The sequence below is a fragment of the Pelobates fuscus genome, chromosome 1 (assembly GCF_036172605.1).
Source record: "Pelobates fuscus isolate aPelFus1 chromosome 1, aPelFus1.pri, whole genome shotgun sequence".
NCBI lineage: Eukaryota > Metazoa > Chordata > Amphibia > Anura > Pelobatidae > Pelobates > Pelobates fuscus.
In genome coordinates this window covers 93,045,197-93,288,989 of record NC_086317.1, presented here as the reverse complement: position 1 = coordinate 93,288,989, position 243,793 = coordinate 93,045,197, and the positions used below count along the sequence as shown (strand labels likewise).

Below are 243,793 nucleotides of genomic sequence, written 5' to 3'. Positions count from 1 at the left end.
GTGAGCGGTCTTCCATGTCCGCGATTTTGCTTTTAAGGAATTGGTGTTCTTCCAATAGGGATTGAACTGTGTCCGCCATGGTATCTTGCGCAGCACAAATATCGTCAGTGCGCGCTTCTAGATTGTTCGTTCTTTCCCCCAACTCAGCTATCTCCTTCTTAATGTCATTTGTGGCCTTCTTTAAATCCGATTGTAGGGAAAATCTGAAGTCTTGCAGCATGGCAAATAACTTCTTTTCAGTGACCGGAGCGTCTGTGTACTGCAGCTCCTCGCCTTCAGTGTGGATATTTGCGGCCTGCACTGTTTCCAGCTCCTCACCTCCGCCATCTTGCGCCGGTCGCGGCCGGTCACGTTTAGTCTGGCGGATCGGGTCTGTAAGTTTGGTTTGCTTTGCAGGGGCCATACCAGGTGTTGTAAGGGTATCTCGCCCGGGTGTCGGTGTCTGTCGGGTGGAATTGCTGCTGTAAATCACGCTTTAGGCTGTGTCGGACCGGGAGCTCTCACTCCATGCGTCCGTCCACCTCGGCAGTCGGCCACGCCCCCGTGTATGTGGTTTTTGATACACACTCTCTACCTATATTTACTAAAGCCTTAAAAATATGATTTTTTCACGTTATTAACGACCACTAGCAGCAATCCACAATGCAGAGGAGAAACTGGAACCAGGGTGAGGCTGGCTCCTTGAGCTGCAGTCCCCTGGTTAAAAAATCTTCGATAGCCCGACTGGGGCCTACTCCGGCGGTGAGTGGGGCGGATGGCCGCTGCTCCACTATCCTGCCAAACGGAACCTAGCCAGATGCCCTAAGCAGAGCAGACTGGACCCTGTTCCCCCCCCCTCTGGACCGGTGGGGGTGATCCCGGTCCTCACCAAGGGGCTCCGAACGCTGAGACAGGCCCTGAGCCCAACGACACTAACACCCTGCCATGCGACCCAGATGCATCAATCAGCATGGTGGAAGCCAGGAGAGCCACAGCCAGAGGGAAGGGAAACCCTGCAGCAAGCAAGATGGCGTCCAGGCACAAGCCGAATCGGCGCTCGCCACTGCACATAACGAGCACCCACCGCAATACTCAGACAAGAGGCTTATCCCTCCGGAAGCAACGCAAGACCGCGGCTCCAACACAGGGGCAGGCCCGAAACGGAGGAATGGGTCGGAGGCATGGCGGGCCGGAGAGCACACCGCAACTGACACCCGGCAATCTCCAACTTTCCCTCAAGAAGCGTCGGGGAGCGGGTCCCTCAAGCAAGGTACAGCACAGCCCACTTGAGCCCCCCATTGCCTACAAAGCCCCCAGCGACATTATCTCCACAATAGATGGACACTTCTTAGACTTCTGGCGGAAATTAAAGCGCCTCATGCTCCAACCCTCTCAGCCATACAAAGATGCCAACCCACCCAAACGCACTCCACTTGAGCACACACCCCATACAGCGAGATTCCCATCACGGCGACAGAGTAGGAGAAGCTCAGCGCCAAGACAAGTGCTCTCAAGCAGGACCCCAACCACAACATAAAGGGCTGAGCAGCGGCACACTCAAGTTACAAGCCCCATTATACCCTTTGCATAGTGCAGCTAGATGACAGGCAGGGGCATCGACCAACACGAGGGGCACACACTCAGTGCACCTGCTCAAGTCCCAGATGGCCCAGAACTCGTCCCAAGCATCCTGGGCAGAAGACCAAGAGAGGACAGACCCTGGGACACGGCCCGCAAGCACAAGGGAAAAGAGAAGAAACCCTCTGCAAGGAGACCTAACATCCCCCGAGCAGACCGGGGAGGTGAACTCCGGCGGAATCCCTACAGCACTGGCAGTGCCTGATGGACTCAGCGACAACATACGAGCTGCGCCCAACACAGGAATCGGGTGAAGTACCTACGACAGAGAAACTGCCTGATACCAAGATGCCAAACACCTGACACTCTGACGGAATATAAAAATATGAGACTTATGTGATTGCTATACCTCTATGCCGACAGTTAATATATCCTGCAATGACGCTTAACCGTTATCTTCATGCTGACTCACAATGCTATAATATCTAGGGATCGCCACGTTAAGGTACTCTACCCAAATAGTTTAAGCATGAACTAACCTGTTTCTCCGTTTTATGAGTCTAATCACTAGACTACAAAACATGGACACCCGTGAACAAGTGATAAATACAAAAGAAAAAACTTAACTGATGGGTACACGGCTTCCCAAGGTTATCTCCCAGCTGATAACCATATAACAAGACTGTGTAATTGATAGGAAAATTTTGGGAATCTGCTCGTGTGCCTATAATAGAGGACAAAACATAGTGCAAATATTGCTAAAACACTATAATAAAGCTTCTGGTGATCAGAATGCACTCACATATTCCAGGAAAATAAAGCGTATTATGGGTGCCTCCCCTTGATGGAAACGGGGGGTATGTTCCTTTAAAATTCCCTCCTCAAGTGATGGCCAATAGGGTATCCAGGTCAGCGAGAAGATCCAAAAACCGCAACCAAAAGGAATACTTTAAAGGCTATTTATTCACTTAGAAAAGGTATAAATAAAATATCATAAAAACAATAATAAGAAGAGATGCTGGTCCTGGGGCCAGCATCTCTTCTTATTATTGTTTTTATGATATTTTATTTATACCTTTTCTAAGTGAATAAATAGCCTTTAAAGTATTCCTTTTGGTTGCGGTTTTTGGATCTTCTCGCTGACCTGGATACCCTATTGGCCATCACTTGAGGAGGGAATTTTAAAGGAACATACCCCACGTTTCCATCAAGGGGAGGCACCCATAATACGCTTTATTTTCCTGGAATATGTGAGTGCATTCTGATCACCAGAAGCTTTATTATAGTGTTTTAGCAATATTTGCACTATGTTTTGTCCTCTATTATAGGCACACGAGCAGAATCCCAAAATTTTCCTATCAATTACATAATCACTAGACTAAGCTTGTCCCCTTTAAGTTTACTATCTACTAAAGTGTGCTAAGCATAGGGAAAGCCTCATACTATGTAATACTGTTTAGCTTGCCATAACTAGCACCTACCATGTGAAGATACTTATGCATGCAACCACAATACCTTAATACATAAACAGAGTCACTGCTTAGCTAAACTACTAATGCTAAATGATGAACCGACTACAGGCAATAATTGTAACCCTGCTTACGTATAGAAAAAAAAAATATGTGCGATCACGCAAGCCACTGTCATACTATTTTTATATGTTTATATATGTTGATATATGCTGTTGTGGCGTTTGTGAAAACTCTGTACCGACCCGCACAACAAAAATAAAGAATTAAAAAAAAAAATCATTTTTACTTTCGTAGACCCAATTTGGGAATACCTGGAATTTTGAAAGTTAAAATCTCTTTACTGGTCATTGTGTTAATTATTTATACAGGTGTTTATGTGATTCCTGTACTTAATCATGCTTGACAATCTTGTTTGGGTGCGGTGATGATGAATGTTGGGTGTACAGCTCATCAATATCAATAAATCTAATTTTAATCTCAGGTATTTCAACTGCAGTCGTGTAGGGACAGGATTATTCGTAACTCACAAAACATATCTTCCTGGAAGTAAAATTCATCTGTATTCAGACACAAGCCATATATACGTGGTTGCTCAGTCCTAGCAGGAGCCTGCTCAACACAGTCATAGACCTGTTTTTTACTGTATACTCATAACCTGGAGCCAGGATCATCAACTTTTTCAATATGTATGGAGTCAGAGGAACCTAATCCTCTGTTTAGCATGGAAGTGCGGGACATTGTTATTTGCCCCTATGTGTGCCCTTCTTTGCCCCTCAGGTGCCCTTCTTCAGCCCCCTTCCCTGTGCCCTTCTTTAGCCCCCTCCCCTCCTGTGCACTTATTTTGCCCCACCACCTTCTGTGCCTTCTTTATTCCCCTCACTCTGTGCCATTATTTTGCCCCTTTTGTGCACTTCTTTTGCCCACCCCTCCCCTCCTGTTCTTTATTTTGCTTCTCGCCCCTCCTGTGCCCTGCTTTTGTCCCCTCTCCTTCTGTGCCCTCTATAGCCCCCCTTTCCTCCTGTGCACTTATTTTGCCCCCCCTCCTTTGTCCTCTTTAGTTCCCCTTCCACTATCAGTGCCCTATTTTGCTCCCCTCCTGTGCACTCTTTAACTCCCCATCACCTTCTATGGTCTTCTTTTGCCCACCTCCCCACCTGTTCCCTTCTTTGTCCCCTTTCCCTGTGATGTGCTTGCTCAACCTCACCTGCTCAGCTGGCAATCCACGGTAGAGAAGCCTCTGACAGGACAGCAGTTCTGTGCTATCTGTAAGCACTTCCTGTCAGACGAGTTTGGGGAACAGAGGCTCCTCTACTGCGGTCTGCCTGCTTAGCCATGTTACAGGAGGAGAGTGCTGTACAGTGCGCTCCCCTACTCTACTGCCGGTCACCCGGACATTGCTCAGAGAGAGCACACAGAGAGAGTGTGCTGGCTCATGCCACCCTTTTTTAAAGGGCAAGTTGAAAAATCTAGGAGCGGGGGGGCAAGTGCCCCCCACTGCGGACGCCCATGTCAGTGAATCTCAATCAACTTGAGTCACCCTTGTGATTGGATTTTAGGTGTCTTCATATAGTGGTGTTTACAGTTCTTATTATGGAATTTATTTGTTCCAGAATGTTTAATTTAATGTTTAATGTTTCCCTTACATACTGTAATCGCCTGACTTTTGCTCCCTTGGCTAAAAAGCCTTGGTACTTTATTTTCTTTGGAAGAACTAAATATTGAAAAAATAAATTCTAGGAAACACCTAACGCTTCAGGGAAGCTTGAAATCACCTGAATTCTGGTTGTCTTTCTTTGTTTACTGGTAATACAGTTCCTTGGTTCTTGCATACATTGGGATAATATTTACTGCCAACATTTCAAGCCAGTTCATTCTTCTTAAAATCTGTAAAATGATCAGGTAATATTAATTCAATTAAATGATTCCACTCCTGTTACCAACATAAAAATACAGAGTTAAAATGAATGGCATGTGAAATAGATCAGGTTAGCAGCCAAATACCCTAGAATAATTTGAAAAATTGTTAAAATCATATAACTAAAAATGTACAAGTGACAAAAAGATTTAGTGAGACCAAACATAATAAATCTCCAAACAGAGCGAATAAAAAACAATTGTTGTGCAACACCTGTAAATCTCAAGTTAGACGTTGACAGGGTTATTCACTTAAGTCCGAAGAGGGCAAAACCACCAGTCTGCATATGGGGCCATTCACATATTGTTGATGGGGTGTCCAATCAGTGCTGAATTTGGTCTGGATTTTAGCAGAACCAAACTCCTCTGGATGGCTGATTTCTAGGACGAATGTGTCAAATCCGGGTAATGTACCGCCATATGCCCCCATCTGCCAACCGGCAGGATAGCGCTTGTCTACTCTACTGCCCAGTTGCTAGAAATGGCCTGTGAAATAACAGGGATGACACAGAAAGACATAGGGGGACCAAATTAATTATAAAATAGGGGAAGTGGAGATACCATTGTCCAACCCCCCATCCCCCCCATTGTAGAAAGTTCCTACCTACTCCCTCACACTAATAATTGTGAAAAGGGACAAAAAAATCTAATATCTGTAAAAAAAAAAAAGAATATATATCCAGGGCTGTGCTGGCATTCGTATGAATCCCCTTGTTCGTGGTATTCATTTAGCCAAACGTGGGGCCGTTCGTGTGTTTTGTTCGACAGTTATGGAACTCTGGAGGTCTCAGCGGTGTTCGCGTAGTCGAGTGTCTGATTTGGGTTCCAGACACTCTACGACAAAACACAGCTGGGCGTTTGAATGTTAAGATGTCCACCGCCACGTGTTCACATGTCGAATGGCGGCCACACAGGGAATACAACAGTGCGTTCGTATATTTTCCAATTAAATGGCAATAAAGACGGCTGGGGAGGTAAATTGAGGCCACACTTCTCTGAAGGGTGGTCTGGTTGTTCGGTATTTCGTTCGTATGTTGAACGAGATGGTTCACTGTAGTCTTCAGAGCTTTTTAACGAACAACCAGACGAATGCGTATGTATAAGTATTTGTAGATAATAAAACCACACGAAAATTCTTGTTGCCAAATGAAAAATGTGATGGACAGCCGGATGGTAAGCGCTACACACTGTTCCAGTGTGGAGGATTCAACGGGGAAAGTCCTTGTAAGGACTAGAGCTCCCAGGAATGAGTGTCGTCCAGTGCCTGGTGGTGGATAGAGAGAGTTCCTCATTCGGCTCCAGGAGGGAGCGGTTACAAGACCCCAGTCAAGTCACCGCGACTCTGGGCAGACGTTCTGCGGTTTGTCCTTTGTTCCAGCTAGGAAGCGGTCCTTGACGGAGGTACAGGGTTACAGGGAGCTCTGTTACAGTGTAGTCATCCGTAACTTACAATGGCCTCACAAAAAAATTATTGTGCAACAATGTAATTGAGCAACTAATTGTGTAAACATATAGAAGTTTATTCATATTACAGCAAGTTGTGTAACACAAAATCGATCACAAGATACTGTGTAGGTAATAAAACATTTTGAAGTTACTTAAATTTGTTTAAAGGTGAATCATCACTTCCAAGAGTTCTCCACTGTTAGAAAATCCCCTATTTTCAACTTACATATGTTTGTGAGGTCTGAAACATAAAACTCAATGAAGGAATCCACACCCTGTATTTATCTATATTCTTGATCTGAGCTCCTTTGGTTTTTCTCCCTGTCTAACATTGTGATAAACTCTGTCCCTTGCACCTGTGAGCGAGCATAGAGAGAACATAAAGAGCACAGGAGACACAGAAACTGGATGAACCATATGAACCATACAATTTTAAAAGGTTCTCCAAACAACCAAAATGTTTCTGGTTCTCCTCTGACAATTCAGTATACACCCTGCATGTGCGAGAAGTGAACTGGATTTTTATGGCAAATGTTAATTCTTTTATATAATTTTAAAAGAAAATGTAGCATCACATGAACAGTGTTTAACACAAATAAATGATTTTAAATGTTTTATACAATAGTGTTGGTTCCAGAGAGATGCTGGTTCCACTTTAGTCTCCTGCCTTTTTAGTTTCAAAGGCTTTTCAAAGGTTTCAAAAGCTTTATAGGTAAATAAATATTGACTTTTCATTGTTACTATATTGATAACTTTCAGTTTATGCACTATTGAAAGATCTGTCAGTATTAAGAAAACATGTCTTGACCAATTTTATTCTCTACATTAATTTTATTTTGTAGACCTTTTGATAGTTTACAACTGTAAAAAATGGTGCCTTCTCTCTTGTTACAAACAGTAAGTTTCCAGCTGACCTGGTGTAACATGTAAGGTGAGATCTTGACCATAAATTGTAAGCTTACGGGCAGGATCCTCTACCTATAACAAAGAGAAATAGAATTTGGGGTGGAACAGCGCTACAGTACTAATCACAGAGGTGAAAGGAGCTGCACACCTGAGGGGAAGGGCAACCCTCAAACCCTTCAATAAATCTGGGAGCAGGAAACAACAAAAATACAGGGTGCGCTAGGTGAATGGGATGTAGTAAAAGGACAAGTCTCTGAAAATACACAAGGGGGTCTTGGGTAGGTCTTCTTTGGTTCTTGATGAGGCCCTCAGTGGTTGATATGAAAAACAAAATTAGACAAAAAGGAGGACCAATAGTGCACAAACATAAAGGATAATGTCACGGACAACACAGAAGAGAAAAATGCCAACTCACAATCAGTAGAGCTATGCCCAGCTCTAGGTAAAACAGCATACAGTGGTATTTGAAACTCCCCACATGTAGGATATAGCTGGGCAATAGGTGATTCTTCAATACTAAATGTATGCAGGGCTGGTACAAGTTTTAGGATCAATAGCAATCTTCTATCTCACTCACAGGATCAGATGCCATAGAAATGCCCAGTGATCTTGAAAAACATCAAATTGATATGCATCTTCCAGAGCCAACATATAGACCCCACCAGCAGCCTAACTGACAGAAAAATATCTGAGATAGATATAGACAACCTTTATTATGATAGTCAACTGGTGGAGTCTCTTCATTGGGACTCACAGAAAATTGGACACATTATGTCGATTAAAGAGAAATTGTCATTGAGAGAACTTGATTTGAGCAAGGAAATCAATATCAAGTTAGCTGATATGAGTGGTTTGGTAAAGCTCAACAAAAAAAGGAACACGGATGACACTCCAAGGTCTGTGATGGTTTTCTTTATTGGAGGGTAGAATTACGTTTCTTTATTGGAGGGTAGAATTACCCTCCAATAAAGAAAACCATCACAGACCTTGGAGTGTCATCCGTGTTCCTTGTTGTTGAGAATCTACGTTTCTAGAATTCCGTTTCTTTATTGGAGGGTAGAATTACTCTCCAATAAAGAAAACCATCACAGACCTTGGAGTGTCATCCGTGTTCCTTGTTGTTGAGCTTTACCAAGCCACTCATATCAGCTAACTTGATATTGATTTCCTTGCTCAAATCAAGTTCTCTCAATGACAATTTCTCTTTAATCGACATAATGTGTCCAATTTTCTGTGAGTCCCAATGAAGAGACTCCACCAGTTGACTATCATAATAAAGATTGTCTATATCTATCTCAGATGTTTTTCTGTCAGTTAGGCTGCTGGTGGGGTCTATATGTTGGCTCTGGAAGATGCATATCAATTTGATGTTTTTCAAGATCACTGGGCATTTCCATGGCATCTGATCCTGTGAGTGAGATAGAAGATTGCTATTGATCCTAAAACTTGTACCAGCCCTGCTGAAGGCAACAGAAAATTGCATTAGGCTTGTCAGTAAAAGCAAAAAATTCAAGAAACCACTGTGATACTCCGCAGATGTGGCCAAAATATAAAAAACTAAAAGTTAGCATTTAGTAATTATAAAAAAAAAGTGAGGAAGACGGAATGATCTATAAGATTAGGCAGAAAGAGGCTAAGCAAGTTAGAGCTTCCAAATCACACACAGAAGAGAAAATAGCACAGTCAGTAAAAAAGAGATACAAAACTTTTTTTAGATACATAAATGAGAAAAGAAAAGTAAAACAAGGATTAGTTAGATTAAAAAAATTAAAAACAAAAGAAGGAAGGTATGTAGAAGAGGATAAAGGTCTAGCTGACTGCCTCAATGAATATTTTTGCTCGGTATTTACAGATGAAAATCTGGGACCTCAGTTAAGAAAAAGGATAAATTAGTTATTTATTACAAGTGAGTTTACAGAGGAAGAGGTTCTATTTCAACTGTCAAAAGTAAAGACAAATAAGTCAATGGGACCTGATGGAATACACCCAAAGCTATTAAAAGAGCTTAGTGGTGTACTAGCAAAACCATTAACAGATTTATTTAACCAATCATTGATAACAGGAGTAGTCCCAGAAGATTGGAAATTGGCGAATGTTGTGCCCATTCACAAGAAAGGTAATAGGGAGGAGTCGGGCAACTATAGGCCAGTAAGCCTTACTTCAGTAGTGGGGAAAGTGATGGAAACCATGTTAAAGGATAGGATTGTTGAACATCTAAAAACACATGGATTTTAAGATCAGAGACAACATGGGTTTACTTCAGGGAGATCATGCCAAACTAATGTTATTGATTTTTTTGATTGGGTAACTAAAATTATAGATCAGGGTGGTGCAGTAGACATTGCTTACCTAGATTTTAGTAAGGCTTTTGACACTGTTGCACATAGAAGGCTTATCAATAAACTGCAATCTTTAAGTTTGGATTCCAATATTGTTGAATGGGTGAGGCAGTGGCTGAGTGACAGGCAACAGAGGGTTGTAGTCAATGGAGTATATTCGAAGCTCAGGCTTGTCACCAGTGGGGTACCTCAGGGATCTGTACTTGGACCCATTCTCTTTAATATTTTTATTAGTGATATTGCAGAAGGTCTTGATGGTAAGGTATGTCTTTTTGCTGATGATACCAAGATATGTAACAGGGTTGATGTTCCATGAGGGATAAGCCAAATAGCTAATGATTTAGGTAAACTAGAAAAATGGTCAGAGTTGTGGCAACTGACATTTAATGTGGATAAGTGCAAGATAATGCATATTGGACGTAAAAACCCAAGGGCAGAGTACAGAATATCTGATAGAGTCCTAACCTCAACATCTGAGGAAAAGGATTTAGGGGTGATTATTTCTGATGACTTAAAGGTAGGCAGACAATGTAATAGAGCAGCAGGGAATGCTAGCAGAATGCTTGGTTGTATAGAGAGAGGTATTAGCAGTAGAAAGAGGGAAGTGATCATGCCATTGTACAGAACACTGCTGAGACCTCACTTGGAGTATTGTACGCAGTACTGGAGACCATATCTTCAGAAGGATATTGATACCTTAGAGAGAGTTCAGAGAAGGGCTACTAAACTGGTTCATGGATTGCAGGATAAAACTTACCAGGAAAGGTTAAAGGATCTTAACATGTATAGCTTGGAGGAAAGACGAGACATGGGGGATATGATAGAAACATTTAAATACATAAAGGGAATCAACACAGTAAAGGAGGAGACTATATTTAAAAGAAGAAAAACTACCACAACAAGAGGACATAGTCTTAAATTAGAGGGGCAACGGTTTAAAAATAATGTCAGGAAGTATTACTTTACTGAGAGGGTAGTGGATGCATGGAATAGCCTTCAAGCTGAAGTGGTAGAGGTTAACACAGTAAAGGAGTTTAAGCATGCGTGGGATAGGCATAAGGCTATCCTAACTATAAGATAAGGCCAGGGACTAATGAAAGTATTTAGAAAATTGGGCAGACTAGATGGGCCGAATGGTTCTTACCTGCCGTCACATTCTATGTTTCTATGTTTCTAATAGAGGAAATATTTGGATATGTCAACAATAGTTTGCAATGCCCAGTACAGTACAGATATATAGCAAAACATCCCATGCTTCAAATAAATATTATGCAGTTTTTCAAATAAAGAGAATTTGGTAAAACAAACGTTAACAAAATTGGCAGTGTAAGGAGCAAAGATTGCACACTTCAGTTTTTCTGCTATCATAGTAGCTAAACAAATACTTTATTAAATAAATATGTATGGTACTATTACGTTTGACACTTACATTAATGTGATATAGTGAGGTTATCGGTATAGGGCACTCAAATATTCAATTCGTTGGTACCTGTGCCCCAGCTTTGGTCCTTGTTCACAGGTCCAAAATATTAATAGAATAACAGACCCTTCAGCACACGGCATGAGGTATAATGGTATGTTATTCAGTCATCAAGCATGAGTTGGTAATGTTCGGATATACTAAGTGTCTTTATAAAGCCATAAAATATGTGCATCATACAATTAGAAATCCAATCACAGTGCAGGTATAATTCACAACAACAAGAAAGAAAATTAATGTGGCCCTCCACTGCCCAGATAAATAAAAATTACTGTTTAGTAGGTATACCCCAATGAAAAATGTGTAAAAGCTGCAGATCTCTTGTCTGAAGTCTTTGCAAGCCCTCCCCTTCTAGCACAGTCAAGACTTTCTATGGCTGTCCACAGACATCACACTGCAGCTCAATGAGAAGCATTTGCAAGGCAGGTGCTCTGGGCACTTGTCTGCCTCTTGTGTTGAGCTCCAAACAAGATCGGTTGTCTGATTGACAGCCAGGGGGATGTAAACAAGGTTCATTTATTAAAGTGCCAATTTCTACTAAAATATGCACTTTTTATAAAATAAAAAAAAGAGAGGATACATTCTTCATGCAGAAAGAATTTCAGCAAGCGAAAATTCTTTAGGGGTCTAGAGAGTCCAAGTATTACTCCTGATGAAGTGCCAGAATAGGCACGAAATGCGCCAGAATTGATCCAACATTTTCCTTTGTATGCCCCAGCTATCAAGTTAATTTGAATAAAAGTTACTTTTTCCCCTTTCCTTTCTTGGTGGAAGAAATCAGACAGTCTTAGTTCATGAACTCCATCTATTATTATTATTATTATTATTGCAATCTATCCATATAATATCTCATTTAAAGTGATATATAGAGTTATTCCTCTTATATCAATGCAGGATCTTGCCAATTATGTCCAAAATTCCGTGATACTTGGTTATTACAGTTGTGGCAACCTTGAAACCTCATCATACCAAAGTGTACTAAAGAAATCCTCATTCAACAACCACATTTCAATTTCATTGAGCATATAACTGTCCTTAAATATAAAAAATAGAGATTTATATCTCAATAAAGAAGAAAAAGAAGAAGAAGAAAAAGCTAATTAGGACAGCGAAGTTATTACCATCTAAAAATACTGTGACAGTAACACTGCACTGTGATTGCACTGCTAATTGTAAGTCCATATTTATATAATTATGCATGATGCACATGTTGTATGGCTTGATAAAGACCCTTGGTGGTTTATTGAGCCATCAAATTAATTGTCAAGGTTTGGACACGTGGTTATACATTATTGCTCTGTTCTAAGGTGTTCCACTGATGTGATATTGCTAACATATAAATTTTAAAGCAGACAAAAGATCCTCATTTTTAGAATCTTTCAGTACAATCATAATGCTGTTTCCACGGTCCTTTTACTTATATGCCGCCTTGTGCTTCCAATACATTTTATACTTCTTTGCAATATCCATATTTTCTAAAGGGTGTCATCTTCTGGTTCTCAAACTTCATTAAATCAGTCACTTGTGAGTCTGGTCTTCTTGTTCATCAAAATTTTTGTACTTTCTTTCAAAGAAGCCACACTAAAACAAAAAACAAACACACAACAAGAGATGTCAAGACATAAAAGCTTTTCATTTTGTAGATGAAATATGTTACCATTTAGCTTCAATTTGTTCCAATTTAGCAGTTTTGACAAAAAGAATATGATTATATATATATATATATATATATATATTTATATATGTATATCTCTATAAATTCTTGAATTTATTCTTAAATAGAAGTCACAACTTATTTACTAACAGGAAAGATTTTAAAAACTGTCCATATTTTCTCATCCATGACATATTTAAACTCATGTTTCTATGTAATCTTTAGACATCACACATTGAAATTCAATAAGATACATCAATGCAAACACATGTGATACCTTTTTTTTGGGGGGGGGGGGGGGGGGGGGGGTAATTAGACATATTACACAAAAGGATATGACAAGTAGAAACTGAAAAAATATTCTCCTACAAGAATCTATCGTATTGTGAGTAACTCCTACTTTTAAGTATAGATTCTCATTGCTCAACAATGACCAATTCATACAGAGCTCTCTGTTTTCATTATCTCAATTCTAGTAAAATACTGTGACTAAATATTGTATGGTGGTTTGGAAAATAAATACATACCTTGACAAGTATTACCACAATAACAAGCAGAAGAAGAATTCCTCCAATTGAGCTACCAATCATGACTGGCAAAAGATTAACCGGAATATCTTTATGAAGCATGACAGATATCTGTTGGGTAATGAAAAATGGGTTTAAACAAGAGAGTATGCCAGGTGAATCATAAAATTGCATATAAATATAATATATTGCATCTGCTAGTGCAGTCGCAAAAATGTTACTTAAAATGTTGAACAAAGTTACATAATGCTATATATGTTACAGAGAAGAATATACAACTTCTGATCAGTGTTAATTTTGTCGAATAACTATTTTAGTCAAATTTTAGTCAACTAAATGTTTTTCAATTTAGTCAGATAAAACTAGACTAAAGCTAAAACAATTCAGATGTCTAAAATATGACTAAAGCTAAAATGTTTTTTAGTCAAAAGACTATGACTAAAACTAAATAGAAATTGGCCGCCAAAAATAAAAAAAGAACAGAGGGGCCGCGGAAGGGACAAAAGAGACAGACCAGGGCTTTAGAGAAAGACACCTAGAGGAGCTAGGAGGACACAAAGAGACACAGAGGGGCTATGGAAGGGGCAAAAGAGACAGATAGAGGCTATTAGTCGACTAAAATCTACTGGAGATTTAGTCAACTAAAATTAAACTAAAACTAAAACAATTCAGATAACTGAAATATCACTAAAACAGCTTTTTAGTCAAAATAATATAACTATAACTTGAAATTGGATTCCAAAATTAACATTGTTTCTGATACCTCCAAACAAGCCCATCCAAATATGAGAACATTTCAGAAACTCACCTGTGCTTTTTCTGAATTCTCCAAATTCACAAACAGGTTCTTGTCATAAATAATTTCACCAGTGACCAGAAACTTTTTTGTATTCTCTACTAGCTACAACATAAAAAAAAAAACACAAAAGACAAACGTCAAGTAAAGTAATCTTCAATTCCAAAACAATTGGAAATATAGAGGTTTATTTACAATACGGTGCTAAGCGGTCTTTTAAAAAAAAAAATAAAAAAAATATAAATTTCTTCCTCGGTCATGTGGTATTATATTTTGCAAGTCATTCCTCATTTTACCAGAACAGGTTCAGTGAATAGTCCTGTTAGTGTCCAGCATAATTACGGCACAAGTGCTTTCATTATATCAGCTACCTCCTGTGATTAGCTTATATTTTAATTTAAAGCTGGTACCGTCTTCCTCATACCAGGGGCACTCATGATTAATTCAGAGGGAACTTCATACATTTCAGTTGTAGAGGGAGTGCACAGCTACATATTACCTTCCTGTGGCAGGTAGATTAGTTTAGATTTTCTACTTTCCTCCACCAAATGATCCCTGTGAGCCTACTATCTCCCATTTTCTGTGCATCAATTTTCCGTGCATTGTGAAATATGGCAGACGCTGGAGTATTAAGGGACTCCAGTTAGGTTGTAATATCACAAGTGGGACTGAATAGGAAGGACTGGACTTTTTAAGAGGTGGGTTGCTTATTTTTGAGAGGAGTCCATGAAGAGAAACAGCAGTGCTAATGGATTGCAGTTTTATGGAGTAGGGGCCTTTAGGTTAAGGTAGTATATGGGGTCATAGAGAGTGTAATTGAGAAGGGGGTTGATGGAGAAAAATGAACGCTGGGAGTAGCATGTGGTGGAGGCCTGATGAAGGAAACTAAGTGGAGATGATGAACCTTTAGAGTAATATGTGGGTGAATGGAGAAGAAATAGAGGGCAGATGTAGAAGGGAGGCCAGGGCTGGCGCTACCATACGGCGAATAAGGCATTCGCCTGGGGCACAGGCCTCTTGGGGGCACCCACCGGGATATTTCCTGGTTGGCTGCCCTGCAGCTGTCTGGGGCTGGTGTGCTGGGCCAGCGGCTCCTTATGTCAGTGAGAGGGCGTGTGTTAGTGAAAGTGTGTAAGTGACACTGGGTATGTCAGTTATAGTGTGTGTGTTAGTGCAAGTGTGTAAGTGACATTGTATGTCAGTGAGTGTGTGTGTGTGTGTGTGTGTGTGTGTTAGTGAGAGTGTGTAGATAACACTGTGTATGTCAGTGAGAGTGTTTGTGTTAGTGAAAGTGTGTAACTGACACTGTATGTCAGTGAAAGTGTGTTAGTGAAAATGTGTAAGTGACACTTTGTATGTGTGCAAGTGACAGTGTGTGTATGTCTGTGTGTGTGTGTGTGTGTGTGTGTGTGACCATGTAAATAGATACTTATATATTAAATAATATTTATAATATATATTAATATAATTCTATATTAAACTGAAAAAATGTTTTACTTAAAGTTCACTGTAACATAAATGAATTCCTAACATTGTTATAAATTAAATACTACCAAATGCGCTGAAAAATGTATGCATTAGGCAGTATGTGTGTATTGATGTATGCATTAGGCAGTATGAGTGTATGAATGTATGGCGGTGTGTGTGGATTTATGTATTGAGGTGTGTGCGTATGGTTGATTGTATGTAATAGGCAGTCTGTGTGGATGGATGGATGGATGTATTAGGCAGTGTGTGTATATGGATGCATATACTGGATGAGTGTTTCTACGCAGTGTGTTTTCCCTAAATGCCTCTTCATTGCAATTCAGAATTCAGGGAATAAACCCATGAGAGAATGTAGTTGCCTTCATGAGGGGCTGGCAAAATGGATCGTTGCCTTGGTCGGCAAGAATCCTTGCACCGGCCTGGCAGAGGATCATGGTGGAATTACGAGAATGAGGAACGGAACTGATGGCTGGCAGTCATTTGTGGATGAGGCACTATTGAAAGAAATAGACTCTATGGAAGTTATGAACTTATGGGAACTATGAGAGCTGGTGGACAATAGAGGCATATTAGGAAAATGTAAAGACCAATTGGGAAAGGAGAGCTTACAAAGTAATACGAGGGCTGATGGACAAGAAGGTTTAGTCAATCAATACACTAATATTGTTTTGTTTTACCATTTGAGTTATAGAAATGCATATGGTAATATGAAGTTAAACATGCTATACATATATTGAGACATTGTGAAAAGTTCCTTTTTAACATAGAGACTCCACTGACACGTGATAGGAACTACAGGATTAACTGCCACATTGTAAGTGCAAACCTCTCATCTAGTACGTATCGATATTCGATTGTATGTGTTCTATGTAAGGATTCCCAGTATATTGGTTTGCATATGATATATCCCATTTACTGTGAAATGTTTGAAGACTTTATAATAAATAAATAAATAAATAATAATAAAAATAGTAGTAGTTATAGTTACCTTTGCCATATCTGATAGGAACAAGTCTGCAGTTACAGTGATGTGCTCCCGTCCAGTTATATTACATTTGATATTGTGGTATAAGATGTCTCCACATTCCTACCCAATGAAAGGGAAGAAAATGTCTGTATCAGTGTATAGCAGTAGTTCTTAATCTTTTTTTGACAGACCCAAAGTACAAATATGGAATTATCTCACAATTTTACCAAGATAAAGGCATACCATGCCAGCAGCATTATAAGTCCTTGTCTTTTGTATTTTCCTATAAATTAATGTTTCACACATTTTCATGAAAAACTCACTTGATCACGTCCACACAACTTTGTAACGTCCTCACACTGTGTTGAGTTCTGAAAATAAATTATTAGGTTGTTTAATCAGACATGTATAAATCACCACTATAATACAGCTCTCGATTTTAATTATACCATATGAATTTTTAAATGGTCAGATAATTCCACTCATTATTTTTGTGCAGCTGCTATATTTTGCAGCAGATCAAATACAAACAGCTAGAAATAGATACAGTAGGGATGTGCATGGGCAAAATATTCGGTTCGGCATTCTGAAATTCGGCACTTCGAATGTTCTCTTGCAGCCGCTTAGTAGATAACTCCCTAATTTCCACGGTATTAGAGAGCTATCTACCAAAAGGCTGAAAGACCTAAATTGGTCCTGAGTGGTGGGTGGGGGCCCTAAATTAGAAAAAGGGGGGGACCTATTGTCCTCCCCCCGGCCTCCCGGCCACCACCCCTTCGCGGCAGGTGGGGCCCTAAATATCAATAAGGGGGGGACCTATTGTCCTTCACCCTGCCCCCACCCCTGAGTTGCAGGTGGGGGCCCTAAATACCAATATGGGGGGGGACCTATTGTCCTCCCCCTGGCCCCCACCCCTGAGCGGCAGGTGGGGACCTTAAATTAGAATAAGGGGGGGACCTATTGTCCTCCTCCTGCCCCCCTCCCCTGAGCGGCGAGTCGGGGCCCTAAATACCAATAAGGGGGGACCTATTGTCCTCCCCCAGGCCCCAACCCTCATTGGCGGGTGGGGGCCCTAAATAAAATTTTTACCCCCCACCGTCCCCAAACCCTAGTCACCCAGCTTCCCAAAAAAATGTATAAACCCCTACCTACCCCCCTCACTCTAAAAATAGTGAGGGGGGAAGAATTGGATCAACCAGAGTGTTGTTATGAGTCAAATTACACAACGTGGGAAAATTCTAAAGAACTTTCCCACGCTGTGTAAAATGACACAGAGCACTCCGGTTGGTTGGATTTCAAGAGTGCTGTGACAGGTAAATGTATAGACTTACCTGTCCCTCTCTTCATTTACCTGTCAGAGCACTCTGATTGATTGGCTTAAACCAACCAATCAGAGTGATCTGAGCCTAATTGCAGGACGGGGCAAGGCTTTATAAGCCTTCCCCTGCCCTGCGGAGCTCATTCTGTGCAGTGCCCTCCATGGTTGACGATGGATTACTTTTTCAGCGTCTGGGTTTTTTTTTGTCTGATTTTTGTGCACTCTGGTCTTTTTTTTTCTTCAAAGTGCGACGGGTATTATGTTTTTTTATTTGCCCTTTTTTGGGGGCTGAAAAAAGAAGATTTTAGAAAAAAGAAGACATCAAATGGTAAGTTTTATTTCTTTTTTTACAGATACCGTATATACTCGAGTATAAGCCGACCCGAATATAAGCCGAGGCCCCTAATTTTACCCCAAAAAACTGGGAAAACTTATTGACTCGAGTATAAGACTAGGGTGAGAAATGCAGCAGCTACTGGTAAATTTCTAAATAAAATTAGATCCTAAAAAAAATATATTAATTGAATATTTATTTACAGTGTGTGTATAATGAATGCAGTGTGTGTGTATGAATGCAGTGTGAGTGTATGAATGCAGTGTGTGTATGAGTGCAGCGTGTGTATGAGTGCAGCGTGTGTATGAGTGCAGTGTGAGTGTATGAATGCAGTGTGAGTGTATGAATGCAGTGTGAGTGTATGAATGCAGCGTGAGTGTATGAATGCAGCGTGAGTGTATGAATGCAACGTGTGTATGAATGCAGCGTGTGTATGAGTGCAGTGTGTGTATGAGTGCAGTGTGTGTATGAGTGCAGTGTGTGTGTATGACTGCAGTGTATGAGTGCAGTGTGTGTGTATGACTGCAGTGTGTGTGTGTATGAGTGCAGTGTGTGTGTGTGTGTTGCAGAGCCTTGGTGGGGGGTGGGCAATTTTTTATTTTTTATTATTATTTATTATTATTTTTATTTATTTAATTTAATTATTATTATTTTTGTATTATTATTTATTATTTCATTATTATTATTTTTTTATTATTACTAATTATAATTTTTTCGTCCTCCCCTCCCTAAAATATAGAGTCCCTAGAGTACAATAGGACAGAGGAGAGGTTTTCATAATATAACACCATATTATTCCATATGGCAAAATACTATTGGTGTTTCTGTATTAACAACAAAATTAATAAAAAAAAAAAAACCTAATAACATGACTGGTATTCTCTATTTGGTAGATAGAGCAGTCTGATATCAAATATATTTCATACATACGCACAATTAAAAAACACTGTTTAATTTTATCAGTAATGCATTCATAGGCGAGCGCACGGGGTGTGCTGGGTGTGCCTGGGCACACCCTAATCCCCGCGGCACGCCTGTGAGTCCTGCAGGAACGCTGTTCCCGCAGGTACTCTGCCGCCCCCAAATGCTTTCCTCCTCCTCCCCCCGTCGAGAGCAAGAGGTGATGGACACCCCCCCACCCCCCGGTCGGGCGGCTCTCTCCATACAACAAGCGGCGAGGGAGCTGTGTGTTCTCTGCTCCCTCTCGCCGCGCGCCGTTTGCTGATAATGGGAGCCGGAATATGACGTCATATTCCGGCTCCCAGCTACAGCAGACAGCCCGCGCGGCGAGAGGGAGCAGAGAGCACACAGCTCCCTCGCCGCTTGTTGTATGGAGAGAGCCGCCCGACCCACTGGACCCCAGGGACAAGTCCACGCCAGCTCTCCAGGTAGGGAGGCTGGGTGGACAATTTTTGTAAAAAATAATAATAATTTGTCAATGTGTGTGAGTGTGTGTGTCTGTGAATGTATGTATGTGTGAGTGTCTGTAAGTGTGTGTGTGTGTCTGTGAGTGTATGTGTTTGTAAGTGTGTATGTGTGTGTCTGTGTGCCTGTAAGTGTGTATGTGAATGTATGTGTGTGTGTCTGTGAGTGTTTGTGTGTGTGTGTCTGTGAGTGTATGTGTGTGTGTGTCTGTGAGTGTATGTGTCTGTGTGTGTGTATGTGTGTCTGTGAGTATGTGTCTGTAAGTGAGTGTGTGTCTGTGAATGTATGTGTGTGTGTGTCTGTGTCTGTAAGTGTGTGTGTCTGTGAATGTATGTGTGTGTCTGTGAGTGTATGTGTCCCACACTTTATCCCACACTTTATTCCCCAGGACTTGACCCCTGCCGGCAGGGGAGATCTCCGGATCTCCCCTGTCGGCTCATGCAGAGCTGGCGCTATCTAAGTGCCGGCTCTGCTCTTAGCCTCCATGGGCCGGCGGGGAGATCAAAGATCTACCTCACCAGCAGCATGGAGGGAGGCAGGAGAGGACCCGGGGAGCTCTAGACAGAAGCTCCGCCAGGTTCCTCTCGCGAGATCTGAGGGTTGCCGCGGCAATGCTCAGATCTCGCGAGAGTGAACTCTAGCCCCGCAGGCTAGAGTTCACTCTCCCTTGGACAGCAAGGATCCCCCCTCCCTACATAAGGTAAGAAGGGAGGGGGTTATTTACTAATCTGCCCCCACCTTCACAATCCCTCCAAGCATACAGCACACACACACACATACAGCACCCTAACACAAACAGCGCGCACACACGGCACCCTCACATACACAGCACACAAACAGCACCCTCACACACACAGCACACTAACAGCACCCTCACAAACACACACAGCTCCCTCACACAAACAGCACACTCACACACAGCACAATAACAGCACCCTCACAAATACACGACACAAACAGCACCCTCACACACACATATCACACAAACAGCACCCTCACACACACAGCACACTAACAGGCCCCAAACACACATACACAAACACCCTCACACACAGCACACTACCAGCACCCTCACACACAGCACACAAACAGCACCCTCACACACATAGCACACTACGAACACCCACACACACACAGCGCACCAGCAGCACACACAAACAGCAGTATATGTATGTGTGTGTATGTATGTATATATATATATGTATATATATATATATATATATATATACATGCGGCGTGTGTTTGTGCTTTAGGGTGCACACCCTAATGCAATAGGCTGCGCACGCCTATGAATGCATTTTGTAATACGTGGTAGAGAATTGATAAAATTAGAACATTATTACTAATTTTATTCATGTAAATCAAAGCATACATTATGGGTTTTGCGCCAGTACTGTTACTGTAGAAATAATCTCCTAACACATGTATTTATTATACAGGAAAATGTGTTTCTAGTTATTGAAGTTTTGTCTTGTTTTGTTGATAATTTTTTAATTTTGGCTCGTCTGAAATTTGGAAAATATTGATTCGAAAGAAACAAATTTTGTATGAAAATGTCATACATTTTTTTAAATTCTGATACCTGTGAATTGATTGAAGGTTGCAGGCACAACTTTACGACGAGTTACAATGTACCTTTTTAGGGAGTTATCTGTTAAACTACTGAAATATCAAAATTAAATTATTATTTTTTTTTCTCCTAATTTTGATCTTTCAGCTGCTTAGTAGATAACTCCCTAATTTGCTATCCACATGTTAGATTGCCATAAAAATACAAATAATGAAATAAGGGAGCTATCTGCAAAACAGTGTCCTTAAAGATGGCAGTCCCACATAAGGGTACCAATTTAAGGCGTTATCTGCTATACTGAAGAAAAACCAAAATTAAGAAAAGCTCTTTTCTTAATTTTGGTCTTTCAATTGTTTTAGTATATACAGTTGCAAGAAAAAGTATGTGAACCCTTTGGAATGATATGGATTACTGCACAAATTGGTCATAAAATGTGATCTGATCATCATCTAAGTCACAACAATAGACAATCACAGTCTGCTTAAACTAATAACACACAAAGAATGAAATGTTGCCATGTTTTTATTGAACACACCATGTAAACATTCACAGTGCAGGTGGAAAAAGTATGTGAACCCCTAGACTAATGACATCTCCAAGAGCTAATTGGAGTGAAATGTCAGCCAACTGGAGTCCAGTCAATGAGATGAGATTGGAGGTGTTGGTTACAGCTGCCCTGCCCTATAAAAAACACACACCAGTTCTGGGTTTCCTTTTCACAAGAAGCATTGCCTGATGTGAATGATGCCTCGCACAAAAGAGCTCTCAGAAGACCTACTATTAAGAATTATTGACTTGCACAAAGCTGGAAAGGGTTATAAAAGTATCTCCAAAAGCCTTGCTGTTCATCAGTCCACAGTAAGACAAATTGTCTATAAATGGAGAAAGTTCAGCACTGCTGCTACTCTCCCTAGGAGTGGCTGTCCTGTAAAGCTGACTGCAAGAGCACAGCGCAGACTGCTCAATGAAGTGAAGGAGAATCCTAGATTGTCAGCTAAAGGCTTACAAAAGTCACTGGCAAATGCTAACATCCCTGTTATTGAATCTACAATACATAAAACACTAAATAAGAATGGATTTCATGGGAGGATGCCACAGAGGAAGCCACTGCTGTCCAAACAAAACATTGCTGCACGTTTACAGTTTGCACAAGAGCACCTGGATGTTCCACAGCAGTACTGGCAAAATATTCTGTGGACAGATGAAACCAAAGTTGAGTTGTTTGGAAGAAACATAAAACACTATGTGTGGCGAAAAAGAGGCACAGCACACCAACATCAAAACCTCATCCCAACTGTGAAGTATGGTGGTGAGGGCATCATGGTTTGGGGCTGCTTTTCTGCGTCAGGGCCTGGACGGATTGCTATCATCGAAGGAAAAATGAATTCCCAAGTTTATGAAGACATTTTGCAGGAGAACCTAAGGCCATCTGTCTACCAGCTGAAGCTCAACAGAAGTTGGGTGTTGCAACAGGACAATGACCCAAAGCATAGAAGTAAATCAACAACAGAATGGCTTAAACAGAAGAAAATACGCCTTCTGAAGTGGCTCAGTCAGAGTCCTGACCTCAACCCGATTGAGATGCTGTGGCGATTCACACCAGACATCCCAAGAATATTGCTGAATTGAAACAGTTCTGTAAAGAGGAATGGTCAGGAATTACTCCTGACCGCTGTGTACGTCTGATCTGCAACTACAGGAAACGTTTGGTTGAAGTTATTGCTGACAAAGGAGGTTCAACCAGTTATTAAATCCAAGGGTTCACATACTTTTTCCACCTGCACTGTTAATGTTTACATGGTGTGTTCAATAAAAACATGGCAACATTTCATTATTTGTGTGTTATTAGTTTAAGCAGACTGTGATTGTCTATTGTTGTGACTTAGATGATTATCAGATCACATTTTATGACCAATTTGTGCAGTAATCCATATCATTCCAAAGGGTTCACATACTTTTTCTTGCAACTGTATATCCTAATTTACTATTGTGGCAAAACCAACCTCGCCACTGTACACTGGAGAAGCCTGGTTGCTCGCCTGCTCCCTTTAGACTATGGCCCTGCAGTTCAAACCTTTATTTTCCCTGCAGAAAGGCTTATTCGTGCCTTTCTGCCGGGGTGTTCGGTAGATTCAATCTACCGAACAAAGTAACGATCTAAGGACCACCTGGGAACTGGAGTGTGCCATCAATTGACCACCCAGCAACTGCGGTTAACCGCAGCTTAATTGACGAACGCTGGGTGGCCTTTGTTCGTTGAACGAACACGTCGTGGTGGCCATCTTAAACTCCCGAACAGCGGTGTTTTGCCCGCGAGTGTCTGGAACTAAAATCGGACACTCGACACTCGCTGAGACCTCCAGACTTCCGTGGATTCGTGCCGCAACTACCGAACGAGCCGCCGTTCGGTAGAAAGACTAATGTTCACATGGGGAGTCTAACGAACACAAGGAAACCCACGGATGGCAAGCCGTTCGGGACTCTTTAATACGTTAACAGAGACCGACTGCAAGGCCAAACCTCATGGAACTATTTTCGGTTACTTTGCCTGTGCGATCGGTCAAAGCTTTAAACCTCCATAGCTCCCGAACCCCTAGTCTGATCTGGGTGATTTTTGAGTATGTTGCTCACCCAGATCAGGGCTATCAGGTGATCCCCTATTTAGGAGTGTACTCTAGGTATTTGGGGTACATCCAGAAAGTGGGGAAATAATGTACATGATTAAGGGGATTATGTGTCATGCTGAGGGGAGGAGATGTGTGGGAGGTAATTCATGTGTGATTGGTGCATCGGGTAATGACTGTAAATCCCTCCCTTGCATGGGAGAATCCTTTATAAGCCAGTTGTGTTAATAAACGTGTGTTGCTGCTTAACCCTGAAAGTGGAGTGTCAACTCATTCTTGGGGGGAATTTGACTGTATGCCAATTGCCAGGAGTGTAAGCTGTTCGTAGGGCTTTTCCTGTTCGGCTGCCTCCAGGGTTCGTGTGTTTCCTGTTCGGGAGTTGGTGAATTCTTGTAGTTTGCAGTTCGGGAGATTGGTGATTGCAGTAGCTGCTGGTCTATCTGAAAGGGGATTATCGCCTAAAGGGTTGTTATCCTCTGGTAAGCGAAAAGGTCCGTTACAACTATCCTTATAGAAACAAATGGATCTGAAACTATTAATTTAAATTAGTTAAAGATCCATTTGTTTTTGTTTAGTTTTCCAACAATTCAGAAATTCAGATGATTATGTCACATGTTTCATTGTAAGATGTTTTGCCACAAGACAATGAGGGAAGAAAGGGAAGAATAGATAGAAAACTGGAAAAAAAAAAGACCACTTACCTGAGTCTTTTGGATATTTTTTACAGAAGAAATAGTGACACTTTGCATTGTAACAGGAACTTGGATAGATAGAACTATTGTCGCGTCATACTGATTTTCTGTGCTAACCTTTGGAGAGAACAATTCAAATGGTAAATTAAAATGTTCGGATCAATGGCATTAATATAAAGTTTACCTGAGGAACTTACATCAAAGGTATACTGAACCTCTTGATTTCGTGCTGGTTCTTGGTTTATGGTCACAACGAGTACTTGCGGTCTGTTGGGAACAGTGATATGGCATTAATTAGCCATGTTTATAGCAGTTATATAGGAGAAAATATAAACATTACCATATTTTTCCATATATAAGATTATGTTTTTTTTCAAAAAATGTTAAGTCTAAAATTGGGGGTCGGCTTATACACGGAATGTCACTGCAGGGGTTAAAAAAACACTTGTGTGCGGGGCCGAAGTTAAGATGGCGTCTGTTGCATTTCAGTGTGCCACGGCCACACATATACCTGGCCTTCCTTCCGCCGATCCACTTCTGATTGCTGTGGCAAGTAGGAAGAAGTCCTTATATGCGTGGGAGCTGCAGAAGACATTAGCACTTGCCACCAACGGAGCCTCAGAGACATGCCACACCAGAAAAGGAGCAGCCATATTAAGGTTTGCTCCACCTCAGGTAGGTCTTGCTTTCTGATTTATATTTATGGGGGAGGAAATTAGGTCAGGTAGCAGAGGAAATACTACTGTGATGTACCAACATGCCCTCCCACCACCTCCTGTATTGTGGGAGCTGTAGTCTCCCAGCATGCACTATAGAGCCATTAACTTCACAGAGTACCGTAGCACAGGGGAGGCATGAGAATCAGAAGTGTGTTGTTCTCCTCAGAAGTCACCTCTAAAATATCAATGCTGTTCTACTTGATTTTTTAAATGTTGATTTCTTAATCCTGGGCTCAGAAAATAGGCGTTGTCTTATACATGGGGGCGTCTTATACACGGAAAAATAGTGTAGTTCCCAAAATAGAGACAAAAAAAAGAACAAACAAATAGATACATAGAATCCTAGCACATAAAGTGTTTAGAAGTCACTGTATCACCTGGAGATTAAAGTAGTTATGAAAATAGTAACTGTACAAACATAAAAATACCCACAATTAGGTGAATATGTAGTATAAATGGGATCTGGTGAAAAAAATGAAAAAAAACAAAACAGTAAAGGAAATCCTAATGCTCTTTTGTGACAAATATATAACAACTCAGAATCATTAGGTTCAGGTGGAATCCAAGTATATATACAGATGAGCTTTATTAGATATGGCTCTTAGTGTAAGAGAACATCCCCCTGTTCATATATCTAGTGTTATATAGTGAAATATCTCCTGGTCAGATATATCCTATGAATCTGTGTATTGCAAATCTTAATGAACTAGTGGCTCAATAAACACTCTCCACGCTGTTTGGCCGACTGTGGGGACTCTATATCCTGCTGTCTCCCACCCCCTCCCCTTTGGACCAGTGGGGTATCCTGGTCCCCACTGCCTGTCTTGCTTCACTTACCTCTGCAGACATGAAGCAGCTATACTGCACAAGTTCTCCCCATAGCCAATTACCCCAAGATGGTATATGCCGATATTCCCCAATGGGGCCCCACAAGGGGCAACTGAACACATACTGGAGTGGCTTGGTCAGTTATTCACAAGCTTCTGGGCAAAACTAGAAGCCCACGTCCTAGCTGCACATAAGCAGGACCGGAAGAAAGAGGATAATGAAGGGGGATTAGATGGTGAGTGGGCCCCCTCTGGGCAAAGTGTACCTTCAAGTATCTGAGTCTCCTGATATTAGCCTGCCTTGGCTGAAGATCACTAGGGACTCAGTCCAGTCGCATACACCACAGAGACAGCAGACCTGGTGCAGCTTGTGGCGAAGGACCAAAAGGTGCTTCTGCCATTGCCCAATAGGGCTGGACTTGGAGTCTGCTATGAGTACCCGAGTCCATGGACCAGGGATGTTGGTCTTCATCGGCCTGGGGCTGGAGGGATCCCATAACTCACTCCTGCCTTGTCACTCACCGACCTTCCTGCATTCCTGAATCTGGGTATCGGCTGATGCTGGACTCCACTATCTGCCGTGATTTTATTTTCTGTTTCCTTTTTCAATGCAGTGACCTGTCAGAAAGCCTAGGTCCAGTGGTAACATCACTTTGAAACCCTAGCTTGTTCTGCATGGTCATTTAGACTCTATCCACATGTCTAGCAAGATGTATTCCATTACAAGTTTAGCTGTTGTCCTATGTTCAGACATGTCACTTTAGCCTGTTATTCCGCTTTTACAAAAAAAAAATGAGGTATTATCAAATGTCACTGTCATGTTACACAATATGTGCGTATCGTGTTTTGAATGCTTATATGCTTGTAAAGAATAAAATAAAGATTGATTAAAAAAAAAACTGTTCTTGTGGAACCTCAATAAAATATTTAATGCATCTTTCAGTAACATCCAAGAAAATGTATCTTATCCCACCAATAAACTTGTGGGCCCTTAAAATAAGACTAATACTTTGTTACATAGCTGAAAAGAGACTTGCGTCCATCAAGTTCAGCCTTCCTCACATTTGTTTTTTGCTGTTGATCCAAAAGAAGGCAAAATAAAAACCAGTTTGAAACACTTCCAATCTTGCAACAAACTAGGGGTAAAATTCCTTCTTGACCCCAGATTTAGATTTATCCTTGGATCAAGCAGTTATTACCCTACATTGAAAAATTATATCCTTAAATATTCTGTTTTTGTAAGTATGCATCTAGTAGCTGTTTGAACTTCTGTATGGACTCTGATAAAAACACTTATTCAGGCAGAGAATTCCACATCCTTATTGTTCTTACAGTAAAAAATCATTTTCATTTCCTTATATAACAGTGTAGATTTCCTAACTGCCTGCAGGGGTACATGTGGGATCTAACAATGCAGTTAAGTGCACATTTGAAACTCATTAATACGCTGTATTTTAAAGAACACAAGAGAGGCCATGTTATTTGTTAATTTTTTTCTGACTTGTTATTTCGAAAAAACTAGTTGTTTTTTCGAGTTGACAAGTTGATTTCTCGAGATAATAAGTCAGGAAATATTAAATATACATATGGCTCTGAGCTGCTGTAGTATTTTTTGCATGCTCAAATCTTTATAATTTTTGCAGAATTTTTTTTTTTTTTGCAGAATACAGCACCATAAACCAGTTTCCATAGCCATACCTCGCACTCCAGAAAAAACATTGATAGTATTGAATGATCTAAACTACAAATCAACCTGCATTAAAAGGAGAGGATACCCAGGGAAACATATTAGCGGGCTATTCACTAAACTAAAGTGACAATACAAAGTGATTTCAAATTGAATTTTAAATGTTAGGCCAGAGTGGGCGAAGTGAAATCATAGCTGACTTAAATAATTTTTCCAGTTCGACTATTTTGACTTCAAATTTCATGTTATGCAGTGTGTGTAGTAAATGCAGTGTCTTTGTAGGAAATGTAGTGTGTGTAGGCAATGCAGTGTGTATAATGAATGCCTCGTGTGCATGTGTATAGTGGATGCAGTGTGTGTTTGTGCAGTGTATCCAATGGATGCTGGTGTAGTGGATGCAGAGTGTGTAGTGGATGCAGTGTCTGCAGATGTGTAGTAGATGCAGTGTAGTGTGTGCAGACTGCAGTGTTGGTGTAGTGTGTGCAGTGTCTATGTTTGTGTAGTGGATGCAATGTAGTGTGTGCGGGGTCTGTGTTTGTGTTGTGGATGCAGTGTAGTAGATGCAGTGTAATGGATGCAATGGATGTAGTGTGCTGTGTCTATGTTTGTGTAGTGGATGCAATGTAGTGTGTGCGGTGTTTGTGTTTGTGTTGTGGATGCAGTGTAGTAGATGCAGTGTAATGGATGCAATGGATGTATTGTGCAGTGGTTGCAGAGTGTGTGTATTGGATGCAATGGATTCAGTGTATTGCTGCTATCTATCTATCTATCTATCTATCTATCTGTCTATCTATGTGCACCTCTCTTGAGTCTTAAAGGTTACAATATATAGTACAAACATGTGCAACAGATACAATCAACTGAACACTAGTAAGAATCCAATAGTTATATATAATAATAGTAATAATTATTATCATTATTATTTAAAAACATATTTTTATCACTTACGCAGAGAGGACAGCACTGAAGGAATGTTTCACTGGAAGCAAAATTTGATGGTGCGGGAGATTTGTGATATTATTAATGCTGAGAAGAAATCACAGATGATACAAAATTGAAAATGTTATACAGCATAGCACTTTCTGCATTTTACCTTTATTAACAGAACATGTTAATAATCATATCCCCAGGTTTTGGGTTTACCTCACAAACCACATGCTTAGAGGATGTCATATTATACAATATCAAAACACCAGACATTTTAGCATGCACCACTGTGTCAGGTTCAGAGTTTTCCATCAGAATAGCATGAGATTGTAAAACACCTGTAGGGAACAGTCAGGTTTTTGGGCATGAACCAATGAACCATCTACCCTGTGTGCATCTGCTTATCATTAAATATTAGGCAGTCAGATTGCTCCAATTACTCCACTTGTAGTGCTTAGTCTTTGTTTAGTCCTTTAGAGCAGGGGTGCCCAAAAAGGTAGATCCTCAGATGTTGTAGAACTACAACTCCCATGATGCTTTGTGTGCCTTTAGAATGCCTTTAGAAGGACAAAGCATCATGGAGACTGTAGCTTTAAAACATCTGGGTATCTACCTTTGGACGCCCATGCTTTAGAGAGACAGGGTTAAGGGAACTGAAACTAATTTGTGACAATGTTACTTTTGAGGAAATTTTTGAGCAATACGTAAATTTAGATTTACATATACAGCACAGTGTAAGGGTGTAATGGGTGAATAATTTTATTGCAGGGTTAATGACAAGACTTAACAAAGACCCGGATAGAAGCCAAAACGTTGGCTCTTTACTTCTAATAAAAGACTGCCTTTAGAAACCATCGAGTGTGCCCATACATTTGTATTTGTTACCATTGGACTTTTGGGAACCTGGCCCTCCCTGTTTGGAGCATCCCGGGGGGAGTATTCCCTAGAGATATTGGTGTGTACATTACCCTCTCAATTTGGGAAGTCTGACTCTTGTTGTCAAGTTTACCTGCCAACACAAAATAAATTAGACACACCCCACTGACTACCCACTAAATAAAAAAGCAAGTGAGTGTTACTAGACACAAGAATACATCCCTGGATCAAATTTGGAGTGTTTTATACAGTCCTGTTAGGATGAGACTGGGGGCACCAGAGCAAGTGAGTATGGCTAGACACCTGAAAACATCCCTGGATCACATTTGGACCGTTTTATACAGTCCTTTTAGGAAGATATTTGCAACATTGTCAGTATTAACACAAGCAAATTTTCTGCGAATCAGAGAGATGGACCGGTAATACTTGAACAGGGCCACATGGTATTCATGTATGAGAAAGTGCTGCTGGCGCTCTGCTGCAAACTGCAGTTAAATAATTTTATACAATGACAACAAAAAACTGCCAAGGCAGAACTGGAAGAATTATTGGGTAAAGCGCTTTTAATGTGGAAGTTGAAAAACATGTAAAACAAAGAAATGTTTTGTTTTTTTGTCAGCTAATTTAATTCCTTTTTCCAGTTTTGTCTTGATAAGTGTGGTCCTTTGATGCTAAGAATGTTGCACTCATTTTTTATAATAGAATAAATACCACTTACTTGCTAACATTAATATTAATGATTACGTTTTCTTCAGTGAACTTTAATTCATTTAGTTGCCAAACAACAGAAAATGCTGCCTATACAGAAAAAAAAAAAGAAAAGAGTTTCATCGTTACTGTTTGAGGAAGTTAAAGGATTAACTTTTTCTATACAATATTCTAAAGTTTACCGCAACATCATAATAACTCAAAAATGTGAAAATATTCAATTACAGCCATATCAGTGATGAGGAAAAACAACAACTGCATTACATTTAATCAGTTAATTGCCATAAAAATGTAAACATGTTAAACTACAGCTAAAGGAACCCACATCACATCATCTCAATTAAGTGGTCTGAGGGTAGGACCCCTGTTGTTTTAACCCTGCAATATAAAACATTGCCGTTTTGTAGGAACAGCAATATTTTAATTGCGGTGTGAAACACAGAAAGACCAGCCACTTGATGTGCTTACCCTGTGAGAAACAAGTCAGACTTAGTTTTCAATCGAAGACTGCTTTTAGAGAGCATTTGATTGGCACAGCAATTGCCGCATATGCATACTAGTCTCCTAATTCATCCCTGTGGATAAGGCATTAGATGATCTTAGCCAGAGAGGTGTGGCAGCAGCCTGGAGACTGGCACGGCGGGGGCTAAAATGATTTTTAAATTACAAGCGAGAGGTGGGGAGCCGGCGGTCACCTAAATTGCTAGTAGGACACTATAGCATCAGGAATACATGTGTGTATTACTAACACTATAGTGTTTCTTTAAAGCAACAGGTCAATTTAAAGGGAATCTACAGAAGAGTGGGATGGGAATCTAAAAAAGTGACAATGCTTTCTTTGTCTGTTTGCCGAATTTGCACCGCATTCCAGGAGAATTGGGGACAAGCAATGTTTCAGGAAAGAATGACAAACCTAGAGAGTTCAAATACTTATTTTATTTTAGGACCTGACCCTTTTTGACTTTTGAAAATTAGTTACTTATTTAAAAATATTTTTCACTTAAACACGTTTTATATTTGTTATTTTAAAGCTGTTGTTATATAAAGGGACACTGTATGCACCCAGACCACTTCAGTTCATTGAAGTTAAATGGGTGCAATATCCCATGTCCCTTAACCTGCAAAAGTAATTATTGCAGTTTCTGAGAAACTGCAATAATTACCTTGCAGGGTTACGTTTGGTAGACTGCCACTAGAGTAATTTCTGGAATAGAAACGGACCTTTGATCCGTTATCTGACGCTGGACGTCCTTACCCCATAGGTGCCCATTTTCCCCATTAGGTCTCCCCTGCTAGTTGACGTCAGTGGCGGAGGAGCGCGGGTGGAGCTTGACCCAGCACCAAGGGACATCGGCTCTTGATTCAGGTGAGTGACAAGCCCTTCAGCCGCGTGGGATTTGTTTTCCTCACACTATAGGATCCCTTTAGGAAACCGTTTGTGCTCAAGGACTTAACACTTTCAGCAGAAATTTGCTGGACTTACATTAGATGCTTTGAAGACAGGATGTCCAATGTCACAATTCAGAGATGACTGTAGAGTTTTGTGATCTGAACATTTGATGCTGGGAGAATTTGGCTACAAAATAAAAGAAAAGAAAAGAAAAACAAATTAATTGGAATAGAAAAAGGCATTATTTCAGAAAAGGAAAATGTATCTCATGATACACCTAAACTAATAAATGTTATATTACATGTGTAATATGCTTAAAGGGTTACTCCAAGCTTAATAACCATGACAGGGCACTGTAGAGATTATGCAACAGTGTGCCTTTTACCTGGGTCCAACTGGGAGCCAATCTCCTCTCATGCTGCTGATTGATGTGACTTTTGTGCACAGAAATCTGGACAGAATTGACATTAGCAATTGCAGTGCCACAACAGGAACGTAGTCCAAATATCCTTGTATGTGCAGTGCTTCATTATGAATGCTACACATACAGGTTCCTGGCACAATAACCACTTCAAAACACTTAAGTTTAAGCTTGAAATAACCCTTTAATATACAGTTATTGATAATACTGGTGCAATATAAAGAGGAAAAGGTAGAGTGTAAATAGTGATAATTAACACAATAGCATTCAAGTGAAAATATAATTCTAATCTATAGCACACACACACACACACACACACATATATATATATATATATATATACACACTGCTCAAAAAAAATAAAGGGAACACTTAAACAACACAAGTTAACTCCAAGTCAATCACACTTCTGTGAAATCAAACTGTCCACTTAGGAAGCAACACTGAGTGACAATCAATTTCACATGCTGTTGTGCAAATGGGATAGACAACAGGTGGAAATTATAGGCAATTAGCAAGACACCCCCAATAAAGGAGTGGTTCTGCAGGTGGTGACCACAGACCACTTCTCAGTTCCTATGCTTCCTGGCTGATGTTTTGGTCCCTTTTGAATGCTGGCGGTGCTTTCACTCTAGTGGTAGCATGAGACGGAGTCTACAACCCACACAAGTGGCTCAGGTAGTGCAGCTCATCCAGGATGGCACATCAATGCGAGCTGTGGCAAGAAGGTTGGCTGTGTCTGTCAGCGTAGTCTCCAGAGCATGGAGGCGCTACCAGGAGACAGGCCAGTACATCAGGAGACGTGGAGATGTGCAAAATGACCTCCAGCAGGCCACAAATGTGCATGTGTCTGCTCAAACGGTCAAAAACAGACTCCATAAGGGTGGTATGAGGGCCCGATGTCCACAGGTGGGGTTTTTACTTACAGCCCAACACTGTGCAGGACATTTGGCATTTGCCAGAGAACACCAAGATTGGCAAATTCGCCACTGGCGCCCTGTGCTCTTCACAGATGAAAGCAGGTTCACACTGAGCACATGTGACCGATGTGACAGAGTCTGGAGACACCGTGGAGAACGTTCTGCTGCCTACAACAGCCTCCAGCATGACCGGTTAGGCAGTAGGTCAGTAATGGTGTGGGGTGACATTTCTTTGGGGGGCCGCACAGCCCTCCATGTGCTCGCCAGAGGTAGCCTGACTGCCATTAGGTACCGAGATGAGATCCTCAGACCCCTTATGAGACCATATGCTGGTGCGGTTGGCCCTGGGTTCCTCCTAATGCAAGACAATGCTAGACGTCATGTGGCTGGAGTGTGTCAGCAGTTCCTGCAAGATGAAGGCATTGATGCTATGGTCTGGCCCGCCCATTCCCCAGACCTGAATCCAATTGAGCACATCTGGGGCATCATGTCTTGCTCCATGCACCAACGTCACGTTGCACTACAGACTGTCCAGGAGTTGGCAGATGCTTTAGTCCAGGTCTGGGAGGAGATCCCTCAGGAGACCATGCGCCACCTCATCAGGAGCATACACAGTCGTTGTAGGGAGGTCATACAGGCATGTGGAGGCCACACACACTACTGAACCTCATTTTGACTTGTTTTAAGGACATTACATCAAAGTTGGATCAGCCTGTAGTGTGTTTTTCCACTTTAATTTTGAGTGTGACTCCAAATCCAGACCTCCATGGGTTGAAAAATTTGATTTCCATTTTTTTATTTTTGTGTGATTTTGTTGTCAGCACATTCAACTATGTAAAGAACAAAGTATTTCAGAAGAATATTTAATTAATTCCGATCTAGGATGTGTTATTTTTGTGTTCCCTTTATTTTTTTGAAAAGTGTGTGTATATATATATATATATATATATATATATATATATATATATATATATATATATATATATATATATATATATATATATATATATATATATATATATATATATATATATATATATATATATATGCATATATATATATATATATATATATATGTTAACATATGAGTACATAACTTTCCCATTTTAATGTTAAAGGGTTACTCCAAGTAAGATCACTAAGTGATCATGGTGCTTGGAGTAACCCTTTAATTTGTTATCACATAAAAACGACACCATGTATTTCTTACCGTTTTTATGATTTTGACTTGCAGGTTGTTGGGGTAGGCTATCAAAATAGTTGTCCTGTATGAGTCATCACCGGAGTTGATAAGGGTAAAATTCACTGTCAAATCTTTGGTTTGTCCAACTACAAGCCCCCTCCTAAAGTAAGAGAAATTTATAGTGAACGGTGTTTTGCTTTATCACGGATAAAGACTCTAAGTAGATATGAAGGTTATTTTGACATACCCCGATTCTTCTGTTATTAACTTTAAGATAGGAATGCAGGTAGTCTTATTATTGCAGTCTTTCACATAAGGAAGCTGTAATAAAGAAGCAACACAGTTTAGTAGTGTTAATTGTTTCATTTAGTTTAATACCTTTGCCAGCACATTTAACTATCATAATAGACCTGTGCACGGCTAGAAAATGTGGTTCTGCGGAACAACTTTGTCTGAAAATAAAATTTAATTTGGGATGTCTGATACTCGTGTATATGATGGTTTGCCTCACCCAACTTTTGAAACATATATGGAGACAAACAAGCCAAAAAAGGCTGGACAATATGTGCCTTTTCAAATGCAAAAATTACTACAATATTGCCTAGCCTAATGGCTAGGAAGGCTAGGCAATATCAGGATTTATACAATGGGAATCCTGAGTGGTCGACTTGTCATAGTGAGGTTATTCTAAATATTTTATTACACAAATTAAGTGAAAGAACTTAGTGATGATTATTTTTTACTTTTGCAATCTTGTATTAATGAATACCGAGGAACAACTGCAGCAGGAGTCATTTTAATCTAAAAACAAAGCAATTCTTCAATAAAATCAAAGTTAAAAGCCATTGGGCAATGGGCGACCCAGTCACCCCTTCCCACACATCAAGTCTGTAGCGTCAGTGGCCTTCCTTCAGTTTTTGAAAACCAAATAGTGCCCTAGTAATAGTAGGAGTTTTTTTTTATTTGAAAAAAGCTAATTTTTCAACAAATGAAATGGAATGGGTGAGTGAGTCATTTGCTCACTGACTTTGTCCTCTTATGAAATTGAAAATTCCCCTATTTTCATATTAAATTACTCCTGCTGCTTCTCCCCCTTTTTACAACTGCCTCTTATTATAGTGGTTTTGTGAGTCTTGTGATGTCTGCTAGGACACTGTTTTTTCACACTGAAGGACTGTCAATGATGCTACAGACTGGAATTGGGGCAAAGATTTGTTCTTCTCAGGGTGGATGGGTTGAGTACCAACACAAGACTCAGTCAGGCAGGGCTAAACAACGGCAATGAAAGGCATTTGAAAAAAATTGAAACTGCAGCAGCATCAAGAGTAAAGTAATTTCTTTTTTTTTTTATTATTAATGTGAAGAGCAGGGTAATCCAATTTGGGAAGTTTAAACCCGTGGAATGTTATTTGCTCCATCAGTTGCATTTGTGAGTGTTGTGGACAGAAAACTCAATTCAACAGAAAGCATTCCGCAACTTTGGACAGTGGTTGATGGATATGGAAATAGCTGAAGGGCAACGAGACAGAAAGCAGGCCACATACTCTTCTTGTCATTCCAGTAGCTCAGAGGGTCAGCAGTAGAAGACAAAGTAGGTATAGACAGATAAAGTATGAACATTTCAGAGGCACTGGTCTCCTTTCAACTACTTCGTCTTTGACATGCTCTGAACAAAATGCAAAGAGCCTCTGCCCAAAACGCATATGATCTACAGTGCTGTGTTGTGGTTGTGCTGCTGCTAAGAAAAACACACATGTCAAGCTCAATCTGCAAATCTTCCTCAATGAGCATGCCTCATTTTTTTCTGAAAATCAGACTGTTATTGTCCTACACTCACATCCCAGCGGCTACCCAACTACAATGTACTGTTTGGAAAACCACTATGAATTGCCCTCTGCCAAAATCCTTTCCAACATGTCTAAACTGGAGTTCCACTACGTGCTGGTAACTTGCTGCTGGTGTGTGGGAAGCCCTGTTTTCTTTTGCTCCTGTCTCAAGACTTGGATAACCTTCACTATGATAGAAATGTCCAGCAATCCTCGTGCAATGATCAAGTATGTTGTCACCTTTGTGTTTCCTTCTGGAATTGCACTAAAAGATGTAGTATTTGAACAGTGCACACCTACAAAGGAACCAACCAATTTCAAAGTACTTGTTAGCAGCTCCATTGTTGACCAAAAAAAAAAAGTTGTCAACATTGGTGCCTGTCTGCTCACTCAAACAATTGGCCACTATTTATCGTATTGCCTGCAAAATGTTTTCTGAAGTGTAGATTTTGCAGTGTTGAGGGGATGAGTTATATCATCATTAGATTCATCATCACCACTACTACTTATGTACCCTTCTTTACCTCTTCGTTACAGGTTAGACTCTGCTGAGCTATCTGCTGAGCTATTTATTAATTTTTTCTTGGGGAGAGCTACAAGTAATAGGGGATTGCACTGGAAAGAGCAACAAGTCCACTGGTTTCATCGATCTCTTGCTTTGACCATAAAACACAGAAGGTATAAAACAAATCACAGTCAGAATCACAGTCAGAAGGCCATTTCAGATCTGGAGCTGGTTTTAAAAAACAGAGATTTAATAGGAGCAATATTTGACAACCAATTAACATCCAAAGGGCTGTAAATGTCATAAGATGACATGGTCATACTTTTCTTTTCCCCTCACTAGGAACTTGGATTATGTTAATGAGCAGTTATGGAGCTCTACAGTAATACAAGGTAAGGTATGTAAAAAAAAAAAAAAAAAACTACAATTGGAGCAAGCCAGTCCACAGAAACAAAGAATATAATCTCAGCCCCACGATTGCTGTATAAAGGGAGTTTTTCTTTGATGAGAACAGCTCACAAACCAATACAACACATCTGCATTGAAGGAACTAGACTCAAACTTAAGAACTATCCATCCAAAAAAGGTATGTGTATCTTAATAAAATATCTATGGTATTGTGGAGCGGTCCAACAATTTTATTTGACATATTTGCATACCTAAATCCAAATCATGTAAGGCATTTTCTATGATTTGTTCCAATTTAAAAGAACAGCACTATAACCATTACAGTGGTTATGGTTCCAGGCATCCTCTGCGGCCATCCAACGATAAGGATAAAAACCATTTGAAGTGGTACCTGTGTCCCCTAGTTGTCTGTGATATCACTAAGCAGAGCCGGGACGGTGTGGGGCAATGGCTCCAGACAGCACCTAAATAGGCATTTTTCTGCCCCTGCATCCCACCCTTGTCCGCCACTAAAATGGCACAAGTGCAGAGGCCCGGGCGCAATGAGGTGAGGGTGCCGCGCGGCCCAATCTCTTTGACAGGGATCTAGAGCGGCAATGCAGAGTAGGCATCTGCTTACCCCACAGGGCAGGTGCCTACTCTGCCTATACATTACATGTCGTGGGCGAGAGGGAGGCAGCTGGTGGCAAGGGAGCTCTCTTAGCTGTCAGGTTCTTCCTGCTCCTCTCGGCTCCTTCGCCCCTCTGTGGTGATGCCGGGCACCGGAATGTGACGTCTTTCTGGCACTGCATCACTAAACAGCGCAAGGGAGGAGAGAAGAGCAAAGAACATAGAAGCAACTGGACCCCAGGGAGAAGACTCTTAAGGGTAAGGAGACCTGATGGCCTAAAAAAGAAATATATCAACCAACACAAAATATAATTGATTTGTGAGAGTGTCTGCAAGAATGAGTAAATGTGTGTCTGTCAGTAGGATTAAGTGTGTCTGTCATTGTGTGTCTGTCAGTGAGAGTGTGTGTCAGTAAGAGTAAGTGTGTCTGTCAGTGTGTGTGTGTCTGTCAGTGTGTGTGTGTCTGTCAGTGTGTGTGTGTCTGTCAGTGTGTGTGTGTCTGTCAGTGTGTGTGTGTCTGTCAGTGAGAGTGTGTGTCAGTAAGAGTAAGTGTATCTGTCAGTGTGTGTGTGTCTGTCAGTGACTGTGTGTCTGTCAGTGACTCTGTGTGTGTCTGTCAGTGACTCTGTGTGTGTCTGTCAGTGACTCTGTGTCTGTCTGCTGTGTATGTATGTCAGTGACTGTATCTGTCAGTGACTGGGTGTGTCTGTCTGTCTGTGTGTGTGTGTGTCTGACTGTGTCTGTCTTTGACTGTGTCTGCTAGTAAGAGTAAGTGAGTCTGCCAGTGCGTGTATGTCAGCCAGTGCGTGTGTACGCCAAGAGTAAGTGTGTCTGTCAGTGCGTGTGTGTGTGTCTGTCAGTGTGTCAAACCAATGAGTGTGTGTCTGTCAGTGAGTGTGTGTGTCTGTCAATGAACGTGTCTCTATCAGTCAGTGAGTGTGTGTCAAGTCAATAAGTGTGCGTCTGTCTGTGAGTGTGTGTGTTTAGGTACTGGTTCCCCTTCGATCGCACGGGAAACCTTTTTACCCAGGCCATGCTGGTCTTGTTGTGGCTGGCCCCACCTCCATTACTGAGCTCATCAATCTTGATGATCTTAGCCAAGCCAATGCTTTCCCAAAGGAAAGCATTGGGAGTCTATTGCGCATGCATGGAAAAACGCCCACTGCGCCAATCAACATCTACTTTCGAGATGCATTGAATCAAAGGGAATGTTCAACGTCTCCATGCAAAGCGTGGAGACACTGAATGCAGGTGATGCACACTGTAGCACTGGACTAGGAAGCATCTCTAATGGCCGTCTAAAGTGACTGCCACTAGAGATGTTACTAGGCAATAATGTAAACACTGCCTTTTCATTAAAGTATACCTTTAAACCAGGGAAGCCAAATATTGTGGAACTACAGCCCCCAGATGCTTTGCCAACATAAGGTTGGCAAAGTATCATGGGATTTGTAGGTCTATCGTATTGACATTTGGCCTCCATTGGTTTTAAAACAGTTCCATACATATAACAAGTACAGTTTTCACTTGGAAGCACTTGACGTGAATCAACTCTTTATTGAGTTTTATTTTAGTTTTCATTTTTATGATCTAACACAGGGGTCGTTAACCTGGTCCCTACTGAGCGATTCAGGCTTTAAGGTGGGCGGTGGTGGGTTCTGTGTAAAATGCCCAGTGACTCGAGATGCGCAGGGCGGCAGGGGACATTGTCATCTCACCTGCCGGCCACTGCAGAGCCAGCCATGCTGTGAGCCCTCTCGGAACCATGAGGAGTTCAAACATCTCCCTCATCGGCCCACAAAAGTGGGCGGTAGGAATTAAAAGGTTGACTACCCCTTATCAAACATAATGGATGTGGGCATGTTATGGTGGGCGTGTTATTTTTGGGGGAGGGGGAGGCAACATTTCATCCTTGGACCTAGGCAGCACAATGTCTTGGGCCGGCCCTGTCACTAAGGCAGAAGTTCCCATTACATTTCAGCAATAGAAATGTTGTCCCTATTTGGATATAATTTACAGGCTGTCTATATATTTAATTGTATTTGAAACCTTATAAATACTAACTGTTACGAATATCAGAACTTGACAAATTGAAACATACAGCTGCATTAGTTTAGAATATTAAAACTAAAAAAAGTACTTGGTAAAATCATACCTCAACAAAAGTGTATTGGGGTTCATACATATCCAGTATTGGTGCGGGAAGGTCACGTCGGAGCTGGTCTGCATTCAGCGTATAAGAAATTTTTATTCTAATATTACTGAAACAATCATAATTACATGGCTGAAAAAACAATAAACGATATTGTTAATTTTTACATATTTCAGTTCATTGTACAAAAATTTAAAAAGATTATCAAAAACCATGCCACTCGTAACGCAAGTATGTATTATGTATTCAAGTTAAGATGGGGGACTTGGTAAATGAAATAGCCGTATTACCCTCTAAATCCATTTCCTAGCAATTATTAAGCCATAAAGCAAAATGTTGTTGTCACCAATATATTTATATCCATAAAAACCTCTGTATTATTTTCATTTCATAGATGGACACAGCATGCAGAAACAAAAAGTTTACAGATTTATCATTACATCCCTGTTCATCATTTTGTTTCCAAATCTTTTGGAAAATCTGTTTTAGCACTGGTTGGCATATATTATTATTATGTTCTGTGTAGTTGTTATGAACACAGAGAAAGAAGAGTAAAAAAAAAGGAAGAATAGACAATAAAGATTTGAATTATCTGTCTAGTTTAGACAAGAGAGATCAAGTTTGACCTGTACTCTATTGTACACAATAATGAGCTTTCATTTCTTTAAAATGACAGTGATGTGTTCATCTCCAAGTTATTTAACACGCTCCATTGCAATGGGATGGAGCATTTGGATGCCCACTTGCTATTTTTAAAAATTGTGGTAGACGTGCCATGCAGCAGGTGGGGGCATAGGGAGGTGAAATACCACTGTTATAGTAATATGGGGGTCTTAACAGGCTTTTAATAAATTTATTTTTTTACTCTTCAAATGGGGTGGCTGGCTAGCAAGCATTGGCCTGCAGCTACATAATTAACCCTTGCACAGCCAAGGTTTTTTTTTTTTTTTTTTTTACTATTTGCCTGCTGGCTGCAAATTCTGCTACTGGGCAAATAGATCTTCACATTATCAGTTTTCTTGCAAAAAGAAAGTAAAATATAATATGTAAATTTGCATTCTACCAGATGCATTTGGTTTTGAATTTCATCAAAATCAATGCTTTGTGAATCTTCTGAATCCCGTAGTTTGTATAGGATTCGAATGCGAAATCACTGATTTTAAGCTTTACACGGAATTCATGCAGGTGATTGTTTCAAACCTGGTCAGAGGGACCAGATTTCAACTGGAATTGGCTTAAGAGTATGATCATGTTCACTGGAATCTGCCTATCTGGGCAAAATCCGGTGTTTAGTAAATATTTCTGAAAGTTGTATTTGTCATGAAAAGTACTCTTTAACCCCTTAGTGACCAGACCGCTTTTCAATTTTTTTACCGTTTGGTACCAGGGCTGTTTTTACATTTCTGCGGTGTTTGTGTTTAGCTGTATTTTTCCTCTTACTCATTTACTGTACCCACACATATTATATACAGTTTATCTCGCCATTAACCCCTTAACCCCTTAAGGACACATGACATGTGTGACATGTCGTGATTCCCTTTTATTCCAGAAGTTTGGTCCTTAAGGGGTTAAAGGGACACTCCAGGCACCCAGACCACTTCTGCTCATTGGAGTGGTCTGGGTGCCAACTCCCACTACCCTTAACCCTGCAACTGTAATTATTGCAGTTTTTTTTAAACTGCAATAATTACCTTGCAGGGTTAAGTCCTCCCCTAATGGATGTCTATTAGACAGCCACTAGAGGGCACTTCCTGCTTCATAGCACAGGTTTTCTGTGCTAGAGCGTCGCTGGACGTCCTCACTCTGTGTGAGGACCTCCAGCGTCGCTCTATTCCCCATAGGGAAGCATTGAAATTCATTTTCAATGCTTTCCTATGGGGTGCGCTAATGCGCATGCGCGGCATTGCCGCACATGCGCATTAGGTCTCCTCGGCCAGCGGGCGAGATCAGTCTCGCCCACCGGCCGACGTAAGCAGAAGGAGGAGCGGCAGGGGAGGAGGAAGCAGCGACGTGGGACCTGTCGCTGCCCCTGGTAAGTCACTGAAGGGGTTTTCACCCCTTCAGCAACTGGGGATTGGGGGTGGGAGCAGGGGCGTATTAGCCGCGAGGCAAACAAGGCATTTGCCTTGGGCGGCATTTTTCAGGGGGCGGCAAAAAAAGCCGCCCCCAAATGCCCAGGGCAAATGCCTTGTTAGCCTTGCGGCTAACAAGGCATGCTGGGCGGCCGGCGGGCTGCTGGGCAGTGCGGGTAGGTGGGCAGCCGGCGAGGGAGCACTTCCTCTGAGCGGTCTGCTCAGCTCCCTCGCGCGCCGCAGAGTGAGGCTGGGAGCCGGAATATGACGTCATATTCCGGCTCCGCCTCCCAGCCTCACTCTGCGGCGCGCGAGGGAGCTGAGCAGACCGCTCAGAGGAAGTGCTCCCTCGCCGGCCGCCCACCTACCTGCACTGCCCAGCAGCAGATACCCCCCATTCCCAAAGGTAAGGAGGCTGGGGGGGTTAAATGTAAAAAAAAGAATGTATTAAATATGTGAGTGAGTGAGTGTGTTTGTATGTCTGTTAGTGTGTGTGTATGTCTGTTAGTGTGTCTGTGTGTGTGTGTGTGTCTGTTAGTGTGTGTATGTCTGTAAGTGTGTGTCTGTTAGTGTGTGTGTGTATGTCTGTTAGTGTGTGTGTGTATGTCTGTTATTGTGTGGGTATGTCTGTTATTGTGTGAGTCTGTGTGTGTCTGTTAGTGTGTGTGTGTGTGTGTATATGTCAGTGTGTGTATGTCTGTTAGTGTGTGTGTGTGTGTGTGTATGTCAGTGTGTGTGTGTGTGTGTGTATGTCAGTGTGTGTGTGTATGTCTGTTAGTGTGTGTGTGTATGTCTGTTAGTGTGTGTGTGTATGTCTGTTAGTGTGTGTGTGTATGTCTGTATGTGTGTGTCTGTTAGTGTGTGTGTGTGTGTGTCTGTAAGTGTGTGTCTGTTAGTGTGTGTTTTAGTGTGTGCGTATGTCAGTGTGTGTGTGTGTTAGTGTGTGTGTCTGTAAGTGTGTGTGTGTATGTTAGTGTGTGTGTGTATCTGCTAGTGAGTGTGTGTGTCTGTTAGTGAGTGTGTGCGTATTTGTCAGTGAATGTGTGTGTGAGGCGGGACGGGGGAAGGGTTGGGTGGGGGTGGCGCGGGCGGGGGGAGGGTTGGGTGGGGGTGGCGCGGACGGGGGGGGAGGGTTGGGTGGGGGTGGCGTGGGCGGGACGGGGGCACCTGAGTTTTGTCCTGCCTAGGGCAGCACAAAACCAGGATACACCACTGGGTGGGAGGGAGAGGGACCCTCCAGTGCCAGGAAAACGGATCGTTTTCCTGGCACTGGAGTTTCCCTTTAAGGACCAAACTTCTGGAATAAAAGGGAATAATGACATGTCAGACATGTCATGTGTCCTTAAGGGGTTAAATAGTCTTTGTAAAGATACCATTATTTTAATCATATCATATAATTTACTATAAAAAAATATAAAATATGACGAAAAATGTAAAAAAAAACACTTTTTTGAACTTTGACCCCCAAAATCTGTTACGCATCTAAAACTGCCAAAAAACATCCATGCTAAATAGTTTCTAAATTTTGTCCTAAGTTTAGAAATACCCAATGTGAACATGTTCTTGGCTTTTTTTTTGAAAAGGTATAGGGCTATAAGTACAAGTAGCACTTTGCTATTTCCAAACCAGTTACACTGATATCTGTCAGGAATCCCTGAATAACCCTTCACATGTATATATATTTTTAAAGAAGACAGCCTAAGGTATTAAACTCTGGGTATTTTGACTCTTTTCATGCAACCATTTTATCACCAATCTATGACAAATTAAAAAAATAATTTTGGATTTTTTGACACATAGCAATTTAAGAATACATGTACTGAGAACTTTAAGTGTTACTGCCAAAGAACACCCCAATATGTGTTGAGCAACATCTCCTGAGTACAGTGATATCACCCATTTGTAGGTGTGTCGGGTTCTCTGGGAGCTAAAAGACCTTATTTGGAGGGTGCGCATTCCAGTTTTCCAACTTGGAATTTTCACAGCTGGTCATCATGCATCCGTGTCCTTTTCGGGACATTTTTGAAGCCGGCCAATGTAATTTACACCCATCAAACCATATATTTTAAAAAAAGTAGGCAACCAAGGGTATTCAATATGGGATATGTCCAGTTTTTTTAGTAGCCACTTAGTCACAAACACTGGCCAAAGTTAGCATTTATATCTGTTTGTGTGTTAAAAATGCAAAAAAAAAACTATTATGAACGCTAACTTTGGCCAGTGTTTGTTACTAAGTGGCTAATAAAAAAGACGGAACATACCTCATTTGCAATACCTTGTGTTGTATTCTTTTGCAAATGGTATGCCATCATGGGGGTAATTCTCATTCTGGGCTACCATACGCTCTCAAAGGCAACATTACCAATCTGGCAAATTTCGATGTGAAAAAACAGTCTTATATTTGACCCTGTAACTTTCAAAAATACTATAAAATCTGTACATGGGGGGTACTGTTTTAATCAGGAGACTTAGCTGAACACAAATATTAGTGTTTCAAAACAGTAAAATGTATCACAACAATGATATCATCAGTAAAAGAGCCATTTGTGTGTGAAAAATGCAAAAAAATTAAATTTCACTTACAATATCATCGCTGTGATATGTTTTAATGTTTTGAAACACTAATATTTGTGTTCGGCAAAGTCTCCCGAGTAAAACAGTACCCCCCATGTTTACAGGGTAAAATATAGTGCTAGCAAATGAAATTCTCTGGACTTTTGTCACGTCCCGCAAATTGCAATCAATAAAATTAATTAATTATGTAGAAATATTACATAAATATGCACGTAGAATTTAAATATATTTATACATATTTATATATTTGAAGTCTACGTGTATATTTATGAAATTATTTATGTAATTATGTATATGGACATATGTATATTTTGAATAATTTTTATTTATTTATATATACATATATATATATATATATATATAAATATATATATATATATATATATATATAATTTCATTCTAAGTGTATTTTGATAGAAACACATATATATATAAAATTGTTGTAATTTTTAAAATAGTTTTTAATTTTTTTAGTTATTTTTATTCTTTTTATAATAATATATAATAATATATACAATTTATACAGTTATTTTATATAGTTATTATACATATATACGTATGTAATTTTACTCTAAGTGTATTTTTATATTAATATATGTATGTATTAATAAAACATTTTTTTATTATTATTATTTTTTAATTGTAGTTTTTAAAATTATTTATTTTACTGAGTGCCTTGACCCCTCGGAAGCCTGCCTGATGGTTTTACTTGTTTCAAGCTGTGCCTCGCAGTCGCTGACTTCTTCATCCTGCAGATCAGTTGCCAGTAGGTATGTTAGTGATGTACTCTCTCACATGTAAGAGAGTACAACACAGAGGTCTACAGAGGATCATGCGACACCACAGGAGCCTCCATAGACAATGGCCGTATCCCCCAGCTGTCACTTGTGATGGCTGCTGGGATTGACTCAAATTTGATGACAAAGCTCCACCTTTTGTCAATCTCAGGCTTGTCCATAAGACAAAGTAGTCTCTGATTTGTCTTCTGGTATCATTGGATTGCTTTGGAAATTCATTACGTTATTATCTCCTATAGTTGTAGCTTACAATTTTTTTTTCTAAGCTGTAGAGAAGTCCTATATTCTTATAAACAGAATATACAAGTAGATGTAGGTGTTTTGTGTTGTTTGTTTTTTTTACGCCACAGCTATAATGTTTTATTGCATGCTAAATAGGTCTGTGAAAAATTTTGATGAAGTTTAAATCAAACATTTACCAGTAGAGCCAGCAAAAGTCGTGTACAGTTCTTTTCAATCAAGGAAAGTGATCCTTTCTCAGAATCCTCCTTAAATGTTATGCGTTTTTCGTGCATGTCAACATCCAGGTCCAGAGAGTACTTGAGAGAGGTTTTTTTCATTTCTGAAAAGAAATCACATTTCTATTGACAAAATGTATTATCCTAAAAACACGTAATGTGTGTTTCGATGTACAGTAAAACATTTTCATATTTATACATAGTTTATGTCTGTGCAGTGATGTATCTACCGAGAGACTGGCAAGGCATTTGCCTTGGGTGGCATTTTCAGGTGGGTGGCAAAAAAAGCAGACCCCCAAACGCTCCGGCAAATGCACTGATAATTGACGCAGGCGGAGAGGGAGCACTCTCCCATGAGCTCTCCCTGCTCAGCTCTCTCGCGCCCCACGGTGATGCCAGAGCCGGAATATGACATCACTCTGGCCGGACATCACTGAGAGGCACGTGAGGGAGCTGAGCAGGAAAATCAGAGCTCCCTCGCCACCCCCTCCACTGTGCCTGAAAGTCCGACCGCCTGTCTGCCGATATGCAGCCAGCCCTACTGGACCCCAGGGAAGAATCCACACAAGCACTCCCAAAGGTAGGGAGGCTGGGTGAATTGAACTTTAAAAAAAGTGTATGTGTCTATTACTGAGTGTGTTAGTGTGTGTGTGTATGTGTGAGTGTGTTAGTCTGTCTGTTAGTGAGTGTGTTAGTGTGTGTGTGTGTTTGTCAGTGAGTGTATGTTTGTGTCCGTTAGTGAGTGTGTTAGTGTGTGTGTCTGTTAGTGAATGTGTTAGTGTGTGTGTAAATGTGTGTCTGTTAGTGAGTGTGTATGTGTCTATCAAAGAGTGTGTGTGCCTATCACTGAGAGTGTATATGTGTTTGTCAGTGAGTGTGTGTGTCAGTGTGGGTATGTGTGTCTGTCAGTGAATGTGTATGTCTGTCGGTGGATGCATATGTCTGTCAGTGTGTGTCTTTCAGTGAATGTGTGTGTCTGACACTGAGTGGATGTGTATGACACTGAGTGTATATATCTGTCAGTGAGTGTGTATATGTCTGTCAGTGTGTGTGTATGTGTGTTTGTCAGTGTGTATCTGTCAGTTAATATATGTGTGTCCCAGTGTGTGTGTCTGTCAGTGAGTGTGTATGCATTTCTGTCAGTGTGTGTGTCTGTCAGTGAGTGTGCATGTGTATCTTGTCAGTGATTGTGTATGTGTGTCTGTTAGTGAATGCGTTCTGTTGGTGTGTATGTGTGTCTGTTGGTGAATGTGTGTGTGTGTAACTGTCAATGAGTGAGTGTGTTTGTCTGTGAATGTGTATGTTTCAGTGAAAGTGTGTTTTGGTTAAACAGTGTGTGTGACAATGACTGTGTATCTGTCAGTGAATGTATGCCAATGCATGCATCAGCGAGGACGTGTGTCTGCCAGGAAGAGAAATTTGGAAAGGTGGGAGGTGCCCGGGTTTTGTCTAGGGAAGCACAAAACCAGAATACAGCTCTGTGTCTGTGTGAGTGTGCAGGTAATAGAGTGCCGGGTTCTTTTGAAATCCACTCAATCTACCTCCACACACAGTTGAGTTTAATCAAGTGATACACTGACTAAACTGGCCCTGATAATGGAAGGTCAGATACCCTTAATTACATTCAAACTGGGCACTGTCTGAATCGGTTATGATAAAATGCAGCCAAATCCTCCTACATAAGATATAAACCCAGCACTGTGGAGCTTATTGATAATCATACACACTGCATGTCTTTGCTAAGAACTCTGTGATACACTAATGCGCACTACTTCTTATTGTAACTTTTATTGCTTGCACTTCTGATTCACTCAGACATACTGCACATTGCTGTGGCCTTCTGTGATACACTCATACACACTGTGCATCACTGTGAGTTTTATTGTTGTGGCTTTCTGTGATACACTCAGACTGTACAGTCAGGTCCATAAATATTGGGACATCGACACAATTCTAATCTTTTTGGCTCTATACACCAACACAATGGGTTTGAAATGAAACAAACAAGATGTGCTTTAACTGCAGACTTTCAGCTTTAATTTGAGGGTATTTACATCCAAATCAGGTGAACGGTGTAGGAATTACAACAGTTTGTATATGTGCCTCCCATAAATCAAACTTTCACTTTTTAATACATGGTTGCAAATCCTTTGCAGTCAATTACAGCCTGAAGTCTGGAACACATAGACATCACCAGACGCTGGGTTTCATACCTGGTGATGCTCTGCCAGGCCTCTACTGCAGCTGTCTTCAGTTCCTGCTTGTTCTTGGGGCATTTTCCCTTCAGTTTTGTCTTCATCAAGTGAAATGCATGCTCAATCGGATTCAGGTCAGGTGATTGACTTGGCCTTTAAAAACTATTTGGTTGCTTTTGCAGTATGCTTCGGGTCATTGTCCATCTGCACTGTGAAGCGCCGTCCAATGAGTTCTGAAGCATTTGGCTGAATATGACCAGATAATATTGCCCGAAACACTTCAGAATTCATCCTGCTGCTTTTGTCAGCAGTCACATCATCAATAAATACAAGAGAACTAGTTCCATTGGCAGCCATACATGCCCACGCCATTACACTACCACCACCATGCTTCACTGATGAGGTGGTATGCTTTGGATCATGAGCAGTTCCTTTCCTTCTCCATACTCCTCTCTTCCCATCACTCTGGTACAAGTTGATCTTTGTCTCATCTGTCCATAGGATGTTGTTCCAGAACTGTGAATGCTTTTTTAGATGTTGTTTGACAAACTCTAATCTGGCCTTCCTGTTTTTGAGGCTAACCAATGGTTTACATCTTGTGGTGAACCCTCTGTATTCACTCTGGTGAAGTCTTTCCTTGATTGTTGACTTTGACACACATACACCTACCTCCTGGAGAGTGTTCTTGATCTGGTCAACTGTTGTGAAGGGTGTTTGCTTCACCAGGGAAAGAATTCTTCGGTCATCCACTACAGTTATTTTCCGTGGTCTTCCGGGTCTTTTGGTGTTGCTGAGCTCACCGGCGCGTTCTTTCTTTTTAAAGATGTTCCAAACAGTTGATTTGGCCACACCTAATGTTTTTGCTATCTCTCTGATGGGTTTATTTTGTTTTCTCAGCCTAATGATGGCTTGCTTCACTGATAGTGACAGCTCTTTGGATCTCATATTTAGAGTTGACAGCAACATATTCCAAATGCAAATAGCACACTTGAAATTAACTCTGGACCTTTTATCTGCTCCTTGTAAATGGGATAATGAGGGAATAACACACACCTGGCCATGGAACAGCTGAGCAGCCAATTGTCCCATTACGTTTGGTCCCTTGAAAAGTGGGAGGCACATATACAAACTGTTGTAATTCCTACACCGTTCACCTGATTTGGAAGTCTGCAGTTAAAGCACATATTTTTCATTTCAAATCCATTGTGGTGGTGTATAGAGCTAAAAAGATTAGAATTGTGTTGATGTCCCAATATTTATGGACCTGACTGGACATCACTGTGAGTTTTATTGCTGTGACTTTCTGTGATACACTCATACACACTGTGAATCACTGTGAGCTTTAGTTCATGATTTTGGTTTAACAACACTCCATTGTTGTATTTTAGTTTTCATTTAAAGTTACCTGTGGTTTTTAATGGTGAAATGTTAAAGCAGATGTCCACAACTAGTTCATCATTGGTAAGGATAAGTGGAATTTCACTTGGCATGAACCGCACATTGGCTGTTATTTTAACAACTGGGCGAGACCTATCACAAGATAAAACAATTTGATTTTCAAAAAGTATTTACATGAAGTTATGTCAAATATAAAAAAAACAAAGCCAAGTTAAGTGTATTTGTGAAGAGACCCAACTCTTTTTCACTGTTTGCTAGTAAATGCATCCTTCCATGCTGCATTTATATTATGGTCTCCACAAAGAATGAAATGTTACAAGTATCACTAATAATGCCTAATTAATTTTTTTTTTCAAGAATATAATTTTATTGCACTCTATTTGAAATATTGACAAAATTTTGCACCAGTCTACCAAAGTTTGCACTGGTGTCAATCTCAAAGGGACACTCCTCTGCTCAAATACACACAAAAATTAACATAGCACTATTTAGTAGAAATACACCCCATGAATACATGCATCCATTTATTTATGATTTTTTTTTAAATTAGAATATATCTGAAAACAGCTTGCAAAATCTGCAGTTATCTTGTCTACCTTCCTCTTAAAACCCCACCCAGACTTGTTGTGGCTGTCCAATCACAGACTTCCAATGCAGCTCAATGAGAAGTCTTTGCAAGGAAGGTGCTCTGGGCAATTGCTGCATCTTGAGTTTAGCTCCACTGAGCTAACCAAACCAGGAAGTAACAGGACTGTCTGACTGAAAGTCAGGGTGGGGTGTAACAATGTTAATGGGACACTCTGTTGCCCAAATCATTTTTAATTTTTGTAATCATTGTTTAGTAGATATACTCCTAATGAATTATTCATTTTGTCATTGGGGGTATATCTAAAAACAGCTTGCAAACAGCTGCAGATCTCTTGCCTGAAGCCTCTATAAACCCTTCCCTTCTGGCAACGCCCAAACTTCAATAGCTGTCCTATTACAGACTTTCCAATTTAATGAGAAGTCTTTGGAAGGCAGGTGCGATGAACAATTGCTGCCTCTTGAGTTTAGCTCCACTGAGCTAGACTACCAGGAAGTAACAGGACCTGTTGTCTGATTGACAACCAGGGGGATAAAACAAGGTTAATTTAGAAAAGTGTCAATTTCTATTGAAATCTGCAACTTTTTAAAAAAGAAAAATGGAGGACACACTCTTCACTCGCAATATCACTAGTAAATAGAAATGAAAGAGACAGATTTATTTTCTTTTTGATTTTGTCAATGCTAAAAATAGTATGAACTAATGCTTAGTATAGGTCTCTGAAAACAGCCAGAGAAGTACCCTTTGCAATTTTAATACCACTAACAGGCTTAGTAGCTGAAATGTGAACTGTTTGAAATCCCTAAGGGTTTATGCATTTAAAACCAAATTGTATGCAGATGTAAAAAATCCAGTAAAAAATATCATATTTCATCTAGATTTGCTATCCTCATATCAACAGCAAATCCATTCTTTGTCTGACTTAAAATTTGCAAATTTCACATTAATATAATATACGATTCACATATTTAGCAAACACCATTGCATGACAGATTGCTACTGGATCTTGTCCAAAAATATGCAAATCCAGTAATTATGTATTTATTTTTTATCTTAACTATTTAGTAGATATACCCTATAGAAAAGATGCAAGTATATTTTTCTGCATGTTTTCTTTTTCTATATGAAAAGCATCTTACAAAAGCATCAGCCTTTACAAGCCCTCCCAGGCAGCTGACCAGTCAGAATCTTCTCATTAAGAAGCCTCTGTGCTAGATCTGTGAGCGTAAACACACAAACAACTGTCTTACCAATGCTTCTCAACAAGCTGTAGTGCTCACATGAGAGGTTGCAAATTGTAGTCATATGTATATATACCAAAGTGAATTTCCACTTACCTCAACACTATAACACTTGCTAGAGCTCCCACTGATATGTCAGGATAACCATCATTCGTAAGGTCCAGGCCGCCATCTATGGACTGGCCAAAGTACTGCAATTTTTGTTTGTTGAACGTTAATGCTGTGATTCGCTTTTGAAGTGGAAAAGATATTTGACTCATTATCATGTACTGCCATTACATGCTTTAGTTGCACATTGAATTAATGTTCTATAAAGCTTTATACTTCATATTACAAGATATTTGTGGACGTAATCATTAATAGCAATCAATATACAGTTGTAATCAAAATGATTCAACCCCCATTGAAAATCAGGTTTATTTTTTTATAAATTTACAGACTTTCAGTGGTTTTCAATAAACAATTTAAATATTTGTGAAGGGCGATGATCTCTTCTCTTAACTTTGTGGACCTTATTTTTGGTTTAGCCATATTTTCTTTGTCCAGTGTAAGAAATAATTTAAGGCAGATATTTGCCTAACATGGGATTGAAACATTTGCGAGAGTAATAAAGTTTCATACGGATATATTAAAAATGCTAAATGCTCATAACCAATAGAATGGTGCTTTATTGGAGTAATGAGGAGAAAGATAAATTAGCCATTGCTAAATGATAGTCAAATGTAAATAATACAAATGTATCAACAGACCTGAGAGGGTATTCTACGAATTCCATCTTTTTTGCCATTGTAGATGTAAACACTTCCAAAATTATCAGGATGTTCAAGATGGCCTTCTAGAGGAGCTCCTACGGCAATATCTTGGTAGCCGTCTTGATTAATGTCACCAATACTAGCTACAGAATACCCAAACCTGGCAAATGAGTAAGAATTTTGCTCTAGTGTATAAACCAATGTAAAATTGCCCTGTAGGAAAAAAAAAAATTATAACTATTAAAACATTTACTTCCATGTGTTTTTTTTCTTTATTTTTGCATAATGAAAAATTCTTCTCCTAATCTTGTTTATTTGTATACCGGTATATTGTGTGTTTGATTTCCGAGTTATTGTTTTATACACATAGAGGTTTACCCTAGTAAGACATTTTTGTTCTGATTATAATCAGAGAATGGTAATTAACTTCAAGTGTTTAGTCTTTCCCTTTTTTAACCCCTTAAGGACACATGACATGTCTGACACGTCATGATTCCATTTTATTCCAGAAGTTTGGTCCTTAAGGGGTTAAACAACACAGTGTGTATAACTTGACTATGTTGGCTGACCTCAGGCTGAACTGCTCCATTAATAAGGTTAAACACTAGGGAGAATCAGTAGTGCAAATTCAGATATAAGGTTAAACAGTTGGGAATAAGGTGCTACAATCACCTATGTGAAGTCACTTAATCACATCAAAACATACACAATAAAAAAAGAAGTGGGTGGTGAGAGCACACTAATAAATATTGCACATTACCCTTAATTACATGTAGAATTGGTAACAAAAAAGTGCTAATAATCGATCCGGGTTCCACAATCAGATCAATTGTATATTTATGCCTGTAAATTGAAACAGGAAAAAAGGGACACAAAATAGTGTAATAACTTAGGAGCCACTTGACAATTTAAAATTTCAAAGGTTCCACTCACATGGTCATGAGCCACTTGGTAAAAGCTGGCTCAGACTAAAGGTAAATCAGGTGAAAGCACGTGGACATCAGGTACCAAGCTGTTTTTTCCTCTGTGATCTTGCAAGTTGTTTGTTGCTTAAAAATATTCCTGGATGCAGGAAATTTCGCAAACAAATTTATTTATACACTATAAGGTAGCTTTAAAAACAACAAATAAAATAAGTTACAGCGAAAGTGGACTTTATAGTTTTATTCTATTTTATTTGCGAAATTTACTCGAGTTACAGCACCCGGATCGATTATTAGCACTTTTTTTTTTACCAATTCTACATTTAATTAAGGGTAATGTGCAATATTTATTATTGTTAAATAAATTATTATTGTGCTCTCACCACCCACTTCTTTTTTACTAGGGAAAATCAGTTTATTTCCCGATAGAACCAAGAAAAGATGCCCAATGTTTGAAATAGACCCAACATATACTCAATGACTTGAAAACTGGACACAATAGAAAAATTCACATGTGCAGACAGATTTAGGAAAAATCACGAGTTATGTATACAATGAATCAACACTGCATACTAGCTACATGCCTCTAGCTATTTCCACACATGTATTCTCAGAACGTTTTCTATAATTTTTGTATATAACACAATCATCTTACCATACTGTTTATCTTATAAACATAAACTTTCCCTTCCTCTCCTTGAATATGATAGAAAGGTGCTCCCACCAGGAGAAAATCAGTATAGCCATCAGTTTCAATATCCACAGTGCAGAGCTCAAAACCAAAGTAGGATCCAAGCTGTTTATGAAAAAGAAACAAAAATATAAAAAGTTGGATATTTTTTTGTACACAAGGGACACTCAGTAAATAAGTCTCACTGTCTGGATGAACTCAATATAATGCAATTTTCATTACACCAAATTAACTAAGAAATCAGTTTACATTTTTTAATTTAATAATATAAAATGGTTTCAGGATTACTGTTTTATAGCTTACCTGTTCTCCTTTTAGATAAATGGGATGATAGGAAGTGATATCCTCCTCAAACGCTATGACTTGTCCAACATTGGAATGGTGTGGAGCTCCGGCAATGTAGAAGGTGTATATTTTGGTCTGTGCTATGGTTACACTGTATCCTGATATGTATAAAGAAGGATGAGAAACAGAGCAAGTCAACAAATGTTTTCAGTTTTTAAAAATATTAACAGGCAGAAGTGCGGTGACATTCTGTCATCAAACTCATATAGTGACCAGGGGTCATGTGTCCAAGCTCATGTATGCCTTTCTTGCATAGGAATACGCTTTACCATGTGATATGTTAATTAGGTCATTCAATATTTATACAAGTCAGAAAGAGATAACCACTCCCCCCTATCTCCATTCATCTCTGTTAATTTTTGGTTGTGCTATTATTATTATTATTAGTAGTAGTATTTATATAGTGCCAACAAATTCTGCAGCGCTTTGCAATGTTATGAAAGGGGGGGAGTTTACAATAAAAGAGACATTTACACAGTGCCACGGAACAATAGGTAGATGAGGACCCTGCTCAAACGAGCTTACAGTCTAGTTGAGGTGTGGTACACATACACAACAGGGCAGCAAGGGTGACAGCCACCAAACAAGGTGGAAAAGTAGCAGAGCTGGAGGTGAGAGTGGAGTATGGCTCTTTAGGAGAGCAAGAGACTGACTTGGGTAAGTATAGATAAGTTACTTTGGGAGTCCATAAGCATTTCTGAACAGATGTGCAAACATGTGAGCAGGCATGATCTAAGGTAATCATGGTGAATTGTGAATGGGTTCTGGTGGTATTTTCTTTGTTTAGTAGTTGCTGCTGTAGTTGTTGTTTTAGTTAGTTAGATTGTGTGTCATTATTTGGTAAAATAGACTTACCAGAGTTTATATGTGTATGCATACATCCTTTATATAATTTGGTAATACACCACAAGAAGGACCACTGAAAGTTATGGATAAAGGCTTTATGCTTATCTGAGAATTCAGCATTCTTAAAATATTTTTACAAAAATATTCAGAAATTGTATTTGGCTCACTAAACCATAACTGTCGAGGACTCAAATATAATTGTGACCTTAAAGCTGCTATTTTCCCAACTTTGTAATCTCTCCAAAATCTCTCTAGCGCTATTTAGTCGATGAGAAATCAAAGCACATTCACACATCCTGAAACACAGAGGGTAAATGACAATGACAACCAGTGCATTACCAAATTCTAACTGGGATATACAAGGGGTACAAACAGTTTATTTATTCATTACAGGTTTTCCAGAACTAAAGTCTTTAAACAATGTATATTGTTTCACCCAATTATCTTGGTGCCGTGGGTTCCTTTAGAAACCCATGATCCAAGTCAAGGTACCCTTTTTAAAGGCTTAAAAAGGAATATGTATACTTCTCACATGTTAAGTGGAGGCTCGGACTCCTGTGAGGTACCAGACATTGACGGTGTTGATGATGATCCCAGCCCTCAGAATGTGGTAAGTAAAGGTGCCGGTGGCCATAAAAATATTGTAACTAAAGTTTGTGGTTTTTGACATGGCATTTAGAATATTTAGGAGTAAGTGGTCTAAGACATGAGATGCATCAGATCTGAAGTTTGCTATGATCACTCATTTAATTTGTATTGAATCAGACAATAAATAAACCTTTATTGTTAATAAAAACGTATTGTAATTTTACACATTATTTTACACTCAGTGGCCTTTTAGTTATATGCCCACTGAGAAATATTAGAATGGAAGGTAAGTTTTAGATATTAGTCAGTTTTCTGAAGCACATGCACAGAGCTTGATTTGGGAATTAATCATTGGTGGAAAGTTAGTTTTTTTAAGTAAGCATTTGTTACTTGTGGGGCACTGGATCATATTGAGATTCTACACAAAATATTTTTTGTTTTTTTTGATGCCCATTGTAAACCCTTAAGAGACCACAGGGCAAATTGCAGGGAGGATTTTCGTAAGGTGGCACTTTTCATATGTTTTACAAAGTTAATTTCAAATTTAAGCTCAAAATAGCCAAACTAGAAAAATCTCTAAGTCAGTTATGTTTTCGGTTCATCTACTCTGGCCTTAAATTTGAAATTCACTTAGAATTCTCACTTTAGTAAATAATCCTGTGAGACTTGCTGTTGACAAGGAGTATAATTATAATCAATCTCAGGAAGCTGAGACTTGTATGATTAAAGGAATTCTAAACTAAGTTCCAAATCGAATTCTAGAAAAAGATATTATAAATAATCATTATATAACTATAACACACACAATGCCTAAATGCTTATGAAGGGAAAATAATGCACTTTCATCTCATAGTTAATTATGATGTCTCCAAAACTCATCAACCAGATCGCACCCCTATGTATATTTATACTATAATTAATAGTTATTAGAAAATTGATTATGTACAATTCCATTTTGTAGTCGTCTTACCTAAATATCCATATTTTGATGGTTTTGCATTGTCTTCTGAAATGGTTTCTCTGAGAAATTCCACTTTGTGTGGATGCTGAGTTTGATAAAGTAACATCCCTCCTGACCAGTCAAATGAGCCGACAGCACCAAATACGAATGACTGTTGCACAGAAACATGTAAAAAGAGTTCAGTCATTAATGGTTATAATCTGTAAAAACTGTCATATAGAAGGACAATATTTTAAATGAGGGAAGGGCACTCTACCAAGACTAAAGAGTACCAACATCCAGCACAACCTTTGGCTGACAAGACACCACCACAAAGGTCAACAGCTCAGTTCACATTGATCCCTCAATGACTGACCTGTGTACATACACTAGATACTTCCAATCACCAAGACATCGGATGCATATGTGATAATACCAAAGAGCAGAGAACATCAATCACTTTTTTCAAAATTGTTGGTTTAAAGGGAAGAGGCAGTTTACATGTCTTTTTTCCCCTTATTTGAGTTAGCAGCACACACTTTTCTTCTGCTTCACAAAATGTTAAAGCTGATGGTAGCTCTACTAAAAAGCAGAGTCAAGAGACTAATCATATAACTCAATGATATTTTGATTACGTTTCATGAAAAGGGTTTACTGATTTTCTGAATGATTTGGACTTAAATCCTGCTGAAAGATGTGGGATTATATGGTATCTTTTTCAAACAGATCTCTTAAATTCACTTTAAAATCCAAGACTTGCAAGATTTTTCAGTAATGGTTGGTTGTACTTTTCAGGTGGATTAGTCCACATTCTGTGATCTGCATTTTTCTATTTCATACATCTGTTTAAAAGGCAACTAAACTCTCACATTACACAATTTTGGCAACTCAGCATTGGTTCCCACAACCTTTAAGGATGATTGTAGACTTACCTCTAAAACTAAAATGTTTTTTTTTTCTTTAGCTATTGGAATTTATTTTGACAGTTCTATTATTTTGCTTACCGGATGAAACCTAGCTGTTGCTTTTAATATTACTACTAATAAAAACTAACTTTTACTATGTTCTGTTGGTATACCACTCCTCTTAAACTGTACCATATGCACAAGACCCCAATTGATCTCTGTTGGAGACTCTGTGGGATCAGTGGAAAGTACAACCATATGTGGTGGAGCTGTCCACAGGAGCAAGATTTCTGGAGAAAGGTGAGCGCACTCGCTTTTCAAATCGTACACAAACACTTAGACCCAGATCCCTGGGTTTTCCTACTTTCCAGGCCAATAGATGGCTGGACTAGAGCAGAACAAGCACTTCTCCATAAAATCTGGCAGCCAGAAGAGCTTTAGCAGAAACTTGGCTTCGACCTACTATACCCCCCATAGATATGGTACTCCTTATTTAAAAGATAATTATCTCATGAATAAACTGACAGCGCAAGTAAGGGGGACCACAACAGCCTTTAAAAAAATATGGGAACCCTGGGAGAACTACATAGATTCTGAATAACAGAACTCTAACGCTTGAAAGGCTCTCAGGGAGCCTACTTATTTCCCAGCCTGCTGTGGCTCATTGACCTCCCCACCCACCTGCCCCCTCCGCCACCCTTGGGGGCGGGTACTGGTCCTTGGGGCACTGTGGTGCTCTCTGACGTATTCATAGAAACATAGAAACATAGAATGTGACGGCAGATAAGAACCATTCGGCCCATCTAGTCTGCCCAGTTTTCTAAATATAGCCGGTGACGGCTGGCCTTTCATCCGCCCTCTAGTGTTCCTCCTCCTCCTCCCCTACTTTCTGTTCTGTCTTTCTGCTGCACTCTCCATTTTCTTTTCTCATGTATACTTATCCTCCAATTTCTGCTCCCCCCTTGCGGGAACTTTTTACATAAGACACACCCTTAAAGAGTGGACAAACATACATCCAATTAATAACAGATATGTTGACTGTCTCAGTTATCCTTAAATCATTTAATCTCTAGGGCACTGCCTAATCTACTGCAATTACATGAACAGCACCCTTCTGTGATTGTGCAAATGCGTAATTTACAGTAAGAATCCTTAGTCCTCTCCGAATGCATAGGACACATACAACTACCAGGAGACCAACTCAGATCTATATTCCAATCAAATTTTATAAGATCGGAGTACCGTCATTTAGTAATGCGATGTTAAGACAACGTTTAACTTTTTTATGTACCTATTACAGTCTAAGGTCTATTTAGAGAATTAGAAAAAAAAAAAGGGTAAAGTTAACAGGGAAATAGGGTTACAGAGCAGCAATGAAGTATGGTGACATTAAAGTATGTGTTGCCGGCATGCAGCATATGTCAACTGTTTATAGAAAGGAATTGCAACACTGTGCACAATATGTCATTATTCATTTTTTGTTCTTGGAACGCTTGATGTACAAAATGGAATGTATGCTATATGTCGCTCCACCTGATTGCCAATTCAAAAATAAAGAAGATAAAAAAGAAAAAAAAAACTATTGTTTAATCTTGTATATTAAGACTGATACATAGTGGTTTATTTCTAACATAAAAAACGTATAAAATGTTAAGTCTCATGTTGATTTACAAACCAAGAAAGTTATGGTGGGGAAAATTGTGATTGAGAACCCCTTCCACCTGTAGTCAGTGGATAGTCCATACATTGTTAAACACGGATCTCCTTAAGACTTGCTTTTCCCACAGAAATCTCAAATTTGCAGTGATGCTGCAAGGGATTCTGGGTGGGCATAATTAGTTCAACAAAGAATCACATTTTTGCCTCATTATTACTTTTTAAACATGGATTCCTTGGAGTTTGTGTTTGCTGTATACAACAGCTTTGAAACACAACTCAGGAAGTAATGCAAAGCTATCTAACCACTGGGTTGTGTTTCAAAGCTGTTGTATACAGCAAACACAAACTCATTTGTCATTTGACTAAAAAAAGGGACAACAGTCAGCGATACACCAAAACTACTACATTACGATTAAGTGGTTCATGTTACTTCCATCCTTTCTTTTGTCTCTGACTGGATGGCTTTATGTTTCCTAATACCCAACCTCTCCAAGACCAAACTCCTGATCTTTCTTATGTCTAAGACTACATCTGTCACTGTTTCCCTTCAGGTCAACCGCATCAAGCTATCATAACCTCTACCCCGCAAGCATGTTGTTTACTTTCTGTTACCCCTTACATAAAGTCATGTTACTTTCCACTCAAAAACATTTGTCACATTTTCCCCTTTCTCACTCCAAATACAAGCTAAATGCTTGCCCATGCTCTCTTGTTTCCTGCAATGCTTATTTGCTGGAAAAGTGCTCAGATTGCCTCTATAAAGTCCATAATGTATGAACTAGACTTATCTACTCTGAAACCTCACCCCTCTGCCAGTCTCTACACTGGCTTCATGTTTCATTTAGGATTTGGTTAAAGTTCCCGAACTTACCTACCAAGTTCTCCATAACTATGCATGTGCTTATCTCTCTTCCCTCATAAGCAAGTATGCCTCTTTGCTCAGCCAGCCAACAATCTGTTACTATCCCTTTCTGGTACCTTCCAGATCCTTGCATGCAGGACATATCCAGGGCTGCCTCATCCTTATGGAATGCCTTTCCATGCCACATTCAACCTTCCCTTTTCTGCAGTCCTTCAAAACAATCCTTAAAACACACTTCTTCAAGGAACCTGGGGAACCCACGAATGACCCCGGGAGCAACCATACTGCACAGGATTGGCACTTTAGGGTGAGACGGCACAGGGATGCATACTTTTCACTTGGTGTTTAACCTTTGTAAATATGTTATGTTTCTGTTACAACCTCAAGGGGGGTAGGGAGGGTTGGCCAACCATACCGCAGACAAGTCGACCCCTGACAGAGGGCCCAGTATGCAAACTTGGACAGAGACCAGGGTGAACTGCAAAGATAGGGTTTGCGTAGGGAGAGCAATAGCGGACACAGCACAGGGTCAATGTGTAGAGTGGAAACAACACTGATGTTTACTAATCATGATACCCCCACCCCCTCTCTTTTTTCTGTAAGTCCACAGACTTTTAGATTGTAAGCTTGTTTGGACAAGGCTTGCTTCACCTAGTGTTCCCATATGTCAAATGTGTTTTGTTAGAATTAATTGTTTGTCTTGTTTTACCTATTGTACAAATCTGGGGTTGTGTTGGCAATATATAAGTAATTGTAATTGCAATTTTATAACATGACAGGAGGCTTCGTATTTGCTTAAGTCTCTCTTTACTAGAACTCCACAGCAGCACAGAAAACAACCAATCAGAAAAAAGTTAGGTACTATAAAACTCCCCTTCCCATGCATCATTCCCTCTTTCTTTGCTGCTCCGCAGTCAGTACAGGTCAGAGTATCACTGCCTCCTGCTTCTAGTGGGTGGCTTTGAGATTTAGTGTGATTTATTTAGGATTTATATTTATGATTTACATATTATATTTTATTTCTGGTATTTAGTTCTATCTATTATAGTTTGCTTCAGATTATTTATTTATTTATCTATTTATTAGTTATATATTATATATGTGTTGTTTTTAGTTATATTTATATTATTTGATATCATTTTAGATTTCTCATATATATTTTATGTTTATGGTATTTAGCTATCCACTATAGTTCACTACATATTATTATTTATTTATTAGTTATATATTGTATTTTGTTTTATATTTATTATTTATCTCGGGATTACTACCCGTTTTCATCATGTGGTGGTTTTAGGGGTTTCCTGGAGATTCCTGTCGGTTTGTTCCCCCCCCCCCACCCCACCCCACTTCCTAGCGCCATTCTATTAGTCCCCCCTGCGGGCTACGGGCGCTCCGCTCGGGGTGTCAGGAGACTAGCCTCCTGGCTGCCTCCTCTGACTCCCCGAGCTCTAGTGTGAGCCTGCCGGCGCCCGGGGTTTCTTACGGTCGGACGCGAGTACCCGGCGACTGGGTCCGCTCACACACGTGGCCGCCTTGCCGCGGCAGGTTTCTTCATAGAGCCACGTGCATCCGAACGGCTAGAGAAGGGGCGCTTGCTCGCGGCCCCTCCTCCTGCCTCGGTGGTCGGATCTCGGCTATTGTTGCCCTGCTGGGATTCACCGGCTGATCTCTACATATTTACCATAGTTTTACCTACAGATATGACCTATCACAGTTTACTGTGGTTTGTATGACAGTGCATATCTCACAACTTGCTGTGAGTGTTATGACTGTTTTTATAACGGATTAATGAGTTCCCATGACCGTGTATATGTCACAGCTTGCTGTGAGTTTTTTTTTAGGACAGTCTATATCACAGATCCTGAGCATCTTGCTGTGAGTGTTATAGCTGTATATATCACAGATTTCTGTGAATTTTAATGACAGGGTATATATCACAGATTCTGTGTGCTTTATGGCAGTATATATCACAGATTCTGTGTGCTTTATGGCATTATATATCACAGATTTCTGGCAGTATATATCTCAATCTGGGAGTTACATGTATATACGGATCTCAGTGCACAGGCTCTGGATAGGGTGATACAGAGCCAATTTGCTAGTTAGCTCTAGGATGGATGTGCTTCACAGTATATATATTTTTCTGGCCCAGCTATGGAGTCCCAGATAAAACTACTCTGCTATGATTACACTGTTCATGGCAGATATTTAAAGCCGGCAGACCTGACCTGGCTCAAATTGGTATGGGAGACCAGTCAACGCTGATATTATTCTATTTTACCAGGTTATATGGGGAGATTAATTGAGTTGGCTATGGTTTAGCCCTACTCCTGAAAGAGACCACTGGTACAATACCCTTCAGGTGGTATGATGATCTATAATAAAGAGAGGAATTCTCAGACAGATCTGTATGTACATGTGCATACTAATTCACAGTTTAAGGAAGATATCGCTCAGTATATCTTGATTTTATGGACACTATAATCACTGGAACAACTTCAGCTTATGTCCAATACAGCTTGAATACCACTAGTTTGCCTGCTGGGCAGGGGCGGACTGAGAACCCTCAGGGCCCCCGGGCAAAATAAATCAAGGGCCCCTTACAGGCCCCACCCATACTCCGCAGCAAGCGCCACCCATGTCCCGCCTCCATGCACCGCCTCCAGCCACACCCTACACAATCTTTAGACACAAGGAACAAAAGTGAAATAATCCCTTCAAGGCCCCAGTAGAGACTACAATGGGCCATGGAGGGGGGTCTTTCTAGCAGAGGCTATCTCAGTGTCCTTTAGAGAGTGTGTTAGAAAGAATCCCCTCCAGGCCCTATTAGAGACTACAATGGAGTCTAATAGGCTTGGAAGGGGGTCTTTCTAACAGAGGCCATCTCAGTGTCCCTGCTGGAAACAGTCGCCTCCAGGCCCCAGTAGAGACTACAATTGAGGGCTAATGGGCCATGGAGGGGGGGAGCATTCTAGCAGAGGCTATCTCAGTGTCCTTTAGAGAGTGTGTTAGAAAGAATTTCCTCCAGGTCCCATTAGAGACTACAATGGAGTCTAATGGGGCCTGGAGGGGGGTCTCTCCAACACTCTGGTTCCTATTCACAATATAGCAACACAACATAGCTGATACCTAGGCCAAGTTGGCTCCTCTTACCTTAATTACTGTTGCTGGCTGGCAGTCTGTGGGCTTGCTGGAAGGCTGTGGGCTTACTGGCTGCGGCTGGCAGGCTGTGGGCTTGCTGGCAGGCTGTGGGCTTGCTGGCTATGGCCGGCAGGCTGTGGGCTTGCTGGCTGCGGCTGGCAGGCTGTGGGCTTGCTGGAAGGCTGTGGGCTTACTGGCTGCGGCTGGCAGGCTGTGGGCTTGCTGGCAGGCTGTGGGCTTGCTGGCTACTGCCGGCAGGCTGTGGGCTTGCTGGCTGCGGCTGGCAGGCTGTGGGCTTGCTGGCTGCGGCTGGCAGGCTGTGGCTTGCTGGCTGCGGCTGGCAGGCTGTGGGCTTGCTGGAAGGCTGTGGGCTTACTGGCTGCGGCTGGCAGGCTGTGGGCTTGCTGGAAGGCTGTGGGCTTACTGGCTGCGGCTGGCAGGCTGTGGGCTTGCTGGCTGCGGCTGGCAGGCTGTGGGCTTGCTGGAAGGCTGTGGGCTTACTGGCTGCGGCTGGCAGGCTGTGGGCTTGCTGGCAGGCTGTGGGCTTGCTGGCTACTGCCGTGCCCCCCTCCCAGAGTAAGTAGTCAAACCGTTTAAGAACAGTTTGACAACTTACCTGGGGTCTGCTGGGATATGAGGCTGTAGTAGGGTATAGGAGCAGTGGTGCAATGTGTAAGGGGTGCAGTGTGTGTGAAAGGTTCAGTGTGTGTGAGGGGGTGTAGTGTGTGAATGTGTAGGGTGTGTGGGGCAATGTGTGTACGAGGGGGCTGTGTATGTGTGTGGCAATGTTAGTATGGGGGGCTGTGTGTGTATGGGTGGGCAGTGTATGTGTGTGTGTGTGAGGCAATGTGTGTAAATGTGTATGGTGTGTGTGGGGGCAGTGTGTGTGTATGGGGGGCAGTGTGTGAATGTGTTTCGTGTGTGGGGGCAGTGTGTTTATGGGGCTAAAGTTCACTCTCACCACTGCGACCACCAGGAATACCTGGTGGTCGCAGTGTTGAGAGTGAACTCTAGCCTGTAGCTCCAGGGCTAGAGTTTACTCTCGCAAGAGCCGTAACGTTGCCGTGGTAACCGCGGCAACGATCTGTGCTCGCGCAAGAAGGACCCAGAGGAGCTGCAGGCTGAGCTCCCGGGTCCTCTCTTCCTCCCTCCCCTGCCGGCTGCCCGCACGGTGCCTGCAGACAGGGGAGGGGGCAATTGCCCTCCTCTTACTCCCCCCTCCCCCTCTTCTTACCCCCCCTCCCCTCTTCTTACCCCCTTCTTACTCCCACTCTCTTCTTACCACCCTTTTTACTCTCCCCCTCTTCTTACTCCCCCTCCCCCTCTCCTTACTCCCCCTTCTTACTCTCCCCCTCTTCTTACTCCTCCCTCTTCTTACTCCCCCCTCTTCTTACCCCCTCCCCCCTCTTCTTACCCCCCTCCCCCCTCTTCTTACTCCCCCTTCCTCTTTTTACTCCCCACTCCCCTCTTCTTACCCCCTCCCCGCTCTTCTTACCCCCTCCCCCCTCTTCTTACTCCCCCTTCCTCTTTTTACTCCCCCCTCCCCTCTTCTTACCCCCTTTACTCCCCCCCTCTCTTCTTACTCTCCCCTCTTCTTACCCCCTCCCCCCTCTTCTTACTCTCCCCTCCCCCTCTTCTTACCCCCTCCCCCCTCTTCTTACTCTCCCCTCCCCCTCTTCTTACTCCCCCCTTCCTCTTTTACTCCCCCTCCCCCTCTTCTTACCCCCCTTCCTCTTTTACTCCCCCTCCCCCTCTTCTTACCCCCTTCTTACTCCCCCCTCCCTTCTTACCCCCCTCCCTCTTCTTACCCCCCTCCCTCTCTCTTCTTACCCCCCTCCCTCTCTCTTCTTACCCCCCCTCCCTCTCTCTTTTTACCCCCTCCCTCTCTCTTTTTACCCCCCTCCCTCTCTCTTTTTACCCCCTCCCTCTTTCTTTTTATCCCCCTCCCTCTCTCTTTTAACCCCCCCTCTCTCTTTTAACCTCCCCTCCCTCTCTCTTTTAACAACCCCCCTCTCTCTTTTAACCCCCCTCTCTCTTTTAACCCCCCCTCCCTCTTTTAACCCCCCTCCCTCTCTCTTTTAACCCCCTCCCTCTTTTAAACCCCCCTCCCTCTCTCTTTTAACCCATCTCTTTTAACAACCCCCCCTCTCTCTTTTAACCACCCCCCCTCCCTTTTAACCCCCCCCTCCCTCTTTTAACCCCCCCTCTCTCTTTTAACCCCCCCTCTCTCTTTTAATCCCCCCCTCTCTCTTTTAACCCCCCCTCCCTCCCTCTCTCTTTTTACCCCCTCCCCGTAGCATGGCCAAGCTGCTCTGCGTCCGCGGTGCCGGCCGGATTGATAGGAAGGTGCACACACACTGAGTGTGCACCTTCCTGTCAGTCCGGCCGGGTACAGGAAACAGAAACTCCTGTTCCGCGCGGAACAGGAGTTTCTGTTTCCTGTACCCGGCCGGACTGACAGGAAGGTGCACACTCAGTGTGTGTGCACCTTCCTATCACTCCGGCCGGCACCGCGGACGCAGAGCAGCTCGGCCACGCTACGGGGAGGGGAGGTGAGAAGCTGCAGCCGCCTGAGCGCTCTTAAGAGAGCGCTCAGGCGGCTGCAGCATTTAAAGGGGCGTCCGGGCCCCCTGATGGCGGGCCCCCCTCCCGGCCGGGCCCTCGGACCATGTCCGAAGTGCCCGACCGGTCAGTCCGCCCCTGCTGCTGGGCATTTAAGGACTGCCAGTCCCGGTTCAGGTTATTCACACTGTATTATGCTGTCTAAAAAGGTTGGTGTCTAGGGATCCTATGTCTCGGGATACCCTGAGGATTTATAGATATTTAGGGGACTCTGCCCAAACTCAGGGGTCCCCATTACTCATTTTATGCGCAACCCAGGATTGGCCTGCTACGTCTGTGCCCATTGATTGGCCTGCTATGTCTGTACCCCATTGATTGGCCTGCTATGTCTGTGCCTCATTGATTGGCCTGCTATGTCTGTGCCCTTTTGAATGGCCTACTAGGTCTGTGCCCTTTTGAATGGCCTACTATGTCCGTGCCTTTCTGACTGGCCTGCTCTATCTGTGCCCTTTGTTCAGCCTGAGCTATCTGGGCCCAAAACCCCCTTTTAGCTGCAGGCCTGGAAGGATATCACTGAGAAAAGTCCAGTACCCACTATTGACATGGAGATAGGTGGGTGTCCAGGCAAGCACTGCTGCCTTACTATCCAAGAGGACACCAGTATATGGGCACCTCAATATGATTGGAAGGGTGAAGGCCCTAAAACTCATGCCCAGAGGGGCAAGGTTTTTTATGAGGATCCCTGGGCGCACCACCATTGTTTACACTGACCCGGGGGCGGCACGTCTCCAAAGAGAATTTCGCACAAGCAGGGACCAGACGCCAACAGGGGAGCACGGTTGCCTTGCTTTCAGCAACTAGCCATTTAGCTACCTTCCCGGTATCCATCTTAGGTATTGGTAGTTAGTTCTACGTCATGTTTAGCTCTGCCCTTTCAGTTGGGTTTCCTTGACTTGCTGTTCCAATCTGCTATTCTTTCCGAGGTATGTATTTTCCATTATCTACATTATTTGTCTTTTCTTGATTGTCGAGCCTTCCAATTGTCCTATCGCTCGGGTCGTCGAGAGGCCTGACTTGACCTCCTCCGACCTCCAGGGCTCTCGTGGATTGCGGAGAACGTCTCTAGCTTTCCTCATGCTACTGACGGTCATCCTGGACCCTGCGCGCGCACGGGATCCGGGAGGTCAGTTGGTAGTTTCCATCATTGTTTCCGAAGGTTGCATTTTCGCACCATCCCTTTCTGTTATTAAGGATGGACACGGCCCGAGGTTGCATACTATTCCATCTGCCATGGGTTTGGTTTATTACCAGTTGATTCCATCTCAGGTGAGCAAGTCAGAGAGGTCTCGTGGTCAGAGAGAGACCCACCTCCGGATCTCAGTCTTATGCTGATATTAGTAAATGGTGTACCCCTACAGTTGGTCACCTTGAGTCTCTAAGGGACTCTAGTTTGGATTACAGGAGGGTGCGGCCCTCCATCACCTCGATCCGAGAAGGATATTTTATTTTCACAAACAGAGAGCGAACCCCTCTCATATACGGAACTTGACACTGATTTGTTATTAGAGCGCGCGGCCCTCCCTCAATTTAATTAGATCTAATGACTGTGCTAACGATTTCGTTATAGAGGGCTGCCTGTTCAGGCAAGATATACATATTTAGACTGGATCCCTTTATTTCACCTCCTGTAATGGATCTGCTGGATTCAGACCACTGTGCAACACACGCGAGAAATACTCACAGAGGTATAACGGGGGGAGACTCACGCTTATTTGCACACACTCCTGGAGACGGTACGGCTAGCGGATGGGCCTCAGGTATTACAAGTGTGCAGGTTTTGGTATATTCTGCACTTTATAAAACAGACAATTGCATTCTGTTTTAGATATCCGGACCTTCGCGAACAAACTGCGCAGACAGTTGTTTCCATATCATGATGACATGAGATACTGAAGCCTTCATGGAGCAAACAGGCACTGCCTTGCTCGGGTAACAAGACTAGGGAAGGCCCACTACCCGGTCTGCAGGTACACCGTAAAGAAAGACTGGAAACCCCATTGACTTGAGTTCCCTGGTCATTACAATCTTGGGATAAGATGACAGGACTGCCCTTACTCCTCTGAACACATATCTGGAGAACATGGATCGGAGATGGAGGGCACTCCATCTATACTCTATTTCCCTCACAGGAGCCGTCTTGGCTTGGGGTTCTCGCTAACCCACCTTTTCAACTACCCTCAAGGATATCTACGAGACTCTATGGGGGAACCCGGGGTGCCCTGACTCCTACGCGGACAAGGTTGAAGCTAGACTCTTGTTTTTTTGTTTTATCTGCTCTGGAGCCACCTGTCGTGAGCGAAGGGACTTTACACCTTGCTTGCGTATTGGAGAACGCTATGTGTTTGCGGGACTCCAAACTAAGAAGGGAGGTATTCCTCTATAAGGGGACTTTGACTTCGGTTATCGAACTCACATTCCTGGGTCCCTTGACCTAGGGCCTACTCTGAGAGATACGTGTAGGTGGCATGTAGACTAGGAACCTCTACATGAATTTTGACAGGTCGGGCATGGAACAGGTTCGTACTATGGGTAATCAGATTATTTCACTCTCTCACTACAGCACGTGAGGACTCTTTGTTGTTAGACAGGTCCCAATCACCATTGGATCCATACATCTTATCACTCTTAGACGATGACATATCTGGATGGAAATCTCAAATCCGGTTTACGTTTTCCGTTCCTTTGAATATTTCCGGGACTCACTATTCCCAGGATAGTTGACCACCGTTCCACCACACAAGTTCAGTTTGGGACCCTGATATGAGGGGGGCTTTTGGAGTCCTTTCTCTACCACAGCCGAGGATTACACAGTCCATTTGGAATCACTTAGGATACGGCTAGTTTGACCACACTTTTGCCTGCATAATAAATTTATTCTCGGATGAGACATCTCACCTGGTAGGCTATGAGGGAACAGAAGATCCTACTCGGTTCTATTATGGAATTGGTGGTGGACTTAGGCGCATTCCTTGAGATTGGAGATCTACCTGCAAGGCCACGTCACCAGGTGACCCTGGCAGGAGCCACCATACACATCAAGAGTTGAGACATGGTGGCAGTTTCTTCTCGCGGCCCTAAGTCCGCAAATGACCTTCGACATTTTACAACTACAGGAAAATGACTAATAGGTCAACTTGGCAGCTAATGGACCAGCTGCTAGGAAACAGGTCGCAACCCCACGTACAATGGATCCATCAGCGGATGGTATTTTTTACGTATTTGGAATGCTTCGTCAGCTGGCATCTTATAAAATTGTAGATTATGCTCGCTTTTGTGTACCTATAATCTTAATTTTATTAATGACAGCAGTCGAGTATTTCCCACCCGTTCTTATCCCTCCCTTGTTTAAATTTAATAGTTTGGATTAATCAGGTACGTATGCAACTCTGCTTGTTGTCTCTGCTACCTGTCACCTGTTCTTATGTCTGTTTTTCATAAGTAGGGTTGGGATATCTACAGATTAAGGTAATGTTGGTTGCTACATTGGGTACCTACAAGTTTATTCGGAGTACATTTCATTGGATAATCAACCTGTTCGATTCTGTTTTTCTCTCGTTTCAGTTTACAGTCCATCAACGCTATCTGGTGTGGCAGTTCTTCTCGGATGGTGGACATTGCTGTATTCATTGTATCTAGGACTTAGTTTCTTCCCCATTATGTTTTCTGCCTTTTGTTCTGTTTTGTCGCAGCTTGGAAGAGGAAAAGATGTATGGGAAGGGGAGTTTTATAGTGCCTAACTTTTTTCTGATTGGTTGTTTTCTGTGCTGCTGTGGAGTTCTAGTAAAGAAAGACTTAAGCAAATACTCGCCTCCTGTCATTAATAAAATTAAGATTATAGGTACACTAAAGCTAGCATAATCTACAATTGTAATTTGTTTTGGTGCCCAAAGTGGCCTTATAGGAAAGTCAGGATTTCCCCAAATTTTGTTTTCTTTCATAAACCGGGTTGACTTTCATGGCAGCAGGACACATTCTGTTAGAGCTCCTTGCCAACCCACTGAATCCTTTGATTTTCTCACCTCTCGCGGCAATTATTCTGCCATGGTTGAATCCTGCTACTCACCTGCCGTGCGGGGGATACTTGTAGTGCCTTGACATCTTGGCTTCAGCTTGTGACCGGCAGAGAGTATTATTCGGCCTCCTTCCCCCTCCGGACCTTGCTACGGGGCTTCGTGGCAATTTCTCAGTTCCAGATGGCTCCGGTGTAATACTTCCAAGATGGCAGAGGCTGTGTGTACCACAAATTCCCTGAGAGTGGTGCCCAATATCGGACTGCAGCTGGATGCCCTATTTGAAGCCTTCTGGAGTAAGCTGAGTGACAGGAGCCCCCGAGCAAACCCAAGGTTCCTACACTACCCCACGACATAATACCTGCACGAGAGAGATCCCTAGTTACACCGAGGAAGGTCAGAGAGGGCAACAGCTGGGAATGGGGGATTCACACCCGATGCTATTGGTACTAGTCAAGCTGAATGGCAATCTCGTATGGCATTGCACCATATCCATAAAGGAAATCATCTGACCGCACAGTTGAGACTCTTCTTGCATGCCTACACACATTCTAATTTATACTCTAAGAATGATTATCAGCCTAGGAAATAATTCATTTCTCTGCTACTAGCCACGGGTTACTAATTGAATGCCTGTAATTGTGTGGACAATGTCAGCTCACTCCCTTCTTGCAAACAGCATAGAAAGTATAAATGGGTCATATCATCCCTACAGTCAGGAAGAGATTAATAGACTAACATTTCACTGTAAGTATTACATTACCATTCTAGAGATTGATGAAGATTGCTATAGCAGTTGTAATACCTTTATTTTAGAAATATATGCTTAAACTATATTTTCTGTATGCAGATATCTTTTTATATTGTGTTACTATTCTTAGTAAGCTGTAGAGTTGAGCGGACACCTGGATGTTTGGGTTCAGCGGGTTCGACTGAACTTCGGAAAAAAGTTCGGGTTCGGGCTCGAACTTGACCCCGAACCCCATTGAAGTCAATTGGGACCCGAACTTTTGGGCACTAAAATGGCTCTAAAAAAAGTCCTGGAACGTGCTAGAGGGCTGCAAAAGGAAGTAAAATGGGAGTAAGAGTAGGACAAGTGCCCTGCAAACAAATGTGGATAGGGAAATCACTTAAAATAACATCAAATACATACAAATTAAAAATACAGATGAGCCATAAAATAGCACTAGATGGAATCTTTGATCAGGATATTCTCTTTAATTGTTCAAACTGAGCTCAACTCCTGATGCATGGAAAAAAAGACCTTCACAAGCCTCTGCTATTGTGTACATGGTTTATACTAAGTGACCTATAGGTTGAGGAGGCAGTGACCGTGGCGGTGTAGGTGGACGCAGCGGTGTAGGAGGTAGCCAACACTGTTTTTGTTTTTTTTATGGGGTAGCCCCCCAAATATTCGGAGATGAAAAAAAATAAACATTTGCGGCCTGCGGTACATTTCTTGCAGTCCAATAACGCCATCAGGTTTTTAAAACTGTCCTTCTCCACCAGACAGAATGACAGCATTTCAAAGGCCAGGAATTTTGAAATGCTGGCATTCAGGGCCAGGAATCGCGGGTGGGTAGGGGGGTACTTCCTCTTTCTCTCCAGTGTTTGGGAGATGGACAGCTGCACGCTTCCATGGGTCAGTGTGGAGATGATTGGGGACGGTGGCAGACGTGGTGGCGTTGCTGCCACATCCCCCCTACCCACTATACAGCCCCCCTACCCACCTCACAGCCCCCCTACCCACCTCACAGCCCCCCTACCCAAGCATAAAAAATAGGAGATAAAAAGGAAACGATAAAAAAAATAAAAAAGGGAAGAAAAATAGAAAAAAGGGGATAAAATAAAGGAGCAGAGTACTTGTAAAAAGGAGAATGAAGGAGCAGAATACTTGTAGCATTGGAGAAAGAAGGAGCAGAGTACTTGTAAAAAAGGAGAAAGAAGCAAAAGAAAAAGGGAAAAGGAGAAAATTGTTGTTGGCTAATAATAATAATAATAATAATAATAATAATAATAATAATAATAATAATAATAATAATAATAATAATAATAATAATAATAATAATAATAATAATAATAATAATAATAATAATAATAATAATAATAATAATAATAATAATAATAAGTGGGCTACCTAGCTCAGCCTTCCTGCTGGGCATTGCTATAACGAAGGTTAAAAAATAGGAAAAAGAGGGGGGAAAGGTGGGGAGGGGAATTGAGGAGGGAGAGGAGGGGAGCTGATGCACAGATGAGAAATCATATTATGAGCAAACAGAGAAATCGTCTGAATATCACCGAAGAGGAGACCTTTGTTTGTTCCTTATGAAAATCGAACCAGATATCAAATATTTAGTCTCGCAGTATCAGCCTCAAAGATCTCATTAATCACTAGTAAAGGTAATTTCAATTTACTGGTACTTTATTTTCTCATTAAACTTTATAAAGTTAAAAACATTATAAACATGCATAAAGGGTATGTACATTTATTTATTTTTTTAAAACACCTTCTTTTATATAAAATATTTGGCACTTGTGCGAAAACTGGTGGGCAGTAAGGACATTTTTCCATCAAGAAAGATGCATTAGTGGGCGGTAGGTAGAAAAAGGTTGACTACCCCTGGGTCATACAGTCTGGGACAGAGGAAAGGTAAATGTAGTGAGTTTAGAAGAAAGGGATATATATATATATAGCAAACAACAAAAAGGTGATGGTGATTGTGATTGAAAACCACTTCCACCTGAAGTCTGTGGATAGTTAATACAATGTTAAACAAAAATCTGCACACCAGTCAAGCCATAAGACTTGCTTTTGGTTTCTGTGGGAAAAGCAAGTCTTATGGCGTGACTGGTGTGCAGATTTTTGTTTAACATTGTATTATATATATATTGGTGATCCTGATGAAAGTCCACAAGATGGACTGAAACGTTGATCTGTCTTAATCTACTGGAATAAAAGTTATATTTTAACGGAATCCGTGAGTGCCACCAACTATTTTTTCTATTTATATATATATATATATATATATATATATATATATATATATATATATATATATATATATATATATATATATATACACACACACACACACACACACACACACACACTTTATTTATTTTTTAACAATGGGCCTATTCCATGGGCATGGGTCTGGAACTGCAGCTCCATCAGTTCTTATGTTAATGCGGCCCTGCCACCCTGCACACCTTTCCCGTAACAATGATTTTATCTTCTTCTCATTTTAATGTAACTTCAGAATTTGTTTGATGGAGTTAATTTTCCTGTTAGAATCTTTATCTTCTTATCTTTAAATTTACAAGATGCATTTAAAGGGACACTATAGGTACCAAAACAACTTAATAAAGCAGTTTGTTGTATAGAGCATGCCCCTGTAGTCTCACTGCTCCAATCTCTGCCATTTAGGAGTTAAAGGAACAGTATAGGATCAGGAGCACAAATGTATTCCTGACCCTATAGTGTTAAAAAAATACCATCTGGTCCCCTGGCCCTCCCTGGCCTCCCTAAATATAGTAAAATATTACTTTTATTCCACTTTGCTGCTGCTGGCTCTGCCCCTGATCTGCCTGCTTGGCTGACATCATCAGAAGTGTTGATCAAAGCCAATCACAATGCTTCCCCACAGGAAAGCATTGGGTTGGCTGAGACTGTCAAGGAGGCAGATCAGGGGTAGAGCAAGCACAAGCCAAACACAGCCCTGGACAATCAATATCTCCTCATATAGGAGCACTGCCCCAGGAAGCACCTCCAGTAGCCTTATGAGGAGTGGGCAGAGGTCAGTGGAGGTATCAATAAGCTATAGTTGTTCTGGTGACTGTAGGGTCCATTTAAATCATTTTGTTTCGAGGGCCCTAGTCACTCCTCTCTGCATGTGACTGGTACAGTCTCCTATAACACTCCCTGTAAAGTGACATCTAATGTTTATGCTTCATTTATTGCACAGTATGTTTAATTTAGAATTTCATATGTCTTGCTCTGTTACGAGCCTTTTAGACCCTGTGTGTGATTAAAGTTTAATCTATAGAGCAGGAGATCAAAACTTCTGGGTTGCATAAACAGAAATACAAGTGATTTAACTCCTAAATGGCAGAGAATTGGGCAATGAGACTGCGAGGGCATGATTTATACACTAAAACTTCTTCATTAACCTTTAAAGGACAGAGGCAATTGTACATTTTCAAATCAAAACAAAATGAAAACAAAACCTGGAATTTGCGCTATAGCTCTGGTCAACCATATTTTACCTCTTCATATTAAGTAAGTGAAAAAGTAGACAACCCAGGATATTCAAAATGGGGTATATACAGTCTTTTTTAGTAGCCACTTAGACACAAACACAAGGATATAATCAGCATTATATATTTTATGTCTCTGCCAGGATTATAGTTGATCCAGCACACAGAATAGTATCACACCTAGGACTAAGGATAACGTTTAACCGGACCTAAGAATAGCCGGACTTAACGTACCGCAGAATAGTCAAAATACTTGCCGAGGTCAGGGACACAATATGAGACACACCGATGAGGAAAGCCAGAAGTCAAGGATACCAGAAATAAGGGAAGTCAAAATTAAGCCAAAGTCAAATACCAAAAGAACGCAATCAGGAACACACTCTCAGATAACCAGCTAGTGGAAACCACGACAGGGCACTGACAAAAAGGTAATTTGGTTTAAATAACCCTCCTGTAACGAGTATATACCCCTACACGCAGGATCCAGCCAAACAGAAGACAGCACAGAGGAGAGATACGTCTACCGGACCTTAGAGTGGCCGGACTCGACGTAATAGGAGAAGTACAGAGTCAGGAACGATCCGAGGTCAAGGGCACAAAGAGACAGCGAAAACGAGAACTAGCCGGGGTCTGGTACACAGGAATCAGCAAGCCGGCAAACAGTACAGACAAGGAGAAAGCGAAAACGAAGTCAGAATACAAAGCCAAGGTCAAATACGGAGAAACACAACTGAACACAACAAGCACTAAAGGGAACTGTAGCAGAAACCACGATAGGGCAACGAACTAAGGGAAAAGGGTAAGTATAAGTAGCCTTAAAACTAATGTGATTGGCTCCTGTCACTTCCACACCCCCAAAAGGTAAGTGTATGGGTTGATTGGCATGACAGGAGCCAATGGGAGCCTTTTTGCAATTTAGGCTCCCACTGTCTTTAAGAGCGCGCCCGAGACTCGCGGCGCGCTCTTAGCTGCAGGCGGGACATGTGACCGCAACTCGCGGTCACTGCCCGTCTTCCTGTTAAGAGAGTCGGATGAGCCGCGCGCGGCTCGTGCAGCCGCAGGACCGCGCGCAGCTTGAAGAGAGGACCGCGGCCGCCCCCCGGATAAGGTAAGTAACGCTACAGTACCCCCCCCCCCCCCGAGGACACGCCCTCCGGGCGGGCAGGACTAGGCCTGGCAGGAAAACGCGAATGGAAAGAGCGCACAAGGCGGGGAGCATGAACAACCTCCGCAGAAATCCAACTGCGCTCCTCAGGCCCATAACCCTTCCAATGTACCAAGTACTGAAGCCGACCCCTAAGGAAACGAGAGTCAATAACATCAGACACTTCGAACTCCTCATGACCCTCCACAGAGACAGGAGGGGGAGGGGGAGTAAGCCGGGTAAAGCGGTTGCGTACATAAGGCTTCAACAACGAGGTGTGAAAGACATTAGGTATACGCAGGTTCTTAGGCAGACCCAAGGCATAAGAAATGGGATTAACCTTATGTATAATGCGATAAGGACCAATAAAGCGGGGAGCCAATTTCATAGAAGGCACTCGGAGGCGAATATTCCGTGTGGAAAGCAAAACCCTGTCCCCCACAACATAGGAAGGAGCCGCTCTGTCAGCCTGAGCCTTCTGGCGAGCAGCAGAGTCCACCAAAGAACGCTGAACCTGTTCCCAAGTATTACGCAAACCAGCCAAATGCTCATCCAGAACAGGCATGCCCTGTGAGGAGAATGCAGCCGGAAGAACAACGTGATGCTGGCCATAGACAACGTAAAAAGGGCTTTTGCCGGAAGAATCATGAGTGGCGTTATTCCGAGCAAATTCAGCCCAAGGAAGCAGGTCAGACCAATTGTCCTGATGGTGAGACACAAAACAACGGAGGTACTGCTCCAGAGACTGGTTGGCACGTTCAGCAGCTCCATTAGACTGGGGATGGTAAGCGGAAGAAAATGAGAGAGAAATACCCATTTCCGAACAAAAGGCTTTCCAGAACCTGGAAATAAATTGGCTACCCCTATCGGATACAATAGATACGGGAATACCATGTAACCGAAATACTTCTCTAGCGAAGATAAGAGCCAGTTCCTTGGAAGTGGGCAACTTGCGAAGAGACACAAAGTGAGCCATTTTAGAAAACCGATCTACTATCATTAGGACGACTGTGTTACCATTCGAAGGGGGTAATTCAACAATAAAATCCATTGATAGATTAGACCAAGGTCTCTCGGGAACGGGTAACGGATGCAACAGCCCACAAGGAACTCTACGAGAGGATTTCATACAAGCACAAGTAGTACAAGCACTTATATAGTCATTAACGTCCTTACGTAAGGTATCCCACCAGAAATACCGAGAAACGGCTGACACCGTTTTGGAAATACCAGGATGTCCAGCGGTCTTAGTATCATGATACAGTGACAGAATATCCCGTCTCTCGGGAACGTCAACGAACAATTTATCATTAGGCCTCTCGCTAGGTGCCATGCTTTGTTTCGCTTGTATGGCCTGCAAGAGGGACGAGGAAATAGACAATATAGTAGTTGCTATTATCCTGTCTGGGGGAATGACAGGAGTGACATCAATCTCCTGTTTGTCAATAGTCTCGAGCTGTCTGGACAGAGCGTCCGCTTTAGTGTTCCGATCACCTGGCCTATAGGTGATTATATAATTAAAATGAGACAAGAACAGTGACCACCTAGCCTGCCTTGAAGACAATCTTTTAGCTTCGCTAAGGTAGGATAGGTTCTTATGATCCGTATGATATATGAGGATAGGATCCTAAGTGCCCTCTAACAAATGTCTCCATTCTTTGAGTGCTAAAATGATAGCAAGGAGTTCGCGATTACCCACATCATAATTCCTTTCTGCTTTGGACATTTGTTTAGAAAAGAAGCCACAAGGATGCAATGGCTTGTCAGGAGACTCTCTTTGGGATAAGACAGCACCTACCCCTATATCGGAAGCATCAACCTAAAGTATATATGGCAATGAGGGGACAGGATGCTGTAAAATAGGTGCAGAGGCGAACGTAGTCTTAAGAAAGTCAAAAGCCTGAAGTGCCTCGGTAGACCAGGCACGTGTATTGCCATCCTTTATAGTCATACGAGTAATAGGTGCTACTATAGACGAAAAACCTTTGATAAAATGTCTATAATAATTAGAGAAACCCAGAAAACGCTGGATGGCTTTCAGACCTTGCGGCCGAGGCCATTCTATGACCGCAGCGAGCTTCTGGGGATCCATCCGAAAACCTTTAGCGGAAATCAAATACCCTAAAAACTGGACCTCGGATTGGTCGAATAGACATTTTTCTAGTTTGCAATAAAGACCATTAGCAAGAAGGGTCTTCAGAACTGTCGTAACATGTCTGTGATGAGTGTGTAAGTCTGTAGAATATATTAAAATGTCATCCAAGTACACAATAACAAATGAGTGAATAAAGTCCCTTAAGCCATCATTAATAAATTCTTGGAATACTGCTGGGGCATTGCAAAGCCCAAATGGCATGACGGTATACTCATAATGACCTGACCTAGTGTTAATGGCTGTCTTCCATTCGTGGTCCTTTTTTATACGTATCAAATTGTATGCTCCTCTAAGATCTAATTTGGTGAATACCGTAGCATGTTTGAGCCTGTCAAACAATTCTGTTATTAATGGTATAGGGTAAGCATTTTTGATGGTGATTTTATTAAGACCTCTATAATCAATGCAAGGTCTTAAATCACCTTCTTTCTTTGATACAAAGAAGAACCCCGCTCCAGCCGGAGAAGAGGATCTCCTAATAAATCCCTTATCTAATGATTCTTTAATGTACTCCTCCATGACACGGTTTTCTTGAACCGATAGAGGGTACACCCTGCCCTTGGGAGGTATAGTGCCAGGCAACAAGTCAATAGCACAATCGTAGGGTCTGTGAGGCGGTAATTTGTCAGCCTCTCTTTTATCAAAGACAGTCTTTAAAGATAAATATTGAGACATGTGTACATGTGTACATGTGTAGCGGTGCGGTCTCGTGAGTAACAACTGGAGATATCAATGGTCTACCATCTATGGCCTCAACGGCCAAGGGTATCTCCTTCTCCCTGATGGGAATATTGTTTTTCTTTACAAAACCAGAGTCTATAAAATTCTCAGCTGCCCCAGAGTCAACCAGGGCGTATATATTTTCAACTATACAACTCTCTCCCATATGTAAAGAAACAGGGAGAAGCAGTCTGTTAGGAGGCAATGTAGGAGACTTAGAAATCACGCCCAAGGCCAGTCCCCTTTAAGGTCTTAGGTGCGAGAGTTTTCCGGGAGCAAAGGACACTCCTTTACCATATGGTCTCTCCTACCACAATATAGGCAGAGTCCCTCCCTTCTCCTATGTAATTTTTCATTATCAGAGAGTTTGGCAACCCCTAATTGCATGGGTTCCTCTTCAGATACTTTTACACTCTCCGGTGTATTAACTCTGGGGTGAATAGGTGTAACAAAACGTCTATTCCTGTTCTTGGTATAGAGCCTGTCACAAATCCTATTATCTATATCGATGAGGTAGTCAATAAGGTCTTCTAAGGCAACAGGAAGCTCCTTAGCTGCTACCTCATCCAATATAGAGTCTGATAAGCCTTCCATGAAGGCGGTAGTTAACCCATTGTTGGTCCAATCTACCTGTGAGGCAAGGGTACGAAACTGTATAGCATAATCAGCCACAGACCTAGAACCCTGTTTAACCCTCATTAATGCTCTCGCGGCATTTTTAGACCTTTTCATAGTGTCAAAAGTTCTGCGAAAAGCTGTAAGGAAACTGTGAAAGTCATGCACCATAGGTCCATTAGCCTCCCAAATAGGGTTTGCCCATTCAAGTGCTTTGTCGGTAAGTTGGTGCATAAAGAACCCAACTTTAGACCTCTCTGTGGGAAATGAACGTGGATACATCTCAAAATGAAACTCTATTTGGTTAATGAACCCTCTGCATGTCTTAGGATCCCCTCCATACCTAGGAGGAGGCGTTAAATGGGCCATAGCATTAGGCACCGTCGATACTTCAGGAAGCAGGGGTGTAGGAGGGTTAGGTGCGGTTGCTGGAATGGTTCTAGCTAAGAGCGTCTGGAGAGCCTGAGCTATCTGATCCATACGGTGATCCTGCTCTACAAATCATGCCTCATGGGACGCCATCTGTTGAGCTAAATCTGCAGGGTCCATGGCCCTATCGTAATGTAACGAGTATATACCCCTACACGCAGGATCCAGCCAAACAGAAGACAGCACAGAGGAGAGATACGTCTACCGGACCTTAGAGTGGCCGGACTCGACATAATAGGAGAAGTACAGAGTCAGGAACGATCCGAGGTCAAGGGCACAAAGAGACAGCGAAAACGAGAACTAGCCGGGGTCTGGTACACAGGAATCAGCAAGCCGGCAAACAGTACAGACAAGGAGAAAGCGAAAACGAAGTCAGAATACAAAGCCAAGGTCAAATACGGAGAAACACAACTGAACACAACAAGCACTAAAGGGAACTGTAGCAGAAACCACGATAGGGCAACGAACTAAGGGAAAAGGGTAAGTATAAGTAGCCTTAAAACTAATGTGATTGGCTCCTGTCACTTCCACACCCCCAAAAGGTAAGTGTATGGGTTGATTGGCATGACAGGAGCCAATGGGAGCCTTTTTGCAATTTAGGCTCCCACTGTCTCTTTAAGAGCGCGCCCGAGACTCGCGGCGCGCTCTTAGCTGCAGGCGGGACATGTGACCGCAACTCGCGGTCACTGCCCGTCTTCCTGTTAAGAGAGTTGGATGAGCCGCGCGCGGCTCGTGCAGCCGCAGGACCGCGCGCGGCTTGAAGAGAGGACCGCGGCCGGCCCCCGGATAAGGTAAGTAACGCTACACCTCCTCAGGCTGTAATTGGCTGTTTCTGACCTCTGACCTCAAGACGTGTGTGTTCGTCTATGACGTGACGCCGCCTGCACGTCAGCGCCATCTTTGATGTGGGCAAAGGTAAGTTTCTTATAAAAGTCCGATCTGCAGTGGCCGGCGTTCCTAAGAACGTCGCACGTGCTGGGGACCGCAATGGAGGGAGACCGGGTAGCTGCCCGCCGAGCCCAAGGTAAGTTTGAAACATCTCTGACGGCGTGGCTGCTATGTTTGAGTGCAGTCACGCCAGCAGAGATGTCGGGAGCCGTGACAGTCTCATGAGTACAACAGTACTCCTCATGTCCAGGTTTCATAGTGTTTTGAAAACTTACAGGGTCAAATATAAGATTTGCCCATTTCCGTTTTTGCACGTTGAAATTTACCAGATTAGTTGTGTTGCCTTTGAGACCGTTTGGTAGCCCATGAATGAAAATTACCCCCATCATGACATACCATTTGAAAAAGTAAAAACCAAAGAAAAGAAAAACGTTAAGCTTAAGCGCAGGACTTCTCTTTTTGCATTTGAAAAAGTAGACAACCCAGGGTATTTAAAATGGGGTATGTCCAGTCTTTTGTAGTAGCCACTTATTCACAAACGCTGGCCAAAACTAGCGTTCATATTTGTTTTTTGCATTCTTAAATAAGAAACGTAAATTTTGCGGATTATATCACCATTTTCATACATTTTACAGTTTTGAAACACTAATATTTTTGTTCAGCAAAGTCTCCTGAGTACAACAGTAGCACCCACGTACAGGTTTAATGGTGTTTTGTAAAGTTCTAGGGTTAAACATAGGGTTTGCAAATTAAATTCTCTGGACTTTCTAACTGTACCTTGTTTCTTGCATGTACTGCAAATCCAATCTCTGCCAAGTCAAATTCCAATTTGTCACCTTTTGTACCTACAGAAAAATGAATAAAGTGTATAATGACATTATCTCACAACTAGTGAGCTCTGCTCATGGCTCCTTCAATTAAATAAAATACTGTGGCTCCACGATTGCAATACATTAAAACATTTTAGTCCCCCCAGCCTGGCACTGGCCCCCCTTTAGTGTCAGGGAAATCCAAAGGGTGTGAAAAGAGTCTGAAGAGGTCTCAAAGCTTGCTCCCTGCTGCAGGATCGGCGCTGGGGTCTGCCAGCTGTCCTGCACCAATCTTAGTGTGCTGGAGATGTAGAATGAGATGAAGCACACCTCTGTACTGGGAAATCACTCTGCTGATGTGAGTTCTGAGAGGTGCCCTTGAGAAGTAGCATTGGGGGGACTAAAAGGTGGGATTATGGAGTAGTATTATAATTTGGATTATAAGTAGGATTATGGGTTGAATTGTGAGTAGGACTAGGTTTGGATTATTGGTGGGATTAAAAGTTATATTATGGGTTGGATTAGGGGTAGGAAAAAAGATTAGATCATGAGTTAAATTATGGATAGGATTATAGGTTGGACTATGGGTAGGGTTATAACATTGGATCATGAGTTGGATTAGAGGTTGGATTAAGGGTTGGAATAGGGACAATATTAAGCGTAGGATTAGGAGCAGGGTTAGGGGAAAAGGTCTATATGCGGGGTGTCATTGCACTCTAATACAGTATCAGAATAAAACATTTGGTGTTTGTAGTAGTCGGAATATGCATGGTCTGTACATTTCTTCAAAATAAACCATGTGTGGAAGAAAATAACTAATTTGCCCTAGGTTTGTGATAAAATGGTTAAATGAAAAGTGACAAATATATACTTTTGTGTAGTCCTTTTGGATTCTGTAACTACTACTAAAATTGTAATCTCAGCATGCCATTTTTTGCAAAGTTTGAGCTTTAAAACCATGGTTGAAGTAAGTTTGCATCTTGGAGGGCACTCCCTGATAGCCCCAGATGAAGGTGCAACACTATAGCACCGAAACGCGCGTCGGACGTTTTTATTTTTTTATTTTTCTTTGTTGTTTTTCCTTTTGATTATTTTTGCTTAGAAGGGAATTGTATTCTATTTATTTACTTGTAGTCTACCTAGTAGTGCTCTCCTAGAGTATCAATAAGGTGTTTTCATCACGTTTAGGGTCAGATTCTTAGGGCGAGATATTAGCTCTGAGGATTCTGCATATATTTAGAGAGAGATTATTTCCTGATATAGTTGACGTACTATCTAATGTAGGGACATTTAATTCAGGGTTCTACACTTATCTCTCTCCTATCTCTATATGAATCTATCTGTATAGGATTCTAATATTTTCTTTCTTTCATTTATTACTCTAGGATTGTTTTCCTTATGTGTTACAGTTTATATGGGATTGTTAATAATGTGGGGTCTGTAAGGTGGATACTTTATTTCTATCACATCACATGATTTATGTGGTTTGCAGCAGGTTTGTACATTCACTTGCAGCCCAAGCATACCATTTATTTATATGATTCACTCTTCTTACCTACCACTCACCTTGCTAGTACTTATGTTGATCCCCTTTAAGTAAATGCATACATTTAGTGTACATGCCACTTCACATATATCCAAGCAAATAATGAAGGAATTTTTCCAATACTAATAGCAGTGGAAGAGTTTAAGTGTCATTACCTTGTCCCTTTGGTTTTTATGCTGTTAACTTATTGGATGTATTTTAAATGTAGTGCATTTCTTCAATTTAATCTTAACTTAATCTAATCTAAACCATTTGAAGCACAGGTACACTTTTCTCATATTATTTTTATGACGTTAAGGGATTCTCCTATTTTTTCGGTCACTTATTGAGGAACTAATTTCTGCATTCACTAATTAGTAAATCAATTTGGAGTTAGTTTTTCTTGGTTTAGTTGTACTTGGTGTGTAGAAATTATTAAATGTAAACATTTAATATATATTTTTTAATTTCTTTCAAATTGTTTCATATTTTGTTCTTATTTAATATTGTATTATGCATACATATTGGGTATCAAAAGAAAGCCCTGGGGGGGGAAAAGTGGGGCTGGCCATCATGGTGGTTGGATGCACATGGTGTGTGTCCCTTACATATAGCTTAAATTCCAATATTTAATGGTGGAATTATACCTTCAGCGATTGCTCAAACATGAACCTACTTGACCCTGCACACTGGGGTACTCTACTGACCAAGTTTGGAACTCCACCACATAGCCTTGTGGCCTGGAAATCTTTTGCAGCCTTGACTAAAGTTCTGGAGGACTGCGGCCTACCACTTAAAACGGCGGCACCACCAGGGCCTACAGCGACACATGCCTACCCACAGTCACCTACCAATGTGGACTCGCTTCTTCAGGCATTCGACCGACTATGTGCTCAATTATGGGTGAAACTCAACAACCGGGCCCTTGCCGCTATTTACGTGGGCCAAGGTATCAGGTCTGAAAGCAGCGGGCACATAAGCGCCAAAGTAACAGCACCTGGGTGCGAGAGTCGGGAGGACCGCAACCCCTGCAGCGCTCCCAGATAGGGAGTCACAGTACGAAGCGACAACCAAATCCTGGTCCCTCATGCTGCCTCCCGAGGGTGAAGACATGCATCGCAGAGAGCCCTCAAGTCCCGGGGGTGACAGGGTCGACCCTTGTGTGGGCCTGGAGCTGGAGAGGGGCACAACGGCGGATCATGTCTGCACACATGTATAATGACTTACTGGGCGACACCTTGCTCTTAACACCCAGGGGAATAGGTTGAACCTGACCTTAGGCCTATCGCCTGCACAATGTATTTACCATTACGCCTTTTCCTTTTATGCTTTTGCAAAAAGTTATTATTATTAATATTATTTCTGTTCCTTATATTTCAATTACCTAGTGAGATGCAGCACCATACTGTTCAGTCTCATTACCAGTAGTCTACTTGTTTTAGTCATTCAGTCTAACAAGTTATACAGTAATACTACAGGAGATGTTTCACTCTATAATTAGCCTATAACTTGATTTCTGTTTCATGTTTACTAGTGATGTACCGAACTGTTCGCCGGCGAATAGTTCCAGGCGAACATAGCATGTTCGCGTCCGCCACCGCGGGCGAACACATGCGGTGTTCGGTCCGCCCCCTATTCGTCATCATTGAGTAAACTTTGACCCTGTACCTCACAGTCAGCAGACACATTACAGCCAATCAGCAGCACACCCTCCCTAGCAGACCCTCCCACCTACTGGACAGCATCCATTTTAGATTAATTCGGAAGCTGCAACCATTTTTTTTTTTCAATTTATTATTTTTTTTTTTAGTGCATATAAATGTTACAAGTAGATACTACCCCCAGACACTCTGTGTTACTGCAGATACTCCCTCCAGACACCCTGTGTTACTGCAGATACTCCCCCCAGACACTCTGTGTTACTGCAGATACTCCCTCCAGACACTGACACAGAGCAGAATAGGGACTGTTCCCAATACATAGGGTCACTTGGCAGATATGGATTGACACCTATCCTAAGGATCCCTGATAAACACTGACACGGAGCCCTCCATGGGTGAAGATGGATTAATTTTTTTTTGTGCTCGGGTTTTTTATTTTATTTTTAAGTTCGACGGGTATGATGGCTTTTTATTTGGCCTTTTTTGGGGCTAAAAAAATTAAGATTTTAGAAGAAGAAGACGTTGAATAGTAAGTTGAATTTTACTTTACAGGGTAGTAATTTTATTCCCCCTTCACTATTTTTTAGGGTGAGGGGGGTAGGTAGGGGCTTTTTTATTTGGCTGTGTGACTAGGGGCTTGGGGACACACACTGCATACACTATACACACACTGCACACACTATACACACACTACACACAATATACACACACTATACACACAATATACACACACACTGTACACACTATACACACTATGCACACACACACTACACACACTGAATACACACACTACACACACTGCATACACACTGCACACACTATACACACTGCACACACTATACACACACTGCATACACACTATACACACACTGCATACACACTATACACACACTGCATACACTATACACACTACACACACTACACACACTACACACACACACTACACACACTATGTACACACTGCATACACTATACACACACTGCACTAACTATACACACACTGCACACACTATACACACACTGCACACACTATACACACACTGCACACACTATACACACACTGCATACACACTATACACACACTGCACACACTATACATACTATACACACACTACACACACTGCATACACACACTATACACACTCTATACACACACTGCACACACTATACACACTATACACACTATACACACACACTATACACACACACTATACACACAATATACACACAATATACACACACTGTACACACTCACTATACACACAATATACACACACTTTACACACTATACACACACTGCATAAACATACATTTAAAAAAAAAATTGCAGCTGTTTTTTACATTTCAAAGTTGGGGAGGGGGTGCCAAATAAAGGATCCGCCCCGGGTGCCAAATGCTCCAGGTACGCCCCTGTATAGAGGGGAGCCATGTTACTCTGTATATAGAGAGGAGCCATGTTTACACTGTATATAGAGGGGAGCCATGTTACTCTGTATATAGAGGGGAGCCATGTTACACTATATACAGTGGAAACATGGCTCCCTCTATATACAGAGTAACATGGCTCCCTCTATATACAGAGGGGAGCCATGTTTACACGGTATATAGAGGGAAGCCATGTTATTCTGTATATAGAGGGAGCCATGTTTACACGGTATATAGAGGGAAGCCATGTTACTCTGTATATAGAGGGGAGCCATGTTACACTGTATATAGAGGGGAGCCATGTTACTCTGTATATAGAGGGGAGCCATGTTACACTGTATATAGAGGGAGCCATGTTACTCTGTATATAGAGGGAGCCATGTTACTCTGTATATAGAGGGAGCCATGTTTACTCTGTATATAGAGGACTGTTTGCGGTGCGTTAAACGGGGAGTTTGGTCTGTCACTGTGAAGCGGGCGTAACCCTTACACTACCTGATCGATACAACATCATACCTGATGTTTTAAAGCACGTTATTCCAAACAATTTAGGAATGTTAGGTGATTTATGCCCTTTATGGATTAAAACCAGACTCTGCATCAACTATGTAATTTTCCATGGGAGTTTTGCCATGGATCCCCCATGCTGCCTCCCGAGGGTGAAGACATGCATCGCAGAGAGCCCTCAAGTCCCGGGGGTGACAGGGTCGACCCTTGTGTGGGCCTGGAGCTGGAGAGGGGCACAACGGCGGATCATGTCTGCACACATGTATAATGACTTACTGGGCGACACCTTGCTCTTAACACCCAGGGGAATAGGTTGAACCTGACCTTAGGCCTATCGCCTGCACAATGTATTTACCATTACGCCTTTTCCTTTTATGCTTTTGCAAAAAGTTATTATTATTAATATTATTTCTGTTCCTTATATTTCAATTACCTAGTGAGATGCAGCACCATACTGTTCAGTCTCATTACCAGTAGTCTACTTGTTTTAGTCATTCAGTCTAACAAGTTATACAGTAATACTACAGGAGATGTTTCACTCTATAATTAGCCTATAACTTGATTTCTGTTTCATGTTTACTAGTGATGTACCGAACTGTTCGCCGGCGAATAGTTCCAGGCGAACATAGCATGTTCGCGTCCGCCACCGCGGGCGAACACATGCGGTGTTCGGTCCGCCCCCTATTCGTCATCATTGAGTAAACTTTGACCCTGTACCTCACAGTCAGCAGACACATTACAGCCAATCAGCAGCACACCCTCCCTAGCAGACCCTCCCACCTACTGGACAGCATCCATTTTAGATTAATTCGGAAGCTGCAACCATTTTTTTTTTTCAATTTATTATTTTTTTTTTTAGTGCATATAAATGTTACAAGTAGATACTACCCCCAGACACTCTGTGTTACTGCAGATACTCCCTCCAGACACCCTGTGTTACTGCAGATACTCCCCCCAGACACTCTGTGTTACTGCAGATACTCCCTCCAGACACTGACACAGAGCAGAATAGGGACTGTTCCCAATACATAGGGTCACTTGGCAGATATGGATTGACACCTATCCTAAGGATCCCTGATAAACACTGACACGGAGCCCTCCATGGGTGAAGATGGATTAATTTTTTTTTGTGCTCGGGTTTTTTATTTTATTTTTAAGTTCGACGGGTATGATGGCTTTTTATTTGGCCTTTTTTGGGGCTAAAAAAATTAAGATTTTAGAAGAAGAAGACGTTGAATAGTAAGTTGAATTTTACTTTACAGGGTAGTAATTTTATTCCCCCTTCACTATTTTTTAGGGTGAGGGGGGTAGGTAGGGGCTTTTTTATTTGGCTGTGTGACTAGGGGCTTGGGGACACACACTGCATACACTATACACACACTGCACACACTATACACACACTACACACAATATACACACACTATACACACAATATACACACACTATACACACACTATACACACTATGCACACACACACTACACACACTGAATACACACACTACACACACTGCATACACACTGCACACACTATACACACTGCACACACTATACACACTGCACACACTATACACACTGCACACACTATACACACACTGCATACACACTATACACACACTGCATACACACTATACACACACTGCACACACTATACACACTATACACACTACACACACTACACACACACACTGTACACACTATGTACACACTGCATACACTATACACACACTGCACTAACTATACACACACTGCACACACTATACACACACTGCACACACTATACACACACTGCACACACTATACACACACTGCATACACACTATACACACACTGCACACACTATACATACTATACACACACTACACACACTGCATACACACACTATACACACTCTATACACACACTGCACACACTATACACACTATACACACTATACACACTATACACACACACTATACACACTCACTATACACACAATATACACACAATATACACACACTGTACACACTCACTATACACACAATATACACACACTTTACACACTATACACACACTGCATAAACATACATTTAAAAAAAAAATTGCAGCTGTTTTTTACATTTCAAAGTTGGGGAGGGGGTGCCAAATAAAGGATCCGCCCCGGGTGCCAAATGCTCCAGGTACGCCCCTGTATAGAGGGGAGCCATGTTACTCTGTATATAGAGAGGAGCCATGTTTACACTGTATATAGAGGGGAGCCATGTTACTCTGTATATAGAGGGGAGCCATGTTACACTATATACAGTGGAAACATGGCTCCCTCTATATACAGAGTAACATGGCTCCCTCTATATACAGAGGGGAGCCATGTTTACACGGTATATAGAGGGAAGCCATGTTATTCTGTATATAGAGGGAGCCATGTTTACACGGTATATAGAGGGAAGCCATGTTACTCTGTATATAGAGGGGAGCCATGTTACACTGTATATAGAGGGGAGCCATGTTACTCTGTATATAGAGGGGAGCCATGTTACACTGTATATAGAGGGAGCCATGTTACTCTGTATATAGAGGGAGCCATGTTACTCTGTATATAGAGGGAGCCATGTTTACTCTGTATATAGAGGGAGCCATGTTACTCTGTATATAGAGGGAGCCATGTTTACTCTGTATATAGAGGACTGTTTGCGGTGCGTTAAACGGGGAGTTTGGTCTGTCACTGTGAAGCGGGCGTAACCCTTACACTACCTGATCGATACAACATCATACCTGATGTTTTAAAGCACGTTATTCCAAACAATTTAGGAATGTTAGGTGATTTATGCCCTTTATGGATTAAAACCAGACTCTGCATCAACTATGTAATTTTCCATGGGAGTTTTGCCATGGATCCCCCATGCTGCCTCCCGAGGGTGAAGACATGCATCGCAGAGAGCCCTCAAGTCCCGGGGGTGACAGGGTCGACCCTTGTGTGGGCCTGGAGCTGGAGAGGGGCACAACGGCGGATCATGTCTGCACACATGTATAATGACTTACTGGGCGACACCTTGCTCTTAACACCCAGGGGAATAGGTTGAACCTGACCTTAGGCCTATCGCCTGCACAATGTATTTACCATTACGCCTTTTCCTTTTATGCTTTTGCAAAAAGTTATTATTATTAATATTATTTCTGTTCCTTATATTTCAATTACCTAGTGAGATGCAGCACCATACTGTTCAGTCTCATTACCAGTAGTCTACTTGTTTTAGTCATTCAGTCTAACAAGTTATACAGTAATACTACAGGAGATGTTTCACTCTATAATTAGCCTATAACTTGATTTCTGTTTCATGTTTACTAGTGATGTACCGAACTGTTCGCCGGCGAATAGTTCCAGGCGAACATAGCATGTTCGCGTCCGCCACCGCGGGCGAACACATGCGGTGTTCGGTCCGCCCCCTATTCGTCATCATTGAGTAAACTTTGACCCTGTACCTCACAGTCAGCAGACACATTACAGCCAATCAGCAGCACACCCTCCCTAGCAGACCCTCCCACCTACTGGACAGCATCCATTTTAGATTAATTCGGAAGCTGCAACCATTTTTTTTTTTTCAATTTATTATTTTTTTTTTTAGTGCATATAAATGTTACAAGTAGATACTACCCCCAGACACTCTGTGTTACTGCAGATACTCCCTCCAGACACCCTGTGTTACTGCAGATACTCCCCCCAGACACTCTGTGTTACTGCAGATACTCCCTCCAGACACTGACACAGAGCAGAATAGGGACTGTTCCCAATACATAGGGTCACTTGGCAGATATGGATTGACACCTATCCTAAGGATCCCTGATAAACACTGACACGGAGCCCTCCATGGGTGAAGATGGATTAATTTTTTTTTGTGCTCGGGTTTTTTATTTTATTTTTAAGTTCGACGGGTATGATGGCTTTTTATTTGGCCTTTTTTGGGGCTAAAAAAATTAAGATTTTAGAAGAAGAAGACGTTGAATAGTAAGTTGAATTTTACTTTACAGGGTAGTAATTTTATTCCCCCTTCACTATTTTTTAGGGTGAGGGGGGTAGGTAGGGGCTTTTTTATTTGGCTGTGTGACTAGGGGCTTGGGGACACACACTGCATACACTATACACACACTGCACACACTATACACACACTACACACAATATACACACACTATACACACAATATACACACACACTGTACACACTATACACACACTGTACACACTATGCACACACACACTACACACACTACACACACTGCACACACTACACACACTGCACACACTATACACACTGCACACACTATACACACACTGCATACACACTATACACACACTGCATACACACTATACACACACTGCATACACACTATACACACACTGCACACACTATACATACTATACACACACTACACACACTGCATACACACACTATACACACTCTATACACACACTGCACACACTATACACACTATACACACACACTATACACACTCACTATACACACTCACTATACACACAATATACACACACTTTACACACTATACACACACTGCATAAACATACATTTAAAAAAAAATTGCAGCTGTTTTTTACATTTCAAAGTTGGGGAGGGGGTGCCAAATAAAGGATCCGCCCCGGGTGCCAAATGCTCCAGGTACGCCCCTGTATAGAGGGGAGCCATGTTACTCTGTATATAGAGAGGAGCCATGTTTACACTGTATATAGAGGGGAGCCATGTTACTCTGTATATAGAGGGGAGCCATGTTACTCTGTATATAGAGGGGAGCCATGTTACACTATATACAGTGGAAACATGGCTCCCTCTATATACAGAGTAACATGGCTCCCTCTATATACAGAGGGGAGCCATGTTTACACGGTATATAGAGGGAAGCCATGTTATTCTGTATATAGAGGGAGCCATGTTTACACGGTATATAGAGGGAAGCCATGTTACTCTGTATATAGAGGGGAGCCATGTTACACTGTATATAGAGGGGAGCCATGTTACACTGTATATAGAGGGGAGCCATGTTACACTGTATATAGAGGGAGCCATGTTACTCTGTATATAGAGGGAGCCATGTTTACTCTGTATATAGAGGACTGTTTGCGGTGCGTTAAACGGGGAGTTTGGTCTGTCACTGTGAAGCGGGCGTAACCCTTACACTACCTGATCGATACAACATCATACCTGATGTTTTAAAGCACGTTATTCCAAACAATTTAGGAATGTTAGGTGATTTATGCCCTTTATGGATTAAAACCAGACTCTGCATCAACTATGTAATTTTCCATGGGAGTTTTGCCATGGATCCCCCTCCGGCATGCCACAGTCCAGGTGTTAGTCCCCTTGAAACAACTTTTCCATCACTATTGTGGCCAGAAAGAGTCCCTGTGGGTTTTAAAATTCGCCTGCCCATTGAAGTCAATGGCGGTTTGCCGGTTCGCGAACATTTGAGGAAGTTTGCGTTCGCCGTTCGCGAACCGAAAATTTCGGGTTCGCGACAACACTAATGTTTACCTATACTACACATGTCTAGCTTGCCCTTTAAGCCTTATTTTCTGCCTAAACAGTTAGTCATGTTTGACCAGCCTAATACTTTTGTCTAATATAACGTTAAAATATGCAAGTTTACTAAATGCCATGAGGATATATATTTATGAAGTGCTTGCTATTGCTATTGTGGCATGGAGAGCTTTATTGTAACATTGTAACCTCAAAAAAGTCTTGGTCCTTAAGAGGTTAGAAAAGATCTGTTTCATGTATATGATGAATAGCAGTAATTTTTGTTTTATTAAGTACTTCCCGGAATTATACAGTTATTGCCAGCTTGGAAGATATCTGCCTCTCCCTAACTAGGTTTTAGTCAAAAAATAAAAACAAAACTATAACTCAAACAACATGGTGATAAAGAAAAAAAGTGCTACCAAGTGAAGTGAAGTTAAATAAATAAATAGCGTGACGCGCTGGATGCTGGAGGCGGGAGCGACAAGGGCCGAAGGTTAAGTAAATCCTCACATGGTAGGAGGGACACAAAAATAGGTAGTCAAAAACTATAGTGTTAGGAATACATGTTTGTATTCCTAAAGCGATAGTGTTTCTTTATAAAATCACTCCACTGGTGTTGCCAGGCAGATTATGTAAAATAATTATTTTATGGATCTAACTCAGAGTTTATGAATTGATGCAACATTTACTGATGGCCAAGCTGGAAATAGAATACTCAAAATATACATGCCAGGTATATTCTTAAGAAACAAAGTAAGATGAAGTTGTATTAAATGTGGAATCCAAAATAAACTGTCACCTGCGATAAGCTGCTAAATTTAACAAAACTTAAGATCAAGCTGGTTTCTTCAAGTTCATTTCCTGAACAAAGGTCCTCGACCCCCCCCCCCCCCCCAAAATATGGCAAACATATTCCAGCTCGCAAATGGATAGAGGAATTAGTTGCCCATAGTAAATAATCTCAGTTATATCATATACCTTTTTCTGAGCATACATAAGCTTCCTAACTGATGCTGATGTGTTCTTACCTTCTATTCCAATTATCTTCTGCTCCAGGGAGGAAAGAAGTCCTTCTAGTGCTGAATAATCTTCAACACGAATGACATGACCATCCTCTTGAGATGCAATAAGCTTCAGCTCATTCAATGTCTTTGACTTGTTAAAAGCATCTCCAACCTGTAATGAAAAGTGATGACATTCAGTATCCTACAAAAACACGTTCATTCGTCTTACTGGAGGAACACAAAGTTTATGCAAAACTTGTCAATGTATTGGCAGTAAAGCTTAAGACCATTATATATATATGTTATTTTGATGAAAATGTACAAATTGTGGGGAAAAAAATGACTGCTGGTTAAAGAGCTCCTAAATGTGGATTTTATTCACAGTTTAAATGAGAAGTGACGAATAGGGATGTGCATGGGCAAAAAATTTGGTTCGGTTCGGCACTTCCGAAATTCGGGACATTGGCAATTCAGGACTTTGGCAATTCGGCATATCGGTTCGGTACTTCCGAAATTCGTGACTTTGGCAATTCGGAACTTCAGGACTCCTGCAATTAGGACATTCGTAAGCATCTCTCTCTTGCCACCGCAAAGACTTACACATTTGTAGGGCTGCCTAACCCCTACCCCTACCCTTAACCCTAACATTAACCTTACCCTTAACCCTACCCCTAACCCTACCTCTAACCCACAGGTTAGGGGTAGGGTTAAGGTAGGGTTAGGGTAGCAGTAGAGGTAGGGTTAGGGGTAGGGGTAGGTGCCCGGACTGCCACCAGAACCACTTACACATCTATAAGGCTCCCAGTGCCAGGAATTAGCTTATTGGTCTAGATTCCAGTCATCATTCACATAATTATACCCTCCTTCTCTTGTTTTACCGCTTTTCAGAAATCCAAAGCACTTCGGCACTACCTAAATTCGGCACTTCGGCAATTCAGGACTTCGAAGCATCCATTCATTACATTCGGAACAAAACAAATTGCACATGTTTAGTGACGAATACAGACAAAAAAAAGGAGGAGCAGTAAAAGAATCTATATATTTACGAACAGAACTCTTTCAGACACTTTGACGTGAGCTTCAACGGGGATTGTGTGTTTAAGCATTGCTGTTCCTCTGTGGCAGTGGGAGATTGTGTCATTCATCCTAATGTGAGACTAGTGAGGTGGTTAGGTTCTTCCTGTGCCTAGCTACTACCAGTGCCCCTTATTTATTTTTTTGATTTCTTTTGAGAGACAGATTTTTTGATTTACAGTGTTTCATTGCCATTGCTTATGCTTTGCAAATTGCAATATAGTATGCAGAACTTTACTGCCAAGTGAATTCTGCACTGAGGGCAGCAGATGTTTTTTTTAACTATCTGTACAAACAAAATCCCTTTTTTTCAGTGTTCTGGCCAGTGTGCAGCAGCAGCAATAGTAGTGTTGCAGGCAGGATACAGCATTACTAGAAGACCACTATAGGCACCCAGAACACTTCAGCTCAATGAAGTGGTCTGGGTGCCAGTTCCCTTTAGTTTTAACCCTGCAGCTGAAAACTTAGCAGTTTCACTGAGGGTTAATCCAGCCTCTAGTGGCTGTCTCACTGACAGCCGCTAGTGGCACTTCCTCGATTCTTACTTAATCACTGAAAATCACAGTGAGAAGACGCTGGACGTCAATAGGAAAGCATTGAGTAATGCTTTCCTATGGGCGGTTTGAATGCGCATGCGGATTCGGATCTGACGTCGGCAGGAGGAGGAGAGTTCCCCAGCGCTGAGGGAGCACGGCGCTGGAGAAAGGTAAGTGGCTGAAGGGGTTTTAACCCCTTCAGCCCAACAGGAGGGGGGCCCTGAGCATGGGGGGGGGGAGGGGGGAGAGGGGGGGACCTAAAGACCCTATAGTGCCAGGAAAACGAGTTTGTTTTCCTGGCACTATAGTGGTCCTTTAAATAATCAATTTTAAAAGCCTTTTTTATTTAACTGTGTGCACTGTATGCTTTGATGATTGTAATGTTTAATCGTCCAGTCAAACACAATAACATTACAGTCGTAGTTAATCCACCAAGCAGCAACAAGCAACCCATTTTTCAACACAAACAATAACTTTGGCTTAATAAAGTTGTGTTAGTTTACACAATACAAATTAATATCCCAATTTATACTAATAATAAAAACAAACCCATCATCAATTATTATGTTCTAATAAAAAAAAAGAAACTGAGAGACGGTAGGGGTTGTGTTCCCCAAACCACTATAAACAATTGTGCCATCACATCTTGTCCTAACACCTCTTCTTCGGCCATTAGGACTATTCATGCCTGTGACGCCACTAGCACCATCACCCCCACCTGCGTCACCAGCACCAGAGTTAACCCATAGACTGTAATCTCGTTTGAGCAGGGTCCTCTTCAACCTATCATTCCTGTAAGTTGTTTTTTTTTTTTTGTAATAAGCCTATTTATAGTTAAATCCCCCCTCTTATAATATTGTAAAGTGCTACGGAATCTGTTGGCGCTAGCATGTGTGTTACTTTCAAACAGAAAAAAAAGGATCCAAAAACTAAAAGTGGAATTAGATGCAGACTTTAGTAGGAATCGATCACAGGAAATTAAGTGGCTTTTGTCACTTTCATAAGGAACATTAAAAAGAGTAGTTTTGAAACTGAATAGTAAATTGTTTTACATTACTGCTAACATTACTTTTATTTTGACATGTAAACATTTTATCTAATAGTTATTCACGAAAGTGAGAATACGTGGGAGTTTTAAGCAAATTCAAACTGAAATTCAGATATTGATCCAAAACTGGATACACTTGGAAAATGTTTCCGTCTTACTTTGGCCTTAATTTTGAAATTAAAGTAAATAACATTCACTTTGAATTCCTAGCAGTCCTCGCTTTTGTAAATAACCCTGTCAGAAAAATAAATACCTACTTTCCTTTAAGCGTAGCTTTCATACATTCTTTCATGTCAAGCATGTATTCATAAATTAAATTCACGGTTATATAATATTTTATTTACTATAACCTTTCTTACGTTGAAGAAGCACTTACCCCTATCGCAAAACGTTCAACATCTTGCATTTTTGGTGAATTGATGACTGTTGTTAAGTTTAATGGATCCATAAATATGTCACCGTCTGTCAACACCAGGATAATTTTCTTGGCTTTTGGTTTGGAACCACTGGCTTCATTAAAAATGTTATCTCTATTTAAATAAAATAATAATGGGGATTATTTTCTGGAACATTAAAGGGACACTATAGTCACCTGAACAACTTTAGCTTAATGAAGCAGTTGTGGTGTATAGAACATGCCCCTGCAGCCTCACTGCTCAAGCCTCTGCCATTTAGGAGTTAAATCCCTTTGTTTATGAACCCTAGTCACACCTCCCTGCATGTGACTTGCACAGCCTTCCATAAACACTTCCTGTAAAGAGAGCCCTATTTAGGCTTTCTTTATTGCAAGTTCTGTTTAATTAAGATTTTCTTATCCCCTGCTATGTTAATAGCTTGCTAGACCCAGCAAGAGCCTCCTGTATGTGATTAAAGTTCAATTTAGAGATTGAGATACAAATATTTAAGGTAAATTACATCTGTTTGAAAGTGAAACCAGTTCTTTTTTCATGCAGGCTCTGTCAATCATAGCCAGGGGAGGTGTGGCTAGGGCTGCATAAACAGAAACAAAGTGATTTAACTCCTAAATGACAGTGAACTGAGCAGTGAAATTGCAGGGGAATGATCTATACACTAAAACTGCTTTATTTAGCTAAAGTAATTTAGGTGACTAGAGTGTTCCTTTAAGTACAGTGATGTAACTAATGATATGATGTGCTTTGAAGATAACACATGATAATTATATATAAGTATATGTACAATTAATATAAACAATATAGGAAATTATAGTGATTCAATAAAGCAGCTATTGTACTGGTCTGAAATTTGTTCCTTCCTAACAATTCCTGGTGCGTTTTTCATTTGTTTGTATTTTTCAGTGATTTCTAAATTTAGTTGTTTTTTTTTTGTTGTTTTTTTTTGTTTTGGTTGTTTTTTTTTAGCTATACTTACAGTACATATTGAAGAGCTGAAGCTGTCTTGGTTACATGTCCTACTTGTTCTATTTGTTGAACCTTTTGTAATGCATGGTTGCTATCTTGTCGGCTTTCCTGCAGATCAAATTCTTTTAGGATCACATCACTATACTGAACAACAGCAAAGTCACACTGCAAAGAACAAAATAATCATATATAGCAGATAAAGATCGATAAAGCGTGATGTTATGAGCAGGGATAACATAAGGTGCTCATGAGTGTTAACGTAAAGTTTGAGTGAAATGCACTGTCCCACCTGAAACCCTGAACGTATTTACAAAAAATTCAAAATTGTGGACAATAGCAACTAGAAATAAATTAAAGATAAGCTGTTGCCTCTGGATGGTATATTGGTCACTTGTTATTTAAGTATTTAGCATATAGCAACTCCCAGCAGAAAAAATATTTGTGTAATTTTCTAAACCTTTTGTAACCAGTCTTTTTACAAACTATAGGTCTATTTTGTGACTTTATGTAAGCCTCTGATCCTGTCTATAAAAAACCTATAATGATAAGTTCTGTTAATCTATGGCTAAACCGTGTATCACATGGTCTATTTGCTAATTTTAATATATTTGGAATACTGTATAATTAGATGAAAAATAATACAAATTGAACCTATGACAATGTATGTCTCTCATTAAACTGATTAAGCAATTTGGGGAGTATAGCTTACAATCATATTACAAGCTTAACATGACCAAAACTCAGGTATTGGGAATGGGAGGCTTAGAGCTATCGGACATCCAACCTTTGATTGGAGATTGGACTTGCTGACATTCCTAGGAATTAAATCCATATAAAACTTAAAATATTTATTGCAATGTAATTCTATCACGTTAATCAATGAATTTATAGCTACACTGAAATCAAGGGCTGGGATTCCTTACTCTATGATCATATTATGAAGTTAACTAAAAAAAAAGTGATACACCCGTGGTGAATTCGCACAAAACATACCCATACTTACACTAGACCTAGTGTTCTACTCTAATAAAGTTGTTTGTACTTACATTGGAGCTTTCATCTCCATTTCTCTACTTGGACCAGTAGCCTGTACAGGCACCTTGGATACAGCTCTTAACCGTGTGATTCCTATTCCTCTGGTGTTCTATGTATTTTTCATATTGATAGAGAAAGCACTATGCATTATTTTTATATATTTTAGAATTTTCTGCTCGACTTGAATTTTCAATATCTACAACTTAAATATCTTCTATCCACAAGGACTCCAAACAGCAAATACAATAACCAAGACGGGTCATTATCGCCCTTCAAGAAGCTATGCTTACACGAAGATGTATGTAAAAAGGTGCTTGCATTGGACTATGAGCGGTTGAATGGGGATGCTTGTCTTAGAGACATGGCATAGAGACCTTGGAAAAACTATTGAACCAGAACAGTGGAAAACATTTTTACAATACACAAGGGGCTCTGGTACTGCAGCATAAAATACTATATAGGTGTTATTTGGTTCCTGTGTGACTTGCACACTTAAAACCGACATGCTGGTAACACAAGCTGGAGATTAAATCTGCAGTTGGCACATGTGGTGGACATGCACAACTCTCATATGGTGGACATGCCCAACTCTCCAATCATAGAAGACCATGGTAGCACAGTTTTGACCTCTTTATTGAGGAAAGCATGCAGTCCATCACCTGAAATGTTCCTTTTATTTCTGCCACCATACTATACCTCAAAAGTAGAAGCAAAATTGATATACCTGGTCCACATAGCAACCCCATAATTTAGTAATGAAGTAATGGAAAGATAATGCCATCCCAACCAGACAGGAGTTACCAAATCTCTCTTAACTGGTCATATGAAAGCACGGCAGCTACCCAAAATAATTTCCATACAAGTACCATGAGGGCAGGGGCACTGTGGTATGCATTCCATAACAAGTGTAACAATATATAGTAGTAATACATTATAAGAACCTTATATGAAGTAGATAGGAGAAACTACATTGTGAAATAGTAACGACTCTACCATTCAATCTGCACCTCACCCATAAGTCTGTTTCCACACTTTACTACCCTTTTTTAATTTTATTTTGCCAAATTTGATGTAAAAGATTTGTTTTCTTATGAGTTACCAATACTAACAAACTACCAAAAAATTACTGATGTCACTGTAATATAATAAGTCAATGTCATGTAACTAAGGTCTACCTGTTTGTAACTTTGTTAATGATGTCAAAAAAACTATAAAAATAGTCACTTTGAGGAAAAAAAAAGATTGACAAACTGGAACAGTAGGTGAAGAGGGCTCTGCCCAAATGAGCTTACAATCTAAAAGGATGATGGAGAAATACACAAAGGGAATTAAGTGATTGGTATGTACCTGAAGGGTGGAAGTGGGAGTTTGGAAGGTAGGAGCACATTACAGGGGAGCTGAAAGAGCAAGGACATAAAGGATTAGGAGTTAAGGGTAGAGCTGGTAGGCTTCTCTAAAGATATGCGTTTTTCGGGAGAGTTGAATGTGCTCTGGGAGAGAATTCCATAATGAGGGGGAAATACCTGGAGAAGTCAGGCAAGCAAGAGTCTGGGACAGTAACATGTAAGAAGAGGGAGCATATCTGCTAATGAGTGAGGAGATGCAAGCATGGGCACAGTTATGGAGAGAATTGTAAGTAAGCATGAGAGTTTTGAACAGTATCCTAAAATGGAACAAGAAGCCAGTGTAGACACTGACAGAGGAGTGAGGTGTGACAGTTGCTAGACATAAGGTACATGAGACTGGCAGAGACTATCATTACAGACTGTAGAGGGGCAATCTTGGCACTTTGCAGTGGACAAGCAGAGAGTTATCATAATAAGGCAGGAAATAATGAGAGCATGGACAAGCATCTTATTTGCGCTCTGAGTTAGAAAGGGGCGAATTCTAGAAATGTGGGAGGTGAGAGCGACATGATATTGATAGATTTTATGTAAGGGTGAAGGAGAGTTTATGATAGCTTCATTGACATTAAGGGAAACTGACACAGACGTAGCTTTAGGAGGAGGAAAGACAAGGAGTTCAGTATTGAAAAGGTTGAGTTTTAGGAATCATGAAGTCATACAGTTAGAAAAAGAAAGGCAGTCAATGACACACTCCAGCACACGGGGAGAAAAATCAGGTGAGGAGAGGTAGATTTGGGTATCAGCAAACAGGTGATGCTGAAAACCATAAGATGATATATGGAGTCCAAGAGGGGAAGTTTAACTTAAGAAGAACAGAGCTCCCAGTACAGAGCCTTGAGGAATTCACACCGAGAAAGGTTCAGTACGAGAAGAGGAAAAAGAGAAGGAGGTTTTAAAAGAGCAGTCAGAGAGTGTCATGGGTTTGGGTGGATGGGCTCAGGATGCCGAGATGGAGGCGAGCACAGTCACCAGATTAACAAATCTTTTATTTGTAACGTAAATGCAGGTTTCATATGCAGAAAATAAAGTAACAGTAAAGTAATTATTTCAATGTGCAAATAAATGTCTTTAAAGAAAATAGAGTCCTTTACCAGAGTTACTTCACAAGGTAATGCAGTCCAAAGGAGAATACGTGTAGCAAGGGTTAATCCAATGCGTGGTCAAATATGCAAAAGTACAGGGTTAGGAGATGGCTCTTTACTCCTAGGGATGAACAAAACAACTGAGCACAGAACCAAGGGAGTTCTGTGTTTTTATAGGGGAAAGGGAATAAGGGCCCTCCCATGAGGAGGGGTCTATGGGCCTATATAAGGAGACAGGGTAACCAGTGGTCAGATTAGACAAATCCGCTATGTGGGTGGAACACTATGTCCGTTTGTATACCCACTGACCTCCACACTGCTTCCAGGTAACTCATACGAGGGTGCACGGAATTCTAAGAGTTTTAATGGAATCCTGGAGCAGCATGGGGGTCATGGTACAAGTGTTATCTGATCCGTGTGCAAGAGGGGAAACACACTGGCGGACAGATAAGGTCTGCAGGGAAACTTCTCCACGCCACGTCCCAAGTGGTGTGGTCGAGGCATTTAGGGAAACTGCAGCGGGGATGGCGCGCCTGGCATTTGCGGCACGCCGCTGCGGAGTAACAGGTACTACAGACGGCCAGGAGGTAGGTGCAGTGTGTCTCCCAGGATGCCGAGGAACACGCGGCGCCCGGTGAGTGAGTGGAACACGCTGTGTCCCCTCCGTGCGCCGTGACAAAGAGGTAGGAAGAAAACCAGGAAAATGCTATGTCACTGAGGCCAAAGTCATGAAGGGTGAGAAGGAGAGGTCTTAGGATCAAAAATAGTGTTAATGTTCCTTAACAGGGCTTCCAGGGAAGGATGCACAATGTTTGCCATAACACTCATGAAAATTCTCAATAGTCCAAAAAATAATCAAATAGGAAGTTTTCAAAGCTAACCTGTGTACATTTCTCCCAGAACATTTTCATCATATTGGAAATAAAATCCTTTGCCTTTTGGAAATCCTCTTTTTCAATACTGCCTGAGCCATCCAGAACGATTGCAATCTCTGTGACTGATATGACAAAAATAGAAATTATGTTTTATCACTAATTTAAAGATTATTACATTAAGTTTTGCCCTCAGATGGCTCACAACTTAGTCCTAATCAAAGAAAAGAATTTTACTTTTCCGGGGATTATTAATTAAAAAAGGGTGGTTCATACAGTGTGAGATTTATCAAGGCAAATAAAGTTTTACTGCAGGGCAAAGTGTTATGTGAAGAGCAATCACAATGGAAACCAAAAGAAAATGTTTCAACATTAAGCATATTGCACCCAGAATAGCAGCTGTTTTGCCTTGCGTGGTATATTAGTGTTTCCATCAGAAATCTATATCACATTTTTACTTGGCTTCACCATAATATAGACTATAGGGACACCTGACCATTACACCAACAGGGATTTTTATGACATTGCATTATAAATGCACACATTGACATTAATATGTAGTTGACCCTCCCTTTTGCAGCTATAACGTAAACTCTTCTGGGAAGGCTTTCCTCACGATTTTGGAGTGTTTCTGTGGGAAATATTGCCCATTCATCCAGTAGAATATGTGTGAGGTTAGGCACTGATGTTGGACGAGAAGGCCTGCCTCACAATCTCCGTTCCAGGTCATTCCAAAGGTGTTCAATGGGGTTGTTGTCAGGGATCTGTATGGGCCAGTCAAGTTCTTCCACACCAAACTCCTCCAACCATATTTTATTTAACAAACACTAAACACACACCAGTAGGCCTACAATCTTTGCCTGATAAAATAGAAAGGTGAACAGCGCTAAAGATCAGAAATTGTACATACGTTTAGTAGAAATACTGGCCAGCAGAGTGTCAGGGTCTTACCTGAGTTGGGAGTCTGTAGCGCAGATATGACGCTCACCCTTGCAGATAGCCACAGGCCGAGGTGGTCAGGTAAGAATTCACCTGGCCTGTGGGTCTGTGCACGGGGGCTGTGCAGGATGCAGTACCAAATTCGCAGGACAGGCAAGGACAGAACCAGCAGGATAGTCGAGGGATAGCCGAGGTCAAAGGATGCCAGAGGTAGAATAAACGTAGTCACAAGCCGAGGTCAAATACACGAAGCAGAATAAACAGGAACACTGGTACGACACAGGAACAAAGATCAAAGACTTGACAATGAGTGCAGGGCGAGGCTGGGTTTAAATACCCTGCTAATGGAGATCAGAGTCAGGTGAGAAGCAGGCAAGTCATGGTGCAGCCCCCGGTGTAGTAGCCAAGCCAGAATGAACAAGGCCGGAATCAGAAGTCTCAGGTAAAGCCGCTGTGGCTCAGAGGTAGAGAGCAGGACTGGGATAGACAAGTACCCCGGTTCAAGTCCCCTGTTGGGAATTCCAGGAGCGACCACGTCTTGCCGTCTGTCTCACAGGTGAGTACCCTGACAGTACCTCCCCCTTCAAAAACGACCTCTGGGCGTAAGCAGGCTCCTCATCGAAGTAATCCGTCTCTCCAGAGTCACTCTCAGAATCCGTCGAGTCCCCATAGTGAAAGTCCTCAGTATGGGATCCCTGATTAGCTCGGGATTTCCCAGTACCAGTTTCTGGTACAGCGGACGATCGGTCTAGGTTCCGGGTAGGGGTGACAAAAACTTCCACAACTTCGGAAGGGACAGTGCTCGCAGCTAGCAGTGCTTTTTCGAACACTTCCAAGTCTTTTTTACAGACCGTAGTGCCATTAGAAGAAATGACACAATCCTTAGGTAAATCCTTTTCAAGTGGGTAGGAAGTAGTGGTGGTAATACAGGAAGCAACTTTGGTAGTAAAGGCAGACGACTCTGGAGCAGGAGGTCTAGGAGGGCGAACAGGACAAAGCGTGATGAAGTGTCCACCTTCTCCACAGTAAAAGCACAGACCATGGCTTCTCCTTCGGTCCCTCTCTCCCGGTGTGACTTTGCAGTGGACACGTCCAATTTGCATAGGCTCCTCAGGATCAAGTTGAACACAGGATACCTCTGGAGTTCTCCTGGGAACTGGATCATAAGAGGGTATCACTGGGGTGTGGTGACGTAGACTCCGCGATTTTTTAGTAGTTGGAGCTGGCTTGGGCTTAGTGATCCTGCACTGTGAGTCCAAAGCAATAATAAAGGACTCCCAGCTGACAAGGACAGGACTCTTCCTCTGCAACATTTGGTAAGACCAAGCTTTAATGCGTCCAGACAACAGGTTGATAGCCGCTCTGACCCTGATGAAATCCGTGGCGTAAGTTCGAGGCTTTAAAGAGAACAATACCTCGCAATCCATCCTGAATGACTGGAAGGACGTGTAGTTACCATCAAATCTGTCGGGCATGATGACAAAGGGTTCCGGAGCTGGATGTACTGCGCCTTTAAGAGATAAAAGTTCCTGCTGCAACTCCGAAACAATCTGGGCCAGGCTGGACACTTGCTGGAGTGAGGGTGAGCACATTTCTGCGGACTCCATATTGGTCAAGTCTTTTGTCAGGGTCTTACCTGAGTTGGGAGTCTGTAGCGCAGATATGACGCTCACCCTTGCAGATAGCCACAGGCCGAGGTGGTCAGGTAAGAATTCACCTGGCCTGTGGGTCTGTGCACGGGGGCTGTGCAGGATGCAGTACCAAATTCGCAGGACAGGCAAGGACAGAACCAGCAGGATAGTCGAGGGATAGCCGAGGTCAAAGGATGCCAGAGGTAGAATAAACGTAGTCACAAGCCGAGGTCAAATACACGAAGCAGAATAAACAGGAACACTGGTACGACACAGGAACAAAGATCAAAGACTTGACAATGAGTGCAGGGCGAGGCTGGGTTTAAATACCCTGCTAATGGAGATCAGAGTCAGGTGAGAAGCAGGCAAGTCATGGTGCAGCCCCCGGTGTAGTAGCCAAGCCAGAATGAACAAGGCCGGAATCAGAAGTCTCAGGTAAAGCCGCTGTGGCTCAGAGGTAGAGAGCAGGACTGGGATAGACAAGTACCCCGGTTCAAGTCCCCTGTTGGGAATTCCAGGAGCGACCACGTCTTGCCGTCTGTCTCACAGGTGAGTACCCTGACACAGAGTAACTTAAAAAAAGGAGAAACAAAGATACAAATAATGGTACAGTATGTATGAACGATATAATTCCACAAGAACAAAGGTGTTATATTCACACTCACACTTTGAGGAGCTATATCAGCTCGGTGTTAAGAGCTTGGACGGAATAATCCCTGTCTATGGATTTCTTGAGGTTCCAGATCGTTGGTGAGTTTATAGGTGTAAGTATTCGTTATATGAAAAACAAGAGTAAAATACGCCACATGGTCTAGTACGTAAATATAAAATATTGTAGTAAGAGTAGATGATCCTACTTACATATACTAGAGCAACGACCTGCTCTAGTTTGGAGAATTTCAGGTGGAATAATCCCCACCTCGGGATATAGTGGACCCAGGTATAGCAGCAAAGCAGTATTAAATAGGAAGGAGGCAGTATTAAATATGAAGGTGGCATTCACTTTTGAGAAAGCTTCGGCTAAACGTGTCAAGTGAGGAAGAATTTTGGACTTTTATACAGGACTGGTTTTATAGTGTATTATTCACTTTTTACTTATTGTATTAAAGTACATATAATTTTTAAACCATCCAGTCATTTTTTTTGTCCTCCTTCCTATTTAATACTGCTTTGCTGCTATACCTGGGTCCACTATATCCCGAGGTGGGGATTATTCCACCTGAAATTCTCCAAACTAGAGCAGGTCGTTGCTCTAGTATATGTAAGTATATGTACATCTTTGTTTCTCCTTTTTTTAAGTTACTCCGCTGGCCAGTATTTCTACTAAACGTATGTACAATTTCTGATCTTTAGCGCTGTTCACCTTTCTATTTTATCTGTCCATTTATCACAAGGTAGAGGGAACACCTTGTTGGTGAACTGCTGCTCACCCTTGAGAAGAGAGCGCTTATTACCCTTTTGCATTTGCTACAATCTTTGCCTGTCTTATGTAGGGCTTCCCCATCTATTATATTGCCCAATCAAATCTGATTAGGCTTTCACTTTGTTTATGGCCATATATAAAAATCCCTAACTAATTTTTAACCTGTCAACTAATTCTCTGCCTATAGCACTCCCTAGTCCTTTCACACTTCATTTAATATATTTTCCTGTTGTCTGCTCCAAACACTAATATGACATTCTTTCCCCTTTTTAAATTAAATATATTGCTATATAAGGACTGCAAATCTGGCAAGCTATTACACCTGGATACATTTTAAATCCTTTAATAACTATACCTCATGTACACTGGGATGGGGGCTTCTTTGGGCATGGTTTATACCACCTCTCATTTCCTTTTCCCTAACCATGAACAAGTTACTTTTATATTTGTTTATTTATTTTATTATAATACTATATAAAAAAATTTATATATAAAATTTACCATCATCATCATCATCGTCCACATCTTCCATATTGTTATTATTATTTATATTTTCCTCAACACATTTTATTATATTGTAAGCATCTTCCAACATAGCTACTCCTAGGAGACAATAGAGTTGTTAATAGATTATTGGAGTAATGTTTATATTTATAGTGCGTTTATGTATGTGATATTGGATAAAACATACAGGAAGGAAAAAAAGATTTTACAGCAAAATATTCTGCATCATGCCACACCATGCAAAAAAAATAAATATATAAAATAATTTTAAAAAAAAAATAATAAATAAATAGCATTATGACTGCAAGAGTATTATGGGAGATATAGACCACAACATCAGGAGTGCCGACTGTTGCCTACTCCTGATGCATAGTGTGCCTGATAAGCAGCACTTGGAAATGTTCAAGCCTACCTAAACTTAGTGGTAGTTACACTCAAGGTTGGTAGCTACTATTTGTAACTACCACCGTTGTCTTTAATAATATTATAGTTACAAAGCGAAGAACAAATGGAAACACCTAAACGGGAGATTCTGTCTCTCCTGGCTGCCGCATACAGCTGAAATATGCATCAGAACTGGAGATTTAGGTTTGTATATGTAGAATATTACTATGTTCCTATTTATATTCATTGTAGGTATGGATGTCTAATGGGGTAAAAAGAACAGATGTTACATTGTAAAGCTGTACCAGGAGAACCCTGGAATGTGGTAATTAGGGGTCTTGTCCTTACATGGGTAGGGTGATATTCTGACGTCATAATGGTCATAGCTATATAGAAAAGGGGACAAAGGACCACAAGGTCTTGCTGTTGCCCATTGCTTGCTGCATGGGGTTCTTGTCCGGCTGTCTAACTATGTAGAGTCTAACTCTCCCTTGAGGAGTCCAGCAATTACCATCTGCTGCTGAACATCCATTATCCTGTTGCGTCCTGTGTTGATTTATTATGTATCTGTAACAGTAAAAATAAACCTGAAGAAACCATAAGTCAAATTGCGTATTAGTATTTTTGGTTAATATAAACTTATAAACGTGGCAAGCCTTTTACCCAAGAATAAATATACATGAAAGACTTATTTTAATCAACCTGGAAAAAACACACAGAAGAAACTCATTTATTACAGTATAATTTCGTGCAATATCCTTTATAAATATAACTGTAACTTGCCTTTCACTGCAGTGGTCTCCTCTACGCCATAATTATTATTATTATTATTATTATTATTTGTGTTTTTCCCCTTGGACGTGTTATGAGCTGCAAATAGAGTTAAAAAAGATATGACATATCAAAAAGAAACAGTTATGCATTTCAGTCAACAGATTCATACAAGACATTTGGAAACTAGTAAAATGTGGGATGCAATCAGTACCAGTTGTTGCAAGATCGGGGAATGTTTGAACGCCAGTGCCAGTTCCAAGCAGTAAGCACTCCCCATTTAATTCTCCAGCAGTGCTTTTGTTCTTTCGACCCTTCATCTGTTGACAGATCTGTAAAAGATGGAATTATTGTTTTTGTTTATTTTCAGTTTGTTTGTAATGTAAGTGTCAAATTCCATATAATGATATGCAGAATGTCATCGACTTTGGAAAATGCGTGTACAGTGTCATTTATCTTTAACATAAGCTGCTTTCTTTATACTGAGGTCCCACCCTGTAATCTTCACTAATGTATAATATAAGTAATTAGGTTAGCAATATAATAATAATAATAACTCAATATTATCATTATTAAGATATTATATCATACATTCCAAGTGTCCCTATTTAGGAACGGAAGTCCCTATTTTGGGCTCAAATCCCTCTCTCCCTCTTTTCTATCCTTATGTCCCTCGGTTGTTGGTGTGTCTGAGTTTTTAACAGAGCTAAACGCAGTAATACTCACAATGTAATATGTCTTTAAACTACAATAAATGCCATTAAAAATCAGATCAATCTGTGTAAATCAGATTAATTGTTCTTGTTCTTAATTACATTTTATTTGCATAAATTGGTGTTAGTAAGTCACCTAAAATGCCTCAGAACAGCTGTAACCCTGAAAACACCCCCAGCCACACCTTCTTTATCTATGTGAAAGGCTAAGCGGTATGTAATATTTTTGTTCTAATTCTGTTTATATCTCTTTTTCTGATGTATCCACTTTTCAAGTTATTGGATAAATAGTTGTTTTTATAATTTAATGAGCCATTATTGTTGATGGCATTATCAACATGCTTCTATAAAAATGCACTCTAGGCATTATAGCCACTACACTGAGTGCTAGTGATTACATTGCTTAATTCCTGAAATCAGTACAAAAGATGCATATAATGAGCATTGAATGGATAGTGGAAGGTACAAGCACTTTAGGCTAATTCGTTTAGAATGCTTAAGATTCCTTCAGGAATGAATGCACCAAGACACTTCAAAAATGAACACTAGCAGCAAAGGACATCATTTAGAAATTAGGAAATAGGATAAAATGCATAATACATAAATGCACTACACGCCACCCTTAAAATCAATAACTTTTTATTGCATAGATCCAGATTTAGAGGTGATAACAAATTGTTTTGTAATTTTTGAGAGTTAAAGTATTTGACACTTGAAAATGTAAACAAAGATCATTCAAATTAGTATCTCAGTGGCTTTAAAAAGATAATGGAATTTAGATTAACAACCCTTGTATGGTTCAGACATCTTTTTTTAATACTTGAGTGGTAATATTTTGTGGTGGTGATACTGCTGTGGTTGTGGCTGAGTATAATTGGTTTGTCCACTATATGTCAGGCTTTCCTTTAAGTGGTTCATAACTGCTCAAGTTAAAATTGGAAATGGACTATAGCCATATAATGTGTTTTTTGGTTTTGATTTGTGTAGCTGTTAGACACCGGGAGTATTTAAAATCTTACAGAAGATGTCTTCATTATTTTTTAAAAAATATTTACAATTTTCCCTATAATAGCTATTCAATTTATTGCTAAAATCATTTTTATAACGCTAATACAATACTCCTCTATTTTTCATTAGTGTATATTCATAATATACATAATATATACTGCTCAGTTCTCTGCCATTTAGTGCTAAACTCGCTGTTTTAGCAACACATCCCCTGGCTGTAACACATACATCCTATCTACACACTTCCAGAAAAAGAGTCGACATTTGATTTGCTTCCCTTACTGCACAGTGTGTTTAACCTAGAATTTCTAATCTACTGTTATGTTATTAACTTTCTAGAGTCTGCAACATCCTCATGTGTGTGATTAAAGTTCAATTTAAAAAAAAACTAAACAAACACAATGTGCAGTAATAAATTACCATTCATTTAAAAGATTATTATACACATTACTGGCACCTCAAATGATACCCCAGATGATTGATAAAGAACTAATTCAGGTTCTTTTATGAGCAGTGCCAAATCAGCATTCAACTTTCTGTGGAAGCTAATGTAAATTGCAAAATATACAGTGAGGGAAAACTAATTATGTGCCCGACCACAAGTGTACTTTGAGAGCTGATAAGAACTGCAACTGTGACTGGAAGCATGGTCCTTCATACACTTAACTTGAAGGGGGCATGAGAGAGCTTTCATCAAGAGTAGCTAGTTATTAAGAGGTAAAAGATAAAAAAAGAAAATAAATGACACTGGAAACTAAAGTGGTTTCTGCTTTGAGGGGGGAGGGTTAACAGCTCACACTCACTGGGTTACCACTAAATAAAAAGAGTTACCCACCATTGTCTTTGTAATCACGATATGTTTAACAATTGGCAGACAGCTAATCAAAAAATAACTTTTATTGTAACCATTGTAACATACTGATATCAATTTACACTAATTCATTTAATATGGTTTTTCAGATAAAACTCAAAATGACTTTTCCGTTTATGACAGTTAAGTACATTTGTGTAAATGGAAAGATAAATTTAATTCTCATGACCTGATCTGTTCTTTTTTTATCCTTTAGCACCTGCTTGTTTCAACTGACACTTTTCATTATCTGCTCTAGTTCGGAGAGCTTAAATGTGTCTACATTTTCTTCATTTTGTTGGGTTAATTTCTACTCAATGGCAGTTAATCTCTCACATTGCATTGTTTATATATTTGTGCATGATATTATAAAGCAAAATGTTTACATCCTTTTTTTGGGGGAGGGAGAGGGGTGTTGGAGGGGGGGGGGGGGAGACACTTGCAAAATAAAAATAGCCAAAGTAAGATTTTAATGCATCGTTGGTCATATCTTCTTTTTTTTGTCAAAAACCAAATTTATGATATTAGTAGTCCACTACTAGGTTCCTTAACCCAGTATCATGGGTTTAACATTATATGGCATTATGGTGGAACTGAATTCCCATATTTTTTTGCTGAGATAGGGGATCTTAAATAGCTTTGTAAAACGTAAACTGTATTTTTGTGTGTGCAGTGTTCGTTATATTCGTTGTAGTTTGTCTAAATGTTGGGCTTTACAGCAGCACCTTTGCTGAGAAATGCATGTTCCAGTTCCCCATTCCCAGTTCAATCTCAATCTCGTGCATCAGACCACCACTGTCCAACACACTCGGTCATATAATATACACACAAATTCACAGAGTCTGAAAAACTCATGTGAGCTTTTATACATTTGTCTTACTGGCATTTTTTTTTTCCAATTAATAAAAGTGTTTTTTAAAACGACACAAATGTTTCGGTGCAGACAAGATTGTTGCGTAGTGATTGTCTTCATCCTACACAGCACATACAGATGACTTTTAGACATCTCTCTCAATGTACTCTTGATTCTAAAATACAACAGTCACCCTGCTTAGGATAGACTCCTCATCGTTCAATAGTAACATAATACTATAGGCCAAAAAAAGACTCAAGTTCATCAACCTTCTCACATTTCTCTTTCTGCTGTAGTTCAAAAAAAGGTGAAAAACAGCATTTGAACTTATTTCCAATACCTCCAAAAAATGAGAAAAATCTTTCTTGATACTAAATTGATACTTAGATTTCCAGGTTCAGGATGTGAATATCAGGGGAGTCCAGTAAAAGACTCTACAAACACAGTCTGGGGAGCATACCTTAAAATAATCAGAGATGTGCCGTAAGTGGCTTTGGAAACGTTATCGTTCTAAGTTTATTGGTTTTATTTACTCCGATGCCGGTATGTATTATCATATAAAGGTTTAAGTTTCAATGTAAAGAAAATCAAATTCAATCTGTAAACCTCATCGTGTTAAGTCTTTTCCTGCCACAAGTAGTAAGTGTCACAAACCAGCCATGCAAACAGATTATTTCTTGAAACAGTGCAGAATTCTACTGAAACGTGTTTCATTATAACTTCTAGTAAAACAAAGCCACAAACTTCGGTCTGGCTAATACTATTTTCTGTCTTAACCCCTTAAGGACCAAACTTCTGGAATAAAAGGGAATCATGACGTGTCACACATGTCATGTGTCCTTAAGGGGTTAACCTCTTGTTATTTTACATGCAATAACTTACCAGAGTACTGTCTGCATTTCTGGCTAATGATATAATAGGATAGGGTGCAACTCTAGGAGCTTGACTTCTTCCTAAAAATAATTACAGAACACAATATCATGTAAATATTAAATTAGCACTAAAAGTTTATGCAACATGAACAGTTTATGCAACATAAGACACCATAACAACTTCATCACAATGAAGTTGTTATGGTGCCAGGAGGCACTTTTACCTTCAGAAGTTAAACCATTTTAGAACGTTTTAACCCCAAAGTTGCCTCCAACAGTCAGCTGACACTCTCAGCCAATCAGTGACTCCCCATTCACAAAACTGGCTTGGAAAGAACATACCTTTTCCAAGCCAGTTTTGTCAATAGGGAGTCACTGATTTGCTATGTGCATCAGCTGACCACTCTCAGCCAATCATTTCGATTAAGTTGTTTTGGTGCCTGGAGTGCCCATTTAGGCTGTCATGGATGCATGATTTAACTTTCATCTCTCATTGAAATCTAGGAAGAAATATTTTGTTATCCACTTGAATTTTATCAGCTGTAGTCCCAATCCCAAATGGCTGATACAAATAAAATACTTTGTGCAAAAAAAAAAAAAAAATATATATATATATATATATATATATATATATATATATATATATATAAAATACGAATCAAAATCCTTTCAAAATATATCCAAACAATATATTACATAATGCAAGTACTTAAAATCTATTGCACTGTATACACTAATTAAAAAGTTTTGAGTATAAAGAAGAACAAATAAAATTACAAAAGAGTACTGAAAACAGTCAGAAATAAACGAACATAATTGCCTTCCACATGCCATAACATATTTTCTTTTCTTTGTACAGTGTCCTTCTATAACATGCATGCTACACCATACAATAATTTGACATTTACACGAAAATAGGTATAGTCATTGATTTCCACACATTTATGAAATATATATACATACATACATATATATATATATATATATATATATAGTTGTATTTATTTCATTATTAAACCTATAATAGGAATGGAATTCTGACTACAAATTGTAATGCAGTGAAATACAGGGCCGGTGCAAGGAATTTTGCCACCCCAGGCAAAAAAAAAAAAATTTGTCACCCCATTTGCTCCACCCACTCATGCAGACTGACACACTGACCCAAGCAGACTGACGCACACACACTGATCCATGTAGACTGATGCACACACACTGATCCATGCAGACTGATGCACACACACTGACGAATGCACATTGACGCAGACACACATACACACTGATAAATGCAGGCTGACGCGCACACACACACTGACCCATGCAGACACACACATACACACTGTCTCATGCAGACACACATACTGGCCCATGCAGACACATACACTGACACACACTAATACATGCAGACACACACTGACCCATACTGCAGACACACGCTGACCCATGCCGATACACACTGACCCATGCACACACATACCGACACACACTGACCCATACAGACAAACACTGACCCATACATATTGACATATAACAAACACAAATTCTTCACAAATACACATTGTGATGTCCCATTGATCCACTTACCTTTCTTCATATTTGACTGCTTTTCATGTGTTCGTCGTAGCTTCCCTGCACCTGGCTGCCTTCACTCCGTCTCAGCCCCGCCCCCTGCTATGCTCCCCCCCACTTGCCCCCACGTATAGGGAAAGGGACAGGAGCGAGAAATTGAAGCGCCCTTGCACTGCTGCGTCAATGGAGTCTTTGTGGGGGGCCTGGGTAAGAAGGCTGAAGTGGATGCCGCCAGACCAGTGTTACACCGGGTGCTAGTCAGCAGCCATGTAAGTGCTCCCTAGCGCACAGTAACATGGTCCGCAGCACGATTTGTATGATTATTCAAACATAGATGAGCGGCCAAACAAGCAAAGCAGTAAAGCTCCTTCCAGTGCTCCCCTTCAAGCAGCGCCCTAGGCGGACATCTAGTTGGCCTATATGAAGCGCTGACCCTGGTGATATATAATTATTTTAGAAGGTCCTTTTTTCACACTATGTACACCATTCAGAGCCACTCCTCCCCCCCCCCCCCCCCCCATATCCTATTAGCGACTGGGCTGCAACATCTGTGCAGTTTCCTGTCCTTATTCATAATGATCAGCTGCTAGCTTCTCACTGTTTAGTAGACATGCACACACACATGGCATGGCAGGGAGGGGCATATCTTCTAAATATGTAGGCCTGTTCTTAATTTGTATTAACTTTTTTTAATGTGGCTGGCTACCAAGCAGTTGGCAAGTCACCAGATGCTTAACTTTCATGCCGCCAAGAGTTTTCTTTTAGCAACTATTTGCCTGCTTGCTGCAAGTCAAATAGTAGAGCCTGAATCCAGAAACGGCTTGACCAATTGGCCATTTTGGTTATTTTGGGATTTAAGCAAAAGCCTAATCGGGATTTGTTTTTTTCCAGCCAAATAATAAAGTTGAGAGGAATCTCAGTCCGGACAAAACTAAATGCTCAAGTGCTCAATGTGCACTCAAGATTTCTTTCATAAAATGTTTATTTAAAAATACTCTGACAGAAAATATTTGTTCTACCAAGCATCAAATGTATATGTAATCAGTCTTGCAATAGCTGCATATCCCATTCTTCCCCAGCACAGACTTCCTCTGGCTGTCCAATAACAGGCTTCTCAATGAGCCGTATTACAGCTCATTATGAAGTCTTTGCAAGGCAAGTAATCTGTACAATTGCCACCCTCGTGTGTTTAGCTCCACTGAGCTAATCTTCCAGGAAGTAACAGGTCCTGATGTCTGATTGACAGCCAAGGGGGTGTAACAACAAGGTTAATTTATAAAAGTGCACATTTCTATTACAATTGGCATTTTGATCAAATAAAAAAGAGAACAACTAAAATTGAAGCGCTTGTATTAGGAGTGTTATTTTAATAAACCATCACGAACGGACATCAAATTGCAGACAGAGACTTAAATTATGAACAGAGAACACAATTTAGGCTTACACCTAACTCAGCCCTGAAACACAAATATAAGAGTATTTTGAACAAAATACTATATTGTGTATTGTTTTTTAAAAAAGAAATATATTACATATACAATCAACACACATAAACAGTATTGGTATTTTTTTCTTTTCCATCTGATTGTATAACAAATTACTATTGATCCAAATAAAACAAACTTGTCTCAGTACCTTGAAAAGGATCCATCTTTTCGCAATGCAAGTTTTGCCCTCCTTTAGGAACTGTGCACTTGAAGACCCCTTCAAATATTCTCTTCTTAATATCTTGTAAAGGTGAACTCACGTAAATACTAGAATATGAAAACAATGCATAAATAATATGATATTTAAGAAATTTACTATACCAGTTGGATACCCCGACAAACAAAATTTAAAAAGCAACTTTATTACATCGAATAAAAAAATTTAAAATCAAGGTTTCAATCCAACACAAGGGTTTTTGTCAAGTCAGAAATTTATTGATTAAAAGACAATAATTGATTAAGACACTATGGTTGTCTACCATATTTTGACTTGGTTAAAGTTAATCTAACAACAAATAATAATAGAGTATTTCAGGTTAAAGAATTACCTTTTTAAAGACACCAAAACCTAAACAGCGCCTCTACAACTATAATTTCAGGAATATATATTTGTATTCCTGACACTATAGTATTTTTTTTTTTTAATAATTTGGTGGGGGGAGATAAGTAACAGGAGCTGTGGCCAGTGACCTCTGTAGTCCAGTCAGCCTTATCAGCAGATCTGCAGGAACAGTTATAGAGGGTGTAAAACTCTGTCCCAGCTCCTCCAATGTCAGTGCGTAAGGCTGGACAGGAAGTTAAAGGGATCACTTCCCACCTGCCAACTAACAGCCTCTCACACAGGAAATGCTTTGCAGCAGGAGGAGCAGGGGAAGCTCTCAGTGATGCACACTGCAGCTCTGAAATTTTTAATCTGACTGGTCTATACAAGAAATAGGAGGATGAATACTTTGCAAATAACCCTTCAAACTACAGCTGGAAATAAACCCTTAACCTCAATCCTATGTTTAAATCCTCGTAAAAAATAACATCTCATGTACCCCCATTTCTAACTTTACCCAACGCTAGCCTTAAATTCAATCATCTTAAACAGCCTTTATACTACAACTTTTTAACACTAAACGCCCTATATAATCTAACTCTGACATTAACCCATCTATAAACCGTCTATAAAGGGACTCTATAGTCACCAGAACAGCTACAGCTTATTGTATGTGTTCTGGTGTAATAATTCCCTTCAGGCTTTTTGCAGTAAACACAGTTTTTTCAGAGAAAATACAGTGTTTACATTACAGACTAGGGACACCTCCACTGGCCACTACTCAGATGGGCGTTGGAGGTGCTTCCTGGGGCAGTGCTGCACATTGTGCAGCCCTGCCGTTCAGTGTATTCTCCCTCTGCATGGAGACACTGAACTTTTCTTATAGCGATGCATTGTTTCAATTAATCTCTATGAGGAGATGCTGATTGGCCAGGGCGGTGTTTGACTTGTGCTGGCTCTGCCCCTGCTATGCCTCCTTTACAATCTCAGCAAATCCAATGCTTTCCTATGTGGATGGCTCAGATCCCCACCTCAGATTATGTCAGCAAAGTAGGAAGATCAGGGGCAGACCCAGCAGCAGCAGATTGGGATAAAGGTAAGATTTTACTATATTTAAGGTGGGCAAGGGGGGATCAGGGGGGCTAAAAAGTGGTTTGAACACTATAGGGTCAGGAATACATGTTTGCTCTTCTAACCCTATAGTGTTCCTTTAACATGCACAGCTGCATTCACTCACAGATTCAAGTCCAATACATTACAAGCAGAGTAGAAATATACACATACATATTTATACATGTGCAGTTGTCCAATATGGATATGTTTTAAGATGTCTAAAGGCCTGCAATGTCAGTTAATAAATTCATTATGCTCACTTTATCTGCTTTATCCTAGGGCTGGGGAGCAGGGTGCGCCTTAAAATTTTCTGCTGACATGCACCTGACATAGAAATCTGGCCTTGCTGACTGAACTGCTGCAGACATTGGCAAAGGCTCCTGGAACTTATCTCTCCCCATCAGCCCACTTAAACTCCAAAAAGGCACAGGTGCTGAAAACATGTGCCCCATAGAGGACCAGCACCTGTAGACAGGTACCTACTCTGCCTAATGGGAAATCTGGCCCTGCTACTGAGTGTATTTTTTATAGTAAAGACATTTTATTTTGTATTTTTATATATAATTTGTATTTTTATATATAAAGAAGAGTGAGGGAGAATCACCTTGTGGAACTCATAATTATGAGAAGTTAGAGTTGTTTTGTGCAAGTTATTTGCATTTTTAGATAACCTTACCCCTTGTTTGTGCCATGTTGATACTGAAGCACCTTCTGTCCAAAAAGAGAACTGCTCTCTGTTGTGTAATTCCAGAACTTGACCGTGTCGATGTTAAAACATGAAGAAACTTGAAATGCTACCAAACAAGAATACAAAAAATGTCAGGCACTCTTTTATAGTTTCCATAATGCATTATAATTTCCCTTCCTTGATGAAAGTATGTCCCCTAAAACTATAAATGGTGGTTTCTTAGCTAATTGGCAAAATATAGAACACAATTACAGATATATTCCTCAATTCACCAGAGTTTTTTCAATTCTTTTTTTGTCCTTAAATTTCTTTTTAATGTTCAACTACCTTTAACTGACATGATAAAAAGTGTTGTTCCAAGTGTTAACATTTTTCAATAATACAACAATCCATTAAGATACATACAATATGTATAAAAATATCACAAATGAACTATAACATATTAAATCATCAGGTTTTTTTTGTTTTTGTTTTTTTACAAAAAAATAACGTTATATATTGCAGGGATAAAACTTCAGGGCCATTGCACCCAGAGCACTTAATTGAGCTTGCCAAAAATCTTGCTTGTTGTTGGACCTCAATAACATTTGTAGTGCTTTTTCACTCATACAGGCTCTGACGACGGCGTGCTGACACGCAGAAACAAGCGTCTGGCTTGTTGGCAAACTTTTTTACTTAGGGCTAGTGATTCAGGTAGGCACTAGTAGTCTAGCTATAGTGCTGAGGTATATCTTGGGACAGTTTGAGATTTTAGAGTGGATTCTTCCCTCTTTTCTTTTTTCCTACCCCCTCTTTTTTTTTTATTTCAGCTTAGTAAGCCCTCATACTTTGTTTTACTTTGGGGCATTCCTGCACTTGTTCATTACAATGTTATTCTCCCCTCATTTTCCACTAGCCTTTCTCTTTCTGGGAGAAATATGTTTCTCTCTTTTGTGCCTGGACTTTGTTATATTCATTATCTCTCTCCTTGTCTTCCTTTTATTTATTCTAAGTACTCACTCCTACCCTCCAATCTCAGTTAGTGATGATTGGGGATGTTTTAATTTGGTGGTCAAAATATAATTCCCCACCTTGAATGTGGGTTGACTACCCTTAGGTCTAGTGTGATAAGCCTGTTTGTTTTTTGTTTTTTTAACCAATTTTAAATAATCTTAGATTTAATAAACATAAGGGTTCTCTTTTTTTCTTCACATCTATTCTCCCCACCACAGGTCCCCTTCTTCCTTAGGGGCCCTTATTAGTTTTTGTTATATTAAAATTTTGGAACATTTTAACAACATCAGAAATAAAAGAACAGACAATAGCGTACCTAAGCCATGCAACTCATGTGCATATTTTTACTGGGAGAAAAATGAAAGTAAATTTGGTCTGGAGAGGTGGTAACAGATTACAAGAACTCATTCATAAAGAAGCTCAATGGATTTTCAACTTAAACACCCTGAAATTAGGTTTAAATCAGATTTGCAAGGGCTTAATACAATTTCTTGTTCCTTTCGAATATGTTTTTTTCTGTGTTTTATTTTTGGTAATATGGATTGACTTTTGAATATTGCATTTTTACCAGTTGTACCACCACCATTTTCACATGCAAATGGATCTATTTTCTTCTTCTTTGCTATTTAATTTCTATTTTTTATTTTTATTTATCTATTTTATTTTAAATTGTATTTATTTATTTATTGCCTAATATTTTGGCCCATTTTCTATTAACTTTTTTGCTTAACATATTCATATTTATTTTCATAATTTATTTGTATTTTCCATTATTTTATTTTCATATTAATATTTATTTTTATTTTATATTTGTATTTATTTCACTATATATTGTTTTTTATTTTTTATATATTTTTTATATTTTTCATCTTCCTGGTTATATTTTTTTCAGAATATATATTTTTTTGCTTTTTTCATTCCGGTTGCATGTTCTGGGAGAGGTAGGTTATTATTTATTTTTCCTTATGTGCGTATACTCAGTCAAATATGGATATGTCCATTTTGTTCCTCTTTTTTCTTTCTCCTGTTTTTTTTTGTCCCTACAGTGTCCTTACTTTTCTTGAGCATACCCAAGCATGGATATTGCCGAACCTCCTTTATTTATATTTTATACCAGTGTTTCCCAACCCAGTCCTCAAGGCACACCTACCAGTCCAGGATTTAAGGATTACCCAGTTTTGTCTAAGGTGTTTTTTCTTTTTTTTTCTAAAAACACCTTAGACAAAACTGGGTAATCCTTAAATCCTGGACTGGTAGGTGTGCCTTGATGACTGGGTTGGGAAACACTGTTTTATACATGTACTGTGATTTCCCCTCATTCTTTATCTTTTTACATATTTTTGGGTATTTTTGTGAGGTATACTCAGGACATCACGTTTTCAAGAATTTTTGTTTTATTTTATTTTTAACACATATTAGTGTTTTTTCATTGTTTTGTTCACATAACTTAGGCCAAGTCTTTTTAAAGTACTCTAGGAAGAGGGAAAATGTCCCATTTTTCTTTATGCACAGTGCAAGCAAAGTAAATGATAAGCATGTGATGTGTATAACAATGGCTTGTCTCTAGTGCCCCCAACAGAGGGATACCAAAGGACAAAAGTAGGACAGGGCTGGTAAAAGGTGTTGTGCATGTGTGAGGATGCTCCATGTGGTGTTGTGTGTGTGAGGCAGCTGATTGTGATGTCATGTGTTTAAAGGTGTCTGTGTGTGGTACTGCATGTCTATATTTATGTAGAGGTTGCACACTCTTCTTAAGCGCCTCCTCATCAGCAGTCAGATCATTGGGTAAAGGAATTCTGTCTCTCCACATGCACTCACTAGTCATGGCTGCTGGTATGATGCCATGTATCCTCAGCATTATGCAGTGCAATGTAGTGATTGGCTTCCACAGTTCTTCGTTCATTTCATGCCTAGCCTCACCTGCAGCCTCTCAAGCAAACATATACAAATCTCATTTAACAAAAGTTTCCCTGGCTGCAGCCAGATCCACAGTAATCTCTCAGTTTCCTGGTGAGCCAGACTGGCTCTGCCAAAACTGATTTTTGTACTCACAGTAACAAGCACAATTTAGATGGAACTGTTGCAACCTTCATAGTGTAGTAAGTTCCTCCACTTACTACACTACAATGTCACTAAACATTAACACATACACTACAGTACACTACACTAACACTAAATATTAACCTGTGCAACACACTACACTATAGCAAAACATTAATCATTATACAACTCTAACATGAAACAATAAAACATATACTACCCTAACTGTAACCATTAACACCTACACACTATCATAAAACTAAATCGTAACCACTCCACTACCATAACACTAACCCTAACTTTAACAAAATCACATAATAAAAAGGAATCATAATGACAAACTTGCACAATGACAAATAATGCATTGAACGCCCTGCTGGGAAAACAATAAGACAAGAGAAAGGGGAAGACAATAACTAACAACAAACAAATACACTATACACACCCTGATCATATATTGGGCACAGAGTGACTAAAATATAAGAGTAATGGGGGACCTACATAAAGTGTCCCCACTGATGGGGGGAATTTCATCTCTAATAACCCTAACACACTACACTAAACATTAACCTCTACACTAACTAACACTAAACATTATACCTTACACTACAGGAAACAGGAAACAAGCCCTGCACTTCACTAACATCAATGAGGATTAAGAGTCTATTGGGCCTTGTGCTGGTGATTGGGATATGCTTAATTACAGAATCTTGTAGACAGAAAGTACTAACACAGACATAATTCCCAAGTGTATTGTATCTAGTGGAACCTGGGACAGAGAAGAAGGTGGATGTAGTAAGTGTAGAAGTAAAAAAAAAAAAACATGCTATCTCAGAGACAGAACCTGCTATAGTTTACTTTAACTTTTTTTAAACCAGTTTTGTTACTCTGCATCCTTCTTATGGTCCCTTACTTAATTCCCTCTGCTCAGCATTATTGACCAAGAGCATGTGTTGAGTAGTAAAAAACAAACAAAAAAAACCAGACGACTGAGGACCCGGCATTAGGAGAGGGCCCGGCGGCTTGCTCTTTATGCCACCGGGTGCGAGGCTCCTCCAGTCTGCCCGGGAGGAGGAGAGCACCCATGGCCGCCAGTCTGCAGTTCTGCAGTGTGCAGTGCTGCAGAACATGTGTGTCATGAATTCTGGCCAATCAGAGCGTTGCTGCGGGTTACCAGACCATATATAATGGTCACCGGACCACCAAAGAGCCCACCTGACCACCAGGGAGCTAAAAAAGGTATTTAGTCCTTCAGGCAATCACCCCTTTCCCTCACACCATCATAAGCCCCCTCCCTCACATATCATAACCCCCTAGCTACCACCATCATCACTCCACTCCCTCACACCATCATCACCCCCCCACACCATCATCACCCCCCCACACCATCATCACCCCCCTTCCTCACACATCATCACCCCACTTCATCACACATCATCACCCCCTCCCTTGCACCATCATAACCCCCCTCCCTCACATACAACCCAACTCTAGAAGGAGTATGTAAAATTATTAAAGAGCTACAACCATTAATTTCAGTGCACCTCACACTCAAAAAAACATTTCCTGAGCCCCTCATACTAGCATTCAAACAACCGCCTAAACTGAGACAGAGATTGGTCCACAGCAAATTAACCACAGAGCAGGAGCTCACACAGAATGGCACTGTACGAGGCAACAAATCACTCTGCCAACTGTGTCAACATATATGTGGCAATAACACAGCCAGACACCATAACAAATCATACAACATTAAGGGATCATATATCATATATGTGCACATCTGCAAATGAGGTGTACATGATAAAATGTACAGTGTGTGACAAAGGTTGCTACATTGGAGGAACTAGCCTTAAACTGCATCTCAGAATGAATCTACACAGACACTCAATCAAGAACCACAAGGAAAACGGATATTGTGCCCCTCACTTCACCCATCAGTGAGGTCATCACTTCACCCAAACTGATTACTCCATCCAAACAATTAGAATTAAAGTTCTTAAAGGAAATTTCAAAGACTCTCATGAACTAAAGACATTTGAGATGAAAATGATCACACATTTCAACACCAGAAATGAAGGACTTAACCCCTTCAGGACAGAGTCAATAGTACACGTTCTGATCAAAATAAAATGTAAACAAAACCTGGAATTTGCGCAATATGTCTATATATATATATGTGTATATATATGTATATCATTTTTCAAAATTATTTTTATTTCTATATAGGTGTATATATATATATATATATATATATATATATATATATATAGAATACCTTGTTGAAAGTGCACTCACAGGACTCGATACTGTTGCCAAAAAGGTGGCATTTATGCAAGCTTCAAAAAGTTGATTACATAGTGTCAACATTTCAGTCCACTAGGGACTTTTTTATAGACATTTGGAACAGTGATCAGCACGGTTTTGTAATCATTTAAAAGGTTCAAGCTTTATTTCAAATCCATTAAAATTCGATCATAAGAACAACGTTTCAGTCCCCACCGGGACTTTCATCAGGATCAGGCATGCCTTTTACTTTCACTTTGACTTGTGACTGCTTTTAGGAGGGCTGCCTCGAAGCAGCAGGGGAGTGGCTGGGCTAGCATTAGCAGAGGATTAGACATTTGTCTTTGTACTTTCAACTTGTATGTGTGCTCCCCCTCCTGTTCTCTTTACATCCGTTGCCTGTATACCTTTAGTACCTGGTGGTTTAGACAGCCTCAGATTCTATATCGGATACTGTCTGTCGTATTCTTTATATATCCCTACCTCTATATATTTCACTTTCTAAAGCCATATGGGCTGCATATATGTGGACAACACATTCAAATCACTTTCAGCCAAATAAACTTCCTTTTTTCCCCTATTCAGCTTTCAAGTCTAGTGGTTATCTCCTACCATTGGGAAACAGGCTCTTTATGTAGTTATCTCATGTCTCATATGTTTAAAATAGATATACCCTTGTATATATTTCACTTTATCCATAGGACACTACAGAAAGCGACTTGTTATTTTGTGTTCAATTGGTTCGACCATTTTATCTAATTGTTACGTGTGGAGTTTATATCTGTAGAGTGATTGTCTGTGGTACAAATTTAGCAGTCTTTAAAACTATCACTTAATATACATTCTCTTCATATTACACTTAAGTTGCACAGGCACCTGTTTTGTTCAGCTGGTGCTTTTTTTTCCAATAAAGTTTATTGAATCTAAATTAGAGGTAATTCCTGTGGGTTTTTTTTTTTTCTTCCTAAATGTAGGAGTTAACCTTCCTCATTAGTCTACATTATGCTTTTTTATAATTCTTTATTTTTGTTGTGCTTAGAGTAACAAACACGCTTATATTGCCACAACAGCAGATACAAGCCGATGGAATAAAACAAGATTATCAGTAACATGGCAATCATTAACAGCACAGTTTTTTTTTTTTATATAACGAGAGAAGTCAGGCTAAATAGAACTGTCTATAACCTTAGATTCATCCAGGCTGGTAATTACGTGAAATAAAATAGACATGTCTAGTAATATCAGGAGCATTTAAAAACTAAGCATAGTCTACGCCTGCGGGAGTAGCGATGCCCCCAGGGCTTATTAATGGTATGAGCGTTGCTACGGTGGGTATGACAGTTGCCCTGTGCCATGTGTGTGGCAGTAGAGATTATCTGGGGGGTTAAGTGGCTTCAAAGCAGAAAGCTTGATGTAGGTTGGCTGCATGCATAGACAGTGTGAGTGATATGTGATTAAGTATAAATGTTGAACTGCCACTGGGTGTTTAAATGAGGCAGGGACAATATGGGTGCAGGAAATTATTGAAAAACAGTCCCAGTAATAAAGAGCAAAACAATAATAGATGGTAATAGATGGTATGCAGCAGGTACATAACGGCCAGACTAACGTTTCTTGTGGTGCTGCTTCCTATTCCTCTATATGTACTTATAAGTATTGCTTATCACACGGGTGAGACATAGAGAGCATGCAATAGGGGGCACAATAGGTAATTTGAGAGAGGTGTACTCATGGCTGTTGGGTATGCTGGAAATTAGTATCACCTCAAAAGTCAGGGGAAATAAGAAGCAGGAAAGCGTCCGGTTTGTATGTGGACTGTATGCCAAATCCCCCTCTTTTGTGGGTAAGGTGGACGGTCATTAAGTCCTTGCGGTTCAGGCATTTTCAACCTATGCCCGTCTGAGGGTGTATAGAGTCCCGTAGCCAGAGTGGGCGCTGCCTGCTGCACCCAGTTTTTGAGGATCGCCAGGTAAGGGCTTTCGCTGGTAGGGTTCCCCACTGTACCTCGATTGTGTTGTGCATCCTGGCGGGATCCAGCCGCTGTCGTGGCTGTCTTGTGCGGGGTTTTCTAGTCTTTGCTCCATGTGGTCGAATATCCGTCAGAAGGAGTTGTTTTTTCCGGCATCGCCTGCCCGCCAGCACTTTTCGGCTTGGGGGTTGCTTGCCAGTGTCAGGTGGTGGTTCTGCTGGTACGGTTACCTTTGCTACGTGGGGCTGAGCTTGCTTCAGCCTGTGAGCCAGTTTCAGCCAAAAGGCTGCAAATGTGCGTTCCAGCCGTGCTGTGATATCCAGTTCCTCTTCACCCTTGCTTAGTGTACACGTGGCAGTCGCCATTATGTTCCGCTCTGTCATTGCAGGTTGTCCGTGTGGGTTTGACGTTTGCTGATTAGCTGGGTCCTCACCCAGGTTTGGACCGGGATTACCCCCGCCGGTCCGGGGGGGGGGGCGGAGTGTCATGTCCCCTGAGCCGCCAGCTGAAGGACGGGGAAAGCGGCCGTCTCTCCCCAGTGCCAACGCCCGCAGGCCTCGGTCGGACATCTCGGGCTTTCTCGTACCGTTTTGCACGAGAGAGGTGTCAAAAGTTTCCTTAGGGCACGCTGGGCTAAAGTAGGGTAGCCTCATGTAGGTAATTTTGTTGCAGGGACGATTATTTGCGATTAGTCGAGGTAGACTGTGGGAGCCCAGAAAGCACGCGTCTTGTCGGGAAGCCAGTCAGGCTCCGCCCCCCCTACATTATGCTTTTTTAAATATCTATATCTCAGAGGGTAAAAGCTAATTCCTTACCAATACAATAACTGGTAACCCTTCTAAAATTAAACATACATGTAGTGTGTTTTCTTTAGTGCATATATGTCCTTGCCATCATTTAATCAGTTTTTTAAAACTCTAAATACCAGACTTAGATAATGCTACCCTAGATTCTAAGAATTAACTTTTCCCTTAAGTGATTGTTTGGGGCAGGGATAGGCAACCTTCGGCTCTCCAGATGTTGTGGACTACACCTCCCATGATGCTTTGCCAGCATTATGTGTGTAAGAGCATTATGGGGGATGTAGTCCACAACATCTGGAGAGCCGAAGGTTGCCTATCCCTGTTTTGGGGGATGGTGTGTCTTGGGAGATGGATTTCCACAATGTTATATTCTGCAGTAAACAAAGCTGTGGTCACTTTATCAACATATACAGATAGACATTAATCACTTTTATTCTAAATTCAATAAAAACACAACAGAAATTACATTCTTGTTGAATACGTTGGGTTTATTCACTAAATCCGTAACTTGTTTGACAAGACAATAGTGCATTTTAAAATGAATAAAATGCAAGCATTTGTTTTTTAAACACAGCTATATTTCTAACACAACTTTTTGTGTCTGGGATTTTTAAAAATTCTTCTCAAATCCAGGGTTCAGTGTACTACAAAAAAGGCAATGTAGAATATTATCTTCTCATTCGCAAGCTTCACCCTTGTTAAACATCCTCTTCAATGCAAAGAATAACTGTATAGTTCACTCATGTATACGAGCAAAAATATGCTTAAAATTAAGAAATTTCAGAGAGACATACAGCAGAATTTTAACAGCATGAACATTACATATTTCTAAAACAAGATCATAGGCTTGTTACAAAAAAAAAGTTTAGACAACTTGTAAATTTGTTAAATACTAATAATAAAGAGGAATTAAAGATATCTTACTTAGTACAAGAAGTAAACAGAACAAATTGATCTCGGTCCTCATATTGTGTCCAACCCAAAAGCGTTTTTTCTGCATCCTACAAGACAGATTTTATTTGCATGTATTGAGATCTTCGTGGTCACAAGTAATTGCAGTTCTCTGTCTGCTTTCGTCTTCTTTTTTTTTTCTAGTCTGACGCTGTAATGATTCTTCCACTTTTTGTTACCAGAAACACTTCACCACTTCTTTTACAAGCTGTGTCACACACAAGACTGTTTTCTGTACAGAGAAGTTGACTCTATTGACAAAGTTAACTGCCTAAAACTATGTATATAAAAAACTGTGGAGGAGAGACTTAAGGACACAACTTCTAAAATAAAAGGAAATCATGACGGAATATATCCGTCATGTGTCCTTAAGGGGTTAAAAATAATAATAACATAATAAAAATGTAAAAATCTGTAATAAGGGATAATACAAAGTATTGAAAACTATTTGATGTTAAGAAATTTCTACCCAAATCACACCAAAATATCTAAACACTGATTACGCATTAAAAATATTTTCCGGGGGCGGGAAGAAACTAATACATATTTTAATCATTTGAAAAGTATAATAATATTAAACAAGTATATATGAGACTGAAATTAAAAGCTGGATTCCAGGGCTATATATCATATATCATCGTGCCATATTTTTGGCGATAGCAATCCCCATCGTTCTCATATTATCTGGTATTGCTGATATGCTGATGATCTGCTCATTATTTGGGATGGAGACGAAAAACAATGTCTTGAATTTGCCAAACAAATAAATAATGAATATTGGAATTAATTCTTCTCTAAAACAATTGGGGATGAGTCTATTGATTTTCTATACCTACACTTAACAGGAGATAGAGTTAATCATAGAATCAATACGCAGGAAATATGATTCTAAGGGCAGACAGTTGCCATCCACCACATACGTTTTGAATTATTTCTATGGGTGAATTCATTACATTAAGAAGAAATTGCTCCACAACAGAAATTTCTGAACATCAAAGCAGGGATTTAAGCATTAATTTAATAAAAAATAGAGTGTTCCAGTCATCTCATAAATAGAGTATATGCGATAGCAAAATCCAAAGGGAGAACCCCATTATTGAACATAATCTCATGACATTAAAAGCAAATGAATAGAGAGAAGTGTAATGGAGAGAAACATCTAACCAATAAAGAAGACCTTTACCCATTTTTTGCACACAATGTAGTAATCAGTTCAACAAAATTGGTAATATTATTTATTACTAAACATCTTCCGATTTTGAGTTTTGATCATTTTCAAAAATATATCTATAACTCTAAACTATTAAGAAGTGCAAAAATCATGATCATGTCTGTCCCTTAGTCCTTTCATGAGAGACAATCCCCTATTTAATAACATGTGGCTTAGCTGTAGAAGTATGCAAAAACATGGTATGACAACAAGGTCTAATGTATGTAAATTGATGAACAAAGGTAAGCACTTTACATCGACTACAACTAAAAAAGAGTGCATGAAATCCAGAATGTTATTAATTGTTCCACTGCTGAAGGGGTAATTTATCTTCTAACCTGCGGTTAATGTTTGAAACATTATGTGGGACAAACTATTAAAAAACCTTAAATCAAGGATTGCAGAGTATTAAATCAGAAATAGCAAAGCAAACTTCTGTGTCCATCCATTTTAAAACCTGTTGTCGGAGGTAACCCTTTATTTTTTTAATTTATGGCGCTTTAAAAATTGTAGGTTGGACCTCCCCCCCCCCTTGTAAGATGAGGTTAGAGTCCAGATAACCACCATGAAAAACCGGGGGAAGCTCTTGGTTCCCTAGTGGGGGCTTCGGGGGTCAGATGATCTAGAGACCGAGTGCATGAGGAAGGACTGGGGTTGGGGAGATGGGAGGGAAAAGTCGAGAGAATCGTGAGGGGGAACTATATATGAAAATGGTGAGCATGTCTATTGTGACATTTTTGCATTTGGTATGTTTCATGTTTTTTATTATATATTTTTATTAAACAGTGCTGGAAAATATCCTCCTGGTTTTGCTCATGTAGGATTTCAATAAAATCTGATTTAAAACAATTTTACAACCTGATTTAAAATATTTATTTCCATAATATTTTACTTTGTAGCTGTAGTTTGCAACAGCACCCATTTTTTGTTAGATCATAAATGCTTAGGATTATTTATATTCTAAATAATAGTATGTTTTCCAGCATCTGTTTTTCATTATAAGAAACTAAAGCGTACCGTACATAATATGATACTGAGATCATGAAAAAGCTTTAAAGATTCCCAAGAGTGCAATATATTCCTAATTTTTTATTCATCTGTATATCATTATGTCATAAAACACAATACATCGGGGGCGGTGCCAAGCCAGCAAACCGAACAGACGTGCAGAGCTGTAGCTCCGTACCAACAAGCCCAAAAACCATAGCTAACCAGGTGAAAAATCACCGGAACACCGACTAGCACCCAAACTACGCAATGGGAAAACGGGCCAAGAAGATCAAAGCAGCCCTGGCATCAGGAACCCGTAATATTGGGGAATACATGCAGGGAAGCCTCCCGCGCATGGCGCCCAAGATGGTGGACCAACATGCGGAGGCCTCGTCGGAGGAGGAGGAAGCCTCCCTGGACGCCTTAGATGAGATCCCCCAAACTGGTGGCTTGTATATGGAATCATTGGACGAGGAGAACAACACCCCAGCCATGAAGGGAGATATTAAGTCGCTCCTCCGCGACATCCGCAAGATGTTCCAGGTGGACCTAGCAATACTGAGAGAAGATATGCTCTCGCTTACAGGGCGCATCAAGGCCGCAGAGGAGACATCTACCCACCTCAAAGCCGAGCAAACCACACATGCCGCAGAGCAGAAACGGCTAACAGACTCACAAGCAACAATGACACAAAAACTAACCGACTATGAAGACCGCAGCCGCAGCAAGAACATTAAGATGAGAGGTATCCCTACCACGATAGATAAGACAGAACTGGCACAATACAGGAGGCGCCTGCTCCAGCATATACTTCCCCACAAGCAGGCTAAAAACATCCCGGTGGATAATATATACAGAATCCGCAGGCAGGGCAGACCGCCCCAACTTGCATACAGCGATGTCATTATACAGCTTGTCACATACCTGGACAAAACAGCAATCATGGCAGTGGTCAGGGATTTTCCTTCCCTGTCCTTCGAGCAACACACCCTGACATTCTATAATGACCTCTCAAAACCTACCATGCTCTGGAGGCAAACAATGCGCCCTGTCACCAGTGTACTGAGGCAGAAGAGGATCTTGTACCGCTGAAGCACACCACGCTCCCTTCAGATCACCGTGGAGGGGACAACCCCTAAAATACACTCACCAGAGGAAGGCCAATTGTTTCTGACCCAGCAGGGCATTACAACACAGATGGAAACAAGGAGGGGCAGCCCTCTGAGACAACAATGGGATGTGGACAACATCACCCCGTTCTAGCCACAGAGAGGCCCCCACTTATCTGCGGCAGACCCAGGGGACTAAAATGCAGAGACTACCACTACATGGCCTCGCAGAAGAATGGGACGTTCACCCACGCTACACACCCTCCCCGACCACGGCCAGATCTAAACCCCGGTTTGGAACACTAACATTAACCTAACACCTTTACGTTTCGCATTTTTAAATGCTTAGAATGTCTAGTATGTTTAAATGTTATAAGACTTCCTACTAATAACCATAAGCTGGCAAGCGCTAGGTGTTATATGCTGCTACTTTAACATGCTTACTTTAATTTTCTCAGACTAGAAACTCTAGTTATATTGTCTAACATTCACACATAGGCGCGACCACCCACAGTAACGGCCTAACAAGGCTTTACACAAGAACCTGCTAAAAATATGCTAAACTTGTTCTGAGCATCCCTAACGACCACAATCAGTGGACTACCTCGATCACCCTGAGCAGATCTCCTTAATTGGCCCAATACCATAAGTGTATGGGACCACTGTAGTTCGCCTCCCTAACGACCATCATTATAAAACCTAGTGACATCCGTCACATTACGTAACCACTCCACCTGCACTAGCATGGATCCATAACTCTCATACCTGTACTGAACCTTATACATCACTATTCTCGTTAAGCACAGCAGGAAACACTCTTAGGACAAGCGACACTAAGCTAAATCAATGCAAACGTTTACACTTACCTTACATACAAATATGCTTGAATTATTAGAAACTTTAGCCTAAATTCGTAGCTCTTCTTTTGATATAACCTTTTAACTTCAACCTGTCTTTAATATAAAAAGTGCTGTTTAACCGTATGCCATACCACATTTATTGTCACTACCCAACTTGCTAATGCTGTTGTGGCAACGCAAGCAAATGTTCACTGTCTTTGCATGCACACAAAAAATAAAGAATGAAAAAAAAAAAACACAATACATCAATCTCACATATCAACTAATTTTTTCAGACTCTGTATTACTCTTAATTTTATACATTATGTGACCAAAATTATGTGGACATCCCTTTGAATAATTGAGTTACGGTGTTTTATCCACACTCATTTTTTACAGGTAGATAAAATCTATCACAGTCATGAAATCTCATTTACAGTACGATAGGTTGTACTGAAGAGCTCAGTGACTTCAAACAATGCCCTGTTTCAGGGTGACACCTTAGCCACAAGTCAGTTTTTTAAATTTCTCATCGGTCTATCAACTGTGAATGCTGTTGTGAAGTAAACGTATCTAAGAGCAATGCCATCCCAGCCACTATGTGGTAGACCAGGGATAAGCAACCTTCGGCACTCCAGATGTTGTGGACTACATCCCCCATAATGCTCTTACACCCATAATGCTGGCAAAGCATCATGGGAGGTGTAGTCCAAAACATCTGGAGTGCCGAAGGTTGCCTATGCCTGTGGTAGACCATGCATATTTCTAGAGCAGAGGGAGTCAAGAGCTGAAGCAAATAGCACCAGTGTTAATTTTGTTGACTAACTATATTTGAGTCGACTAGAACTAGACCACTTGAGGCATTTACACTCCTGCAGAACAGCGTGGTTAACATGGGGCATGTCACCTAGAAGTGGTCTTCCTTTTAATGGAAACAAAAAGTACTAACCTGGTATGGTCCAGATTGGCAGTAGAGTGTTCAGAAATAAAGTTTGAAGCTTAAATTTATATACCCTCTTGTTCATACTTCTATCAAAATCACCTGGTAAATCTGGAACCTTAAAGGTGCCAACATACTAGCTAACAATTAAAAAAAAAAGACACTTATTTGCCTGAAATTAGACTTACCTTGATGTTACCATCGTTCAGAAAACCTACGCTGAAGACATTCTTAACCGTCACCACCAGCATCTCTGCCCCCTTTGAATTATACGTGATGCAACTAATACATGATACAAGTGTAGTTTACTAGACAGTAAAAATATTTGCATTGTCTGAATTGATTTGTCCCAAAAATATTTAGTTTGGGTAGGCTGAATTTTGTTCATATGGTGTTTTGGTTTGGATGAATTGTGTTAAAGGAAACAATTCAGGAAAACAATTGGGTCAAAGCAAAAGGGTGGTAATAGGCAATTATTACTGTGAAACAATGCAAACATGACTACAATATAGCATAGCCTCATCACAAGGCAATATCAGGCATTTTTGAAATGCCAAAAGTGTTTTGTCAATATTATATTATTATATTACAAATACAAAATATTAAGTGGGAGAACGTTTATGATTGATTGTGCAAAGTTTTCAAACATATCCAGCCTGTAGTGCGAGTGACCATGCTTCATGGTGTCAAAAAGTGGCCCATAAGCTTCTAGCAACTTCGTATGAGGCAACAAGAGTAGTCACATCTTAAGATCATAGGCGTGCACAGGATATTTTATTAGGGGGTGCCCCCTGGAATATTTATTAGATGGCTGTGTGAGGGGTGGCTGTGTACTGTGTAGGTGTGGGGTTGGATAGCTGTGAGTGATGTGTGTGGCATTGCATGATATGTTGGTAGCTATCAGTGAATAGTATTGCTGTGTGTGATGTGCGTTGCAGTGGGTGGGTGGCTGTGGACTCAGGCCCGGACTGGCCATCGGGCACACCGGGCAAATGCCCAGTGGGCCGCGATGGCCGTGGGGCCGAGGCCGGCAGGGGAGATCACAGGATCTCCCCTGCCAGCCCCTGCAGGGCCAGCGCGCTACCCGGTCGCTGGCCCTGCATAGTGCCTCCATGGGCCGGTGGGGAGATCAAAGATCTCCCTCACCGGCCCACAGTCACTGACATGCGGCCGCTGGCTGGGGAAGGAGGGAGGCAGGAGAGAGGACCGGCGGAGCTCTATCCAGCAGCTCCGCCGGGTCCTCAACGCTCAGATCTCGCGAGAGTGAACTCTAGCCTAGGCTAGAGTTCACTCTCACCACTGGACCACCAGGGAAGGAAGCATGGTCCCCCCCCTCATGGCAGAACGGCTCACATCATGGCAGAACGGCTAAAGGTAAGAAGGGAGGGGGGGGATATAACTTTTTTTTTATTATTAATACAAAAATATATATTTTAATTTAAATACAAAATACATTCACACACACACACACAGCACCCAAACACACACAGCACCCCCAGACACACACAACACCCACAGCACCCCCAGACACACACAACGCACACAGCACCCCCAGACGCACACAGCGCACGCCCAGACGCACACAGCGCACCCCCAGATGCGCACACAGCGCACACCCAGACTCGCACACAGCGCACCAACAGACGCGCGCACAGCGCACCCCCAGACGCGCGCACAGCGCATCCCCAGACGCGCGCACACAGCACCCCCAGACGCGCGCACACAGCACCCCCAGACGCGCGCACACAGCACCCTCAGACGCGCGCACACAGCACCCTCAGACGCGCGCACTCAGCACCCTCAGACGTGCGCACTCAGCACCCTCAGACGCACTCAGCACCCTCAGACGCACTCAGCACCCTCAAACACAGCACCCTCAAACACAGCACACTCTCACATATATATATATATATATATATATATATATATATATATATATTAACCCTCAGTGAGTTAAAGGTAAACTCCAGTGCCAGGAAAACAATCCGTTTTCCTGGCACTGGAGGGTCCCTCTCCCTCCCACCCCCCAATCCCCGGTTACTGAAGGGGTGAAAACCCCTTCAGTCACTTACCTCAGGCAGCGACATGTCCCACGTCGCTGCCTGCTCCTCCCCCGCCGCTCCACCTTCTTCCTCCGTCGGCCGGTGGGCGAGACTGATCCCGCCCACCGGCCGAGGAGTCCCAATGCCGCGCATGCGCATTGGCGCACCCCATAGGAAAGCATTGAAAATTAATTTCAATGCTTCCCTATGGGGAATAGAGCGACGCTGGAGGTCCTCACACAGCGTGAGGACGTCCAGCGACGCTCTAGCACAGATAATCTGTGCTATGATGCAGGAAGTGACCTCTAGTGGCTGTCTAGTAGACAGCCGCTAGGGGAGGACTTAACCCTGCAAGGTAATTATTGCAGTTTATAAAAAACTGCAATAATTACACTTGCAGGGTTAAGGGTAGTGGGAGTTGGCACCCAGACCACTCCAATGAGCAGAAGTGGTCTGGGTGCCTGGAGTGTCCCTTTAACAAAGAAAATTAGAAACCTAGAATGTGACGGCAGATAAAAACACCCTCACACACAGCACCCCTCTTACATACACACACACACTGCGCCCCTCACACATACAATACGTTAAAATATATATATATATATATATATATACATACACACATACACTACAGCAACCCTCACACTGCACCACTACACACATTACGCTCCAGATACACGCTAGATCCCTTACCCTATATGCACTCTTAATCCTCTATATACACACACACACACACACACACACAATCTCCAATACACACTCTGGGTCCTTTACACACTAGAACTCCTACACACACACTGCATTCCTTGTCAGCAAACACATACAACATTCTCTAAACACACCCTCTCTACAACCCCTACACACACTACGTCACCTATACACACACACACTACAGCCCGTATACACACACTCGCTACATCACCTATAACACTATGCCCTCTATTCACATACACTCTCTACAGCCCCTAGCCACACATATTACACCACAAACACAAATTAAATTGACCTATTTACACAATACCACACCACACTGTACACACACGCAATCCCTCAAGCAGGCTCCAAACACATGCACCATACACTTTCCTGGCCCTTTTGTCCTCTGGTATCCCACTTGTGGAGACACCAGAGACAATTTAAAAGCAAACACAGCGCAAGCATGTTATTAAATTTGCTTGCGCTGTGCAGAACAAATTCAGGGCCTTTTTCTAATGCCAGAGCTCTTCAGCGCGGCTCTGCGCATTGAACCAACATGCTCACTTTGAGAGGGGGCGTGCTTGTAATTAGTGATGACAAAACACACCCTCTCTGGCCCCGCCCCCTTAGGGGGCCGCTCTGATTGAAAAATGCCCGGGCCTAATTTTTTTCCCAGTCCGGCCCTGGCTGTGGTGGCTGTGGGGGAAGATAAAGATAAGATATAGGTGTGGGAGTAATAGGTGGGGATGGGATGGATGGTTTGAAGTTATAGGAGTTTGTGGCAAAGAAGGAATAAGTTGCAGTGATAGCACGGGAAAGAGAAAGAGAGACTGGGAGTGATAGGAGGATTAGAAGAGAGGGATAGGTTTGGAGTGGCAGAAAGATGGGCGAGAGAAATAAAGTGATAGGGGAGAAAGGATGTTATGAGAGGAAGTGATAGGAGAACTGTATATAGAGAGAGATTGATGGGGAAGATAGGGAGATGGGATAGAGAGGAAAGTATATATTGCATTAAAAAAACATAAATATATTTCTAAATAAAAATGTGTCAAAAATGTGTCAATAAGACCCTGATATTATTATAAGGGAGTTGGAGGTATTTATGCTTAATGTTTTAAACTTTAAAAGCCTGTCCCTAGTAAGGCTCCAACCCATAGGGATGGGGCCAGTTAAACAGGGGTAGATATAGTCCCTTCTTGCCCCCATCGGTGGGCATTGGGTGGGAGACATTAAAATAAATAATAGAGAACGGACAGGTCACTGTCCACCCTTCTACTATCAATCTTGGTCAACAGCTTGGTCAGCTGAATATAAGGGGGGTACTTACGTCCTGCCCCCAGCCTCCACCCATGGGCGGTGGTATAAGCTCTAAATAGTCTTAAAATTATTGGCATGGCAACCCCTCTACCCCTGTTGGGCTAGCTACCCCTTCACCCCAGTAATAGTAGGGTGGGGGTCGATTGAGATTAATACCTGGAAAAAAATATATTTTTTGTTCCGCCCTTTTGGGTTGGATCACTCTCATATACACATGGTTTAGGTTTTATCTGTAATGGCACAATATGAGCTTAAAACAGCTTTTCAATTTGCCTTTCAATTTTCGGTCAGTAGCAAGATTATTGAATAAGTAGTTTATCGACAACCTCAGTCCCAATCATCAGATAGGTTGAGTGAAACTATTTCATTTATTTATTTAGTTCATGTGAGAGACTAAAGATTAGACTCTCTCCAAAGCAGTGGTGGATCCAGTAGATGGCACCACGGCAAGTACCCACCACCTAGAAGCCAAGTCGAGACTGTCAGTCCCCCTGCTGGTTCCTGCAAAATAAGGAGGTTCTGCGGCCAGCCAGTGGGAAGATCAAAGATCTCCCTCACCTCCAATGCCCCTTTCATAGCAGGGATATGATGGAGAACTTGGACTTAACAAAATTCTACTTCCTCCTGCAATATCAGAGTATTGCCACGGATTACCAGTGTCAGCCGGAAGGAACTATCTGCACCCAGTCCCAAGATTGGGTTACGGATCCACCCATGTTCCAAGGGGTGCAGTATTATTAGGTGCATATGCACCTTGGATGGATTTTATACTGCAAAGGAGAAAGTAAAACTTCTCATTCTGATGTGTTAAAACTAGAGGACTGATTTATTTATCAAGCAGTGATTTTTTACAAATTGTTGCAGTATCAGATGCTGTGGTATTCTTGCGTCATAACATTTGTAATGAAAGTTGTTGTGGCGCTTTAAGTGACATATGAAGGGACCTGATAACTGGAACTAAATATAACACATGTTAACTTTATCTTATACTATCTTTATCAAATGCACAAAGGCTATACACATATCACTTCCAAAAAGCAGTAAAATGTGAAAAAAAAAGAAATAGCAAAACCATGATATTTATTTGGGGTGATATGTGTGGACCCACAGATATTGGCTGACTTCGATTGATAATTATTCCCAATATACAGTGGTATTTCACATGAAGCACAAAAACGAGAAATGAGAAGCACAGAAATAGAAGTTCCCAGAATGTGTAGGTATCACAATCAATTTCAAAGAAAAAACATTTTTATTTGTGTGAGAGGTTGTGTAGGCTAAGCCCCAGTGTACTGCTTTGCCCAGAGGCCTATATTGCTATTAAGAGGTCCCTGGCTGCTCAGGCTAATGAAAAGACGTTGACCTAAGCAGCAATAGGCAGTTGTGATTGGCTAATAGTGTCAGCTGACCTCTTTCAGCCTATCACAGTGCTCATTGCAACCTCTATGACTAGAAGGATGTGTGTAATCGCTGCCTTAGTCACACCTATAGTAGAGGCCAGGCTGTGTGTGGCCAGGGCCAACTTTTTATTGTTAAATTGCTTGACAATGGTTAACACTGAGTGCAGGCACAGCACTCAGGGACTCCAGGCACTCTAACCAATTCAATTATATTAAATCAGTATAGCGGCTATAGTATAACTTTAAGAACTAAGGTGTATAATACCCAACATTGACATGAGGTAGATAATGAAAATCACTATATTGACTTTTAAAACAGACAGTAGCAATAAATGCCGTTTCATTACCATACAGGTCGTCCTCTTTTACATCATGTGTTCAGAGTCACACAAGATAACCGTTCCTCATGTAAACGTGAATCATTTAACTATGTGGTATTGGATTTCTTTAAAGCGTATCTCCAAGCTGTATCTTTCCTAAAATGAGTTCACTGCAGCGTCCATTTAGACCCAAATCACAGGGATGATAAAATAATACAAATGTACTCCAGTATTACTCCTCTGACTGAACAAATGACTTGGATATAAATATGTGTGTGAACGTCTATTAAAAAAAAAATATGTTTGTTTTTTTACTTTATCAATATAAATTGAGAAACAAAAAGTCAGTCCAGTTTATGATCTGATACTGCACAATCCAAGGTTTCTTACAATTTATATTATAATCGTTGAGTTAGCAGCATGGCAAAAACTTGTCATGTCTTGTCATTACTAAAGAAGCTTGCAGACACGTGGGTTGGTAGTCTGGAAAAAAAAGTGATGTCTGTGCTTATATGCATATTTGGCATTGAACACATGATCTTTCAGAGCTGATGTGGTTGAAGCAGACATTTGCCTTGACATGTGGTTTAACTTGGCATATGTGGATGATGAACAATAAAAGCTTTCATAATATGCTTTATCTCTTTGTGACCTGAAGTGTCTTGATAGTCTGATCGCTGTCACAGGCTGTCACAGCAATCAGATGGCTCGGCCCTTGCGTCAGAGCTAGATGCAACGTCTGTACCCAGTGCATACAGGGGATAGCTTTTACAGAGGTATTGCTGAATACTTTGTATTTGTGGAAAACAAGCAATAGACCTTGATGGGCTCCCAGGCTCAGGGCCGGATTTAGAGGCCATTGGGCCTGGTGCCGACATTTATGATGGGCCTAATTTTAGAATCTAATTGAGCAAAGAATACTAAAAACAGTCATACCTCCCAAGCGTCATGTATCTGGTGTAGGTGGTGCTGGAGGGAAACTCACAGAATATAGCAATAAAAAAAAATACATACCCTATGCCAGGGGTAGGCAATCTTTTAACAGCACTGTGCCGAAATAGGATTGTGATGTCCCGTAGCGTGCCAGTCCTATTTTTTTAAATTGAGGTGTGCATGTAGCCATATTCTGCTTGTGTTATTTATACTGCAGTTGCTTTGTATCGTTTGATTTGTGCATATATGTATATGAGCTATTATATATGAGCGTATATGCATATGAGCTATTATATTGTTCACTAGTAGTTTGTGGTATCGTGTATGATACCTATGAATGTGGGCTGTGTATGGGGGCTGCTTGTGGAATTGTGTGTGTGGATGTATATGTCAAATTGTGTGTTTGGTACTTTGTGTATGTGTGGGGCTATTTGGGGTATTGCATGTGAGAGATTGCATGTGGGGTTGTGTGCATGTATGTGTATTGTTAATGGTGTCAAGTTTGTGTGGATTGTGTGTATGTTTGTGTGTGGGCTGTTAGTATTATTTGTATGAGGGGAGGGTTATTCTGCATTTCTGTGCGTATCTAGCAGTGTGGGTGGCTTTCCATGGGGCCAGTGGGGACCAGGCTTGCCAGGTACAGGTCAAGGACAGGAGCAGCAATAGCAGCTGCAGGCTGCTCTACTACAGTGTGGATTCCCATTAACAAGTGCTGGGAGGAAGTGATCTGAGATCACTTCCTCTATATGCTACAATGCATAAATTGAGGGTTGTCCTTCACCACCTTTTCGTATTGGCAGATATTTGAAGTTTCACTGGGACTTCTGATAGGCCAGAGCAAGTTTGGCTCTAGCAGCCTTGATTGCCGTGCAAACACACCTCGAGTGCCGTGCATGGCACACGTGTCATAGGTTGCCTACCCCTGCCCTATGCTAATCTCTAGCTTTCATCTTTCCAGTAAATCCATACCCCCTAGCAACAGTGTCTGGTGAAGCAGGATTTCGGTGGGAGGGGTAAAAGGGTGGGCCACTGACGCAAATCATGTAACCAGAACCACCCAAAGGGACAAACATGCGCAAAAAGTGGGCCTGTCTGCACGAAGAAATAGATGGTCAGCCTAATGTGAATGCATGTCAGGCTGCATGTCAATCATGAAGAATGACCAACCAAGGGCATACTGTGTAGACAGCACCCTAGCTTGGCATAAATGAGTCTAATGATGCGCTAGCTCTATGCTTTCTAAGGACTGTCCCCCCCGCACTCACTGGTCCACTCCTCTTCTAACATTGTTAATAGCAGGCAGAGCTCCTGTTATGCATTCTGGGACAGATGAAAGGTGTATGTAGTGAGTGTAGAAGAAAGGGAACAGTGTTAGAGAGACAAAAGCAGCAAGAGCACTTACATAGTGCACAAAGTCCGCTATACCTTAACTAATTTCATTGTTAGCCAGTCCACACTAGTTTTGTTCCCCTACATTCCTCTTAAGTTTCCATTCTTAAGCAAGAGCATGTGAAGAGTAGTAAAAAAAACAAAAACATAAAAAGTATTTTCTTTTTAAATCAATGAACCTATTCTATGGGCATGGGCCTGGAGCTGTAGCTCCATCAGCCCCTATATTAACCCAGCCCTGCCCAGGCTCTGTGATTACCGTGGGTGCCCATCCAAGAAATTGCCTGGATTAGCACACCACTGTGTTCCACCCTGCCACGAACAAAGCTTTCCCACACATCCAGTCATCCATATGATGCTGTTCTCTGCCTACAACACTACTACAGCCACTTACAATGTCAGCAGGGTCCACTTTTGCAGTAAACTGCCACACATTGTATATATTACTGAAGGAAGTAGCTTCTAATTTACAAAGCACAAGAAGTGGCACAGAAGCACACTGCAAATCAAATAATCTGTCTCTGACAAGAAAAAGAATAAAAGTCACAGTCTGAAAACGAACAGCTTCTATCAACTGCATCTCCAGAGGTAGCAGACATAGCCACACATCCAGTCTCATCTAAGCAGTGCATTACCACTACAATGAAAGGCATTTTAATTCAATACAACCAACACTTTTTAGAAAAAAGTATTTTCTACAAAAAGTTTTAATGCTAATGGAGATGTTGATGGTGGTGGTACTGGTAATGCTGATGGTGGTGGGATTGGTGATGGTGGTGATAGTAACAATGAGAGTTGGTGTGCAACTTGTGCCACTGGTAGCAGGTGCAGCTGATGTTACAACTGTCTAAGTTAGATGAATGGATTCCAAAGCAGATACAGATGATCATGGATATGGAGGTGAAGTTGCAGGAGGTGGTGCACACGAACTGCTGGAGAAAATACTGGGCTGCTGCCTGTCCTCTCCACACTATCACACTATAGTCAAGTAGATCCTGGGCCAGATGTAAAAGTGCTATGTCTGCAGTGGTGAGGGAAACTGTATTCTCATCATCAGATTCGTCACCGTCCCTACCACCTAGACCAGACATTGGGGACACTACTTTAGTACTCTGCTCTAAGTATTCACTAAAGGCTTATCACTGAGCTAAACAACCAGGAAGTAACAGAGCCAGATGACTGACTGACAACTGGGGAGTGTAACAAGATTTATTTCGAAACTTGCGAACATCTATTGAAATCTGCACTATTTGTTTTTGTAAAATGAAATAAAGAGGACACACTTTTCAGAAATAAACACTAAAGTGCTTAAGTAGCAGTGGCTAGCAGTAGGGCACTGCACTTGCTGTAATCACCAGTCTGACACTAGGATGAATGAAGCAGGCTACCTACAAATTAAAGTTTGTGTGAGTGCATCAGATCAGTATCATTGGGAAGTATTCCAAGATTACGGTATGTCTCTAATTTCACTCCATAATGTCATAAAAAAAAATTTGCTATGGCTACATAGAGATATTAATGTAGATGAATTTAATTTGGGGATGTAGGTTAAAATAATTGTATATGACAACATTAAAGGAGCAATATAGGGTCAGGAACACAAACATGTATTCCTGACCCCATAGTGTTATAATCACTATCTAGCCCACCTGCCCCCACCCCCTTGCCCTCCTAAATATAATAAAATCTTACCTTTATTCAAGTCTGCTAATGTTGGATCCTTGGCTGACATCATCAGAAGTTCGATAAGAAAGCATTGGATTGGCTGAGATTATCAATTCTGATTATCTCAGCCAAGGAGACGGGCTCGGGGCAAAGCCAAATGCTGCCCTAGCCAGTCAGTATCTCCTCATAGAGATGCATTGAATCATGCAGAGGGTGAAGACACTGAATGTCAGTGCTGTACACTGTGCAGCACTGCCCGAGGAAGCACCTCTAGTAGCCATCTGAGGTGTCCCTAGGCTGTTATATAAACACTGCCTTTCCTCTGAAAAGACAATATTTACTGCAAAAAGCCTGAAGGGACTGACAATAAGCTGCATTATTTCCGGTGACTTTAGTGTCCCTTTAAGGAACTTCACAGTGGAAATGAAACGTCTATGAATTTTTAAAAATATATTATTACACCAAAATCTGCAAACACTCTGATTATTCCAGATGAAACAGCCTGCTTTTACCAATAGTATTTTATCATGGGAATAATTTTAAGGAGACCTATCAAATTATTCCACCAAACCTGAGGCTGTCGATACTCTGGCCATGCAACTTCCAGAAACCTGGCTAAGCTATGCATGGTATAACTTCCACTGAGGAATCTTATTTTACCTCAAAAGTGACATGGAATGGACCCATTAATTCAAAACTGTGTGTGGCGGAACCCGCCTCGCCACTGGGCATTGGAGAGGCCTGGCTGCCCGCCTCCTACCTGCTGACTATGGTCCCTGGTAAATTTGTACCTTTGAATGCAATATTCGGGCATGTGGTATTTTATATTGCTGCTACTGGCCCTTTAAGGGCCATCCGTGGACATATTATGACTTTTAGGAACAGTCCCCCTTTAAGACTGTGTAGCAGATTGCGTTCAGGCTGTCTTTAATATTATGTGTTCGGTAAACTGTGTTATGTGTATGCAGCATTCGCCTGATTGTTCGGTAGAATCACTCCATTCATTATATTGAGTGAAACTACCGGACAACCAGACCACCCAGGATTAAAGTGTGCCTCCAATTACCGTTCGCAACAATGTTGCAAACGGGTAATTGGCAATGTGTGTAATGTGTGTTTTTTTCCTCTGGGTGGCCGCCATTCGGGAAACGAACACGTGGCGGTGGCCATCTTAAACTCCCGAACAGCGGTGTTTTGCCGTCGAGTGTCTGGAACTAAAATCGGACACTCGACTAGGCAAACACTGCTGAGACCTCCAGACTTCCATGAATTCGTGTAGAAACTACCGAATGGCCTGCCGTTCGGTAGAAAGAACCCCACGAACAAGGGAATTCATTCAAACCCTCCCCAGGCTCTATAACCCAGGCAATTCGTATGTTTTCATTCACTTTTCTGTGACCGACCGCAGGGCCAGAGTATATGGAACTATTTTCGGATACTTTGCCTGTGCGGGCGGTCAAAACTTTAAACAGCCATAACTCTCAAACCCCTGGTCTGATCTGGGTGATTTTTGAGTATGTTGCTCACCCAGATCAGGGCTATCAGGGGATACCATTTAAAGGTGTACCTACCATATTTGGGGTACATCTAGAACTTGGGGGAAATTGTGGACTGTTTAATTATGTTAACAGATAAGTTAGTGGGAGGAGATGGGTGGGAGGTAACTGGTACATTATTGGCTGTTGTACTAATTGTTGTGGATCCCTCCCTTGCATGGGAGAATGTCTTAAAAGGAGGTTGTGTGAATAAATCTGCAGGTGCTGCTTAACCCTCAAAGTGAAGTGTCGTCTCATTATTGGGGGAAGATTTATTTTATGCTGTTCCAGTTTGACTGCTAGGAGTGGAAACCTATTCGCATGGTTTGTCCTATTCGGCTGTATACAGCATTCATATGCTTGAGAGAATGTATATGTTTCTCCGGTTCGGTGGTTGTGGTGTCTGCTGCAGTACTTGGAGTCCTCAGGAAGCGCTAGGAGCATCCTTCAACGGAGGTACCCAGTCGGGGTACCCGTCGATCCGTTACACTGTGCTTTCTATTTTTTTTATTTTTTTTATTTCTTATTTTACCATATCACTTCCCCATACAGCAGGAAAACTGCCACTTGCTGTACACAAGGGATGTAGCTGAATCCACATTTCTGTATTAACTCATATCACATCAAAAATACAATGCTGCACCTACGAGTGTGAAAAGACACAAAATAGCTAGACATTTTGGTAGAGGGAAGTGTTACAATAGTTGCATGGAAAATGTCAAAAATGCTGGTGGAGGTACAGGTGGCCCTCATTTAGTGACCTACCTGTTTTACGACCTGGTGTAAGTGCGAGCCGATTGGGTCGTAGGAACGGAACCTGGTCGGTAAGTGAGGTGTGAGGAGTGTCTGTACTTTCTAAATATACGTACATTTCTGTAGGATTGGATTCAGTGACTGTTGTTAAATGTGTGAGGAATTTACAAAGTCAGAACTAATACATTACTCGGAGTAATTTTTTATTACACTAATCCGTGAAATAGTTTTTATTCAAAAGGATTCCCAAGCCTAACATTTTCCCATGTGATTTGGTGTTGTACAAACTGTTGTTGTCTACATAGATACAGAGATTATCGAGGTATTCCAAGAATGGTCCAAGCAGTTGTTTGGCTGCTAATAGAATATGACCAAACAATTTGTATTTTCTACAATGGTTGGTCTGTGGAAAAATTAGCACATTACATCTCAAGAAATGTCACTCGACATGATGTGATTAACTAATTTTAAAAGGTAATTCCACAAAGGTGTTAACTGTGAGCAGAACAACAAAATATATATGTAGGAGCCCTAGCTCAACAATTATGCCAACACCTGTCGGACCTGTACAGAGAAACATGGGTTAAGCATGTGGGGACCAGGTAATGCAACATTATATTTTTTTGCAAGAGATCAATATGGTTAGTACAATGGGTGAGGCCCCTCATATTTTCAAAGGAGGACTCCTACTCCTCGACAACAATGGTCCTATCCAAATCTTATTCCCATCTGGTCATGTGTACAGCTTTTGACTGAATGGAATATTGGAATAGGGTGTCATAACACAATACGATACCCCCTTTTACATAGATGTGATTATGGACTATTGGTTTATGGTGTTGAAAAGGACATGGTGTTTCATTTGATCAAATGAGTGCATAGGGAGTACATGGGGTTAAATGGACAGAGCCCAAGTTAGAGGGCAGAGTTAAATTCCAATATTTGAGTCTAGTGCACCACCATCTTTAACGTTCACCAGCTGTCATTGTGGATTAGTATCTTACTGGCTTTGGACTTTGAACTTCATGTGATTTCACTGGCAAACTCAGTTACTAATACATTTTCATATTGCAACAATTACCAATTGTGTTTTTACTATGCAGATAATATTTTAAAAAAATAGCCCTTTTACGCAAATAACTTTTATTATGATAAAGATGAATAAACATAGATATAATATATCTAGAAATTAAAAAAAATATATAATAAAAAGACACATATAAAAAGCAATATCTAATTCCTTCCCCAGCAGATGGCAGATGCATAGATTACTGTGTACATTTACTAAGTACGGGTTAAGGCATTGTACAGTATGCAAATCCAATTATCTCTGCAACATTTAGAAAATACATAGCTTAATTAAATGAAATATGTGGAATATATCATGCACAGCAGGAATAAAGCAGAGGCCAAACATTACAGTTTGCATTACATCCCTACTTAGCAGTTGATATAGCTATATGATGAAAAATATCAATAGTGTATAAGAAGGAATTCTTAACCCATGGGACCAACTCTGTTCCCATGGGCTGCTTAATGATAACAATACCTGTAAAACCCCAAGCAACATTTACTTAGCGTTGGACTTAGTCAGATGTTTATGATTATGAAAAATTAGACTATAGTCATTTGTGATTTGCATTGTATACATCTATATTAGCAATATATCATGGCATATATAATATGTAGAATGGTTACAAAAATGTAGTTGTGATTGCATTCATTTGTTTATCTTGAGATGAGGTCGTTATTGGCAAAAGACAATTGGTAGATAGCCACTCAAGGTCGTCTTAACACTGCAGTGTCAATGGACACAGTGCAATCTTAAGAAATAGGCGTTTTCACTGTCCGTTTTTTGGACATCACTTTTTGTCCACATGTTTCACGAATATGGCACTATAACGGATTGTTAGTATTTGTCTTATGTCTAAATAGATAGATTTATTTTTTCTCTACCACTAGTGAGCTGGTTAAGTATATGTAGCGAGTGCATTGTATACAAATTATTACTTTGTCGCTATCTAGACTGTTATATAGTCTGTCAAGCAAGTTTTTGGCTACTTTCTTTTTACATATGTACTTCTACTATTTGCTCTGTCTATAGATATGCCGTGGGCACTCTAAGCTCCATGATATCTATATCCTCTCATTAGTCTGACATATATATATTTCTGATACTACTATATTAGCCCATATATTATATATTTTATTTTTCGGGGACTCCTTTTGAAGATAGTCAGTATCTATATTATTTAGAGGATCTATTTAGTGGTAGTTTTTTGGGATTGTATCCCTATATCATTTTCCTTTTCTTCCTTATCCAGATAGAGTTATTATATATACCAGAGAACACTTAGAGCACGATTTATTAAAGCTCATTTTTGGTGCTCAATTCTGTTTATATATACTCATACCTAACACTAGGGAGATTTGATATATGTTGTCTATCTATTTTTTAGTTTTATTGTCACAAGGAGAATAACACATTCTTTCATTGTCTAAGTACTATTCTTTTATTTATATTTTTCTGTGGGACTACCTCATTTCCTCCAGATTTATGCAGCTAGATACATCTGCTTTTTGCAGCTGATTCTCTCTGTGTTTTTCACTTTTTTCTATATATAATCTTGGGTTAGGCACCTGGAGACCACTGGAGTCTCCATTAGGTACTGGGCAAGTCTCCCTATACCAGTAAACGCCAATTTCATCGCTATATGGTAAAGGTTTACTTCCCTTATCCATTGTTCGTCTTAACACTGCAATGTAAAAATTGAAGTTTGTCTAAAACTGCAATTCTTTACATGGCAGGGTTAAGGGAACGGGGACACTGCACCCAAACCACTTCATTGAGATAAAGTAATCTGGTGCCTATTGTGTCCCTTTAACAAGTTGCTAATTGCACTCAACCGCACTCTTCGATCACTCATTTGTCAGATCATGCATACGCCCAATTGGCGACACTACGGTGGGACTGTATCTGTGTCCCTTTCCTAAAGAATGATTTTAACATCACAGCTGTTACTCTTCACATACAATCCATTATAAACCTCAAAAATCAGAATCACCTCAGCTTATGTTTTAAGAGTGTAAACTCTTTTTTTCCTTTTACAAAAAGTGCAGATTTCAACAGAAATCCAGGGACCATAAAGACTACAGCACACTGCAGCAGTAAAAAACAAACAAAAAAACACTTTGGTGTCCTCCCCCAGGTAAAAGTTAAACCATTATTTACCTGGGTCCTAAAGGCAACTCTACTCCAGCCCTCCCTTCTATATAAGTTACATCAATTCTGTCTATGTCTGATGGAGTTCATTGGCTGAGAAAGTCAGCTGGCAGTCTCAGAAAATAAATTTCATCTACATGCGGGCCCACTAATCTGAAAAAAATAGTCCCGATCTGTCAGTATACATTCTTGAAAAATAAAGAGTGCAATATAATCTATTTACATATACATTCTAAAATCGAATACCTTCAGTTTCCTGGTAAAACATGCATAATCATATTTAGCAGAATGTGTCCCAGTGGATCTTACCACCTGTGATTATGACTTTTATTAGGCATATATTATGTTTGACAGTGCTCTCCTAAAGCTACTGAAAGTCACACTCACAGCAATGTGGTTAGTAAAACAGTAACCAGCAGGGCAGGTGTATATATTTGAGTTCATGCTGAGAGAGCTTGCATTAAAGGAACACTGACATTACATTTTTAACATCTTAATATCATTCTTACATTATAATGTACTTAAGTGTTTGTTTGGTTTAGTTTTTTTAATTCATTTATACTGAAATGTTTCAAGAAATCTCTTGCCACTTTTCACCATTTCCAATGGCCTTTTTATGTCAGCTGGGAAGCAATGGACAATTGCAAAATAATGAGCATTAGGTAAGATAAGTGACATTCTGACCAAAGGTGAATAATGATGGCTGCCAGAAAGGGGGAGTGGGCAAGGTAAGCAAATCATTTCTTCACAAATTTCAGTAGCATGAATTAAAAAGAAATAATAATGAGATGGCATATTATAAAATAAAGATTACATTAAGATATATATATAAAAAAAAATATGATGACAGCGTTTCTTTAAGAAGACATACTAATTACAAACACGAAAACAACTTAAACATGCGTTTTACAGTCACCAATATTAATTCACACCAGCTCACCATAGATGTGTGATGGCTTATCTTACTCTGCAAGTATATAGACTGTCTAAGCAAAATTCATAGTTTAACCCCTTAAGGACACATGACGTGTGTGGCACGTCATGATTCCCTTTTATTCCAGAAGTTTGGTCCTTAAGGGGTTAAAGCTACACCAGCATTTTAGTCTCCAGTGCCCTAAAATTAAATTATCTTATACTTAAGAATGTAGGCAATTAGCCCCTGACTTCGTAACTTTGCTAAATGCCTTATATGCTCTCTAATGTCCATGCAAAGCACCCTTTTTTCGTAATGACTTGATTTTTAAACAAAATAAGAGATTATGTGTAATTATTTTATCTTGGGCTGAGATGGACTTACAAAATAAAGCTTTATTTATATTGTTTTTATTCAACTATAACACTTTGGTAACCTTTTAGATTTAAAAAAAAAAAAAAACTACCAACGTTGTTTGAAACATAAAAAATATGCAAATTTGAATGCCTGAATGTCTGTGTTTATGGGTTTTTTTTCCTCAGGAGAATTCAACTGTCAATTCTCACAACCATCAGTGAGGAGTTTTATTTTTTTTACTTAGAGCACATCAATGAATTTTATAAGATTTGTATGTTATAATTCTTTAGTGCATTTTAATTTATTTTGCATCACTGTTGTAGTGTAATCATTTAAACCTGGAAAAATGAACTAGTTAACATATACCTCGCATTACAATAAGGTAATATTTCCTCATTACATGTAAACATAGCTATGGTTGGGTCAGAATAAGAAACCATCAATTGATTTTGGAAAGCTGAAATTGCAGTGTTTTGGCAATTGAGACAATTCAAAACTAAGCTGTGAGCTCATGACGACTGTTCACATCCCTTCTCGACATCAGTCATAGGGCTGGTGGACCCCGAATTTAAGGGTATTTGTTCCTCTTCTCTTACTTTTTCTTGCACTTTGGTAACCAAATGACTCCACCCTGTAAAGAAAAAGGAATAGTGCAGTGAAAAGGGGAGCAACAGTGGAGACTTGTGGACACATTCCAAGTTTCCTGATTAATATTTTTCTTTACAGAGGTGAAACTGATTCTGCATTCCAACAAAGATTGAGCACATATAGACCACTTTCACCGCTGCTGCGAAAAAAATACAGCTTTGCAGACTGATCTAGTAAATCCACAATCCAGGGAAAATTCAGCCATATTTATTTATATGTATTGCCATAACAACATATACATGTATATTATATATCACAGACCAGATAAGTCAAACCATTCCTCAACTTGGATGATATTTACGTCACTTCCTATGGCTTATTTGTATTTCATTTCTAAATACACATTCTCATCAACAGACAAATTTCTAATCAATCATAGCCAGTCTTTTTGAAATAAATTACCATATAAAACATTTTCTTGAATTTTCCAGAGCCCCTCATTCGAAACTTCCTTTAAAGCCTTTAATGATTTTTTTTTACCATAGTACAGAAGACTATTTTCAGACTTCATATACGTTATTGTCCCTCCTCTTTACATATTTAAAAAGTATCTTGTCCAATCTTTGCTAAATTATAGAAATGTAATATATCACGCACTCTCCTGCACAAAAGCATCTTTCTACTTTCTCTGTAGTGTCAGCTGCTACCTCGATAGTGGCTAGCTTATACCCATTCGGTGGAAATCAACATTTTTTTTAAGACCATTCATTTTAGGCTGAATGTACCTTTAGGACGTTTGTAAACTGAGGCCATTTTTGCTTTTTCCGTGTCACCAGGCTCCTCATTAAGATTGGATGGGTTCTTTTCCCATGCACCCCAAAGCATTTCTTCTACTCTAAAGGGAAACAAGATGAGACATCCATTTAGCATGTTTAAAATTCATGTTTACTTGATACAAAAGGCTACTTTTCTCACATGGAGGCAAATAAAATAAAGAGTGCTACAAAACACAGAGTGTTACTTCACAAACAGCTAATTCTATCACGTGTGAAAATACTGAAGGATGTGTTCACTGACTTGTGGTGAATTGAAAACTGAATTGCAAAAAAGTAGGCCGTGGTAGCTGGAAATGAAGAAGTTCACCATAACAGCTCATTTTAGAAGCTTGGGTTTTTAGTCAAGTTTTTGCAAGTCAGTTTTAAATTTGCCTCAAGTTGCTATTTTAGTCAAAGGGATGACTAAAGCCCTTCAGCTCACTGAAGTGATTTCTGTGTGAAGTGTGTCCACTTTTTTCATTTTATATAAAGTGCAGATTTTAATAAAAAGTGGCACCTTCACAAACCTACCAAGTGTCCCACGTGTCCATTTTTAGGAGGGACAGACCCTTTTGTTGGGCCAAATTCCCTCTGTCCATCTTTTCTATCCTAAAGGCCCTCTTTTCTGAGAGCTCTATACTGTTGGTGTGACTAAGTTTATAACAGAGCTCCATAGCAATAAAAACAACTATAAGAGTAGTTATTTTAAAACAAGTACCCTGTATAACATAAATAGTACTAATAGGGATACATTTTCAAAAATTAATCATCTTTATCACTATATAGCAGAGGGTCAAGTGCTTCACGAAAACTAGTCAACATTATGTTAAATGCTAAGAAAATATAGCTAAATATTTTATTAGTGTATTTAAAAGTTTGCATAACTATTTGACTTACTTCACTCCTATTATAGTGGTAATGTTAAAACACTAAGTAAACATATTAGTGCTATATGGATAAATTACAAATATACCAACATGGACTTTCTCAGAACCCAAAAGTATCCTATATGGAGTTAGAACTAATAAAACATGTAATAAATTATAAAAATAAAATAAAATGTAAGGTCTTATTTTTGCGGGTTTAAAGCTTTCTCTAATATAGTAGAATAAATAATGGTTCAGGCACCCCGGGATAACAGAAATAGCAGCTTTATTAGGGCAAAAGCAGCAACGTTTCGACCCTACCGGGTCTTTATCAAGCGTGAGTGCGGTATCCAGTACGTCTCTGCTCTCTAATATAGTGGAATCTGGGTGTATAATTCCTGTGTTAATATATTACTCTTACCTAAAGCACCATCTCTCATCAGGCTTTCCTTCTGGGGTTTTGCCCACAGTAAGCCAGTGTCCAGACTTCCATTTCTTCCTAAGGGACCGAGGTAAGAACCGCTCAATGTCTAAGATGGTGGCAGCTCTCTGCAAAAATAAGAGCAACATAATATAAACAAACTTCCCACTGCATTTGTATTGTATACCAGGGATGACCAAAACCCAACATGTAAAGAACCTCAACTACCCAAATGGTCTTAAGGTGAGCTGGGGAGCCACCTTTTGGGCATTCCTGTACTACATGAAAGGCCAATTTCTAAAAGTAAGATACTCACTGTTCACATTTTACTTAAAATAAAATTAATAAGAAAACATTAAATCATGCATACATTATATTTCTACCATAGGCAGTTAACGGTAGGAATCAACTGATATTCTATGTATCTCTAACACATTCCCTGCTTAAATATTTGCCATGTAATTCAGTATTACAAACTGATTAACTTGCTCAATGTATTTTGCACTGTTTTAATTTTCTACTTTGCTAGTGTTTAAATGCTGTATTTGGAATTCTTTGGTTTTGATGTGTTCATTCTTCATGTTAAAAGCAGTGGCAAATGCTAGACAACCACAAGATGGTTACAAAACACAGCATAATTTCTATAGAATCCAAAATTATCCCTTTCTGTATTTCAAAAAAGAAACGATACCATGCAAATGGCAGTAAAATGTTCATTTTGTCAGACAGAACAATGCACTTCCCATATAATTTCTTTGCAGATGAGATGGTGAGAATAAAAAACAACAATAAACACAAACCACATCTACATTTGCCTCTACAATTAAATAGACTATATGAATGTAACATTATCTTAAAGAGATACTCCAAACATCCGCACATTTTAGGTCTAATGAGTAGTTTATGGTACTCCTAGTTATGCTGAATATTGTTTTTCCATATGGAATTCATTTTGATCTCACTGTGAATTCTCACTTTAGTAGATAACACTCTTAGAGTTTCTTTCATTTACAAGGAATTTGCATTATAAAAGTCTTTGCAAAACAGTAAGCAGCAGGCACAAAGGATTTCCCCAATGACTAGATTTTATAAAAGTTTTAAAACTTGTGCTGTGGTTCAGACGAGTGATTCACACGCTAGTACAAAGCTTTATTCCGTTTTTAAGAGTCATAACTCTTGTTCGCTGTGGCTTTTGTATGCAATAATCTCACTTCTCAGCTCTGCTTCCTGTCTATTTGTAACTGCAGTCTGTGGTTTGTTCTATGAGCGCTACAGACTAGCTGCTTATCTAACATGCACACCTGCGACATTATATTTAAAGAAAATTACAGTATTTATTATGCAGTTATTTATATGAAATGTGCCTGTGGTAAAACTGCACTTTTGTATAATACTCATGTTTTCTGGACTATTTTAGGCCACCCACCTGGAGCTTCCATATGCTTTTGCTCTCGCTAGATATCTTACTGACAGTTTCACTCATTAAGGCAATGAGCATGTTCAGGAGAAGAATGTAGGTAAGCACTACATACAGGATGAGCAGGAACATGAAGAAGTGCTTAAATTTAAGGTTCTCATTGAACTCCAGATCTCCCATGCCAATGGTAAACTTGAAGAGTTCCAAAGAGGTAATATACAGTCCAGCATAGGATACTCCTTCACTTTTCGCAGCCTCAGTGTTATTTCCAGAGTCTTCTGGAACTTCTCCGACAAGTGTTACCAAAGCTGTGGCAGAACATATGTTTTATTACTTTTAAAGCTTTTATATAAATGCCTTCAGAAATGATGTTATACAATGAATGTTCAGCACAAGAAAACAAGACAAACGATTTTCTGTTAATATTTAGAATATGACTATCGATGGATTAGTGTCTGCTGTTTTTGGCATACTGCGCATCAGAGTGAATATTTACATGAATTGACATTTTTATTGTTTGCCCCATGAAACTTGAGTTTCCAATCCCAAGGTGTGAATCAGGTAAATCACAGAATTCTAGCAATCTACCAAATAATATGTTCATATTTTATTATTTAGTTGTGACAGCAGCTAGCAGGTTACCATTGATAACCTAGGTCTCAAAGCAAATGTCCCGCTTTTATAACGTGAAGCATAGCAATGTTATATGGTAAAAGTACAAAAAGTTAATCTCTTCAAACTTTACACATAGGCTGAGATTTGTGATAGAACAGAGGAGATGAAACTATATACTATTACCATTACAAAAAAAACTGTTTATTAAAGAACAGTTTAATAAAAGTTAATTAAATAATCATTATCAGCAATAACATTTTGCTTCATCAGAACTGAATTTCATCCACTGACTCATTAGTTTTCGTACGAAATTCTGACATTATTTTCATTTCGGAGAACCCATTCCGTCTTTATTTTGGATATGGAATTTCACTCGGAGGATGAAATTCTGATCTGAGCCATGCCTGCATCTTGCAACCATTTAGTAGATAGCCCCCTAAATCCCACAAGTATTAGGGAGCTATCCACGAAAAAGCTGAAAGACCTAAATTGATATTTCAGCCAACTTTACTAATACTAAGTAAAAAAAGATTTAGTATTAGTAAATAAGGGAGGTTATAACTACCCTTTCTGCATGTAACCTCCCCAAATTCAATAAAGAGGGACGTGACACAGGTCCCCCATGCCCCTACTCTGTGGCAAAAATTTAAATAACTAGTAGGCAGGGTATTTATTTACTGGGGAGTGACTAGGGGCTTAAGGACCCCTTGTCACTGGATGGGAGGTAGTTATTTTTTGTAATTAGCTCCCATCAGCCACTAATAGTTGGGGACTGGGAGGGAACAACAGGTTTCCCCCTTTTATTACTTAAGGCCCCAATGGGTGGGGGCTAGGAGGGGGGGGGAAATAGGTTCCATTCCCATTATTAATGAAGACACTCTCCCACTGCTAATGGGTGGGGGTTGGGAGAAAACAATAGGTTGCCCTCCATTATTACTCAGGGCCTGGAAGGGGGGCGTGATACTTTCCCGCCATTATTACTTAGGGCCCAACCTGCTGGCAATGGGTTGGGTTGTGGGGGAATAGTAGGTTCCCCCCATTTTTACTTAGGGAACCAACCCACCGGCAATGGGTGTGGGCTGTCTGTAATTCAAGAAGTATCCCAAATCAACGAATGGCTCATTCATTCAGTGCACATTCGTTCGGCTCACTCCTATCAGATATGATGGGAGTGAGAAGAATGAACGTAGGCTCACCAAAAGAATGAGCCATTTGTGTATTCAGATGAAATGTTCGGCCTTTTGAATTACAGACAGTGTAATACAAAAGTCCGAACATGAGTTTTGAATGAACAAACATCAAATATCACATGGAGGAATTTCGTTCAGCAGCCGTTAATGTGTCTATTCATTTGGCTCCCCATTCATTATTCGGTATTCGACGAATGGACAAAAAAAAATGCAGATTTTTTTTAATACATTCGGCCGAATCTGAATGCCCAAGTCTAGTATTTTCCTCATAGTATGTGATAATAGTACTACCTTGAGATGAAATGTGGATGTTATGATTTGTAAAAGGAATATAAGAAAAAATGTAAGAAAGCAGCTTGAAGAAATGTTGTCATGTATTCTGGAGTTCTCTCCTTGAGCTTTAACATTTAAGTCACAATCAACCAGGAATATGTGCTTACTTGACCAAAGATCTCATTGCGGCTAACGACATTGCATTGTGAACCTGCTGCATGGCAACAAATATATGTTTGGATGTTGATTGATGCTGCTGCCACAAATAAAGAATATAAGCATTTTTATTTATTCCTGCCAACAACACAAAACATCTGTCTTGTTGCGGTCTCACAAAACTCTATGCATTGTATTTGTTTATTATGATGTATATGTCATTTCATAAAACTGAAGTGAGTGCATCCAGGGATAATAAAATTAATGCTTACGGTGTTCTTTCAACCATAAAGCCACTTCGGGGACATATTAGGCTGAGTAACACTTTTAGGAAAAATAAATCACACAAGCAGCAGGTAGAGATTGCTTGTGTAGATGTTTATATGTACCTAACCCAATAGTGTTGTACAACAGTTAGTGCTGTGCTGGGCAAATCAATAACACAAAAAAGACTGGTTGAATGTGCTATGAGCTGTAGTCAGCAACTGCTGGAGCCACATATTACATATATCAAAGTTTTCAGTGGAGTGAGTCCTAAACTGTAACAGGGTTATAGATGGTCAGATGGACAGAGTACAGTGAAAATTATTGAATTCCAACTGGATTGGCAATGCATACATTTACTAAAAACAAGCACGGATTCAGTCGTCTGGCAACGCGTGGTCCGAGTGATTTCCAGACACGATTCTGACTCATTCAGAGCCAGAATTCCAAAATCTGAATATTGTTAAATACAATCAACAATGTCTGGAGTTTGCAGTCTGAATTACAACAATATTGTTTTACCATTTGGCCTGGGGTAATTTGGACTTTAGTGGACAAACCTGCTAGATGCAACACGTTAATTGAATTAAGAGAAACGGATTGCAAATGTGACTATTATTTTGTTTATGACAAATATATATAATTAAACCACTCATTTTTTCGATTGTGGCTTACATTTTCTAAATGTATAAGTTTATGTATTAATAACCACATACTTCCCTGTGTGTAAGTGTTGGTGACCTAAACCTTAATTTAGAAAAGTACCTGCTGCAAATCCAAAGAGGAAGACAAGGTACACAAACAAGAAGCGAAGCATGTCTCTCAGTATGGTCTGAAAGAGAGAAGGTGCAGATAACAATCATGAATCACATAAATGCAGTACATTAAATAAAATCTTCCCAACTCTTTAGAACCATCAGCAATATTACACACTGATCACAGTGGCTGGCTCCAGGTCGCTGGAGCTGCACCGGCAGAATGGTGGACAGTGTGCTTAAAGATCTCAGCCAGACCTTCTGTAGTTGACCCAAATGGCTGGTGGGTGGGATGATTGGCAGTGGAAATGGTCTGTTGCCAGACAGCCAATGGGCGGGCTAAACTTAAAGGCAGGTTGTCTGGGTAGACAGGCTGCCAGAGGGAGGAGAGTTGTGGTGGGCAGACCAAGGGACAGAGGAGAAGGACAACTAAGCAGCACGCACACTGCTGGCCAAGCCAGGCAGCCATTGCCAAAGAGTGGGATGGGGTAGTGATATAAAGTCATAATAATCCAGCCTGACTAAACTCCTGTATGTTTGTTACTGTTCTGGCTGTCCTGCAGAGAGAGAAATAGAGTGCAATAATATTGTTCAAAAGACAAACGTATCTATTAAAGTACAAGAATTATAGGAATTGCTGTCCAACAAACGAAAGCCTATAATAATAATAATAATAATAATAAATAAGACTATGTTTTGCCTGTTAATACTGAGCAGACATGGTTGAAGATGGAGCACTTAAATCTTCCATCAATATGATGTCATACCTTCTGTATCATGACACTGTAGATTCCGGTCTGCTGAAAGCCACGAGTGTAATATAACATATTCACCCATCCTATCACCATTGCCAAGACCAAGAAAGTGACATAAGCTTCATTTCCTGCGAGATAAACAACACCACTGCAAAGCAATATAATTGCTTGGAGCAAGCTGGAAAAAAAGTGCAAAATTAAAAGTCAGGTATTAAATGACAAGACCACCAATGCATTTGGCAGTTTACGCCTTTTAACTTATTTTATGGAACACACCTCTAGTGAAACTCAGTCAGCCATATGGAAAAAGTAGTCCATAACATCCACAGCACTAATGGTTTTCGTTAGTGACTTATGCTATACAATAAACACTGGGTGAGCCCCAAACAAATGATGATGAGTGGCATCATTTTGTTTAACCACTTCACATCGCCAATCGCGTTTACATTATTAAAATCATTGCAAATGATATTAGTTCATTGCAAACTAATTTACTTGCAATGATTGTGCTGATAACAGAGTTGGTGCTACCTTTTAAGTGCTGGTTCTGCTGTGCTCGCCTCAACTCCCTGCACAGCACGGGCCAGTAGGGAGGTCTAGAGATCTCTACACGGAGCTTCACTGCTCTTTGTGCAGGTTGCCCTTTAGCTAAGACCAGAGAATGGAAGAGGCATTCTGTGCGTGCGTGTATCAGTATGTGTGAGTATGTATTTATGTACAAAGAGGCAACATGGCTGCAATGTGAGGGTGATTTGGTATGGGTAATGTCATGGTAATGTGGCAACAAATGCAATATACATAGGGATAGATATATATATATACACACAAGTGAGAACTGGGTGCATACTGGGCAATGTATAGGGAAGATTATAGGCTATATGAAGAAAAAAGTCTATGTAGCGGACCCAGGGTAAGCTAACTGGTTACCACTGCTAATTCACTTCCTTCAGCCGGTTGGGAACCAGTTAGAGAATAAGGAGACCCATTTTCATACCCCCCCCCCCCCCCCCGCCCCAGTAACTGGATGACACACAGACCTGGAGGTACAACACAACTTAACTGGCCATACACGGCTTTTATGCATAACCCAGTGCAAGGGTTCTACCACACAATCATACAGGGTCACGTCCCAAGATCCTCCTTCTCCCTGGGGTCTCAGCACGAGAAGGGACTCCGTCCCCTTTGTCCGCAAAGCCTGCCACTCAATTCACAAGGTTTCCCACACGAACTTGATGGACGTAAGTCTCTTTTCAGCTATATAACTATGGAACTATGGAACCGCCTGTCTGGGAGTCTAGGCGCGGGAAAAGGGGACTGTCCCTTTGTCTCCCAGGCAGAGAAAAGCCCACCCGCTGGAAAAGAGCTGGTCTCTTTGTCCCTCAGGCTCAGGAGAGCCCCGACAAACTCGCCAGTGCCCCAAAAGTGCCCACACCAGTCTCAGGGACACTCGCCTTGGTCCCTCGATCGACTAGTGTCCATTCGCAAGGTCCTAGTGAGAAACCCAGACAAGAGAAGCATCTCCTTTCGGGGTATGAATGCTTCCCCTGCCTGGCGTTCGTCTATACGAATGGCAGCCACCCAGGGGAGCACTCATTCATTACTTCCCTTGCAGTTTCACACCTATGTCTGATTGATTGGTGTGAACGTTCTAATGGGGCACCGGGGAGGTCCTCGTTCGGGAGACGAACGAGTCAGGAAACAATCCACAGTGGCGTTTGTGGTTTTGACACTTATGTTGCGAGGTGTGAACATTTTAACCTAACATTCTAAATGATGTATTGGGGTGGTCCCCGTTCGGAAGGTGAATGAATTTCCTTTGTGGAAGCACTCCCGAACGGGGAGTGGGCACAATAAACAAGCCTACAGGGGAAACACATGTAAAAGAGAGGGAAAAACCCACAAACAGAGAGAAATGTCGTTCATTTACAACTTTGTTTTTCTATCTGTAACCTCATTAATCGTAAATTATTTTTAATTTTTTAAGTTTTTTCTATCCAGACAAAATTTTAATTTTTGTTTCCATTAAATAATTTGTTATCTAGGCATACTGAAATGAAAAATACATTTAAACATATTTTTCCAGGACATCCAAAATACTCAGATTCTAGGGGTGTATTTTCTGCAAACCGCTTGGTAGGTAAAGGGTTAAAGGGACACTATAGTCACCTGAACAACTTTAGCTTAATGAAGCAGTTTTGGTGTATAGCACATGCCCCTGCAGCCTCATTGCTCAATCCTCTGCCATTAAGGAGTTAAATCCCTTTGTTTATGAACCCTAGTCACACCTCCCTGCATGTGACTTGCACAGCCTTCCATAAACACTTCCTGTAAAGAGAGCCCTATTTTTTTTTTTTTAATTCTTTATTTTGGTTGTGCAGGTGGTTACAGTATTTCAATAAGCGCCACAACAGCGTGGTTCAGTTTTCGTACAAGTTAAACAGTGGCATGATAGTTTGCACAGTTTTTTTTTTTAAATAACATGCTTAACTAAACAGTTGTCACCAAAGCTATGGTAGAGATTGCATGAACACGTTTAAAACAGAGCAGTATCTGGCTACACAGTACAGAACAGTGCTTAAGCTATGAATGTTGAGGTTATAGGAATAACAGTATATGCAATGAAGGATTCAATATACAATATATGTAGGCATAGCTTGGTAGAATGGTAGCTAGTAGCAGTACCTCGTTATTTGTATGTTTTAATAAAACAACGTTAAACAGTGGCGGTAATGCGCTTGAGGAACACCATATAATCACAATAAACTTCTTGTGAGGCTGTATTAACTTGAGTATGTACCGTGAATGACCGTATGAGTCTATCTTGCTGTGCCCTACTGCTGTGAGGCAAAGTCCATTGCAGCTGCAGGGACGTGGTGGCGTGGCAGAAGGCCATCAAGCAATGGGGTAGTAAGAGTCATCCTATGCCTCTAGTTGGCAGGGGTGAGGCTTCAGCCGGTATGTTCCATAGGCCTCTGCACCAGAGCGCCAAGAATTTATCTCCAACTTTGTAATGTGTAGAGGCCTCCTGTACCGTCGCTTGATATGTTGCTCCTGTCCCAGGTAGCCGCATGGTGGTCAGCCGGTCAGAGGTACGCTGGGGTGCGTCGCTGGGGCTGTGGAGTTGCCCGGCGTTCACCTTGCCGCTTGTGTGTAGGTAGGTGCGTGTGCTCAAGTTGGTGCGGTCTGTCTCTCTCCTGTTTGCTTGTCGGAGCTTGTTTGGGCGGGCGCCCACTTGGAATGCCTGCAGAGGAGCGCCATAATGGCGGCGGCGGGTCAGTGGTCGGATCCACATGGCCACCGCTCGTGCTGCTTGTTGGTTGGGCATACCCCTGCTGCACTGCAGCTCATAGAAGGCCGAGCAGAGCCTGTCGAGGGCCTCCAGGGAGGAGGGCTGTATACAGGTAGTTGTGGCTCTCCTCTGTGAACTGTGACGGGCGGCCATCTTGGGCGCTCTCCACCTGACTTGTGCGCCCGTGATATTTGGTCGAATTGGAGCCGCCATGAGTGACCGTGCTTCATGTCACGGGTCGGCGGAGACTGGGATGACCCCCACCGGTCCATAGGGGGGGGGAAAGGGGGTGCATGCTTGGTCGAGTTGCGGCTATTTGGCGCAGGGGAGCGGCCGTCTCCCACGCGCCACCCGCTTGAGTAGGCCGCAGCAGCCGATACGGTGAGTCTGCCCGTGTGTGTCCCATGAATGGTGTCTCCGGGTAAGTCCCGGTTCTGGGTAACATAGCAAGGGCAGTGTACCTCTCTTCGGTGGCGAAATAAGCAGTTTCCCCGCTGTGTTTGCTCGTTTGATGCGGGAGCCCTGAGGAGACACGTCCGGTCGGCTCTGCAGTCAGGCCCCGCCCCCATTTAGGCTTTCTTTATTGCAAGATTTGTTTAATTAAAATTTTCTTATCCCCTGCTATGTTAATAGCTTGCTAGACCCTACAAGAGCCTCCTGTATGTGATTAAAGTTAAATTTAGAGATTGAGATAAATTACATCTGTTTTTTTTATGCAGGCTCTGTCAATCATAGCCAGGGGAGGTGTGGCTAGGGCTGCATAAACAGAAACAAAGTGATTTAACTCCTAAATGACAGTGAATTGAGCAGTGAAATTGCAGGGGAATGATCTATACACTAAAACTGCTTTATTTAGCTAGAGTAATGTAGGTGACTATAGTGTTCCTTTACGGGGAATCGTATACATTTGATGCTAGGTGTTATAGAGTGGTTAAATGACAATGTGAAAACTGTTAGATTACAATAGGTATGTAGACATAGATTAAAGAAAATAGTTATATCAAATATATCCAATAATGGACATTTTAAAAAGTACTGTACGTTACAAAATGTATATATGCTAAGAAATGCATTCATAGTTGCGTTCCATTGAATCTTTAAGAAACTAAAGTGAATTCTAGATCTACTAAAGATTTCCGGAGCTACTAAAATGACATATTGATCTGCTTTCCTGTTTTGCAAGTGAAGCTTTGTTATACAAAAGATAATCAATCTTTATATATACTTTATATATACTAAATTGCAACTTACAAAAGGACTTCAAAATAACCATCCATCATTATAATTTGTAAAGAGGGTCGTCTCTTCCAGAAATAGATAATCTGTATAAGAGAAAACATGTAATAATCATATTTTAGTTCAAATGATAACATACATTTGTAAAGTGCTGCGAATTATGTTAGAGCTAAAAAAAAAATACTATTCCTGGCTTATCCATGGCAGCATCACGATAGGGTTAGCTCCTCCCCCTTGGCTGTTTAGGACCGGAAATACTTTACAAATAGACCCTCCTTAACTGGTATCATCAGTCTTTGTTCCTGTCCTTTTGGCTGTGGACACGTTTCAGGTATTTTATTTTACCTTTACATATTTTTTGTTTTAATTTACCTCTGTTTATGTTTTTTTACCCAAGAAAGTTCAGCCTCTCTCTCTTGGAAGAGCTAGGGCATTTATATATATCAATGAACCCTAGAGATTCTTTTAACCGCTGTTATCTTTAATGTAGCGCTATTATATGTGATATATACTCACCATTGAAGATATATCCGCAGTGATCCTATCGGTAGCGGAACTGTAAGTGGTATATAATCACTGTGGCAAAATATACCCGCTGTGATCCTCTGGGTAGCGTTAATTATGTTAATTACGTGTGACATGCTATAATATTATCCTCTTGCCGCTGTGATCCTATGGGTAGCGGTGCATTGTGTATGTACATTGTACAACTAAAATAAATCCGCTGTGATCCTCTGGGTAGTGGCAATCTGCAGAGTACACATATCTATATATATTTGGAAGTATATCATGACCACTGTGATCCTCATGGTAGCGGTATTTATATGGTACCTGCACATATATATGTAAGCATATAAGCCACTTGCCAACTGTACATTATGGAGTACCTGTATTTGGATTAATTCTTCTATGGGGGACTTCCTTAGGGCATTGCCTTTAGCATTATGCAGTATACTCACCTTTCTCTTAGTTTTCTTTCGGTTCTTTTTGCGCCATCCCGCCATCTTGGTCGGCGTTCCCTTTTATGTACTTTGTTCTTGTTCGGGAGATTTGAATGGTTTCATTCGCATTCATTTCCCTACTGTATATATTATATTTTACAGTTCGGCAATTAATATCGTTCATGGCACGAACAGCCATTCGTTTCTTGAACAAGAAAATTAATACTTTTTTTCTTTTTCCATTTTGGCGCATTTCGGCAGTTTCGGCATGTGCAGTTGCACACATTTTCTGTGGGAGGTCCTGTAAGTTTCAAGCTCCATATTTAAATGGTCCTTTTTTTCTCTCTCTCCTTTTGCTGGTTGCTGGTTTTTGAGTAGGAATTTGTTCTCGTGCTCTGGCATCTACAAGTGTTAGTGCAGGTAAGTGGATTTCTTTTTAAAATGTACTACTTTTATAATTATTTATTTTAACCCTCATACATTTTATTTTTTATTGTTTCTTTTATAAAATAGCTGCCCTTACGTCTGTGTCCAGATCTTCAAGGGGGTCCTCTTCTAGGCACACTTAAAAATGTGTAATTTTTTATCATTTTTATTAGCTTTTGATATCTATTTATATTTATATCTATGATTTTTTTACGTATTTTCATAAATTGTTTTACCGGATAATCCATTGTGCGACATTAACCACCTCCGATTTGAATGTCCCATACCTGTGTAGAACCACAATGTGGGTTTTAATTGTGGTTTTCATATTGATTTCTTGAATTGACACTTACACAGCTTGGAATGAGGGCACCTTATAGAGAGATTATGGGTGATGAGGCTACCACATTCATAAACATAGCCAATGTGCTGTTTAGTTTGTTGTTTATCCTTGTTGTGTATCTTAATAGTACTGTAACACTATTCTTATAATATCCTTTTGTTTTTTATCTTATTTTTCTTATTTTCTCCTCATTTTCTCCCACTATGAAATACTATAGGAGCCTTTTTTTAAAAGAAAGTGTTTCATAAAGTTCTTTGAGAATAATCCTGGAATGCTGATTTATTCTCTAAGAATAGCTTATATGGTATCCCATTTCAGGGACATTTATTGTTTGGCAAACAATTGGAGGAAGCCATTAAACGTGCTGCAGAAGGCAAGAAGGTGTTTCTTCCTCAGTATCAAAAGGGTAAGAAGGTCTCCCAGAATTGGCAAGACATAAGATCCTTTCATGACAGACCTTCCTTTTGAGATTCAAGGTCATGTAAACAAGGGAGAGAATTTGCTAGAGAATCAGCTTGGAGAGGAGGCCAGTCTGGAAGAGGTAACATAAGTAAACCATCAGTTGGTTCTAGGGCAGCAAATAGGCCCTTCCAAAGGTTTGGGCCCCCAGGTCTCAGGTGTAGAAGCCCGCCTCCATCTCTTTTGGGAGACCTGGGCACAAGCATGTCTGGATCCCTGGGTAGTTTCTATTCACAAAGACGGGTACAGGCTGGAATTCCGAGAACTTCCCTGTTCCAATTTTTTTATGGCATCAAAACTTCCAGGTATTCCAGTGAAAGGGCAAGCCCTTATAAGAGACATATCCAATCTTCTTCAAGAAGGAGTGATCTTAAGGGTTCCTCAGCCAGAAAGATTTCAAGGCATCTATATAAATCTCTCCCTGGTACCAAAGTCCTTGGGAGATTGGCGTCCGATCCTGGATTTTACACAACCTGAATCTATCTCTCAATGTCCAGAGATTTAGGATAGAGTCTTTGACTTCTATAATCTCAGTTATTCGTCCAGAAGACTGGATGATCTCAATAGATTTCAAAGACATTTCTATTTCCACATCCCGATAGCAAAACATCATCAAAGATTCCTGAGGTTTGTCATTCTAGGAGACCATTTTCAGTTCAGAGCTATTCCTTTCGGACTAGGTATGGCGTCAAGGACTTTCTCAAATGTTTTTTTTTAGCTCTGATAGTGCAGATGAGACTGCAAGGTCTCAATATTTATTATTATCTGGACGACATTCTTCTAGTAGTAGAATCAAGAGACAACCTTATAGTTCAAAGAGATGAGACAATAAGGACATTGGAAGAGTTTGGATAGATTATCAACTACCAAAAAAGTCAGCTGTCTCCTATCCAGTGTATATGCTTTTTGGGAGCATGGTTCGACACAAGATTAGTGATGTTTCTTCTTTCAAAAGAAAGAAGAGATTGTATCATAACAAGGGTCCAGAAGGTAATCAACTCAAAATGGGTTTCAGCTGAAGTATTTATGAGCATGCTGGGCAATTTTTCCTCGGCCATTGGCCTGGTAAAGTGAGCTCAGTGGCATCTTCACTATCCCCAGATATATTTTTTTAGAAGATTCAACCAGAACAGGGACAAGTGGTCCAAAACGATTCTCATTACAGACAAGCTTCGGACAATCTTCAACTGGTGGCAGGACCCTGCAAATCTCCACAAAGGTTTTCCTCAGGGGGAAGCAGTGTGAATAACCTTAATGACAGACACCAGTGGTCTAGGTTGGGGTGCTCATCTTCTGCAATGGAATGCCCAAAGCAAAAGGGAAAACAAAGCCTCTCACATTCCAGCCAACCTTCTAGAGCTACGAGCAGTTTTCTTGGGTCTGATTCACTTTCAAGACATCTTAATGGGGAAATGGGTGAAGATTCGCATGGACAATCGAACGGCGGTATCTTACATAAACAGGCATGGTGGTACCAGAAGCAAGGAACCCATTATGTTTTGGGCTCAGAAGATAGTGTTGGGACTGTATGCAATTTACATTCCAGGAACAGAAAATTCGAGAGCAGACTTCCTCAGCAGGCATTATCTAGATCCCAAAGAATGGCAGTTGAATCCCAAGATCTTACAACAACTAGTTTTTCATTGGGGAACTCCGGAGGTGGATCTCATGGCAACAGCATCAAACTCCCAACTTCCTACATTCTTCTCCAGGACATTTTATTGCAATGCATTGGGCACAGACGCCCTGTCCAACAATTGGCCCTTCAAGCTGGCCTATGTCTTTACCCCATTTCTTCTCATATGAAAGACCTTGAAGAGGATCTAGATGGAGGGTCTCCTGGTGTTGGCAATAATTCCGTTTTGGCTGTGGTTACGTCTCTTCAACTCCCTGTCAATTGCCCAGCCATGGAAGTTACTGGACATTCTGGACGTTCTAATTTAGGGACCAGCGGTTCACCGTCTCCAAAGACACTCCATTTGATGGCATGGAAATTGAAAGGAGGGTCTAGCTAACAGGGGTTTTTCTCAAGCAGTGATCAGTACCCTTTTGCCATCCAGGAGAAGATCAACTTGCTCTACTTATTATCACATATGGACGGGTTTTGCTTACTGGGCTAAAGATAACAATGTCTCTTGGCTTTCTCCTAAGGTCTCCAACATCTTGGATTTTCTGCAGACTGGTCTGGATAAAGGGCTAAGCCTAAGTTCCCTATGTGTGCAAGTTTCAGCCTTATCTCTTCTGCATATCAGGCCCAGGAGGCACAGGTCCCTTCAGGTTTAAGGGCTCATTCTACAAGATCTATATCTACATCATGGGCAGCTGCATGTAACACGCCTATTGACAGCACTTGCAGAGCAGCTACAAGGGCCTTGACTAACACTTTTATAAAGCATTATGCCTTGGATGTAAGATCTTGGAAAGCTACGGAGTTTGGAAGGAATGTCCTTTCCTTGGTTTCATAAACCTCTTTGATTCTGGATAATAAAGAATCTTTTCTAGAGCATTATACTTTTGTCTTTGGTTTTGATTTCATTCCCCTAAGTTGAGTGTGGGTATTACCCTATTGTGATGTTGCCATGGATTAGCCAGGAATTCAGAAAATGTCTTCATACTTACCATAATTTTCTTTTCCTGGATATATGTATGGCAGCATCAAAATCTTTCCCTTCCCATTTTTAGATCCTTCAAACGTGTTGTCAAGACTGACAATACCAAGTAAGGAGGGTCCATTTGTAAAGTATTTCCTGTCCTAAATAGCCAAGGTGGAGGAGCTAACCCTATATTGATGCTGCCATGGATATATCAAGGAAAAGAAAATTTCGCAAAGTATGAAGACATTTTCTGAATTAATCAAGTGATAAAATGATAGCTGCAATTACTTAAGGTTGCATATGACATTTCTCAAAAACTGTATGTGACATACTTAAAACACATGTTTAAAATGGTTGATTAAATGGGCATTATATCATGTCAAATACAAATGCATGCCCCACTCTCCAATTTCCTGTACTTCATGAACAAATAAATGAAAATCTGAAGTTTTGTGCATTTACTATTTTTTTTTCTAAATATCTTTCAACTTCAGTTCATGCACAAAAAATGATTTTGCTCTAATCTTACGTGCTAGCACTATACCCATCACATTTTAAAATAAATATTGAGTGTATTTTTCACTCACAGTAGAACTCAGGTGTGAAATAACACTTTTAAATATAAACACTGCTGTGTGTGCATTAATGTAACAAAGTAGCATCATATGATCATGTACCTGGCATATTAGTACGTACACGCCACCAAACATGATGATAACTTCTCCAAACACGCGAAAAGAATCTTTTACGGTTCCTTCCAAAGGGAATGGGGGCTGCATGGAAAGGATTAAATACATTTAAGAACAATGTAAATATAATCGTCAGGTTTATTACATATCTTTATTTTACCTAATTATATTTTATAAGTGACTAAGAACCTGGTCCTGCTTATCCTTAGAGATGGCAAAGGTCAGCATTCTTAAAGGGTTATTCCAAGCATCAGAATCAGAGTGCTGTAGTGGTTATGATGCACCTTTCCCCAGAAAGGGAGGAAAACCATTTTGCAACAATTTACCTCTTACATTTGTCCCACCACATGCCAAGCTTCCTGTCGTGCTGACTAAAGTATTCAATTTAATATTGCTGGATAAGCCTTCCAAATGATTTAATATTTTTGGATAAACTTTTAAAATTCCTTTTTAAAAAGTGATATATATTTTTATTTTTGTTGTGCAATGACACATATGATATATTTACAGCGATAGACATGTCGTATACACAGATGTGTAGCAACACAAACAAGAGAACAAGAGAATTTTTAAACAATAAGTTAAGGTAACTCCATTATGAAAGATATCAAACTATTAAAACCACAGAGCAGTCACCTAGCGCAGATAATGCACAGGGAAAAAGACAGCCTGAAAATGCCTAAAGGAGAAGAGACTATCAACCAACTCCTAAACTAGGTAGGGACAGGGGCGGACTGACCGGTCGGGCACTTCGGACATGGTCCTCGGGCCCGGCCGAGGTAAGGGGCCCGCACCCAGCCACTTTGTGTGTGTCTTTGACGCACAACACAATTTGCGCCGACCACTTGAGTCAAACGCCTTCCTCGGGCCCAGCAGTACTTACCAGAGATGGAGCTAGGGTCCGAGGGAGCAGAGGAGTATGTGATCCCTGTGCGCGTGGGCGCACAATGTCAACGTCACACACGCCCCTCGACATGCGCCGCCTGCACGGGCCACCCACAATCTCCAATGATCAGGCTTACCAACAAGCCGAGAGAGGAGTGAGCCAGACTCCCATCACAATCAGCCACCCTCCTGAACCAAAAAGGTATGTTAGCAGGGGGGTGGTTAAATATGTAATGTGATCTGTGTGTGCATGTTATCTGTATATATGTTAGTGTGTGTATATCTGTATGTGTGTTAGTGTGTGTCTGTATCTGTTAGTGTGTGTATATCTGTATGTGTGTTAGTGTGTGTCTGTATCTGTATGTATGTGTTAGTATGTGTCTGTATCTGTATGTATGTATGAGTGTTAGTGTGTGTGTATCCGTGTCAGTATGTTTGTGTATTTGTATGTGTGTGGGTGTGTGTGTATCTTTATGCATGTTCTGTATATCTGTATGTGTGTTAGTGTGTCTGTCTGTGTGTTAGAGTGTGTCTGTAAATTTGGATGTCAATGTGTGTCTGTGTATCTGTGTATCTGTATATGTGTTGGTGTATGTATGTATCTGTGAGTCTGCTCCTGTGTATCTGCAAATACACCCCTGCATTCAAATATCAACAATACATACAGACACACCCCTACATTCTAAGGCAAACAGTACACACAAATACACCCCTACATTCACACACACATACTCCATTCAAAACATGCTTACAGTCAAACATACATACACTGCTCAGGGAAAGTTCAACCTTGCAAGGATGGGGAAATGGTAGATACCCATCTGGCAAAGTATTGTGGTAGTTCTACGAAAGATGGGGATCTACCTTTTTTCCATCCTTACGATAGGTGGACCGAAAACAAATCTTGCACCAGCACCCACTCTAATTTAGGTCAAAAACGTGAATAAAATAACTTTTTAATGGGAGGAAAGGGGGGCTGGGGACCTAAAAACTACCCTACTACAGCCCCTGTCCCCCACAAACACCCAACACTACAGTCTCTATCTGAAATTAGAACCCCCATACCCCCTCTGCAGCACCTTTTTACCCACTAGAGCCCATGTTGCCCATTAGAGCCCTTATCTTCCCACTACAGCCCCAGTCTCTTACAAGTTGGTGGGTAGACGGGGGCCCCATGATCTCCTATTGCCCAGGGGCCCGATGAGTTGTCAGTCCGCCCCTGGGTAGGGATAACATAATCATGCGAAGTACACTTATTGAAGCACTGCAATGGAGCCAATGGAGAACCCCATTCAAGCCCCAGGTTTGTAATGGAGTCAACACTCTTTCTCCATGGACCCATGGATCAACAAAAACTCCTATAGACTTTAATGGGGAGTTCTGTAAGTAAATCATTTGGTTTTACTAACAGTATTGAATCGTTTTGAAAGCTTATTAAGACCTCAATTTAATTATGTTGGATACGCTTTCTAAATGATTTAATATTTTTGGATGAACTTTTAAAATTATTATTTTTTGATTGAATGACACATAAAAGCATAAAAAAAAATACGGCTCATATATATCAAAATATATAAAATATGAGGGGGGGCGGGGCCGGCCGCCGAGCTGCCTGGAAGCAAACTACAGGAGCTCCAGGCCTCAACAAACAAAAAAAGGCTTTATAATGCCCACAGAAGGCACAAAGATCTGATTACCCGCTGAAACAGGGTGGAGGAAACCACCAGCTTTAAGATGCTACCAAACTGAACCCAAAAGCAGGCTGGAAGCACCGAAAACGATCTTCAAGGCCTACCCACGGCCGCAAGCCCAGACTCGGACGACCACGAGTCGGTCAGTACGCATGCCGATCCCCCGCGTCAAGAAATAGACACAAAGCTGAACCCTACCCTGGTGGCAGATGCTGCTGGCTCGGGGCACGGCCCCGCTCCCCCCCCCGGCCGGTGGGGGTCATCCCGGCCTCATGGAGGGGACACGGGCCGAGACGGAAGTTCCGTGCGGGGCCCAGATCAACCTCCTGGACTGGCAAAGGCTGCCGACAAGGAGCCCGCCAGCAAACGGGGCGGAAGAGGTATGAGGAAGCCCATGGACAGAGACTATGGTGACAGGAGATAAGAACTTAGGTGCAGCTGCACTCTACCGAAATCGACCTCACCACAACCGCACAGTTACTCCCGGGTAAAGATGGGGTGCTAACCTGGACAGCGCGGGTGGCCAAAGATGCTGCTGGCACCCGCATGGACTCCCCCGACTGACGGCCCACTGGAGGAGTGGGAGCCCTGACCGGCCGAGTCTGTGGTGGTCCTCGGTAGGACCTGCCCCGGGTGCTGCGAGCCCGGTGGACCGGGGGCGTGTGGGCCTTTCCGGCAGACCGGTGGCCTGGGGAGGCGCGCACCCCCCCCCAAGTATGTGGCCGGCGCCAGAAGGGATGGGAGGACACACACTCCGCTGAGGCTTGAGAGGTGCTGGGGAGGTGCAGGAGGCGGATGTTTCTCGGACTCTAGGTGTGGGGGTCCTGCAAACAGACTCTGCCTCTGAGTGCCCACAGGGCCACGGAAAGCCTTGCCGGTGGGCTGAGTCCGGAACGGGAAGGACGGAAGGAGACCCGGCACACTGGGGTCACACGGTAGCTGTGTCATGGACGGCCCTAATCTGATCACCACAGAGTCCTAGGCTATTGCCATCTTGGTTGTTTAGTTTTTATTTCTTTTCTCTTTTCTTTTCTCTTTCTTGCCACTTATTTTGATTGCTCTATATGTTTTAGCTATAAATACGCAAGAATGGTATGGGAGCGTTATCTGCATCAAAGTACCCAGTATTGCATAAGCTCCGCTAGATGGCTGCCACCTATCTCGCAGGCCAACTACAATTACTTTTTATACACAGGCTGCATAAGTGTTGGTTTAATTTCTATGCTACATGTTAACTACTTACATAGAGATTACTTACAGTTTCTCTGCGCTATTAGATTTATTTAAATAATTATTAAGGCATATATATGTTTAAGCCCACAAAGCGTGGCTACAAGCTACATAACCAGGAAGCCTACTTTTGCATACTAGTTCACCAGATAGCTGCATAATGTATTTCTGCACAGCAGTTTCATTTACAGCATATTAAGCCTGACAAGCAGCATTGCCCTTAGAGGCCAAAGAAAGTGATCAATTACATGCTTAAATGATGGTTCAGCATACTCTGTTGTATAGTACTAGAGAAATATAAAGCATACACTATGCCCTAGAAGGGAAGTATACGAAACACATACTTAGATATATTAAGTCAGGTCACAGTACATTAATTGACATGATAGACGTGCCTATGCACAGGTAACAACTGGCCTAGGCCGAGTGTCTACGCCGCGCCCATGTTGACATGCTACTAGACGTAAAAAGAGCCTTTGAGTCAGGCGCAATGCTATCAGGCGCAATACAGACACGATTTGGGCTTTATCTGAAAAAATAACTTATGAAGATCATATACACTTAATTCAATTAATTGCATGTTTAATAGATTACATACATGGCTACCCACGCTGAAAGCGCCATATCACGCACAGTTAGACATGGGTATTGCTAAGAGGACTAATAAGCCTGTAAAATGCGTTACTATATCTGTCAAATGCCTTAGATAAACCAAATGTTGCGAAGTCGATGTACATCTTAATTACTCTATTGCTTGTTTATTCTGATTTATCAGCCTCTGCGCAGGCAACCATATGTTATTTTCAGATTCGTAAAATGTCTGCACACGCTCTTATGTTTGCAACATCAATAAACATATTTAAAACAAAATATATAAAATATTACAAAATTAAGGCCTTAATGTAATATTGTTGGATAAGTTTTCCAAATATTTAATATTTTGGATAAACTTTTAAAATAGTCATTATATTATATTAAAATACCAAAAATATATAATATATAAAACATTACATACATATATCAGAAAATATCAAAATATTAAAAATATTAAATAGTTTACATAATATTAAATAATTTTAAAAGGTTATTCAAAAATAGTAAATGATTTCAAAAGCTTATACAACAATATCAAATTGAGGCCAATATTTAATCAAAGCCTAAGGCCTCTATTTAATAAGATTTTAAAGTTATTCAATATTGTTATTGTTATATATGTAAAGGGTGTGCCTGGAGTTGTGGGATGGGCTTATGGACTCCCCCCCCTTTCCTAGCCTACCGTTATTGGTCTGGCGATCTGTATGCTGCTACGTCCGATGCATACAGACCTACAATTTCGCTACTTACTGCTCTTGTGTCCTGCCCTGCTTCTGCCTCCTGTCCAGGTTCTGCCTGGTGTTGCTGGTACATCCCAGCTGGATTATCTGCAGCAAGTCCCCGTTGCAAGTCCCCGTTGCTGCAGTCCGCTCCTCTGACAACCGCCCGGCTGACCCGGAAGCGCCGGCCCTCCGGCCCTCACTTGGCGTTATCACAGATTGGTACTAATTTTGTTTATGCTCATTTTGTATAAATATCACTGTTCGGTTGTTTTTGTGGGTTAGTCCATGCGAACGCTAAGCCTTTATTTGTGGAAAGCTTTCAGGCTTACGCCTGCACATATACAAACCCATTTGGCTCTTTCCATACGAACGGTTTGTTTACACACAAACACAGTCGCATGTTTCATTCACTTAACCCCTTCAGGACGGAGTCAATAGTGCACGTTCTGATCAAAACAAAACGTAAACAAAAACTGGAATTTGCGCTATGTGTCTGTTCACCCGTAGTTCCCCTCTTTCAAATTATATGCACCCACACTTATTATATATCATTTTGTTCAGGAGAAACAGGGCTTTAATCTATCATTAACTATTCATATATGGAACATCATTTATTATGAATAAAAGTAAAAAAAATGTGAGAAAATAAGATTTTTTTTTAAATTTGCATTTCCGTCTGACATTTTAACTGTGAATGTCATAATACTGTTAGGTTTTACTGCAAAAAAAATGCACATATTTGTAATCAGCGATGTCTCACGAGTACAACAGTACCCCCCATTAACAGGTTTTATGTTGTTTTGGAAAGTTACAGGGTCAAATATAGAACATTACATTTTCAAATTGAAATTTGCCAGATTGGTAATGTTACCTTTGAGACGGTGTGGTAGCCCAGGAATGAGAATTACCCCCATAATGGCATACCATTTGAAAAAGTAGACAAGCCAAGGTATTGAAAGTGGGGTATGTTTAGTCTTTTTTAGTAGCCACTAATCGCTCTAACGGCGTTAAGGGGTTAAGGGGGCGTTAAGGGGTTAAGGGGGCACGAAGGCTCTATGGCCGTATAGAGCTTTTGTGTCCTTGGATCATTCGTAGAGTCTATGGGGTTCAGCAGGGATTTCGTTCTTTTACAAACGAATTCCTGCAAAGGGTCACAAGCTGAAAATCGACGCATACTACATGTTCGCACCTTTTCTCATGAACGCTGGTCATAGAAACTCTCTATACATTGAAATCCCTATGGTTTTGCACATACAACCTAGTTAGATTTTGGCTTGTGGCCCTCTAGGGTTCATTATAGGGAATTACATCTATGATAACTATGGATTGTTGGTAAGGTTAAAATGTATTAAAACAAGTACTTTTAATATTATTTGCAGGTATCAATTAACAGATTACTTTGGTTCAATATGGTGGGGATCAGTCTTTTTGGTTTGGTCCTTAATAAGGTTCTGATGATGCTTCAAATTGATTTTCATTCTGGTGGCATTGGGATAAGTTGTATCATTACAGATTGCAAGGTCTATTCAAGATTGCAAGGTGTGGCAATTGAGAGCTTGAATCCTATTCCAAAGAGTAAACATATATATTTATTTTTTATTTTTTATGGTATGTGTACACACAGGATCTTCTAAGTGACATGTGTAATAATTGGTATACCCATCTTGTTGTTAATAGATATAGGCATCTCCTTCCCCTCTCCACCTCTTTTAATGGGAATCTCAATTTTGGTGTCAGGTAAGTATATAAAAAATAAATAAAAAAACAAGGAGTATTACCTCCTTCCCTTCCCATAGCCTTCCTACAACTTGTCTCATTCCTTTTCATTAGGTTACGGACATTACAAGCATGAGCATTAACTCCAGGTGTTTGTATTAACTCCGATGTTTGTATTAACTCCAACAAGTTACCCCTAGTTAGAAGGTTTTACTGGCTTAAAGGGAGCTAGGTGGACATTAGGATTTCTTTTTCTGGCTTTCTCAGCCATAGAGTCAACACCCATCCTCCATACATGAGGTAATACACCCCACGGGCCAACGATAGGCGCCTCGCACGGTTGCATAGAGAGAGCTTCACTTGTAACTCCCAACCTATTTTATGCTTTAATAGTCACTGAGAGGCCAACACCCCGCCACAATGTTCGGTGGCCACACAACCCCTTGCGCCAACTCATAGGTAGAGCGTCTCAAGCAGCTTGGCAACTAGCAAGGCCTCATCTCAGTCACCAACCTAGTGAATTGTTTTGCCACTTGGAACTAGCTAGGCTGCAAGTAAAACAAAGCCATTCTAAGTATGTCATTGTATATTTCAGTATGTCTCAGATCCCCGAGGATGGTGACGACATGTCTATCACCAGCACTCCTGTCAGGTCCGCTACACCTACACGTAAAGGTGATACCAGTAGCCCTGTATCTATCAGGTCATGGACCATTCCTCACATCAGAGCCAAACTACGTAGACACAACTTCCTTTTCCCAGCAACAGCAAGGAAAGTGGAGCTGTTCAGGGTCATGCGGACCAATACTGTTAATACAAACGCGGGGGAAGGCAAGAGTAGCTCAAGCAACACCGACCTCCATGCGATGATATCGTCACTCGTGTTCTCCATAGGAAAAATAAATGATAGACTGGAATGGCTAGAAGCTTGTATTCCTCCTATACCAACAGAGTCCCTTGCTACGGAACTTTCAGTAAATGACCTCGGTAAATGTTGGGGCACTTGCTAGTTTTCTGTCCACACATCCTTCCACACACCTGGTTGAATTTTTAATAAAAGGCTTTACACATGGTTCCCATAGTGCATTATTCACATGCAGGCAGGCATAGTAGAGTGCAACAACCTTCAATCAGCCATGGCGGATATCGAAGCGGTAGATATATTGTTACAACAAGAATTGGGCCAAGGGTTCTTATTAGGGCCTTTTAAAGAACCTCCATTTTCCAACTGGAGAACAAACCCTATTGGTCTGGTCACCGGGAAGAACTCGGCAAAACAGAGATTGATCATAGATCTCTCTGCACCACACTCCTTTGTAGTCCCTAGTCTCAACTCCTTGATTCCCACGGAAGAGTTTTCACTCCAGTATACAACAATTGACAATGCCATAGATGCGATCAATGCAGCAGGCATAGGGGCCTTGCTTAGCAAAACCGACATTGTTTATGCTTTTAAGATGTTGCCCATTCATCTGTCTTTATGGCATCTGCATGGTATCAAATGGAATGACCTGTACTATTTTTACACAAGGCTTACCTTTGGATCAAAAAGCAGTCCTAAAATATTTGACACATTCGCAGAGACCTTGTGTTGGCTCCTCTTGAATACATACCTTTGCCATACAGTAATCCACTATCTGGACAATTTTCTATTTATGGAAAGCAATTCATCCCCCCCAAGCATGTAAAGCAATTACACTATTCCAGACATTAGGGGTTCCAGTCTCTTCCCAAAAAACTGAAGGTCCTTACACCATCATTAATTTCCTGGGCATTGAACTTGATTCTGTGGCTATGGTAGGATGATAAAGTCAATATCATCCTTTAAAGTATAGACCAATATATTCAAATCGGTTCCTGTAACCACAAGGAGTTACAATCTCTGCTTGGCTCCCTTAATTTTGCAATGAGAATCATCCCGCAAATTAGAGCCCTCATATCTAGACTCCTTAGTCTGCTCCCCGAATTTTCAAACAACAGCAGTCGTATATCCCTCAACTCACAAGCTACCACTGACCTTCTCATGTGGCGCACATTTTTATTACAATAGAATAGAAAAGGTATGTTTCTCCCACAGTTATCTGTTCATTCCCCCGTCATCTGGACAGATTCAGCCGCTACCACTGGGTTTACAGCCATTTTCGGCAACAATTGGCTGTGGGGTAGTTGGCCAGAGGAAGTACGGGACATAGAAGGGTTTTCTTGTAACTCAGCCTTATTTGAAGTGTATGCTATAGTAGCTGCAGCAGTGGTGTGGGGCCCTTTGTGTGCTGGCTGTACAGTCCAGTGTTTTTCCGACAACCAAGCAATTTGCCATGCTATTAACAAAGGCCGTTCATCTTCACTGAACATCATGAGGTTTATCAGTAAAATTACTTGCTAAGCAGCTTGTAGTCAATTCTACTTAGTTTGTAGTCATGTCCCAGAAGTTTTCAATACTACAGCTGATCAATTGTCTCGTTTTTAATTCCAAGCATTCCGAGCAACCCTACCTACTGCCTCACGTCTAGCCACAACCGCCTCCCACCCACCCCACCCCCCCCCCGTTCCAAGATCTAATCATGAATTAAATGAACTAATGCACCATAGCCAAGTCTTAACAAGTATGGCTCTATTGACTAATACCTGTAGATCCTATGATAGGGCTTTCTCTTTATAAACAAGATTCATGAAGGAACATCCCTTAGATAACACGTTTGACATTTCATCTCTGGTAGCTTTCGCTACGTTTTGCCACCTTAAATTAAGGCTGTCTCATACTACCATCAAATTATACTTGACTGGCATCCAACATCAAATGTACTCTAGTTTCCCAAACAATACCAGTTTTCTTTCCTCTTATCCCATTAAGACCATACTAAAAGGTATAACCAAAGCCACAACAAAGGTTGACAATCAATATGCAATTGTTTAATGACCTGTCCGATTTGCTAGATTCAGCCCCTTTTGAACACGTGACAAAAACAGTCATCAAAACCGCTATTTATCTGGCATTTTATGAATTCCTTACACCAGGGAATTCACTGTCAGTAGCCGCCATAACTCAGTGAATTACCTCATAAGCTCCTATCTAGTAAAGCATCAGGATCACTACGTCCTGTCACTACCTGCTACCAAAACTAGCCAACTGGGTCAGCTAGTCCAGATTCCTTACTATCCCATGCACAATAGATGGTAGGGATGTGCATGGGGAAAATTTTTGGTTCCCATGGTATTAGGGAGTTATCTTTTAAAAGGCTGAAAGACCTAACTTAGTCTTTCAGCCAAATTTACTAATACTAAGTAAAAATGCCTATGAAACAGTGAGCAGCCACTGTTAAAAAAAAAACAAAAAAACGGGGCACCCATCCCGAGCCCCCACCCGTGCCGACCTATTGCCCCCCCCCCAGCCCCCACCCCTGAGCGGTGGGTGGGGGCCCTAAATTAGAATAAGGACCATTAACAAGGTACCTGAAAAAGAAAAAAAACAACTTACCATTTGATGTCTTCTTTTTCTAACATCTTCTTTTTTCAGCCCCAAAAAGGCCAAATAAAAATCCATAATAACCATTGCACAAAAAAGAAAAGAAAACCTGAGCGCAAAAAAAATAATCCATTTTCACCCATGGAGGACTCCACGCAGACTGAGCTCTGACAGGTAAATGAAGAGCACTCTGGTTGGTTGGTAAGCTTGAAATCCAGCCAATCAGAGTGCTCTGTGTCATTTTACACAGCGTGGGAAAGTTCTATGGAATTTCCCCACGCTGTGTAATTTGACTCATAACAACACTCTGATTGGTTATTTAAAATATCAGAGAGTTATGAGTCAAATTACAATGCATGGGAAAATTCCAAAGAACTTTCCCACGCTGTGTAAAATGACACAGAGCACTCTGATTGGCTGGATTCCAAGCTAACCAATCAGAGTGCTGTGACAGGTAAATGTAGAGACTTACCTGTGAGTCTCTTCATTTACCTGTCAGAGCACTCTGATTGGATGGATTAAACCAACCAATCAGAGTGATCTGAGCTTAATTGCAGGGCGGGGCAAGGCTTTATAAGCCTTCCCCCATTCTGCGGATCTCAGTCTGCGTGGAGCCCTCCATGGATGAAGATGGGTTATTATTTTTGCGCTCTGTTTTTTTTTGCTATGGTTATTATGGATTTTTATTTGGCCCTTTTTGAAGTTTTTTTTTTTTTTTATCTAATATCTAGTTAATGGTCCCCCTCATTATTTTTAGGGTGAGGGGGTAGGTAGGGTTTAAATAATTTTTTGGGGAGTGGGGTGACTAGGGGTTTGGGGACCACTAGTCACTTGGGGGGGTATATTTTTATTTAGGGCCCCCACCCGCCGCTCAGTAGTGGGGGCCGGGAGGGAGGACAATAGGTCCCCCCCTTATTCTAATTCAAGGCCCCCTACCCTACTGTTATTTGTCCACTCCCTTTATTCATTGCATTCTACTAGGGTGGGACCACTTTTTTTTACTGGCCTACAGCATCCGTCAGTTTCGGAACACCACAACCAACTTTTTCCTATTACATGTTACGCTATTACACAGTCTTACATTAATCATATTCGATGTTGCCCCAAACACAAATCTACAAAAAAGCTATTTAAAAGTGTATCCAAAATATATAAAATCATTTGAAAAGCTTATCCAACATTAATTCATTTTAAAGGCTAATATTAAATTGAAATCTAAATACAGATTTAAAAACCCACGCATACATGTTTGCACTAAAAATAGCATAGTCCCAGCCTCGGTTTTGATTTTTTTATAATTTTGGGGGGCAGATCAAAGAAAAGGAGAGTACAAACTATTTTTTCTGAAAACCACTGCGTGTATGTCAATGTATAAAAAGTTAAAGAATAGTTTTTTTTCTGCAAATCCCAGTTATTTAATAAATTAATCTTTGCTTGAAAATTGTATAATCTGTATATTTTTCTGTTTTAATCTAATAATTACAATATAAGTACCGGTATTCAATTAAATCTATCCATCAATTGTTGCAGATATAGTGCACAGTTAGGGTGAATTACATATTCATCTGGAGTGTCGGCCACAATTTCCAATCTGCTGCACCTCAAGCTGGTGGAAAGACCAAAATGTCTCTCTGACCAGTCAATCACCTGTTGTGTTCCCTTTTGATAAAGTACTTCACAATCAGCACTCTGACGAATGCAGGAATAAAGAGAGATCTGATAGTGATCAGCACTCACTCTCACCTGTCCAACCAGGGGTCTGTTGTAAGCTGTCACTGTAAATATAATCATATAAGCAATATACAAGAGGAACTTCAAATAAAATATTTTGCCAGCAAACGCATCCCATTTGTCTTGCAGCAACTGGTTGATTGGTTCAATTACGATCATCTTATGCCGGTTCTGCAGAGACATATGAAACAAAATACAAGGATTATATATATATATATATTTATTGAGAAATTATTAGAAATGTGTAAGTTTTATATTAAAACAATATTAATTAATTGATTTGGGAAATGTTTTGTGTGAAATCAAAACCATTGCAATGTATTTTTAAGATTCATGCAACTACACTTTGTATAACTGAATTCTCAAAAGTAACTACAGACCACCCGATTAGTCTGCACAATTACATGAACTTCTAGCGGACTGCGTTTGTTATCACGAATGCAAACTGCAAAGTGATTATTTCAGCTTCCAAGTATATGGGATACATCTGATATATGACCTCACCCAGGTGACCTTTCATGTTATTACTTAGTGAAAATAAAATGGACAGTTTTACAGCCATTTTCCAGTTTCCAACATTTCTGGTGTCTAGCATGCTGTCTCTGCACAATCCATTAGCAGAGGCAACTTTACCAGCTTATGTCACTCTTGTACAGTGTAATCAGTTCTGGAAGAATGTGATGACAACCAGCAACAAAAAGTGTTTCTTCTCAGAACACTACATGGGAGAGGAAGACTCCTCTTAATTATCCCCAATTGATGTTAATATGTTTCCAAACTTAGTCAAAAGACCCTGTTGGTTGAAATACATTTTTTATTTCTTTCCCAAAACTTTGGCTTTTCTTCTCCGCCTTACTATTGTTCTCAGTGGTGGATTATATACTGCATTAAAGAAATAAAAAAGGACAGTAAAGGGGTCTTAATGGGAATTCTTCTTCTTGTTTTTTGGGACCACACTCAAAGCTGTGATAGATTTAGCATTTATGTATATGGTATACCGTCTAACAAATTTACTTTTTTAATGTAATGCCAAAAGTTGCATATATGTATTTTGTGCCTTGTACCACACTTCTCTCCTAATAAAAAATAAAAAAAATAAAACAGAATTTTGATCTTACAGTATGAGCATAGCTTAATGTCAAGACATGCTAAACATTACAAATCTGCTGAAGTATACTGATATTTGATACTCACATTGGCATTACTTTTAAACACAATTGTTTCCAAAACAGAATCCCTTTCATGTGTGTCCACAGATGACAGATCATATAGTGATGTGTGCACTGGTCCATAGGTCCACTCTGTGAACTTTCGAGAAAGATGTTTATACTCTGGCTCTGTTATCTCTCTCCGAAGTATGTGTCTGAACAACTGAAATACACGAGACATATCAAACAAGTGGAAAGTTATTTTTAATATTTAAATAGTTACAGTGTCCAAAGTATCCTAAGCTTAACTATGTCAATTCCTAAAAAAAAAATAGCAATTTGTCCACTGCAAATATTTTATTACCTTGTTGAATCGGCAACAACCAATTTACTCAGCAACGTACATAAAATATGCTATATTCCATTAAAATGGGAAAAAAACATAAAAAAAAAATATTTGAATGTGCCTCTGATTTTAAATATCCAGTGACAATCACAGAAATTGACAAAAATCACAGTTTCGGTATTTACTAAAGGCAATTCAGAGGCCCAAAATGTTCCAGCTCACTATGTAGCCATACAGGTATCTGCAAAAAAAAAAATCTGACTAAAAGTGACTGATGGAGATTCATGCAGTTTTAAAAGGATCTAATCTAAAGCATAAAGTACCTGTTACATTGTTGCATATCACCCCACTGGACATAGATATCAGGAGGATCACTGTACAGGGCTAATGGCTAAAAGAGAATTTTGGGGACCCCTGCATTAGTTAGACTCCCATTTTGTAGCAGTAATGGAGGAAAGAGTGTACATGCAACTTCCAAACAAAATTATTTATCTACATCACATCATGCAGACAGACATTCAGCTTAAAAAAATCTTAAATTATAGGGAGTACTAAGATAATCCATCTCTTGATATGAATTCGTACCATATCTCTCTTGGTTATTTGAGAGTCGTGGTAATCCTATCTCAAATTACCCAGATACATTTGGACAAACTGGCTACTGCAAATACAACTATGAGTCGATGACTATCCATCAATAAAGTCCATCTCTTTTTAACATGTGTAATATGGGATATGTCCTGCAGATGGCAATGCAGTGTTGTGAATCATATATATGACATTTCCTGTTGATTTGGTACATTCTCCAGTATACCTTTAAAGGACATCTCTCACCCCAAAAATATGTTTTAATATAATAATCCTTACATCATGTGTTTATAGAAAAAAGATTTTTTGTTTTCTAAATTACGCGTATGTAAAACACTAGAAAACCCACTCTTACATGCATGCACCTTTGGTCCGACGGTATCTAAAATTGAAAAGTTAGTCTCTATTGTCTTTCCTGCTTCTGTACAAGGAGTGAAGCAGGGAAGACTAACTGAGACTAGAACTAATTGTTGGTTTTCAACCACTGTCTGACCAGAGCTGCATGTATATGGCTGGAGAATCCTGTCACATAATAAAAGTAGGGATGCGCTTTTCTGTTTTACATATACTTACTATTTTAATGGCAGTTATTATTATTATTATCATTACCATCTATATAGCACCAACAGATTCCGTAGTGCTTTACAATATTATTAGAGGGGGGATTAAACTATAAATAGGACAATTACAAGAATACTTACAGGAACAATAGGTTAGAAAGGACCCTGCTCAAACGAGCTTACAGTCTATAGGATGTAGGGTATAAAACACAATGGGACAGGATTTTAAATGGTCTTCTTTTACATATTTAATATAAACAATATAAAATAAAATTACATAAAATAAACAGCAAGACATAATAATGATGATGTATAAGTTTGCAGCAGCAGCAGCATCTTTAAAAATACATCTTTAAAGCAGGTTTTGTTATTGGTGTTGGTTTCTGATGAGGAAGAGTTTTAGGCATGACATAGCATAAGGTGGACTTGCAGGTAGACAGTTAAATTTTGGGTAATTTAGGGATAGATTATGTTTAGAGTTAGAGGGATACTAAAATTTGAGTTAAGAGTACTTATAGTTAATTGTTACCAGTCTTCGAGGTATGATGGACTGTAACCTCCTAGCCAGAACTTGACCTTTATCTCTAAGTCTCCACCTAGCCCCAAAGACCACCTAATCTAATCCTCATAATCTATAGCATGAGTTTAAATTACACTTATTTTAATAAGCTTTCCAAATGATTCAATAACGTTAGAAAAAGTTCCAAATCTAGGTTAGGAAATTAAGGCTTTGATCTTATAAACACAGCAATATAATTTTGCTAGATTTAATAGCCACATTTTTAACTTGACTTTTCACGTGCTCCCCATTTGGCACAAAGGATATTTCCATGGACCTACCTCAATTTTGCCAGTTTTTGATGCCAGTTTTAAAGGAGTTAGTCCCTCCCAGTTGGCAAGTTCTTCCAGTCTGAGTTGTGGATTAATTTTCACTGATTTCTTCAAAATATCATCATACATTTTAGTTACTGTTTCTGTATTCTCTTCTGTGTTATCTGCCACCAAAACCAGAGCATGTAATACAGTGTTTCCATGGCTATCTCTGGCAGCGAGGTCAGCTTTCCGGTATGGGTTATTTAGAAGGAAATTTACAATATCGGGCTGATTCGTACACGCTGCTAGAGACAGAGGGAGCTCTCCTGTAGAAAAGAGTAGGTAAAGTAACATTATAAGTACTATTGTAGCTTTGTGCTGTTATTGTTGACATAGCATGCAGCCCAATAGTGTGTGTTTCATTTAAATTATAGCAAATTATTATGGTAGGCAAATCATGTTTCCAAATCCAGTGATTCACAGTGTGCAATCCAACACAAACAAAACCACTAGTGTAATGCAATGTTAAAGGACCACTACAGGCACCCAGACCACTTCAGCTTAATGAAATGGTCTGCGTGCCAGGTCCACCTAGGGTTAACCCTGCCTGCTGTAAACAGTTTCAGAGAAACTGCTATGTTTACATATGGGTTAATCCAGCCTCTAGTGGCTGTCTCATTGACAGCCGCTAGAGGCGCTTCCGCGCTTCTCACTGTGATTTTCACAGTGAGAAGACGCCAGCGCCCATAGGAAAGCATTGCGAATGCTTTCCTATGGACTGACTAAATGCGTGCGCGGCTTATGCCGCGCATGCACATTCAACTGATGACGTCGGAAGGAGGAGGAGAGTCCCCAGCGCCGAGGGAGCCCGGCGCTGAAGAAAGGTAAGGGATTAACCCCTTCCTCCCACTTCAGCCCGGCGGGACCTATTAACACTATAGTGCCAGGAAAACTAGTGTGTTTTCCTGGCACTATAGTGGTCCTTTAATTATGGTGTTTCCCTTTCACTGATGGTTGTGTGCATCTGTATATACAGGTATGTATGAGTGCTGCATTCCACAGCAGCTGAAATTCCAGATAACATGCAATCTCTAGCACCACCACTGCTTTGGTAAAAAAACAAAATAATTGTAAATATAAAACACCAAGTGGGACTATAGTCCTGGATTAATAATAAAAAAAAAAATAGTGTTTTGTTCCCAAAATCTGCAACTGCATCTACTAAACAGAGTAGAATTGTAGATTCTACAGTTTCCTAAAGAGTAAATTCCCTGTAGTTGGGTGCGTTTTTTGGCAACACTTGCCAAGATATGCCACCTAATAAATATAATTTAGCGTACATTTGCTGCAATCCCAGAGTTAAAATATCAGGAGCATTCTGCGCCTCCAGCAACAAACAATCTTTGCAGGAACCCATCAGCAAATTCCCTCTAGTGGTTGTACAAGTGACAGCCACTAGAGGAGGCTATAGGCTTTGGTGGTTTTGACAACAAATAATATACATACAGAAACTTACAGAAATAAAGGGTGAAGAAGGCCCTGCTCTCCATAAAATGACGCAGTTATTTCAATACTTTACAGTAGGAAGGCTATGACTTAAGTTATGGGCAGCACTTGTGTTGCTCATGTATATACAGGGTTGTTACAATGTGTGAAACTTATAAGGAATGTTGGATCTTAAAACTGAATGGCAATGAATTAAGCCGACATGTTTGCTACGGAGGCAGTGGTGGTACCACTTAAAGTGGTAAGGTTTCTAGGGGAAACAGAGAGCAAAGAGGACAAAAAGGGGGGGATGGTTATGGAAAGTAAAAACTGAAATATGAGTCAGTAAGGGAAACCCCAAGATAGTTAAAGGACTAAGAGTGGGCTTTGCTTGAATTCTTTAAAAACTAAGGTGACATTCCCTTTATCTATGCAACTTGATTGGACATTTATAGCAGCCATGATTGCAAAATCTGAGAAAACTCCATGTATCTCTCATAAACAATGGCCATAAGTTACTCCATAATATATATTTGTTCTACTTGACTTTACAGTACAGAAGGTAAGCAAGGACATCAAAAATGCATAAATGTTACAAAACTGGGAAGTTTGTAAGGATATAGAAATAGGGCGTTCGTTCAGAGTAGTCTTTAGGGTTCAATAATTAACAACATAAGTGCAGTCGAGGACAGCTCGGAATTAAGGTAGAAACATAAATATAGCAAGTAAATGCATTTGTTGACAAAATTAAGAAGTAGCAAAGTAAGATTATACCATTGTGAGGGGGCGTAGAGAGCCAAGTCTTATGGCAGAGCCGCCTGGGCCATGCCAATAAGTCTGTGGCTGAACATTATAAGGCACCGTGGATATATAACTGTCACTCGCCAAGGTTGATTCCCCGAAATACATTTCTGCGAAGCAGGAAAGTAGGATATTTGTTCTACTTTTAAAAGCTATTGGTGAATGGTAGGAGTTGCTGGTTACTTCCCGAGTGCCTTGGCAGACTTGTGAATATGTCTTATAAAATTTTTTTTTAACTGATGAATTGGAAGTTATAAGACTTGACATTTTAGTCCAAAGTCACCAAACAGAAAACATATGTACCTTGGAGAATGTTTCTGATACGTTTTGGCATATGCTATGGCCTAAGAAAAATCTCAGAGTATTATAGATTTTAGAAAAATGTTTGAGAAAAGTCATCACAGCACGAAAGAGAAACCAAGTAATTCAGGTTTGCATTTCATTTACATTATGTGTTTGGGGTTATTATCATGGACTACAGAAATAAAACCCACAGCAATACATGTCATTGGGCTGCAATAAAGGTATAGATCGGTGAGATATGCATGTGTGTATAACCACTGTGAAAAGCATCAGATATGGAACTTTTTTTTCTAATGCTTGATACAGCCATTAAAAATAGACATTGAAACGCACCACATCTGCTTTACTTCTCCTTTATAAAGAAACGCAGACTTTTTCCATTCTGCAGTTACCATTAGTGATATCAGTGTTTAGATTTTTCGTGAGAGTCAAAAGTAAGGATTAAGCAAGTTTATGACAATGAGGTTACTGTAACTGCACACTTAGAGGTTGAAATACTTTGCAATATATTTTTTAATCCATATCCCGATAAAATAATAGTGATCATAAAAAACAAGCATAGCACAAGGAAAGAATTCAGGATTTTTAGTTTTCTCTTTAAGAGTTGGATGAAAAAAAAAAAAAACACTGCTCTAGGACTTACTTGAAATTGAGGGAAATGCCAATGTATATTTGCTGGTAAAATATTTTATAAATACTAAAATAAATAAAATTCTATGGCTTAGTAAATGCTAACTGCCATACATTCTTTAGTAGTCTGATGAGATAATAGTGCAGCTTGCACTGACTTTCCAAGCACTACTGTCAAGGTTCCATAGGAACTCCCCTGCACTACCTTGTTTTAAGGTCTCTTTGATCTAGTGCAATACAGCACTGTGCTGATACCTTGTAGTGGTACTACAGCAGGCTGCTGCACTCTGATGGAACAGATTTTATTTGCTCTCAGTTAGTCCTAATTTCTTAATTATGTTCCTATATAGTCAAGCCTTGCTCCTTCTTGGTTACCAGATCATACGATTCAAGACTTGTCTCCTTCATGTCTCCTGAATACCTGCTTGGTGACTCTAGAAGCCTGCCCTGTGCCCTCTTTCCTCAATACCTGTTCCATGATATCAGAGGCCTGCCCTGTTTCCTGTCTCATGAAGGCCTGCTACCTGACTCCAGAGGCCTGCCCTGTATCCTGTCTCGTGAAGACCTGCTACCTGACTCCAGTGGCCTGCCCTGTATCCTGTCTTGTGATGGCCTTCTACCTGACTCCAGAGGTCTGCCTTTTATCATGTCTTGTGAAAGCCTTATACCTGACTCAAGTGGCCTGCCCTGTATCCTGTCTCATGAAGGCTTGCTACCTGACTCCAGAGGTCTGCCTTTTATCCTGTCTCGTGAAGGACTATTATCTGACTCCAGTGGCCTGCCCTGTATCCTGTCTTATGAAGGCCTGCTACCTGATTTCAGAGCTTTGCTCCCTTGTATCCTGTGGTTTGTCTGCATCATTATATTCTTCTGATAATTTGCTAATCATTTGTGTTATTAACATTGTTCTAGAAATCTTAATACATTTGTTTAATTTTACCCCATTTTGTTTTTTCTTTATTTCCTGCATACTGGGTTCCAGTTTAAATCTTTAATGACCATATGACGGCCTATGTCATCATACTGTAAGGACTTTATGAAACCCTTTTCATTTGTATATATTATTGCTGTCACACCTACTGTATTTGACAAATATATTTGTCCATATATGCTTACATCTCCATTTTCTTATGCATTGCATGCTAACGCATATCATTTAAATAAACATATTCAAAAATTACATTTGTCTATACTTACATAATTTAAACATATAGGTATTCCTTGTATAGGTATTGTTCTATATACAACATTCTAATTTTCTTCTAAGTTTACATGCCAGCTATTTGTGTTTCAATTGAATGTTACCCTTTTTTTTTCAAAAAGAATTTGAAAGTAGCTTTAACATCATTAATAATAACTTACATCTGCACTAGTTTTGCGCCTCTAGGGGGAAATAGCTGAAACCAGCAAGTTAATAAAGGGACACTATAGGCACTGTATCTGCGTAATCTAATTAATCTGGTTATAGTGTCTGGAGTCCCCTGTTGCCATCATTTCATTCAGCATTGAACAGTTTTTAATGTTTTTATGTTCTAATACTAAACGAGAGTCCCCTGGATCCCATCCCTTCTGTGCTGCTTAGGCAAATAAAGAGGTATTAGCCTGAGCAGAAGTTGGAAGCTGTGATTAGCTGAAAGTGTCAGTCAGCTGACTGCTTTTATCCTATCAAACCTCCCATTGACGGTACGAATGGATATAACTACAAGGAAGTGTGTAATCTCTGCCTGAGCCACACCTCCAGAAGGGGCCAGACTGTGGGTGGCAGGGACCCTTATTTAATGTTAAACTGCTAGAACATGGTTTAACTCTGAATGGAGAGACAGTACCAGGGGACGCCAGGCACTATAATCAATTCAAAGAGAGGAAATGGTTATAGTGCCTACAGTGTCTCTTTAATACAGTGGTAGAATGGGTGCCATGTGACATACATAATGTCACATTATACAAGATTAAGTGAATTTTGAGTCACATATATGTTAAATAAAAAACAAGGATAACAATTATCATGTCAGCACCATAAGCACTTCCCTCCCCCGCCTTAATAGGTTCAGTTTCAAGTATGGCAAAATATTTTTTTTCATTAAGATACTCACCAAAATAAAAGCTAACACCCTTCCTTTTCTTCTGGAAAAACTCTCCATCTGCTTTGGCATGAACATCAGCTTGGTTTTTCATTAGAAGTTCAACTAACTGGAAATTTCTTTTTTCTATGGCTATATGAAGCGCGCTCTGTCCTGCAGTAAACAACATAAAAGTAAATATTAGAAAAATTTGAAGATGGCAGCAACTAAAAAAAAGAAAATTTGGGTAATGACTTCATGTTCCAAAAAATCTAGGAAATAGTTAAGTAATAGAAATTTTTTTTTTTTAAATTATACAATAATTAACTTTAATTCACTGTTTAGAGAATAGTCCACTAAGCAATTCTGACATTGATCTGCTTTAAAATGTTGTGTGTGGGGGGGGAGGGAGGGTTGTGAACAGCAGATGCTGTTTATGTACTCATCCATCAGACAATGCACCACAAGCCAAGTCTGTCTCACCCAAAAACAATAACATTATTTGCCCACTTGCTTTTCTGAATAATTAATATTTACTTTAATGACAGCGTTGGCTTTCCCCTGGATATCTCCCTAGGCACAGCTTAGAGACATATTGGAAAGAAATCTATTAGACATTAGGCTGAATGCATTCATAATCTTAGGCAAACAGAATACTGGATTCAACAAACTCCATCCCTTGGCTTTTTGCCTCTGATGTTTCAGCAGACTTGTCTAATGGTCCCCTTAATTACTGCTAGTAACTAGTTCTATTTCTAATGGAACATCCGGGCTTGTTCATAACACAACACTCAGGGAGCTCTAAAGACTCTGATAGAGACATCTTTATTGTATCAATGACATAATGTTTATTGAAATCAAGATAGTATTGTACCTAAAGTATACCCTAACATTTCACATAGCTAACAAGACTATCATTTGTTTAAGAGGGACTGTTAGGACATGAATAGTGATGTCCCGAACTGTTCGCTGGCGAATAGTTCCTGGCGAACATCTCTTGTTCACGTTCGCCTCGGACGGCGAACACATGCGCTGTTCGGTCCGCCCCCTATTCATCATCATTGAGTAAACTTCGACCCTGCCTGTACCTCACAGTCAGCAGACACATTCCAGCCAATCAGCAGCAGACCCTCCCTCCCAGACCCTCCCACCTCCTGGACAGCATCCATTTTACATTCATTGTGAAGCTGCATTCTTAGTGAGAGGAGGGACAGTGTAGCTGCTGCTGATTTGATAGGGAAATTCATAGCTAGTCTAGTGTATTCAGTGTCCACTACAGTCCTGAAGGACTCATCTGATCTCGGCTGTAAGGACAGCACTCTAAAAAGCCCTTTTTAGGGCTAGAACATCAGTCTGCTTTTTTTTTTTTTTTTGTGTAATGTAATTGCAGTTGCCTGTCTGCCAGCCTGTGTGTCAGGCTCACAGCATATACTGTGCCCACTTTCCCAGTGCCACCACTCATATCTGGTGTCACAATAGCTTGCATTTAAAAAAAACGAAACTTTTTGGACTGTAATATAATAGCAGTCAGTTTCCTTCACAAGTGTGCGTTTCAGGGCCTGCCCAGTGCCACCACTCACTCATATCTGGTGTCCCAATAGCTTGCATTTAAAAAAAAAAACCTTTTTGGACTCTAATATAATAGCAGTCAGTTTCCTTCACAAGTGTGCGTTTCAGGGCCTGCCAGGGCACAGTGTCACACCAGTGCCACTCATATCTGTTGTTACAGTAGCTTGCACGCATACTACCTCTAATCGAAAAAAAAATGACAGGCAGAGGCAGGCCACCCCGCAGGGGCCGTCGTGGTCGTGGTGCTGTGATTCCCTTTGGCCCTAGAATAATGCCCAGTGTTCAGAGTCCACGTACCCTGAACTTGAAAAGTTCTGAGGACATAGTTGACTGGCTAACACAGGACACTCAATCTTCTACAGCTTCCGCTCGGAACCTCGACGCACCATCCTCCTCCAGCTTAGCTTCGGGCACCTCTCAAGTTACCACTCGCCCACCCGCCGCCAACACCAACACTAGCACCACAGCCGCTTCACTTGGTATGTCAGAGGAGTTATTTACACATCAGTTGGAAGAAATGAGTGATGCGCAACCATTATTGCCAGAGGATGTAGATAACAGGGATATGTCTCAGTCAGGCAGCATTACACACGTACGGTGTGATGATGATGATGTTGTACCCACTGCTGCTTCCTTTGCTGAGTTGTCAGATACAAGTGAAGCGGTTGATGATGACAATGCGTCCGTGGTTGTCATGTGGGTACCCGCTAGAAGAGAAGAAGAACAGGGGGAAAGTTCAGATGGGGAGACAGAGAGGAGGAGCAGGACACGAGTTGGAAGCAGGGGGAGGTCGTCGCAAGGAGCTAGTGGCACAGTCAGACAGCATGCATCGGCACCCGGGGTCAGCCAGACAGCACGCCAATCAACGCATGCTGTTGCCACCACCAGAATGCCGTCATTGCAGAGCTTAGCAGTGTGGCATTTTTTGTGTGTGTCTGCCTCTGACAACAGCGATGCCATATGCAACCTGTGCCAAAAGAAACTGAGTCGTGGGAAGTCCAACACCCACCTAGGTACAACTGCTTTGCGAAGGCACATGATCGCACATCACAAACGCCTATGGGATCAACACATGAGTACAAGCAGCATACAAACTCAAAGCCGCCATCCTCCTTCTGGTCCAGCATCTTCAGCCACGTTAACCACTGCTGTCCTCCTTGCCCCCTCTCAACCACCCGCCCCTCCGTCTCTCGCCTTGAACAGTTCCTGCTCATCTGCCCACAGTCAGGCGTCTGTCAAGGACATGTTTAAACGTAAGAAGCCAATGTCACAAAGTCACCCCCTTGCCCGGCGTCTGACAGCTGGCTTGACTGAACTCTTAGCCCGCCAGCTTTTACCATACAAGCTGGTGGAGTCTGAGGCATTCAAAAAATTTGTAGCTATTGGGACACCGCAGTCGAAGGTACCCAGCCAAATTTTCTTTGCACAAAAGGCAATCCCCAACTTGTACTCGATTGTGCAAAAGGAAGTAATGGCATGTCTGGCTCACAGTGTTGGGGCAAGGGTCCATCTGACCACTGATACCTGGTCTGCAAAGCATGGTCAGGGCAGGTATATCACCTACACTGCGCATTGGGTAAACCTGCTGACGGCTGCCAAGCATGGAATGCGTGGCTCTGCAGAGGAGTTGGTGACACCGCCACGACTTGCAGGCAGGCCTGCTGCCACCTCCTCTACTCCTCCTACTCCATCCTCTTCCATAACCTCCTCGGCTGAGTCCTCTTCTGCTGCTGCGTCTTGCTCCACATCAACGGCACCCCCCCAGCTCCCCAGCTACTGTTCCACATCCCGGATATGGCAGTGTCACGCCGTCTTGGGGTTGACTTGCCTGAAAGCAGAGAGTCACACCGGACCAGCACTCCTGTCCGCCCTGAATATATCAGGGGACGTGTATATAAGGCATCGATTTTAGGAAGCGGGAGATGGAAAAAGATGCTTGGTCGGTCCTCCTACTTCAAATTTGGGGCACTGCGCGTGCAATCTATTGTGCCGCCAGATAGGAGTAGTGTGTTAAGTAGTACTATTCTTATCAGTTTAATCCCTGTTACGTCCCCTATCAGGGGACGTGTATATAAGGCATCGATTTTAGGAAGCGGGAGATGGAAAAAGATGCTTGGTCGGTCCTCCTACTTCAAATTTGGGTCACTGAGCGTGCAATCTAATGTGCCACCAGATAGGAGTGGTGTGTTAAGTAGTACTATTCCTATCTGGTGGCACATTAGATTGCACGCGCAGTGACCCAAATTTGAAGTAGGAGGACCGACCAGGCATCTTTTTCCATCTCCCGCTTCCTAAAATCGATGCCTTATATACACGTCCCCTGATAGGGGACGTAACAGGGATTAAACTGATAGGAATAGTACTACTTAACACACCACTCCTATCTGGTGGCACATTAGATTGCATGCGCAGTGCCCCAAATTTGAAGTAGGAGGACCGACCAAGCATCTTTTTCCATCTCCCGTTTCTTGGGTGGAGGAAGAGAGACCTTCAATGACATCAGTGAGGACAAGGAACGGGACATGGCTAGCTTGGTATCCAACCTTGTGCAAATGGGGAGTTTGCGGTTGTGCAAATGGACTGTTTGCGGTTGTTTGCGTTGCGTTAAACTGGGAGTTTGGTCTGTCACTGTGAAGCGGGCGTAACCCTTACACTACCTGATCGATACAACATCATACCTGATGTTTTAAAGCACCTTATTCCAAACAATTTAGGAATGTTAGGTAATTTATGCCCTTCATGGATTAAAACCAGACTCTGCATGTCATTTTCCGTGGGAGTTTTGCCATGGATCCCCCTCCGGCATGCCACAGTCCAGGTGTTAGTCCCCTTGAAACAACTTTTCCATCACTATTGTGGCCAGAAAGAGTCCCTGTGGGTTTTAAAATTTGCCTGCCCATTGAAGTCTATGGCGGTTCGCCGGGTTCGCCCGTTCGCGAACATTTGCGGAAGTTCGCGTTCGCCATTCGCGAACCGAAAATATTATGTTCGCAACATCACTAGACATGAAGTTAGGGCCATGGCATAAGAAGGGAATTATTCACTTAACAGTGAATTGTGATAAATTCACATAAATAATGCATGATCGAAGTCAAAAATAACAAAGTTCAAATAATTCCTTAATTTTGGTTAATAATTCTATGCAATTCACTTTTTAGTCAATACATCCCAATCAGAACTGCTAAATTCCAGAAACACCTGGGGCTCTAGCCAAAAGTAAAAATTGAAAACCACTATACTAAATAAGAGGTGGGTATATGTCAAGACACAGTACCATTGTGTGTTTTCACTCCAATTTTTACAAAAATATGCTTATTTTTTATAGGCAAAATGCTTAACAACAGTTGTTTCATCTTTAACCGTAAGACAAATTTAAGATTTTGATGATGCATGTCAGATCCAAACACTTTTCATACAATCTATATGTCAGTCCACCTGAAGGTAACGAAATAGTTACATCTTCAAACAGTTCATTCCACAAAATTGTTTAACACATCTTGGAACTACAATAACAGCCAGGAAAGGAAACTTGATCATAGTTTTCATTAAATAAACACAGACTTTTTCTTGAAATAAGATATTTTGCATTTTTTATAAAATCATACATATATCTACCCATTAAAAGGTATGCTGCTACAGCCCAGAATCATGAAAATGTGTAAAAGGAAAATTGGCAACTTAACTTTGATCTTTGAAAACAAATGTTGTTTGTGTAATATGCCCTTACTATGTCTAGGCAGCTTGCAACACAGTGACACCATGAGCACAGTGCTGCAAGCATCTTTCCAAGTCCAGTGTACAGCACTTTACGGTAAGTAAGAGTATGTGATACAGAGAGAAGATCTGTCTGTGCTTTGTGTTCAAAGAGATGCTGATAATCCTACTTGGGACACTGCTTGTGTAAGTAATATCTCCAATACAATGCAACGTGAAAAGACAGACTAGTGCTTTGATATAGCCTCGGTGCACAGCTTCAGAAATTTGGAATAGGTGTGGGAAGGTGTCTGGCATATGACAGTAAGTTAGTGAGTGTGACCAAAGTGTCACGTGGAAGAAATCTTGAGTATTGCATGTGCAATGTCCTGGTAATGTGACCAAATGTGGGACACAATTATATGTGACCAAACCGAAACTGGGAACAATGGGAGTGCAGATAAGACAATATCTATGGGCAATACATGGGACATTGTAACTACATATATAGCAATATATGCAAAACAATACAGCACATATGGGGCAAAGTAACATTAGGATGGGGGGATTTGGCAGTCTGGGGCAAACAGTGTGTATTAAGGTTCGGGATAGTTGTTTGGGGTTTTATGACATTTTGGAGTATATCTGTTACATGTGCAATCATACTACATAGTACACACTGTTTTCTTTTCTTTTGTATTTTCTGTAACTATCTGCAGAAAAGATACAAGAGGTTAATATTCCTTCACTCAATTCACTGTGAATTGCATATGCTTTGCAAGGGAATGTCATTTGCATATACAAATGGAACATGTCTCAGCTGTAATTACCAACAGTGAATTCAGCATGAGTTAAATGCTAAGGTATGTGAAACTCTTGGTGAAAGTCAGCATTTGCTTTGATTAACATGTATTCCCAATCTGTGAATGTACTCCTTGCTCAAAATGAAAATGTGTGAATAGCGAGGTTGAGACAGGAGTGAAAAACACAAGTTATGTTTTATTCATACACTAAGTTTAGATCATTGTGTTATTTTTTTCCCACATCAACGTCAGGGGATTTTTTTTTGCCAAAAAGAGGAAGTCAGTGACAAAAATAATTATGGTTGCTATTCATTTTACCATACACTTAGGTAAATAATAAACAATAGCTCTTATTTAATGTATACTTAGAAACTGCATTTGCGATTATTTTCATCTCATTATCCTAGTACGTACCACCTAAACCACTGATATTTCACGCACATGCATTATTCAATACTAATAGACACCTTGAACTGCTCATAGGCCACTGATAGTAGGATATTAGATATACACAGAATATTGTAACCCCTTCATGCTCTTATATAATGGGATTTGCTCAACATCTTGTCATGAAGGGATCAGAATTCACTGTCTTCCACAGTTCTAAAATTTACCATAAGAAGAGAGCACCACTAGAGACAAGGGGCAGGGTTTGGGATTCAGCTGTAGCTGTGCCCACTATCCTGTAAACTCTCTTTCAATTCTGATACTCTATTCTACAAATATCTATTGAACTTCTTCCACTTTGGGCCCTGTCATTTCTCATATTACACTTTCCTTTCTCACACTGCTCACAACATATTTTAACATCTTAGTTTGTTACTTTGTGGGGGGCAAGCGAACCTGTATTCTTTCTACTTAGGGGTAACTGTGATCAGGGACGTGTTAGCCACGAGGCAAACAAGGCATTTGCATTAGGCAGCACTTTCCAGGGGGCAGCAAAAAACGCCGCCCCCAAATGCCCAGGCAAATGTCTTGTTAGCCTGGCGGCTAACAGTCCAGGCAGGCGGGCAGCTTAGTAAAAATCCGGTCTGGCGGGTGGCGCTGGCGAGGAGCACTGATTAGTGAGCTCTCTGCTCAGCTCCCTTGCGCGCCGCAGAGTGATGCCAGGAGCCGGAATATGCCTAGGGTAGCACAAAACCAGGATACACCACTGCCTGTGATGTCATGTCAATAAGGCCCTGGTCTTCCAGCATTGGTTTGCCAGTACTGTGGAAAACAAATTGCCTCATCAAAAACACAGTTCTTGAAAGTAATTCCAAATTATATAAGTGTTTAACTCATTGCTATGCACTGTTCAGTTTCCTGGCACTAAATAATACGTTGTGGTGAGTTGGTAACCAGAAGATATTTTTCCACTGTGGTATTTTGGTGCATTAGAGATTATTACATAGTTAATGTATCTTAAGAATTAAGAGGTATTACTAAAAAAAGAGTCTGAACGAACATAATGCATGAAACCTCCTAAGTAATTCCATCACAAGCTAGATATTGTTAGCTCAGCACCTGGAGAAGATTTTGGTCACTTACCGTGATAGTAAGCATTGGTGTATGGCGCGTTGACCAAATCTTTCAGATTATTTGTCTTTTCAGCAGCTTCCAGCAATACCGGGATGGTGTCATTCACCCCATTCTTTAAATTCCACATGGCCTTTAGAAGACATGTCTTCCCTGTGTCAGGATCTTGAATTTAATAACAAAAAAGGAAACTTAGAATATAGCGCGTCATAGCATGAAATATTGACATTAGAGCAGCTCTAGAGATATGAAACTTAAAAACACATACATAATTACTATTTGTTCTTTATAGTTTGATGTCATTGATTGCAAAGAGAGTTTAATGATGTACAGCATACATATATTATTCAAAGTACTGTTAAATACTTAATTATACAGTTCTGATTTCCATTTTAAAATCTGGTGTTACCAATCAATATCAAAGAAATCTTCCATAATTCCAGTTAGAAAACACGAGGATTTTGAATATGAATTATTTTGCACTGGTTTTTGTTTTAGTTTTTTTATTTTTTAATCCAAAATTGCTCTTAAATAAAAAATAACATTTAATGTAAAAATCCACACCTCCTTATTTTGCAACTGGGCGCCTCCATCTTAGCGTCCTCTCAATCATCGTTATAAGCTCTGCCCATTCTACCTGACAGTCAGCAAAGAGAAAACATACAGAGAAGAGGAGAAATTGAACAATGTTTCTATTTCTTCTCTTCATCAGCCATGTTTGCCTTGGCTTTGCATTGTCTAAACCGGATTAAAGGACCACTGTAGGCATCCAGACCACTTCAGCTTAATGAAGTGGTCTGGGTGCCAGGTCCATCTAGGATTAACCCTTTCTGCTGTAAACATAGCAGTTTCAGAGAAACTGCTATGTTTACCTATGGGTTAATCCAGCTTCTAGTGGCTGTCCCACTGACAGCCGCAAGAGGCGCTTCTGCGCTTCTCACTGTGAATGAGACTGGCTGAATGCGCTAACGGCTCTTGAAAAAAGGTAAGGGATTAACCCCTTCCTCCCCCTTCAGCGCCACAGGAGTGGGACCCTGAGGGTGGGGGCACCCTCAGGGCACTATAGTGCCAGGAAAACGAGTTTGTTTTCCTGGCACTATAGTGGTCCTTTAAAGTGTCATTTGCCTAATCTTTAATATAATTTTAAAAGAAAATAAAGCATCTCATTTAAAAGGGTAACACATTATAGGTGATTTGCAATCAATTATTTGATGTTGACAGTTCTCTTTTAAAGTGTGATGTGATTTCAAGCTAGATCTTAAACAATTCATCCAGTTTTGCCTTTCCTTCTGTACCAGGTTTTGTGAGTATGTGCTACCTTTACTGAATAACATCTGTTAATTTAAATATTACATTGTGATACATTTTTTAAATCTATCATTTATGCTAGACTGAATGTATTAATTTAGCTGCCGTGTTTGATACTAATTTAACAACATATGTATTGTGGAAAGCAGATGAAGGTATAGTCATGGCATGATGCATTATCCCAGACAAATTTTATCTAACTTCAAATTGTATTACAATTCCATTGTCCCTGTACTGTGTTTGTTACCATGAAGCTATATAGTACATAGCTTCACACAAAAAAAGCAGAGAGGCTTTCATCAAAAACAAAACCATAAATTAGTCTGAATTGATATGAAGCATTAATACATGCATGGTACCTTCTTGATATTCTGCTAAAAAATATTTCAAGTCTATAGATTTGGTAACATGCCCAATGAGACAATTACTTGTCCACTCTGCACAACTCATTGTTTAGTCAATAACCCCTAGTATGTAAAGAATCCCTTAGATACGCACTACAAAAGAAAAATATTAGGACCCAGAAAATCCCTTAAATACATGAAATGTGAAGCTATAATTTACATACAGATCTCCAAAGCTTCAAATGAGCAGCTTAACATCTGACTGTAAAAAATGGGTTTTGGCTTAAGAAAACCACTGATTACCGAATGAGAACTGAAATCCCACATATCAAGGATATTATTAAAAGGTCAATGCTTAATGCCAACTATTACTGGCTTGTCTAAGTATACTTTTATAGTCTGTTTTCATGGATTTTTACATAGTATCCTATTCCTATGATGCAGATGAGGACTATTGTTAACTGTTGCCCAGGAAAATGCTTATTCTATTTTGCCCTGTTACAAAGGTATATAATCGTATACATCTACTTAAGAAAAGGCCAAAATGTCTGCTATAAGACTTAAAGTCCCGATTTAGGCCTCAATTTATTATTGGATAATCTTTTCTTATGATTCAGTAATGTTAGGAAAACTATTAAAATGATTCCTCTAGAGAAGCCATCAGTTAAAGGCTATGGAAATTTTTGTAGATAAATCATTTAGTAGTATTGAATCATTTGGACTGCTTATTAAATCAAAATCTATGGTAGGGTTATTCACTAAATCAAGACTTGTTGGAAATTCAAAGTGATATTCAAAATTAAGACCAACATAGCCAAACTTGAAGCATAGCATATTTTTCCAGTTTGGCTATTTTGACATAAAATTTTAAATTCTGTGAGAATTCCAAGTGAATTCAAGTAGCGTCATTCACTAAACAGCAGATTTTGTCCGAATGGAGAAATTCCAGGAAAAATGATTGAATTCCATCCAGTCATTTTGCCGCCAAATGCACTCATGATTAGATAAGATCGACTGATTATGTCCCCCCAATCCCCACCCATAGGCGGGAGGAAGTGGTCCTAATTAATTATAAAATAGGGGGATGGATATGCTATTGTCCATGCACCAAAAATAGCATGCCTCTGCCCTTGGTTGGCTAGTGGTCCCCTACCCAACATCCACCCCCTTAAAATAATTCAAAGTCCCTACATCTTTCCTTCACACAATAATAGTAAGTAAATCTAAAAGTTGTTAATATATATATATATATATATATATATATATATATATATATATATATACTTACCATCAAAGAAAAGGTAGTGTTTTCATTGCTGTCTAGTAACACTTCCAGTGACTGTCACTCAGACGGCCACTAGAGGTGCTTTCGAGTCCAATGCTGCACAGTGTCCAGCACTGGAGTTCAGCGTCTCCATATTCTACATGGAAGTGCTGAATGATTCTTATAGAGATGCATTGAGATGCTGATTGGCACAGTGCGGAATTTTGATGCACATGCGCTATATTCTCATGGAGGCAGGAACATAGACGGGGGCCAGTGAGCTAAACATGTATTCCAGCACTATTGCATCAGGCATACATGTCTGTATTCCTGACACTATAGTGTTCCTTTAAATTTGAAATTCACTTTAAATTGGCTTGGAATTCTCACTGAAGTGAATAGCCCTGTGGGTATAAAAGTAGATTCACTCAAAATGATTTAAAAAAAACTAAATTATAATCAGTCTATTAATCTTGAATATCATTGAGCAATGTTGCTTTGACAATCCGCAATCCAGGGTAGCTGAGCATCATTAGAAATATAGTTGACAAACATCCATTGTTATTACTCTGGCCCATGAGGTTATTCATCTGAATAACACACAAATAGCTCATTAACATTTTACAATTTATTATAATGACTGTTCATTTATTATTATTATTATTTTTTTCTGGTTATAAGTGTTAGATTTTGTGGTATAATTTCCCTTTAAGAGAAAAGAGCTTTACTGTTGAAGTATGCCCAGGGTTAGAGGCAGTCAGGTGATGCAAGCTCATATGATAGCAGCCACATGCTTTAACACAGTAAATACGCAGTAACGCAGAAAGCATAACACTTTTACAACAAATAAAAGCTTTTAAAATAATCCGTTAAGTGTTAAAAAATCAATCATAAGAGAAAAGTGAGTCATATATTCCGTTAACGAATTTCCTAAACCTCCATAATTTGAAGATTGTAAACTCAATCCTGCTTCATATTGTAAAGAATTTTTTAAATAAATCTTTATTTATAGGTATTTGTGAGAAAACAAGGTACATACTGCACATACAACATAAAAAGCATATGATGTACTATCGGTACAAATAATACAGATTCGAAAAATCGTACATGTAGCAAGGTTAATTGTTATAAGAAAAAGTATTGAGCAATGTGATCAAACAGGCACAATACACATGATCTTTTATCTCTAAATCATCTGAACATAGGTCATCCTTAAATTATTATTCAAGTGGAAGAGATAAATCATAAGGTCAAAGATCTGACTCCTTAGGAACTCCTTAGGAACATATGCAGATTACAAGTTAATATTCTAACAGTTATCAAATTTTAATATTATTCTAATCAGAAAAAGAGGAAGGAGAGAGAAGGTGGATAGCAGAAACAAACACATACAATGAGGGGGTAGAGAGTGGGGATGAAGGAGGAGGGTGCTGGAAGGAGGGAGAGGGAAGGAAGGGAGGGTAGGGGGAGGAGGGGATGTTAGAAAGGGGGGGCGGAGGAGAAGTAACAGTGTAGTGCCTTGTTTCGCTCTATTTTTCTCCCCCATTGTTGCTGCACCACTGACCCCCGTGCAGGGGCCCGTCCTGGTTCACTTCACTACACCCATTGATGGTGCCCTCACAGAGCACACCATATAGCCCCTGTTCTCGAACCAGGATATGTTGGGGTACAAGATCAACCATGACCTTCAACTACTAGATTGACCCAAGTATGGCCACCTGGAAGAAAAAAATTCAAAATGGGAGAGGGGAAACACATCTACATCCTGTTCCCAATGCCTGTCATGACATATAGGTTTCAGTTCTCCATGGGAACACCATTGCCAAAGATAGACCCAATCTGAGTTTCCAAATCCACCAATATCTTTACGTGTGAGTCCACCTGCTATATTAGGGTTGTGGATTATAGGAGTAGCTAGAGAGACGTAACATCATTTGGGCTTGCTCTAAATTTATCCACAGTTTCTGCTTGTCTCGTACATGCCAATTGATCAGCCTGAAGAAATGGGTGGCTCTATAACACATCTAATAATGCCATCTATTCAGATGAACAGACAGTAGCCTGATTCTGCCCAATTACTTCAGGAGGGAAGGCTGAGACTGCCTAATGCTGGGTGGACCCATTTTCCAGACAAATCACAATATTGTGGACTCTAGCAACTGGAATAAAGCTTGTAGTATTGTGATTGGAATGGTCTGAAACAGGTACAGCAGTCAGAGAGCAAGTTCCTTTTAATGGCATTGATTCTACTGAACCACGACACACAATGGCTATCCTATCTCAGCATGTCAGACCGCTGGACATTCTGGAAATTCTCTCTCTTGGTATCATATTATAAGGATATATAAAAAGTATTTTTTTTATGAAATGAAAGCTTGTTTAAATGATTAATTTTCTTTAAAAAGAACATTATGGTTAAGACCAATAAGTATCTTTGTAAAATATTATGACTTAATTTTCTCTATATCTCTATTTATTTAGTGAAGATATAAAATGTTCCAACGGAAGGGAAATAACAAAAATGTACTACAGCAAGGCTGGATTTAAAGATGTCATTCACAGAGCAATCTATAGGATTTTAGATAATTGTTAGTTTGTATAAGTAAAACCCAATTCATGATTTTGCCATGTTTAAGGCATGAAAACAAGGGAGGACATATAATTATTGAAATGAGGACAATTAGTGGCATGAGTTTTAGATACCACCACATAGCATGAAGCATACTGATGACCCCCGCCGTGGTCCTTGGTGTCCTGATGTTATGGTTTTTATTTGGGTTGAGGGACTGTAAACACTCCTGGAAGATTCCAGCCTTGTCATTCCACAACATAGGAAATAGAGGAATGACTGGGGGGGAGGAACTTACAAATTGGATGTGGGAATGGGAGAAATGGGAGTCTTGAGTCCTTTGGCTAATGTAGGCCAATGATCTCAAACTGTGCCCCTGTCAGATGATTATGACCTACAACTCCCATAAGTAATTGAATGCTATAGTAGTCAGCAATGTGTGTGAGTTGCAGTTCAGCATAATCTGGGAGAGACAGTGTTTGAAATGCCTGATATAATGTGGGGGAATTTATTTTTGGTTCCACGTTGTAAATGGAAACTCTCAATGTAAAATGAAGTGGCTATGTGAAAGTGCACCAGATGTTCAATGCAGTGTAAATGTATATAAAATGGTATTTTAACATTCTTCATATATACCAATATGAGGACAAATACAAAACAGAATATACCCCAACACTGCAAGCCCATAGAAAGCAATATCAATAAATACACTCACTAGTAGATAGGAAAAAAAATAAAATTTATTCTGTGCTGTTTAAAAACAACTCAGGAAAGCAGCAAGTTCAGATAAAAAAAAAATGTAGTTATAACGTTATGTATTTTGCCCATATGATCTCAATCATGGACCACATAGGTATCTGAACGGCTGCTTATACTTTTTATTGACCCAACTATGTTTTCTTCAGTGCTGATTGAATGGCTGTCCCTTAAATCTTTTTTCTTAGCAGTTGATAAGCTTACAACTCGTCTTTCTGGGGCTTTTGAAGTTGGCTTATACCAGTTATATTTTCAAGCTTGTTTAAGTAATTTAGAGCTTATGTATATTTTTTTCCAATCTCATGTATTAGTGAATAGTGTGTACATCGTTTGAAGTAGCTCGTTTCAAATGGCCTAAAGAGATTTTGGTTGGAAAGTTGCATGTCAATGAATATACCTCTAACAAAATGTAGCAATATTTAAATGTCAAGCTATAGATAATGATGCATACTAAAATGTCAGGACAGCACATTAAAGCAACACTAACCGGTTATATATTGGAACTGTCACATCCAGGGTTCTGCAAAGCCAGTGACTAGTTAAACTATAGGTACTCGTTTTCCTTTATTTTAGCTTTTTTTGAAAGTGTTTGCTAGGCTGGCAAGGCACAGTCAGGGATTTAATGGAAATACTCTAATGCCCATGCAGCTGCATATAGCATTAAGGAATAAATGCCTGTACATGTATGCTTACATGGCACTTTGGATGCCAATGGAAACAAATTTTAGCGCTTGGATATGCTTTAGAGCTAACTCCTTATATGAAAAAATATACTGGAAAAAGCTTTATTCAAAGACAGAGCCCCCTAGCTAATAATAATATTCTCGAAAGGTGTCTAAAAGTAATGTGATTAGATAAAGGTATAAAGGAAATTCCCAGAAATAGATACAATGTACTGTACAAACGTTATTAAGTGCAGTCAAATGTCCAAGGTAACAACGGCTAAATAACGTTGCATTTTGGTAGAGATCTTTATTAAAATAAGTAGGTAGTACTTAGTTAGGGCTTAAGAATAAAAGTAGATGGAAACCAATTTCCTTAGAGAATTCTGTAAATAGAAGAGGGGGCAACCGCTCCCCCAGGTCTTCCGGGCATCGCGCCCAAATCCAAGATGGCACCGACCGCGTGGTCGCGTCCATCTCTAGCTCCGCCCCCGAAAATTATACTAACGTGTGCGTGACGTCACGACATCAACGCACACGCACGTTTTGGGGTCAGAGGTCACCCTCTGACCAATCAGAGCATAGAGAGGGATATTTAAATCCCTAACTCACCCCAGTACCTTGCCCTGTCGTGGTTTCCGTTTCCTGAGAGTGCTCTATATTCGTGTATCTGATTTCCTGGTATCCTCATCTTGGCTTTTTCCTGGTTATTCTGAATTCTGGTTTCCCTGACTTGGCTTGTGTTTATGGTATTGTGTATTTTCTGTCTTCCTTGAACTCGGCTTTCCCTTTGACCATTCTCTGTCTCTAGCGTATTAGTCCGACCATTCTAAGGTCCGGTTTACGCTCTGTCCTTTTATTTTCCTTTAATTGTTTATGTATATGTTTACATAGTTTCTGCGTGCTGGACCACACTAGTAGTCGTGACACACTGCTGATAAACAGGTATCTAGAGGTGTTCCAAAAAGTAACCATGGATCTCAAGGCACTACAGTAGTAGGAAAAAAACAGGGGGACGAGGAGAGAAAATAAATAAGTAAAGGTCAGAGAATTTTTATTATTATTTTGTTATTTATATAGCGCCATCAGATTCCGTAACGTTGTACAATGGGTGGACTAACAGACATGTAATTGTAACCAGACAACTGGACGTACAGGGACAGAGAGGTGGAGGGCCCTGCTCAATGAGCTTACATTCCAGAGGGAGTGGGGTATAGTGACACAGAGGGTAAACGTAGGGGTAGAAAGTAGGTTGTTAGAAAAGTATTCACTGAGGGTTTAGTAGATATTTTTTGACAGTTGCAGGAGAGGAGTCATGGGGGATAAAAAACTGTTTAATTGATATGCTTTCTTGAAGAAGTGAGCTTTCAATGATTTTGTGAATGAGTGGAGACTGGGTGAAAGTCTTACGGAGAAGGGAAGGGAGTTCCACAGAAGAGGTGCAGCCCTGGAGAAATCTTGGAGATGAGCATTAGAGGTGGGAGTACAGACAGAGCGTAGGGGCCTCGACAGGACATACATGTGTATTAGGGAGGATAGGTAGGTTGGAGCAGCATTATGTAGGGACTTGTAAGCAAGCACCAGAATTTTACATTAAGCCCTATATCTAACTGGAAGCCAACGCAGAGACTGACAGAGCGTTGAGGTGTGGGAGGTGCGAGTGGACAGGAAAATGAGTCTCGCCGCCGCGAGTGACAGCAACCTACTACTATCTACAGCTTATCTAAGCTGAGAGAATCACACTACCACTAAACTAGAGGACTGAATCATATTGTAAAGCGCTACGGAATATGCTGATGCTATATAAATAATAGTAATAATAATAATAATAAATAAGTGCCATAAATAGAGTGTGTAATAGAGTGCTCAGTGAAAAAGAAACAATTAATAAATCAAAATTCCAGACGCGTGTTTCAGTGTCTAGCTGCACCTTCATCAGTAGTACCCACGCAGGGGACTCTGTCTTTGGATAGAGCTATTTCCAGTATATATTTTTCAATTCTTTATTTGGGTTCATGCTCTGGGTAGACTGGAACTACCCACACTGTAATTGTCCCATTGAAAGCTCTTTTGTTGAGTGCCTGCTCTTGGTGAGGCATCATACATTACTTCTAACTCATTATCTCCAGTAAAAGCTGTAACATCTTATATTGGGGTTGGGAAGAGGGAAAAGAGAGTTGTTAGTACCAGATGTGTTGCTTTTTCTGCCGAATTGCAAAAATTGTGAAATATAATTGTTTTGAATCTTCTAACCCAGTGCTCCCCAACCTTTTTATCGCCGCGGACCGGTAAACGTTTGATAATTTTTCCGTGGCCCGCTTGTTTTGATTTAGTAAGACAAAAAAAAAAAAAAACAGTCACATATATTAAAAAAAACACGCAGACACATACATAGTCAGAAAATCACAAACACAGTCACATAAAGACATAGACTCAAAATTGTGTGTATGTGTGTGTGAGCGGTGCAGTGTGTATGTGAGGGTGGCAGTGTGTGTGAGAGTTGCAGTGTGTGTGTGGGGGGCAGTGTTTGTGGGGCAGTGTGTGTAGTGTGTGTATGGGGGAAATGTTTGTGGGGCAGTGTGTGCAGTGTGTGTATGGGGGCAATGTTTGTGGGGCAGTGTTTGTGGGCAGTGTGTGTATGGGGGCAGTGTTTGTGGGGCAGTGTGTGTAGTTTGTGTATGGGGCAGTGTGTGTAGTGTGTGTATGGGGCAGTGTGTGTATGGGGCAGTGTGTGTATGGGGCAATGTGTGTAGTGTGTTTATGGGGCAGTGTTTGTGGGGCAGTGTGTGCAGTCTGTGTATGGGGCAGTGTTTGTGGGGCAGTGTTTGTAGTGTGTGTATGGGGCAATGTGTGTAGTGTGTGTATGGGGCAGTGTTTGTGGGGCAGTGTGTGTATGGGGACAGTGTTTGTGGGGCAGTGTGTGTAGTGTGTGTATGGGGCAATGTGTGTAGTGTGTGTATGGGGCAGTGTTTGTGGGGCAGTGTGTGTAGTGTGTGCATGGGGGCAGTGTTTGTGGGGCAGTGTGTGTAGTGTGTGTATGGGGCAATGTGTGTAGTGTGTATGGGGCAGTGTTTGTGGGGCAATGTGTGTAGTGTGTGTATGGGGCAGTGTGTAGTGTGTGCATTGGGCAGTGTTTGTAGTGTGTGTGTAGTGTGTTTATGGGGCAATGTGTGTAGTATGTGTGTGTGGGGGCAGTGTGTGTAGTGTGTGTATGGGGCAGTGTGTGTATGGGGGGTAAGGAGGCTTTTTTAAAATGTATTTAATTAAAATTAATATATTCATGTCCCCCCTCCCTTCTTACCTTTACTGGGAGGAGGGGGGACATTTCTTAGTCCCTGGTGGTCCGGTGGGGAATCCCTGGTGGTCCCAGCGGTGGTGAGGTGAACTCTAGCCCAGTTACAGGGCTAGAGTTCACTCTCGCGAGATTTGGAGCGTTGCCGTGGTTACCGCGGCAACGCTCCAAATCTCGCGAGAGGAGGACCCGGAGGAGCTGCAGGTAAGAGCTCCCGGGTCCTCTCTCACTCCCTCCCCTGCCGGCTGTCAGCAATGTGCCTGCAGACCATGGAGGGAGATCTCTGATCTCCCCTCCGGTCCGCAGGCACATTGCAGGGCTGGCACTTGGGCAATGCCAGCCCTGCATTAGCCGGCAGGCTCGCACACCCCACACCCCTGGGCGGCCCGGTACCGTTTGATCCACGGACCGGTACCGGTCCGCGGCCCGGGGGTTGGGGAACACTGTTCTAACCTGTCAAGTTTAGTTTAAATTTTAAAACTAATTTGTAAGCTCATCAGTTTTCTGTTAACACACGCGCCATCATTTCCAGTAAATACGGTAACAATGTGTACAACGTTTGGTACTTGCTACGCATTGCTTCTATTAAAGCAAAATTTTTATATATTAATAAACAATTAGTCTTTTTTAGACAGTTAAAGTGTTACTCCAATCACCATGACCACTATAGTGATTGGTCATGGCGCCTGGGGTTTGTATGTGCAGCGTTTTGCTTTTAAAAGCTGCACATAGGGAGATTAAGCACATTGGCGTGTCATCAGCCAGCCCGTAACTAGAGTTAATGAAGCTTAATGTTTACTGAAACTCGTGGACTGTCTACATACTACATCAAATAAGCACAGAAAATGTGGATCTGCCACAAAAGCTATAAATCGTCATGCTTAACCGACTGCCTATAACTGTATGTCAATATGGGGGACAAAAAGAGACTTAAAGAGAGGAGTGAGACAGTGTTAGTGACAACTGGGTGTGTATTTTTTTAAATTTAGTAAAGTAAACACAGTAAAGCTAAATGTTCTCACTTCAGCTGTTGAGGGTTATGTTTTTGTTTCAGGTTTTTTATCATGAGAATTGTAGGTGACAAAAAATAGCTAGCCATGTTACTATAGATGTTTTATCATGCTTCAGCCTATTTGTGTTTAATTTAGATCCTGTCTCTTCTCCATTCATATCATGCCATCCTCCATAGTTATTTCACATATATATATATGCACACATCTTTCAAGTCACTTTCAAGCTATAACAATAATTTCCTCTTAGTCCCTACCCAGCCAAATATTGTATAAAGTAAATTCAGAGCATGGCGTATAATTTCAATTATTTAGCTAACAATTAAAATAAGTGATCAAAATCAGCATTTTCTATGGTATTTTAATAATGCCAGAAATAAAAAGCAGTAAGAGGACATAGCTAATGAAAATATATTTACAACTGGGACACAGTCTAAATTGTGACAGAGCTGCACAAACATAAAGTTATTTAGCTCCTAAATGGCAGAGAATCCTCGCAGTGGTACTGCAAGGGCTTCATTAAGCTAAAGTTGTTTTGGTGCTGAGAGTATACCTTTAAGGGGAACAGGAAATATGTAGGTTGATGGGCACCAGTTGTAGCAAGATGAGGGCAGAGATATTATTTATTGTCACCACTCTTCTCCATGTTGTTTTACTACAAATATTTAAAATCTTAGGCTGAAATTTTAACCTTTAGCAACATGTAGAGGAATGTACACATTTGTGAAACAGAATTTAGAATCTTAAACACTGCAATCAACCCACAGGCTTCCATGTAGGCAACAATGACCTGGATTATTAAAGTGTCCTGTTCTGTTGAAATAAAATAAGCACGGACATATTCTTCTGCGCACATACCTTTAAATTCTGTGTTAGTTAGGAGCTTCATTGTTTTTTGAAGATATGTCTGCAATCCAGCCAAGTCATCTGCATCCCCATTTGCCACAGCATCGAAAATTCTGTCTCTTGTGTAGACATCTGAAGGATCGATTTCTATAGTTCTAGGTAAAAGGAAATTCCACATAGATGTGTTGATTAATAATGTTCATGAAAAGATTTCTAGTTACTTTTTAACCAATTGAAGATTCTTCCCTTTTCTTACTAAATAGTTAAAGCTAAGCATCAGAACCAATACAAAAATACAGGTTTTAGACCACCCAGGTGCAGTACATAAAGTAAATAAAGTAATTACTCCCTTTTTGTTAGGTGTAGGTATAGCAAAAGGATTCCTCTCAATCCTCAATACAACTTTAGACAAAATAGGATATACCTAAGCCTATAAAACAAAAGAAAATGCGCTCATAGGGGATTAACGTCAAAACATAAATTGCCCCTTGTTAATATGTTTCACTCACAAAATTGAAGTGGTTTTCAGGCACATCAGATAAGTGGATCTTCACGACTTTCTCACAGTTAGGATGATGAGTGTATCATGAAAAAGATAAAAATTGGCATAGTATAGCACTGTATTAAAGTATGAATTAGCTTTTAATGTTTGCACTTACAATGTAAAAGGTATAAAAAGGCCCATCAGTACAAATCTGTTTGTCCCATCGCTGTGGAGTATGGTAACCCTCAAAGAAATATCCAGCAGGAGAAAACAGGTACACAATAAAATAAAATAAATAAAATACAGTAACAAATAAACAGCTCACTCTACGCGTTTCGTCTGTCTTCCAGACTTCCTCAGGAGTGATGAGATGCTTCAAACCTTCTGTGGACACCATCTTCTTTTTATAGGACTTCCCGCCGTTTTTTCGGTCCAATTTCCTCTATCAGCTGATTCCGATCAGCTGTGTTTTGAAAGTCCGTTTCCACTCTCCATATATGGAGTTCCGGAAAACGTCAGTGGAACGCATATGCGTTCCACCAACCCGGAAGTGTCCTCATTCTTATCGGCCATGAGGAAGTCCCATATACAACTGGAACGCAAATGCGTTCCACTTCATTCACCACGGATCTCACAGGAACCACAAAGTCCCCGGAGTGAAAAGCATGTATGGAACAAATAAAATAAAGTAAAATCAGAAATATTTCATCAATAGCTTTATCTCTATACATTCATATATACTCTAAACAGTATCATTCATAAGCCAAATCCCAGTGCACATAAAAGATCAAAATAGAGCACAGAATACAGGGTATAAACCAGTGGTAGTCAACCTTTTTCTAACTACCGCCCACTAATGCATCTTTTTGGTTGAAAAAATTTCCTTACCGCCCACCAGTTTTCGCGCAAGTGCGGAATATTTTTTTCGAAAGGAGGGTGTTTTAAAAAAAATAAATGTACGTACATTTATCTTTTTATTTGCAATTAATGCATGTTTATAATGTTTTTAACTTCATAAAAAGTTTAATGAGAAAACAATAAAGTAAATTGAAATTACCTTTACTAGTGATTAATGAGATCCTTGAGGTTGTAAGGAACAAACGAAGGTCTCCTCTTTCGGTGATATTCAGACGACTTCTCTGTTTGCGCATAATATGATTTCTCATCTGTGCGTCAGCTCCCCTCTTCTCCCTCCTCAATTCCCCTCCCCACCTCTTTTCCCCCTTTTTTTAACCTTCCTTATAGCAATGCCCAGTAGGAAGGCTGAGCTAGGTATCCCACTATAACAGACTGGCACACATACATACAGACATACAGACACACATACAGACATACAGACAGACAGGCACACACACAAAGACATACATACAAAGACACATACACATACAGATAGACACAAGAAACAGACACACATACATACACACATATATACAGACAGACACACACACGACACATACATACACACATATATACAGACAGACACACACACACACACGGCACATACAAAGACATAATACAAAGACACACACAAAGACATACATAAAAAGACACACACACACACAATACATACATACAAAGACACACACAATACATACATACAAAGACACACACACACGACATACATACAAAGACACACACACACAAGACATACATACAAAGACACACACACAAGACATACATACAAAGACACACACACACACACAAAACATACATACAAACACACACACACAAGACATGCATACAAAGACACACACACAACATACATACAAAGACAAGACACACATATATACAGACATACACACAGACACAAACAAGACATACATACAAAGACAAGACACATGTATACAGACATACACACACACAAGACACATACATAAGACACACACAGGACATACATACAAAGACAAGACACACATATATACAGACATACACACACACACAAGACACATACATAAGACACACATACAGACACACACACAAGACACATGTATACAGACATACACACAAGACACATACAAGACATACATACAAACACAAGACACATGTATACAGACATACACACAAGACATACATACAAAGACAAGACACACATATATACAGACATACACACACACACATAATACACACACAAGACATACATACAAAGAAAAGACACATGTATACAGACATACACACACAAGACACTTACATAAGACACACACAAGACATACATACAGACACACACAAGACATACATACAAAGACACATACACAAACAAACACACATTATATTTAAGTCACCCTCCTTTTTCCTACCTTTAAGGTGCAGGAGGGTGACTTTCCCTGGGGTCCAGTGGTGGCTCAGGTGCATGGGAGTCAGAGTTCCCACTCTGACTCCCTCCTCCTCCTTCCTCCCGCGTGGCTCTCTGTATGCTGGGAGGAGTGACCGGGGAATCACTTCCTCCCAGCAGATTTGATGTCATCACAGGGGGCCCGGTCGCGCTGTTAAAGCGCCCAGCGCTGACCGGGCCCCCTCACAATCCACATCCATCGGGTGGCCCTGACAGCATGGGCCACCCGATGGACCCCTCCATATGCGGCCCTGGCGGTTTGCCGCCGGGGCCGCAAGTGGTGATGGCGGTACCCAGTCACAGTGGTACCGCCGGCTCGCGCCCGCCCGCCTGACCAATTTATAAAAAAAAAAAATTGAAAATCCCTACCGCCCACCTGGAATCCTGAAACGCCCACTAGTGGGCGGTAGGGACCAGGTTGACGACACATGGTATAAACCCATATAGTGTGTCTATACACCATCCCTATTGCACAGTGGTATCCCACATATATCATAATACATAATTAATATTAAGTTAGTGGCTATTATTTCCTTTAAATGTGGGCAAAAACTAACAGAGAAAATAACAGAACAAGTAATAAAGAGGTGGCAAGAGTTAACAGGGAAAAGTGTATAAGAATAAGAGAAGGTGAGCAAAGGGAAGGATTCTGGATCACTCAGAACTAAAATTAAAATTTAAATTAAAATAAAAAATAAAAAATAAAAAATATATATTAATAATAAAAAATATATTAAAAAATATACATGAAAACAGAATAAAAAACAACAAAAATAAATAAAAAACAATGGACGAAAAATAAAATAAAAATTATTATAAAAAACAAATTAAATCAAAATCCACATTCAAACCGAATGGTTGAAGGGTTTTTAGTATATGGATCCAGAATCCCTCCCTTTGTCTAAGTTTGGTGGTAATATCCCCTCCTCTTGCATCTAGATGAACCTGCTCAATGATTGTCCATGATAAATTACACATTTTAAATTTTGGGCATGAGTTGCAGTGTGTGGGGACTGAATGGTTCTGAATGCCTTTTCTTATATTATTTAAATGTTCTAAGAAGCGCACCTTCGCTTTCCGTCCTGTTCTACCCACATATTGGGCCCCGCATCCACACATAAGTAGATATACTACGTTGGTGGATAGGCATGTGGCGCATCCTTTGATTTTAAATTCCTCTCCAGTTGTTGTACTTTTAAAACCTTGTATATGACTTGGCATCAGTCTGCATGCCTTGCATTTTCCACAGGTGTAAAATCCCTTTCTGCTATTTTTCACCCCACTTTTGTTTGGTGGTTGGAATAAACTAGGCGCAAGATAGGTTGATAGATTTCTCCCCTTTCTATATATAATCTTGGGCATTATAGATTATATATAGAAAGGGGAGAAATCTATCAACCTATCTTGCGCCTAGTTTATTCCAACCACCAAACAAAAGTGGGGTGAAAAATAGCAGAAAGGGATTTTACACCTGTGGAAAATGCAAGGCATGCAGACTGATGCCAAGTCATATACAAGGTTTTAAAAGTACAACAACTGGAGAGGAATTTAAAATCAAAGGATGCGCCACATGCCTATCCACCAACGTAGTATATCTACTTATGTGTGGATGCGGGGCCCAATATGTGGGTAGAACAGGACGGAAAGCGAAGGTGCACTTCTTAGAACATCTAAATAATATAAGAAAAGGCATTCAGAACCATTCAGTCCCCACGCACTGCAACTCATGCCCAAAATTTAAAATGTGTAATTTATCATGGACAATCATTGAGCAGGTTCATCTAGATGCAAGAGGAGGGGATATTACCACCAAACTTAGACAAAGGGAGGGATTCTGGATCCATAGACTAAAAACCCTTCAACCATTCGGTTTGAATGTGGATTTTGATTTAATTTGTTTTTTATAATAATTTTTATTTTATTTTTCTTCCATTGTTTTTTTATTTATTTTTGTTGTTTTTTATTCTGCTTTCATGTATATTTTAATATATTTTTTATTATTAATATATATATATATTTTTTTTTTTAATTTTTAATTTTAATTTTAATTTTAATTTTAGTTCTGAGTGATCCAGAATCCTTCCCTTTGCTCACCTTCTCTTATTCTTATACACTTTTCCCTGTTAACTCTTGCCACCTCTTTATTACTTGTTCTGTTATTTTCTCTGTTAGTTTTTGCCCACATTTAAAGGAAATAATAGCCACTAACTTAATATTAATTATGTATTATGATATATGTGGGATACCACTGTGCAATAGGGATGGTGTATAGACACACTATATGGGTTTATACCCTGTATTCTGTGCTCAATTTCGATCTTTTATGTGCATTGGGATTTGGCTTATGAATGATACTGTTTAGAGTATATATGAATGTATAGAGATAAAGCTATTGATGAAATATTTCTGATTTTACTTTATTTTATTTGTTCCATACATGCTTTTCACTCCGGGGACTTTGTGGTTCCTGTGAGATCCGTGGTGAATGAAGTGGAACGCATTTGCGTTCCAGTGGTATATGGGACTTCCGCATGGCCGATAAGAATGAGGACACTTCCGGGTTGGTGGAACGCATATGCGTTCCACTGACGTTTTCCGGAACTCCATATATGGAGAGTGGAAACGGACTTTCAAAACACAGCTGATCGGAATCAGCTGATAGAGGAAATTGGACCGAAAAACCGGCGGGAAGTCCTATAAAAAGAAGATGGTGTCCACAGAAGGTTTGAAGCATCTCATCACTCCTGAGGAAGTCTGGAAGACAGACGAAACGCGTAGAGTGAGCTGTTTATTTGTTACTGTATTTTATTTATTTTATTTTATTGTGTACCGGTTTTCTCCTGCTGGATATTTCTTTGAAGGTTACCATACTCCACAGCGATGGGACAAACAGATTTGTACTGATGGGCCTTTTTATACCTTTTACATTGTAAGTGCAAACATTAAAAGCTAATTCATACTTTAATACAGTGCTATACTATGCCAATTTTTTATCTTTTTCATGATACACTCATCATTCTAACTGTGAGAAAGTTGTGAAGATCCACTTATCTGATGTGCCTGAAAACCACTTCAATTTTGTGAGTGAAACATATTAACAAGGGGCAAACCACTAATGCTTATTCTAGAAGATTTGGTATAAAAAGACTGTCCCTGCAGCCTTGGCAATGCGGACACTGCCTTTTCTGAGAAACTGCAGTGTTTACATTGTGTCCTAAGATCTTTGCAGGACCAAAGTTCAGCATCTTCATTCAGTGCATGAAGACACCAAACACTCACCATAGCTGAGCGAATGCATCTCTATGAGGATATGTTGATTGCAGCAGCAAGTCAATTGTGCAGTAACCCCCAATACTTCTTTATGGGTAAGACCTGGATTGGCTGAAATTATAATTGCTGATAAGCTGACATTATTTGCTATTAACACCTCTAATGGCAGTCACTCGGACAGCTACTAGAGGTGTTTCCTGAGTCAGTGATGCGTGTTCAGCATCTCCATGCTCTGCATGGAGGTGCTGAACGTTCCCTATAGAAATGCATTGATTCAATGCATCCCTATGAGGAGATGCTAGTTGGCGCAGCACTGCATTTTGCTGCGCATGCGCAATGGCCTTCTAATGCTTTACTATGGGAAAGCACTGGATTGGCTGAGATTGTCAAGTTTTTATGATCTCAGCCAAGGAGGCAGAGAGGGATGAAGCACTGGAAAAAAGGTTAGTAAAATACCTTGTTAAAGAGAGGCAAGAGGGGCTAGGAATCTAAACGATGTTTTAAAAACTATAGTGTCAGGAATACACATTTGTATTCCTGACACTTAGTGTTCCTTTAAATAGTTAGGAAACTACTCTAATATTACAAATGCATGTTTTTATTTCATGTCATGAATCAAATAAAACACACAGTTCTGCGTATTGTTATCATGTTCATGTGTTTTGTTTTTAAAAAAAAATAGTTTTATTGAAAGATGTTTCTGCAGATTTTATACTTTTTTTATTTAAGTTTATTTTCTGTATTCTCTATTATACAAGACAAACACACTGAAAATAAAATGAAGCCAATCTCTTACTAAATACTAAATACATTTGTGTTTAGAAATGCACTCTATGTTGTTTTAAAAAAAATAAATAATAATAATTGCTATAACAGCACTGGTATGAGCATTAATAATTATGTTTGAAAGTCGAGTGCATTTTCCTCTTTTGTCTCATTTTGTTACAAAATAAAAACAAATTGCTATTTAGATGACTGCCTCTCAGTTCATAGCAGAGATGTACCCGGCTTAGGACATTCAACACTTTAATATTTACATCCTGAAAGCTATTTGCTGCCACATCCCCAAGAGTAAACTACAGGCTTTTTTCTCACAGCTGAGTTAGAGTTCATTTTTTTCAGACAGATGCTTAATGGAGATAATAACTTGGAAATGAGTTTAACCCCTTACTTACAATTGTACTATTGTATTGCTGTGTCCATAGTTCTCCTTTTGTAAACCCTCAAAAACTATATTTATTGCTTCTATTTATTTATTAATAACAGACAATGTTTCATTATATATACTATTATACACAAATAAGTGAACAACCGCCCACATATTTCTTTGCAGCTCTTAAATAGCGCTACTACAGAGAAAATCCCCAAAACCTAGATACTTCATAAAAACCACGCTATTCCAGTTTCTTATAGCTGAGTACATTAAAATATGAGAGCATTGGGATTTTTTTAAATTTGTATCTTCAAAAAAGTATGAAAAAAATGAGTGGGCAATGCTGGGTGCACGTGCTGTAACTGAATACATAAACGGATACATGCTCAGCTAGCAAAAATGCATCCTTACAAGCAATCACCAGACAATATGTCAGTAATATGTCAAAATTTCAAGTTCTGAAACTAAAAGGTATGCTTACTCAAGCAATGTGACAAAAACCCATGAAACTATGAATTGAAGGCATTTCTTTTTTATAAGAACTCTCCAAGTACCATAACCAATACAGCATGCTGAAGTGGTTATAGTGCCAAGAATGAATTGGTGTCCCCCATTGTTATTAGTCACACCGTTTTAGAAAGGTTTGACTTCTCGTTGGGGGTCTACTGGGGTCCACCCCCCTCCCTAGAGAGTCAGATGCTCCTGAGCAGACTGTAGTGGTTAATGCGTTTGGAGTGTTAATTTAAGGGGTGGGGTTCAGCTGGACATATATTGCATACCTCCCAACATTTCAAATGGACAAAGAGGGACACTTTAATCTCAGGGTTGTGATTGGGCGCATGGCCAGGGGCAGGGTTGTTATTAGAAATTTTAGGTGACTTACTAGTAACAATTCATGCAACTAAAATGCCATTAGAGCAATGTATCTAATTTACACTAACTGATTTCTAAGCTTATTTTTTGTACTGTAAAAACACATTACTGTGAGTATTGTTGCTATAGAGATCTGTTATACACACAAACAATATGGAGCTCCTAAAAAAGCGGGACAGATGGATTTGAGTCCTAAAAGAGGACCAACCATCCTAAATAGGGACACTTAGGAGGTATGATATTGGTGTGTTTTACAAATGTTTGAAAATGTACACTATTGAAAGGTATCTAAAACTCTAGCCTCTCGGTTGTTCTTTGGATGCAATAGGTGGCAAGAGAATCATGGGAGTTGTAGTTAACTACAGCATACAACACGGTGGGGCTAGAGATTGAGATGCCTCCTACATATATTTAAAACATTCAGGAATTTTGTGTATGCAGGTATTTGTGTATGTATGTATGTATGTATGTATGAAAACAAATACTCAAAATATTACTACTAAATTTGACATAGAATGTCAGTCAAATATCCACATTAGAAGTGCCAAAAATGTCTGTTAAAAATACCTGTTTTTATGGAGCAATCTTAAGACCATCATATCAGACTTTGAAAATATTTAACTTTTAAACAGTAATATGCTTTATGACTGATAGCTGAAAAAAATTTATACAATTTTCTAGACATAGGGGTAAAACAAGGACATATAGCTGAATCTTATTTTTTTTTTTATATTTCTTCGTTACATATGGATAAAGAATGTATCAATCAAGTTACACAGTTTAGGTTTAAATAAGTATATGAGGTATATGCTCTTTATTGATGCATTAAAATACATGTTTTGGAAAAATATGACTGAATAAAGCATTAAAATGTATCTTCTGCAGATGAATTTGGCATTGTATATTCACTGTAGAAAAATAGATCACAAGACTGCATCAGTACTTTGATTGCTAGCCAAACAGATAAAACTATTTTTAATCCATAGGAAGATTAGTGTTTGGCTCATCTGAATCCAGTAGCTGAACAGTGTTCTAGTAACTAATGTAAAATGGATTTCTATCTTAATTTTGTATATGTAAAAACAGAAACCATTCTTAAGGACTGTGCATGTCCAACAGGCTAAACAAGTAAGCACTATGTGAGAGAGGTGTCAAACTTTTGGCAATGGAATCATAACATTGCTTATAGGTCCCTCTAGTTACCATGGATTTAGTAAGAACTGAATGGGATGTTAAATGCAAAACTAGGAGGTGTGGTGGGAGGGGGAGGGAGCAATGGAAAACATATTATATCGATGGAAAACTGCAGGATAAGAAAAGGCTGGTATGAGACCTAGGAAATTGTGAAGTTGGTTCACAAGATAAATCACAGTTGTTTTCACAGTCATGGTAACAAAGGCCTTTAAAGCCAGTGACGTAGTTGTGAATGTTACTTGAACTTACTTCTGGGATTCAAAGTAAGATTTTTTTACATTCGCATGTAGGTAAAGATAGTCCAGTACTTGTTTTTATTCTACAGACAGCTATGCATATTGATAGAGTCCATGTCAGAGATAGGGCACCTTTGCTATCATAACTAAGAACACACAAAATATAATATGCAGAATATTCATATTATTTTTATCTACAATGTGTCATATGCCACTAATAATTTCTATCCACGTTCCCCTGTCTACATCCTGTTCTAGACATGACATTGTCTGCTGAGTGCTCAGACAGCCTTTCAGAAAGGGCACAATACCTCTCACTGGTAGAAAATTTACACCAGAATTTCACATAAACAGAATAATTTTCGATGTTAACCTTATGTGGCGTTATGTGATATCTCCTTTCTTCATGTCTAAGGAGCCCTTTGTACAAACAGCCCTGTTAGTAACTGGAAATATTATATATTTTTTAACTCTATTGACCCAGTATATATATATCTTATATATATATAAAATGTCAAACTGTGAAAAAGTTTTAAATATGACAATGACATTTCACTGACATAGTTATGTTGCAAAGCTTATAACAACATAGTGACACTGTTGTAACAATTAAAACATTTTTATTCTCATCCAAAAAATTCTCGGAGATGGATACCCTCAAAACCCAATCCCCCTTAACCCTAAACCTCCAACTCTAAAAAGCCAAAATTCCTAATCCTAACCTCGCCCCAACTCTCCAAATCCTACATACTGCTTAAACTATTGCATGGGTTACACTGCTTAACTCAGGGCCATGTATAGCAGTGCACTGTAATGACTCCTAACATTATTAATGCCAAAATAAATCTTAAATATGTATGTTTTAATTATATTCAAAGGTCACTAAATTAGACATCACTGCAATTTTTGTGATTTTTAACATTTAAATGTCAACATTTTTAAAGTGAATTTAAAAAAGATAAGAGGGGTTTGGAAAGTATAAAGACACATGGGAGAGCAGACATATAAGTTGTTTTGGAATGGAGAGCAAACTTAAAGGAAAGGGGCATATATGGAGGAGAAAATCATATGATGGGGTCACACAATTGAGGATTAATGAGCAGAAGAGACAAAAATTATGATAGATGAGGCTGAAGACACAAGTGGGAGACTAACGGGTGAAGGAGACACAGATGGAAGAGATGAGAGTGTTGCTCCTCCTGTGTCTTTCTTTCTCCAAGCCAATGGCACTACCATCAGCTCTACCTCGCAGGCTTGTTGCCTAGGTGTTCTCTTTGACTCCAACCTCTCTTTCACCCCTGATGTCTAGTCACTTGCCAAATCCTGCCCCTTCCATCTCAAAAATATAGCTTGTATTTGCCTTCATGCGGATGCATCTACGGTGCTGGTCCATATCACTATCCTCTCTCACCTTGACTTATGAAATCTGCTTCTCAGTGGTCTTACGTGTTTCCAGCTGACCCCGTTACAGTCCATAATGAATGCAACGGCGAGGCTCATCTTCCAGTCTCCCCGCACCTCCCATGCCTCACCACTCTTTCAGTCCTTACACTGGCTTCCCCTAAGATATAGGGCTCAATTTCAAATTCTGGTGCTTGCTTACAAATCGCTGCACAATGCTGCTCCTACCTACTTATCCTTACTAATACACAAGTATATCCTGTCCAGGCCTCTACACTCTGCTAAAGATCTGCATCTATCCTCTGTTCGTACTTGCACCTTCAAAACTTCTCTAAGGCAGAGCCATTCTAATTGAACTCACTTCCCTGCTCTGTTAGACTCTTACCCAGACTCAGATCCTTCAAAAGACTTCATTAAACACTTACTTTATAAAAATCATAAACAATGAAATAGCTTTCCCTTCCTGCACCTTGGTAACTCACCTTGCTCCCTCTGCTGCAACTGTATAATCAAAAAAACTAACCTTTCATTGTTAAGTATTCTAGTAAGCTAAGTTTCCCATACATCAAATATATCATACCCTTACCTCTTGTTCCACTTAACCCAACTCCCTCTAGAATGCAAGCTCATTCGAGCAGATATGTTTAAAGAAACATTTTGGATGGAAATTTCCACTTTCTGTCCAATCAATGGGGTTTGGATGCTGAGTAACCTGTTGGCAAAAATTGGATGGTGTGCACCTATAGCCTCCTAGCACCATATCCATTACAGTAAGCTATAGCAGGTCTGGTGTTTGTGGTGTCCCTTTAAAGTTTTGAATTCAAGAAGGATACCAAAGAAAAATATCTGCCCTGTGTGCCACCCTAGACCTCTGAAGCTATGTTTCTTTCCCCTTCTTGCAGTGGCAGGTCATCTCTTCCTGTTAGACAGCCGGAGGAATTACAGAAGAGTGCATGATGATGATGTCACCCAGGGCAGGCGCTACCCGTTAGGCGGACTAGGCAGCCGCCTAGGTCGCCCCTTGGGAAGGGGCGCCGCCAGGAGCGCCGGCCCCCCTCATGCTGCAGCCGCCCGAGCGCTCTGTAGAGAGCCTCAAGCGGCTGCAGCTTTGCCCGGGATGGTGCGTCCATGAGGGCGCACCGCCCGGGCGCAGCATGAGGAGAGGGGCTGACAGGAGGGAAGCGCTCAGCGCTCCCTCCTGTCACTCCCTCACTGTAGCGTGGCCGAGCCCTGTATGGTCCGCGGGTACAGGGAGCATCTGTCTCCTGTACCCGGCCGGACTAACAGGAAATGCACACTGAGTGCGTAAATTGAAATAAATTAACAGGGTGGGTAGGAGAAATTGACAGGGGGAGGAAATTACAGGGTGGGGGGAAAATAAATTGACAGGGGGGATGAGAGGGTGGGGGGAGAAATTGACAGGGTGGGGGGAAAAATTGACAGGGGGGAAATTACAGGGTGGGGAGGAAAGAAATTGACAGGGGGAAATTACAGGGTGGGGGGGAAGAAATTGACAGGGGGGGAGAAAGAAATTGACAGGGAGGGGGCGGAGAAAGAAATTACCAGGGGGAGATAAAGAAATTGACAGGGGGGAGAAAGAAATTGACAGGGGGGGGAGAAAGAAATTGACGGGGGAGAAAGAAATTGACGGGGGGGAAAGAAATTGACAGGGGGAGAAAGAAATTGACAGGGAGGGGGGAATTGACAGGGGGGAATTGACGGGGGAGAGAGAGAGAAATTGACAGGGGGAGAGAAAGAAATTGACAGGGAGGGGGGGGAAAGAAATTGACGGGGGAGGGAGGGGGAATGAGAGTGACAACAGGGGAAGAAGAGAGGGACAAGGTGGGGGAGAAGAGAGTGAAAAGGGAGGGGGGAGAGATTGACATCCATCACACACACACACACAATCACACACAATGTACCCCTTACACACAAAGACAATGCACCCCTTGCACACAGAAAAACACACAATGTATTACACACACAATGCATTACACACACAAGCAATGCAACCCTTACACACAATGCACCCCTTACACACACTCAATGCACCCCTTACAGACTCACACACTTCATCCCGTACATACACAGAAACACACCTCTCAGCCCTTACACATACAAACACAGATTCACACAATGCATTCCTTACACACATATCAGGACATCCCCTACACACTCCACCCCCTGTGAACAAACTAATTGGTGGAACATGAAGGTGGACCCTGGGACCCAGACCTTGAGCTGCTTCCAGTTCTCCCAGAACATTGATTTTTGTGACCACAGTTACAAACAGCCTCCAGAGAGCCTGTTCTACACCAGACCAGTGGAGCCAGACTGCAGCTAGAGCCCATCATCATCCTCATCTGGTTGTAAGTAGGCAATCTAGTATATTATTTGTGGCACTAATCTCACATTACCTCACATTACCTCACATTAAAGAAACACTATAGTCCCCAGAACCACTGCAGCTTAATGTAGTGGTTCTGGTGTCTATAGCCTGTCCCTGCAGGCCTTTTAATGTAAACATGGCGGCACTGCAGCACTGGCGTTAGTTAACATGGCAGATCATATGGGTGGGGCATTGTGATGTCACATGGGGGGGGGGGCGGCAAAAATCCTTGCACCGGCCCTGATGTCACCATCATAACCCTGTATGACCTTCTGTACCTCTGGCTGCTTGCCGTAATTCAGCAACCCTAATGCTGTTGGGGAGCATTCAGATTTGTGCTTTGAGGGGGTGCTGAAAAAGAGGAGGAGTGGAGAGGAAAGAGACGCAAGAGAGCAATTGGTGGGTATGAGAAAAGAGAAATAAAGTGAGGGAAGTAGGTTTTGAGAAAAGAGGAATAAAGTGAGGGAAAGTGGTATAAGAAGAGAGGAACAAGCGGAGGTTGGCTGTTCAATGAATGAAGTGTTGTTTATTAGATTTTGAAAACAATGGTCAACATTGCCGCACACACGGATCCGCAACTGGCTCCTGGAGGAACCAGTGGGCCACAGAAGAGGCGAAGATGTGGGCCTACAGCCTTCCGCCACCAGCCTGAGCCGCATGTCGCCGCCGCGCCGCTGGGGAGGACCAGCGGGGGCAGAGGAGTAAACAGTGACTCTGACCGGTGCCTCCACGACCTCACCGCATGATTGAAGCGGAGGTTGGCTGTTCAATGAATGAAGTGTTGTTTATTAGATTTTGAAAACAATGGTCAACATTTCGGTCCTGCCTGGACTTTTTTCAAGATGTGGGCCTACAGCCTTCCGCCACCAGCCTGAGCCGCATGTCGCCGCCGCGCCGCTGGGGAGGACCAGCAGGGGCGGAGGAGTAAACAGTGACTCTGACCGGTGCCTCCACGACCTCACCGCATGATTGAAGCGGAGGTTGGCTGTTCAATGAATGAAGTGTTGTTTATTAGATTTTGAAAACAATGGTCAACATTTCGGTCCTGCCTGGACTTTTTTCAAGAAAAAAAAGTCTAGGCAGGACTAAAACATTTTTTATGAATTTGCATCAATAAAATCATCAATTTGAATTGTAAATCCTACGAGTGCGCTCATCTTAGACTTTTTATAACTGTGCCTTGAATTTTACACCGAGCTACTGACCAGGGAGCTGGAGTGTGGGGCAAATGCTTATAACATCCCACATTGTCCCTGCAATATAAACTACAGTTCCACCTCCCCCAGCACAGACATAACAGTCTCTACCAGCCCCCAAACACACACCACTGCCCCTATGCCCTCACACATACGCTACAACCCCTATCCCTCCCAAAAACACCCTACAGCCCTCACACACCCAACACCACAAGCAATCGCACACAGCCCAAAATCAAACTTTATAAGTAGCATCCCTACTAACATGCAACACCACAAGCAACACCCAAACATAACCCCACTATCAGCCTCCACTCCACACTCACACCACGCTCTCACAATTCCTGTCCCACTTATCATCCAATCACCCGCATTCATCATCCAATCATACCTCGAACTAGTTGCAATTATCCATCCAGTCACATACCCCAAGCTTATAATTATATATTAATATCTGTGTATATATATATATATATATATATACACAAAAAAAGAGGGGGTGCACTAGTGAACGTCCAGGGCTCTATGAGGGGACCCCTAGGGCATTGGGCAACCTTAATCTGGTTCTGTGTTCTGTGTATCTTCTGTGTCTTTTGCTTACTAAATGTTGCATTATAAGTTATGGGTGCCATGTGAAGCATAATAACAATATTTACTCAATATACCTAAATAAGTATTTTTGCATTATGTGGAAGCACATTTTGAATGATGCATAATCAGAAAACATCATGGAGTTTGTTCACAAAGGAGTCATATATGGTGAATTATCAACTAAATCACATAACTCAATCCCAAATGGTAATTGATCAATTTATCATAAGTAAATGTTAAACACTCACGAAAAAGAGAAAACACTCGTAGTATAAACAAATACTGCTTATTATTATTCACCCTTCTATACTAGGGAATAATAGAGACATTTGTGTTCTCTATTTTTGTTCTACATTAAGCATGCTTACCACTAACTACCAAGACATATTTTTGTTTCATGATGCTATTACTTTTTCTTTACATTATGTTATTGTCATGTTACCAATGATTCCAATAACCAGTGCTATTGCTTCCTAGGGGGACTACGCTGGAAAATACACTTTATTTGCATACCGCATCAGAAATAAGTAAGGTGTACAAACTTACTTGTTCCCATTGCCTTGAACTTTGGGCAAGAAATCCATATTGAATCCAATATTTATGGGAAAATCGTTGCCTTCTTTTTGGAGTGCTGATTCCATTGGGGGCTTCTTATCTTTTCTTCCATCTTTGTTCTGGTCTCCCTTGCTGAATGCAGCAAGTGTATCCTTATCATGGGCTTCTAAACGGAATTTACTATTTGGGGAGTCAGAGTCCTCAGAATCAGAATGAGACATGTTTGTTGTTGAGCGTGTTTCGATGTATTAGAAGGACAGCAGGTCCTGCAACAGTGCACATCCGCTGATAACTAGAGCATAAAGAGAATATGTGTTTGTATAAGAGAAAAGGAAAAAGCCAGATACACAAGAGCTCAGTTTGCATATTACCTGTAAGCCAGGTGTAGATCGACAGACTGTACTCGTACGTGCAAATATGTAAATGATTACTTTGTATGTGGCTATTACAAAGGAACAAAAACTAAACAGTTGGTTTGTTGGAAGTAGATTATTTTTTTTACAGAAATGTAAAAAGGAACATGGACATTTTTTTTTAAAAAGAACCTATTACATGCATGTAGCAATAAAGCTAAAAAAAAATACCAAAGAGAGAATTAAATTAAATCATGTCTCCAGTCTATGTTTACCTTCGAAAGATGAACAAATATTCATTTAAAGTAAACTTATGAGCATATGCTATTCTGCAGCACGTAAACAAAAAAAGGTAACTAATGTGCAAAGAATTGACAGCTGTACAACATAAAACTTTAAAACTCTAGTTTTCTACAAACAAAGAGACACAACATAATCAATTACAGTAAATCATCTATTCTAATTTAGTTTGTATGTAATGGGTTCTTATCAGAGTCAGCAATTGCTCTGAAATCACCATAAGTAATTTGACAATTACTTTTTGGCCCTCCAACTATTATTACAAGGCAATCTCCATTTTTTAAATCAGTTTGTAAAGGAAGTTCTAAGAAATTTTAGCGTAAAAAACGTATTGAAATAAATCAATAATATATACAGGATTCAGTGGGAATGAAGATGTACAGAGCACATCAAATTAAATAAAATTTAAATGGATGGTTACTCTCTCTTTAAATATAAATGTATCAGCAAGTCAGGTCATTACCTCCTATCATATAAGGTAGGTAGAGTCCATAGGTTGCTGAAATAATAATCTGGGTTTGGATTATAGGTTTAGATAGAATATAAAAAACCTATATGTACAATCAATATAAGATCACTCAAAGGGTTAAAATACAGTGCAACAGACAGGTACTATTAAAAATGTATTAGTACATAAAAACTGTCCACAAAAAGGCACATATTAGATAGAAATATATAAAAAACACAAAATGAACAGCTCCCAAAAAAAGAGTAGCAAATAGAAATAGCACCAGTACCAGGTATGACAGACTTCGAGTCCAAAGATGTTAAAATCACTTTCTTGCCGGCCGGACAGAAGTGAATAAGGATTTCCTTGTGCTGAAAATCGCTGGATTCTGGCCCGTGCGTTCCACTGCGGCTCGGGATGCGTTTCAAAAGTGCTTGCTCTCAGGAACCGATGTGTGTCGATAAGATGTGTGTCGATATGTCATGTTTTCTTCAGTCAATTAGTATCTACTAATGAGTATCTATTATTATTTACTGTTTTGTATCACACATGTACTTCGACATGTCTATTTTTCTATACAACTCCGGTATAATTCCTTTCATCTGTTTTTAAGCTTATTTTGACAAACTAATCGCTGTGAATCAAAACAGAATTATTTATCACTTATCATATGACAGTTTTGTTGTATGAATTTTATATGTATTAGAATGATGCATACATTAATTTTTATTTATTTATAAGATAATGTTTTCAATTATGTTTTTAACTATATTGTTTTCTTTTTTTCCTTTCACTATGAACTCTATGTCTGAATAAATTTTTTGAGAAGGAATTATGAATTGCACCTTATTTTATTAATTCTGTCAAACATGATTTTTAAATTGGATCATTAGATATGAGCATAGTAAGGGTTAATTCAACACTAACAAGAACAGACCGAACAAGTATAAAACAGATTGAAGACTCCAAGATACCATCCTCTGATGAAGTGATCGGAGATCACGAAACGCGTAAGGCGGCATCTTCTTATCGACACACATCGGTTCCTGAGAGCAAGCACTTTTGAAACGCATCCCGAGCCGCAGTGGAACGCACGCGGCCAGAATCCAGCGATATTCAGCACGAGGAAGTCCTTATTCACTTCTGTCCGGCCGGCAAGAAAGTGATTTTAACATCTTTGGACTCGAAGTCTGTCATACCTGGTACTGGTGCTATTTCTATTTGCTAATTTTTTTGGGGGGGGACTGTTCATTTTGTGGTTTTTATATATTTCTATCTAATATGTGCCTTTTTGTGGACAGTTTTTATGTACTAATAAATTTTTAATAGTACCTGTCTGTTGCACTGTATTTTAACCCTTTGAGTGATCTTATATTGGTTTCGCATATAGGTTTTTTATATTCTATCTAAACCTATAATCCAAACCCAGATTATTATTTCAGCAACCTATGGACTCTACCTACCTTATATGATAGGAGGTAATGACCTGACTTGCTGATACATTTATATTTAAAGAGAGTCTAACCATCCATTTAAATTGTATTTCATTTGATGTGCTCTGTACATCTTCATTCCCACTGAATCCTGTATATATTATTGATTTATTTCAATAAGTTTTTTAAATTTTTATACCGTTTATCAGGGGATAAACGGTATAAAAATTTAAAAAACTTATTGAAATAAATCAATAATATATACAGGATTCAGGTGGCGGTTATTTTTTACAAGTGATACAGTGGTTATGGTCGTCATATCCAATCTTGGCATCTAACTTTAGACGGACATTCTACCATTTTTTGGGTGTTTATCCATCATTCAGTTGTGTATTTATCTAAGAAATATTAGGATTGTAATTTAAGAGAAAGTTCTTGCAGTAGGTCTTTTCTGCTTTTGTTTAGTTTAGTTTTGTTTTTAACACACAGCTTCACATACATGTATTTCTTGTATATATATACTATGTAATAGTTACTATGTTTTACTATATAGTATATATGGAAACACTTAGGAATGCTCCAACTAACCACCTGAATCCCCAGATATTACATCCCTGTAGTTTCCTTACTTTAGTCAGCCTTATAAGTTTTTTGAAGCAATGTTTTGTTTACCCCCATCATTCCGACTCCATGACATACCTCTCCGAATCTCACAAGCCATTCTTATATTCATATCTCCTAAGAATAGATGAATTCATCATTAAGGAGTTGAAGTGGGAGGGATGGAGAGGACTTTACAGAGCCAGCAATGTTTTCTGGTTCTGTCTATAAGTATATCTGTAATTTAATTATTTACTGTTCTGTTAAGTACAGCACTGCAGAAAATGTTGGTTATTCATAAATGGTAATAAGTGCATAATGGTAAGTATTGCAGCAAGACTGACTTGACATTTATTGTTTTACTTACGGTAGGAGATCCTGTGCAGTAATAACAATAATTAGCAGGCCACATATAAAAACCAAGCAGTGGAGGTAAATTGGTTAGTTTATTTTATATCCATTCCATTTAGTTCCTCTCACCCAATGTTAGTTTGATGCCTGTCTTTATGTTCGGATCAGATCAATGCTGTCCTGGAACACAACCCATACAGCGACATTCCTGGGTTCCTGACGTCTCTCTTAAGGCCTTACCACTGTGCCACCCTGATCACTGGGTTTAATATTTTGATGTTTTAACAGTCCCCACATAGTCAGTAATTTCTAATGGCAGAGTTTACTGTAAATGTAACACAGCACAGCATGGCTTATCTCAGGACAGCTAAAGGAAGCTCTTAGCAGAGTCTGCAAGCGCTCCTTAGTGGAAGAGAAAAGGCAACGAGCGGTGCCCAGTAGACCCTAAGCAAGAAACCTTTAGCAAATGGGTTGACTACTTACATTGAAGGTGGGGATGCCAGGGCATACCAGACACTATAACTATTACAGCATGCTGCCATGGTTATAGAAATTTGAGTGTTACTTTAAATATGTCTTGATACACAATATGACTATTGACACAAAGGAATTCATGAATGGGATTCTCAATTATTTATCATGAGGAGACAAGGACAGGTTATTACTGTGCATATTATTGGTAATAATAGTTCACTGTAAGATGTATATATATCAATAAATCATCGTATATTTTTCTGTTTTATGATGCATTTCAATGCAGAATATGAATTTTAAAAATAGAATAAAAATCGAAATGCATTAATAGTTTTATCATTATCTCAATCATCATCATTACCCTCCTCCATGGGGTTTATTCAGTAAACTCCAAATTGTAGTGAACTGAAATCTTGATGGCTAAATCTAGATTAAAATTGCTGATCTGGAAACAATCTTGCCCCTGTCCATGACTCCATGCCTGTGACAATGTAGACTTCTTCTAACATTCAAGCTCCGTATCTACCTCTTGCTATTGGTAACAATGTCATAGTACTTTAAAAACCAACTATGTTTTGTTTGCATTGGCTGTTTTTCCTGTATTACTTTTACGATATTAATTTCTAACCTCTGCTGGCTGGGGATGAAACACATTCCTTACCCGGAAGTGCTTCCGTGCATTCAGACCCATGGTTTTATTATTTGTAGAAAATATTTATAATCCTTGTACAAACCAAATGACTATCATCTATAGTCAAATTTGCTCGTTAAATGCCTCTGCCTATGGATTCAGAGATAATGGACATTTTCTTCAATCCTTCCTAGTCCCGGTTCTGATGCTCTGTATCCATGTTTCTAATCTCATGTATCCAGTGATAAAAACAAAAATGCAATAATTCCATATATTTAAAGGGTTTGTAAATATATATTTGCTTTTTTGCTTAAGATAGGTGTATTATAGAAAGTTTTAAACCAATCACAATTAGCTGAACTGGCCCATTGAGCTTATTTATTTAATTGAACACAGCACTTTTCAGATAACAGAATTGATCTTTTACCAAGAAATACTAGCTAAAGCATTAAAATCTCACAGATAAAATTCATGATAGAGACCCCAGAGACTAATCCATTCTATTTACCAATTAGCTTGATCATTGCATCCATCATTCTCGCTTTTCTAAAGTAACACTCCAAGCACCATAACCTCTACATTTTTTTGTAATAGTTTATCCCAATGCACTCCCAATGTGAGTAATCAAACTGTAAACGAATAATTTGACAACATAACTGGGGATTCGCATGCCACCAGTCATCTCTGCCATGAGACTTAGAAGCTCTCTCTAAGGCCGGTAGTGCAAGGTTTAGTTCACTGGCTGCAGGGCCGGTGCTAGGATTTTTAGTTACACAGGCGAAGATGCATTTTGGCGCCCCCAACCCTCATTAAAAAAAAAAAAATGCATCTTCACCTGTGTGTCTTTCCTCCCAAGCCACAGGCACACAGGCATAATTTTTCAGTCACACAGTCAAAGTCACTGTCATACAAAGACAGCAATAATCATACAGAGACATACAGACACATACAGTCAGAGACATACAAGCAGAGACATACATGCATACCATCATACAGACACATACATACAGACAGGCATACAGAAACATACATACAAAGACATTCAGGCACATACATACAGACATACAGGCATAAAGAAACATACATACAGAGACATACAGGCATGCAGACACATACATACAGGCATACAAAGACATACACACATACAGATACATGCATGCATACAGAGACATAACGTCATACAGACACATTCATATAGACAGGCATACAGACACATACATACATACAGCGGCATACCGTCATACAGTCACATACATACATACAGAGGCATACCGTCATACAGACACATACATACATACAGAAACATGCATACAAAGACATACAGGCATACAGAGACACACAGACACACACATACGTACATACAGAGACATAAAGGCATACAGTTACATACATGCATACAGAGACATATATACAGACATTCAGAGACAAACATACATCTAGTTACATACATGCATACAGAGACATACAGAAACATACGTACAAGACATACAGGCATACAGACACATACATACATACAGAGGCATACCATCATACAGATACATACATACATACAGACAGGCATACAGAAAAATACATACTCACTCACACACACACACACACACGCAAACAAACTCACAGACACATACTCGAACACACACACACACATACTCACATGCGCACACACACACACACACCGACAGACACACTCACTCACACACAAACTCATAGACACACTTACACACACACTGACAGACACACACACACTCACACACACACACTGACAGACACACACACACTCACACACACACACTGACAGACACACACAAACTCACAGACACACATACACACTGACATACACACTCACACATACCGACAGACACACTCACACACAAACTCATAGACACACTTACACACACACTGACAGACACACACACTGACATACACACTCACACACAAACTCATAGACACACTTACACACACACTGACAGACACTCAAACTCACATGCACACACACAGTAATTAATAAAGTAATTACTAATAAATTACATTTAAATGTCCCACCCAGCCTCCCTACCTGGAGTGCTGGCGTGGGTCTCTCATTGGTGGTCCAGTGAGGCTGCTGCGCGGCGTGCGGCTGAAGTTGATTAGGAGGCGGTGAGGGAGCTCTGATCTCTCTGACCGGCTCCCTCGCAGGCTGTTTTCTGATGCCGCGGGAGCCGGAATATGACGTCATATTCCGGCTCCCGCGGCATCAGCAAAAGGCGCGCGAGGGAGCCGGTCAGAGAGATCAGAGCTCCCTCACCGCCTCCTAATCAACTTCAGCCGCACGCCGCGCAGCAGCTCCGGGGATCCAGGAGGTGACCAGGCAGGAGGGAGCACTTCCCTCCTGCCGATCACTGGAATTTTGCGCCCCCAGAGCCGGTGCACCCAAAGGCGGCCGCCTGTGCCGCCTTATGGACGCGCCGGCCCTGACTGGCTGACTGGATAAGACAATGAGCTGACCCTGCACGGCATAGTTCATTCAGGAGAGCTAACGGAAGCTTTGCACACAAGCTTCTGACTCTCAGTGTAGGAAGTGACCAGCCCCAGGTAAGTTGTCAAACCTTTAGGAATGATTACAATAGGGGGTGCCGGGGCACTCCTCACGCAATAATGCTGAAGTGGTTATGGTGCTTGGAGTGATGATTGAAATGTTCCTTTAATTAACACCTGAATCCTCATGTAACCAAATTACCGAGCGTTCTATATATAAACTAGAAAAAAGTCAAAGTAGGATCAGCGCTAAAATGCCACAAAATTGAGGAGTATATATATTGAACAGGCAGCACACCTACTGAAAAGGGAGTACCTTCCAATCCCCTACAGATAATTAGAGATAGAGCAAAAACAAAGGGAAGTGTGTGCCTTTAATATAAATATTTTGTACAAATAAAATAGTATGGTCCAAATAACTTAACACTAGTCCAGAATAATAAAGTCCACAATAGTAAGGAAAATTCTTGTAGAGCAGCGGTGATTCGTCACGGATGCAGACTTTCAGTGGGACATATGGAAAAGAAGCAGAAAAACGGAAATCCAATGGTGCAGTAGGTAAATATACTTGGATATAAAGAATATAAAGTAGGTACTACTCACAATTTCCAGAGCTACAATCCAGCTCTGGTATGAAATGCTTGAAGTGGAATGATCCCCACTCAAGGATATATGGAGTATAACTTGAAATTCAATAATCCAGCCGAAAATAAAAAGAATAAAATATATAGTGATGTCATGCGTTCCAAGGTGGAAGTGATGTCATGCGTTCCAAGGTGGAACACAGGAAGTCAAATGGCCGAAAACCGGAAGTAACATGTGACCGGAGAATTTTTCCCGCGAAATTTGAAAACTGATATGGTATATAAACCATGAAGATTACAGCATATCTACATCCCTGAGGAAGTCACTATAGTGACGAAACGCGTTGGATACTACACTCTGGACGTTTTATGCTAATTACCAGCACTGTTATTATAGTCCATTCTATTTTATTTTATTTTATTGTTTTTGTGCATCTCCATTTTTGGATCTCTTTCTATTACCATCTGGAGACCAGGCCAAAACTTCATTATGGAGACATGCTGTTTTACCACTGATTTTCTGTAAGTGCAATCTTTGTAATAAATTTTGTAAATTTTATACAATCTGCACTATTTCTATTTTCTTTTATTCCTGAGCAAAAGTGATATTGCCGTATAAGCGATTGAATCTGGAACTTCTCCTCTCCATATACTACGAGACAGACACCTGCTTCCACTGCTATCCAGTCTCTACCATATACATCTGATCCTTCATTTGGACAATACCCCTGACAGGGTGACAGGCGTGATTACCATCTCTCTTTTATTCCACGTTCACGATCAGCCATAAACAGGTTGTATTGTTTTGTACCACCCTCTACCTGTGTATATCACCCTTGGGGTTTTATACACGCTTTTGTGCAAAATATCTTACTGTAGTAGAAGATTAAAAAGTATGAAATGTACTCACAATATATTGAGCAGGCATTACTGCTCGATGTATAGCGTATGGGTGGTATAATCCCCACCTAGGGATTCTTTTGGCATCTCTTAGGATGATGAAAAAAGCAATGTGGTCAGGCTTAAGGATAAAAAAACATAAGTAATAAAATAAAATAGGAAAGGAATGTGGCAACCAAAATATTTAGAGCCAAAATTCCTTTATTTTAACAAAATATAAACGTATTAAAAACTTTTTCTAGACGCGTTTCGCCTACAACAGGCTTCTTCAAGTAGAAAATAGTATATATAAACTACTCATAGTGCCAAATAGCAGATCAAGAAGAAGTCTGTTCATAATCTGAATGCACACGTTTCTATTAACCGCTCAATTTTAATATCCCAACCTCCCTCAATCCTCTCCTTTGTCCACTGACCCACCACTGTTTATACAGCAATCCCTCCTCCCCATCCTCAGTGCTTAGGAGGATTGTGGGCTTTAGCTGCAAGATGAACTATCACTCAGCTCATCTCACCACTTGTGAATGCAGACACTGCACACCACATGATGACAGAGCCAGTGGGGTCACAATTGAGGAGAATTTGGTATTCAAAGTTAGTTTTACAACAAAACACTGGCTTTTGTCCAGATGGACTTAATCCAATGGAAATAGCCAAATTCCAATTACAAGCTTCTCACACAGAAGGCTATGATTGGACTGATTTTCCCAGCTCATAGAGCATGTGTGAACTTCAGCGGGCAAGGGGAATCAGGGAAGGAGTGGGAGTAGAAGGGCGGGAGGGTTTATTTTGAAAAGAAAATCATATTTTAGCAATATGGTTGGGGGAAGGGGGTGGACACTGATCTGTCAAACCCCATTATTTAATTCAAAGTACTCCACCAGAAGCTTATGGGTGGCATGGGAGTGACTATGCCCTACCCCCTCCCCCACCCCCATTTTTTTTTACAGGTGCCCTCTTCATGGGATTGGCCTTTCTGGTGATTGGGCAGCAATAGTAATATTGGGGTCTTAATGACTACCATAGGCTTTTTGATTTATTTATTTTATTCATTATTATACCTCTAAGCACCACATTTTCTTAACTATTTAAATAGTGCATATGTTTTTTAAGTCCAGGCCCAATTTTAAAGCATGTAGACAAAGTAAAATCATTGCAAAAAAGGGTTGAAGTAACCATTTAAAGGTACACAATAGCGCTAGGAATACAAACCTGTATTCCTAATTGTATAGGGTCCCTTTCCCTATCTCTACATAGGTGTGTGTATCCCCTTTCTTTCAATAAAAATTAGAAAAAAAAAGTTTTAATTAACTTTTTACTGTGCCAAGGCTCCTTCAGCATTGCTTACCACTTCGCCACCTGTGATATCACAGAGAAGGCATGGACTCTTCATAGAGGAATATTGGGGACCTGACTTCTGGAATCACTTGCCAAAAATATACTTTAATCAATAACTTTATTTAACATCAATAAAAACAGCAAACAATGTGTATAATAGTAATAAGCGGTGCAATTACAAAAAAATGTGTATAATAGTAATAAGCGGTGCAATTAAAGAGACACTATAGTCACCAGAGCAACTACAGCTTATTGTATTTGTTCTGGTGAGTAGAATCATTCCCTTCAGGCCTTTTGCAGTAAACACTGTGTTTTTAGAGAAATGGCAGTGTTTACATTGCAGCATAGGGATAACTCCACCGGCCACTCCTCAGATGGCTTCTAGAGCTGCTTCCTGTGGCAGTGCTGCACACTGTGCAGTGCTGCCATTCAATGTCTCCACCCTCTGCATGCAGACACTGAACTTTCCTCATAGAAATGCATTGATTCAGTTTATCTCTACGAGGAGATGCTGATTGGCCAGAGCTGGATTTGACTTGTGCTGGCTCTGCCCCTGATCTGCCTTCTGGACAGTCTCAGTCAATCCTATGGGAAAGCATTGTGATTGGTTCACAGAACCACTTCTGATGATGTCAGATGTAAGCAGACATATCAGGGGCAGAGGCAGCCCTGTAGATTTGAATACAAGTAAGATTTTACTATATTTAGGGAGACAAGGGGGACCGGGGGGAGGTGGAAAGGCGGGCTAGATGGTGATTTTAACACTATAGGATTGGGGATACATTTTTGTGTTCCTGACCTTATGGTGTTCCTTTAAGTAAATGCAAAATGCTGAAAAACGTTTAGCCAAGTGGCTTCTTCAGTTAGCCGTGCCTTAAAGTGGACTTAAAGGGACACTCCAGGCACCCAGACCACTTCTGCTCATTGGAGTGGTCTGGGTGCCAACTCCCACTACCCTTAACCCTGCAAGTGTAATTATTGCAGTTTTTTTTAAACTGCAATAATTACCTTGCAGGGTTAAGTCCTCCCCTAGTGGCTGTCTATTAGACAGCCACTAGAGGGAACTTCCTGCTCTATAGCACAGGTGTGAGGACCTCCAGCGTCGCTCTATTCCCCATAGGGAAGCATTGAAATTCATTTTCAATGCTTTCCTATGGGGTGTGCTAATGCGCATGCACGGCATTGCCGCGCATGCGCATTAGGTCTCCTCGGCCGGCGGGCAAGATCAGTCTCGCCCACCGGCCGACGTAAGCAGAAGGAGGAGCGGCGGGGGAGGAGGAAGCAGCGACGTGGGACATGTCGCTGCCTCTGGTAAGTCACTGAAGGGGTTTTCAACCCTTCAGCAACTGGGGATTGGTGAGTGGGAGGGAGAGGGACCCTCCAGTGCCAGGAAAACGGATCGTTTTCCTGGCACTGGAGTTTCCCTTTAACCCTGTAATGTAAACATTGCAGTTTCTCAAAAACTAAGAGGACCGGGAAACTGCATCCACACCACTTTATTGAAGTGATCTTGGCAAATATAGTATTCCTTTAAATCAGTACAATATTAAACCACAGCATTACAGAACTGAGTAACAAAACATGATATTTAAATGTGCATTTGTTAATTTAACCCCTCACTAATGCTGGTACAAAACCACTTCCTGTTTCTTATCGGAAACGGTTATTTATTAAGCAGTAAACTGACTTATAACAGTTTCCTTTTTACATATATACAACTGTATATCATTTTCAGCAGTACTAAAAATATTTTAGATGGCACAACTGAATAATTTTATGAGCAAAAATATATTTTAACTGTGCTACACCCACTATAAGCTCTGAGAGTGGCTCATAACCAAACTGTGGATCAGACTTTGTTTAAAGGGACACTCCAGGCACCAAAACAGCTTCATCTAAATTAAGTTGTTTTTGTGCCAGGAGCTCCCATGGGGCATGCTCACCTCAAAGGGTTAAAGCTTCTCGAACGGTTTAAACTCCTGAGTTGCCTCCAGCAGTGATTTGAACTCCCCCCAGGTGGCATCTGGCTTTTGAAATCTCAGTTTCAGGAAGCAAGGAGTGATGCCGATCAGGGATGCTACGGAATGGCTGAGGAGCCACCAGCTAACGCTCTCAGCCAATCAGTGACTCCCTATTCACAAAACTGGCTTGGAAAAGTTACATATCTTTCCAAGCCAGTTTTGTGAATGGTGAGCCACTGGTTGGCTGAGAGTGTCAGCTGACCGCTCCTTGCCAATCAGCGACAGCCCTACCTGGTGGCACTCCATGCTTCCTGAAACTGAGATTTTAGAAGCCAGATGCCATCTGGGGGGGAGTTGACATCACAGCTGGCAGCAACACAGGGGTTAAACCGTTCAAGAACAGTTTAACCCCTTGAGGTAACCGGGGCCTCCTGGCACCATAACAACTTAATTTAGATGAAGTTGTTTTGGTGTCTGAATTGTCCCTTTAACCCCTTAAGGACCAAACTTCTGGAATAAAAGGGAATCATGACATGTCACACATGTCATGTGTCCTTAAGGGGTTAAGTTGTTCTTCCCTTGAAAAAGGCATTGGGTCGAAATGTTAGGGGTCATTTTTTGTTTTGCTGTCAGTATTATTTTCCTCTCATTGTATCTTGGTTGACTGGTATGTAATCCATTATATTGATGCTCATTTTCTATACAATTCAGGACTGATGGATCTAATGTACTTAGTAGATGATTGGGCATTTAATTATACATGTAACATTTGTATATTCTTTTAACCTGTGATATGTTTTTTAATACATGTGGGAATATTTGTATTTTTGGATTTATAATAAAGATTATATTTTTATAAATGAGTGTGTTCCTGTGTTAAATGAACACTGTAGCTTAGGAATACAAACTTGCATTCCTAACGCAATTGTTGTCCTGTCCCTAATTTAATACGTCCCTACCACCTCTGCGCATTAAATAATTAAACCCCTTTTTACACGTACCATAACTCCATCAGTTTTTTAATGCAATTCCAACCAATAAGTGAAACTGCAGCTGAAGTTAATCTATTTATCTTAAACACTTGCTGGAAATGGGTTTATGAGATAAGATCAAAACCTATACACCAGAACGAGAAGATCCTGGCTGGACCTCTTGATGGCACGCAAGGGATCTGCCGAAAGCTGCAATTAGATTATCTGAATATTTCTTATTTGATTGCATTATTTTGATGCATTATCTATTCAATACATTAAATTAATAGGCAATCTTTTTTTAACACATTGTTTCTCTTTAACTGCAGATTCTATCATAAAAGAAATGTCATCTGTTATTGTACTGAATATTATTTGAGATGCCACACCTGACATACTTCATGCACAAAATCCTTAGCGAGGCTCTGTCAGACATTAATATTTTCCACATTAACAACCACAACTTCCTAAGAGGTAAGAAACAAAAATCCTTTCCTATGCGTATGTTTTTAAAAATATGACACCATAAAGGAAAACGGAAAACAAGAAACAAAAAAATGCAATGTCTTGCAATAACAAATGTATACCAGCAGAATGGTATAAAAAGTCTAATAATGCATTAAAACAGAATATGTAATATCCTACAAAAAAAATAAAAATAGGAGAATTACCATAAAGGTAAGAATTTTGATGGTCCTGTTCTGAACTAGCTTCTGTCTTATATTATAACCTTATTGAGCAGGGTCCTCCACTTTTTGTGCCTGTTTAAATAACACCCCAAGCACCATAATTACTACAGCCCACTGTGGTGGTTATGGTGCCTGGAATGGCATGGTTCCCTACCAAGGTACTGCCCATACAGATACAGGTATTCATTTGACTTATTTCATGTTTAATAAGTGCATTTTTAAGGATGTTAAACATCATTTTATACATTGTATAAATTATTTTGTATATGTTGTAAAGCAGGGTTAGGTGTTAGGCGTCAGCTTAAGGATAGTAGAATTAGGGCTATATTTAGTATTAGAGTTAGGATGCAGGTTAGGCTTCGAAACACAGTTCGTATAAGCCAAGCATGTAAAACTCAAAGGCTAGCACGGGTCAAATAAACAAGGTTTAAGTTTATATGGGCCGCAAAAAAAAAAAAAAAAAACTTCAATTTTCATAGAAGCATAGGTTTATTTTGAAAAGTACAGTATAAAAAAAAAACAGCACCCTTCTCTAGTAAACCCCAGCCCCCCTCTACTAAACCCCAGCCCCCTTCTTCTAAACCCCAGCCCCCCCCCAATAAATCCCAGCTCCATTCTACTAAATCCCAGTCCCCCCTCTACTAAATACCAGTCCTCCTGCTATACTAAAGCCCTGTCCCCCCCTGTACTAAATCCCAGTACCCCCTCTACTAAAACCCTGCCCCTGTTTAAAAAAAAAAAACAATATTAGCCAACAAGCAGACTCCACGCACATCGCCGCTGCCAGTATGCGACTCCGGAGTCCGGCCTCTGTTATACCCCCAATGGCGCCGTCCACACCCTGTGCCAAAGCGGATCCTTTCGCTACTCCTTAAAACCCTGTGAATGTGGAGCACATCAACATGGCGTTGTGTGCCTCCGTGCACCTCCAGGTCCTACACTATCCAGCCGCAGCCAGCGCAACACTGACCGACACACACTCACTGACAGACACACACTCACTCACTGACAGACACACATACACACTGAAACACACTCACTGACAGGCACACACACTCACTGACAGACACACACACACACACACACTGAGACACACTCACTGACAGGCGCACACACTCACTGACAGACACACACTTACTCACTGACAGACACACACTCACTCACTCACTGACAGACACACACTCACTGACAGAAACACACAAACACACATTTACACATTCTTGCACATACTCACAAATCATTTTATTTATTGCTGATTGCTCCCTACATTTGGGAGCTGGTGTTGGGACACTCCCTGGGTCTTTGGGGATCTTCTCTCTGGAGGTCTCCCTTCCTGCTCCTCACTGCTCCCTCGCGCGCAGTTTAGTGATGAATGGACAGAATGTCGTCATATTCCGGCACCCGGCATCACCACAGAGGGCGCTTGAGCAGTGAGGAGCAGAAAGAACATACTGCGCTCACTGCAGCCAGCTTCCTGCTTCCTCTCCACCTGGCCAGGAACATTTTAGCAGAGTACACACCTGCAATGCAGGGAGAGCAGGTGCCTACTCTTCCTTAACAGTAAGCATCTACTCATGGCTCACTAGGCCGCAAAGATATTCATTGTGGGCCGCATGTGGCCCACAGGCCGCAAGTTTTACATGATTGGTATAAGCGCTAGGCTAAAGCCTGCCAAATTTGGAGTACCATTTTTTGCATACAACATCCTCGTTAGATAACATTGATGCAAGCTCAAAATTAGGAAATATCTCTAATTTAACTCTCTATTTTTTATTTTTTTTTAAAGTGTGGCTAAGACATGGGGAATACTGATGTAATAAACTGATGTCTCTAAATACGAACTGGGGAAAGGGGTTATCGTAGCTGGCTACATTAGCTGAGTTGAAAACAATTAGACTACTACTAAAGCAAATTCATCTCGAAGTGTGAGATGTTTGGGTGCATTGCATCTTCCACCCACGTTAGTTCACCCTTTCTTGTAATAACATGCCTGCTATCCCTTGTATTTATTTCACTATATCTGCAAACAGAATTACTTTATTGTTCTTGAATCTCTAAGGTGCCAACTGTGTCATCATGTACGCCAGTGCAGTTGGCTACTTCGCCAACACTAGAGATTGCTCAAACCTCATAAGATCATTTTCTGACAGGAACAACAGAACATTCCATCCTACTGTGGTATATAAATAAGTACCAATAAGAAGGTTTATAGTATGTCCTATTTATTGGACCATTACCTTTGAGCTCATATTACTTCTCAGGAATTCTCTTCCATCTTCCATCAGTTTCTATCTCATACAAGAAATAGCAAAAAAAGTAAGAATGTATATTAGCACAATGCTGTAATGGCTCAGTACTAGCATAAATATGCACAGCTTAGCCTCCAGGCATATCCACTGCGTGCCAGAACATGAAATTTATCCAGATCAAAGGGGCCTTTGGTCACTGCTCATTTTGGAAAAAAGGCATGATCTTATCATGCTGATGTCCTGTAGCCAAAGTGTATCAAGTGGAAGAGGAAAAGAAATGAGCCAACAGATTTCCCATAAATGGAACTGTATCTTCTGGTATTTAGAAGAGATCTAGGCTGACATTGTATCATAATGGGGCTTTATTCACTCAGTCCTGACTTGTGTTGAGCTAAAAACAATTTGGACAATTTATGTCAAAACTGTGTCATTGTTTAGTGTATAAACATAATTAGAAGGTTACTGAAATATCTATAATTACTATTTATTATTAATATTTATTCAATAATAGTTTTTTAAAAACATAATCTCAACTTGTCGCCGTCTTTGCCTCTTTCTCTGTCTCTTCTCATAACTGATGTCTTCTTTCTCTGTGCTACGTACTGAAAAACAACTAAAATAAAATAAATGCCATGGCCTTTACATCACTGTGATGTCCGAGCCAGTCAGTGGGATAACTACAATGACTCATACTGTGATATGTTGCTTTGAAGAATAAGCCCCAGTTTTGTATTATGAGAGTAAATTAATATCTGTTTATTAAACAAGGTGGAAGGAATAGCTTACCATCCTGTGCCAGAGACACACCCAGGGGGTAGAGGTATAGGTAAAACAAGTGTTTTGCGGGCGTTAGGATGGCAGTGGATTTTTTAAAAAGAATTTTGAAAATGTAAAAATACATATTATAATACATTACATTATAATTACAAGATTAGATTTTCAAAACAAACTAGATTTCAAAACAAAGTGATTAACAGGTGAGTTGGTCTGTAAGGAGTTAATACCTGTGTCTTTAACTACAGGGGCTGAAGGGTGTGGGTAAGGAAGAGAATTGCATCACCTTTGTACTACAGTAGAAAGAATCCATTAAAGCTTCAGTTTCCAGATTCAATTGTAAGTACAAATTGCCAGAAATGGAAAACAAGGGAGAACACTCTATTTTTTTTTTTTGGCAACCAAGTCATATCAAGTCCCCACTAGAAACAGCTGGCTCTCAAATAGTACAGATGCCCAATTAATTGTAATGAAAGCTTAGTAACTAACAGAAATTCACAATTAACAGGACATATTAATCATTTGTCTTACAAATGCAGCAGATTTCACTGGCACTGCCGAAACCGAGCTGACATACTTTGGACTTCCTGCAATACGTTAAAATCAATTAATTTTTTTAACTTTCAGAACCCAAAAGCAGAGGTTTTATGCCCACTTTGATGGGGTCTTTTCTCAATAAATACAATATTTAATGGCCCTGTTTATATCCCCTGAGTTCTCATGTGGAACGTCTGTGATTGCTTGTTGCACACAGAGCCGGATGTTTATTCATAGGGGGAATGTCCCCGTTACATTCTATCTTATAATTTCTGACTATCAATAAGTTGCTGAAACGACAAGTTCGTTGCACTTGGTTCCTGTGTGTAAACTTGTTGCAAGTAGGACTGCAGTATGATGGACACACCCTGCTTAGCTTACAGAGTACAAGGCTTTAGTAACAGTGAATAATGTAGCAATAAACTGAATTTACACCATTCTACTAATATTCTTCACTTGCTCTAAAAGATGGCTGAAGTCCGAGCACTTCCGTGCAAAATACAGTTTACACAAAAAAGGGAAACATAATAAAAGACCCTGAAGGGCAGTTGGGGAGGGGGGAGTCTCATAATGTGAAAGAACAGACTGGAGATACAAACAAGCAAACACATTGATAACAAGAGAACTAGATACAGCTTATATATTCTGAGGATGCTTTGAAAGCCCTCTGAAGCGTTTAATTGAGGATTGAGTAATGTATCTCAAAATAAAATGATGCTTATGAAACTTTGAGGTCCACCAAGCACATTTCCATCACATTTTGGGGAGTTGTGAGACAACTGATGATGTTTAAGATATTTCAGTCAGATTCAAAAGCAATGAAACAGTTTAAGTCTAGGACTTCAAGTTTGGAATCCAAACCAACACCCTAAAGTCTAGTCAGAAACCCCATGTTTGCTCTGATCCACTCCTGAGACTGCTAAGCATCTCACAACATACCTCTGAATCAACAACATTTAAACAAACTGATAAAATATGACTTCTATATTAACTGAATCTATAAGGGGGCACACAAAAGCCACTTGCTGCTAATTCCTGAGCTTCCCTAGAAACATTCTCAATGTAACACACTCTAAGTGTTCTAAATACATTAAGGCAAAACACATAAAAATGCACAATAAGAAAACTTCACTTACTGAAACTGCATACAATTACTGATGATCCCAGTCCTGGTAAATGCTAAATCACCAACACAGACACCAAGTGACAAATGATCAGGTCTCTTTAACACTGTTGAGTCACAGATGAGGCTCCAATGCAGAGCAATAGCAAATTCCAGTGTCTAAAATCCCATCTACAAGCCTTTGCATGCCATTGGATGGACTGTCTGTCTTTTAAGTCACGTTGCAATAGTAGTTCTGTTTAACCCTATGTGCTGGGGAGAGGAGTGTTTGGGAAAAGGGATTGATGTCATGTTTAGGAAACATTTTACTCTAAGGTGTTTCATATCCTCTCTGTGCCTTTTTAGTTTGTCTTTTAACTGGTTTCATGCAAAATCTGTAGGCATCTAAACAACAACCAGTGTTCCTCTTGCAATCTCCCTCTTTCCCCTCCTCTGCTTATACCTCCCATTTTTTTCAGAGTGCCCCTTTTATTCTTTCTCTAACAATCCCTCCCTTTCTTCTCTCTCCATTGCTCCATTATACTCTGTCTCTCTCAGAAGGCTTGTTCAGTTCAGCTTCAGTCATTCTCTCCCTGTGTTCTTCCCCTTATCATTTTGTGATGGTTATGGCTGTCACACTAAGATTGCTAAAAAGAAAAAAACAAAACACAACAAAACTATTCATGTCTTGTGGTGCTTTCAAAACCATATCTTTAGTTTAAAGGAAGCATCTGCTACTAAAAAACAGTCACACAGACATAAAAATATATATGTATAAGTAAAGATATACTTGTGTCTACTTACCACTGTAGAGAATACTGAGATAAGGGCACACCCATCTACACTGCTTACTAAAGAGGAACCACTAAACCTCTGGTAACAAGAAAGCAGTGGTGCCTACCCTTTGGCACTCCAGCTGGTTTTGGACCACGTTTCCCATGATGCTCTGCGAGCAGAGGATAAAGTGCACAACGGCACATCATTAATCAATACAAATTGCATTGATATTAACTTCTCCACTGACATGTGTAGGATTCCTGTTTTTGCCAATAGAGCTAACATTTGTTGCAATAAAAAAACACATTAAAATCACCTGTAACTCATAACAAGCTTTGCAGATTAAGACAATTTGATGCACATTAAACTACCAAAAAGATGCAGGAGTGAACTCAGACATGAGGCTGAATGTCTATGTTTGCAGACTCACCAAATCCAGGCAACTCATACTCTGCTCTTCATTCTGTGTGAAATCCCTCTTGCTGTGGATGCATTGTAAAAATTGCATTTATTCTGCTATCCTTGTCACCTAAAATGCTGCTGTGACATCTGCCTCTTATGGTATCTTCTCTCTCGCAGCACCAGGCAGTGAGCTACTGGTCCTGACATATTGCTAGGAGCAATGGACCACTTTTCCAAGCATGGTGAACACATAGCTGGTCTGTTTAGCAAGCACACGGATCTAATCTTAAATCTCAACATCCTTATATGTCTCACCATACTGCTTATTGCACATGTCAGTGTTCTAAGATTCTTGTTTGAATGGTTTCTTGTTGTTGTTTATATCTCTGATCTGTTAGTGAATTTTGTTTAAAAACTTTCACAATAATTTTCATAGCAAATCGTCTGTCTGTTTCTATCTATCTATTTATCTATCTGTCTATCTATCCATCCACCAATTCTAAAATCGAAGGTAAATGTATTTCCCACCCTGGAAATAGACATTGGCATTAAAATGTTGTGTAAATAGAACACAAGTATTAAGCAGGAAGCAGTGTAGGTAATTGTAATAAAGGCAATACAGCCAATGTGTCAGATTTAAGTTAGCAGCAACTATTCTATCATTAACAATCTTCGTCTAATTCTGCCTGAGGAGAGCCTATATTGTTAGCCTGAAACGTTGTTACTACATATTATGTTTACTTACCTTTAATTAGGAAATGCTTCAAATGATGTTAGTTTTCTAATGTCGTTTTCAGTGCCATGGAACAATTAACCCTTTATGAGAATAATCAATGTCTTATTTTTTTCTTCCATAGACTTGTGGCTTTAGTGAAGCTTATTTTTGGCATCTTGGTAAATGTTGTCTTTTAGAATATTCGTTCCATGTACATTATTGTTTTAATTAGTATAGATTCATGCCCAAACATGGTTCGCTTATTCTGTCTATAGCCTATTCCAAATATATTTGCTCATTTACGATGATGTGTCTCTTTGCGTTATTTTCATTGTGGCAATAATAATATTGCTATGACTAAGAATAGAAATAATGCGCTTCATAAATACACCAACACGTTTTATTAATTATGACATGTTTTGGACAATAACCCATAAGCAAAATGATAAAAATTCCAATATTCAAGTACAGCAAGCTGTATAAAAGCAAACTCCTTGCCTCTTCATTTATAGACATGCCCACTTTGCCTATTATGTATAAAATGGTGGCTCTTTCCCCATATTGTAGAACTAAAGTAACTCAAATAGGAATTTTGGGAGAAGATGAATATATATGCATAAAGAGAGTAAGTATGCAGTGGAAGTATATCGATTTATATCAAGTTTTGACTTGGTGTTGGACAAAATCATATACAGCATGAATATACTGGACTAAATAAACTATTCGATATCAAATGTAAAAAGTGGACAGTTCCTTTGCTATCTAATCGCTGGCCTTGCTGTTTGCCATAACAGGCCACTGGGGAGATCTTTGATCTCCCTCACCTGCTCACAGGCACTTAAATGCAGAGAGATTAGAAAGATGATCTGAGGGGCTCTAGGCAGCATCTCCTTCGGGTTCTGAATGCTCCTCTCAGGAGTTTGGAGCATTGCTGCTGTTACCATGGCAACACTCCGACTGGTCAGATCTCACACAAGTGAATTCTAGCTGGAGGAGCTGCAGGCTAAAGTTCACTCACCACCAGATCACCAGGGTTTTTAATGTTCACCCTCCTTTGCCAAAGATAAGAATGTTGTGGGGATGTAAAAAGTATATTTATTTATTTTTTTCATCAATAAATAATATATATATATATACACACATTTTAATCCCATCTGCCCACCATTACAAAATACATGTCTTTACATCCCACACATTCATACATTGCACCCCTCACACAAACTGCATTTCTCACACACCCCTTACACACTGTACCCCTCAGGCACATTGCACCCCTCACACACACACTGCACCCCTCCACACTGCACTCCTCACACACCGCATCACTCACACACACTGCACCCCTCACACACTAGATCCCCTATAGGCAGAACATACCTTATACACATACTGCACCACTTACACACACTACATTGCAGACACACACAATACATGCCTTATACACCATCTTTATCCCCTACACACAGTAGATCCCCTATACAAACTCTGGATCCTCTAGACCAGGAGTTCTCAACCCAGTCCTCAAGTACCCCTTACCAGCCTAGGATTTAGGGATTACCCTGGTCTTTCTAAAGTGTTTTTTTTTTCTAAAGACACCTTAGACACAACTGGGTAATCCCTAGACCGTCCTGTCCTTGACCATTGCTCTAAACACACACCAGATCCCCTACATGCACAATAGATCCCTAATAGACACGCACTGCACCACCTACACACAATACAATAGATCCCCTGTATGCAAACACACACTACATTTCCTAAACACACATTATCTACAGCCGCTACACATACTACATCACCTATACATATACAGCCCCTACTTTAACCCGTTTGTGTCACTATACCCCACTCCCTCTAGCATGTAAGCTCATTGAGCAGGGCCCTCAACCCCCTCTGTTCCTGTACGTCCAGTGGTCTGATTATGTGTCTGTTAGTCCACCCATTGTACAGCGCTACGGAATTTGTTGGCGCTATATAAATAATAAAATAATAATAAAAATAATAATAATACACACATACACTACAGACCCTATGCAGACACTCACTACACACCCTATACACATTATGCCCCATATGCACACTCTCAAGTTCTACAGTCCTTAGCCACACATATTACACCACAACTGAAACCAACCTATTTACATAAAACTCCACACCACAATCAGCTCACTCTACACACAATACACCAGCCTAATACGCACACAATACACACAATTTGCAGGGCTCTGGGCATGGGCTGTCCTGGAAGAGCATTGAATCAACATGCTCACTTTGTGGGGGCGGCGTGCTAGTCATTGGTGATGTTAAACACACCCTTCTGGCCCCACCTCTTTCCACTGGGCCGCTGGGATTAAAAAAATGCTCCAGACACTATAACCATTTCAAAGAACTTAAGCTGTTACAGTGTCCCTACATTACCAATAACCTGAATTCATAGTAGCAGGACCATATAACAACTCTTACCGTTACTTTGTCCTCTACATTGTTACACTTTTTCATGCAGCTGCCATGTGTAATTATTTGTTAATTAATGAGTATACATTCAAAGTAGTTTTTAAGTGTAATTTTCACAGAGGAAGTAGTCATTGTGTAGCCAAATTGACTGCCGTGGTAGTCTTCATTAATCAATAAATATTGCATTTTCCCTTAAGAGGAGACACTTAGCCGTGTAACACCTCTCCTTGTCCTTTCACAGGTTTATCCATAATTCATTAAGGTAAATGAAATCATATTGTTTCACTCAGATATTAAGGAGTTAATATCCTATTCAGAAGCCTTGTGCATAACAAGCAGACACTGTTTCATAGAATAACATGTCTTTTATTATTGTTAAGATAAGAGGCAAGAAAAGACAAAACACGCACTTTACGCTTGACTTGCACTTTATCCATCTGATCCAGGATTTCCAGTTTAAATGAGCGCCCCCATCTAGAGCTGTGCAAAGATTTTTGTCTACACAGGTTTCAAAGATGCATTTGTTGGGTAAGTGTTTATGGAAATTTAATGTGGAGTAGGATATGAACTGTATTTTGTGTAAGAGGGGATGAGGTATGAGGGTGAGGTGTCGCCTTAAGGTAGCGCTGATCCTGCCCCCACCCCCATAATAATGGCATCTTATTAAAGGAACACTATAGGGTCATGTATTCCTGACCCTATAGTGCTAA

At 40.5% G+C, this 243,793-nt stretch overlaps 2 protein-coding genes across 4 annotated transcripts; both read right to left on the bottom strand.

The window, feature by feature from the left end:
- Positions 1-12,237: 12,237 nt before the first annotated feature.
- On the bottom strand, positions 12,238-124,942 carry ITGAE (integrin subunit alpha E). The gene is made up of 32 exons (XM_063444344.1): positions 124,709-124,942; positions 115,682-115,799; positions 113,500-113,618; positions 110,309-110,379; positions 106,217-106,334; positions 106,015-106,101; positions 104,845-104,883; positions 100,360-100,475; positions 95,966-96,120; positions 94,953-95,106; positions 91,943-92,090; positions 80,261-80,328; positions 56,104-56,245; positions 53,658-53,797; positions 53,319-53,459; positions 51,738-51,953; positions 51,085-51,218; positions 49,169-49,293; positions 45,530-45,672; positions 39,671-39,799; positions 34,415-34,488; positions 34,195-34,327; positions 31,737-31,829; positions 30,264-30,343; positions 28,691-28,768; positions 24,707-24,776; positions 24,519-24,626; positions 16,870-16,917; positions 16,568-16,666; positions 14,104-14,196; positions 13,296-13,406; positions 12,238-12,695 (listed from the first exon to the last, which is right to left on the bottom strand). The coding sequence occupies exons 1-32, from the start codon at positions 124,782-124,784 to the stop codon at positions 12,633-12,635; spliced, it is 3,489 nt and encodes a 1,162-aa protein (XP_063300414.1). The 5' UTR covers positions 124,785-124,942; the 3' UTR covers positions 12,238-12,632.
- A 21,355-nt stretch (positions 124,943-146,297) lies between these two features.
- Positions 146,298-240,143, bottom strand: LOC134605709 (transient receptor potential cation channel subfamily V member 1-like). 3 transcript variants are annotated; one of them, XM_063450062.1, is made up of 16 exons: positions 239,943-240,143; positions 220,521-220,821; positions 204,871-205,013; positions 192,820-192,972; positions 185,258-185,398; positions 179,973-180,271; positions 177,685-177,861; positions 176,503-176,661; positions 164,447-164,542; positions 159,022-159,092; positions 154,494-154,659; positions 153,737-153,803; positions 150,483-150,781; positions 149,057-149,184; positions 147,740-147,849; positions 146,298-146,997 (listed from the first exon to the last, which is right to left on the bottom strand). In XM_063450062.1, exons 2-16 carry the CDS (start codon positions 220,748-220,750, stop codon positions 146,876-146,878), a joined length of 2,361 nt encoding a protein of 786 aa, XP_063306132.1. In that variant the 5' UTR covers positions 220,751-220,821; positions 239,943-240,143; the 3' UTR covers positions 146,298-146,875. The 3 variants fall into 3 exon arrangements, with proteins under 3 accessions (XP_063306132.1, XP_063306133.1, XP_063306131.1); XM_063450063.1 differs by lacking the exon at positions 239,943-240,143 and adding an exon at positions 239,540-239,559; XM_063450061.1 differs by lacking the exon at positions 239,943-240,143 and adding an exon at positions 238,770-239,205.
- Positions 240,144-243,793: the final 3,650 nt, after the last annotated feature.

Coding starts and splice junctions, on each gene's coding strand:
- ITGAE (XM_063444344.1), bottom strand. CDS start 124,784: ATGCAGAAAAAACGCTTTTGGGTTGGACACAATATGAGGACCGAGATC. Junction 92,091..94,952: donor TTGAACGTTTTGCGATAGGG/GTAAGTGCTTCT, acceptor TTTTCATTACAG/GTTGGAGATGCTTTTAACAA. Junction 39,800..45,529: donor GACTTTTGCTGGCTCTACTG/GTAAATGTTTGA, acceptor TTGTTTTTTCAG/CCATGTAATTATGATTGTTT.
- LOC134605709 (XM_063450062.1), bottom strand. CDS start 220,750: ATGTCTCATTCTGATTCTGAGGACTCTGACTCCCCAAATAGTAAATTC. Junction 185,399..192,819: donor CACCAATGCTTACTATCACG/GTAAGTGACCAA, acceptor TGTTTACTGCAG/GACAGAGCGCGCTTCATATA. Junction 146,998..147,739: donor AGTTTACAAACGTCCTAAAG/GTACATTCAGCC, acceptor TTTTCTTTACAG/GGTGGAGTCATTTGGTTACC.